Genomic DNA, 288,358 nt, shown 5'->3' on the forward strand with positions numbered 1-288,358 from the left:
AGTCAGCTTCATTCTGTACATATTTTAAAAACTTTATATCACTAAATAGTCTTTAAGGATGAGCACTGAAAGCATTCTAAAAACTGAATGTTTTTATTGTACTGCCCTTCTACCTCTTTGTCTGGAGAAGGAAATTACTTGGCCTCTTTTTTGTGTGTGCGTGTGTGTGTGTGTATGCCGTATTCTGCTCTTGATTCCATTAGTGTTAGTTTTGAACAACTCCATTTATTTTGTTTATCTGTGTTATTAATCATATTCCTGACAGAGGAAACTGGCAGCCTTTTCAGATGTCTTCTGAGCCAAACTATTCTTTGTTCCACCATCATGCACCTAAAATGAACACTTTCTAAAATTCAACATGTTTACTCATGGTAGCATTAACTCTCACAAGTTTCATTAGTGATTGCAAATGTTGTTTTCCTTTGCAGGAGATAACAAGTCTCATTTAGATGACCTTGAAAGGATCTTTGCCTGAGAGGACAAAGTGTTAGATCCGTTGTACTCACAATCTAAATCTGCACAGCAGTAATGGGCCTTCTGTTTCTGAAGCAGTGTGAAAAAAGTCCTTTTGTTTGTTTGTTTGTTTGTTGCTGAATGTGATCTCAAATGTTTTCAGGATGCTTTTCTGGCTGTCATTGCAGGTGCAAACTTCATATTGCAGAAGATTTAAGCAAGTAGATAGCTAGGTAAAAAAGCTGCCTGCCTTGTTTGTTCAAAAACTGATAGAAACCTCCAGAGAATAAACCTGTGCAGCCCTTGCTGTGAGTACACAGCATTTACAATTAGTCACATTCCTTGACATGCTCACTCCTGTAGTAATTCCTCTTTTTTGCATCAGGAATAAAGCGCAAAAGTTGCTAGTTTAAAGTACCTATTTTCCCTTCTGCTTCTGTAACTCTTCCACTGGCTGGCCCCAGAGTCCATATTCTGAGATGACGTTCCAGTGTTAGGGCATGTATTCTGTCGGCAGTCCAGGTTTCAAGGCTTTCTCCTACACATGACAGTGTGAGACTCAGGTTACTCAAGCCTGGCTGTCTTAGAAATGGAGCCACAGAGGAAGCATGAGAAGGAAGGAAACACAGAACAGTATGCTAGCAGAAGGGTGCCAAGTACCTAGAAAGAGCATAGTGGCTTTTAAAAAAAGTTTTTATGCTATCAGTGGGTCACATACTCCTATTTTTAGTGGCAAAAATGATTGGCGGTGAGATGATTTTGTTGTCACTGCAAGCACAATGTCTTTCAACTTCTTACATTCAGCTAGCTCTGACCATCTTCTGCCAAAATCAAGGGAAGTCAGATGGTGCAGGAACAGACAAATCCCACTGCAATAATGATGATAAATCCAGTGCTAAATCCAGTGCTAGTGATGTGAGACTTTCCTGTGCCAGGCTGGGTGCCAGCAGCACAGCTCCTGGATAGGCCTGCTCCAAGAGGGTGGGCGGCTGCAGCGCAGCAGGGTGCAGGGGGACAGGCTGCAGGGCAGCAGGCAACACAGGGACAGGCCATGGTTCATCTGGGCATGCCCACTACTTCCTCACCCCACTCGCTTTCCCTTCATTGTGCACAGAAAGGCAGAAAGTTTGCTGAGGTGAATGCAGAGCAGTGTCAAACATGGCAGGGGGACATAGGATGAGGAGCAGACCATCCTCTGAGTCATTTCATTCCTTTGGTCTTCTAATAATTCCTGCTATATTCCCCACACAATGCTATTTTTTATGTGGTAGTTCCGTATTTCTGCTTTCCATCCTGCACCCCACAAGTACGATGTGCTGCTGCTCCTGCTCCAGCAATTTGGGGCCACCTCCCCCCTGTCTGCTGAACGATTATGGATTCCCATTTCTAGGAAAATTTGCAGAACTGCTGCTAAATTAGTTCTTCAAGTATCTGCCAGCACATGTGGTTACTTCCAGTTTTTGTCAGCATTCAACCTTCTGCCTGTGTTCTCAGCCTTCAGTCTCTATCTTTCTCCTCTCCAGCCTGCTTTGCATTTCCTGCCACTCAAGACCTCCCATCCCCTTGGCTGAGAAGGAAATGGAACCATCCTTTAACAGATTCATGGAGAATAAACTTATCTGCAAATATCAGGAAATTAACCACACACATCTAAGACTCAATTCTATTTGGAGATTGAGACACAATATAGATTATCTCAGGGGAGCTCAGAAGGAATGGATCTTTTTTGTATTTTCTGTATTTCCATTTTTCCATTTGCTGTATATCCATTTTTGTATTTTTTTTCTTTCAAGGAAAATTAGAGCAATCAGTATTTTATATAGTATTTTTACTTTGATCTACAAACAGACCTTGGTTGTAACAGACACAAAAGGATAAGAAAAAAAAAGATGATTTCCTATATCCACAGGGAAAGAAAAAAAAAGGCTGCCTTTTAAGTAGCATCAATGCTGATGAAAACAGGTTCTGGTGACCCGACATCTGTTTGTCTGCTGCTCACTACAGCAGCACAGAATTGTACCAGTTATAGTCGAGATGCTCCAAACTTCCACCTTCACCACTTCACCAGACGCCATTGCTCTGGGCTGAAAAAACACACTGGATGCAAGGCATCTTTTATTAAACAAACAGCAACTGCGAAAGAAGCAAGCCCTTAAGCCATCACTGTGTTATGCTGTGAGCCCAAGCGAACTGCTACTAAGAGCAGGGGAGAAGTCTCCTGCAGCAACCAGGCGCCCTTAGAGCAGACACTCAAATAATATGACATTATTCATCACAATAGTATCTCTCATTAGCAGATGATTATCACTACGGATATAAGCAAGATGAGGCTTCTAGGGAAAAACAGTTTCTTTTATTAGACTAGTTGGCATATTTGGAAGAAACAAGCTTTGAGGAACACAGACTCTACTGCAAGGCACCATCTGAAACCATTTTCAACTTGTTTGTTCACCAGCCACTCCTCACTCCTTCTTGGATTTTCTTTTGCTCAGGGAAGATCATCAGGACACTGCACAAGTTATCCTCTCCCAGCATTTGATCTGACAGTTTACGCCACATGTGCATTTGTATTTTGTAGTCCTGGTGTCTCCTGGTGCAGAAAGCAGAGGAACTTTATAAAAGTCCAGTGGAAAGCGAAGCCCTGTCCTGGCAGACAGCACCTTAGAGGCTGTAGTAAGAGGTTCACACCTGGGGACAGGAGATGGGTGATGCTGGCATGACAAGATGGTTCTCAGCCCAGAAGCCTGTGGGAGGACCACGTCCTGTGGCTTTCCTCCACTGTTACCCCTCTTCCTCTGGGCTCCCAGAGGGGTCTGTCATACAGCATAGTTCAGCAAAGGGAAAAAGCACTGGGGGCTTTCCTGTGCCTGCCCAGCTCACAGCCCACTCAACTGTGCTTAATGCTGTCTTCATGCTGTCAGCTCGGTGATGAGAAAGAGTGCTACCTTCAGGAAAACAAAAATGGTTTGTAGCAGTGGAAGCTCTCCAGCCGCTGCAGCAGTGCATGCTCCTTGTTGCTGACAAGAGGAAAGGAGGACACGTGTGACACTAGCTGTGTGTGACAGCCGTGGGCAGACGCTGCCATGCCAGAAGGACTCAGCATCACTCATCCAGCACCTCCCCAGCGAGGGACACAGCTCACAAGGGTGGAACCACCAATCACCCCAGACGCTGTGCAGGAAGCCATCCCAGCAATCTGTCGCATCACTGTCTGCACGCATTTCTCTCCTTCAGGGGAGGCTGTGCACTGCTCTGTCCATCCCATTAATAGTCCTCACCTTCTCTCAAATACATTCTTGGTTTAAATGCCAAGCTCGTGTTGCAGTCACCTCCCAAAGTCTTTTGAATGCCCTCTTCCTGAATGCTGAATCTTCACAAACTAAGCATGTCAAAGCTAGTGTACATCTTTGTCTTACTGTACTTCCCATTCTGAGAAGCATGGTCTGACCACAGAGAAACATTAGCTTATGTACTGTTATCAGAAGCCCAGAGATCTCAGCTCTTGTCATACAGCAAGATTTGGGCTTTCTGTGTTATGAGGTGCAGTTCTAGCCCTTATGGAGGTAGAAAGGGAAAGTTTGAAAATGAAATGCTGATCATTCAGAAAATAAAGGACAACAAAAACCATGGATATAGTTTTTAAAAATATGTGATGTTAGAACATCTCAAGATTTTTGGAGGTTTGGGGCTGGCCATACAAAACATGCCTCTTAATTCCCTGAGTTTGGAGAGAGATGCATCTGTATTGCAAAAGAATAGCTATTGAGATTTCATTTTCTTCCTGTTAGCATCCATCATCACTCTGCTAGAAGCACACACACACACACGCACCATTTCAAGTGGTCTGGGCCACATCCTTATTTAGAGAAGTCTCAGCTTCCTTGTACTTTTGGTCTGTGCACGCTCAAGCCATGCAACACATTAACATAATAGCTGACAAAGTTAATCAGCAGTAATAGAAGCACTTGCATGACTTGACCCGTATAATCTATTTGAGGACATCTCTCTCCTGCCTGCTCTTTTGCTCACCCTGTGCTTTTATGTCTAGCTCACTTATTTTTACCCGTCATCTGCAGGGCGTACTGTAGCCTGACTGTGATTACTGGGCTGCACAGCAGAAGTTACTTTTGGCAGTGGTTATTGTAGAGTGGGTCAAATATAGCCATAAAGCTGCTCTTACATGGCATCTTGGGTATTTTTCCTCATCTACGTGAAGATCTGTATCTGGAAAATATCCCTTGGTTTGAGACAAAATAAGTAAATATGTAAAAAGATCCAATTAAATTTTGCAAAAAAAGTACTAAGGAGTGGCAAAGCAAAAAGGAAAAAAATTAAAAAATGAAAGGAAAAACTCTTTCTTGAAAATGACCACAAGAGTAACAACAGGAGATGTTACTCTTTATTCCTGGTGTGTTTTTGTTGTTAATAAACTATATTTCTTCTAATCAAAGGACAGAAAATGGAAATCAAAAGGAAATTTCTGTAGACCTCGGGGCTTTCCTTACAATAAAAGGTGAAAAGGCCTGGTTTTGTTTCATTTGAGAGCATAACTAACTCAGGAAACAGATAGAAAGAATTATTCTCTCTCTTAAGAATAAGAAATAAAAGATACAATACAGGTAGAAAGATAGCTCTCTCCCTGTACTGATGGTGGAAGCAAAACAAGCAACAGGAAATTCGTTCTCATTATGCTGCACGTATGCATGTTTTTTTTTCCCTGGGAATACTGCCTTGTGTTACTGTGTGCTGAGCATCCTGCACTTGTCAGCTGACTGACTAGGAGTGGGTGTGCAGCCCTGGGCTGGCTCTTCCTGCCCCCATGGGCAGGTAACACTTGGGATGTGCTTGAAGACTCTGATACTGCATTTGACATGGAGTTGGATGCCTTTGTGCCCCTATATTCTCCTGCAGAGGGTGTCACTGTCTAATCTTACAATGAATATTAAAGTACAGGCAGACGCAATTCCACGTGCTATTTTTAAATCTGAAAGTATGCAAATACACATGCAAGTAAGGCATGGCTCAGGCATCCTGGTGTGCTGCCAGGATACAGCTGCAAATTTTGAGGGGGTTCTGGAACAGGCAACTGCATCACTACTCCCATTAAGCTCACTAATCTATAAGATGCATTCTCTGTCTGAGTTAGAAATATATTTCCCTTCCTTCATTCCACATTGTTGTGAAATATTCCATTTGCACAATTTTTGTCTATGGAAGTATCACAGGGAGGCAGGTGAAGATAAATAAATTAGATCATAACTTATCACATACACTTCCTGCCTGCTTATCCTACATACTATCCATTTCCAGACGACGGTGCTTCCAAACTTGTTTTGATTATGAATTTAGAAATACTTCTTTGATTTTGCATTTAATGCAACAAAGAACAGAAACAAAATTTCTTGGTTGTTTTTACTGAGCCTAGATAAAGAGAAAGTACATTTGGTCCAGATAAACACATTCAGAGTGAATGGGAGAGTGTTAGTTTCTGTGAAGCCAGCTCTTGGTGGCTCTGCTGATCCGCAGGAGAGGTCCAACGCTACCTGAGAGCAACCAGTGTAGCCCTTACCAGATATATTCAAGAAGCATCACTTGCCTCAGTGCAATATAAAAAGAACTGGTCAGTAAAGAAATCAGTGGGGAAGTTCAGCTACCTGCATCTAGGATGTTAGCCTACTCTTCATGCAGCGGAGGGCTGAAAATATCTATCATGTCATGGCCATCACATAGAAAAGAGCTAGGTAAAATTCTACACAGCTGAGAGACTCAAGCAGAGACAGTAGCATGAAAGGCAGCCTTGAATTTTAAAAATAGCAAAAAAAGGGAAGTTTATGATAAAAATACACGTTGGAAATGCATTTACAGAGCATTATAAAAACTTGAGAAGGGAAGCAAAGAAAACTAAGGCCAACACAATTAAGAACAGTGGGAAGAAATTTTTAAAACATATTAGGAATGTAAGAACTAAGTCATTCAATGCATGTACTGAAAAAAATGGTCAACTTTGAAAAGGTGGTCAAATTTTCAAGAGTAGCGAATGTGAGAAAATGTCTGGTATCAGCTGAAAGTCTTGGAAAATTTATATTCAAAAATGTTATGAGAGCTTGACAAGGACTTTTCTGAACTCTCTCCTTGAGTCATTTTTGTTGATGGTTTTTTGTTTTATTTCAGCGGCACTTGGAATGTAGAGGAAAATTGGGGAAGACTGAAAATCATTTAGGATAGAGTCAACATTTAAAAAACAGGGAGGCAAGATGAAAGGTATTACATGGGTGCTCAACTCCGAATCTTAAAGGATACACCCACACACTTCTCATCAGTCTAGAAGAGTTTAGCTATACTGCACAGTGCAGCTCTCTACTGAGATATTATCTTGGTTTCAGGAACAGTTTAGCTGCCTCAGTGCAGCCTCTGCCCTAATTTAATTAGCCTGGGCATACCGCTGTGCTGATGCAGCTAGACTGTTCCCAGTTCTGGAGCTGTTTCAGTTGGAGTTATGTCAGGTATTGTACCATATTTTTGTATTGCACCATAAAGGCACAAAGGCTAGACTCCATATGCCTGTCCATGTAATATATTGCTCAACAGAGAGGTCATACTTTTACCACTAAAGAGAACTTCCTGTTGGAAGAACAGGCAACGATACAACATAAATCTCACCAACTGTCCTTCCAGCATGGTAATTTGTACTTGTCTCCAGCAATAGTGCATTCACAGTGCTACAAACAATGATATATGAGCATTGATGTAAAATACGGCTCAGACGTTGCCACCATATCATGAACTACTTTGCATGATACTTCTTAGTGCAGATAAGGTCAACAAGAAGGTGCCATCCATGATGATTTACACACGCACAACCACAAAGGAAAAACAATTGAGAGAATACTCTTGATAAAAAGGGACAAGAAAAATACTGAAGACACAAAAAATCATCACACGTTTCAGGCATTGTTTGTTGAAGAATAGAAAATGGGATCTTTCATCTGTTCATCATTTTGTTTTTATTTTCTGCAGCTGGATTTTTTTACTAATTCTTCTTCAAGTCCTGTGGGACTTCTTCCACAGTAACTGCCCTGGAAGCTATTACCCTAATTGTATGGATAATTTGTGCAACTCACAGGCTAGTTCTTGGACTTGGCTCTCCCCACTGCCAGCTCTTCATTTTTCCCATTAAATTTTCTTCCTTCTTTAGTGCCACACTCCTCATCTTTCTCTTCTCCCCCCTGCTGTGAAAATGTTTCATTTCTGCTCTCTCTAAAGCTGCCCTCACCAGAGCAGGAGATACGGGATCTGAGGGAGTTGTCTTCAGGCTGCTTATAAGCAGCAAAACGTTGGCCATGGCAAATGCCTCGCAATCAGCCAGCTGTCCAGAGAGGTACTCCAGGTACACTTCCAGCACCTCCAGCAACGCAATGCAAGCCAAGAATCACCACCAGATATTCCCAGAGGAGCGGACACACGACTATTCAGCTCCTTAAAGCCAGACGTTCCTACTCTTCCTCCCCTTATAGCAGCCAGCAAGCAATGCTGGGTTGGTGCCACCAGCCCACTGCTGCGCTGCTGCTTCTGCAGGTACAGTTGCACCCCACAGAGGTACAGCTCTTTATCTATATGGTCCCTTTGCTTTGAAGAACATCGTTGGTCCAGCTTAATCATAGTTAATTGCTTTTGTCATTAAATGACATGCTGGTAGTATTCATGGAAGCATGGATGAAACACACTGTCAACATCCCTGAATGTGCATGTAAAATCTTAACAACAAAGAATTGTAGGAGGAAAGAATGAGAAATAAAATATATTTTTTTGTATTGTCCGTGTCTGTAGCTCCTTCAATGAAAGGGGAAGAGTGAGGTAAAAATGTTGAGGGAAATCCAGGAATATTTCTTGGTGGCAGTAAAGCTTTCCTTCCCAAGCTAACACCCAATCTACTTCACCATGAGATTAGGGAAGAAAGAAATACAGTCATCATTATTGCTTCCAGAATTTGCAGAGAGATACTTAACCCTCCCCTTGCAGAAGGGCTTTTGTGTGTATGTGTATGCTTTTTAAAGTCTTTGGCAACCTCCCATCACTACAGCAGATTCACTGCAAACATATGCATTGTATTAGTAAGTAACATTGTCCTTTACCTTCCCTCATCATGTCAGCAGTATCAAGTTCTGGAATTAATTTGATCTCCTCTTTCTTCATCCTTGTTGTAAAAAACCCAGTCCTTCCCAGCTACACATGTAGTATTTTAAGAGGAATATTTCATACCATTTTAGGCATTTTAAAAAATTCTCTGGTTCCTAGAGTCCCATGGCTTTCATTTAGAAATGAATTTGCCCCTGGAATTGTGGAATTGCCAAGAAAAGTTGCAATGAATTTGAAAACTTCTAACAATCCCAAGCAAGTGAAAAGAACTGTGCATCTGTTACTCTTAAATCTCATTATTTTAAAAACAATCTAATGATCTTTATAGTCTTACTTATGACTTCTGAATGCCTAGGGCTGGTGCATCATTTTCAACTGAGCTGATGGAGCAGTTTGTTCACATGCTAAAGCTCTGGCACTTCCTTGGGAAGCGGTGTACAGGTGGGATGGGACCTATAAAGAAAGATGATTTTTGTTTATTCCTTTTCTCTCTGGGCTTCTCATGCTCACTTGAGCATTATCTCACATGTTGAGGTACAATGCCTTTGCTCTGCAAAATTTTTCACAGAGCAGAAGTGAGTTTTCACTTACTGGGCAAAGACAGCTCATTTCTCCTATTCAGATCTGGATCAAGAAACTTAATCAAGAAAGCAGGAAAGAACCATGTTTATGATACCCCATGTTTCTCCTCAAATTTTTTTTTGACAAGTGAGGTCTTGTTATAATTCTGTAGGTGAAAGCAGGGTCTGTCAGCACAAACTGCTCATTTATCTGTCCTGTGGATACTTGTAGACTGCCAAGTCTCAACTCTAAGCCAGTTCCCAATACACACTCTGTACTATGCAGCCCAGGACATACACATAGCTGAAGCAAAATAAGGCTTTTCCTGCATTCCCTGCACATATTGTGTATCTCCAAGTTTCATAAGCTAAGGTAGAAGTTATTCCAAAAATACTGAGGCTTCAGAGCTGAAATAGCATCCACACATTGCAGCTTTTTTCCCCTCTACATATACATCCTTTTTATCAAGAAGTGTTAGTGAGACCTCTACACAAAACTACATAACAAATAATATAGAACTACACATTTTTTTTAATGATTATTCTCCATATCAAACAGCATGCACACAGACATATGGTGAATCATCATTGGAAGACATGGCATAATACTACCCCAGCTCTCACATTTGTACAAAACACTGAACCGAAAGGAATGTAGATGACTCTTCCTCTCCTCTTTACTTTCATAAATTAAATACACAACCTGCCCCTTCTGGAAAATGCTCACCACATTTTAAACAGTCATAATGAAAAACAGAAGGCCAAAGTCTGGCTGCTGTTAAGTGTGTGTGTTCTGCAGAGAGCAAGAATAAGGACCATTTCCTTTGTCTGCATGTCTCTGGCGACAGCTGAAGCCTGCAAAATGATTGGACCCCAGTGCCATGGCTGCAGGCTCTGGGCCTCAAGATGCAGTTCTGTGAGCCCTATGACTGCAGTGAATCTCATTAGCCATTTCAGACCCAAAAGACATCCATGGGAAGAAGAAAAAAGGAAAAAAATACCTTTTCTACATGAACAAAATGTGATGAGAAAGGCTGCAGTGCGGAGAGATGTGAGATGTCCTTCTCACCTTAATGCTCTCAGCCTTGACTGCACATCTGGGGGCTCTGAAGGCTGACGGGAAGAGGTGCCATAGGAGACCTTGGATGCCCAGGGACCCCCACTGCTGCCTCCCTGGGCAGCCATGGGGATGGGGACATCCTTCCTGTGTTGAGGAAGTATCAGATAGGGTCCACAGAGGGATTTTAAAATCATTTTTATAAATTGGATAGAAATATGACATACTTATAGCTAATGTACCTAAGAATTAGCTGAATGCACAGGAGAGAGCCAAATAACTACTATTTTGCTCTGTATGTGCACAGCACTGCTGGATAAGAACAGCCATAAACTGTACTGAAATGTACTTTCCAAACAGTAATCAAATTTGCCTAATTTATATTCACATCCTTTTTGGAACCTATTTCTGAAAATATTCTTGGAAAAGTGCATCTTTTCGAGAATACTCATCAGAAGCAAAATGCTGCAGAAATTTATGAAAAGAATATGCAGGGTTTGAACTTGAAGCTTTGCAATGATCAGACAGTGTCCCAGGCAGATGTTGGGCAGGAGCTGCCACTTGGGTGTTCCTCTCCCATTGGGGCTCTGCCTGAAGTCTTCCTCCTGGACTGGAAACACTCAACGATTGTGTGGAAAAAGACGAGAGGCTGAAGCAAATGTAAATAATTTACACAGCTTCCTCTTCGGGAGACCAACAGTCTTTCCATGCTGCAAGTAGCACAGTGAAAGACTGTGATGGGCGAGAGAAGCATTCAGTGCCGAGTGATGGATTTGTTACCTCCTCTGCTCAACAGGTGGAAACCTATGGGGAGGGCAGAGCACTCAACTTTGAGCTCAAACTTCTTCAGGAACAGCTTCAAAATTTGGGAAGCCAAGGGTAATGCACAGTTTACGGCAGAGCATAAGAGAAAGAAATTGCTTCCTCCAGGCTAATCACATTTCCAAGAGCTGAGAGGAGAAGAATGAATTCTCCAAAAATGCTAGCATGGAAGTAAGTAGGACTTGAGTTTATTTTCTAGGAAGCTCACCAAATCCAAATGTTAGACATAAAAACAATGATAAAGGACACTTTAAAACACCACTGGAAAAAAAAATCCTAAGAATTGTACCCCATGAATCGTGAAACAGAAATAAATGGTGCATGCAGACCAAAGCAACAGATCCAGTACTTTATAAATAACAACTGAAGTTATTTTGCTAGTATAGCAACTGTTCTTGCAAAATGTGTTCTTCATTAAATGTAGAGCAATCCATACATTCAGTGTCTATGGCAAAAAAAAATAGAGAAAAAAAAAAAGCAAGTGTTGGGGGATAATGAGAACTCTGTTGTAAGTACAAATAAATACATGGCTTTGGCTTCACACTATGTGCTGCTGGAATATACTTAGGTTTGCATGCACCAAAGGAGGATCCAAGTTTCTGTGATCTTTAACATCACTTGGTGTTAACTAGCACAGCAGGTCTCACTGTGTTCTCCTCCCTCTGGCCATGAGGAGCAAACAGAAGGCACCTGTGGGAGGCATCCACACTTCCTGCAGCAGATTCCAGGCTGGTGTTGGGGTGGCTGTCTCAGAGTCTCCCCTGATGGGATTAAGGCATGACAGAGGCAAAAGAGGAAAAGAGATGTTTATTAAAGCTTTCTCTTCCCAGCATTTTCTGGCAGATAACGTTTTTGTAAGCCAGGTAACATTAGGTGCTTGTCTTCTTATACCTATATAACACTCTTGTCATTGTAGATAGACTCATCTTAAAACAAGCTTAAGGGTAAAAGGTGTATTTAGGACTTGGAAGACAACTCTACTTAAAAGGAAATCTTGGAAATGGAAGATTTAAATGTTAAATATATGAAATATAGTCGAGCAGAAAGCTGTTACTACATTCAGACTGTGAATTTTATTGAGAGAAATGCCAGTGGAGTTCTGACACTTATGGCTTCACTAGACAGGGAGGAGATGGTGTGGTAACCAGAAGAGGAGTACTTTTCCTCCCAGAGTAATACCACCCAAAGGATTGCACACATTCCCGTGGAGAGTGATAAAAACAAACAAGTTCTGCAAATGCAGTGTTTATTTGCGAACTCAGTCATGACCCGTTAAAAAGACGGAAGAAAGAATAAGAAAATTTAAGATCCCCGTGGCATCATTTTAATCCTGCCCTACATATCCCACCAACTACAGTTAGAGCCATAACGGGAAACACGAGCTCAGAAGTATAACACTGGGAAGGAATGTCTTCTACCAAGTCATTGATGGAAGCAGTGAAAAGGCCTAGACTGAGGCATGATGATTTTCGGGTGTGTGCAAACACTTGGAAGAAAAGAAATACATTAAGCTAACACAGATTATCAGGTGGACATTCAATTTTTCCTTTTATTTATTTATTTTTAATATGTCCACAACACTCATTGCCTGAAACATAAAACTCCATCCGTGCTTACCAGACTCAGGCTCAGGACATGCTGACGACTGATGATGGCCGTCTCAGCGTAACCCTGGCAGATTCAGGAAGACAACAGAAAAGCAGAGAAAAAGGTAGAGTTGATCTTAAGAAAAGAACACAAAAAATAATAGCGTTAAGACATACAGTGTCCCAGCAAGTTTTTCTTAAGTGTTTCTTTCCCCTGCAGGCAAGCAAAAAAGAGTTGTACAAACTCTGCAATCTCTTTTAAACAATAACAAGGAAACATTAGTCATTACATAAATGAATATATGTCATATAATTATATAAATTGAATCAAGTTCCTAATGGAATGTTATCTTTGCTATCTCTGGCACTAAAACTTCAATAACATTGACTTCAAAGAAATCAGGATTCCATTCTTTATTCTACTTTTTCCAGTGAAATTACAAGGCCGATTTTAAACCCTTCTGAAGCTATCAACAAAAGACTGAACTGAAGTCAGTGGATTTAGTGGGAGCAGGTGGTAAACTGACAAAGTATAAAGGTGCTACTTGAAAATATGCAAGAACATTTCCATAAAAACGAGTGTTTTAACATTTGAGCCTTTTGCTGCTGGAGTCAGTGGGGGTCTGTCTCAACAGCAGTCCTGGTCCTTTCCAGAGCAGCAAAGCAGAAGAGATCATGGAGTGAACAGGCAAGACACTGCTGCTGAGGCAAATTTCTGCATGAAAGTTATTCTTTTGCACTTAATGTCTGCTAGGTACAGGCCCTGCTTCTTGTTTCATATCCTTATAGATTTTCCTTGCATCAGAAATAACTATTGATGAGTAATATTGAAGGATATTTCATTAATCACTCATTAATTGATCTAAGTAAGGTTGAAAACCCAAATTCACTAGTAGATGGTGTTGCACCAGATTTGGTAACTATTATTTATCCTTTTGCGGATTTGTCCTTCTTTCCAAAGAGGTGGTGAAGAGCCACATGAACTTACTCCCCATAAGCTCCCAAACTCAGAGGCTGCAATCAGCAGCCAGTATGCGGTCCCTCCTCACACCGAGTGTCCTTGGTGTCCCTAGGAGTCCCTCGTGCAAGGCCACGTGCCAGGATGGTGTCTATATCCATCACAGCCAATTCTTCCACATATGGCAATGCTGGTGTGGTGCAACTGATAAATAACAGGTGTTAGTGCAGAGGAATGCAGGCACATAACAAAGGCTGCATAGGGTTAAAACAGTGGGATTTTGCCTGCAGCTGTCCACAATAAATATGCATAAGTTCATTTTTTACTTAGTTATGTACTCATCCACCTGTTTTCCTGAGAGCGCCAGACATTTTGTACTCCAATTATTACCAGGTCCTATCCAAAGTCCATTTAAGTTAACACAAAAATGTCGTCAGTGATCTCAGGGAATTTGGACAAAGCCACATGGATCTGTGGAGTCTCCCTATCAGCTTTCTGCTGAAAGTTCTCAGCAGAAATTTTTTTCTGATGCTTGTAGCTTTCTACCCGCTCTTCTCTGTCACTCATCTCATCAGTTTATATCTGATGATTTTATGTCTTTGCAACAAAGTAAGGCCACAGTCATATAGGCATTGTTAATTTGTGAATCCATAGGCAGAATGTCAGACCTCAGGAATGTTGGCTCACGAGGAAAATATGTATAATTTATGAATGTTGCAGAAAACTTTCACATAGTGTGGTCAAGATTTACAAAAAATCAAACAACCAACAAAAAACAACAACAAAAATTGGGGAATATGTAGAAGCAAGTTCACATGGGCATAATTCAACAACTCTGTAGATAATCAAGTGAGCACAGTATCAAGTATTATACTGTGCTCAAGTATTATAAGCTTCCAGTGAGGTTCGGGGTTGTTTTTATAAATCTGGAAATGCATCACATAATATATTATACATCAATTAATAATCCATTTAATGATGTAAACCACCATATCATGAAACCTCACCTCTTTTGATCCTTCATTTTCCCTCTTAAACCAGCAAAAAATTCTTGAACGTGACACTGCCTGACTACTCAGAATCCTTAAATTTCATGCCTTATTTTATAACTAAATCTCATGCCATATTTTATATCTAAACTACTAGATAATCAACATCAGACATCTCTTTTTATTGTTGGTCTGGTGTTTACATTGAAGATGTTGGCAAGTGTTGAAACAGAGGTGGTGAACATGTGGTTTGCATTTAAAAAATGAAGGCCCGTTCACTTTCTGCACAATTACTCTCTCAGAGGAGCCCCGTGGGATGGAGATCCTTCTCGGCCAGGCCTCAGGAGGCGGGTGGGTGCGATCAGGTGATGGCATTGCAAGCAGTGTGCGCACACAGCACAACAAGAAATAAGCCTCCCAGTCTTGGCAAGTAAAAGGAAGAAGAGATGACAGGCTTTATTTCTTTAATATCAATTTACTTGCTATTTTATTTTTTTCTTTCATGTTTATGTAGTTGTGTTAGCAAACTAAGCTAAAAAATTACAGTTAGTTTTGTTCTCCTTAATGTTGCAATTTGCATTACCTGTAAGTGTAAATCCACTTATGTGAAATATCAGTGGCTAGGAAAAATAAGGAAGATTATTTCTCCAAATCTATTTGGAATGCAAAGTATTCAGTATCTCCTCTTAATCTCACATGATGAATCAAGATGCATTTTCTTGTTACTGACAGTTTTCCTCTCAGTGCTCGTGTGATCATTTCCGTAAGAACAGCAGCAGAGCCCCTTTGGTGTCAGGCAGCCTCAGGTCCTTCCATCACATTGGGACACAAAGAGGCAACAGTGCTCACTCAGGTCCTGCAGGGACCATGCAGGAGAGGCTGATAAGGACTTGGCTCTCTGCAGGCCAGTTTAGTCCCTCCCTGCCTCATTCACATCCTTTCTTGCTAAGTGTTGTGCGATCCAATTGCAGATCAGAGTGATGCCTCTGACAAGTATATCTGTGGAAAATAAAAGGGTTACCCTGCCCTAACAGTGGAAGCTGCACTATGATTATTTCAGCAAAGAAAGACAATACAGCATTTTCTGCTTCTGAAGATTGCTGCAGCTCCGTGGAAGTCTAACGATTTACTCATTCTTTTTTTTAGGGATAAACATTTCACATTTCAGAACAGACTACAAAGCCCAATTATAGATTTTTTTTTGCAAGATATTGTATGAAAATAAAGTTTATATCATAGAATACATATTGTGTTAAAATGCAACGGTCATATGTTATTATATATCTCTATTATCATATTATTCTTGTGATATACTACAAATATTGTAAAATTCATGGCGAAATTAAAAGCCTTTAATATATTCCTGAAAATAGGAAATGTGACTAGAAGAGAACTTCAGGTAACAGTAAAAATGGAAATTACTTTTTACTTTACTTCACTCCATGTGAAGAGCTTCCAAAAGCTTAGCCGAATGCAAGCTGAGCAGACTAAAAGAGAAGAGGAGGCATGCGTCTGTGCAAGCCTTCCCTAACTGATTTCATGCAGCTGGGAGAAGCTTGGCAAAAGTTGGTTAGACACCTGGTCAGAAATAGTTAAAACTGCTAGCAAGCAAAAATGGAGAGGTCTGTACACAGAAATTATTCTTTGCACAAGTACACAGACCGTTACTGAACTCTGGACCTGAATGCCTCCCAGCCTTCCTCATTGTGGCTGAGAAATTTTAAGAGCCACATTTTCCTTTTAAACTGATATTCAAAAGAAAAAATCAAATAGGACTTCCAGGAAAGAACCTTCTGGGAGTTCAGTAATGCTTTTTGCTGGAGTTCACTGCAGCAAGTCAAATTGCATGCACTGAGAATTAAAGAGGTTATTAGCAAAGAAAAGGAAGAGATGCTTAGTTGTGATGAGACTCATCATGTATGGCTCATCATGTATAGCTCCCATGCAATCCACAAAATGCCAATTCAGACAAGGCGAAGACAGAGCTAAAACTCTGCTTTGTATTTTCCTTTTATATATAAATACATACACATGAGATTAAAGGTATGTTTTTAAAAATCATATAACTATAATACCTGATGCAAAACACCGCTCAGTTTTAGGGGCCTAGCCTACATCATAAACCTTATGTATGAGAGTTTAATGATTGATTTGGCTCTGTACTCGAGACAAAGCCTTATTTCTCAGAAGCATCAGCCTATGCTGTAAAGGGACTCCACATTTATGGGAAAAACATGCATAGCAGAAGCACACTGATTTTACCATCAGTGATCTGCTTAAGGAAAAAAGTTCTGCAAAGAAATATCCCCCAAACTTATTGAAAACATGAAGTACTATTTCCTAGTAAGCCTGAACTTTTTCTGGTGAGATTATCCCATGCAATAAATTTGGCAAGAATCACCCCTGAAAAAAAAAATAATTGGTTTTACTAAGCCCTGTTAAAAAATGTATTTAAAATCTGGTATACATTTGTAAGGAGAGATGAATTTAGGAAAACATTTCTGAATTTTGTAGCAAATGTTTCTCCTCACAGATGAGCACCCAGAATCACTTCAGTGTTAAGTGGACATCAGTAGTGGAAGACTTTATGGGCACTAAGCAAGAATTTATCTGTTATACTTTACTATTAATGAACATAAAAATCCATAATAGAATAAGCTACAAAAGCTTTGAACACTATGTCTGTTATATCTAGCATTGCTGCAAGCGGAGGTGGTGGTATTTCAGTTATCATTAATAGGAAAAAGTACATTCCCAACACTTTCATAATTTAAGTGTTCTTTTGTTAGTGACTTCAAAGAGCTTTAAATGAATTTAATAAATCACAGTAAATCTAGTTCAGCAATGAAAATTTTGATGGTCTGTTTCAATACTGTGCTTGATATTACTGTATGTCCTGAGGCAACATTAAAAGACTTTGATACTGAGATTCAAAAGGGGTGAGTAATTAAGGATACTTTTGCCAGCACATCAATCCACTGTTCTGATTCTTCATCATTTTGCACCTGGTCTAGTCCATTAGAGATGTGCAGACTCAGCGTAAGACATTAGAAAATCAGGATCAGGTTGTTCTAAATCCTTTTATCAATGCATATGAAATGTAAGGCAGGAGACGGGACAGTCATTCCCATTGTCTTGTGGATCTGGTGCTGGGCTGGATTCTAGCAGTTTTCACGCAAATTCTTCAGGTTTGATCCTTTTTACCCTTAACTCACAGTCAAAGATGAGCCCTTGTTCTGTGGAACTTATGGACTCAATACCACAAGTGCTCTGACATATAATGTGGTTTCTTTGAAAAAAAAAAGGTAACCAGCAGTAAATAGGATAGGGCCTCGATTCGTCTCAACATTAGTTTATTTTTTTCAGGTATCTGCTGGAATTCATATATCAAGAGGCTGCTCTATGCATTTTCAATAGACAGAATACGCACAAAAATATTTTCAAACTAAATGCATATGGTTCTAATCCACTGATAATTCAATCTACATGCATCCCTAGCTTTAACGTGAACCAAGCCATCTGTAAAATATTAGTTACATTAGAAGACACAAATTCACAAATCTAGTTTTTGACCAGAGCTGAGCCAATCAATATGACTTTATTTCTTTGATCTTTGTGTTTTCTGGAATAATGGCAAGAAACCAAACAAAAGTCACCACAAAATCAATCCAAGCCATAAAGCAGCCTTAAAACTACTGGGTATTCTGATTAGGGGTTTTGCTGCTGATAGAATGTCTCAGTTTGCCACATGCATTCCAGCGGTGATTCAGATTTTTCTGCAGAAATGAACTTAGAGGATAAATGGCACTTGCAGTCATTTAGCAAGCTGTGGGAATGCTAAAAAGGAAACTTGTCCTGCGTGCATATATGGGCCTCCTTGTTTTTTTTTTTCAAATAAAATCCAGACCAAATTTGTTTAAATAACCGGTATAGATGATACAGGAACTAAACACAGAAAGAATGCTGAGAAAAACAGAACACAACCAATTTAAAGTACACCAAAAGCATTTTATTGATACTGAATGTTCACGCTATGTTCAAACCGTGCTTATTTCATACTCTCACATTCCAGCTCTAAAGTGGTTTCACTAACATTTACACATAACATTTCTTTTTAAAAGCTGATTTATTAAGAGGACAAAAGGCATTTTTTCTCTTGAGATTCTTTTATGCATCACGCAGTTTTTCTCCATTTGTGAGACACGTACCTTTGACTATCTATTTTCACCATCCTACATTTATTTACATGAGAGCAAGCTAGGTAGGAATGAGCTACTCCTTTGGTAGTAGGAGAGAATTTTGATTTTGCTTTGTGACCTTGTTTTTGTAATGAACAGATGGAGAAACTAGTACTGTCCACCAGCGACTCTCCAGGCCTTGGGGAAGGAGAGGAGCCCTTGGTAAGGGCTTGACACTACACACTAAGATGACCCAAATGTAGTTCTTCACTTGCTGCCTGAGGTAAATGTGTGTTTTCAGTAGTATTCCTTTTACAAATATGGGCCATAAGGCATAGGAAACCAGTCATCACAACCAAATGTTTACTGTTTCATTTACCTGAAACTCACATATTCTAAATAGTGATGGTTTCATTTGGATAACAAACCGACATCTACTAGTGCCTGATGGTGCTTTTTGCCTTTTCCACTTTACTGTTATTTTGTTAGTCTCCTCCCTCACAAACCAGAACACCAGTTACTTCTTACACATTAGTAAAAAACGTGAGGAAACACCATCCTTTGATCCACTGCAGTGGAGTGATGTGCCATTGCAAAATGGGTGGAAACAGTCTTACCCAGGTATGTGGTCAGTACAAGTAACCCTTCTGACAGTCACACCTCTAAAGCTTGGTGGATGTGTGACATAAGGCAGGAGGGACAAGACAAAAAAAGAAAGCCCTTTCAGTGCAGATCTCTTGGGCTGCAAAACATTACTTTAAGCACAAAATATAACAGCAACTGTGGTGAGCCAGGAAAAATAAGAGGAATAGATCATCTCCCTCTTTCTTGTGTTATCACCCGTTCTTTCCCAACAAGAATCGAGTTTGACAGTCTTTATGGAAAGAACATTTAAATTAGATTTTGATCTCTATAAATTTTAAGAGCTGGAACAGTAAAAATAGAACAGCTCACAACTGGTTTCTATATGAAGAAATGCTGGAGATATCTCTAAACCCTTTGATTTGGCAAAGAAAAGTAGTACATTTTGCCAATATACTCTGTCTGATGCATCTTTTATTCAGAAAGAAAATGTCATTCGTTACCGTGCATACTTCAACTACAGCATGCAGGGACAGGGAAAGAGGACAAAATCTTGAAAAGTTTTCCACGGGAGCAGGAAGAGCATCGCACCTCTGAAGTCACTAGGACTATAAGAAATCTTCTTTATTAAATCTGAAACAAAAAGAACCTTCAGAAAACCACCCGGTTGTGAACTGAGGCTGGAACAGGGAATCAGCCTGGCAGGGCAGTTTGAGCTTAAAACCATCCTTATATCCCAGAGCAGAAAAGTATATGGCAAAAGAATTAGCAGAATGAAGAGAAAAACACTTAGAAGTACAGCTTTGAAAAGGACTGGGTTGCCTGATTAGAAATGTGGTAAAGGGGTCTACAGAACATATGAAAACTGTGTACTCAGCACATAATGTGCAGGAAGAGTAAGAAAAATTTTCACATCAGAATGTCCCTCAAAACAACAGAATTGGAGAATTTATTCAACAACAACAACAAAAATACACTATTCATACCGTCACGGGAATGGTTAACTCAAGATATTTTTTCTAAATTTGACACAGTACTGTCCCAATATACTTATTTTCCTCAGCTCGGAAACCCTAAGGGAAGCTTGCCCTTCTCAGAGTTTAAGTTTTATTTCCTTTAAAAGATATTGAACCTCTGCAGAGATGGAGCTGCAGGATTAATTTTGATGCACTGAATTACCTGTGGAAATCTTACCTCCTTTGGCTGCTGTTTAAAGGATGAATTCATGAGCACCTGGATGTTAAATGAAACTTTTGTCTTTAATGCCAGTCTCAAAACTTCAGCAATATTAGTTTTTGAATAATGTTTTTCTTTCTCTTTTGCAAAGCCTCGCCTTTGCCTGGGACTCCATTTATGTATCATGTGGTGCTCAGACAGAAATGTTCTCATACCTTGCTTCTAGTCTAATAGACTTTCTGCATCCAGTGATAAGCCCTGGGGGCTGTGGTTCTGAAACATGAAAGATCCCTTCTGAGAAATGTGTCACAAAAGGAGATCCATTCCTATTCACCAATGTTATATTTGAAGCAAACTGAAAAGACTGAGTTGCTCTGGGCACTCACCTCTGCCTTCAGCATGATTTCTCAAGCACTGTAAACCACATAAAAGGACAAAAGGATACCACAGTGCCAGGCGGGGAGACTTGAGCCATGAAATACCTTTCCAGGATGAAGATCACAGATATCAAGATCACACGCCAAAAAGAAAAGGTCATTTTCAACTTTCTTATATGTTCATGACTAAACCTAGAAAATAGGTTACTCAGGAAATTATTTAAAGCGTACTCATCAAAGCAAAGAAGGCAAAAACCAGATTTGGTTGTACACTGTCTCTCTTGCTGCCATCTACTGTTTTCAAGTGGAAGCATGGAAGATTTCGAACACTACACCATGATTTTTCCCCCTACCTACTGCATTAACCCTACCTACCGTCTGGCAAAATATCCTGGACCGTGCAGACAGATATCACTCAAACTGTTATATTCACTCCGTGGTTCCAAGAAACAGCAAACACAGCTCTTTCATTTGCAGAGCTCTTGATAGTGGCTGCTGGTACTGGAGATGGCTCAAACTGGCATTGCTTGTGAGCATCTGTAGGAAAACCATCTGCTGGCAGGAAAGGCTGGTGCTGGCTGCAGACCAGAAAGGCTCTGCAGAACTTGCTCTGTTCATTCTGTGTGAGCTGAAGGGCACTGGGGATACATGAAATACTGCTCAAAAGTGACCAACTGCAAAAGCTGTTGGGCAGCATCCATCTCTACAAGAATGTTGCATGAACATCGTTCCGGTGTTTATTAAGGGGGATAAGCCAGAAAGCTTTTCGAAGCTTTTTTCAGTCTGTCTCTGCTTGGAAAGCACCAGGTTAATTGTTCTCATTTTCTTTAAAAGGAGAACTCAAAGCAGTTCATGGTGATATTCCTGAGTGATGTGCTCTCTTTGAAACATGGGCACTCTGTGACAGAGGCAGCTCCATTTCATAACGTTTTTCTCTTTATGCGAGGGAGCATCTGTTCTGTGTAGGATCAGACCACGTTTCTTCACTTTTTAAATGCAAATAGATAAACAAAATTCCCAATTCTTTATTTAAGAAGGACAATTCATTAATATGACCTGGAATTTTTTCCTTTATTTCTGCTGCCTATTCTTTTTTTTTTTTTTTTGATGTGAATTCCCATTTGGGGCAAAGCTGAAGGTTGGCCCCTTCTGCTGAAAAACAAAGAATGCAGATTAATAGGGGAAATAATGTATTCATTCTAGTTTATTATATACTTTCTATAAGTAAATTTTAATTGGACGACTTGCATAAATGGAATGTAAATGTGTCTACAACACAGCATGTGTCTGGTGCTCGAAAAGGCAAAGTTCAACTCCTGATGTCATTAATCAGGAACTATAATTTGTAAATGTAGAGTAGGTAATGGAAATTAAAACAAATGTGCTTTATTAACTAATTCTTCAGGCACAGGTAAATCTGTCTGAAAATGAGTTCATTCACCCTAGCTAAGCACTGTGCCTTATTATGACTAAGTTAATAATCTACTGCTGTTCACTGCAGAAAATCTAACTCCAACTCCCCTAGCTAAGGACCCACACACAGGGACTGTGGTGCAAGATAGAAATTTCATCTTCAAGTCTTTACAAATTTGGTCTAAATAAAGACCACCTATCAGCCCCAGCACACTACCTGCCTGAAAGACTTTGGCAGCCTTATCAAAGCAGGAGATATTAAGCTGAGACATATGTTACGATGAACATTAAGAAACCAGGGTTAGAATTTTTATTTTCTTGATTGATAGCAATGCTCCTGATCTTAATCTTTCAGCAAAGATACATTCAGATATCTAATCATACTTTGCAAGTGACACTGAAACCATTTCTATATGATCTATCCTATAAATACACTAACAGTGTAAGTGTGTTCAAGAGAAGATCTACTTTCTAGCAGAAGGCAGCAGCCTCCTTCCCAGATCTACATTTTCTTGTGGAGGAGTAATATAAATGTCTGTTACTGTAGAATGGAAGGTATCAATGCCCGGATACTCTATTGTGCACTACTGGGGTACTGAGAGCAGACTTGCCCTTGAGTCCAAGTTCATTGCAAAGTCAGTATTTTTAATGGGAATACAGTTGCTTTCCACTTTGTTTCAATTTAGTCTGTGCTGAACTGAGTTTGGTCTTCATTCTTCAGCCTGCGTCCCTGCATTAACATCCATGTTGGTGTCCTCAGCCTGTAAAATGGGGGAAGATCTCCATGCTACTATTATCCCTTCCAAAAGAAAACATTGCCCACCTGCCCTGCTTGCTAATGACTGGGCAATATAGTGGTTGTCACGACTTAAAAATGCAGGAATGGAAATAGGAAAGAATCCCAAACTCCCAAAAGTAAAAAGGCCAAAGAAAGACAGAAATTTACTGTTGAGTATGGTGTAGCTGAAAGACAATAAAAGATTCCTTAAACTGGGCATAACAACAGGACAAAAGAAAAACAAAATGTCCCAAAACGTGTCTGTTCGGTTTTATTATGGTTTCGGCTGCAGTCTGCCAGCCTGTTTTAAAATCAACATTTCACAGCAAGAAACTATACAGTAATGTACCACTTCTCGGCAGGCACTTCCTTTCACTGACAAATGGTTCAAGTGGAGTGATGGCCTAAACAGAATTACACAGAGGGGGGACGGTGTTGATGAAGAAGGATCTATATGAGTGCATTTATTCATAGATATGTACACGTGCACACAGGCTATTGTGTGGACCTGCTTGTTATTGTGGATAATGATCTGTATAAAATGCAAAGCTACAGGAGATGTTTTAAGTCAGGAAAAAAATAAGCTGCATGTGATGCTAATTTATTCTGTTCCCAAGGGGGATACCCATAACCCCGTCAATCTAAAAATCACCTCCTTTTCCAGTGGCTTTAACACGTACTAGTTAGCATCTCTAGTTCACATCACTAGCTTGTTAGCTTTACCTTTTCCTAATTTTTCTAAGTAGGGAGAACAGAAAACAGATCTCTGCAAAGCTCACCACGGAGCTCCCAAGTACAAGCCGACACATTTTTTCCTGAGGCAGGGAATAAAATGCACCCTAATGTAAATGGCTGATACAAAGCCAATGCACCAATTTATGCTTCAGCTAAATTCTTAACTTAGCACTTATGTAAGACATTAGACTTTTATAGGGCTTGGACCAAGGTATGAATTTCATGGGGAGCTCACTAATTTGAGAAAACAACTGAGTGTGCTCTTTGGTATGAGAAACCAGACCACGTATCCATTAGGGAGAGATGAAGGAAGATAAGATTCTATTTTTTCAGCTTTGCGAAATGTTTTTCAGATTTCCTCACTTAAAGTAATCTCAGCATCAACAAAGTTTCAGAATAAAATTTTCAACCTGCTCTCTAGTTAAAATGCTGAGCCTTTCCCCTCATTAGAAAACACACATTGCACACACAGATTTCCAGCTATCTCTGTTACAACTCTGCCAATTTTTTGAATGCTTAGAGTCGCACTGCATCTGCTTATTCCCCACCAGGGCTGGTGAATGAATTAGCACTAGAGCTCTGCTATTTTTCTCTTATCCAGTAGTTACATTTCTATGAAACTGCCATTTTAGAAATACATTAATTCAAGGATGTGAAATTTAGCTTAAACTAACAGGTTTTGTAGGTTCTGCATTTGAGCCAAAATGCACACTTAACGAGGACACCAAGAAATTATGCAGATCTTGCCAAAGTTTCATTAATGGCTTAGGATTGCAATTTTGGGGTAATCAATATAAAACAGCAAACCTAAGTTTGATTCTTCAGGAGGCGAGTGCTCTGCACTTCCTCCAAATGAAAACATCTCTGTTGAGTCTCCATAATGGAGGCCCTCAAAAACCATTGCTATATTAAAAAAAAACAACAACCTTTTTTTTTTTTTCCTTTTCTGATCATCGTTAAATTGCATTTATCCTGTTAAATGAAGACATTTCTGAATATTCAGGAGCAACTTTGCAAACTGCAATCAAATCTATTTGCAATAAACTGAATAATTAACTTGCAGAAGATCAGCTCCAGAAGTCAAATGAGGAGACTTTTTTGTCACGCTAATTAACAACAAAGTAGTGGCATTATAGAAATAAGGCTACAATCCACCCTGCTACAACATCCACCTAACACAGAATTTAGCCTCTCAAAATCTTCCCTCAAAATTTGATCTTTTTATTTGGGAAGATAATTTCTTTTGATGCTTTATACAAAATGGAGGACCATCAGCAGAACCTTAGGTATGCCTTAACTTCTGACTTCTAGGAATAATTTAAAAAGATAAAGAGTTTTAAGGAATTGGAAAGACTTTTCTTTTTCCCTCTCAGGTGCTATTAAATGCATTTGATTTGTGCATTTAGCTGCCCACTCACTTCGATACACATGCAGCAGAGGATGCAGCTAGGGGTCTTTGTCAAAATGAGTGAGGATAGGTACAGCAGTTAATAAATTCAGTCCCATTTGGAAAGCCTGATACCAGATTTTAGGTAAACACATAATTAACAACAACACTGGCATTCGGTTCAACCACAGTCAGTGTCTGCTGCTACCTGTCAAGCTGTAATCACACGTCCCCAGTTCTGCTCAAGTCCCTGGCATGACTCCTATTGCATCCCATGGCATTCAGCCTTACAGGTGATTCATGCCCTTGGGTCATTTATAGAGGAGGAGGAATCCCAGCCCAGAAAGGAAAACTCCAGACTCTGTGCTGGAGGTAAGGGGATTACCCTCTACAAACCAGGAAACAGTAATTTAATCCATCTCTAGGTCAGGCACCAAATTACTTTCCCTTACATCAGCGACTCCTGGGAACTCCTTACAAATGCAGCCTCGCTTGGGAGAATTACCAATATGCCACGCCGTATGGTAAACCAATACAATTGTCCCTCTTCAGAAAAAGGCACCATAAAGGACCCCAAGTGCCCCCAAAGGAACAGCAGCACTACGCTCAGGGAGTGACCCTGCACTGCTTCAGCCTCCTCCAGCTGCCGGGCAGAGCTGCTTCCAAACAGCGGTGCTGCTTCCCCCTGGGTCTGCTACTAGGAGATGAGAAGAGTGGGAAGCAGATTTCTTGTGCTAATGGGCAAAGTGAAGGAGCTCTGAGGATCAGACTCTCAACTTCACATAGAGGAATCTCAGCAATTTTGTTTTGTTAATCCTTTTTTTTTTTTGTGTTTCCTCAGTGGAAAGGTGCTTAAATACAATTTACATTCAAGTCACCAAAAAATTTAAACAATTCCCAGTCTGAACGTTGCCAAACTATGTCAATTAAAAATAAAATAAAATAAATACAAAGGTATTCTTATAAGAAGCACCATTCAAAAAACCTGCGATCCAAGGAAAACGTGCCAGAAAAATGAAACAATGGGGGAAAATATCTTATTTCCTTCAAGAGCAGAGTAAAAATCCCAGGAATGTGTGCAGCCTCTGCTGAGTGCTTCATGGCGACCTCCTCCTGCAGGTCACATTTTCCATCGCTCTCCCCTAGCAAGAAGAGGCTCCGTGTGTATGTGTGGGCCCCAGCACAGCCCCAAGAGGCTCAGCCAGGGATGGGGCATCCGCCACCTCTCTGGGCAACCTCTTCCTGTGCCTCACCATCCTTACTGTAAAATACTTTTTCCTTACATCCAACCTAAACCTCCCCTCTTTTAGTTTGAAACCATTTCCCCTTGTCCCATCACCACAGACCCTGCTAAAGAGTCTGTCCTCTTTCCTCTTACAGCTCCGCTTTAGATACTGACAGGCTGCTATCGTGTCTCCCCAAATGTCTTTGCTTTTTAATTTCCTTAATTTTATTCAGTTCCTGAGCTCCGCAATGAAATAGCTTTATTTTTAAAATGTCAGTGCTTAAGTTCGGGTTTTCAGTCCTACCTGAGCATCCCACTCGTGTTATTGTGCTTACAAGGCAACGGAGAGCTGGCTCTCTCAGCAGCTCTACCTCGTGGCGCAGTGCTATGCAGGACTCAGACAATCCAAAGCATTCGCGCTCCTAAGCAGTTTCAGCACTAATTAAGCATCTAGATAAGGATCTGGTGCTGCCGTCTTCACCTCCGTGCCTCCTTTTCCCAGGCTTAAAATCGCAGGGTTGTCTCCAGCGACCCACCCGCTGGTGCCCAGGGCCGGCCCTGCTCAGGACGCGCCGCTCCAGCTGCCCTCAGCCCAGCGGCAGCCCCGGACACGGCTGCGAGCAGCAGCAGGGCGCTGGGCCGGCACCCGCCCCCCTCGCTGCGTGCACGAGAGGAAAGCGCTCGCACCACAACAGGATGTTGCAACGGGTACGCAGCTTTTCCTGACCAGGGAGAATGCAACGCATCGCATCGCGCAAGTTGGCGGCGTTGCCTAATGCACGAGCTCTTGGACGGAAGGTAGGCCGGCGCGAGGCACGGCTGACCTGAATTTCTGGTTCTGCTTTGCATTGCTCCTCATCAACTTGCGTGGGGCTGAAAGCAACAGGAGCAACAGGAGCGGGGCTGCAGCGAGGGGAGGCGGCCCCGGGAGCCAGCTTACACCGGGACAAACAGCTCCAACGGCTGCTAAAGCACTTCCCCAAAGTAGTCTGAACCAGTGATTCCAGAGAAACCTAAGGAAATCTTAGCTTTGATCGCTGCGTCTCACAAACGGTACCAAACCCTGAACGCAACCCGAGCAAACACCCCACAGAGATGCTGCGTGTGCCGCTCCTCAGGCGTACGGGCTGCAAGGAGGCGGGCAGGCACGGGGAACCCCCGCTCCGTCTGGGCGGCCGCTGAGGCGGCGGCGGCGGAGGGAGCGCTCCCCGGAGGCGGCCGGCGCGGGGCTACCGGCAGCGGAATCGGCCCGGTCCCCATCCCCGACCTCGTCCCGCCCGCAGGGGAAGCGGCGGCTGCCAGGGCGGGCGGAGTCGGAAGCACGACAGCACGGGGCGCTGGGGCGGCGCTGGCGGCGGCGGGAGGAGCTCGGAGCTCGGCACTCGGCGCCGCGCTAGGGTCGCGGCGCAGCGACAGAGCCGGGCAGCGCCGCCGGCCCCGAAGCAGCAGCAGCGGCAGCAGGAGGAACCGGAGCCGCCGAGCGCCGGGAGCCGCCGCCCCGGGCGGCCGATGAACACCGGGCTGCGGCGCCGCTGCCGCCGCTCCGCGGGTGAATGAACCTGTCCCGGACGGCGACAGCGGCTTCGCCTCGGGCTGCGGCACCAGCCTTCCCCAGGACAAAATGGACGGGTTCGCCGGGAGTCTGGGTGAGCGGCTTCGGGGAGCGCGGGGCGCAGGGCGGGACGGGACGAGACGGCACGGGAGGGACGGGGCGAGCCTGACTCCCGGCAGCAGCCCGCCCTCCCGCCGCGGGGCCGGGGACCGGGGGCGCGCACCTGCGGCCGGGCCGGGAGCCGCCGCGGGCAGCGCCGGGCTGAGGGCAGCGCCCGCTGGGACCGGAGCTGGAGCCGGGGGCGACGCGGGGCTGAGCGCGGAACGCTGCCCGCGCTGCGGAGGGAGGGGAGGGAAACGGAGAGGGAGAGAGGGAGAGGGAGGGAGGGGATGCCAGCGCGAAATCTGGTCAGCTTCAAACCATCTGTTGCGAGAGCTCCGGCTGCACTTGCCTCCTTTGTTCTTTCCTCGCCGTGGGCTTGCGCTTCCCCGGAGTTACTTACTTGAGCTTGGCTGGTTCGTTCTGTTTAATGCCATTTTAGTTTCGCTCCGGAGCCGGGTGGACCCCGGCCGGCCGAAGCCCGACGAGACGGCTTCGTTCCTGGGGCGCCCGCTGTCCCCAGCCCGGGCCGGCTCCGGGGCCGCCTTCCCGGGGCACCACTCTGCTCGGAGAGCAGCGAGGAGGGAGCAGCCCCTGCCCGGACCTCGGCGTGCTGCGCTGCGCCCAAACCCGAAACATCTGTCGCTCACCCGCCTCAACCCGCTCGGGAAGCTGACAGCCTGCGCTCTTTTCGGTTTCGCTAAGACGACGGCAAATAGTAGTTCAGGAGAAACATTCCAGCAGCCCCTTTCCGAGTGCTTCAGAGGATAACTCGCGTACAGCGTGAAGCCGTCCCAATTGAAAGTATGACCTGACATTATCTAAATGTAAGAACTGTAGAGCGCGTGCATCCTTATTTGTTTTCGATGGCACAGCTCTGCCTATTTGGTTTGCAGAACGCCGAGCGGTGCGCTGCCTACCTGCAGCCCTGCTGTGCCTGCCCCACCGCAGCACCCAGTCCCCTCTGTCCTTTGCAGGAGAGTAAATCTGCCCCTCTGAAAATGGCATGGAGTTAGATTTCACCCGAGTGCTGTAAAATTGTAATAATAGGGAATAGTTCTCGATTTTCTGGAAAAGTTGACTCATTTGAATAGTGCTGAGCGTGATCCTAACCTTTAAGGTTTCTGAAATGTCTGCTGCCGCGTTTTGGGCACCTGTCCAAACCAAACTGGTGCACCATAATTAACAGTGCACTTTTTTTTTTTTTAATTTTTTTTACTTAATAAAACTTGGCTCCTGGCCTGATGCACTCTCCTTGCCCAAGTAACTTTCCTGGTCATTTCATATCTCCTGATCAAAAAGCGACATGGGGAGGAATTGTGAGTGTTCTATTCTCATTTTTTTCACTGGGAAAATTGTGCCCGTGGGTGATGTATGCAAATTTACCTTGCTTAATATTTATGAACCTCTTTACCCAGTGGTGGAATTGATCACCATATCAAAGAGCGCCCATGTGCCTTTAGCTCGGGGAGTACTGCCCCCCATGAGGTTCTTATTTAGAAATAACTGTTGGAAGTGGGGGGAGAAAAGACCCTAATGCTTATTTTGAAATAATGGAGCACTGTTTTCCTGCTTGGAGGCTGCTTGCAGGGCAGCGACTCAGTCAGTGCTGCGCGTGGAGGCTCGGGGCATCCCACTCCCCTTACTGAGGGAGGCTCCATCTGGACCTTTAATTTGTTTTACTGTTTGGTCAGGCAGGCCCTGTGATTTTATTAGAATTTAATGAGGATTAAGCTCAGCTCAATCTTTTAAAGTGTATGTCATGGTATTGTTAGTTGGCCTTTGATTTTGCTTCTGTAGTAAGCATTGATGCACGTTGTTTGCTGGATGTGGGCTGGGAGAGCTCGTCCTAAGTGTCGGGCTCCGAAACACACAGCTCTGTGTGGCCCCGTGCTCCCAGGTTCAGCCGTGCTGTCTGCTTGGTGCTTTGTAATCACTTCTTATTTGCTGCTGCTGGTAACAAGCATGTAACGCGCACAAAGATGTGCGAGTTGTTTGGAGACTTTTTTTTAAACATCTCTAATTAAAATCTAATGGCTTGAATTTAATCAGCTGTCTGCTAAATGCCTTTTAGGAAGGCCATAAATTAATGTAATTTAGACTGAAACGTAAAAATTAATTGCAATTATTGTTGGCAAAACTGTGCTATCTCTGTATGTGCGTGCTTCGCCAGTCAAGCGAGCTTATTAGGGAGCAAGTTGTCCTTTTAATGCCTCCTGTCATCATCTGGAAGGCAAAATGTTATTACAGATTGTGCCCTCCAGCACAGGCAGAAATACCTTTTTGCATGTCTCCTGCAGTCTAAAATACTTCACGCAGCTGTTTTCTTTTGGCTTCCATACTGAAACTTTTATGAGAATAAAGAGATGAAAGAAACCATTTCATATGTAATTTAAAAAATGGTTTTGGTTGTTGGTTTAAGACATGCTTGTGTAGCACCGTGTCAAGAGTGGAGCCATCCACTTACTGTAAACAGTGGAAAAAAATGAATATATAAAATTAGGCATTATGAGTTAAGTTCCACAGCTGAGATAGGTATTGGCTTGCTCTTCTGATAAAGCAGTGAGTTATTTCACGTTTATTGGGCCTCGAGTGCATTTTGAATATCACTAGTAGCAAAGCAGTTACTGAATCCCATTTGTTAGGTCAGGTAGAACTGGCATACCTCACATCTAAGTGTTTCTAACAGAGCACTCACTGGGGGCTCAATGAATCGAAGGCTTGGTGAATTCTGGTCATCCGCTTTTCCTCTTGAGGTGAAGGAATGTGCTTCTGAATAGGAGCAAGAGGTCCAGGGACTTGGACAGGGCTCTTGGGCTTGTGCCTCACGCCCTCACCATGACACAGGCACAGTGTGGTGGCTGGTAAGGGTCTGCCAAGTTCTCTTGCTTTGGGGTCCTGATCAAAGCAGCCCTGAGGCAGTATCTTCAGGGGAAAGAAAGCATTATTAATTCCACCAAAAGAAGAGGACAACACAGTTCTGGCAAACAAAGTCAATGTGAGAAATAGTACAGCTGAACCTGCCAGCAGGCGTTGCCTTGTTTTTGCCACCTTTCTTCTTTGTGGTGTAGACAACTGCCCTAGATCTCTTCCACTGTCACGCTGGTGCCCGTGAACCTGCATGAACATGTGTCTCAGCAGAAGGCTATAAGACTGCATTGTTGGCAAAACTGCTGGTCTTCTAATTTTAATTTTCACATTCCAACCAACATTGTAGTCACTTCTGGCCTTCCGGCTTGCCCATGTGTTTTGAGGGTTTGTCCATAACTTGGCTTGCTAGAGGGTTGGAGAGTTGTGCTAGCCCTTAGTTTGGCTTTACTGTGTTGTGAACCTACTGTAGGGTAGAGGGCGATGCTTTTCTTGGGCTAAAATCTTAACTTTCTGGGACTGATAGTTTATTTGGTGCAACAAATCACTGAACTGCAGAATGGTTTGGGTTGGAAGGGACCTTTAAGACTATCCAGTTCTACCCCCCTGCCTCAGGCCCCATCCAACCTGGCCTTGAGTGCCTCCAGGCATGCAGCACCCACAGCTTCTCTGGGCAGCAATGCCACTGCCTCACTGCCCTCTGAGTAAAGAATTTCTTACTCACATCCAATGTAAATCTCCCCACTTTTATTTTAAAACTGTCCCCCCCTTTGTCCTATCACTGTCTTTCTCTGTAATGAGTGCCTCTAGCTGGAAGCTCTGTCTTAATACAGAGCATTTGCCACTGCGTTACTTCTCTGGGGCAATTCTCAAGCCCCCCATTTAATACCCCTCTTATTTCTGCAGGGTTAGTTGGCTAAGGTACAAGATCCTTCAAATCCCGCTAGATTTAAGCTCACAAAGAGTAAGCCATGGGATGTTCTCTAATGGACAGTTTTCTGCTGTTCGTAGCTGTCGCATTGTTTTCTGTTCTGAGAAAGCTTCAGCTTGTTGAGCTCTGTAACAATAAGCAATTGTAACTAAAGATGTGGAAGCCTCCATAAGATGCATTTGAAAAGAGTATGTCTGTTTCCAAGTTTGTCACCAGAATGATAACAACATGGCATGAAGAGTGTTGTAGGACTCTCTCCAGCAATGAGGTCTGTGGGAGAACAGTAACTTACAAAAATAAACACAGAGCTTGGAAGTTACAAATTGTAACTATTGGTTTTGTGCGAGAGGCCGGGAAGCTTAGATGTAGTTCTTACTGTAAAATTCTGTGATTGAAAATATCTTCAGCAAGAAATGAAATGAAAAAGAGGCTTTCCTTATTATGTGGGATCTGCATATTGTTTTGTCACTGCTATTAACTGCAGTACATCTTACTGAAGAGGTGGCATGTAGGTCAGATTCATTTTTTTTTTTCTTCTCAATTTGCATTAAAGTTTGTTTTAAAGTTGTTGGAAAACGTATCTGTCTGTAGCTGCACTGGGTCTATTATGGATAACTACTGAGACTGCTGCGAGAATGTGCTCCTCCTTTGGGCATGAAAAGCCTGTAGTGCCTGTTGAGACTGTGGCTTTGCAGAAGCCCCTCCAGCCCTGCAGTGAGAGAAGGAGAGACTGGCTGCAGCAGGTCGGGGGGGTTGTCATTTATTTGAGCTAGTTTTGTTTTTTAATGGATGCCCTGTTAGGCTGCAGACAATGAGTTCAGCTTGATTCACTGGGCTCTGCTCCTGGGACTGCTGTGTGCTATTGTCAGTGTGCTAGCTCTCTTGGAAACAAAACTTTTGGCAGGACATCTATCTGTCCTGCCTGAGAAGGATGGCCGGGACTGGTACTGAGGGCATGAGGGCGGCCAGGAGGACAGTGCTTGCTGTGGGAACTATCTGGCAGCCGCTCTTGCTGCATGGGCAGCACACAGCAGCCCTGCTTCTCGTTGCCAGCTGAACAAAGAAACCATAAACCTCAAACACAGGAGAATCTGTGAGAAAGTTTCTCTCTCCCTGCTGTAGAAAGGCTCTTAATGCCTGGGATGCAGGGGATAATTTTTGGCCTTACACTGCGTACTTCACACTCTCTAACTGAATATTTTTAATATGGGCGGTGTAGTTATTTCACATGATTTTCTCTTGCCTGAAAAACCTCCTCTGAAAGGATTTTTTTTTCCCCCATGGTTTAAATCCTGAGGTGCAATTGGTGAATTAACAGTGCCCTTAAAATTCTTTTTTTTTTTTTTTTTTTCGTTAAACACCATTATGTTGCTAATTGTAACGTGCAAGGAGATTCTGTTTGTCACTCCTTGTATACAAAGTAGCTGCTTTCCTTAGTTTGGTTTCTACAATTATTGAGGTTTATTATTTTTCCCTTTCAGGTCCTTGCTAAATCTAATCCTTAATGAATGTAATCTTAAGGCCAAGAATGTTGTTCCTGTTTTACCCACACATAATGTAATAGGGTAATTAATTTTGTAACACATGGTGTGTATGATGACAGCGCAGGTCTGTGTGCTCTTGCTGCTGTTGACTGTTTCTAGTAGGGTGATTGTTCTGTCTAGCAGATCAGAATCACCTGAAAAACAGTTTTTTATAAGCTTTACTAACTTCCTTTTCAAGAAATCTTCCTACAGTTGCTCACAAGCTCAGGTGGAGCCTCTGCTTGCTTTGTTTCTTCTCTGTAAACAAACATGCTGAGCTTCAAGAGGAGTTGCTACCCTTCTTTTGCTTCGCCAGCCTGATAAAATTGACGCAAAACTTTGGTATTATGGGGATTTGTTTCATCAGGAGCTGAATGAGGGACACCTGGAAGCCCTGTGGGGGTGATATGTGGGCTCCTCTAGGAGCCTGCAGGTATCGTTGGGAACCACACATATGCACTCTGATTTTGGGGCAGGCCTGCAGCATGGGTTGGTAATTCAGCCAGTGGCAGTGAGAGGGTGCTGCTGATGGAGGGCTGGGATATGAAGAGATACCAGAGAGGTTAAAACTCCAAGTTTATGGCTAAATCTTGGAACATGTGCATTGTTTTTCTTTACTTTTTTCCTTCTTCTTTCCCATTCCTCTATCACTTCCTACTTTTATTTAATGTTTCACTTTTTACTTTTGATATTCTTTCTTTTCTTTTGGCTCCATATTTCAAATATTCATGGAATATTCACTGATTGTATGTAGCAATATGCTTCTCAAGCTTTGTGCCTTAAGAGTTCTTACTTGATTGGATGAGATGCATTTTCTTAATTATTTTTTTGAAGTTATGTCTCTCAGTGGGTTTGCCTTTTCTGCTCATCCTCAATAGCTTCAGCCTAACTTGTTTGCTAAATATAGCTGTATCTTGATGTTTTTTTTTAACTGTTCTTTTCCCAACTGCTCTCCTGGTTTTTAGTGTCTGTTCTACTTTGTAAGACATTGCTTTTCATTTGGAACAACAACTTCTTTGGTTTTTCTAGTGAGCGTGGGAGAATCCAGTTACTTTCTTTGAAGTGTCTTCTGCTTTTTGGCACCTGTCTAATGGAGTAGATCATCCCTGGTGAATATATATAGCTAGTGGTGGTGACTATGTTAAAAAAGAGTGTTTTGTAACTGAGAATTTGCTCAAATAGTGCTATTGTGCTCTTTGTATCTGTTGTAGTTTCCCTGGAAATAAATAGGAGGCATTACTTGTGGAGCAACCTATGTGCCTTGGATTTCAGGTATTCTGTTAAATTAGAGAAAAGCAGTCACTGTCTGTTGTGTGATTCTCTTGTGTTATACTGAAACTCAACTTCTAACTTTAATGCAGTGTTCCAGACTGGAGTTCGTTCCCACTTGCCCTTCCAGTTTATTTGGGCTTTTAAAAAAATAAATAGGTGGAGGGGAGCAGAAGCCAAACTGTTTTATGCTGAAATGTATTTTGAACTTGTGTAAACAGTTTTAATGCATCAAGCAAAATTGGCAGAGTTTCATAATCCTCTGGGAAAATTGGGAGTTTGAAACCCAGTGGATAAATTGAAGTCACAAATGCTTTTAAGCCCCAGATTTGGCTCCCTAAAGGGATGCTGCAAATTAGTTAGGCCTAGAAATGTGGTTTAGCTAAAGCAAATGAAAATACATTTTCATGAGAACTTTATGATTTTAAGGACAAAATATTTGGATTTCTTTGTTCCGAGCTGAGGACACAAAACCAAGAAATGTCTGTTCCCAAGAAAAGGTTTTATTTGCTGTCTAAACACAAGAGGTAATGATTTCACCACATTTCGTGCTTTTAAATTAATTTATGATATAAGAATAACGGAGGTTGTTTTAAAATGCTAAATTTCAGTTAGCTGCTGAGGTGAGCAAGTGCTCCCAAGCATAATTGAATTATCAATGCCAAATATACATAAAATGAATGGCAGAACTAATAGTTTGTTTACAGCTTACTGTATGTCACATTGTTTCTCTCTTTGAGAACAAAAGAAAAAAATATCTCTTTTCCATGGGATTTTGAAGAGCTTTGCACCCACTGCAGTGCAAAACAACAGCAGGAGGAGGGTGGGCTCCAGTTTGTTTCCTTCCCCCTCATTCACAGTCACAAGTAGACCACGCCATTTTCTCAAGAGGTTTCCTGTTGTGTGAATTACATGGGTCTGCAGTTAATTAGACCACTGAGTTTCTCTGGCAAGTTCTGTTGAAAAGATGGCAGGAGACAGGCCAAAGGTTTCTCTTGCAGATTGAGTTTTTGAGGATGGACATCACCTTAAAAACAAACACACACATTTTTTAAGGTTATATTATACATCCAGTAGTACATCTGGCTTTTATCACAAGCTTTGGAGTGGCTTAGAATTGTAGGCATAGTGCTTCAGGTAGGATATTTGACCACGTTCCTTTCCAGGAGCAGTAGGTACTGGAAATGTGACCATGTGGAATGGAAAGAAACTGCTAGATATGTTACAGCTTGGGGATTTCATTACTAGAATTTACCTGAATGGAAGTTCAGGAGGCATTCCTACAAATGTGGTCCTTGTTGTTTGTAGAATTATAGAATCATTAAGGTAGGAGAAGGCTGATGATCTGAAGATCATCTAGTACGACCATCAACCACTAGCTACTATGCCCACTGGTAGACCCATGTCAACCAATACCCACTTATGCCCAGATAGATGAGGAAAAGAGAAACCTTCAAGGGTGAGAACAGTATGTGAAAATTTATCAGTTGCAAGACTCAGATGTAGCAGTGCTCATGTCTAGATAATTCCACTTCAGCTTTTTCAAACAAGAACTCAAGAAGAAAATTACAACTTTGTTTAGCTATGAAATGCTGCATTAAACTGCTGTTGTCTCTTGTCCCAGTGTGTGCTATGCAAATACCATCAGAGATATCAAGCAGGAAATTAGTGGTTTGTGTGGTTGTAGTGCTTTCTTCCTAAACTCTAAACATGTCTGTTAAAATCATGAGTGGGACAACAATAACAAGCAGCTCAAATTCAGTGCATCTTTAAATTTTCTTCTTCTTTTTTTTTTTTTTTTTTTTTGCATGGAATAAGCTTGAAAGAGATCTGAGTCACTGAAAGATATTCAATAGCTGAGATAAGCCCAATTGTGAGATCCCTTTTGTTTTTAGTCTCTTGTGCATTGGGAGGATTTCTGTGTTTCTGGTTTCTAAGCACCATGGGATATGGGATAGCAATTTTCCACGAAAATAGTACAACACTAAAGAAACACAATTTGCTGACATTTCTTTTCTCTAGGTTTTGTGGATTATTTTGTTCAATATGTATTATATTTTCAATAACTTGTGACAACAGTATTTTTGAAAGGTGCTCCGATGGGTCAAGGATTGCTTGGCATGGGTATGGCAACAGTAAGGCTCTGGCTGTGGTAGCAGTCAGCTGAAAATTCTTGGGCTGAATTCTTACTAGAGGAATGAATGTATAATTAAGGTGCACATGTAAATTACTTTTGGAGGTAGATAAAGTGAAATGATTAGGAATGTGATTTGAGCATATTCTTCTTTACACTAAAGAACCAGAGTAATAAGGCCATGTATTTAATTGGCATGGGCTTGGTGGTATTTCTGATGTAAATATGATCTTTTCTTGTGTGTGCGATGCATGAAAAATGTGTTAGTTTGGTGAGATGCTGTTTCTATTTGTTAGCATTCCTATTTTAGATTGTTTTAACTCATTTTTAATGGCCTAGATTTGCAGAAACTACTGTAGCTTGGGCAAATATTTAGTATGAAGCTAAGAAATGCTTGAAATCTTATTCTGAGTTTGGTATGTGCCTTTGCTTTCAAAGTGAGTTGTTTTTGCCTCCATATCAACAAATATCAAAGTGTGATACGCGCGTATAACTTCCAGTTTTTGTTTGGAATGAAAAACCAGCTCAAGCAGTTACACGGTTTCTGTCTTCTCGCACTGTTCAGTTCAGCCATTTTCACTTAGATTCTGAAAAATACATGTTTAACCAACTTCTCATCTTGTAGAAGCAAGTGGGGGGAAGGTTTAATTAGAAGAAAGCTTAGAAAAGCATGTTTCTTCCAGGAAAATCTTCCTGGAGGATTTGGTATGGGATGAGAAATAAAAGGAAAATAAGCAGGGAGCCCCACTGTCTTTTCTGCAGCTTCCATGCTTATTTTCCTTTGGTTTGTTGGCTTGTACCAGATTTCTCTTGCAGCTGATGTGGCTGAGAATGTCAATTTATGAAAGGCCTGGTTAGAAGGAATAGGAACTGCCAGAAGATTGCAGATGACACCAAGCTGCCAGCAAGTTTGCAGATGACATCAAGCTGAGCGGTGCAGTCAATGCATTGGAAGGAAGGGAAGCCATCCAGAGGGACCTGGACAGGCTGGAGAAGTGGGCCAAGAGAACCTAATGAGGTTCAACGAGGCCAAATGCAAGGTGCTGCACTTGGGCCAGGGCAATCTCAGGTATTTATACAGGCTGGGGGAAGAACTCGAGAGCAGCCCTGCGGAGAGGGACTTGGGGGTCCTGGTGGATGAGAAGCTGGACATGAGCCAGCAGTGTGCGCTGGCAGCCCAGAAGGCCAGCTATGTTCTGGGCTGCATTAAAAGAGGAGTGGCCAGCAGGGAGAGGGAGGTGGCAGTCCCCCCTCTGCTCGGCTTCTGTGAGGCCCCATCTGGAGTACTGTGTCCAGACCTGGGGGTCCCAGCAGAAGAAAGACGTGGAGCTCTTGGAACGGGTCCAGAGGAAGGCGACTAAGATGATCAGAGGGCTGGAGCACCACTCCTATGAAGAAAGGTTGAGGAAACTGGGCTTGTTTAGCTTGGAGAAGAGAAGGCTCTGGGGAGACCTCATTGTGGCCTTCCAATACTTGAAGGGAGCATATAAACAGGAGGAGGAGGGATTGTTTATGAGGGTGGATAGCAATAGGACAAGGGGGAATGGTTTTAAACTAAGAAGGGAGATGTAGGTTAGATATTAGGAGGAAGTTCTTCACACAGAGGGTGGTGACGCACTGGAACAGGTTGCCCAGGGAGGTTGTGGATGCCCCGTCCCTGGAGGCATTCAAGGCCAGGCTAGACGTGGCTCTGGGCAGCCTGACCTAGTGGTTGGCGACCCTGCACTCAGCAGGGGGGTTGAAACTAGATGATCTTTGAGGTCCTTTTCAACCCAGGCCATTCTGTGATTCTGTGATGAAGATACCGTGTTGTTACAGAAGTTGCAGAATTAATACAGGAATGCGGTGGGCTGAAGATGCGTTGTACCTAGTGTTGACGAGGCCAGATCCAGAAAGATAGTGTAATACAGGCATTAATATAGCTTCTAATGACTTCAGGTTCTGAATAACAGCATAATATTCTTTAATTCTATAATGAAAGTAGCATTTCCTGATTTCAGTAAGCTAATGGAACTGAGTTCTTTGATTTATTTTTTTTTTCCCCTTGGAAAAGTGTTTAGCTTTGCTTTGTGCTTTTTGTTTTTGTTCTATTTGATTTGAAAAAGTGTGTGTGTGGGGGAACCAACCCTATTAAACTACTACCAAACTCTACAAATGTTCATATCTTACTGTGAATTGAATGGATGCTATCACTATGAAGTTCTTAGTGGCTCTGTTCCTTTCTAGAGGTGAGTGATTTGAGCAAAAATAATGTGATTAAATAGGTTTTCTGTGCTAGCTCGTTTAGATGGAAAGAAAATGGGTCTGAACTCATAACCTGCAGATTTATAAACTAATATTTAAAGTAACCTCAGCCAAGAACTGGAAAAATAAAGCCAAAAAAGTGAGAGAGAGGAAAAAAAAAAAACCTCAGCAATTTCATGATGTGAAAACACTATAGCTAGAATTTAGTTTAACAGCAAAATTAACTCTAAAATAGATGCCAAATCTGTACATATTAATTGTTACTTAAGTACTTTTGTAGAAGTGAGCTTTTGTTTTAAGATGCATCACATGGAAAGTGTTTATTTGCACTTGATGACAGTGCAAATATATCCAATGAGTTACTTAAAGACTTTAGTGTAATAAAAGTCTTATTTATTGTGTGAACTGTTTATTATTGTATATGGATATGGAAATGAGATACTGATGCAGGGTAAGGGAATTGATTATTCTAGTTTTTTTTTGCATCATTTATTTAGATTTGCTGGATGCATAGTGTATGGTACAGTGAGGGGGGGAAAAACTGGGCAATACAAAGGAAACACCTCTTTGGTCTTCTGAATGACATGATTTAATAGATTTAGATTTAGTATTTCCAGGACCCCTACCTATGAGGATGGTTCTTGTTACACTGTTGCATGACTGTCTGTGGTTGTAAGCAGCGTAGCATTGTTGTGCTGTTGCTATGAGTCTTGAATTTGACTTTGGACAACTTTTTTTTGAAGATGTATCTCAATATATGGCTCTGCTTTTCACTCTGCTGTTGATGTAGAGAGTTGGCATCCCATGCTTCTAAGTAGCAGTAAGCATCCTATTAAAAGTTCTACTTATAAACATATTTACAGTATAAATAATCTTTTCTTCGTGTGTGCCAGTCCAGTGATGCTCTATATGATGTCAGTATGCTTGTTTCTGCTTTTCTAATTTTGTGTGTCCTTTCACAGTGAAATTGCCAATCTTTTGACATAAAACATGTGTCAGAGCTGTGATCCCAGGCAGCTGTAGGAATGTGAATTACAGCCTTGAGAGGGGCAGGACGGGCTGGCTGCGATTTCTAGAGGATGCTGCAGTCATTCCTCAGCACTGGAAGCCACAGCAGGTATTTTGGAGTGCTGAGGATGCTGAGCAGAAAAATGAAGGTTGCCTGTGGAGTTTGTTTTGTATAACTGTATTGCAAAAGTAACTTTGGTGCAGTGGTATTCAAACTGGGCATCAGATTGCCAGTTATTATGGATGTCTGATTGCAGTGTACTGTGGAATTGTTTCATTTGGGTTAGATTTCCTGCTGTGCATTGGAAAGCACAGGAAATCATGGCTTGTTTGGAGGAACGTTATGTTGCTTTACCATGGGGTTAACTTGTCAGTGAGTTGTATAGCATTGGACAGTAGTTAACCTGGCATCCTGTTTTCTAAACTATGATGATGGAGAGTTTTTTTTAATACCAAACATTGACATTTTGAACGGCTTTTGGATCATTCGTTTTGTATGTGTATCCGTTACAAAAAATGGTTTTGTTTGTATATATTCTACTTTTTGCCATTAGAGAAACATGAATTTGGGAGAGTGGTTAATTTGGATTTAATAGTCAGATGTTGAAGTCGTGATCCCTGTCAACCAGGAGGAGCATAAGCCATCTGGTACTGTGTTGCAGAACTTATGCTTGTGGAGTTTGTGAGGTGTGCAAGTATCAAGCAGCGCCGCTTGCTTTGTACCTGGATAGCTTAATGCATGCTTTACTCCCAGCTGTCCTTCAACTCAAGCATTTATAGCTTGCAAGCTGTGCATTTGAAATTCTGGCTGTGCTTAAGTCAATAAAATAAATATGCTGTTGCAGCTGTCTGAGTTGAAATTTTACCTGTTGTTTCCCTGCAGCTGAGGTTTGAAACCCAAATGGGACCTGACTTGCATGGTGCTACTCCCCTCTTTTTTCCTTCTCATCTCTAAATAGTTATTTGAACCTTCAGAGACAGAAAATGTGACCTACTGTTTGTGTGCTCTCTGAACATTGGTTCAGTTATTGCCTAGCTAAGTAATAAAGGTGTATGAGTGTAGAGGTTCTTGCTAATATGCTTTTAATTATCTGCATTTACGTAATTATTATTTGCAGTAGAAATTTCAATTTCCTGTTCATACAGCTAGAGCAGCTTTAGCAGTAAAAGGGCTCAAAGCCATAACTTGGCTGTAGCTTTTGTGAATTAATGTCAGCATTCACTGTTCCTTTTTTATAAACCATAAAGGGGCATTTTTTCAAAACTATTGATTAAACGTCAAAAAGGAGTTGTAAGGAAGTGAAACTGGCAATAAACATACATTGAGTATCTGCAGCATGTAGCATGTACTGAATTTATCAGTATGTGTGGATTTATATTTGATAGGGTCACACACATATCTACCTTTCCACCTTCACTTAATTTAAACACACGCAGTTTGACCAGTTCTTTTTTATTTCCAGAGCAAATTGGGAAATTTCCAGAATTTGATGCACACACACACACACACACACACACACACACACACACACGTGTGCGCACTTCATTCCTAAACCAGTTTTAATATAAAGGGATTGAAATTCTGGCCATTTTCTGTTCATAATAGAATGTTTCAAAGAATTTTTTTTATTATTTTTTATTTATTTATTACTGTTTGTTCTCAACCTGATGATACAATACATTTTGTGCATCATCTAGAACAGGTCTTTTTGACTTCTGTGAAAACTGTGCAAAGTCGTTATATAGTATTCCTATATTCCAGTGACAGTATATATTCATTCTTCAGTTGAAACATTTCTATTGTATTATATACCCTACTTTCAGATGCTGTTTGGTGTATGATTAATGTGTCTGCCTAACTTATTTTCAGGATTATGATCATCTTATTCATTGTAGTATGTGTTTTGCTTCTGTGAAGCTATAAGCTGACTCTGGAGTAGTTCTTTTCCCCCTTTCTTTGTGCTATAGCTATTTGTAAGTCTTCTGCATACAGTGTTGTACAGATTAAAACTCAAATACTTTCAGAGTTAAAGTAATTAGCAGGTAAAAAAAATATATAAATCTTTACTAGAAAGAAGTCACTTGCTGAAGATGAACAGGTGACTACATTTTGGCAAACAGCTCTTCTGTACCATCATATGACCTTTGTGTAGGCATTTTCAGAGGAAAATTGGGTAGGACTGATGTCATCTGAGAGTTGCCTGTTCACCTTTAACTTTTCTTCATCAGCTTAACTGCCCTGGGATATTATGGATTACTGGCTGAACAGCCTTGTGCCAGGTTCTACTTTAGATCTGTATCATTCTCTATGGAGTAAAGCTGTAGACATGAGCATTTCCTGTTTGTGGTCATACTGTGTGCCATCAGCTTTGCTCGGGCACCAATGTACCCCTTTCTGCAGGGTGCATAGCATGTGTTGTCTCTGGCCTCCTCTAAGCTGGGTAAGGAGCAGCTGGTCAGTGGCCTGCAGCCACATGTTGCCTTGCCTTCACCTTGGTGCTGGAGGTGCCAGGAGGGAGGGCTGGGGCCCTGCCACAGTTGTCTGGAAAGAAGGCCTGCTGCAATCAAAGGCTGTGAGAGCCACCCTCGGCTGCTCTCTGAGAAGTGTCACAGGGATGCTGACAGGCTGCAGCTGTCTGGAATGGGGCTCTGCTGAGCAACTCGTATTTCTTCCTATTGTGTTGGGCTGCCATAATATCATGCTCGCCACTATAAATACCTAGACTTTCCAACACTGCGTAATTTTTAGAACTACTTCCCTTCCACCCGCTAGTATCTGTATGGATGTTTTAATTCTTGTTCCTTGGGGAATGTTTTTCTCTGTTTTTTTGCTAACTGCTGCTGAACTTTTTGCTGTGAAATTCCTGAGGTGGGCCCTGACTGTTTTTGCTGTTTGCTGCACAGCTGAGTTCTCATCCTCAGACAGGAGAGGCAGGTGGAAGTGAGACTGGTCCTTGTAGTGTACTTGACAGCAAAGAAAGCAAATGCTGTGGTTGTCTTTATCAGTGCTGCTGTGCCAGGCAGAATGATAGGACCTGGAGTCAACACACACTTCTTGTACATTAGGGGAAAAAAAAAAAGGGAAAAGGTGAAGCTCTCTGTGTCCTCTCTAAATGGCACCTAATAGTTCCTCAGCTCCAGCTGGAGGCTGTGCTCCTGTCACTGTCCAGACTTCAGCTCTCTGGCTGCATGCCCCCAGCTTTGTGCTGGCGGTGGCATAAAGTCACCCCTTGAACCCAAGGGATTGCCATGGCATGCTGGCAGCTGTTCCAGTACGGCCCTGCTCTGCTAATGTCTCTATTGGTCCAAATCTGATGGTGTGCAGCATGCCCCCATTCTTCTGCTGTGCTCTTGGTTGTCATGAGCTATTTCACATGATGTCACTCTTCTAACCTGTGCCCTTCTCAGACGCTGTCTAGGTGATTTCTGTGTTGTACAAGCAATTTTCCGTCTCCTGAAGTAGCTGTTAGAATAGGTTTTAGCAATTTAGCTTTTGCTCTATGTTACCTGACAATATTTTTGAAGTGGAAAACTGAATCAGGTTGACTCTGTGAGAACTTGACGTGTTGCTGGGCCATTTCCAGAGAGCTTAGAGCAGAAAGCAGCTTCTGCTGTGCTGCATTGACTGCTCAGTCCAATAAAGATCTTCTGTTCTCCTCTAACAAGAATCATTCTTCTTTAATAAGATGATGGCTGCCATATGGCTTTCTTCTTTCCCTTCCTTTAATTTTACTTATGCTAATGGAAGACCACTAGCCGTACTACTGTAGCACCAAAAGTAGGCTTTTAAGGGTAAGTTTAGTGAATTAAGAAAATGTTCTGGTGATATTGTGAAGTACTTCCGGAGTTCCCCAAAGTTCACTTCTCTGTTGTTGTTGTTTTGTTTTACTTGGATTTTTGTTTGTTTATTGGCAGAACAGTTGCTGGATTTTAAGATGACTTTACCTATGGAAATATTACAAAACTTTTTTGCAAAACAGAGCTATGCTTTTTTAACATTGAATAAAACATTATAATATTTAAAAGTACTTACATTTGAGAAGTGTTTTTATACCATAAATATGTTCCAATTCTTTGTTAATCATTATGGTTTGATTACTTTGTTTGACATGAGTCATTTTTCCAAGGACTCTTATTGCATCAATTACGTACTTAAAACAGGAAGCCCAGAAGGAAGTGCAGCCTCAGATCACTGAAGATTCCCTGCTTCTTTTATAGCTGATATGTGTGTTTAGTATTGTTAAAGTTAATGATTTCTTGCTGTACATATTTTGTTTCACCTGTATAGCGTATGCTGTGACTACTTTATCAGTGAGAAGGCTTTTCTGAACCTAACATGCATCGACATAATTAGTAGGAAACTTATCTTTGTCTTTGTAATTGAACACGGTTTTACTTAACGGTGCTTTCCAGTGCTGCTTTCTTATTTTATTGATCTAGGAAGGTAACCTATGAAGACATATAGAACAGTTATCATAATTATCAAGATATACATAATTATAGTTATTTTCTCTGCTACATGTTGCGGTCTCGTTAGTGCTGTTTGCATTCTACAGGAATTCTGCATTTTTCTTTGAGCTCCCTTTCAGTGAATCCTAGAGAGGAGCTGCATATTAAACCATGTAGAAAAGGTTCAGTTTTGAGGCAGTATTTGTCGTCCTTTGGTATGACATTGTTCCTGTCTGTGTGAAAATGTCACTAAAATTGGCAGTGAGGGCAAACCAGACTGAGTTGACTTCTGGCTGCATTCTGCCTGTGTTCCTTCCTCAGAGCCTCTGGGACCAGGTTTTGTTCGTTGAGTGTAAGCTTGTCCGTTGGTACCATGCCTTACTGGGCATAGGGCAAAGTGGATCCAATCTGGAGGTGTTTCTGAGAGCCAGGCTCTCCTGGCTTGGGAAGAAGAGAGTTACTGTAATTACTACTATTTTTTAAAAAACTAATTAGCCCGTGTAAACCCTCTTCCAGTAAACACTGGCTAACAGCTGTGTTTGAGGGCAGAGGGATGAGAAAATGAGCAAGATGAGTGTTCCTCACAACCTTGGGCATAATGAGGTATCATAACAAAATATGTTTAAAGGCTGGATTCTGCAGAAGACTAATTAATGATTTGTGATTGCTGAGCTAGACAGTTTACTTCTTGGCAACTACTTTTTTTTTTATGTCTTGGGGCAAGAGTAGTAACTTTCACCTCCTTTTAGTTAAGCTGAAGAAGCCATCCAGCCCTTCTGAGGAGCTTTGAGGCCTTTAGACTTGTTGACTTGATTTTGTCCTCCACAAAGAGCCCAGGCACACAGGCAGCACCAGCTTTGCATCAGTGTTGCCTTTGACTTGGTTGCGTTACTGTTCATCACTAACATCAGCATTGGGCAGCGTGAATCCAGCCACAGTGCAGAAGGTTACTGGTAGAATAAATTTGTCATGTCTCTGGAGGACAGAAGACACAGGTCTTGAAAGTGAGAGGGCAAAGAATCTGAAATCTTGATTTGCCAAGTGAACGTACAGGTAATATTATGCTTATGCAGTTTTGAGAAACTCCTGAGCTGGGGGAGAATGAGAGCCAATTGGATGCTGCTGGACATCTCTGTTCCTCTCCATAGCCTAACACCCTTTTTCTCACTTTCAGTTTTTATACACTCTTTTTCCTCCTGCCATTGTCACTCTGTCATCACAGAAGACGACACTGGGTACTTCTGTCTTCAGGAATGGATTTCCCTTTCCAATGTCTTGTGCATAGTGTAGTTGATCTCATTTGTAATCTTAAAAATAATACAAAAATGTTACCCTTTTTTGAGCCAAACTCTGAACTTGAATGCAACTAATGATGTAATTATTCTGCTTCATCATCGCTATTTGCTAGTTGTCTTTATTAAGGCAGTTATATTTTCTGATCTGGAATGTGTGCATATTTTAATTGGGATTTACAGTTGCTGTGTTCTAAAATAAAAAGGCAGCCAACCTAGTTCCAATCTCATTGCATTTATACCTTGCATGGGAGTAGCTTCCAATTAATGACTTAATAACTTAATTTTTAATTTACAAGACCAGATTGTGAGCACCATATTCTAAAGCTGGTGTGTTGTGGAGCAGCTATTCACAAGAAAGGTGAATAAGTATCAAGTTACAGAGTTTTTTTTTTCTACATTAGCAATATGACCATATGTGCTTTTGAATAACTCCAGATGGGAGACTGATGGTTTATAATTCATTACTTTGGACTGAATTTCTTCAAAATTCTTTATTTAAAGACAAAAGCTGGCATATTCTCAGTGTATTACAAAAAAAAATTGGTTTACTAGATGTATAAATCTAATCTATTAACCTATTTATTCTCTCCCCACCCCCAACATTTTGGCTGCATAGTTTGCATAGCTGTGCTATCACAAATCAGGGATGTGTTAGGCTTGGGTTGATTGTATAGACTTTTATTGTAGTGCAGTCCCTAAGTGATGGTGTTTTTACAGTGTGATTATTTTGAATGTGTTTTTAAAAAGCATATTCAGATGCTTATCAAGAGTATTCCCACAGTGAATGTGAAACCTTTTAAATAAAAAGGTAAATATTTGAGAAAGTTAAAAACCTCTAAAACAATATTATAATGGAATTGTTTTGCAACCTCGACTCTGGCTGCCAACACTAGTGCACCCTGCAACTACTTTTGAAAGAAACGTGCTTTGAGAGCTTGCCAGTTTATTTTGCTTAATGATTCCCTGCTCAAAAGAGAATGGAGTACTTGGTGATTATCAGATAATGTAAAGACCCCTTTGTTAAAAAAGGAACCTTAGAAACAGAAATGTGAGCTTAGTTCACGTTGTTGAAAGCAGTGGTTAAATACCCAGACTCAGTAATTGCAGCTGTGCTTGTTGGTGTGGTGAAAAAGTGCAATTTCGCGTTATAGTTGATGAAGTCACAATTGTTCATGTATCTCAGATTGTGTGGGACTTTCTTGCATGAGGAGTGCTTTTGAGTAGTCATTCCAGTTCTCTTGCCCTCCTGCTCTGGGCTATTTGATCATCTTTGATCCCCATGAGAAATGCCCCACTTAGGTTTCAAGTCCTTACTAGTGCTTATTTGCTTATTCCTTGTGATAAGGCACTGAGATGTCCTGTGGCAATGTGGAATGGTCCCTGCAGTTCTAACTCTGTGTGTCTGTATTTTCCTTTGTTTTTATTTACTTATTCCTCAAACAATTTTAACAGTATTTTATAATTTGGTGTTACAGGAAATGTGAACTGTACTCATGTCAGTGGATTCTTTCAGTCAAAGCATCTCATGGGGTCTCTGTTTGACTGTGGATGACAGGCTAGCAGTGGAAGTACTGGATCTGTCTTGCTTATTCATCTTTATTCTCCCTTGGTTTATTTCTGCTGTCACAGACAAACTTCTGGACTTCAAGAAAGGCTATGTGCTTTCTGCTGTATTTACTCCATGAAGGTATAGAATTTAATCTTGGCCATTACGATTACAAAATCAGAGTATCTGGAAAACTCATTTCCATGGCTAAGAGCTTTATGCTGCTTTTACTACTTTTTAGGGCTAACAGTATTGTTTAGTGATTTCTCGGAAGTCATGCAAAGTACAAAATAGGACTTCAGAGCCTTTTAATTTTAAGCCTAGGTAAGGTTTCCCCAGTGACTTCCAGCTGGTCTTTAAGTGAAGATGTTCTTTGCATGCTTTGAGATATTAGCTGTTTTTTGTCTGCAGAATGTTGATTTTCTTCGTGTAATGTTGAAAAAACAGAGTTCCATGATAAATCCTTTTTACAGTAAATGTAAATTTGAATAATATGTGAGCAATTACTTTTTTTTTCAGATCAATACAACTGCTGTTAAAAGTATGTGTGATTTGAGAGAAATCATCTTAGTTTCTCAAGAAGAATTGTATTTTATATCATTATGGAAAAGTGCAACTAAGTAAAATAGCTTCTGGAGTACAGAACCTACTGTACAGTGCTATTTCTGAAATGCCACTAGGAAGGAGGCCAGGATTAGAAGTACAGCAAAATTTAGTAGAAAGGAGGACTGGGATTGCTGATGGTAAGCATTTTCTTATGCTTGTCCTGCTTTTGCACAGCACTTTTTAAATTAGTTGCCGTATTTTAGGAGGAGTAGCTGGAAATGGGATGTGCCTTTGTGGCCATCTTTATCCGTATGTCTTTTTTTTCTTTTGGTTTAAATTCTGTATTTCAAATGGTTTTGGCTGCTTTCATAAAATGTGGCCCCCATGTTTGAAAAGTTAGTTCACTCGGTGTGCGAATGTAAATGTATTCACAAGTGCTTGTGTATAAAAGGGAGGGTATTTCCATTGAGCTGTGTTTAGAACTCAAGGAGTGAGCAACTTTTGCAATATTCAGCTTTGACTTGCTTATTGGTCATTGTTGCAGGACGCTCTTGGAAACACTGCTTTGCCAGTGAAATCCCACAACTGGTCAACTCATTTTAGCATTGCTTGGAGAGCACTTAACCTGGAAAACTTGCCTTGACACATGAGGGTGGTTGACTGTACAGTGCGTGGGAGCTCTTTGGTGTGTGTTTTTTTTTTTTTTGTTTGCTTTTAGACAGTTGATGTAACACCAGTGAGGCCTGTCTGGCATTTTTTAAGCTCTGATTGTTCCTCGGTAGCAGCAGGCCTTCAGGAAGACACTGTCACCACACCCACCAGCTGCTCCTTTTTCTCTGGGAACTTCTCAGCCTCCTGTTTCCTACCGTGCTGTTAGGATTCCGCCCCTTAGAAGCATTTGTTTAGACCATTCTGCAAGGCAACAGTATTTTGCTTAAAGGCAGTGAGTGAAACCTTGAGTGAAACCATTGCAGGCAAACCAAACCTGCCTGCCTGTACCTCTGCAAAGGATGTAGGGATGGTTGAGTGGGTGTGCTCCTCAGCTCCTGGAGCAGCAACTCATGTGACCCACGTTTTGGAGCAGGGATGTGTAGACTCTTTGGTTTTGTCAGCACTAATTTTCTGATTGTAGTGCAAGGAAAATGTGGAGTGTATGCACAGACAGTTTAAATAAAAAATGGCTGAAGCAGTTGTGCTCACTGTTTCCACAGAAATTGCCCTTGGGTAGAAATTGGGCACGAAGAGCAGTGGCCCATATGGCAGTAATTTTCTGGAGCTATAGAATTAAGGAATCACAGAATGACTTGGGTTGGAAGGGACCTCAAAGATCATCTAGTTCCAACCCCTGGGCAGGGTTGCCAGCTGCTAAATGAGGAATTAAACCACTAGGAAGAATTAAAATTTGGAAAAAGGAAGGGCGATGCTATAATAGGAGGTGCAGATACCTCCTCTAGGTGAACGTGGGTTAACAGAATATGACAGACAGCATTGTATCTTGAGTTAAATGCTTAAACTTAGAATTGATTAAATACGTTAGTCTATGTAAAACAAGAAAAAATTTAGGGAGGAGGAGATGCATTATTACAGTTGAATACCTACAGGGAAGTGGCAGAGGTGACAGGTGGGGTTTTTAATTACTTAAGATTAAAGGAATACTAAATATTATTACAAACAGGTGACCCATAGTGTCCTCTTTTACATAGCAAAAGTTGCTTCATGAGAGTGGAATTTTTAATATGTAGTAATTTTGATACTATGCAAGTATTGTGTGGTCTCATTTCATAGCCTGGGGTGCCACAAGCAATTGCAGTAACTAAAATGTGCTGAAAGATATTTGCTTAAAAATCTGAGGTATTTTAAATGATATATTTTCTCCCACTGTTGAATGACAAAGCTGAATGTGATAAAGTTAATTTCTTTATAGAGAAGTTTCTCAACTTTTTTAAAAAACAAAGGAGCTCTTTATGGCTTTTGGTACAAGCATATTTATAAATAAAGATATTACAACTTCTGGGGAAAAAAAAAGTCCAAAAAAACCCTTTTGATTTCTTTGCTCTTTTTGTAAAAGTGTTTGAAATCTTTAGCTTGAGATTTCAGAAGAAATCTCTTTAGGCATGGCCCTGAATCTGCAAAAACACTGCTGAAAAAACTCACTGAAACTGCTCACAAAAGGAGTTGCAGCTGCTTACAAATTGCACACAAAGGCAAGTGTTCACAGCTTACAATCCTAAAGCATCAAGTTAAAAGCAGCAAACTTTGGTAAGGCAATTGCCATATGGGATTTAAATTTATAGAAGCATACTGTGAAATTGTTCTGATTTTGTTTCCTTAGTTGGATTGGTTTCACCTACTTTTTGTGGTGCTCTCTGATTGTACAAATAAGAATAACTTGAGTGACAAATATGTGTGATTGTGTAGTGCAGTTTTCTAGATACTTCTGGTAGTCGCAAGTAAATCTCTAGTCAGTATGACCTTCAGGTCTAGTGAGCCATTACACCAAGTCACTGGATGTGACTTCTGACTTCCTTCAAATGTCTAAGTGGTTATTCAGTTTTATTCTGTTTTCCAAATGGTTTAACTAAGATGTATCTATTTCAGTTCTGAATTTCTGATGCCATGCTATCTTGAGTCATGAAGTGCCTCCCATTCACTCAGAATGCATTTTTGCAAATGACATTTTACAAGCCAACAGGCAAGAATTACATACTGATAAGTGTTGGCATCTTCAGTCACCAATCAAGCTCTGCCAAACTTGCTCTAAGGGTTTCAGTGTTCTATTTTTTTCTCCTTACATCTGTGCATGTGGGACTCATTAGTTGCTTTTTGGCCAATTTGCAGACATACGGCGGTTGAATTATTTTTGTATTTATTCCTTTGCAGTTGAGGAGGTACCAAAACCTGCTGGGACTAATGTACATTTGCATGTTACTTACATGATCAGTGTAAGTGGTTTTGCTTTGCATGGATGTATTGTATGCTTGAAGTGTTAATCTGCAACTCCACAAGAATGATGAGGAATTTAACACTTAACATCTCCCCTACGTTTTTGATGCTATTCCAGCAGTACAATTTCAATACATTCCAAGGTACCCATTTCACCAGGTGCTGCAGAAGATGTGGCATTTCTGCCTGTGAAACAAAGAATCTTCGTAACAGTGGAAAATAGTTTTCTCCTCTGTCTTTTTTTTTCTTGTATAAATAAATTACACCCAACTCAGTAGATTTCTGCTCACATAGAAGTTCTTACAGTAAAGGCTGTGTTTTCCAAATGTCAGTACTGACGTTCTTAATATAACATTTGCATACTCTCTCTGTACAACATGTCTTAGCCTCCATATTTTTTAATTACAGACCTTTTCCTTTTACTGCATAAATCATCAGTATTTTGACTTCTAAAATTAGTTTTACCCATGCATGCTCACCTCAGCGTCCTCTGTTTGTGCACTTCTTTTTTGTAAATGACCACAACTTTCAAGCAGCATTACTGCAAGGATAATATTTTGTTGTATTTTTGTTGTACTAAGGATGTGGTTTAGTGGGGAAATATTGGTGGTAGGTGGGTGGTTGGACTGGATGATCTTGGAGGTCCTTTCTGAACTTGGTGATTCTATGGTTCTATGATTTTTGTGAAAGTCACAGTACTGGACAAGCTTGCCTTTATTCCAGAGGAAGGATAAGATTGAACTCTTCACTTAGCAGTGCTGAAACCACCTGAAATTTGCCGTCTGTAAGTGACAACAAAAGAAAACTCAGAATAGTTGTTTTTGTATGAAAATAACATTCTTATTAGCCTAAATGAGGTGTATCCTTGTAGTCATGGGACAGGACGATCTGAGTCTGTGTATGTTTTTATATATACAAAAATCTTGTTACTGGCTTTGTCCTCTTGATATTTTGAAGAACATCACTGACCCTGAAGTGAACTTCTTTATTGGTCATTGTGAGATCAGTGAGGAAACAAGCAAGTCTCAGTTCTTCATTCAGAATTCTATTACATCTCTCAACATTTTAAGAAACGGGAAACTGTGCTGAACTTCTTCAAATTTTTATTGCTGGGTTGAATATCTGGCACGTTAAATGCTTATGGTTTCTCCTTTGCAGCTGGGTTTTCATTTGTATTTAGTTGTTGTAACCTATGTGAAATAGATAAGACCTTCAATATGGTTTATATCCACAGAGTTTACTGGTTCCTTGTTCTTTCACCTGTGCGGGTTACCATTACTTATTTCACCTTGCTAGGAAATGTAACTTATAGACAGGTTCCAAACTTAGTAGTAAATTTCAGTTAGTCCTCTAAAGCTAGCATGGACTTCAAATGTGCAGTATCTTAATTATATTTACTATCAAAAAGCAATAACCATTGCTGAATTTTATGTGTAGAACAGAATAGCTAACATGGTTTAAAAGATTAGTATACTTCCATCTGCTCCCAGTTTAAGCTATCACACACTGAAACAACCTTTTTCCCTCTCCTCCTTAGCAGGCTTTCTGAAGTGAGGACTGTCTGCCACCAGAAATCAAAGTGATCACAACAGACTTTAATGAACCTTTTTCAGTACACACAATGACATTGCCGCAGGTCCAATACTATCAAGTGTAAATCTGTGCTGTTCCGCTCTCATTGGTGAAGTTCTGTTGATCAGCATCAGTCAATTCCCAAACACAGTGATACTGCCTTTTTGAGACACCAGGCAGACATTTTTATTGGAGCAAAGTTTGTTGCATCAGCTGTATTACAGAAAATCTGTTTTCTCTGGGTTTTTTGTTATGGACTTTTATAGTGACTTTGGCTAGCTATCATATACTTATTTCCACAGGTTTATCTGATTATGTTTCACAGTGAAGTTGGATGTTCTACAGTGAATTTTTCTTCACAGAGAGAAATTGGGTGATGCATGCGTATGCAGGTTGCTCTGAAAGTAATGCCTTATGTTTATTTCCATGGAAACTACAGCAGACACAAAGACCACAATAACTCTATTTGGTAGAGCAAATTCTCAGTTACAAAACACTCTTTTTTTTCAATGTAGTCATCACCATTAGTTATACATTGTCACTGATGATGAACAGGAACCTGTATGCCATGACTGTAAAATCTGCACCAACAGAGGTGCCCCATTGTGACCACTGCTCACCACCTCACTGTGCTCACATCCACTGTTTGGTTTCCATAAACGTTCAGCAAGCATGGATGAATGTCAGTGGGAGCCATTTTTTCTGCATGGAGGAATTCAGTGATGTGCTTGTTTCATGTGCTCTTCCACATCAGATGCCATTGTATCATGCTGTCCCTCTGCTGCCATCTGTCACATGACAACATGTAACAGAATATTGGTGGGAAGGTTCAACCTCTACTGCCATAATACCACCATCTGCCTCTGGTGGTGTGGGCCAACATAGTAAAATATGAGGTGTTACTTTCAAAGCAGCCCTTAATAATTTACTTCAGGGTTTGTTGAAATGTTTATAAACCGGTCACTGAGTTGTGATTTCAGAATATGACCTAGTGGGAGTAGAATATCAGAGGGCATCTTAGAAAGAAAATTTCGGTTTTGGACTGCTTATCTTGTCCCAGGTGTTTGTTCACTGTCAAGTTTGTACTATTAGCTTCTTGGCTACCTTTGTCTGTTGCTCAGGGGTAATCAGTTTTCACTGATGAAAATCTGTGTGATCTGGTGTATGTTATGTGGATGTCCTTGTGTACAGGTGTCAGAAAAACTTTGTGTATTTCTGGATATTTATATTTATTTTTGTCTTGCCCTTTCCCTTATGAATGAGTATTGAGAGGTGACCCAGCCTTTTGGAGCATCTGCTGACAAGAATGTGTCAAAAGAACGTAGAGTGGATTTTCTATTCCTGCCTTCTGGCTGGCAGTATATTTTGACTTGTTGGTATATTACATTTGTAATCCTATACCGAGTATGACCTCCAAGAATAGATCATGGAATTGCTGAAAAGTGTAGGCTGGAACCTATGGAGGTCATCTGGTCCAACACCGCCCCCTCCCCCAGCAGCATTGCCTTCAGGGACTGAGCGTCTTATTTGGGATCTGAATTTTGAACTTCTCCCAGGCTGGAAATGCTTTAACTGCTATGGATAGGAAGGAAAAAAAAAAGTCTGCATTAGGAGTGGTTTAGCGCTAAACAAGCTGCTAAGTTGGAGCTGCCATGTTGTGATTTGGGACGTTTCCTTCATGCATGCCCCTTCACTATGCACCTCTGAGAAGAGTTGGATGTTTTGTTCTTCATAGCCTTTGCCCTCAAGTTAGTGAAGAGTAGAATTAGATAGCCTTTGTCTTTCCCATAGGCTGAACAAGCTCAGTTTTTGCTGTCTGAGATCACACACATGTGCTACAGCCTGCTTTCTGTCTTAATGATCCTTCACTAGACTCTCTCCAGTTGGTCCGTCTCTGCTGTACTGGAAACCATTAAAATGGGATGTGTTTCTGTCCCCCCAAAAGGAATAATTATTTCTGCTAGCCTTCTGGCTGCACTTTTGCTCACACAACCTGATGTGCGGTCAGCACTGATGGCTGCAAAGATGCCCTGGTGGTTCCTTGCTGTATGTCCGCCTGGATCCCCAGCTCCTTTCCTCAGTCATCCCAGCATGTGCTGCTGCATAAGGTTATCCTGCTGTTGCAGGGCTCTGCATTTCTTTGCTGCATTTTGTGATGCTGCTGTCAAGCCAGTCTTCCATCTGGTCCTAATGCTGGTTAAGGGCAGCCATCTCTACAATTTCAGTCCTGCCCCAGGTTGGTGTCCTCCATGTCCTTCATTAACCCCACTGGATAGATGAAGTGGTACTGACCTTCCTGCTGTCCCATGGGAATGCTGCTTGAAAACAACTGCTGCTGGGACCATTAAATTGGAATCACTAACCACCACATAGTGCCCAATAACCCAGCTAGCTTTTCATGCAATGTTTAAAAATGACTTATGTATTATGTAAAAATGATCATTCAATCCTTATGCTTCATAAATGCATACTGGATAAGCAGATAAATGAAAATATGAATAGCAGAACAAATGATTTGTATTGTAGTCATTTAAAAATACACCATTGATTTTTAAGAAGGATTTGATTTTTGGGAAGGACAGATTCCAGTAGATTAATGATTTCTTTTATAAATTATTATTTTTTAAGCAGTCTATATCTATGTTGAAAGTGGTACATTCTAAGTAATTTGAACAAGAATGAAATTAAATGGAGAATTGCAGTTGTTTTAATTTCTTTGGTATGAGTTTATGTGGGGTTTTTTGAGCTTTATTGCAATGGTTGAGCGTGGATGACTTCTATGGGTGGCTTGATGGTGGAAAAAAAGTGATTTGAAGGGAAATAAATGACAGTAAAAGCAGAGTGTCAGGAGGGGTGAACATATTGCAACTATTTTTAGTTTTTCAACCTTGCTTTAAAATTTGTCGTGTCTTTAAGTCATTTTTATGTACATCATCTTTTTCTTAAGATTTAGGAGATTCTTTTCCAGTGTTGATGACAAATCCTAGTTAGAATTCTGTTTTGCAAATTATTCTTCATCTGATAATGAACTAGGGTGTGATCTGAATATCCTTGAGGTCCGTGAGGGTGGCTGTCTTGAAACACTTGGACTCATCTGAACTGTGAAGTAGGTAATTAGTAGTGTGTGACATTTTGCCAGAGAATGGCTTTCTGTACAGCCGGTCACAGTGTGTGTAAGGAAGTCACAGCTGGAAAACACTGAGCAGGGAACTTGCTAGAAAACAAAGAGGGATGGGAGAATATGTTTCCAGCTCAGAGCCATTGATATCAGTGAGCTCTGAGCTCTTCTCGCTGCATGAATGTGAGGACAGTGCTGTGTGGAGGGAAAGTTAAAGCAGAGCAGAGTGGTAGTGCTGGGGGGCTGCAGGGCTCAGTCAGGAGCTCTGTGTGATGGTCCTGTATGGCCCTACACTGTCAGATGGAAGAGTTGTACACCCATGATCCTGCTCTCCTTCTTTGACATCTGTGTCTCTATCCCCCTTCCCTTTCTCACACATTGACTGCAGCAATCTGTTGTTTTATGACTGCTTACTAGGATAGTGAGCGTAAATCCTAGTTTAGGAAGTGGGAAATTCCCATCCCTAAAAGCCAGCTGTACTGCAGGGAGTAGAAGGTTTGAGCATAGCTGTGCTACTCCACAGATGCAGTGCAGCCACTGAAGCATGGGCACTGGTGGAAAAGGGGAACTAACGAAGGGTCAGGCTTGGGAAGAGTTTGGCCTGTGCTACAGAACGGCGTTCAGGTACATGCATCAATTATGCTGAGCTCGATCTCTGTAGTGTAGCAACTTTGGGAGGTATTGCCACTCTAGAGATGCTGCTATTCACTGTTGCTTTGGCACATGTGTTCAATGCGTATCCTTTATCTCAAATACATACACATACATACCTGTATTTAATTCGGGTAAACTTTAAATTGTGCCTTGGTAAGTATATTCATTTTGCTAACCTCACCAGATCCACTATTATTTGTGCATTTTTCTTTTTTTATTTTGTTTGAGTTGGACTTAGAAAAGTTTGCACAATAACAAAGATGTGTTTGCGTGCCTTTTAACTATGCCAAGTAGCTCTGATTGTCAGAAGATACAGAAGTATGTTGGCTTTGCAAGCATGCAAGCATTTGGAAGATGATTTAAATGGATGTCTCTTTGGTGAGACATTGGGATGAATAAACTTTAGTTTCCATTACACCAGAACTCACTTTTATTATTAAATTTGATGGTCAGAACATCACCTGCAAAATAAAATTATGGCAGAGATCAGAACAAGAGGCCTTGAAATGAGCAAAAAAAATGCACTTTGCTGTAGAAAATTCTCATCTGAATTAGTTCAGTGTTGATGCAATTTGTTTGAAGGTTATGATCAAACTAAGCAACACTTTCTCTCTAAATTCACTTTTTTAACTTGCAATTAATTTGGAAAAATCCATTCTCCACATGAGTTTATACAATTGTGCATGGTACTAGTATGAGTTATTGACATGTCAAATATAAAGGAGACTGCGTGTGCGTTGGCCTTTTGTTCTTAAATCCTTGAGTTTGCTGGAAGCACAGAGTAAAATCACGATCTTTTGTTGTGTATGGTGATGGAGGTACAGATTGATGCTAACAGGAATACTTACAAGAAAGAATGCCTTCTTTTCTGAGTAAAAGCCTGTTTGCCATAACTTGAGAAGTATTCACTCTCTTAATCTCCCATCAAATAAAAAAAGTAAAAGCTATTTCAACTGGCAGTCCAGTAGGTCTTGAAAATTAATGGACGATGCATTATTTGTATAATTTACTTTGTTGGGAGCAATGGTAATTATTATGTTTTACCGTTTATTTTTCCTATCCACGTGTTGCCTGAAGTGTATCCAGCTGTGGATATATATATATAAAATAATATATATATATGAAACTGGAAACCTTGGTCTTTGTCGTGACTTAGTCAAGATCACATGCAATCATTAGGTTCTTGACACAAATCAGTACCTGTAGTTTATCTGTAGAGGACAACTAACTTTTAAGTAGTTCTCTTGATCATGGGGTGCTTGTGCCCCTTTGTATAACCATTGATTTGCAGCTATACAGCTGTTTAAAGCACCTTAGTCAGTCTGCCAAGTTAATTTTGGTGAATGTAATTGCTGCTCTAATAATTACTGGTAATCTAGTAATTGCCACTGCGTCGATTTGAGGATAGCTTGCTGTGAGCTTTAGGTTAATTTGTATTCTGTGCTGTTAGAAATAGACACAAAAAAACCTCTGATGAAATATGACCTTGATCTGTAACTCTGTTCCATGGAGACTGTGGGACTGAGTACAGACAGAGTAGTTACACTGGATCAACCAGCTGTGCCATTGGGATCTGGAACTTGCAGCATTGGATGAGATTACATACAAAAGAACTTCATCAAGTTGCCTGTGGGATTATGATTATATATGACTCTATTTTTTTTTTGTTGTTATTTTGAGGATGTGATGTGGGTTTTTTGGAGGGTTTTGTTTTTAGTAATTGCTGATGCTCTTGTAGGGTTTTTTATTTTTTTAATCAAAGCTTTGCGTAATTTCGGCAGATTGTGTGTTTTCAACAGGTATAATGTGGTGCATACTAACTAAAGCACTAAAGTTCTAATAATATCAGATTATAACATCTTATTAAGGAGAAAGCTGGAGATAACATTAGTTTTGAGCATGGCTTTTCTTTCTGTTAGCTGCTGAAACAGAAAACAAAAGCTTGTGTTTGGAAACTGCAACTTGTAACTTTCCTGGTACGCAGTAGTCACAGTTGCATGTGGAATTGTCAAATAACGCTTGTTCTGTAGAGCAGGAGCTCTTAGCGTTTTCCACTACGTGGACACATCAGGTCTGGAGCCAGAGCTCAATCTGTAACTGCATGGCATTTTGCATTCAGCAAATATTATGTTAGAACAAGAAGAAACTTCATTTATGAAAGGGGTGAAAAACCTAACAAGGGAAAAAAACCAAGCTGCTTCTGTGTGTTGCATTAAAGAATATCTGGAATTTGCCAGAAAAATTGGAAGTATAATGAGAGTGCAAATGTAAGTAAAAATGGAATTAAAAAGACTTCAAACAGAATTTAAAATCAATTTAAGAGACTCACTCACTGTGTGTTCAGTACCCGCCACCTCTTGCTCTGCTCTGGGGCTCAGCTGTGCTGCCTCATTCCCCCCAGGTGCAGGCAGGTGTTTGAAACAATGTGCTGGCAGTGACTGGCTGCTTGGTGGCAGGATTTGGGGCTAGTGGATGGGCACTTGCTCCAGGAACTGGGAACCTGCACTGCAGCGGGTTCCGGCCAGGTTTGTGAGTGGTGGCAAGCCTCCTGTGTCTATATGGTCTGGGTGTTTTCCATTGTTAGTGGGTGCAGTTGTTTGAAACTGTGATGGCTATGACTGACACTGCAATTTTTTACTTTTTGTAAAGTACTTAGAAAAATTTAGAAAAACCCTTTTGCTCTGTGTGCCTTGAAAGTCCAGTGGTGACTCCCTGATGATGCTTGTTTAACAATCTGAGGCCACGCACAATTAATGTGTGTTGTAATGGCAGTGCTAATTACCCTGCCCAGTAAGCATGCACAATTTCTGCTCACTTACAGAAAGATTATTTGAATATTCCCTTGGTGTAGCTTGCGGCAGCGGGGAGGTGGATCCCCATGCTAAAAATAATAAAGGAAGGCGCATTTCTATGTTGCATCAGTTTTCAGCATGCTTAAACTAATGTCTTATGCAAGAGCAAGTCTCCTTTAGCTGATTTTTCTGAAGTCTCCTGACAAGTTTAACTGCTCCAAACCAAACAAAACCACCCCCAGGCATGTACACACACTCAAATAGGCCATTTGAAGAAAGCTGCATTCACCATGCAGGTTTTGGGAGGCCTAATGAAGGGGCTAGGTGAAACCAAGGGGAAAATGTGGTGAGCTTTACACGCTGCTCTGGGAAACTGCAGCTTGGCAGAGCTGCTCATCTAGGGGCAGCTGCTGTTGGGGCACTGCACCCTTTCTTTAAGGAACCTTTACCAAACCCCTGACACAGCTCCATGCCGTTCCCTCGGGCCCTGTCACTGTCACAGAGAGCAGAGCTCAGCACTGCCCCTCCATTCCCTGTGAGGAGCTGCAGCCGCCATGAGGCCTCCCCTCAGCTCCTCTGCTCTGGGCTGAGCAAACCCAGGGACCTCAGCTGCTCCTCATACACCTTGCCCTCCAGACCCTTCACCATCTTCGTAGCCCTCCTTCGGACGCTCTCTAATAGGAGTATGTACCCATTTTCAGTCATTTTTAAACAAATACCCATGTATTTAAAAAGGAGGGAAAAACACCACTTTGTAGCTGTAAGTGATGTTGAAGATATAAACAAAAAGAAGTGGGAGAGTTTTTTGTTTTTGTTTTTTTTGAAACACGTGTGTTCATAGCTGATTGTGCTTTAGCAAGAGGTTGTGCTGGGTGAGCTCCTTAGGTCCCATCCAACTTCTACTACTGCCACCCTGACTGGCACGATCTTTTTACTTGAGGTGGTGGTTTGGTTTGTTCATGTCCATGATGAACATATCCATGAACAAACCATGTCTTTCCATGGTAACACATGAAGATGGGGAAATAACTCTTCCATTTTTGTTTAGTTTTAAATTCAGGAGGATCTGCGCTTCAGGTGCATGCTGAATTGTACTGAGGAAGGGAAGGAGATCTGTAAATATTGTCAAATGATGTGAGTAGCAGTTGACCCTAAATGGGGCATAGCAAGCTTGTTTGCAGAATAAAAAGTTTAATGGTTTATGCAGAAAGCTAATGGGAAGAAAAAGTAGTGCTAACTAACTAAAATATATTTTGGTCTCTGAGGTGAACCCTCCTGTAATTACACACGTTCTTTCTGTAAAGAATTTTAGATGACAGAATTGGAGAATGGATGTTAGGTATATGTGTAATGTGAAAAGGTGGTAGTTGTTGTTTTTTGTGTGTGCGTTTACTTCTTAGGCAAGTGAAATTTTATTTGGGCATGTTGGCAGTTTTGGGGTACTGGGAAGTAAAATTTTACTGCATTACTTGCTTCAAAAATGTAATATTACCCGCTTAAGAGTCAGGACATAACAGATAAGGAAGAGGTGATCAGTCAGTGATGCTGAAGAAATTCAAATCCTCATCTGGCTGTTCAGGGAAGAGAGAACTGTTTTAAAAGGTGCTATTAAGCTGTATCGAAGGTTTACTTTTCCAAATTGAAACAGTTGTTGCACCTGTTGATGTTAGATCTGCTTTTCAGTATCAACCCAAACATCTCTTCATGCTGGCGATGGAGCAAAATGAACCCATTTTGTGGAAAGGCTTATTGTGAGGCTTTTGATTTAATTTGCCGTAATGGCACTGATGTTTTGTACGTCTGTATGCTAGAGACAGAATCTCTTGATTGTGAATTCTGGAGATTCAGTAAAAAAATGTATCCTTACTCAAAATACCAGATATGCATTTCCACATGTGCTTTTCCTCTTGGGCTGACCAAAGGAACTGCCAGTATTAGGAATCTTGTAGAACTTCCACGGAGGTCTTTAAAAATAACCAGACATTCCTCTTTTCTGTTTTGCTTTGGTTGTAGAATAATATTTTTGTTCTCTGCTTTGGTGAGTTATATGTTTTGCTTGAATATAGTTGATAGTTGTTTTTTTTTTAAAAAAAAAACACAGAACATAATTGGTGTCTCCAGTAGTCTAAGTAGCTATTGACTTATACGTTTAAAGCTCAGCTCAGAGGCTTAAGATGAAAGTAGAACTTCCATAAATGAGCTATTAGCTCCTTCCTTTGAGACACTTGTTTTCTGATCTTTCTTGCTGAGTTTTTGAGTGTAAAGTAACAGCAACGGCATTGTTAAGAAGAATAGGCAATGAAGAGCTAATTCAATCTCCATTAAGACAGTCCCTTAACCTGCAGGCTCACTTAAGCTATTTCCAAGCAAGCGTTTTCCTCATGAGGAGTGCATTCCTGCAACTCTACTGTGCTCAGGGGATGCAAGTTCATATGTCATCTCAGAGGCAGGGAAGAGGTAGGCATGAAACAGAGGGTTCTTACTGTCTAAAATGCTAGAAGCATCTTTTGAATAAGGATTTTAAAGGAAGAGGTGTGTATGACTTCAACTCTTCATGTAAATTTTGAAATTACTGTTTGTGCTTCTGTAAAACAGTCTGGCACATCTGACAAGTGAAACTGTCTGCCAACAAATTGAGGTTGTTTTATAATAATTATCTTCTTGGATTCACATTTGAACTTGAATCAAATTTTGGACTTGAGTGTAGTTCACAGAATAGACTAAAAAGTGCAAAATTGATTTTAAATGTCTCTGAATATTGAAAGGTCTCTGCATGAGGCAGACTGAAGTTCCGGTTAGTACTGTTAAGTAGCATTGGAATACTGCTGTATTTAAAATAAATAAACAAAATTCACAAATATAAGTGTGGGGGCTGGAAATTATTGTGTACCTAAATATATCTAGATACAGTGAGAAGCTCTAGTAGACTACAGTTAAAATGGAGGAAAAAAAAAAGACTGATTCTCTTGACTTGAATTTTGCATCAGGTTGTGTTCTAAGGAGTTTAATCAAGAGCCATCACTCTTCACCTCTTTTTTTTGTATATATAGTAGAAGCTCTCTTAAAAATAAAATAAGTTTTATCTATGCAGTTAACTTTCCCAACATTAATTACTGATACAGATAATATCAGAGATGTAATTAGGGTTGTGTATGTTAGACTGTTTTGTTTTGTTTTTACTTACAGTAAATGGAAGATTTTCTCACTGATTCAGGTTGGCTGAAAGAGTTAAAGTTATAATTCAAAATTATAGATACAGTCTTTTCCTACTTGGTGTTTCTTTTAACTTGGAATGTGAAGGAGGAATTTTTTTTGCCAGTGTAAGAACTTTTAAAAAATGTAGTTCTGCATTGAAAGGTGTTTATTGGATTTCAGAATTAGTGATCTGGAAAGAGGATCTAAGCTGTGTGTGCTTTAACAGGTTCCCTCAGTTTTGAATGCCTGCCTTCTGAGGAAGAAAACAGAGACACCTGCCTGCAGTTTTCTAAATTCTATTATAACAGTTGTAATTATTTAAACTCAGACATGCTGGCCATGATCAAAAAATTCAGTTAACAGTTTAAGTCTTCCTCTTCTGTCTCCACTCTCACACTTCTTGCTTATTTGAAGCTAAAGCAGATTAGCTTGGACTGGAAAATGTTTTGAATATCTTTGTAATACATAAAGGAAGCTAAGCCATGATGTTTGTGTCCTGGTATGGACAATATGTGGTTTTGTTGTGATTGTCAAGGTTGTTAATAGTTGCTAATTGCCCTAAATAATATATAGGAAAACAGCAAAATTGGAAACTCTGAGCTGATAACTAATATCAGTCAAAACAAGTGCAGTGAATTTGTGGAGGAAGGATTTATTTCCCTCCCTCTTAGCCCTTCAGTCAAATTCCCGATAGCATTAATTTAGGAAGGTAAGAAACCTAAGTAATTAAATTTAGATCATAAAGGTTTTAATAACATCTGGTCTCAGAAAGGGAGGGGAAAAAAAAAAGGAATGCTCCTCCTCTGCTGGGGGGGTGAAAGGGAAGCTGGGAGACAAGTAATACAGCAAGACTGAGTCAACAGGGATCTTTCAGAAAAGGGAAATTCAGCCCTTGTGAAACCAATACAGAAAGTCATAAAATGCTTGAGACAAATGTATAGGAAGGAAACCAGAAGGGTGATAGGCTGTGAGGCAGACAGCCTGTTCTGTAATGTGTCACCTCACAAAAATAGGAAGAGCTGAAATAGTTCCTTCTGTAATTGGTAGTTAAATGAAAAAGTAGAAGGGCTGTGGTGGTGAGTAGTCCAGTTCTGTGGGGTTTGTTCTGTCTGGTTAATAAGAATGAATTACTCTCAAGCCCTAGGATGATGCTGGGTCTGGTGCATTGAAACACTCACAGCAAGCTGTTGTGGCCAGATGAATATACCAAAAAGTTCCAGTAGAGTTGAAGGATGAAGGAGTTGCAGTGTTCCAGAAATTTGCATTTTTGCCTTCAGTGTGAGAATTATGGTGAAATGACAGAAACTATGTAAGAATCATCAGTTATTTAGTTTAGTGAAGACTAGGCAAACTCATAAAGAAATACAGAGTAACGTGATGAATCAGCAAGAGGGAATGACAAGGAGACAAGAAAATCATGTTGGACTAATAGGATTTGCAGAGGCTTAATTACTGTCTTGTGAAGGAAGGGAGCAGGATGAACATGAGTGTACAGATTGAAACAGAATGTTGGTGTAGGCTCAAAACCCAAGGTTAAATAACCAAACTTTAAGTACAGGGATGAAAACAGATTGCTTTATCTAAGTGCTTGCCTCTGAAAAAAGGGGTGGGGGAAGTGTTTGAAACAATGGAAAGGTAGAGCATTGCCTGGAAACAATGAGCAGCCCATGAAACTGAACCCAAGGAAAAGGAAAAACTCCCACCCGCTCTTTTTTCCCTATCTTTGTTCTCACAGGATCAGTGTTTACACTGAAAAACACATCTCCTTTGGAAATGCTAAAGCAGAGAGCTCTCCTGAGATTTGAGATGATTTAGTCTTTCATATGGATAGCAAGTAGATATTACCGTAAATAATCTATTTTTAGAAAAATACAGTTATCACGCTTTTGGGCATAGGCATGTTTCAGAGGTGGGTTTTTTTGTTTGTCGGGGAAAGCATGTTTGAACGTATTTTTAACATAAATGAAGAAGCAAATTATGACTATTTTAGAAATGTGCTGTTGGTTAAATGAACCAGTAGTCAGAGAATCACAGAATCACTGGAGTTGGAAGGGACCTCTGGAGAGCATTGAGTCCAACTCTCCTGCTAAAAGCAGGTTCCCTACAGTAAACAGTTTTTATCTGGAGCCCAGTCCTTCTGCATGGGTAGCTCTTGGCCTCCGTGTGCCTCAGGTCCTCTAGAGGCCGCAGGAATGTTCCCTTAGTGGTGCAGTTTGTCCACTTCCTTTTTCATGTTGATGTCACGTTGGGCATGCTGCATCTTCCTGTTAGTCCTCCAGATTTCTGAGATCTGTTTTCAAAAGCTGATGCTTGAGTTATAAGCTGAATTTGTAGGATGTTTGTATCCTGTATCAGGCTGGGGACCCATCTCAGGCTGGTTGTGTAATAGAACCACAGAATTGCAGGGGTTGTTGGAAGGACCTCAAGAGATCGTTGAGTCCCACCCACCACTCTAAAGCAGGTACCGTACAATAGGTCACACAGGTGTCCCCCATTGTGGTACAGAGAGCTCCATAGTTTGCGATTAGGAAGTAACCTTTCATTTGATGCTTGTTATATCCTACCTAATCGTCATTAATGAGCATCAAATGGAATGAAATATTTTCAGAGGGGCTTTAATTTTACTATGTGCTTAGTAAGTACTCTTACTCTCATTGCCACGTGTTACAGAGCACATCTACAAAGCAGTTTGCATGCTTACTGGACTTAAGCTGAGTTTGTTACTTTTGTACTCAGGTATGTGTGTGTAAATAATTCATGTGTGAATTGCGTACACAGGCATGTTCAAGCAGAAAACTCGCACTTCAAATTCTGTATGTCATGGATGCAAAGTACTTTGTTAGGCATGAGGAGGCCTCGTCAAAGTGTTATCTCCAGTATGTACTTCTGAAGCTTGCAAAAGGAAGGTGCTTTAACTTCCTTTTATTACTGTTTGCACGGAATTATGGCAGTTAATCATTGCATGTGTGTATGTACGTGGAGAATGTGTCCATGAAAGCAGTAAATCCAACAATTCCAGTTCTTTGCTTCAACTCTGCTCCGAATGAGATCTACCTGTGTGTGACTTTCCTGTTTTAGTTGCTTTAAAAGCATTTTTAAGTTCAGGAAGCACTGGTGAACACTGTCTTACCAAGAAATGCTCCTGTAATGCGTGTTTATAATTGCTATATATTCTGAAGTACAGTAAAGCCAGAATATAGTTGTGCATCCTGAATTATAGTTCAGTATACTGAAGCAGTAGATGCGATAACGCATATATTTGTCAAAGGCAAAAATAAACAAAAAAAAAAAACAGAAATTGCATTGTTTTCTTCGTTATCACTCAGTATCCAGCTGGCAGTATTTGTTTTACAGTTAACTGAAGGAGGAATGCACAGTTGAGTTGAAGGAAACTGCTATTTTTACCAGTTGTATAGGAAAACCCATAATAATAACTTTCACCCCCTTGGTGACCTTCAAGAACATGCTGGTGTCTCTCTAGTCCAGTAACTCGTATTTAACTTCATTTATATAGCAGCTCATTTGAAGAAAGGTACAAAACCTTGCTGCCAGACAAGTGCAGCGTGACCTTCCTCCTTAGTTTCAACAGAAGTTGTTTTAAATTCTGAAGAAGTGTGCTTTGTATTTCCTTTTAAAGTACTTTTTTTTTAAATCTTGCCAATCATGTCTGTTACAAAAATGGACTTTCTGTTTTTTAATGCCTGCTTTTGTTACTAATAATGTGAATATATATACTCCTTAAGAAAGTAATTGGTATTTTTAGGAATGGTTGCATCTTTTGACTTGAATTTGTTAAATGTAAATATTTTTATTAATGCAATTACAACAGTACTTCTATTTAGAGTGCTATTCTAATTTTGCGGAGCATATTAATATAAATTATGTAACTCTTATTAGTAATTGTAAAAATGATTCTTTTCCAAATCTTTGCTTTCATTAGATTTCCTAATATAATTCAGAACAAAGTCCTCAGTAAATATTTTTTTTTCTCTAGTTCTTAACATTGTTTTGAAGACTACATTTTTTTTCTAACAAAATAATTCAAGCAAGACATTTAATTTTGTTTTGCATTGCTAAACCAAAGCCAAGAAAACATTTTGATTGTAAGGAATGTTAAAATGAGTTACAACAGAAGTATATTATTGCCTTTTTGTGAATCTTAGTGTTTCTTTGTGGTCAGATTGAAGGAAGTAAGTACTTTGCTACTTGCTAAGTGTAAGTGTGGGAGGCTTGGTGTTAATTTTTTCTTAAACCATTATTTGTGACTGACACATCCTGGTGTAGTTTACTCTTCCCGCTAGCAACCTTGAAAGCATGTCTATGCAATAATTGGTTATTGCTGGAACAAAAGATAGTTCTGTCTAAGATTTGTTTGAATTCAGGAAGCTGTGTTTGCCAAGGTGAAAACTTGGTGATGCAACTATGTCAGGTTTCAGCAGCCACACCTCTGCTAAGCAGTTTTAAGTTTTCAATTTTAACCTTTGTTCATAGCTGTATTCCTCTTCCAACAAAACATCAGAGGTGGTTTTCTGCCGTCTATTGCAGTGGGGCTGTTCTAAAGGAACAGCAAGGTTCGAAAGGAACACGTGCTGTTGAGGCTGGCATGTTCTCTTAGCTTTGTGCTAAGCTGACTGGACAGTAGGATAGATGAACTCTCTTCCCAATCATTATGGTAAGGATAACTCAATATTCGTAAGTATTGAATAGTGTAGATGGTGTAGGTTTTGTAGAATAGGATTTTGTACTGTATTTGATACCTGAGAGGTGGAGGAAGAAAATAAAAGGAAAATGCTGCAGCTGGGTGCAGTTGCCATTGGAAAGGGATGAGCGATCAAATTGAATAGGCATGTGTTCGCTGCCACAGTACACTTTTCAGTGTGGCTCTTGGGCTTTTTATGTTGGTGTAATGCAAGAATACCTTTCTAATGGGTCGTGCTGCTGAAAGTGCTCCTTCTAGAACTGCGTAATTATAGTTTTCACTGTTTTACGACAAAGATTTGTTCTCCTGTGATTATGGATTTGTAAGAATCCTTTCAAAATTAGTGATTTTTGAATGGCAATTACAGTTCCGGAGCATATTTTCCTATGAGCGTACTGAGCTGCTGAGTTTGTCCCCTTACCTGCATGCTGTGTTCTAGGGAGGGCAGGACTGGGTCTCTGTTTGACATAATGCCTCTCCATTGTTAAGCTGAAAGTGAGCAAGTAATTACAAATTAGAGATTCTAATTCCTTTAGGGGAAAAAAAAAACAAAACAGTTGTTTTCAGTGTCTTGAAATCAAGTCCTGAAGGATCATCGTTTCAAAAGGAGATCCGCCTATTTCTGCCCAGAGCTATCTATATTTATTTGCATGAATGCACATGTGGCTAACTATCAACTACTACCGTTTTATAGCAGAGCTTCTGCAATTTGTCCCTCATACGCAAAAGCTAATTTTTTACCAAGCTCTTAAGTACTTGAAGTGTCTTCTAAAAATCCTTGCTAGACACCTGGTAAACCTGAAAATATCGTGACACTATGTTGGATGTTGCTGAGCTTTAGCTTTTGTGTTAATTTTGGTGGATGAAAGGGCTGGAATGAAGTGTCCTGCACTTGGAGAACATTCAGTGCCTAGTTAATGCTCTTCTCCAGCCAAGCACAATGCTAGGGGCCAAACTCTTGTTTAGTGTAGAAGTAAATAAAGAAATCAGTCTTTTGCAAATGATTTGTGAAGGACAGCTAGTAGTTGGTGAAGGCTCTGTGGCTTCTTTGTCACTGTATTTGGCTCTCTTAATTATCCCAAAGTTATCACCAAGTAACTGGGTGGATATCAAACAGCCTTGTGGAAAGTAGCTTGTCTGCGGTGGGTGGAAAGCCTCTTCTTTTACTTTCTAGCATTTTAACTGACTACTGCCTTCCCCTCAGACCACTGAGTAAGTGGTAAATGAAGAAATGTGAAAATGGGATGGTAGGAAAATTTGCAAAGCACTTGAAATATAATCTAATTTTAAGATGTTATAGTTGAGCGTTGCTTTTCTGGCTGCATTTGGATATAAACAATACCCATTTTGTGAGAGAACCTTTGAGAAGGGTGAGGTTGTGTTGCATTTTTTTTTTTTGCTTATTTAGGAAATATGTGCAATTCAGAGCACTGATAATTGACTGCTTAAGTTTATTCCATGCAGAGATGATCCTTTTACTTGAAGACAGATTTACGTGATACTCACAGTCCATTAATCATTCTTACAGTGCCTCCCTGCAAGACTATTGGCAGTCGTATTCATTACTCAAAGTATACCTGTTTTCAATTAGCTTGAGAAAAATTCTCTAGTCATGGAGAGAATGTACATCTCTATTACCTGCCCTGAGAATGAAACGCCCAAATACATTTGCATGAAGATTACCAAAGTTTACTGTGCCTAAGTAGTGGTACGTGCTGCGTTTTCAGTGGGAGAGGATGGTAAGATTTAGCAGAGCTGCCTTTGAAACGTTTCTAATCCCGAGACTTAGAGTTGTGATCAAATGTCTAATGAACCCTAGGAAATAGAGAAGCACAGCAAAAAGAGATTTTGACTTGGAAAGATTTCAAAAAAGCCATCTGGGGCCAATACAGCGTATGCTGGAGTGAGCTGTACAGACGCTAATTTGTCAGGGATAATGGCAAGGCAAGATGGTGCCTTGCTTGTTGCAGTTTCTCTTCAGAATTGGATGGGAGACCAGTACTGCTATTTGTTGCTTTAATAGCACTTTTCTGTATGCTCTACTCACTATGAAATCTTCCCCCTTTACATCTTTGGGTGGGGAAATGAAGAACTTGTAGCTTTGCTTTGTCCTGTGTACAACACACAGACACCCTTACTTTCTGTTTGTGACTGCCCACTGAGTTGTCCTTTGCTTAAAAGAGGTTGCTAGGGCCTTACTTGCAGATGCAGATTGTTCTGTGCTTTTGGGTTATTTCCTATTTAGCCAGGGCTACTATTTTTGTATTGGCTTTTTCCTTTCAGTTGAAGGAGTAGCAAAGGGAGACAGCCAACTTTCACCAAAAGCTTTTCCCTTCTCCCAAAGGGGAATTGAAATAGTTTAGTCATACTTTTCCATTGAAAATCCAGTTTGTGCGAACTGGCATACCTATAAATGAACAATGTCCCATTAACACAGTAAATTCTAAATCCTTTTTTGAAGGCGGAATGGGTGATCTTGATTTCTGTGAGGTTGCCAAAATGTCATTTGAAAACTTATGGCTTGTGTTTAGCTGAAACAATGCACCTGGCCTTCAAGTTAGGCTTTTTTTCACTGCCTGGTCAAGGATGAAGAGTCAATTTTATTCTGTTTTGCTTTTAGTGAACAGATTTTTAAGGGTACAGAATTAACATGTGCAACTGTTTGCTGTTTCTCCAGTGAAAGAGGTGTTTTTCTTCAGCACTTTTCAACATGTCAAAGTGTTGGCGATAGGACTTTATTTTTGGAAAATCTTGTCAACCCGTCCTAGAGGGGATTAGGAACTTCTTGAGAGTACATGTGTGCACATGAATTCAGAGGAGTCTGTTTTGAACATATGCTCAGCAATGTGTGCTGCTTCTTAAATGTAAAGATTTCCGTAAAGTAATATTGTCACATTTGTTTAGATTAAAATCATGTTGTTCTTTGTGCTGCCCTGCAAATGCTAACCATTTAACAATATGTAGTTACCTTGCTGTGGTCAAAAGAAGTGGGTCATTTTGAAACGCATGTAAAACTGAGTCTAATGCGAGACTGCTCCAAAAGTAATGCCTCCAGTTTTATTATTTTGGCCCACGCCATCAGATGTAGATGGTGGGGCTATGGCAGTAGAAGTTGAACCTTCCCACCAATATTCCATTACATGTCATTGCTGTGCTACAGATGGCAGCAGAGGGGCACTCTGACAAAATAGCATCTGACACGGAAGTGCATATGAAGCAAAGAGGTGGCACTGTATTCCTCCTTACAGAAAAGATTGCATTTATTGACATTCTTTGATGCTTGTTGAACATTTATGGAGACCAAACAGTGGATGTGAGCACAGTGAGGCAATGGGTGGTGTTTTTTAGCTGCAGTGACAGCGACAGTGGATCACAAGCATGCAGGCTCTTGTTCATTGCTGGTGACAATGCATAATTAATGGTGGTGACTATGTTGAAAAAGACTGTTAGGTAGCTGAGAACCTGCTCTGCTAAACAGTGTAACTGTGCTCTGTATCTTTTGTAATTTCCATGGACGTAAACAGGAGGCATTACTTCTGGAGCGACCTACATATATCCTGTGAGAGGAGACACTAAAGTTTGTTGCTCTGGCATAAAGACGTACTGCTAAAGGAATTCTTTGTATATGTAAGAAGAGCAAAAATAAGGAAAGTCCTGAGCATCTTCATGTGATGGTTCAAAAGGTAGCAAGTTAATACAGATAGTAGCTTATATCTAGCTTTTAATTTATCTAGGGTCTTACCGATCCACAGTTCTTATGAGTACGGATTCTGCATACGTAGCTCCCTACTGTAGGGCTTCTGAAAAATACCGTTTGTCCTTTAATTGCATCAAAAAATATATATCCAGAGCTGGGAACAGAATATTTATTATGTAAATTTAGATTCTGTTTTTTAATTACATCAGTATGCTCTCCTTTTTTTTTTTTTTTACAGATACTTGTATCTCCTTGGCTATCCCCTATCCCATGTAAATAGTTTCCAGAGGAAGTAAAATTTTGAAATTCCAAAAAACCACAGGTGTTTATCAGGAATAGAAAGAGAATAATGTGCAATGAGACACCTTACCATAATAAATTTTTTAACTTGCTTCACAAACATTTAGTAAGATGGATGGCTACTGGAGTGCATTTTTGTACAACTTGAAGGGGAGGAACATTAGGCTGCTCTTGTACCCTTGAGAAAGTGGCTGTAGATTCTGTGGGTACTGTGTTTGCAGCACCCTGGCTCAGCTGCGTATGGGGAAGAAGGAAATGCCATCCTCAAACACAAATGAACGAAGCCATTTAGTGCACTGGCTGGTGAGGCCACTGGTCAGGCTGCCTGGATTTGCTAGTAGTGGTGTTAAGGGTTGAGGGTAGTGGCTGAGAAAGGTCCTGCTCATTGTGGAGTTGGTGGGAGCTTTGCTTTTGACAGCTGGGGAGAAGAAGGGATGAACTGCCAGAACAAATCAAATTGTGTTTAAAACTAGAATTATGTCAATCTTGGGTGTCTTAATATTTTGTTGCTGTCAGAGTGTTTTCTAGAAGAACTCTGAAGGATGTCAGCAGTCTCAAATTAGAACTGCTTACTACGGGTGTGATGCTACGCTGGGCCATGAAATATGGGCTAGAGTAGAAGAGCAATTTGGATTGCTTTTCAGGAACAGACAATGCTCTTTAAAAAGAGCCCCTTTTCTGTGCCTTCCTGAGAGTGATTTTTTGAATTTAAACATCCTGTCTCTTCAGATTGTTTGGATAGAGCTCGTATGAACATGAGGAGGAGAGAATAAATTCTTTGTGTGAGGAAGTGCTCTATTTAGCATAGTCGAAGGCTGATGTGTTCCAAATACATAGAGGCAAAAAACAGCTCTTTATTACTGAGTGGCAGTATATTTAAAGAAGAAAAAAAAAATAATGGGGGGAAAGAAGTAGTATGATGAGTTTCTTCCAGACCTGACTGATAGGTCTCTGCTGCTTACACAATTTACGAAAAGGAAATAGGTCTAATTGTTTTTCATGGATCATTGGTTTATGGGCTTGGTTCCAAAACCTTCTTGCAGAGAATAATTTCATTAAAATGGGGACGCTAATCAAGTGAAACTGAGAGCATTGATTCTTAGCAAGTTTAATAACAGAATGTTGATTCTTTTGTTGACGCTTTCTCCCAAGTCCAGTAATGGTGGGAAGGTGGTCTTCCTGTCTCAAAGTGACTTTTGTAGGTGGCATGATTGCTCCACGTGGCTTGTTTTGATCTGTGAGTGGCCGTCTTTGTTAGGAGCTGAGAACCTGTACAACTGCCAGGGTTCAGACTGGAAGACAGAGGAATCTCTGTGAAGCTTCTGGGCTTAATGAGGAAGCATTTTCTAAAATTGTTTTTCCTTAGATATGTCTGAGTCACCTCCAGTTCTAGCAGAGGCAGTATTTCCTGGATTGTGCTGATCCTGGGTCCTGTTGACTTCCCTGGAGCTGGTAATGTTCAGATACAGCAGAGGGATCCAGTACATTTTCATGACTATGCTTATTTTCATCAAGTTGCTAACTTGAGTCAGAAATGGAGATTTTGGTCCTTTACCTTCAATGCGAGCTCTCTAGCCCATCTGTAGTGCAGGAATACTTGGTCCCAGCACAGGGCATGAGCTTCTGCACATGGAAGCTGCAGTGCAACAGGGAAGCAGTAGCTCCTGGAGCTAGCAGTACTGCTAATAACAATGTTATGTGGAAAATTATTGGCAATAGCTAGGTGTTTCACATGTATTTTAAAAGCATGCCGTCCGTGAGTCTAATGCAAGTGGCTCAATACCAGTGCTGGCTTGAAATCTCCTCTAAACTGCACACTGATGACCTTCTCTGAAGATATGAAGGCAGCAGCTGCCGGGCATGGATGATAGTGCTGAATACTCAAAAGTGTTTAGGGTATTGAGTGAATTTCACATACATTTCTTACTGCTATATGTAACTAACGGCTTTATGCAGAAAGAGGTGGCTTGCTTTTTGGTGCATCCTTGGTTATCACGTTTGCTTTTGCCTGTAGTTAACCCTCAAATGAAGTTGTTGTAGTATATTTTCAAAACCAGTTTAAAACAAAACATTTTAACTTGATGTCAGAAATTACCACCTATTTTTCTGTAGGAAGGAAGCAAATAAAAGGGCAGAATGCTTGGAATTAATGCTGTCTGCATTCTCACAAGGCAGAGAGCTGGTGAGAGAGATGAAATACTCTACAGAGTTTTGAATAGGTTATATATAGTCTTTATACTTACCCATAGTCAAGAAGCAGCATAAAAGCCAATGTTTCTCTGTGAGAAAAATTCCCTACGGCTAGAAATTCTTGGCTTTTTGGTTGGTTGTTTTTTGTTCACATTTGGAACAGTAGAAAAATGAGGTACAGGTTGATGACTTGTAAGCAGCAACACATAGGCATAAACTAAAGTAAAACAGGTATTAACTGTAGGACAATAGTTTCAGATTCTTATGTGCATGCAGTGTTGTTCTTATATGCTAGCCTTGCCAGGGTTTTTCAAGGAGCTACAACCCTCTTTCAGAGAAAGAATGAGAAAATAAATTTCTTAAAAAAAGCTAAAAAGTAGACTTTGCATAGCTTTTGCCCTTTTAGTCTTCCTTTCAGTTTTCTTCTGTTTTTTTCTTTTATTGGCTGTAAAGTCACCACTGAGCAGGGATAAAATCAGAATCGGTTACGCAAATCAAGTGCACTTTTGTCCTCTCTTGTTCATCTCTGAACTGCTTTGGACTCAACAGTAGCCTGCTGCTTTCGGAGAACTATAAACCATTTTCCATGGATTACCATTACATCATCAACTTTTCTTGTTTTTAAGGATGGAGAGATTAAGATTGTTTTTAAATAGGGTGCAGTCATGCTTGCAAGTTGGAGAAGGGAACTTCTTCCAGAGGTGACTACTGCAAGCTGTTAGAGTGTATGGCAAGATGAACTCATTTTCTAAAAGAGCAGAGCAAAAGTAGCAGAAACTGGAAGAAAGAGGGTTACTTTGCCGGAAGAATGCTGTTGTACCTGCAAGTAGAGCCTAAGACAAGGGGTATATTAAGTGCAAAGTAGAACATAAATTTGCTGAAAACTTAACATTATTTTGTCATGTGTTATTCAGGCATCTTTTTTAGACCTTATGCCTTACTAAGAATAAGAAAATAAGCAACATAGGATAGATGAATGTTATCTTTACAATTTTAAGGATCAGAAAGTTCGTTTTAGATGGTACTGCATTTTGTATATTATACCCAGTGCAATTAGTCCTCTGTGCTGGATGCTATGCAAACTCAGGAAGAGAGCAAAAGTTAGCAAGAGCCATTTCTAACCAGTGGAATCAGAAGGGTGATGCGGTGGGTTTTACTGATAGTCCAGCATAGTTAAACAAACAAAGCTGTTTCCAGTGAAATGAGATTCAGGTTCGCTTAGCAAAATTTAGAGTTTGTATCTGTGAGTTGCTAGAATGTGTGAGACTGCATTGCACAGGAGTAAGATGAAGAGAATTCCAGTTTAATTTAGAGAACGTATTTTTGTTTGAAACCCAAACTTAACTAAATATTTCCTTTTTCTTCAGCGCTGAGATCCTTAGCAGTGGGGAACTTCTTGTCAAAGTGCTCAGTGCATACCTTGTAATGGAAATTGTGGGAGAATGTGAATAGAACAGAAATAGACCTAGCGTTTATCTGATAGTTCAACAAAAAGTAAATATTGAGATTTGTTTCTCTTCTTGTAATGGACTATTAAAGTACAGCTGATTTAGGATTGGAGGAGTGAAGGGGACAATTTTCCCCAAACAAGAATATAAAAGAGAAAAGATTAAATCTGGATGGGCCTGTTGCTCGCTTTCTCTACATGTTCTAACAAATTGAAAGCTTTCATGAAAGGTTGAGAACGTGAATAAACATTAGTGTGTTTCAAGGAGACAAGAAGAAAGGTCAAAGGCATTGCCCTACATCTGTTATAGCAGAGGATGAGTTGAGAATGGTCTGTACCTACTGTCGAAGTCTGACCCAGGGAAGATTCACTTGAATAGAAGAAAAAAATCTGATTGAGATGCCGTGCAGCCCCTGTTGCCTCCTTTCCCACCACAGTGCTGCTTGCCCTCCGTCTGTCTGGAGCTGTAGCTCTTGCTCCAGGGCAGGAGGAACCCTTCTGTGCCTGAGCCAAACACTGGGTTGCTAAAGAATTTATTTTTCTGTCTCAGATAATCAGTGGAAGATATCAGTACAGCATGTAAATTCATGCAATCTAGTAAGTGATGGATCCATGAACATCTTAGGAAATGCCTCGAATTGGCCTCCTGAAGCCTCAAACCATAGGTGCTATCTTTGCTCTGTAGATTTCCTCTTGAATTAGTTTTTCCCCTCATCTGCCCCATCCTGCTTGAAGGCTCTTCCACACTCCAGACTGGGACCAGACTCTGTGCTTCCACTCTGAACAAGCCATCCTTTTCCTATGAAGTTTGCCTTTCTCTACTCAAAACGTACCTTCAGAGTTGTGTTGCTTTTAGCACCTAGCTGCTAGGCTAAAACAAGTACTTTAGCTTCCCTCATAAAATAGTTCTCTCTATCCTGTATTCTCTGAGTAGTATTGTGTGCATTTATTTCAGTTAAATTGTTTTTTTTTAGGGGAAGCATGTTGTTTTTCCAATTTGTTTTCTTTTTGCTTTGGAGTAGAGAACCACAACATTATATATAAATCTGCAACTACTGATTTACCAGTACTATATAGAATTGATCATTCCTGTTTTGTTGTTGTTGTTCTTTTTACTAAAAAATACCAACTTTTTGTTATTGTAACAGCAAAACTTCAGTATTAAAGAGTGATTTAAAAATGCTAATAGAAGGCTAAGATCTTTTGTGTTCTGGGGTCTTTATTTTCACCTTCATCTCCTCTTAATGGGTCCCAGGTCATAGTAAAAGTCATTGTTCATAATAAGCTTCCACTTGGTACACAAATTCTGTTGTGTTTTTGTTGTTCCAGCCAGCCCAAAAGACAGATTTCCATGAGATAATTTCAGGAGCAATGGCTTCTCTCAACTTTTATCTCCCAGGCACCCAGTGGGTACCTGCTTTTTTGTCACTTCATTGTACGTTTAGTAGCTCTGATTTCACAGTACTTAAGGAATACCGTACCACCTCTTTGCCTGAATATCTTGCCGCCTTCATAGAATCATAGAATGGTTTGGGTTGGAAGGGGCCTTAAAGCCCACCCAGTCTTAACCCCAGCAATGGGCAGGGCTGTTCCCTCCCAGCTCAGGCTGCCCGGGGCCCCATCCAGCCTGGCCTTGAGCCCTTCTAGGGATGGGGCACCACAGCTTCTCAGGGCAGTTGTGCTAGTGCATCACCACCCTCTGAGTAAAGAATTTCCTTCTAATATCTAATCTAAATCTCTCCACTTCCCCCTTCTCCTATCAGGCATTGAAAAAAGGCTTTATAAGCTCCCTCCAAGTACTGGAAGGCCCCCGGTGAGGTCTCTTCTGCAAGCAGAACAAGCCCAGCTCCTTCAGCCTTTCTTCATAGCAGAGATGCTCCAGCCTTCTGAGTGTCCTCGCAGACTCCTCTGGACCTGTTCCAAAGCTCTACATCTTTCTTATACTGGAGGCTCCAGGCCCAGACTCAATTCTCCAAATGGGGCCTCATGAGGGCGAAGCAGAGGGGGACAACCACCTCCCTCTCCTTGCTGGCCACCCTCTTTTTATGCAGCCCAGGATACTGCTGGCCTTCCAGGCTGCGAGTGCACTCTGCTGGCTCCCCGGAGCTTTCTCTTCTCCAAGCTGTACAAGCCCAGCATTTCTTTCAGCCAGTGCTTTTTTTGTCTTTCAAGTGTTACAGGTCTCCACCTTAAACATTATTCCAAGAGAAACCACATCAGTCTTTGCCTTCTGGTTTAAGCTTGCTGTATTATTTGTATTATTTTTTTTTGATGAAAAAATTATGCTATTAAAATTAAATTTACCTCTACTTCATGTCAGTGTTCATTTCACTTCTACATTTCCTTGATTTCTTTTTCAGATCTTGTAATATCAAGTTCATTCTAGTATGCTTGTAGCGCCAAGATTGCCTTCCTTCTCTCCTAAACTACTTCCTTCCCTCCTCCCTGTCTTAATGATTTTTGGCATATCTGTCATTGTTACATGTGCCAATTATTTCAGCGTTGTGGGATGGAGATTATCCAGATCCCCTCATTTCTTTTTTGTAAATGTTCTCATTTTCTTTCCACAGGGTATGTGGTAATAACCATTATCCTATCCTCATTTTCAATGTACCATTTTATTATCTTTATTTAAACAGAAGGCAAAGTATTTGCTTCAGTATTTGTTCCTGCATCTTTTTTCCTTAGCATCCTCTCAAACCATAGTGTGCAGCTGCCTTTCTGTTCCTTTTTTGAAGCTGAAATGCACAGTAACATTGATACCTCCATGATTTCTTTTGCATGATTCAGCTCAAGTAGACTTTTAGTTGGTTTTACTTATGGTTGTACCCTGTAAGCTCTGAAATGTGTTTGCATTTCTTTTTTTTCCAGTTTGTGTTGAAAGGTTTTATGCTTATTTTCAGCATTACAGATAAGGTTGTTATACATATAGGTAGCATAAAATATTCTTCACCAAGTTTGTTCTTTAGCTTGAAAAACAAACCCAAAAACTGGGAAGGGCTTTCAATCGGTGTATAAACCCCTTCTGAAACAGTTCAGTGTCATCATCCCCTTTAACAACTGACAGTAGTTTCTTCAGGTTTACCCTTCCCAAATTCTAGACTGTTGGACGTGTGCCTATGGAGCGATCTGAAATGGCCACAGGATTGGCACCCAGGTCGAACTCTTCTGTGGCAGTGAAATACTGGAAGTTGAGCTCTTAAACTTGCTGATATCGTCAGTTGCTGAGTCTTTCTACACCAGCTAGGTTTGACAGATGGAGCCAGAGAATAAGATCTATGTATGTTAATATTTCCTTTATTTTCCCTCATCCAGCATTGACTACCTGGCAGTATTAGCCATTTGTGTAAGTACTGACTACCTCTCAAAGGTTATCTTTCTCTTAATCTACTTCATATATTTCCTAATGTAGCACAAGCTAGCCATTTGTGATACTAACACTTTTTCTTTTGGATCTATTAAGTGCTTACTGTGGCAGGACATTCTACTGTTAGTGTTGTCATCTCACTGTGGGAAAACTATTCATTATGCAAGAGAGATGTGGAGATGAAATATTTAAACAAACAAAAAACCCTAACCAAATAACAAAATAATGGAACTTCTGCAGTAGACTATTACTGTAGGGCTAGAGGCTTTGTGGGAGAGCTGAAATGGCTGGAAATATTTTTATAGGAGAAATTCTGGCAGATCTTTTAACAAACGTACAAGAAATGTGATTGCCTAAAAACAAGTTGATGTCCAATTCTTTTTGCAGATGTGATCTCTATATCATTAATTGTAATTCTAGGGGATAAGAAGGCTTAGGAATGCAAGGATGCATATAAAATGTCTAATCACACCAGCAACTGACTCAAATTTTTCTAATTCTCTACACCCAGTAATGCGTATCCTGGACAGTGCATGTGCTTGTATATGTGGTTGTTAGTGGCTCTTCTTCCTAAACTTTCTAAAATTGGATTGGTAGATGTTAACTGCACTGTGAAAATGTGTAAATGTTGAATTGTTAAAATTTTTGTGTGTTATGAGAAGTTTGGATCTGCGCTCTTAAGTTGATATACCATTTCCAAATAGTCGCTTCACTGAGAGGCTGCCCAGACCCTTATGTATACCTGCTGGTTTTGTTTTGGTTTGGTTTTTTTGCACATGGATTCCTTTGTTGTTATATTTGTATGTTTGGGGGTGTAGATATTGTGTTTCTGTTGCTTTTTTCCTTAAGAGTTTATTGTGAAGAGTGATGGGCAAAGGGAAGGCATCAGCAAGTCTCGATGTCAGGCAGGATTTGGTTACATTTGGAATAACTAATTGTGATATATATTGTTTATTTTTTGATGAGAAGGAAGAGGAAGTGGGACACATCCAGCATAACAGCTTCTTCTAATGGCCTATGATTTATCCTTGCACCCTGTTGCTGCTCCCTGAACAGGTGAGCATGCCATTAATATTGGTGCTAGCAAGTAAAGGGAAGGGTGCCTGGCAGTTCAGGAGGAGTTGGTGAGCCAAGTTCTATGTTACTCCGTCTATAGAGATGTAGGTATAATCTCTCACCCAACAGGAGGTCTCAAAACCAGAAACGACTCACTTGTAAGTGATGTTTTGTGTTCTCGCTTATACGATTATTTCCTTCTTCTCTCTTATGAGCATTGAACAGATGCATGCTCTGTTTTGGTGCTGGCCTTGTCCTTGATGCACCCTAAGTGAGATGCTCTGAGGAACCTGAGGGGTACCTGGTTTTTTAGGTTGCAGATGCATGCATGTATACACGTATATATGTATATATGTATGCGTGCACACACACAAAACTATAGTAGAGATTTTCTCTATTCCCACAGCTGTGGAGATGGCAACCTTTGTGCACATTCTTGAGGAGAAGCAGTTAGTGTCATTACCCTCCAAGGAGCTAGGAAATGGAACTAGGCCCTCAGTGCAAGCAGGGGTGGGATCTCACAGTGCCTGTTTCCCTGGTGCTCACTGCAGGGAGATAACAGAGCTGGTGTGTGTCATGTCTGTCACAGAGCTGGAAGCAGATTGTGCCCTGTTTGCTGGAAGAGCATTCCAGCTGAGATTTGCCTGAGGAAGGGCCTGGCTCAGCACAAGGTTTGGTGTCAGTGTTTGGGTGTCTGGGAGGTTATGCTGTACCTCTGCATTATTGGGCTTGTCTAATAAGTTACTACTTTGGAATTTAAAGAGAATTGTAAATTTGACTGTGTCCTTAAGATGGAAAGACAATGAGGTTGTTTTGATTGAAATGCTTTACTGCTTTGTTTTCATGATCTAACAACTCAAAAACAGGCACGACATTTTGATGTACATCTAGAAGAATGAACAGAATTTTAAAAATCTATATTTTATAAAACATTATATATATTTATACGCACATTCTTGTCTGGCTTGGGCTGAAACTCAGAATTTTGCACGGATAATTTATTTAGATGCACTGCTGTTAATATGCAGCCCCTCCTAGCTGCACTAGGAATAATACAGTAATGCCAAGAAATTGAGATGTGGTTATTCTTTCAGAACCTGAAATTGTGTTCATTTGTGAGAAGGTTTAAAAAGGCAAACTCTGGATTCTTCCTTATCAGTTACACTCCCAAAGTAAATTCAAAACAGGTATCTTCCCACATACAGGAATACCAGTTATTTTGCAGAATAGCACCTGCTTCATTCTTTTCCAATGCAGTCAGTTGCAGTTCAAACAGGTGCTCAGATTTAATAGAATTTTAAAGGCTGTCTGCTTAATGCTCTAGTGCAATTAAACCCTGCTCTGTTTGTAGAAGATAGGATCAGCATTCGTTGGAACAATCAATATGGCCCATAAAAATAAGGCACTTTGTTCATTTTGCTGGGAACGTTCAGTAAGTGTTTTGACGCACCAAGCTGCAGTGACCTTTACCAAGAGCCATGTATTCAGCGACTGAAGTCCAACAATCCTGCTAGAGGAGGAAACCTCGAGTAGCTCTTTAGTATCATTATTTTGTGCATCATCATCAGCTGCATTACCAAGGGGGCATGACCTTATGGCGAATGTTTCAAGAGTTTGTTTTTTCTTAAAGCCACTCTTTGTGAAGCTGTGAATCATAGTTAAGAGGATTTCTGCGTGCATTTAATAAAAGCAGGAAGTCTGCAGCTCTCAAAGTTGCAAGAGGAGAAAGTGGAAACAGCACAGCCGGAGGGTGCAGCATTAAGCAGGGGGACACGGGCTAAGAAGAATCTGATTTAACAAGCTCAAGATAATCAAAACACATGTACTCCCTCCTAATAATTCTGTGTTTTTAGGCTGGCCTTATTTAAGATCTGCTCAATAAGTTTTACATTCTTGCGCGCAGAGGATACCTGTCACATGATATATATTTTAAGCAAATGTATTTAATTGAAGCTAATACTGTTTATAGTTGTTCTGTTCAAGCTGCTATCTCACTGAACAGAGCCTGATATCTCGTGCCTGTATCTAGCTGACCTATGTGGAACTTCATTCCAGACTCCCCTGTATCTTGGAAAATACGTTTGCAATTGGAGAAGAAACTTTTTTTGTCTTGTGCAAGACAGTGACCTGATTGTGCTGCTTAAGTGAGAACATCAAGGAACCCTTAGTGATGGAATTAAAAGTAATAATAATAAATTGAAAAAAAGGAATGCCTTGCTTGGGGAGTTGGTTTACTTCGTTCCATAACATGAGTGGGTGGTATCTGTAACAGTACTGGGGCCACAGCCTATCTGAGAAAAGGTGACGCTATTATTAACTGCAAAGTTATTTATTTTTTAGACTTCAGTTATACCTTCTCACCTTTCCTACTTAAGGTAGAGCTAATACATAAATGACAAATTAGTGACTTTTTTGCTCTGAGGAAAATGTTCCTGATTGTAAATACCATTTCAGATTTTAGTAATGAATTAACTGCAGTGGATCAATTTTCAAGTTTATATTTACCTACTGGGAAAAGCAGACTGATCTCAATGTACTACTCTTTAATACAGAGTAATTTCACAAGTAGACTTGCCTACAATTTTAATGCCCTTTAGCGAAATTCATCTGAGGAAGAAGCATGTCAGTAAAACCTGTTCTAAGCCTACTTCATATGGTACCATGAAGCATTTCTTTTCTAAGGATCTTTATTAAGTCAGCATAATTTCAATTTTGTCATTTTAATGAATTTATTACATATTCTCCTTTCTGGCAAAAAAAAAAAAAGAAAAACAGTGTTTCAATAACTTGCAAAACCAATTTTTTTTTAAACTGATGGAATAATAGTAGCCATTCATTTCACAAAAGTAGCTCTGAGACTCAGTCAGTGGAAACATGATGCCATAAAAGAAGGAATAACAGAGTCACGTGTTTGTAGTAGCACAAGTTGTTCAAGTGCTACTTAGCTATAGTTTTACTAAAATGTTTGTTCAAAAGTCTTTGAATCTGTGAGAGTGCCTTGTTTCAGAAACTTGTAGGAGTTGCCACACGATATTAAACTACAGCACAGGAGATGGCAATAGGCTTTGGCAGGAGTGCCGTGTCCCCTCCGCTCAGGCTGAGCCCTTCCTGCACGGTGGGGCAGCAGGATCTAAACATTCACTACCAGATCAAATCTGCCGACAGTGAATTCTAGTTTGAACTGCTAATTCCCTCATGACCCAAGCCATACCTCAGCTGGAGGGCTTCATGCCAAGTGTGGGCTATTTCCACTCTAATTCTTTTACTGAAGGGGGATGCCTTGAAAGCAGTTCTCTGCAGGCCTTTCCAGACACATTTTGGGGATGGCTGGGCTTGTTCCCACATAGGTGCCTAGCTCCTTGCTGTCTGGGGGGCAGTGGAACTGTACTGCTGTGCCACTGTGCTCTGACATAGCCACCTCAACTGGCTCCACATCATATGTGTGCATGTGTGGTGCAAGCAGTGCCAGGTGCTGTTTGGGTTTAAAGTTATCTTCTGGTAGAGTGGAAGACTTCACTGAAATAAAAAGCTCATTAACCTTTAAAAGTTATTGCCACTATAGATTCAGACATCTTTTATTTTTAAAGAAGTTAGCATCCAGGTTTTCTTCAAAGCGAATGCTCATCACGTGTTGCTGCGATGCTCATGCTCGGTGGTCTCAGAGGTGCAGTCTGAGCCGAGGCCAGTTTGTGTGGTCCTTGGAGCTAATGATAAGCATCAGGCTGCAAATTCAACTCCTTGTTTGGCTAGTTCATTCCTTTTAATGTATGTCCTGCTGAAGGATATAGCAATTGATTTTTAAATGAGAAAAGGAAGGAGACAAAGGAAATTAGCAGTCTTTTGTTTTCTCACATCTGTTTCAATATCATAGATCTATTTTAATCAATGAAGACAGAAATTAGCAAGATGCTTCCTCCAAACTGTTTAAATTAATCTTTTTCTCTCAACTTCTCCCACCTCCCTCCAATGCCTCTGTAGCTCTTGAGGATGCTGTGAGATGAAACCAGTTTTATCCAATTGATGGTAAGCAGGTGTGCTTTAAAACCTGCAATTTGCTTTAATGGAAGCTAACCCTGGCCACTTGATACTGACGGAGCAGGTGGAATCTCTTGCCTGATTATGCATCAAGCGAGTTAAATCAAATTACCCTTCTTTGGTGGGAGGGAGAAAAAGTGACTTGAATTCTGTCAAGAGTCTGACAAAAATTCTGATGTATATGGAAGTCCTCTGTTCAGAAAATCTTGACAGATATTATGTGTCATCATTTGCAATCCACAACTGCTGTCTCTTGACTTCGTTTTAGAGGGGCTGGGCTCCATTTGGAGCCACTCTGCGGGGCTGCAGACTACAACAAGGAGTTGTAGAGTGATAGAAGAGGAAAAAAAACCAACAAAGCAGTTATTTTAAAGATTACTTTTTACATACGGAGATCTACATTTTTTTTTTCAGGTATATCTTGGCTATTTAAGTGCTCCTCGAGTGATTGGCAACAATTAATTACTGATTAATATTGTGTAACTATATTTTTGTATTGGATGGCAGAATTTTGGGTAATTTAACCGATGTGGCAAATTTTATTTTTGAGTGGATGATGTCTTTTTGGCATTCTTCAAATCTATATTGTTTTGTAAGCTGAATGAATTCTCAAATGGTATCTAAAGAAACACAGAACTTCTAGAGGAGACTTTAGAAAAAGGGGACTAGGTTTCTATTTTCCTTGCTATTTCAGTCTGTCTTCTCACTGCTACCAATATTCCTTTCATTCTGGCATCCCACAGTTTAATTTGGTAGTGTATGTTTTCCTGTAGAAGTCTTTGTTTATGTTGAAAATACAAAAAAAAATGTATTAGAGCCATAAATACAGCCAATGGAGAAATATTCTTATGCTAATATTAAAATGTCCTGCATTTCAGGTTTGTTATTTTCAAGTAGATTTTGCTGAAGGCTGTCTTATTTTAGTAACTCTCCAGCACTTAGCTGAAGGAAATAGCTGAGTCTTCCTGTTTATAAAGATACTAGGCAAAATATTTCTACCAAGTCAAACTTGTGCTGAAGATGTAATATTGTCAGTTGCTTAGTGTACTCTAGGCTACTGTGTTAACTACAAACTCATTGATAAATAAATCAGTGTTATAGTTTGTCGTCTGAAGTTTTATTTTGGCAAAGTTTAGAAGCTGTGGAGTTGAGTTGACTGTTTTTAGAAAAAAAAAAAAGGAAATTCTTCTGGCTTGGGATTAGAAGAAGGAAGAACGTGTGGACTTCAGAGTGCGTTGTGTTCTGGAGTGAGTATTCTGATGGTCGTGTAATTTATGCTTTAAAAAAATCACTTTTGGTAAGTAATTCACGGCACTTTACTAAGTTTGGAATACTAAGGAAAACATAGCCTGTAAATACTAGAAAAGCTTTATAGTTTAAAAACATAATTTAAAAGCTGTCCAACCAAGTCCAGTTCTTTGATCCTCAGCTTGGCTTTTTTTGAGTGCTTTAATGTCTTGCAAATTGATAAGAGTTTACAGTACATTTCATAGGGAATACACAATTCAAATCTAAACAGTATGTTCAAGTTGTCTGTAGATTAGAACTTAATGTTTAAAAAAAAAAAAAAAGTGCACAAAATCAAGCCCCTAGAACCTGCACTGAAAAATTTAAAGATATTTGTCAAGCTTCTATCTAGAAATCTTGTGGTAGAATTGTGATTCCATCAGTCTTGATCATGTAAACTGGCACATATGTAGATATGCAGCTAGTTACACAAAGTCTACTGACTTAACGGCTTAAGAATACTCCTTGTATTTAGAAAATATTTTAAATTTTAGAAAATAGTAGTTTAGTTTCTGTGCATTGTTATTGCCAGAGCAGATTTCGTTGCTTATCCTATGCTGCTGGAAGCTCAAATCAGTCAGTGTTGTTGTTTCTTGTGTTAGTGAAAAATTTGCTTTTGATTTTGGTTCCATCATCTCTGGTATTTTATTTGCTTGGAATGTAGATTTTCATCCTTCTCAAAGAGCAGATGGATTAACTCCATGTCTGAGGCTGGCTTAAATTTCTGCTAAAGTCTATATGTTCCCGTTGGCTTCAGTACGTTTTGGATTGCATTCTTGTTTTCTTGGTCTTGACGGTCAAAGGTGGCTAGATAGAATGGAGTATGAAACTTCTCACAGAGAATAAAGGCCACAGCGAGCTCAGCTGCATGCTCCTGCCAGCACCACTGCCTCCTGGGTGATGGTTTTGCGGAGTATTAAATTGTCCGTCATGTAACACAATACCATCTAATTCCTGTCGCTTCTGACCTTTGGTAGGTCTCTGAAGCTTTAGTAGTAAGCTGGATTCTTGGAAAATACAATTCTACTTCTTAATGCCACCAAAAACCTTCTCTATTTTGCTCTTGGCTTTTCCCCCCAGACATGATGTTGTCTACACCACAGTGGGTAAAGCAAGACCTTTACCACTGCACTCCAAAGCACGTTCTCTTTTTCTTACCTCTCTGTAGTTTTTTTGTTTTGTTTTGTTCTTGCTTTGACCTTTCACTGTCATAACAGAATTGATGATCCAAAGGAAGAAATAATTTGTCCTGACCTATAAAATGTGTTTTATGGCAATATCAACATGCGTATCTGCAGTCAAAGGCTGACCTCGGTCTTGACCTGTGAAAGACCTATCAATTAAAGTGGTTCGGCTGGATGGTGTTTCTTGTTACCTTTTGTTTTTTCTCCAGAGACACTGCCCAAAGTATCAGTTGTGTCAGTTTTTTGTAATATTAATTTTCATGCAGGAAGAGTAAGCAATCAATCTCTAATTTCATTTTGGTAATGTTACTCAAACTTACAAATAAGCACAGCTTCTAGTGTGGCAGATAGTTTGTTAACTTGGTTGAAAGGTCTCTTGACTTCTTTGGATGTGTGTGAACCAAGCTAGTTCCTTCTAATGACAGTTTTGAAAAAAGTATGACTTGATCTTAGTGGTCCTTTTTTTGTCCAGTGCTCTGCTTCAGTCAGTCTCCTGTGTTACGTTCACCAGGTTTTAAAGTGAACGTGAAATATAATACTGAGAACGCAACTGAAAAATGAGATGTGCACAGAAGCTTCCAACCTTTTTTTTTAACATAGGTATGATATCTGTTATATTCTACAGTATAGGTCATAAGCCCTGCCTTAGGATTTCACAGTATTTCAGTCCTATATTAGTAAACAGGTTATGATGTTTACTATTATGACCCAATTTACTGAGAATTAAAAATATGCTGACTAGTACATTTGAAGGAATGACACAGATATAAAACTGTCCTTTCAGATTCCCTTTGAACCACTTCGTTTGATAGCCTGTGCCATCAGAAGGGTAATTAATTTATGGACTGTACACCTGTTAAATGTAATATGTCAAAACTGTGGCTGTAAATGATATCCTGATAAGGTCAAACTCTGAGGTGTTGTAATAGTTTAAGGTCTGACACCTACATCACATTTGCGTGTACTAGGTAATATTTAAATAGGAGATATGATGTTTACACAGTGAGATCCCAAATATGGGCAATCACCCCACTGCTCAGGTGGGTATATGAGTTCTGGTGATGTACGTAGGAGTCTAGAAGATGAAAGCTATCTGAGCAAAGCCAGAATACTACCTGTGTCTTTTCTCCCTCATTGACTTGCCGCTTGATGAGTGGTTACATCAGAGCCAACCTGTGGGTTGTATTTCCAGTCCTTCTTGCTACCCACACAGCACCTTTCTGTGCATGGTAGGGATTGCGTCGTTCTGGTGCACCTGAGTACTAGGTGCATCAGCAAGTCTCAGGCTGGTCATCCTTCGTGAGCATTAGTTTTGAGGCCAGGATCGCTCTTTTCTTATTAGTGTTGTTTTCATAACAGTTTTTCCAGTTCCTCAGCATTTCAAAGTGGATAGTAAATGAGAAACTCTCTGTCATGAATAGTGGACTAGTTTCAAATTTTATTGTTGTATTTCTTTCCATGCTAAATTTAGTTTAGAGTGACTTTTAAAAGTAGCAATAATAATCAACATGTGGCAACAGCCAACATTAGGAGATGTTTTGATAGGCAAGAAAGACATTTAGTCTTTTTGAAAGAATATGCAACTCTTAAATGGTGTAATGTTTCTAGAATTAGGTACTTTATTTTGAAAGTGCTTTGTCAAAAAACATTTTTTGCAGTTGGTTCATCCCTCCTCTCTTTGCAGACACGAACTGAGTGGGTTGACAGCTGGGCACTTCGCCATGGCTAGTCCATAACCAGGGCTTTGTGTGACTAAAACTGCCAGTGAGTTGTCTACATGAGCAATCATAATTTTGCTGATTACTTTCAGAGAAGGAGAATGCAACATGTTTAACAGTGTAGCATGGTTTACCAGTAGCTTTGAAAATACCATTTGTGTATTTGAATCTGAGTGGGTTCTGGACCAAGGGTGAAACTGCAGCGGTCTCCAGAAATACAGGCGACTTCTGGCAGGGATGCTTCACTCAGGCTCTTCCCTTTCTCAGGGGGCAGGGTTGCACGTTTTCACTGGCCACCGTGTAGAATAGGCAACAGCTGTGCTCTGGAACATATGCCCAAAATAAAATTCACTGGAGAAACCTTTTCCTGGCTGTGTTTTAGATTTAATACATTTTCATCTTGTTTGTTGGCCGTTTCCTTATTGTGTTTGATGGGTAGGCAGGAAAGCAGCTGCAAGCAGTCTGCTTTGCAACTGAAGCTAGCAGGCAGCGGAAGGCGTGCTACAGCTGTTGTCTGATGTTATGGTTGGTGAAGCACCGGCCTCTAGCACTACCACCCTTCCTGCTCTGCCCATCAGTGTGCTGCCACCTCGGCAGGGCTGTGACAGGTTGGAGTGGGCAGCTGAAAAACCACACAAGAACAGACATTCAGGTGGTTACTCTGAAAATACATGTGTGTATTTGTTTTTTATTGCTTCCTTCCCCCACCTGCCTCCCCCCAACCCCAAATTATATAATGATATGGTGAGGGGAAAAAGGAAACAAATAATTCTTCTCCAGATTTCCCAGGTGGCTGACTGCATGGCCACCACTATGGTTTAGCTCTGGAAGGCAGCCTCAGGATGGCTTTTAAAGGTTGGATACAGATGTCTTGTTTCTCACATTTTATGTATGTTAGCTGTAGTTTAGGCAAAATGCCCATAGGATGGAGGAGCTCAGTGCAGGACCTGTGGCTCGTGGATGCTGAGGCTGTGCACCGCCCTCCCTGGCACTGCAATCTCCTGGTATTCCACTCTTCTGTATCCGTTCTTGCTCTTCTCTGTTTTCTGGCAGAGAAGTGGCAATGAGGTGCGATTTACAAGCCTAGCTGTCACAACTGCCTTCCATCACCTGAAGGCAGAGCTGCTGTTGACTGGTGAGGCTTTATGCTCTGGCTTGGATGACTTCATTTCTCTAAAGGATTTGGGTAATCACTGAAGAAATTACTATTCTCTCTTTTGTGGGGTGGAGGTAAGGGTGCAGTAAGGACGCAGCAGCTGCTGGAATGTGGTACCTTTGGTCCTGAAAGTAATTGTCAACTGAAATGGGGTTGCAGTTTCTTTTCAGAAAGAATAAAGCAAAATAATTGAAGGACTGTTTTCCAGCAGAAACAGTTTCTTATATGTGAAGAAATAGTATTGACTGGTATTCCTACTTGCAATTCAAAGAGTCATCAAATTAATCTCTGTATACTTGATTATTTTATATTGATTAGAGCTATTTATAGCAACAGGTGATTTTTTTCTTTAAGGGAAGATAGGTGGGAATGTTTCCAATAAGCCACTGGAGGAATGATAACATAAGCAACATGTCTGCCTCACATGTCAGCTGTGGTTTCTACAGCCTGCTGTGCTGGGAGATAGATATCCTGGTTCCATGAAAACATGGTTAGACCTTTTCCAACCTTCATGCAGCTGCAGATATCTTCTATGTAGCAGGACTATTACCAAGGAAACTCAGCCTTCCTCCTTTGGTTTTCAGTTACCAAAGATAGCCCAGGAAGGCCATGTCCATTCCTTGGCCAGTGTGGCTGAGGGACAGTAGCTTTTCGGGGGTACCCCCAGCTCCCTCAGTTGGATCTGGGACACTGAAAAGCAGTGGCAGGGAACCTGCCTCCTCCCCCTCTTTGCATGAGAGATGTCTCAAAAGAGTCTGTGACTTACTATGGCTTTCCTCAAAAGTCAGAGGAACAATGTGCCCCCACCTCTGAAGAGTGTGTGGTTTGGAGTGTGTTTTGGTGCTTAAAAAGCTGAAGTGTCTCAATGGGCTCCTTAGGCTCATCGTCCAATTGATACTTCTGCAGTCTTTGAGACTTCCACTGCTCTTACCAGATGTGTAATGTTCCAGAAAATTCCCACATTGGTGACAAAAATCCAGAAAAAAAAAAAACCACCCACTCATCAAACAAAACCAAACAAACCATGTTTCTAAAACATGCTTGGTTCTATTCCTGATCTTTAACTTGCTTACGCTAGATTATGTTAGATTGAAAAGGTTGTTTTTTTTTCTTTCAATGGCATAACATTGTACTTTGCACTGTTAATACACAGGGAGTTTTTTCCTAGGCAAAGGTTACTTGCCTACTTCATGTGTGTTTAATTTTAGCATGAGTTGTGCTAAATACTACAAAAGAAGAGGAGCCTGAGGCGGTGTTTAGGTCTGTTAGAGGTAGACACCTGTTGAAGATAGGAGGGTTGCACGAGGAAGATGGTTTAGGAGGGCACAAACTAGCTAGAGATGAGCAAGGAAAAATCCAAATGAGAAGTTAAGGTTTTTGTGAAAGATTTAAAGGTAAATGAAGGAATTGTGACCCAGGTCCTCAGATTAGTGGGCAGGAGACAGCAGGTGGGATGAGAGTGCTTCACTTTTTCAGGGTGAGCAAGCATACAGGGGTGTCTGAAAACTTCTTGAAACACTAGTCTTCGTAGTCTCATCCTGAAGATGAAACTTCTTCAAAGAGCTTGCTGCCCTAGTGCAGTTTTTTTTTTCTTTTGTTGGGACAGTAATGGCCTAATGGTGGATTTTTCCCATGCTTTGTAACTGTGTTGAGTTTTAAGGGATACTAAAATGTATCTGTGCACTCAGCCCACCCAAGATAGCGCTCAGTGTTTCATCTGGCAGTGAAGATTGTTTCTTCTAATAATATGATGCAACAGGCTGGTTGGGACAAGTGGAAAGCAGGGGGTCTTGGTCAATCCCAGTGCTGCAGATGTGTGTTGAGTCCCTTGGCTTAGGGCTCTTTATTTAATGATTCCCTTGCCTTTTGCCCTTTATTGCTTTCCATCTTTCAGTTTGTTAGGCTCTTTTTATTATAATTATTAATCACAGTCATTGTCTGTCTTGCTTAATATAAGAGAGTTGTGTTCAGCTGACTGTCTGGGGTTTTTTCCTGATATTTTTATTTGGTTTTGGCTTTTTAAATCACTGCAGAGGTCAGTTCCTCCATTGTGGTTCCTCCAGTTCCTCCAGGAGCTGCTGGAAAATGAAGATACTGTTAGAATTATGCAGATGGATAATTCCAGGGTAAGAAATGCCAAACTCTTGGTGCTCTCTCTTAACTATGTGTTTTTATGAACCGTCTTATCAATTGTTTATTTGTGAGCATGGAAAAAAAACGCTGCCCATCCTTGTTTTTGAATGGAGATGTAGACTTCCCCTATGTATTTTTTTTATTATCCCGCTGTTGGAAATTAAAGCTTTAATCAGGGGGTGTTTAATATGCTTACAATGCTTGAAAATAAACTATTCAAAGAATGATAGAGAGATGAGGCAAAATATATGCAATACATATTCACAAATAGCTTTGTTTTGACATTTATCTTGCTGCATTCATTCTGCCAACTGGCTTCAGGCAAGGCTACCAAAAGAATGAACACATGTTGCATTCATTAGTTCTCATCTGGCTGTGCTTCATCTTGCAAGGCAGACAAAATCACGATCATACTAAATAGATTGTAATGCATTTGTAATACGACATCTCTTCCGTTTAACAGAATGATAGCATCAGAAAGCTCCTGCTCTTAAACCCGTGGTATTTTGCTTCATTTTAATGAAATGAATACAAGTATACTGCCAGTGACGTCATTGCTTTTTTGCCTTGAAAGATGTCATAGGAAAAATATTCCAATATAATACTAAACAAATAACCACCCTGTTGCCCTCCCCTCTGTGTGAACTCTTCATTTTGTATTGTGCTTTTATTGCTGTTAGATTGATTTTCTTTGACACAAATAAACATGCTTTGGAACAATAATTGTTTATTTGGATTGACCGAATGTAAAAATCCTCATCATTAGCTATTTGCTGTAGTTCTTAATGTTCAGACTTAAGGCAAATAGACTGTTGTTTTCTTTTTATAGTTATCATCACAATATTAAAGCTGTGTTTAATGTTCTCTGTGAATATGTTGCGGTGTTGTCACTCTGGAAGAGACATGGCAGGGTATCTGTGTGACAGCCTAATTGCTTTAGTTTTAAATGGAGAGCGGTGCAGGACTCTGTGTGTGTATGTAAACAATGGCCATTTTCTGTCTTTGAAGCAGGTTGAGGAGCAGCTGGTAAATTCTGCTTCCCTTAAAGAAAAAAAAAAAAGGGGAAGAAAGTCATAACGTTGGGATCGCTGATGGATAGCTAGTGCACGGTGAAGTATTTCTGTGCTGCACGCACTCGTAAGTGCCTTTATGGTGTATTTCTGACGTCAGAGGGCTAGCCACTCCCTGCGGCAGCCTGGGATTTTTGTCCCCATCCCACCCCCTCCAGCCTCTGGCCAGGGCTGCCGGCAGAGGGGCCAAGCTGGGGGCTGACACCGAGCCCCCGGGACCGGTGTGGGGCCAACAATGGAGGGCAGCTTGCCCTGTCTGGCAGCTGGCTGTGACCCCGCGGCACTGGGGAGCTTCTGCACGGGTAAAGTACGGTTGCCCCTGGGCAGGGGACAGGGAAATCTGTGCGCATCGGAGGGGGGAAGGTTTATCTGGGTGGGGGAGTTGACTGCAGCCTTGCTAGCAGCTGGTAAGGTGTGTTTGTGGAGAGACTGAGATAGCTTGCTGCAGTGTGGTATCCTAACCTTGAGCAAACTTTACGAGAAAGAAATAAATCTGTTGTCTGTGAATAGCAGGAAGGTGGGAGGTTAATTAACTTGGTAGGGAAGAATGCTTCTGGTGTGGTGGCTTTGGCGGTGTGTGTGCCCTTTGGCAGCGCATCCCGGAGTAGGTTGCGCAGTGCCAGGGAGGAGTGCTCCGAGTGCCCCTTCCATGCATGGGGAGAGCTGCTGCTGCGTGCTCCCTTTGGTCTGCACCTTGATTTTATGTTGCAGATAAGAGAGCTTGATGAAGCCCCTGCAGGGAAGCATGGGCTGCACAAAGGCCTCTCAGGCAGGAGGCAGTAAAGATTCATTCAAAATAGGTGGTGAAAATAACTCTGTCGCAGCTTAAAGTTGCTGTATTTCTGTGTGTGTGTAAAATGTTTATTTGCCCTTCAGAGGTAGGATTTTTTTTTTCTACTTTTATTTTTGTCAGTGTCTTGGTAAATCTGAAATCTTTCAGTACAGACTTCCTTTCTTTAAGCAGTTGCTATCAGACTGATGTCTGTTTAGTGTAAACCAGATAATTAATTGCAGCGTTCTTGCTGTATCAGCCAAAAGTATAAGTTCAGTTATTAGGGGGGAAAAGAATTACAGACAACCAAATCAGATTAGTGACCACATGTATTTTTCTTGTATGTAGTAGAGAAGTGCATTATTCCTAATGAAACAAACTTTACTGAGCAGTTCTTTGTTTGCAGTGAGGTTTTGATATAAGTACAGCATCTTGCAAAAAAATCTGACGTGTTTTGTCTAAAGTACATCTGTCAACAGGAAAACTTCATTAAAAAGTAAATAAGGACGGGTACTCAGTGCATAAATCTGTGTGTGTATTTAATGGGAGAGAAAGAAATGACCTTGGCACAGTGTGCTTTCTTAAAGTGAGCAATGTACTGAACTTTATCTGCTCCAGAATTCAAAGCATTCGGTTTAGAATTTAAGATGTTGCAACCCTAGGGAAAGAGGGAGGGCGAACTGGAAATCTTAAAATTACAAGTGCTTCATACAGCCTTGTGCATGCTTACACGATTTTTTATGGTGGCAAAGTAAAAAGGGGAAAATATTTGACAGTTTATCTTCAGAACAAAATTCAACAGAAGAGAAATTCACGTCTGTAATTGGCCAATGTCGTTACTTCTGAGTTCAGGATTGTGTAGAGACATTTCCATTGACTTTAATGGCTTTTAGAGTTTGTTTTTGTGATCATCTGATCACTATAGCACAGTCTCAGGCTTGAGTTTAAGACATACACGGAGCTTCGGAAGAAAGTGTGACATGATGGACTGGCCTCTAAGATTTGTCTAGAAATCTAGCACAGTAAGGTGCGAGAAATATATTTTTTTCTCAATGTATATGTTTTACTGTAATCAAAATTATTTTCTAGGATACAGGGAAAAAAAATTTGATACAAAATTGAAGATATTGTTGAATGAAAGTTAAAGTCAGCATTTGTCATTGAAAGAAAATGTGACTTTGGATATTTTTAGCAGTGTAATATATTCTGCTGATTTAAAATTTCATTCCTACTTACGTCATAAAACCTAACGTACCCTTGTATAAAGTTTTTGTGGAATGTGCCCTGGCTGTCAAGTAAACTTACTTATTTCTGTAAGTGCTATAATGGAGAATCTACACAGGGCTTTGTTCATATGAAAATTCTAACCATATCCTCAAGAGCTCCTTGCCTCAAGGGCTTTTAGCAACTTCACGAGATGACAGCTAGTAACAAGAAGGAAAAAGCTTCAGATTAAGTTATAGGGGTTTTTTGTTTGTTTGTTGGCAGTGTACGTTCTCTCTCTTTATGTGTGACGGAGATTAAGACCTTGCTGAAATTCTATGGCATTTTGGGTAAGGTTTTGGCAATAACTTCCTATTTATTTATTTATTAAATAAGGATCCTACAGGGATATGTTTTGTTATGGGAGCTGTTGCTACTCTCTTACCTGTAACAGTGAACTTCCTTTTAATAAATGGGAAGTCAGTGCTGATAGGAAGCTTATTCAGATTTCCAAAAAAGCTAGTTAGGTGTCAGTAGTGATGTCTTTTTTTTCTTCTTTTATATACTTGTGTTTAACAAGTCTTTTGCAACTAAAACACAGTCTAGGCTTATGTCATGATGCATCTCTTCAGAAAGATCTTGGCTATCAAATTAGATCTGGGCTACAACTTAGCTTAGGTTATACAGGTCAGGGCACAGATTGATGCCCCACTAGAAGGTCAGACTGTTCCTTACCAAGAGGATCAGCATTCACCAAGAGTTGAAGGTGCAAAGGGTTGCATTATTTGAGACTTGGCCATTCCTGCCTGTAACTGAAGTCTTTAAGCGCTTGGAAACCGGACTTTTACAAAGTAGTGATGGATGGAATTCACCTTCCTCCAATATATTTCTTTACTTTTTATACTATGCTTTATAGAAGAAAATGCTGACAGATCCTATTCTTACTGGTGTTCTTCTGCAATAAGGAGCCTGCTCTTAGGTCTGGAGGTGAAATCCTCTTTTGTTGTAGGCTGCGAAAATACCATTGCTGTGTCTTATGGACCTATAACTCTACCAGAGGTTGAAGAATTGTGCATGCTTGTTTCTAGTTCTACTTCCTACTTCCTTAGCAGGTGATTGTAGCTCTACTTGCTTTCTGCTACCAATTTGGCAGTGTTAAATGAACCTTTTAATTCAGCTCTTATACGAAGTAATTATAAGTGCTTTTGGACTGAACAATATTTACTTGCTTCATGCATTAGCTGAGCCTGTGCTTAATGAAGTGAGCTGTAAGCTAGACCAGCTTGTTCTGATTCCAGGCTTCATTGGATGTGTCATTTAAGTGCCATTTACTTGTTATATGCCACTCACTTTCCAGGTAGCTGAGGGCAAGGGACATGTCTTGCTGGGTTCAGGAGGAGCTGGCAGGGCAGCATGATGTCAAGACAGGTGTTGGACTCCGATGCACCTCACTGACTGTAGACCTGGGCATGGTTCTGGGCAACTGAATCCAGGTGTCTCTGCTTCAGCAGAGGCTGAACCAGCTAAGCTCCAGAGGTTCATGCTGACCTTAACCAGTCTGTAAAGGGTTTTGCACACATGCATCTTAAACTAAATAAATAAAACATAAAAAAAAACTTCCAATGCATACCTCCACTAAGAGACAAAAAAAAAAAATTATCCCTGGTGTACATACTTTGCTAAATATCTACAGTACGTATCTGCTTTAACACCAGTAACGCCACTGCTGTTTAGACAGGAAATAAAATTGCAAATTTAAAGGTTGTTGAGGGGTTTCATCTTACACTTTTTAGAAGGCTATACCTGCTTGACTCAGTGCAATAGTCTCATTTCTTTAACATGATAGTTAATTTTCAAACATGTGGTTATGGTTTTATGCAAAGTTTCTTCTGCTTTGCCTGTTCTGCTCTCTCACTTTTAACAGTTCTAGGAATATATATTAGTCATCACAGGGAGGTTGAAATGATGATGATGACTGGCACAGAGTAGCAGTTAGCATTTTTTTTAGCACTTGCAGAAAAAGGATGGCAAGTCACATTGAAAAGTGCTTTAAATTAAAATTAGTGAAGCATCAAAGATGCAGTTGGTGCAATAAATTGTCGTTAAAGGTCAGACAGAAAGATTCAGATGTGGGCTCATATTCTCAGATTTGAGATTTTGCTCTCAAATTTTGAGTTATGCCCAGATTAATAAACCTAAGAAGTTATTTTTATGAACTTTACATCACAATTCTGCTTCGCGTGGAAGAGTAAATTAATCAGGACAGCAGCAGCATTGCAAACCTCCCTTCAGGCATGATTCTTTAACCTGCTCCTTCTGCAGACAGCATGGAGCAGCTGTGAGAGCAGAATGTGTAAATAAACTCAGCAAAACTGCTGAACATGCAGATCTTGCTCCACGAGGAGGAGAAGGGATGGAAGGACTGCGTGTTACAGTCGTTAATCAGACTTACTGTGTGATGAGAAGATACTTTAATGTATTATAACAGTATAGGTAGAATTTAGGTGCTGTATCTTCTGCCTGTGTTCTTCCTTCTTGACATTTTTTTTGTTCTTTTCACACTCTAAAATGGCACATGAATTTGTTTTTCTTTTCCCTTGTTTGCCTGTGGTGCTGCTATTCAGAAGTACTGATCATGACAATGGGGAAGTGTTTCCTTCGATGAGAAGCTGAATGAGTTTTCTTCTCTGCCCATGGGTCATCACTGTGAGTTCTTCCCAGCTCTGAGAGATGTGGGCTGAGTTTTGCATTTTGCCTGCCTACGGTGACTTTTTGGTTTGTGCATCAGAGGTCACAAGGGCCAGTCCTGCTCAGCTAGAGCATGGGCTTGAGCACAAGTTGTGGAGGGCTATGCGAAGGTGGAAACTCACAGCATGTTGACACAGCGGGTTAGTAAATGCGGACTGATAGCCTGGTATTCCTTCTTGAATAAGAGCGTGTTCTTGAGTCATTCCTACAGGGAAGCTGTGATGCTGCTGACTCCCTCTTCTGCTCACTTGCTGGTGGTTTATGTGGCCGTACCCTGCGCTGTAGCCCAAAGATGTTGGGTGCAAACACACCTATCCTGCACTCTGACCAACTTAGTTCCTTTCCTGCTTACATTTAAAAAAAATTATAAAGTAATTGGAAAATAAGATGCTCAGAACGATTACAAGATGTTAAAAAAGTACAAAGCACTTTTTTTCTTACTGATGTATTCTGTCAGAGCACTGGGATCCTTTTCATGCATGAAAGAGCGTGTTATTTTGACTGAGATACTGTGACGAAAATAGCAGGCTCTTGGATGGTTGTTTTATATATTTAAGTAGTTATTGTCTATGTATTTTATAAATAGTTATTATAATTGATACTTAGTAAGTATATGTGAAATTAATCTTAATTTGCAAGAGTCAAAGGAGTACTGGATAATTCTGTGGTTTAAGAGGATAGCTGCCTTCAAAATAACTTAGTTATCTTTATGGCTTAAGATTATTCCTCCTAGATATGATACAGTTGGAGAAATCTACAGATTTTTAAAAGGGGAAGAGAAACAACAGTCACCAACAGTATATAGCTCATTTTCCAGTACATTTTTCACTTTTTTAGAAAAGCTATCATAAAGCTTATCAAATTTCCAGTGTACATTTGCAACTCAGCGTTTCTGCTTTTTGTGAATTTGTGTTGTAAGCACAGAAAGATCCTTCTTTCTAACAAGACTTTGGTGTCAAGTCACAGCTAATTTACTTGATTTGAAAGAATAAGAAAGGGGCAAAGCTTGAAGCAGCTTTTTCATGATTCATGAGGCTGCTGTTATTTAGTCACAACCAGATTTAATTCTTAGTTACCTGTGAAGTGTATACAACTTGACTACTTCCAATGCCAGGCACATCTATAATCAGTCCTACCTCCCTTGCTATTTATAGGGATTTGTTATTTTTTTTTACCTAAAAACTGTGGCTTTGTAACAAATAGTAGAAAAATAAACCTGAAGATTTTTTCCACTTCAGAGGGTTCATCCATGTAAAAAATAATTATAAATATGATATGAAATATGATGGATTTAAATAATTATCATAGAAATATAGTACCTTTAGGTTTACAAAGTTTGACAAGGCATTCCTGTGAAAATGCATATTATTCCCTTGCAGACAACTTCCATGGACACATTCATGATAATCACTACCAATTTATCATATGAAATTATGTATTTTTGTATGGGATTTCTACATAAAAACATGGTGAAATTTTGGAAGCTCTTAACATAAGTGACTTCTTAACAGAAGTAGTCCAGTTCAGTGATTGATTTTATTTTTTTCCTTGAGATTCTGTGGCATCACAGAACTCTTATTTACAGGTCTCTCTGCTTCCTTGCAGGTTCAGAAGCCTCTCTTGTATCTTAACCAAAATAAAGATGAAACATAGTTCTTCCTTTTCAGTTGGAATTTTCCTTTCTTAAGTGGGAAAGCAAAGATCTCTAGGTGGTAGTTGGTGCTGCATTTTTTTTTTAACAGTGTAGTGTAGTAATCACATACATCCCAGTTGACACACAGGAAATTTTTTGTAAAATTCTGTTTATTTTGTCATCATGCAAGAATAGAGATAAGTCATTATCTATTCCTTTTTTGTTGTTTTGTTTTTAGCTTACTACAACCTTTCTGAGCTGTGCTCAGGCATAACAGTGTCAGGATTAGTAACTGATACTATCCATTAAAGCTGTCCTGCTGTTCTAGAATTCTTCCTTGTCATGAATGAATGAAATTAGCTTAATTTCACTGTAAGATTGTTTGTAGGATTAGAGCCTTTGCAGAAAGTTGTGGCAGCACCCAGTGGCAGAGCTGTGGACTGAGTTGTTTGGGAGAATACCTTTGTCTGTCAAACATGAAATGCTGATGTGAAATACTTCCAAGCAGCTCAGAGCAGCATGCTGCAGAGTGGCAGGTTTGGTGGCTGTGTGGTAAGGCTCCTGTCAAACAGTAGCAGCCACAGCAGCAGCAGGAGAGCTGTGAGCAATCCTTTCCACCCACACCTCATTTATAGGAAGTGCTAACTTCAGGGCTTCATTGGGACTATTTAGTTGCTAATGTAATAAAACAAGGGAGCTTGGCTAAAGAACTAGTTAGGTTTTTAATTGTATTTATGATCAGTTCCCCTTTTTGAGGGTGGCTATCGACTTGTACCAGTGTAGGTATTTCTGCTTCCTGTCTGGTCTGAAGTGTTTTCTGTGACAAGTAGAATGGAAATACTCCCTTTATTTCTCAATACTTAGTCCCCTGTGGCAACTGAAACGGAGCTGACTATTAATGTGCAGTGAATGGCTGCAGATAGCAGCTCACAGCCTGACTTTGTGGGAGTCGCAGAGCTTGTGCTTTGTCCTTGGACTGGAGCACACAGCCTAGCAGCGTCTGCAGCACTGCTCTATACAAAGGAGCTTTACCTCTTTTCTATTTTTAAAAAAATACTCCGGTGCTTAGGGTGCACCCGCAGTCACCATTAGCTGTGGTATGGGTGTCCCTCTTGTGCCAAAGCTGCAAGCAGTTGCAGAAGTCAGGGGGCATCTCAGTGGAGGAAAACTGAAGTGGCTTTTGTGCCTGCTGCTGTCAGCGTCCTGATGGATCTAGTTCATGGTTAGAGAGGTCTAGTCTTGTGCTCCCAAGAACCAATGGGCCTTTAAAAAATAGCAAAAAGAAACCTTATGTCCATTCTTGCCAATACGAAGAGGATAGCTGGGGCCCTGGGCAACCTGAACTATTGCTGGATTTAGCAAGTGGCAGCCCTGCCCCATTGCAGGGGGGCTGGAGCTGGATGATCTTTGAGGTCTGTTCTAAGCCGTTCTATGAGATATTGTTACATTCATGAGGTTGCATCCTCTGGTTGCAGCAGTAAGTGTAATGTGTTCTGCACTAGATAGAACACTATCCAGAAGTGCTTGTCTCTCAGTACAGCTTATTATTCATAGGGAAGGGAACATACTGTCATTTTTTGCTTGCAGATAAGAAAATATAAGGAAGGACAATGACTTTGCAAGGTCACTTTAGCTTGTCAGAGAAAAAAATTGTCGTTTTACTGAGTGAGAGATTGCATGGCACTGTGATTAAGTGGAAGGAACTCACATACCCAAAATACCAGAAAACTAAGATAATACAAGTTGATAAGCTTCTTCCCAAGCAGATCTTTTCATTTATCTGAAATGGCTGTGTCACGTAACATAAAAGAACCAGAACATACCCTTGTGCATGCCAGCCTGGTGTAAGCACATGCCTATTGCGCATTGGAGCCCACACGATCCCATCCCTCCCAGAAGAACGAGAGGGACCACACTCTGCAGGAGTGAGGGGTGTTTCAGGATAGGGACGCCAAGGGATGTCAGCAGCCCAAAAATGAGTCACAGTGGGCTGGTGGTGAGGAGCATGGCACCCACAAGAGCGTCACTGTGGGTTTTAGGAGGGATGAAGAGCAGTCTGCTCTGCGAGGCTGAATTTTGACCTTGAAACAGTACTGCAAAGGATGGGCTGAGCCAGTTTTCCCTTAAGCTTTACGTAAGATGACAGTGAGCGAGAACAGCATGCATTATGCTGTGTTTAATATCAATATCAGTTAATGAATCTCTTTAACCAGTCAGTACTCTAATATAGATATTTTTATTTGTGTGCCCATCATTCCAGGAGGAGAACGTTCCTCTTGTGTAAACGTAATACTAAATCAACATGGTAACATCCTATAGCCTGTAAAATACAAGCAAACTCTGCCAGAGGCACAACCTGTACAACACAGATTCATAAGTAGGCAGTTTGAATAAAAACATTTGGGATGGGGAAATTAATAAAATTAGACCATGGCTCACTGTTTTTCTTGACTTGATGGATAGCTGCATTTATGATAGAGTGGGTTAGAATAGCACAGAATGAGCTCAAATAAACTTTGTACAGTGGTGTTTTTGATGTTACAAATTAAATACTTATTTGTGAGTCTTGGGGGAAGGAAAAAAGAGCAGTGCAATGTAGCATCCAGCACAATTTCAGAAGCGTTCCAACATTTTCATTTAGACACAGTGCCTAACTGGATTCCTAGATAACAGAAGCTGGAGATCATTCATTTGTATGTCATGATTTGAGATGAGTAAAATTTTGCAAATAAACACTGCATGGTACAAAATAAATTGAATCCATAAAAGAAGAGAGTATGTTGCTTTGACTGATGTTATCTCACTTAATTATTTCAGTGCTTTTCTGTTTTGCTTCTGAAATTAGACAACACAACTGATGAGAATACAGTTAGTTTAGTGGGTAGAAACAGCTTTCCTCCAGGGCAAAGATGTTCTTTTTAAAAGCTCAAACAAACAAAAACTCGATTAGTTTGTTGCCTGAATGAACAATAAATGTTTAAGATATTGGAGAGTGTCCATAAGCTTCAGATTAAAACTATGTTGGTACTACTGAATACTGTTTTGCAGTAGAGGAGATTCGCTGCAGAGATGGTAAATGTTGGGTTTGGCCTGAACTGTTGCAAGCTGAAGATTGAATGTTTTGCAAACTGGATTTTGTTTGCACGTTAGTGAAATAAATCGTCTTGGAAAATTGGCAGTAACCTGTATGAATTGGAGTTTAAATTCTACAAAAATAGGCCTAAATATACAGACATTGCTCTAAATAGGAATTAATATCATCGCTCTGATGAGAACAGTTAAATAATTAAATAAGTTGCCTGGGGAAGGAGTGGGAGAATGGGACATTACTATGAGCACTCTTTTTAAAATCTTTTTCTCCATTTACAAACCTTTACACCAAGTTCCTTGCCCTCCAGACATAACTGGTGGGTACTGCTTTGTGTAAACAAGTTGGATAAATACTCCTGGAAAGAAACATTTCACGTGACCACTAGTTTCTTGGTGAACTCTGCACAGCATTTGCTGGACCTGCTCTGTGTGATGCTTTGGTATTTTTGTCCGAGCCTGGATAGTGCCAGTATCATCACTGATGATGCTAAGCAGATCAATGACGGTTAACACTACTGTCTTTTGCAGATTTATGTCATAATGAAATATCTTTAGTGAAAGTGGTTCTGCATGTGAAGTTGAAGATTGAACATAGAAGACATAATGGGGGTAGTCCTTCAAGCCTGTATTTAGACTTCTGGAGGTAGTTACAGTGCAGCCTTTAATTACTTGATTGCTGTCTCTTCTGAATCGGTCAGTGCTCAGAAATGACAATTCTGCCTAAAAAGCAGTTCATCTGTATTGAGTTGCTTTAATTTACTTTGCCTGGCTACCTATGTTATTTTTATGGCAGGGTTTTTAGTCTCATTTTTCAAGGATGTGAATTTCAACACCGACTTTGCTGCTGAACTTATGGTAGTGTCTTAGTAGCCTACCAATGTTAATTAACCTTTATGGGTTAGTGTGGGATGATACTTGCATTTAACAGATGAAGAGCAGAGTTAAAAAGATTAAGGTCAAAAGCATCTGCTAATTACTCAATTTTCTAATTAAGCTATTACCCGATACCCAGGACAACCCCATGCACCTCAAAAGCCTGATTGCCATGGGTGTGAGATGCCTGGGAGGAGCTGGCTGAGCTCAAGAGAGAGAGCTCCTGGCACTGACGTTTTTAGCCTGCTCAGTTTGGTTGGCAAAGTTTCTAATTTATAACTTTTAAATTAGGACTGTAGGACTTTATCCTGTGTTCACAATTGTAAATAATGCTGACATTTCTAGCATAATGTGATCTATTTTCAACAAAGGCATACTGATCTTGAAGGCTTTTTCCAACCTAGATGATTCTAAGACTCAATGTTATTTTTAACGCATGTGCAGTTTATAGTAGAGCAGTTGATTGCAGCAGTCACTGTGAACTATTTTGTTCCTTTGTGAACTTCCAAGCATGTATGTTATATAACAGTAGGAGATGCTCTGCCTCACTTTCTCTCTCTGTGACATGAAAACAGTGTGTCATCTGATATTAAAAAGAATCCGGGACAACTTGGACTGTTGCTGAACAAGTTATGCAGAGCATCCCACACAGGTCTCTGTAGCCCTCATGAATTCTACATGTGTTGTTCAGAAGCACTGTTTTGGAAGATAAGAGCATGTCTTGCTGTTTGAAGGCCAAGCAATGAAAAGTCTTGAGCTTCAGAAGACTATCTGAGGGATCATCCAGTGCTGGAAAAAGAAAATTCCACAAACCACAAGGCATTTTAATTAGTGGATGGTGAAAATACAGTGAATGGTTTTAGTGTTGATCTGCATCTTAATGGATGGAGTTGTTAAGAAGTATGCAACTGGGGAAAGGGTATGTGAGAGAGCCAGCGTAATTACCTGCTTCTTCAAGTAACTGTGGATTCCTACGTCAAACAGGAGACATTTGCAGAAGTGTTGGTTTGGTTATGCTTATCAAATCTAGCACTGACCATGTGTGAAGTCTGTTCTGTTTCTTGTTAAACTTGGGTGCCTGGTAGATAATACGATTACTGGAAACTTGGACAAGCTAAACGATCAGGTTAATTAAATACAGGGTGGAGTTGTACCCTGTGAATTTTGTGCCGATAAATTTATAGATTATTAGTATTAAAATGAGTGTTTACAGCAGCAGATGCACTGGATTATTACAAAAATATTTTTATTATAGTGCTGTAACTGTGGTTATTGGTAAGTAAATTTTTCCATGATATTTTTGTATTATGTTTTAATGTTTCTCCCTCTTGCTTTTTTGTGTCAGCAATTATATAAATAAATATGAAGCCTGTGTGCACGGATATGTTCAGCATACACAAGCAAAACAAATTATTAGAGATGAAGATATAGATCATCACACATGTCAGACTAACCCTTTAAAATGAGACTGCTTCAAAACATGGGTGATGTTCTCTGTAATGTAGTGTTGCAGTAGTGCAGGTTCACAGACATTAACTCATTTCAAATAAATCATTAAACAGTCAGAAATTACAAAGATCAGTAGCAGCTGTTGCATTTCAGAATATTCATGTGCTCTGAGAAAATCTTGTGAATCATCTGCAGACAGAACAGTGTACTTGTGTTATGGATGTGTAATATGCTTAACTGAGAAGTCTGAAGGAAACTTTGTTCCACTACAGTTATATATCTTTGTTCTTATTTTAATACTTAATGCAATGCTATGGTGATTTAATTTTATAGTATATGGCATGTTATTTTATTGTTTTTTATAATTGAGTTTTGGGTTCCATGATTGTCTATAAAGATATACACAGATCTGTACAGATCTACTCCAGATGGGCCAGTTTTCATTTATCAAAGTCATGCATAAATTCTTGACAGCATAAACCATATTCCTGTCAGGGTTTTTACTGAGGTTTTTATACACGTTCTAATTTTTCAGCCTTGAGCAAGAAGTTTTTTTTTTCTTTTGTTTAGTTTATATGGCTCAGTTCTGTGCACTTAACATGGTGGACTGCACTGATGTGTTTTAAAGTGAAAAATGAGCCACCTTATTGCATGGTCTATGATTAGAAATGTAGATTACCCTTTAAGATGACTGCTTCTAACATTTTAGATTCTTACTGTCTACCAGACATTGCACTTGCATTTTATGGTCTGATTCTGTGGTAGCATGTGTGCAAGGCTAATGGAGAGTAATAGGTTTTTCTTAATTAACTACCATAGAAGGAGCTAAGATAAGGCTGAATAATAAGATGTTAAACAGTCCATTGAATTGTTCAAGGAAGATGATTTTCTCAACATGCAGCTGGTTGAGTGAGGGATGATGACATAAGTTCTTCCTGAAAACCTGAAGAGATGTCTGTGTGAGAAGAAAATAAAAGGTTTAGCTGGTGTTCGAAGTATTAACATACCATGCATGAGCTGTGAAAGAGGACCAATCTACAATGATCTACTTAAATTAGTTTCAAAACATCTGCATCATTGTAAAGAAACACCTTTTACCTTTGTCTGCAGTAGTAAGTGTAGGTTAAACTACGAGATCAAGCAGTGCATTGTTCTTAATTCTGAATGGAAAAATTGGGAATTGAGGCAAAGTGAGTGAAAAAGTAGGAAAGGAAGTGGAAGATATATGTGGTAATCGAGAGTGTTAAAGGCCTGAGTCTTGCATTTGCAACAGGAAAAGTTGGGGAGAACTTCCCACTCAACTTTCATGTTGCTTGCTTTAGCCTCCAGGGACACATTAGAAGTTGATAAGGTATCTGTTAGGAAAATCAGGCTTTCTTAATCTTCGATGTTCATGTTGTATGCTTTAATTTGTTTTAGTTCCAGTTCTCACGCTCCTTACATGACATGCATCCTTTACAAATCCAGGATAGGTTGTGTGCATACTGACATTTGGAGGAGGTGAAAGTGAAGATACTGTTGGCAAAAGACTGGCATCTAACTCTACCTTTTTTTTTCTTTTTTTGTGAATTATGTATTATGGATGCAAAACAGAATCTTTGCACCTTTGATAAACTAGTCTTAAGACAAGTAAGCAACAGAAAACTATGCATAATTTTACCTTCACTTAATATGGTAGGGGAAAATTTGTCGGTTATCTTTCTGGAGCTAAAACCCTCATGGTCTTCAGAACAAAAATTTCAGGCTGTGCAAATACATGCCTTCTTGTGCATGTGAGCACATCATAGTTCTAGTGAGAAGGGATTCTTTTGGGTCAGTTGTCTTCTGAAATTGTGAGTCAGATCTTTATACCAGCCCAAGTAATTTCTGTTGCATTTCTGTAATAAAAGACTCTTAGTGCTCTGGGGAAAACAGAAAACCGTGTGGGTGCCTTGGCAGACAGTGGTTTAAAAATATCTGTGGTTTGTGTGGTTTTATTGGACAAAAAGTAGGATTTTCCATCCTGTGGTTTAAATTTCCAAGCGCTGGAGCTTGTAGAATTTGTTTTTCTGAAATGTTGCTTGTGTCTAAAATCAAGCCCTTACTTACGTTTAGTCAGAGGCAGGAGTTGGCTCCGAGAAGGGAATAATGGGTACTCTGGAATTGTTTAGGGGCCCCAGTTCAGTTGTATATATATATATATATAAATACAAACGTTTTAAATGTAGAATGTTCAGTTTTCTCTCAGACAGACAGTGATTAAGCGTGATACCTTTCAAATGCTGTTATTCTCATGTACCTGTTTAGTGATATGTGAGAAGGAGAGTGAGAGGTCTGCTGGGAGTTTTAAGTACCTTCACTATGTATTGGATCCCACTGTCAGAGTTCCTTGACAAAGCCTAAGGGGACTTTAGAGCTGCAGGTTTGTTCATTCTGCTAGGAGTGGTTTGATTCATGACTGTGAGGAGTTCCATGGAGCATAATGCGTCTGTTTAATGCAGTTTGTTGGCTATGAAAAATTAATGCTAATTTCTAGTCATTCGGATGTCTCTTATGTACTGAATGAAAGCATTTCACACATCCCTGCTTACTCCAAAAGCAGGGGAAGAGTTAATGTTTTAATGGCTAAAATTAAAAATCAAACTGGTGAAGTGTGATCAAATAGCAAGACTTCTCATTTTGAAAGTTAATGTGCTGTAAGTTTAGACCTAGCATATATTTGCTTTTGTTTGCATTCTAAAACTCTCATCTTACACCTCTTTTCAAGATGGAAAGACCTCAGACCCACGTTTCCGTGCATATCTCCTTCCTTTCAACAGCCAGCACTGCGGAGGATGCTTTCTTCATAATGGATCTTGTTGCAAAGTCCCTTGTGAGAGTAGTGGTTATGGGCAACTTGGGAAAAATGACCAGAATATCAGAAATTGTAACAACTTGTTACAACAAAAAATAACCAGATGACTACAAAGTGCCTTTGAAAATGAATTAATTAAAATAAATAATCGATTTCACTGAAGCCTCTGGCCCATTTTCTGATCTCATTTCTCTCTTTGAATAAATAAAGCTCCCTCTGCTTTATCAAGCTGAGTAGCTCATGGAAGGCTTGGATAGATGCCCCGCGTGGCATGAGGGAATGGCCAGATGTTTAGGAGTGGGAGAAGAGAAAGCGATGATATACTTAGGTGTCACTTGTGACTGACTTTGAACTTACATTAATAAACTTTTTCCTTCTGAAAAGGGAATGGCATGCCCTTGAAGGAAGCTTTTTGTTTAAATTTCTTCTTCAGAAGTTCTTTGGATTATAAGAATGTGTTTTTAAAAAAATAAATCCCCAAGAGCCAGGAATTTTGAATATGTACCTCACGGATTCATTAAAGTGATCTCAAGGATTGCAGTTGTGTTTACTTTTAAGGCATCTTCTTTTTTGCTAATCCCCAACTGCTTTACTTTCAAGACACTGTCAAGAAGGGCATGTTGGAGTTCAGTTGAGTATTTGCTTTCATGGGTGAGGTGTTTGGATTGGAAATCATTCGTTTTCAGTTCTACTACATAGTACTTAATTGTCATCACTTAGAACATACCCTGCTTCTGAAGATTGATAGAGAATAACAAAATGTCTTCCCAGCATGTGACTGTGATTCTTGGTCAAACAAAATATTCTTGATTTCCAGGTGACCTTACTGTTTAACTTCTTTCAGTCTTTCAGTTGTTTCATGTGCTGCCCTTGCAGTGCAAAGCAGCTGCTGGTGGTTTTCTCCCATTACGCACACAGTACATTGCTTTGCCTATTTCTGAGTCAGCTAAATGTCTTAATCATCCTGGTTTCCTTTTCATGCCCCATTTTTACAGCTGCCATCTCTGACAGGCTGTTGGATTTGAGAGTGTTTCTGCATCAACTCACTGGGCTTTGTTTAGGAGCTGAACCTCCACAGCACAACTAGAGACCAGCATTAGTCAACTTCTTCACTATCTTAGTTTATGTTGAGGAGGTCACAGAATTGCAGCTTCCCCTTACATGCAGAAAGTCTTGGATCTCAACTAACCCTTGGAGATTTGTGAAGAGTGGCATAAATGTGGCTTTGAGACTGGCAGGAGCCATCTAATGGGCACCTTTCCTGAGGTGCCAGAGTTTGGCAGGGGCAATTTTGTCAATGTTGGTAGAGCATGGGGGTTTAAAAAAAAAAAAAAAAAAAAGCCCTTGTAGTGCTCTTCTGTCTGTGCTCATCAAAGAGAGACCAACAGTGGAGCATTTCCTGGTTTGGTAATTACTGGTTTTTTTGGTCTTCACACAAAGAACACAGCAATGTCTGGCTTCTGAAATGATGATATGACACAGCTAAGAGAGAACTACTTACTTCCTCCTTTTACAAATGTTTTATAGTAATGTGCTGCATATTTGAAGTACCTAGAAATTTAACCACTATCAGACTTCTTAATAGTTGATTAATTGAAGACTTTAACAGACAAAAAAGTAAATATAAGAAGCAAGTAAAAAAAAAAGTTAAAAGAAATGTGAAACTTTTGCATTTGTTTAGACTTCTGGTAGCGAATAACGAGATGTGAAGAGCAAGATAATTACTTTAAAAATAATTGTCATTGTTTTGTACGGTGTTCATTTTGTCTGGTCCTGTGCATTTATTTAAAGGCTAATATGGTGATTGCAGCAGCAGTGTGAATTGTGTGGTTCCTCTTTCAATTCACTTCACTGAAGCCAAAACTCTTCATGACTTAATTGATAGAAATTGACCTTAGTTCCTTTTTATGTGCTATATAGGTACACGTGTGCTTGTAGGAATATCCCGTATCTCCTTAAAGCAAATGGGTTTTTATATTTTGAAAATAAGGTTTTCAGTAGATGGATCTTATGCAGTTCTTTCTAACTGGAGTAGCAGTCATGGTGTGGATCTCTAAAATACCAATGAGAGACCAGAGAATATGTTGAGTTGTAGAGTTATTTCAATAACTCCTGTAAAAAATTGACTTTTTTTTTGTATAGATGAATTACTGTTATGGCTGGTGATACTGAAGGCATTTTGTTCAGAGTTGTTCTGATCTGTTGTCTCTGGGTCTCAGTCTGATTGCATACCTTATTAATTCCTCTACAGTTCTTCTTATTTACTAGCATGAATAGTGTTAGCCGTGAAGAGATACATTTCTGTTTTTGGTTTAACAAAAAAGTGAATTCAGTCATTATGCAAAACTGTTTTATTTTGGGAGTTTTCCCATCAATGTGATCTCAGCTGTTCCTTTCAGTTTAATAATAATTAACATTTCACCACTGTTATTACTTTGCTTTGCTAATTCCTTGTAGGAATCTTTTCACTTTGTAAAATTATTATGATTTTTTTTTTTCAGTTGGTTAAATTCATGCTTCTTCTGTAATGACTATCATACATGCAAGCTTTGTATTTTAAAACTATGGAAGTTGGCACTAAAATCCTTGATCTCTTTCATATTAAATTAATTGGAGCAGTTTGACTTGCATTTTTATTTATTTATTTTATTTTTATTTATTTTATTTTCATTTATCTTATACAAGTTCTTAAAGGTTAAGGTGTTTCGTGAAAAATTTTTAGTTTTAAGGCTATGTCTTTATGTCAACCTTTGTCCTTTTATTTATTCATCAGATTAGTGAACTAAAATTTAGATTGTATATAATCACTGTAGTAACATCCAACATCTTGCCCTTATGTGTGAATTTTCTGTTTGGAATTATTTCATAAAATATTTCATACTCTCTGTTTGTAGAATACAGGTTACATTTTGTAAACCATTCCTTCTTGAGTTTTAGTAAAGATGGACAAAGAATTCAATACCTTGTGATTGAGCAACATATTCTTTTATGGATCTTTTTTAGTGGTTAGACTCTGACTTATTGGAACAGCCAAATATGAAAATCTGTTATGTGTTATTTTGGCTTGGCAGAAATAATGCAAAGAACTGTCAAAAGCAAAGAATATGCAGAAGCTGTAATTTCCTTTTTACCACTGAAGAATAGATTTGGCTGGAGTATGCCTTCAATCCTTCAATGCTAATCTATCTCTGTGTGGCCAAACAGATTTTTGGAATCCTTTTTTAGTGTATTTACTTTCTGTTCACTTCAGGCCAAATGTTACAATAATGTTGGCTTTTTTTTGAGCCTGTGCAAGGTGGTGATGTTAAAAAAAAAATAAAAAAATTTAAAAAAAAAAAGAAAAAAAGAAAAAAACAACACTTGTATGTTTCAATCGTGGTTTTTTTTAACTTTATATCATTTTAAGATTTTATATCATTTAAAATTCTTCAACAGTTCCAAAAGAACACATTGCAAAATTTGACCATATTTAGCTGGCCTCACAAATAAACTTAATTTCAGGCTTTCTTAAACTGGTAAGCATATTTTTCTTTCTACACTTCTAACAGAAAGTAATTTCCTCTTCTGCTTATAGTGGAGCCATGCTGATTAAGCCTTCTAAGCTGATGATTAGAAATACTTCTGTCTTGAATCATTAATTTGATACGTCTAATATAATATCTCTTCCTTCTTTGCCTGAACATGTTTGTTTGAACATCTTGAGTACTTCAAAAGGATGGGACAGACGTACTTATGCTGTACGTGTCTTTCTATGGCTTTTGGTTTAGAACAAAACAGCTAAATCTCTCTTTCTACTGTTTCTCCTCCATACAGATGACAGCATCTCAGCTGCAAGCACATCTGATGTCCAAGACCGACTTTCAGCCTTAGAGCTGAGAGTGCAACAGCAAGAAGATGAAATCACTGTCCTAAAAGCAGCACTGGCTGATGTGCTAAGGCGCCTTGCCATCTCTGAAGACCATGTAGCTTCTGTGAGAAAATCAGCCCCAAGTAAAGGTAGGCTCATATTTGGTAAATTCTTTCAGTCAGAACATTATCATTTAGTATATTCCTCATTGGTAACTTTTTTTCCCCCTTTTCGTTTGGAAAAGCAGGTATATTTTGTGTGAAACAAGGTTATTTTTTATATAGGATTGTTTAAAAATTTTAAAACAAACACATCATCATCAGCAACAACAAAAACAAAACAAGAAATACCCTAGATGCTGTTTGCACTAATTTGCCTATATGTGCATGAATGTTGTGTTTTTGTTCTTTTTTTTTCCCCGTGAACATTTCCTTTTCTATTTTGGAGACCTATTTGCATTGTTATTGGAATTCTCTCTGACTGAAAACTAGAAAGGAAGAACTACAGCTATGTATATTGGTGATATATGTTAGACCTACAGCTAAGTAAAAGGTTAGGTCATGTTTCAGATAATTCATGGTTCTAGTTCATCATTAATACATTTATCCACATGAAGTCATGCAGTCTAGAGTTTGCTGGACTCTATCTCTGTATTTCAGCCTTCAAGTTCAGCTATTACACCAACACTGGTATAACACTGAACTGACACACCATACCCTGTGTTTGTTAGAGTAGCTGCATTGTACAGGCTGAAAATGCAAAAGCTTGAATGAATGAAAGTTTTGAATGCTGAAAGTTTGAATTGTTTTAGTTATGGCAGAGAGATCAAATTGCTTAATTAATTGTTTTTGCAGTCTCTCTGCCAGATGGAAGGAAGTGATGGTGCTTAATTGGCTTGGGCTGTGAATCCTGCCATTCTCTCTTACTTGGTAGACTGTTGTCATCCCTGCTTATAAATGCCGCTTTATCTGTCTGATATGCATCTCTGGTCTCATCAAGATTGAGACTTCCTTGTCTAACTCCGTAAATTAAGCTGAAGCAAGTATTTCAGTTAAATCAATCTTAGCTGTCTGCTATCCATTAGGACAAAAAGAAAATGTCTAAGAGGGAAACTGTGAGCAAAAGGAATGCAACACAGAACCACCTTCTTCCTATTTACATGCAGGGGAACTGAGATGTTTGCAAACATGGATAAAGATCTTTGTCTTGGAAGTGTCTAAAATCCAGCTAACATGATGCACAGGCAGGACAAGCTTGCCTTGTTCTGCAGAATGACTTGCAGCCATCTCCTTCTGGGAACACTGCGGGTCTTGGGGCCATACCAGGTTCTGCAGGTTAATTTGTTCAGTGAAAAATAAATATATTTTCTCCTACAGTGGGAGAAGAGGGAAGATCAAAATATCTTCAGTTTCATGAAACTTCTGCTACTTAATGACACCAGCATGTAACTGTGAAAAAAGTGGATGGGGGGTGGGTGTGAGATGCTAGCTAATATGTTGAACGTAATTGAATCATGACTAAATTAGCACTGTATTTAAGTTGTCCATGATGTGTACTCGTTGTCTTCAGTTGCCTAATGTAACCGTGCAACACCTTAGCTTCACTGTTTACCATAAAATCAGCTGTGTATTGATGGCATAAAGGTATCACAAAAGAAAAAGAGTGTATACAGTCACTAGAGTTCTGTACAAGTCTGAAATTAGACTTTAAGTATGAACGAGATATTAATATTGGTTTATACTTAGACATCAGTATTTTAATAAATATTTCAAAAAAAAATCATGCATAGCTCTTTGTGATCCCATGGGTGGTTATTTTGCTTTCTGTATTTTAAGTGCATTCAGTTGATGAGGAACCCTTGAAACATTTTAACAAAGAGAAATGTGTTATATTCCCAAATAAATAGGATTGGCAGATCTGAATTGTCATACAAAAATAATAGAGACGCTAATTTTAATTTTTCTTTGAAGTATTTTATGGATATTTAACAGACTTTTACTAGTTAAGTCATGGTTGCTGCAAAGGTTACTGTAATTCTCCCAAATCCTTTCTGGTGTTCATGATTCTGTCAAGAGTATAGATTTCTGCATTACAGCAATTAGTTTCATATCAAATAATACAGTGGTTTTTAAATTTCATTTAATTTTGATTCACATAAGTATGTCTCTAAAGCAGAACTTGAATATGTGCTGTCATTATTAATGAGCAACAAGAAAAGATGTGTGTTTTTCTGAATACATGGAGAGATGTGTTTAATTTGAAGAATGGCAAGACAGTGAGATAAAGTCTTCTGAAATAAACTGGAAAAAAAGGCATCTTGACTCTTTCCATCAGAGCTTTAATCTGAGTAGCAGACAATATCTAGCCTACTTTGAAGGAGTCTCTCCTACTTGCTGCTGAATTGTTTTCTAAAGCCTCAGTGTTTTTCTGTAACTAGTTCAGCAGTGTCTTTGAAGAGAGATTTTTCATAAGTTAAAAATAAGAGCTGTGAAGAGACCAGATCATGCCAAGGACAGCAAATACAGATCACTTTTAAACTAATTTTTCTTATTCTGAAGTTGATAGGACAACTTGGTGCAAGAAGAGATCTCTTCATCCTTCATTGTTGGTTTGCCTGCATTGCATATCTGGAAAACAAACAAATTCTGCTCTTACTTTTTATAGCTCTGTATTTTAGATTGAGTGATTGAATCAACCGTAGCTGAGGCTAGAATTTCTTGCATTATCCTTGTAGTCTTTGTTTTTCTTTTTTTCTACGTAATTTTTGTTGCATACTTATTTTGAACATAGTCCAGTCTTCAGTGAAAATTTTGTCAGGGGTGAGGGTAGATTTTTATTTATACCCCATGGTCTATCATTTAGCAGGTTACTGCCTACAGTTTTGGCTGTCCATCTGCAACTCAGAAGCAAGGTGCTCTTCGTGTGATGCCAGGTGATCTGCAAACCGTTTGAGATAAGGCAGAGAGTTTTTACTCCACTTTAGTGCCTCCTAGTCAAACATGAAGTGCAGACACTAGATAAGGGAAATACCTAGTTGCAACAGAATTAGCTTGCGTTCTGCTATTGCACAGTGAAAAGCACGTTGTTTTCTTATGTGGCTTGTCTTCCTCTTTAGTATTTCTCAGTGTAAAATCACTCCAAACGGAGAAAATCTTTTCAAAATAAAAAAGCTGTAATAATACTTTTGCATAAGGAAATAGCTACAAGTATCTACAGACTAGCAAAATAGCCATGCCTAAAGATAGAGCTGAAGGTTCTTAGAAAAATGGAAGGGATTGGTTAGGGAAAAAGTCTGCAGCAGCTACGGGGCTTGGAGGAGGGAGATTGTGGTGCGTGGGTGCATTTGGGTTTGTAGTCTTTTTTCTTCTTTCTTTTTTAACAAATGACTTAACAAGAAATTTTTCTTTGGAAGTTCTTTGTTTTTATCAGCTCTACACTGTCATTGCCACACATGTCTGCTCATATCTCCTGTTGATGTGTGATTGATGCTGTTAACATTCCCGAAACAAAGCTTACCTGGACATCGAAGAAAAAGAAAATGTAAAGCAGCCTGACACTTGTAGCTGCCAGCAAGATAGATTGGCTTGTAGCTGGTGCCTGGTAAACCTATTAAAATCTTACAGGGTGTCAAAACGTATGTAACAGAAGAATTCGTCCCTCAAACTCTGGGTGTGGAGATCAGTTTGTGTCTCACGATGGCACCAGTAAAATTGCTCAGGCTCACCACATTGCTGGAGTACAAGCTGTTGCCTGAAAGGATGGCTGTTTACTGGATAATACACCCTGATCTCTGCCCATAGCGTTCATGTCCTTTTTCTAGACTTGGAAGTAATGAGGAGGCTAGTCATAGACTAGTGCCCTGGAGGAACATTTCCATTGCTTGGACAAGAATTGATGTCAAATAACTTGCAGGGAAATTTAGGTCACAAAGTGAAATTGAAGCAATGGTGCCAGTTTGAAGAGAGGTTCTCCCAGGACAACATGGAGTGGAGACCAAAAGGCATTTACTTTACTTACGGTAGAGGTCTTGGAGATCTGCAGTTACAACTGCATATTGGAAATGCAATTTTTTTTATTTGTTCAGTGATTTTTTCCAATAGGAACCTGAGAGATTTATATGCTTTTCTGCTCCATTTTCCGATGCAAAATGTTGTCTGTTCAATATCTCCACAATAAGAAAAATCCTGAACTACTATCTTGCATCAAATTCCATCTCAGTGCGTTAATATAAGCAAAACTCTCCAGTTATATGTTCTACCTTCTCACAACAATGGATTCATTTTAATAACATGAAGTCATTTTAATTTTTATTAAAAAATGGCTTCAAGTGTTCAGTAAGCTTAATTAGTGAAAGCATAAGATAGGCTTTTAATAGTGGTTTTCATTTTTAACATTGCAATGTGCATAGTTGTTCTATTAACAGGGTACGTGTTTATGTTGTCTAATTATTAAATGCTAACACAACTGAAAATAGAAATGCAGGTAGGTAAATGTTCATGGTAAAGACAGATTATAGGCACTTATTCATGGCATTAATACTAACTTGGCATGCTTGTATGTGTGCCGTTTTACTCGTGGGAATAGTCCAGCTAAAGTCTGCAGGCAGTATGCTCACATAATGAATAATGACACTCCCGAGGTCTTAATGGGTTTCCCAGGTACTGGTTTTAGTGCCATCTGTTCTTTCTGTGTTAGAATTTATTTTTTTTCTACACTACTTCCCTATTTTTTCCTGTCTTCTGCTTTTCTTCTGCCTTCTTTAATCTCTTACCTCTGTTGTACTTAGTTTTATTGATGTTCTTAATTTATTCAAAGAAGTTGAATCTAGAGCATGTTAGTTAACTCAAGGTCATTTAGCAGCTAAACTAAGTTGAAGGTAAGAGAAGAGGAAAGTAGATTTTCTTTTATTTAACTTCTGTAACCTAAGAATCCTGTTCATGCTGAAAATGTTCAGAGCATTGAAATGGATTGTTTTTCAGTTGTGGTGATAACACACAGTACCCTTATCCTTTTACCATATGCTTCTTCCAGTTTTGGATATGCTGTTAGGTATTTGTGTGTGGTATTTTTTGTTTTTTTTTTTTTTGTTTGTTTGTTTTGTTTTTTTTAAGTGTGTGGACAAATTCTCCTGAGGTGCTGCTCTACTATTCTCCACAATGCTTCTCAAGCTATGAATTGCAATCCTGAATAGCTAAACAATGCAGTTACTTTTCCAAAGTAAAAACTGTCTTGTTTTTTTATAACACTTCAGTAGCTTTTTTCAAGACTCTTTGCCAGAATTTATCAAATTGTTTCAAAATACCTCAGATACGTTTTATTTATTTCCTCTGCTTGAATACAGCTCATCTGCAATTGGTTAGGGTGCCTTTGGAAAAGTGTACCAAAACGATGGTAGGATAGGGAGGGGGGAGGAAAAGTGCTGTGTGGTTTTGAAAAGCTGTTGGCTCCCTTCCACCAAGGAAGTCTTCAGTTTCTCTCAGGAACAGTTTTTAAATCTACTACTAGGAGCATGGCTCTCCTAGACTTTTGGGAACATAACACCTGAAAAACTAGTTATGTCTGTAGGAGGAGTAGTTATAGTTAGAAATTTATACATCAATATGTACATTGTTAGCTATAAAAATATGTAAGATATCTGTTAATAAATATTAAATTATTTTAGCATTGTAATCATTGTAACTACTGAGATAAATTTGCATGCACTGAAAGATACTTACACTTTGTTTTCAAACCATTTCATATTAACAAGCCTCTACTTAGATTGCTCTTTTCCTTTTAATTGGAAAAGACAAATTAGGCTTATTTAAATAAATAAAATCTGAAACTTTTTCAGATAGAAGCAATTGATTTAAGAATACTTAAGTTTTTCAAAACTTATTTTTGACTTTAAATTGGATTATTAAACAAGATTAAGTAAATTGCAGTAAAGGAAGTTGATTTATTTTTCTGATTTATATTGTTCATTATTGGAGAACTGGTACCTCATCCTGACCTGTGACTTCTGCTCATGGGATAGAAGAACAGAACATTTTTTCTGCTTGGAACATCTTCATTTAGAATTTAATATACACGATGAAATAGTTGAATAAACCAAAGTACTGAAGAAATTTTTTCCTGCCTCCTCTTTTCAAATGGAGGTTTAGTGCTCCCAAGTCTTTTCTTTGTTGGTCTTCCATCAGCTGCATGTCTTGTTGTCCTTTGGAAACAAAGAAGCGATAACAGCTGCTTTGATAGAATTTAGTATAACATCTTGAAGTAAGTCTAAGTTTGTCATACTTCAAAGTTTGTTTTTGATGGCTTTATTTTAGGAAGGAAGTGTTAAACCTTACCATAAAACTTTATGTTCTGCTACCCTATTAAAGGCTCACCTGCGTGGGTTGTCTGGTGACTAGTAGTGGGGTTAAGCATAGACAGTACATTTCTTTGGTATTAGTACTACAGTGGGTTTCTTTGCACGGCCAAAACCTGTTGTTTTATTTGTACAAAACATCTATGCATGTAATATATTTGAAATATATAGGTATATTTAATAAGTTTTGCTAAAAAGTAAAGTATTTAAGGTTGTTGAATGGTTTTCATATTATATGCCTTATTGCTATATTAAAAAAAAAAAGACTTAAAAGATATAAGTAAATCTTTTTGTTTGCTTGTGTTTCTTAGAAATAACTTTTTTGAGGTTTTTGTTTTCAGTCCACTTGGATGACATATATAGAGAAGGTATTTTAACATGGCTACATCACTTAATTGAAATTGTCCTAAGAAGAGAAAGGTTTGGGCTTTTCTTTGGAAGAAAGGCAGTTTACCTGTCAGGATCAGCAAATATGAAGATACTCAACTAATTGTTATGGAAAATGCAAGAGAAGAGAACTATAACCAGTTGGGAGAAATGAATCACTAGCTTCAGCTTTAGTATGTTGGAAATAAAAGCTATTGTGTTATCACAAGATGTGTATTTTCAAAACTTATCGCTGTCTCTTACAGCTAGGCCTCAGTTTTCCCACAGTTAGCTAATCAAGGCTGATAAAGGAGTAGAAATATATTCTTGTTTTGTTGCATCCTGTGTTTTTTCCCGATCTTCCTTATCTTTCCTTCTCACACATGTATACTTGACAGATGTTAATGAAATGCTTCTTTGAACTCAACAGATATTAGTTTATGAAAATTACCAGAACAGAGATGAATCTGCTATCCATAAAATATATTTTTACCACTTTGATCTCTGACAATTTGGCTTTAATCCTGGTCACCATGCACTGTCTTTCATTGTACATTCAGTTTATGTCTGGCTTTTGTTCCAAAGCCGCAGATAAAGTTGAGTACTGTTCTGAAAATTTTCAGACTGTTTATTCTAGAAAGAGACATGCAACATGATACTGGGGAGATGTGCGATCTGAATGCTGGGACAACTCAGTTGTCCATTGATATGGAAATTGTGTTCTCCTGAGTTGCTTCATTATTACACAGGTCTCTGAAGCAACTTTGCTTTACCTGCAGTAAAATACAGTGAAGAGGAAGGCTGTGACATTACTAATTTTTGAAACCATCTGACTTCAGATATCCTCTGGTTAAAAGTCATGAAGTTCACTGTTTGGCTTGGGCTCTCACCCTGACTGAGAAGAGCCCTGTGCTGTCTGTCCCAATGGAAAGCCTGACTTTAATGCTCTGCTGCCTGGGCTTGTACAGGGCTTAAACTGGTCCATCTTTCTCTGTAACAACTGAAAATTGAAGTATTTTTTGTTTAAATACAATTCGATCTATACTTGATCTTTTTCCCTTTAAAAACAAGTTTTCTGATGGTCATTTTTAGTATACCTAGTAATATTACAGTATGTTATATAGAGTCTGGAAGTCTTAAAGGTGTTGAGTATTTGAGGGTGTTTGTGTTTTCTGTATTTGCTTGCTGATTTTTACATTCCATTGCATGTTGTATGGCACCAAACTGCCACTGACCAAGGCATTATTTTTGATTGTGAAAGAGAGCCTGATGTATTCTTACACATGAAAAAAACGAAATCTACCAATGCAGTTCTTCCAAGATTTTTGTTGTTTTGGTCTGTATGCAAATATTTGAAAGATATTAATAGTGAAATAAATCTAAGTTATGGTAATCATTAGTAATTTTACAAAAATGATTTTCTTTTGACTCGGGAATTTTCATCTCAAAACTGATTTTGCATGCCATTTGTTGAAATAATGAAGTACTCTACAGATCTATCATCAAAATCCCCTTCTTGAAAAGCACATAACACAAAAATTGCTTTACAAAAGTTTTTTTTCCTAATTATTGTGTTTGTCATTGCATGGAGCAGGGTGCATTCTTATTGTGAGCATGTGATGATGTACAGTTTTACTCATGACCAGTTTTGTCCTTGGATGTAAGTGAGAACTAATGCTTTCCCTACCTAACAAGAGGAATTCTAGATACTGTGTGTGAACGAAATGTTGACATGCTTCCTTAAGAAAAGGGAGCATTTTTTTTTTATTTCCTTCTTAGTAAGATTCTGTACCTTGCCTGAAGGACTGCTGTTCTTCATGCTTTTCAATGAATGCTTTGCTGGCAGTATTGAGAATTGCGACTATTATGCCTCCAGATTCCCATTTCTGGAAGGCTGCACTACTGCTGTTAGGGGAGGCATTGATCTATTACGATGAGTAGACAGAGATGTTAAGGTCATATGCAGTTCAAGAGTGAATCACAGGCCTTGATATTATGCATCTCCACAAAGAAGATGATTAACTTTGTCACTGAAAATAAAAGAAGCTAATTTATAGGTTTCTAATGCTAAAAGTGCTTTTTCAGCTTGATTGGTCTTGTTTTTGCATTCAAGTTTCAGAAGGGGGGTAAAAATCTATTGAGTTTTGTTGGCTTTGTACAGTATATTAACCTTTGAAATCTGTATTGCAAATATGTCCTATAAAATGGTTTTTAAGAAGAAACCAAACAGAGCTGATTTGTGAAGAATTTAGGAATAATAGTGGTGATCTTTGCAGTGTTTCTGCACTTAAGTTTCTTTACGTTCTTCAGGTTTCCTTCAGTCTTATTTCTGGGACATTCTGTATGCTCTGCTGTCCTCTCGTGATCTGAGTATCAGATGTGGTCACTTCTGCGTTGCTTGGTGCAATTGAATCAGGATGCAGTCAGTTCATGTCTGCCCATTTCTGCTTCTAATCAATTAGTTCTGAAACCTAATATTCCCTTGGCACATCTTTCTCACATGTAAAATACTTGTTTAAGCATAAGTTTGTCCCTCAGCCTGCCTGACAGAACCGCAATTGGACAAACTGACCAAAGCTGGTATTGTTTTAATGATACGACTGTGTGAGTTTGCCCTCTGTGCACAGAGCAGTTGATTCTTCCTGAGTGCCTTGCCACGTCCCCTCATGCCTTATCTATTTCACGCTATTCCAAGACTGCTGTGAACACAGACGTGTGGTTTTCCTGTCAGTTGTATCCTTCGTACTTGTTGCTGAAGTCTGAGTGACTGGACATCACGACCCCATGAGACACAGTGACAATTTGCTGTTTATGTCATGTGGATGTGGCGCAGAGATGTGGACAGAAGTGACTGCTGATTTTTGGATGCTTTTTTTTTTCTTTTTTTTCTTTTTTTCCTCCACTGCACTGAATGCTCCAGAAGTGAAAAACACAAGTTTGGAACTACGGGGAAAGGAGGGCAAAACTCCTTTCTGAGCATGACCTTAAAAATAAGACAGGAACCCAAAAAAGAAGACACGTGGATAATTAGTGGGAGATGGTGAAATATCAGATTCCAGTGAAATGCCATGTATTTCCCTGGCCGTGGCTGAGGCAGGTCAAGGTGCTGATTGCCAGCTAGCATTCAGCTCTTTAAATAGAAGAGCCTTTGCTCTCCCTTCTTCTTTGCAGTCCCCTCCCACATTCACTGCATATTTTCAAACTTCTCAGTGAGTGAAGTGGGCATCTGATGAACAGCCTTCTTCACATACACCATCTTGATTCAACCAAGAGGGAGTCTGCAATGCCCACTGGATGTGGCAGATGTTCAGTGGAGTAAACGGAAATTTTAGAAATCTAGTGACTATACTATAATGCATATGCTAAAAGGTAGACCTTTTTAAGATGGGAATGGGCAGCTGAAAAGAAACTGAAAACTTTAATCTTTGAATCCATGCTATCACAACTATTAGGGGTTAGTTTTAAGGATATCGCTTAAGGGATAACTTAATAAATCTTGTAGTGTAGAAAGAGCTTCTGCCTGCAGCTTGTTTGGACTTCTTTGTTGGTTGAAAGCAACAGAACTTTTGTGGTATTATCTGTGAACTGTGATGGTTTTGAAAAAGAGTTGGAATTATCTGATCTGCTCTACTACAGCTATCCAGTTTACCCAGGCTAGCCATAATCTATAATTCTCTCAGTCAATCACATCTAGAAAGAGATGTGGCTTGTCACTGAATGAAGCTATTTGCTGTCATTGTGGCAGTAGAGGCTGACTCTTGTCAGAGTGAATTCTTGCCTTTCTCTAAGTGTGGCAGGTCTCCCTTCTCCAGCTATCTCAGTTAAGGATGTCATGATTGTATGTTGCTGGATACCAGCTGGATGGCTGTCCCAAGTGTTAGGACTGTTGCTGTGGGATTACCAGGTCCACCTCTGAGTGTTTATGGCTTCTCTGATAGATCTTTGAGATGGGGATGTAAAGCCTAAAGCCTTCTGTTCTTTTTTTTTTCCTAGGTCAGCCAAGCCTCCGAGAAGCTATCTCTATGTCCTGTATAACTAATGGGAGTACAGGAAGCAGGAAAACAAGCCACAGTTCCTCTGTATCTGTTGCCAGAAAAGAAACTTTTTCATCTGCTGCAAAAAGGTACCAACTGGTTACTAAAATTGAAATTACATTTTATAAAGTAAAATGGGAAAATAATGTGTAACAAGGCAAGAATAAGCTTTGGAAATGTACTATGTTGCTGGGCTGCTTACAGCAGAGTTCTAAAAAGAATTCATAAATGGGGACTATCTCTATAGTGTATACTGGCCAAAATGCATTCCCACCAGGAGACAGAAGGGGCAAATGTATTTCCAATGCGAATGGAAACCTTTCCTTCACCTCCTATTCACCTGAATCTTTTTCTTTCCCCGCCAAGGAAACTAAAGACAAAACTTACTTAATTGTCTTGAGCGTAAATAGCAGGCAATAGTAAAATAGCTATGAAACAATAGTGAATTTTACGACAGAAGTTTACATTTTTTTTTTACATAAAATCTTAACTCAAAATGTCTTCATTTTTGCAAAGTGTGTGTCAGATCTCAAAAATGTAAAAATAGCACTTTTAAGTTTAAATATTTGTAATTTAAATTATCTGTGCACAAAATAATAGCTTTTTTCCCCTTGGTGCTGTGATTCCTGCTGAATACAACAAGCAAAGTGTTTTTATAATTACTTTCTTCTGTGGGACTTTTAAATAATGATTGCATTACTTATTTAATCAATAGTTTGCACTTATTCGTATTTGTTGGGAAGAACAAGCTGCCTGATATAGTCACAGGACAGAGAACTCTCTTAATGTATAACTGTGGTAAATTATGGGAACAAATTCTTGGCCTCTGCAGAGTTCTCTGTTAGCTCCAGTAGCTGTTTTATCTTCTAGTGTGGATGTAAATGCTGTGCTATACAACAAGACAGGGAAATGATGTATTTCAGGGAATAAAGATGCTGCATGCAAATATAAACCATATAAGAACAAAATAAAAAAAAACCTTTAGTGCCATTTGGAATGTGGAAAGGAAGAGTAATACCCTGGTCTTCACTGTTCTCCCTCATAGAGCATTGCATATCTTCTTGTTTATTTTTTCAGCAATAAATTAGAAACTGATCACTGTATGTCTCTATCTGCTAGCATGACAGGCACTGGGACAAAAGACACTCCTGCAGGAAAGTATTTGTTAGTTAGCACTTTCCCATTAATCTTACCCATGTGGCTCTTAGCACACTGATGAGAGCCAGTCTGTTTCCAGCAGTGCTCGGTTTGCATTTGCCTTCCTGATTCATTGGCTGCTGGGCACTTGAGTACAGAAGAGGAGCAGAGTGGTGTGACTGGCATCCCTTTCATCTGGGTTAAAGTATTTAAAAGGATACCTGGATGGGTCACAAGAGGAAAACTATAAGGTGTGAAGGGTACCTTTGCCCAGGCTCTGAAACCAAGTATCCAGGCAGGGAGTTCTGTGCTTCCAGTGCAGCTGAAGTGCACATAAGTGTCTGCCTTTTTCGAGGCTTGTTTCAAGAATGTTTAAGACCCCCAATTTTCAGTTATCTGCTCAGCAGTTCTCATGCCTTTCCACAGTCTCCCATATAATTTGTTTGGTATTTGGAAGACAATAGGTTTGTCCTTTTGTAACATTACCGTTTTAAGAAACATGAAAGAGAATGTCAGTTTTCTCTTTGTAGATCTGAAGTTTGGTAATTTTTTTTTTCTTCTTGTAACAACAGCAAAACTGCTCAGTACCAAACAGCGTCCCTACTAGGAATCATGAGTGAATTTCAATAGTCCCATCTTCTTAGCAAAGTTAGAATAGGCATGTCTATTTCTAACATTTATTTCCTTATGATGAAAAGGAGGCAGGCTAAAGGAGAGTATCAGCAGATTGTGGGATACTTCATCTTGACCTGTCCAGGCTTTTTTTTCAGACTAGAGGTTCAGCTGGTGCAGCAAATGGAAATGGTTTGTGTAGTTACCAAACAGCCCCAGAGACTGTCTGTAGCTTTTCATGTTCTGAATATTTGTAGCCGTACATCTAATCATCTACTTACAAAATTTAGTGTCTACTTGAAGTTTAGTTTCTGTGTTCTGTGCAGTGTTAATATTGCATGTTTCTGGGGCTCTGGCCTCTGTAGACCAGCCCTCTTTGGGCTCTTCTACAAATAAACAGTTTCATTTCCTGGTCTCCTTAATCCTTGTTCTACCAACCTGAACATCATGAGATCGTGGAAGTGATCTGGTCACTCAGTACAACTGCACAACAGCATTGTGTCTCATTTCAACAAACGTATGGTACAATTTCAGCAGTCACTTCAGGGAGCACTAAAAACAGAGCCCAGAAACATAATACGAAAAAACAGATAGATGATGTCCCATTCTCAGAGGCAAAGTAATGTGTATTAGGAAAAATTCATCCTAGCTGTCTGGAACTGATGTGTGATAGAGATGTCAAAATGCTTTTCAACAAAAAACATGCTGCATGCTTTCTGCATCACCAGAGAAACACATTTGTACTTTGTGCTGTACTGTGCTCGCAGAGACCTGTGATAATTTTCCGTAAGACTAAACATTTTTTCTGAAAAAAGCTTCTGGTAAGGAGCTGTGTAATTTCAGACTGACCACCCTCCACAGCAGCTGCCAGTGTGGTGTGATCCAAGGGATGAAACATTGGGTTAAGTGAAAATGGAGAATCTGGAAAATTAGCACAGGTAGTGATAGATCTCAAATAGCTGAATGTGGACTGAAGAAATGCCTCATCAAGTTGGGATTTGGAACAAATTTTTGGATGCACTAAGTGACTGCTTCCCAGAAGAACTAATCTTTAGAAACCCACATGAAAGAAGGTACTCTCTTTGATTTGGTTTCAGTTGTTGCACAAGAGGTATTAGTTGTTCAAGAGATATTAGTGGGAGAGCCACTCTACAATAGCAGTCATCATGCAATTAAGCTGAAGATTTTAACAGGAGAAAGTAAACCAAATACTTTCAGCTCTCACAGTGTGTATGTTTTACAGTGAGCATATTTTACTTTCAAATTAAAATAGCCATCAAAAAAAAAAAGCTTACTTGCAACCTGGTGCCAGATAAAAAAACATTGAATTGGAGCACCAAGTATACCTTGTGCTGCAACTGACTGAAAGCAGTGGTCCAGTGACTCTCATAGCTCAATGGAGAAGCTAAGTAGTGAAAATCATGGCAAAGGTGGGAAATGGACAGTCTATTGTTGTTCAGTGAATAAATTAAAAGATTCCTGTGCTGAATCTGTGGCTTCTAGGAGGTGGATCAGATGAGCTGAATGAGTTTGGATAAGAACACGGAAAATACAAGACTAAGTAGATAAGTTAGATGATACACTGCTGTCAGCAAACGGTACATGTATGAGCATGTTGGAAGAATGAAGAGATGAATTTTAGGATTGCTGGCACATCATTACAGAGTAGAATAATTGAGTTGGAAAGGACCTTCAATGATCATCAAGTCCAGCTGACCACGTCAGGATTAACCAAATGTTAACCCTGAGGGCATTGTCCAAATGCCCCTTGAACACTGACAGACATGGGGCGTCATCCACCTCTCTAGGAAGCCTATTTCAGTGTTTTGACCACCTTCAAGGTAAAGAAATTTTTCCTAACGCCCATTTTGTTTTGTTTTCTTTTTTCTGAAAAGAAAATGTAACCTAGAGGTATTGATGTGCTTAATTAGTTGATATGGTTTAGAGTAGAAATTCTAAATGAGCCTTATAAACGTTTTTGGGGTTTTATGTTATTTTCTGCTATTTAACTGAATCTTCAGTGCTTCATCAGAATCATTTAGAAATATCGAAGTCAAGTGTTTTGAAAGTTTTGTTTCAGTGATAGATGATACACTTCGAGATAACAACTGAACCAAGAGGATCCTATGAATCTTGTAATAAAATCAGGGCCCCGTTTCTGTTAATTTACTTTGAGTATTTACTTCACTGTTTTTCACAGATAGTGTTATGAGGAAAAAAAGTAAATGGAAAAACAGTTAAGATTACATAAGAGTTGAGAAGTGATGTGAGGGAATAGAAATCTAAATACTATCCTTCAGAAAGATGCAATTTCTGTTTTACTAGGAACGTAAGAGGAAAATCCTTCTTTTCCTATTTTATCTGGTGCTTTGATAAATTTATCTTGGAATTGGTTTCTTTTTTTAATGTTATGAAAAATATGCCATATACTATGGAATACTCTTCTCTTTCAAGTCCTGTTACACTTTGTCATTCAGTATACTGCAAAGTGCACTGTTCTATGCAAGTATCCTTTAGTTAGATCTTTAATGAATTTAAGGTTGTTAATGACATATACTTAAAGCTGTTTCAAATGTTAACCTGATAAATACAGCAATGTGAAAATAAAGATGCATTCTTGTTTCTACTAACAACACTGAAGAAGTGGCAAGATAGTCCGATGCTATCCAGCTGCAGTTCAAAAACAGTGATGTGTTTTGAGGGATGATTTCCTTTGAACTCTGCTGTATTCACTTCTGTCAGCTTCAAATGCTGTAGCAGCATCCAAGCATACTGAAATCAAAGTTGTATTTGGATTTAAATCAGAGTAAATTTAGTATGCCTATCCAGTAGAAATAAGTAAATAAACCTCCAGAATTCTATCACCGTTTTTATTTTTGGAGCTTGTAAATAAATATTGTTTTAGCCAAATTCTAGCCTGAACAGAGTGAGTAGATAATAAAAAGTTTCTTTAAGTGATGATTTATAGATAATGTTTTGACATGCTTTGCTCATCTTTTCATAGAGGACATTTTCTCCCATCTTTTTAATTTATTTGCTTGTTCTCTTTTTTCTTTTTTCTTTTTTTCCCTATATTATAATTTATTTTACAGCGGTACAGAAAAAAAGAAGGAAAAACCACCTGGACAGAAAGAAAAAAAAGAGGAATCTCATTCTAATGATCAAAGTCCACAAACTCAAGCATCACCTTCTCCCCAGCCGCCCTCACAGACTCTCCAAACACACAGGCAAACTCCAGAAAGCAAGAGTTCTGCTCCAGCTAAAAGGTTTTCACAGTACAGAGCTAGAAAATGATTGTAATGACACTGAGTTCATATCTGACAACAAGTCATGTGAAGTAGTCCCAATTTCCTGATCAAGCTAGTGTTTAATATTTTTTGTGAAAAAAGATGCATTCAGTATGCATTGCAACAGTGCAAATCTCTTGAAAATTTTTGAGTAAATTTGAGATTACAAAATATTTTGTTCTCAGTGATTGAAATTCTAACATAGTGAATTCACCTTTAATCAGTCATTATCCTAAAGTACATACAATGATTTTGACTTGATCTTTCTCAAAATACACGTTATAAGTTTTGTCTAAAATAGCTGAATTGTGGAGTGCATTTTGTGCACAGACATTTACTACCTGCTGCAACATTTCCAAAAGGCTAGCGTTACTGCAATTCTATCTTTTTGGATGTTTTTGTTTTCAATTATTCTATAATGTGACTGCAGTTCCGATTTATTTATTTATGTTTATTTTTGCCTTCTACCTCTTCAAATTCCTGCTAGTTTGCAGGGCAGTTCATTTTTATTCTGATTCCTTACTCGAGTGAAGTTGTGTTTTTACACCCAAATCACAGAACTGCTTGACTTGTCTGTGGTAGGAGTTCTAGGTTTGCCTTTGTGTTCCTGCTTTTTTTGGAGGAACAAAAAAAAAAAAAAAAAAAAAAAAAAAAAAAAAAAAAAAAAATCAATGGACTGTTAAGGAAGTGAATCTTATGACATTAATTCCAAATTTAAAGACTATTCAGATCACTTAGTGCATTGAGTTGTTTGGTTTTTTTTTCACTTTTTTGGTTGCTTTTAGCTTGTTTTTGTTTTTCTTTTTTTGGTTCATTACCTTATTGTTTGGGAAAGTATGACATCTTTAATGTTTTGAGTTTGGGAGACAAGTAAGCCTTCAGATTTATTCCTTGAAATTTACTGTAGTTCACAAGATTGTTGTCTCGCATTGCTTGAATTCTAATAAATATTTAAATTTCCACTTGACTGATGCATGTCATAACACTGCATAAAGGCTCTGTCTTCATGTCTTGTACAAACTCTACGTTATCTGAAGCTGAACTTGTGGCCTGTTATCCTCCTGCCTGGTATCTCACTGTAAAGGTGTTTGCCTGAAGTCTTGCATACTAATCTTTTGCAATGTTGGGAAAAAAAAATGCCTTTTGTAGTCTCTTGGTGGTGTAACATGATTTGATGAACATGTTTGTCCCAGGGTCTATTACAGCCTCCTGAAGTGTTGTGGAGGTGAGCTTGCCAGTTCTGAGGCTGCACTTCAGAACTTAATCCTGCAAAAAGCATTTCTGATGGGATGACATGACACACTGCTAGCTGAACAGATGCAAACAAAGTCAGTTGGTTGACAGTAATATGGCCTAGATCACTTTTGAACAAGTTTTCCCTGATTTGTGTATGAAACAAATAAATGACTGCAAAACTTTTCAGATTATTATTATTGTAAATTGGCTACAATAAGATTGCTGAAATAGTACATCAGAATTCAGAGATTTGTCTATAACACTGAACTAAACCTAGCTTGTCTTCATGTAGGAAGTTTGCAGACATCTTTTCAAAAAGATTAAAGCTATTAATGTTGTTTAGAATGAGGTATCTCCAAAGCAACCATATTAAATCATTGTCTGGTAGAGTTGTTCCACCACAGATTGTTTTAAATCTGATGAGGAGTTTATCAGTGAATAAAAAATCAACTTTTCTGAGTGATTTTTTTTTTAATTTCTTCTTTAAAGCTAATATGTTGTAGCTTCTTTTTTCTCCCCCTTCTCTAATTTGTTAGCAATGTAGTAATGAAGTATAGAGATCTTTTTTGTTCAAGTCTTTATGTAAGAGCATGTGAAAATGGAAAAGAATGGATAAAACATTTGGCATCTGTCTTGCTCAGTTGTTTTTGTTCATCCAGTTAGAACTTTTTGACTAATCTTTTTTTTCCTGTTTCGTGCTTCAGCTTGAAGGAAGATCTAGCTCTGCTTTTGTCTACTGCTGCTTGATCTGTCGGTTGCAAACCCGTACCAGTTACTCTTATTAACTTGTCATTCTAAAATATATATATTTTTTCTTCTAGCATAAAGAGATCGTTGACTGCTGAAAAACCTCACAGTGCTTGGGAGAGCTCAGATGACAGTCGTAACAAGCTACTGAGAGTAGCGTCAACATCTAAATTAATATCGAAAGTGGCAAAGAATGCAGACAAGTACGTATAGTTGGTGCATAAAAGTGAGTGAACTTCAGAATCAAAATATTATGAAATTGCATAATTTTAGTGAACTGAAATACATGCAAAAACCATTTGCATTTTTGTTTTCACTGCAAATAATTACTTGCACAATTTGGAAACATGACACTCCAGATGTCTGTGGAATCTTAAAATCCTTATAAAATGTGAAAGCATGGAGTGAGTATAAGTATATTTTAATAGTCTGTTTGGGATAGCAGAATTATGTGTTATGAGTTATGATTTATAGCTTAACATTGCTGTAGTGAAGTTTCTAACCAGTCATTTGATTAATAATTATTTGAAAATGCCATTATATTTCCTTGCAGTTAATTCACTGGATTTGACATGTATGATTCTAAAGTAGATTGTAGTTACAAAAATAAACATTTATGATTTCAGGTAGGCCACTGGTTAACAAATTTCTGCATACGTTTTCTAGATAATAGGCAATACCTTCTGTTTGCCAAGGTTTATCTTCTGTTACTTCTGTCCTTCAAAGAGTTCTATTTGAATAGTAAAGTGTTGCAGTGTTTTTCTAGGCCCGCCTTACAGCTTTTCTTAATACTTTGTGCAAGGCGGCTGACTTTGACACAGCAATTGTGCATGTGCTTGCTTTCTTGCGCTGCCCTAATGAACCCAAGTGTCCCCAGACTTCATAGAACGGCTGAAGAATTGAATGGTGTTTGGTTATTTCATTAAGCTCTTGACGAGGCACAGAACACCACTTCTCCACCCTCTTAAGGAGAAGGGTGTAGTTCTGGAGGAGTGAGCCTGAGGTTGTTCAAAGTGGCTGGTAGGCTGATGGGTGCTGAGGCAAGGCTTAGGCCTTCCCTGCTTTGCTCTGTACATCTTGCTGCCAGCATGCAGTGGGATGCTGCACTCAGCAAAAGCATTCCTGGATATCCAAGGTAAACCGTTGCATCTATAAATTATGCTGACCTTTTTGACAGTACTGAATGGTGACAAAGTTTTGTCACTTTTTAGCTGCTATGTTCTCCCTTCCACATGGTGGAAGCCCTGTTTCCTCTGCCCTTATGTCTGGGTGATGTGCTCTAACACATTGTTCCCCTCGTGCTCTTCTTCAGCACTGTTTTTCTCAGTTAGTTGTCTCCACAGGGGACTCACTAGGAAAGAATAGCACAGAGTAGTTACCCTTTTCTGTTGGCACAGACAAGAGTTTGTGTTTTGCTCTAATTCTGCATTGCTGACCCCCTTGCTGTGATCCACTTTTTGTCCTCTTTGCCACTTGGGCTTCCAGCTTCATATTTGTACGCTTGGTTTCTTTTTTGTCTTTTGGAATCGTGCTCACTTTCTTGAAATCATTGTGCTGACTTTTGGGTTGAGCCCTCTGCTGTTCTCAGAGATCCCTCTGAGTTCTGAGCTCACCCCAAAAGTGCTGCCAGCTTCTCCAGCTTGTTGTACTTCCTGATCTCATACATCTACTCAGTAATCTTCATTCACGTAATCGTTAACTGACCCAAGGCAGGACTACCTGAAAGCCACTCCTGCTATGACAGGTAACATTTCTCAGGCCTTTCAGAGTAATTTCCATGATGGTGTCTGTAGTGCTCTCCTGAGCTTGCATATGAGACCTGCAAACACGTATTTAGTAAGAATGGTGTAAGTGCATTCCTTCTTCCATAAGAACAGGAAGAACAAAAACATCCAAAATTAATTTTGGGGTGTGGATGTTGGCACATTTACTAAAAGCTTAATGTCTAGCCTGAAGAGTGCTGTGGCGCAGTGAAGTGCTATGTGTGAGAGGTTATGGGTTGCATATTTTTCAAGTACTTCTTTTCCTTTTATTATTGTTTTTCACTGTTGGAATTTAAAAGCTCTTTGGCAATTTCAGTTGTAGTAGGGTACTTATAGATAATGTTTAGTGAATGAACAACCTTCTTTATCAAATTTATTTTCCTGACGTCTATTATCCTAACAAAATATCTTTCAAAAAGCGCTAAGGTTTTCCTTTTTTTAATATTGAAAAATATTTTTTAATTTTATTGCCATTTTGTGTATTGGTTCAGGGAAGGTCAAAGTGAGTGCCTTGTTTCATTTTCCTGTAGTTCTGCTTTTTCTCTGGAAGACATTAAATGCCACCCTTCTATGGTCTCTACTGTAGAGCAAATCAGATGTCTAAGATAAGAGTGGCTGAGGAAAGATTAGGATTAGTTACTATCAGAAAAAGTTGTCTGCTCACAGCTTGAAGCTCCTGTATCTTAAAGCACTGGGCAAAAATGAAGCTTCCAACGGTGTCAATTATGGATTATTGTCCGATTAAGGAATGGATATTGCAATGTATTGAGTCCCTTGTTCTTTCAGATTTATAATAAAAAGAGTATTTGCATTCAAGAGCACACATTAAAGCTCATTACTTAGGTCCTGCATGCTTGATTTCTAATAGAATCAGTTGTATTGTGCCAAGACTGTTATATTGCATTTAAAGTTCCCAATTATAAAAGTTGACCTAATGTACCTAAAATCGCCAGTCTTGTGCAAGAGAATAGAATTCAGCCCCTACAGTACGCCTCAGGACAGAAATTTTTTACGTGTGCTTTGCACTGCCAGCCCAGAATACGGACTTTTTTTAGTAAGCTCAATCTTTAAGCCAGTACTGAGCTGTAAATCAGTCTGATAAAGTCACAAGAAGTAATAGTGTTCCCACAGCAGCCAATCATTCAATGTTTTTTAGGCAAAACTGTGAATTTGGCTTTAATTTATCTTTTGGTAGCATGCTGAAGGGTGACTGTACCAATTGCCAGAGATGACTTTCCTCGTGCATATGCTTGACCCTTTGTCACTGTTGCAAAAGCTCAACCTCTATCCATCTAAAAGTACTGGATGCCTCTCATACCTTCCTGCTGAAATTCAAATGCATTAAAGGGTGGATGCTTTTTTTTTTAATGCAATATGTTCTCCCATTGAGAGGGAGATTCTTCTGATAAGAAGTAGCTCTGATGCTAGAAATTAATATTTCTTCCCTTCTCACAAAAAAAAGAGACTGAGGTTTTTTGTGAAAGTTCATTCTTGGTTCTGGCAAGGAAAAACATCTGACCTGCATTCCTTAAGTAGACTTTGTGTGTGTATCCAGTAATGTTGTGTGGATCCATTTTAAATGAAGCTGTTACTTGCTTACATTTAACCCACATGTCTAACAGGGTTAATTCCTAGAAAATTTTGTGTTCTTGTGTGCAGACAACTTGTTTTGACAGGTGGTAAATGCTTCGTGTGCAGACCTGAGGGTGTTTGGCAGTTTAAAACATTTTGTTGTTACACATTTGCTCTCTTAAAATGGAATTTTCTGTGCACAACCTTGATAATTTATTTTAAACATCATTTTACACCTTGCTGTCAAAGGAGTTCTTAAGAACCCTTGCCACTACTGTCCAAGATTTTAAGTTCCTTTAAGTATTTTTTAAAAATACAGAGACCTGAGTAAAATAATGTGTGTAAAAATTTGCTATGTTGACCAAAGTTAATTATATAGCATCCTGTAGTACAGTTACATTATACACAAGACTCCAAGAGTCTGTGTATAGTGCCAAATGGAATAAAATATAAAATTAGATGATATGAGTTTTGTAACATCCTAACAATAACTTTGAATTTTTCCCTAGGCACAAAGATGTCATCATCAGCCAAGGTAAATAAAACACTTTATTTTTAAGTAAAGATTGAATGGCTATATTTTTGACTGAATAGTAGAATAGTATTTCTTGTAAATAAATACATTAGGAACTGTGGTTATGAAACAGGGATACAGAACTAAGATTGAGTTACTACCTACCACAAAGATTGATCTTGCCAACCCTTACTCAAAGCCTCTGTAAAGATCTTTGAAATTATGAATAATACCTCTTCAAATTGGATCTTCAGAAAGGACAGAGAATTTTGGTGGGTGGTGGGAGGATTTATTTTACTTCTCTGGGGTTACACCCTATTTCTCTATGTGTATGTGCAAATGGAGAGAGGTTATGAAAGCAAAAAATTTAAACAGTTAAACTATGTGCCAGTCTTCATCCAAGCAGGTGAGAGTGAGAATTTAGAAATAGTTTTAAGATATTTTGTTTCTGTCCCATAACCAGCAAAAATGTCAACTCGTGAAAAAAACAGCCAAGGTAAGAATTAAGCTATGCCCGTTGATCACTTTCTAATTTAGCTCTCTCGTGAATCTTTTACTTGGCTTTTCACAAACAAAGAGCATCAATGCATGATCTCTTAAAAACTTTGAGCATCTAAATGATTCAACTTTCTTATTATTTAAATAAATTACAGTATGTGTATTAATATATACAAGGTGGATTATTGGGAGTAGACTAAAATAAATTACTACATGCGTAACTTCCTCAGAGAGGAATGTGTGTTTAAATGAGGCTCTTCATGTCTTGCATTGTTGCCTAGGGTATCAGATTATTAAGAACTGCCAACTAAAAGATTTGTTTTCTCAGCTTTCTGTCTTGCCAGTATTAAAACATACACATGTTGATGAGACAAGAACAGAATCTGAAGGCTTTCATATAGTTTTCTAACATGAGAAATGAGTCTATCTGAAGCGTATGTCTTTGTACCAATCAATCTTGCGTTCTGTGGCTACCTGCTGCTGCTGGCTTGCTCAGTGAGGAAAAGGAGCCATCCCTCTAGTACACGATGGAATGTGGCAACAGAAGAAATCCACTTCTCGTGTCGCCAAACTACTCTGCTTTGATATCCTGCAAACTGTACTGAAGCATGCCATTTCAAAACTAAAGCATGTTACCTAAGTGCATGCTGTACACAACATCAATCTATGCACAGAAGTTCTGTCTCATGCTTTTTTGCTGCTAATTAACAAATCTATAGTCTCCAAATTGTGTGCTGCAAGCAAGAGTACATTTTAAACAGTTTGATTACTTTTGATCTCCTTTGGATTTTCTTTCAAACAAAACAGTCAAAATTTTTGAAAGCTAACATGAATTGTTTTAATGAGAGGAAAATTAACTTGAATCCAGTAACTTTATTTTTTTTCTAACTTACAGAGTAATTACAGATGTAAAATATTCTAAATTGATTTATATCAAAAGCATCATTTGAATACAATAGGTGCAGAAAGGGATGAATAAGCTACGGGAATGCTGCTTTATGCCAGGGCTCCTAAGACCAGCTGAAGAACTGCGTGTAGCAATTAGTGGTTACTATAAAAATAAAACTAGTCAGTACTGTCCAGGTCAGCTGCAATTTAGCTTTGCAAGATTTAAAAAACAAACAAACAAACAAAAAAAAAAACAATTACGTTAAAAATACCTGCTAAAATACACAGCTTTGCAATACCAAGTTGCATACAGCTAAAATACCTTGAATACTAATCCTTTCCTTAAAATGTGCTTCTACAATTCTACACGTCCTGCTAAAGATGGGCTATCTCTCAGCTCTCTCATCTTGGGGGCTATAATTTATGTGGCCTTGATGTTTCTCTGCTATTTATTATGTTACCGCGGGCAATGTGAGCTTTCACTGAATGATGAATGGGTTCCTTTCTGTGCATGTCATGCCTTAGTTTGCTTTGAGCCTAGCTGAACGAAAGAGAAATACGATGTGGTTTAGTGACCCCATGTAAAGTTGGAGAGAAAGTCTCATCACAGAAAATGCATTTACTAATGTTCTTAAAACGTATAGTGTCAAATCATCATTCTACCTTTAATGCTAACAAAGTTGCAATTAGGAGGATTCAACCTACAAATACTTTTTTTAGTATGGACCAATTAATGTATTTCTTGACAGCTTTCTGTGTGTGCCTGTGTTGGGTTATGTGTTAGATTTTGTTTTGGGTTTATTATCACAGAAGTTCACCCCCTACCTCTTCCCAGTATCAGCTTAGAAATGCTCAGCCAGTTCTCTGCGTTGCAACATCCTGTTCAGGGCAGATAACTTTAGTCTGTTCTCTATGAGGTAGCTACCATGTAAATATCCAATTACCATTGGATGTCTTGACCCAAATGGTCAGAATGTTCAGTAGTTAACATGATTTCTGAAGGTAGGTCCTTGCAACTGGACAGATTTGTCTTGAGCAGGATAGGATGGAGGGTAGCTGCTGCTGCTGCTGTTTCTGCAAGACCTCCCTGTTTTGCAAACCAAAGGCAAGACAACCTGCTCAAACACTTCTTTGTGGCTTGTCAGCTTCTACCTCTAAAGGGAAGCAGTCTCTAGTGCGCTGTTAATTAAGTTCCTGCAGCTTGCCTGAGCTGCTCCTTTTGCTGGGCTGCATGTGCCTCACTGCGTGTCTCAGCACACACCTCCTATGCTAATGACTGCACTTCTTAGCCATGGTGTGCAGAGGCTCTGGGGAGGCTGCTGGTGTGCAAACCATCAGGCTTCAAGGCAGGTCTACAAAGAAGTCCTTTAATGTGTTTATGCACACATAAAACATACTCAGAAATAGTAACATATCTTCTGTTAAAATAATTTGCTAATTAATTGCTTGGAGTAATGGGATGGCAGATGACCATCCTGCGTAGCTGTGAACATTGTGGAATCAGTTTTCCTTTCTTTTCTTGATTCAGGTTATTTATGAAGCTGCTTTGAAATTTGTCACTGCATTAGAATGCCACAAAATGTAGAGAAATATCTTTCTGCACATGAAAGGCATTAGCTTTGTTTGATTCAGCATGGAACCCAAAGCAAGCACGCAATGGGTGCTGCATGTGAACATCACCAAGACCTAGGTTCCTCTCTCCTACCAGCAGCCACAGCCTGTAGCTGCCTCCTGGGCAATCTCTTGAGAGTTTCCTCTTCATAGCACCAAGCTGAGGCCATGCATGTGACTATTGTCAGTCATACCTTCTCTTGCAGCACCTGATACTGCTCCCTCGGTGCCTCTCTCTCTCTCACATGGGTTGAGCTGCACCTGCTGCACATTAAGGTTAGTCCTGAGCTCCGTGCATCTGGGCACATGTTGAAGCAGATGCAATGCAGGAATGCTTTTGTGATGCCAATCCAATGAGGGAAGTATTAGACACGCTTTCATATGTATGCTGGAGAGGTTTGAGGGTTAGGTTCTTTAGCTTACTTTTCAACATTTGTTTGTTTCTCCTTGCAAACCAGGACAATTCTTTTTCCAATAAAATCAAATACTAAGAAGTATTAAAATTCTATGAAAATGCAATAAAGTTATGGATGAAAGAAGCAGATGCTTGCTGTGGTCTTAAAAGAACACTGAAGTTGTTCTTCTAAATTCCATACCAGCAGGTGCTTACAATTGCCTATAAAAGTCAGGATTTTTACTTCAGGAGATGTTTTTTAAAGTAGTAATCATAAAGCACTCGTTTTATTTGCAGGAGCTAAAGAACCTGTTGGTTTGGGGTTTTTGGTCCGTTTCTTTTGGGTCTTTTCAGATAAAAGGTAATTTTCTCACTGAGATTCCAAGTTTGAGTTTGAATTTCAGTGATAGCAGCTCTGTACCCAAATCCCTTGTTCACTTATTATACTGTAATAAGAGACATTTAGACATTTTTGGATGGCAATAAAAACCATATGTGAAAGAATTAATGAAAAACATTCACTGCATTCCTAAGCTTGTTTCTTTTTAGATTGTGCTTTATTAGTTTCCAGTACTTTTTCTTCTGTTAGTATTAACTGTGCTGTAGTTCTAGCTTCACAGAAAGGGGCAGTGAAGCTGACAGTGGAAATATTTACCCTGCTGACAGTGTGTTCTGTCCACTGAGAGCACAAAATCCAGTAACTATTTCAGAACGGTTTTGTTATCAGACAGACAGATGCTGATTGAAGGTGGTCACGTATCCAAGGGCAAATAGTGACCCGGCCTGTCTCATGTTTCTTTGGGCTTCTGGCTCTCATGCTAGCACAGTGCATGTTATTAAAAACCATCGGTACTGTCAGAAAAACAAATTTGCATTCATGTGTTTGTGAGTTTTTATCACTGATTCCTGAAGAAGTCAGGACTTTAAGCAGGAAGGATTTAGATACAATCTTATTGAGTGTACTTCTGTTCAGTATTGCTTTTTGCAAGACTTTTTTTACAAGACAAAACTAGAGTTAATATTAAACTTGAATTATTTCAATGCAAATGATAACTGTTATTACTGTCTAGATATCTAGAGTTTCCACATATGATTTTCATATCACATTACATAAAATTATTAACCAAAGATCTATTAAGAAATTGCAAGACAAAACCATCAAATGATTATAGCCCAGTCAGGGCTTTGTTCCAGCTGCTTTTCAGACTGTTTGGTTTGCCTTGCACAAGCACACAGCAGCAACAGTGCCTGCCCGCTTCTGTGGTTCAGCAACCACTGATATTTGGGTTGGGGCAGAGCAGGCAGACCAGACACCTTGTTGGGGACCTCCGTTACACAAAATGCAATGGTGTGGGCATGCTGGTGGAACGTGGTTTTATTTTTTCTCTGTGCAGTTAGTTAGCATTGGTTTAAATTAGAAACAGGATTGTTAAGCCTTTGTCCCTCAGGTTAGTGGTCCTGTGGAGTTCTTGGACGCAGGCCTAAAGGCAGAAAGCCTGTGGGAAAGAAGCTATTTGTAGTATTAAAAAGCATAACTTCACTGGTCAAGCAGCTAGAACGTGAAGACAGATTAATAAATGTACTTTGGATGTGGTAGTTTATCTTGTGTTATTAGAGAGTTCTGCTTGGCCAAGCTAGCTGGAGACAGTTGGGGTTTTTTGGTTGCTTGTAATTTGCTCCAAGGCTGAGATTCAGATGATAAATGCAAATAGAACTGAACTGCAGATTTTGAGGTATGTGGGTTTTGATGTGCCAGTCCACCTCGCTCTCCCAGGCCCCAAGTAGTCATTAATAATTAGCAAGATCCAATTGTGCTAATGGTTTCTTGAGAATTACTTAGATGAACAATTGTTAGTTATCTACTATTTATCTATATGCACACATACGTATATAAATAAAAATCAACTGTATGCTCGTTAGACTTTCCATTATGCATACATTTTTTTCTAGCTGAAAAAGCAGTTAATTACAGCTCAGACTCACAGAGCTACCTCAGAGTCTACCTAAGGAATGAGGAATAGTGATATAAAATGCACTTTGACATTTTCTCTGATCTTCTTCTAGAAATCAGTAAGAGAAAATGAGGGCTTCTCACGTGCTTCTAGGAAACTACTGTGCGTTCCTTGACAATTTCATTTGGAGGCTTGTTTTTTGGAAGTCAGGATCTCAGTTTACCTACATTATAGTCTTCAAATTTCAGAAGGATATAAGCAGCAGCTTTCATGTCTCCTGAGCTGCTCTTCTCTGTCGATATTTCTTTGATCTATTTTTCTGCTGCTTTCAGTTCCTACTTGTTTTCCTCATTTTTGCCTGGAAACCACCCATATTCCCCTGAGAATATGATTCACGAAGTAATGAATTGCTTAAGTGTCACTGCATGAGGCTTCCTGTGCTGGCTTCATTTGAGCTCTGGTTTCAGCCCTTCAGCGGGTTGTGCTGGCATATCTCTGCTGTCTGTTTTCACCTGCAGTATTTTTCAGTTGTTACCTTCCAGCCTTTTCCCTGAATTCCTGGGTTTTAAACTTTCTTCCAAGAATGAATTAATCAGCTTTGTTTGAAGTGGAATTTTACTGTTTCCTTTGTGCTGCGTTCTCATTTTCCACAAGGCCTGATTAAAAGATTATCTATATTAATGGGAATCTTGTTTTGATATAAGGAAACCTTGCAGAATTTTTTTGGTCCCTGCATTCTGTTTGTCCACTGTTCTCTACTTGCCCTTAAGTTTAGTCCTGGATTCTTGGAGCAGCATGTTTTACCAGTAGTTCCCTGGCAGGCAGTGAGGTGTGCTTGTTTACTTGCAGATCAGACAGGCTTCCTGGGTTCCTTCTCCGCAGCAGCACCATGTTTCACCAACAGACTTATTCGTCTCCTTTTTAGCAGGCTGTAAACTTTCAGAGAACCCTCAGTAGAGCAGATACTCTGCTTGCGAATGTCTGCTTTCAGTCTGCTGGGACCTCTTTGGCTTAGTGTTTACGTTAATGAACTTAGCACAGGAAATTTTGCTGATGACGTGAAGCTGAGTGACCAAACCGATACAGTGGAAGCTGGGGATTTAATGCAGGAAGACGTGGATGTTCCTGAGGTCTGGAGCAGGAGGAGACAAAATTAAATTATTCAAAGTGCAAGATCACAGGTGCAGGAGTTGTTAGCAATGTTTTAGCTATAAAAGCCTGTAAGGTTGTCTGCCAAAATGAAATGGTGAGTAAAAGGGCTCTAACATGCTACTTCATCACACAAAGATTGAACCTCTTATTATGAAAACATAAATGCAATCCCATGGCATATTGGAAGTAATTCTAACAGACATACACAGCCTTACAGGAAAAAAAAAAGCCTCAAAACCCTGGTAGGCTCTCCTCTTTAGTCTTTCAGGCAGTTATAAACACCAGTGTTCATAAAAGGCAAATTTTATGGCTGTATGGAGCCAGAATGAAAGTTTATCATGCAAGAGGACAGTCAAATAGCAGAATGTGTGTTGGATAAAGTATTTTTGCATCTCTGGGGAAATTATTAACCAGAGACCTCTGGGGGTCTTGCAGAGCTCTGCGTGGAGTTTGCTTGGTTCGGCACAGCCAGAGGGCTCCCACGTGAGGCTCATAAGCCTGAGCCAATCCTGCACACAAAACTGGGAGTGTTGGTCCTATGTCCCCCGGCACTTCTGCAAAGACACTGCTGAGGCTCCAGAGGTGAATTATTGTGGAGCCAAGCAGAGTCTGGCAAGGCCTGCAGATTGGAGCTCAAAGCTGCTCAAAAGCAGCTCCAGCTGTTCCCAGAGAAGAGCTGGCCCTTGGAGCTGCAGCGCTGCGGCCCCGTGACACTGCTTTTTGCTGCGGCTCTGAGCTTGAGCTCTTCATTTCCACAGCACCTGATTGTGCTGACTGCAGGCCTGGAGCTGTGCTTTTAGGTGGATCTGACCCATATTTGAAAGGACTGGTAGGACAGCAGCAGCTGCAGATTCATTTTCAGAATGCAAAAGTTTTCTGCAGTCTTCCCTCCTGCTCTCCTGGCCCCCAGAATGCTTCTGTGCATTTTGATGATGGAGCCTGAATATCTCTTCATCAGGAGCAGAGAACTTTTAGTTTGATACCTGCTGTTTTCGTGCTACTAGACACAGAATTGACAAGGATTTTTGCATTTTTTTCACCTCAAAATTCTTTAAAATTACTCTCTCTCCCCCTAATACCCACTTATGCTTATTTCTGTTACAAGATAGCAAAAACTCTTTAGTTCCTAAAAGTGAAGGGAAAAAAGAAGTGGCATACTGCTTTGTATCTGGAAACTGAGAAAGCAGAGAAGAAGCAGATAGTCTGACGCTTTTGAGTATGCAGTTGAGCCAGTGTGATAAGAAGGAGTTAAATTCCTGGTTTTCTTAACTTGCATTTACAAGAATTTGGCCTTAGGCAATTAGTTTCTCTTGAAGAATGGTTTTGTTGATATGCTGCTGTCCTCTAGTATTTCAAAAGATTTTTGCATTAATATTATATCTGCCCTACAGGTTATTCTGAAGAAAGGAAATTTGCAGCCTTGGACAAAAACCTTTTAATGGGTTGTCTGCCTGCTTTTCTTATCCTCCCTCTTCTGTAGGGAGAGGCTTAATCAAGTCATACCTATTTTGTGTCTCTCTAACAAGTGTGTTAAATATGTATGTTCAAAGGTAATCTTGAATACACACAGCTAGCTAATAAGAGCCAAAAACGTTCGTTCTTTAATAGGGCAGTTCAGAGAGCCAGCTTGTATCTGACAGCCCTGTAGACAGGCTTTTCCCCAGGCTTCAGAGACCAAAGACCTGACTAAATTCCTCTTGGACTCCTTGTCTGTCTTGTCTGTAGGGCCAACAGGTGCAGCTATCTCCATCCATATGCATCTCTGTTGCAGCTTGTCTCCGCCATTCTAAGCAGTGATGAGAAATTGAAAGCTGAATCTGTGGCATGATTTTGCACTGATTGTATGGAACCAGAAGTGCTAAGCCCAGTGTTAAATTGAGATTTTGACTTGCAGAAATGAATGGTCTTTTTTAAAATACAGCGTTGCCTGATGAAATTTAAGAGCACAAGATCTTAGCTTTTAGTAGAAAGACCATTATTGATAAATTATTCTCTGTTGTGATCAGTATTGTTTTCTTTATAAAATATATACTGTGAAAATATTTTAGTGGAAAAATGAGGCATAATTCTTGGAATAATTATCTAAACATTTGTGTCAAACCAGTGACTACACAAATCTTTTGCTTTTCTCAGCAGTGTAATTGTGCAGTGTACATTCAGTGAAATAACTATTGTTTTTAATTTAGCTACTGGGAAGTGATTTCGTTTGTTCTTTGTTCTTTGATATTTGATCTGAGGCAATTTTTCTACTGTTGTCAATGGACAGACTCACAGGGGTCTTGTTCAAAGAACCTGTATTTGTTCTCGGAAAGAAGTAGGACAACTGTTTTTCATCTTCTTTATATTGGTTCCTCTGATACTTAAATGGCTCAGCTTTCATAGTGTTAATATCCAAAATAAGGAAAAACCTTTATGCATGTGGTAGTTGTACATTACTCCATTATTAGCAGTTGCTGTGGAGGAAGTATTTTCTGAGCCTGTGATTTTTACTACCTTTTTTTTTTTTTTTTTTGCACTGGCTTTCAGTCGTATTTGGACTATCATAGGAAAATTCTCTTCCTGTGCCTCCAGGAAAGAGTAAACATACTAACAGGATTAAGAGAGACTCAAAACTCAAGTAAAATCAGTTATGGTCTCAGAAGGTTGATTTCAGTACACTAGAAAGTCACACTAATCATATCTTACAAGGCTGAGAACTCAGTATATTTGATAGATCAGGATCTGCTTCCTCAAACAGTTGACTTAGAAAAATATGTAAAAACTTTTTTTAAACTGTTAAAACATCAGGAAATCAAACTGCTGTTTGATCAATCAACTGTTTAGAGCAAAAAAAAAAATCCTTTTGACAAATTAAGCTTTCAGTATTGTGAAATCTTCAGAGTGAGTATTGTACGTGAGAGAAAGTGTTGAGATGCATAGATTCATTGACCTAGTTAAGAGTTTTCAGTTAGAATGAATGCAGTACTTGGAGTGTAAGTAGTAATTTCTTTTTTCTCTATGCAAGACTGCTTTGCATACTTAGTGGATTAAAATAGTTACAAATTTCCCTCTGTCATTTTCTTCTGGCTGTAAGATAGAAGTGAGTTGTTTCTTATCAGATAGATCGTGTCTCTGTGATCTATATGCCGTGGATATTTCAAATTCAGAGAGGACAGAGAGACTGGCTTGAGGTTCGTGAATATGTTTCTGATCTGGCTTACAACTTTGTTTATTTATCAGTCTTTGCATCTGCTTTCTCTTGCCTTTTTAGATCTCCAAGTTTGATGTGAGCTATGAAACTGTAATTCAGTGGGAATAAATCTGAGTTTCTCATAATTTCGATTTTAGATGTTTCAGATGCAAAACACAGATTTCATATTCATGCAATCTGGATAATAATCTTGCATTTTAGGTCAGGAAATATTTGTAAGCATTACCAAGACATTTATAGGAAGTTTATCTCATATTTGTTTTTTGAAAGTAATATAAAAAAAATTGTCTTGAGGTTTTTTAAAGCTAGATATTAGTCGCATCAAATGTGATTGGAGGGTTCTTCAGATTGTACTAGATTCATAACTATTCTATTCCAGTCTTAATCAACCATTCAGATTTAGTTTATAGTTTAAAACTCTTGAGTTCCCTCTGGTGCGATTTTCAAAATTTACTTAAAAAAACAAAAGTTTCTTGGCAGAGTATTATGATTCTTTAGGCTTGTGAAATTAACATTAACAGTGGATATTAATCACTAAAGAAGTGATTGAAGTGTGATTTAAGAAAAGCATTTAATTGGTGCAAAAATAGGGAAATACTTGAGTTCCTCTTAATCAGTATATTTTGAGATGCAATTCCCATATCAGTGGATTTGGAAGTGTTGGCAGTTATTCTTGCGGGTTCGAGGCCTGACTTAACAGTGTTACGGTGCTGTTTTTGCTGGATGCATAGAGTGTAAAGACTTTGAAAATTTTATTTGTAGGATTTTTGGGGGTCTTTAAAAGTTAGAAAATCATTATTTTGTTAATGTAGAAGGAAAACCCTCGCAGGACAAAACCTCATTTACTACTAGGCAAGCTGGAGGAGTGGTGGGCCTGCAAGCAGCTCATGGAACATCAAGGACAAGTGCCAAGTCCTGCTTATGGAAAGGAAGAGCCACAGCAGGGATGCTGGCTGGGGATGGAGGGGCTGAAGAAGCAGCCCTGCAGAAAAGGCCCTGGGGGTGTGGGCAGGCAGCGAGGTGCCCAGTGGGGCTGTGTCTTCTCTGTTGTCAGAGATCCAGCTTTGAGCCAGAGAGGGACTTAAAGACCTTCTGAGGTCTGCTTCAGCCTGAAGGATCATATCCTGTGATTCCATGATTTATTTGATTTCATATTTTAATTTAGATTTAAAATTTATCTTAGCTTTTTAATTTGCATGTCTAAAATGTTACATGCTGTCTTTTCAGAAGGTTATTCAGCTAGCACTTACTGTGCCTGTGTTTGTGTGTGTGTGTTGTTCCAGGCCTTTACCAAGCTCACTTTTCAATAATAGTTGTATCACAATTGTTTTTGCATTCCTGTGTTTATTACTAGTTTCTTTTGTGCTCCTTTCTTGTGTAAACGTGCCATGTGATTAATAATATGGGTTTTTTTTTGTTTCAACAGAGGGAGAATATATCAAGATGTTCATGCGGGGTCGACCAATCACAATGTTCATTCCTTCTGATGTAGAAAACTATGATGATATTAGGACTGAGCTGCCTCCTGAAAAGTTAAAACTGGAGTGGGTGTATCCTTGATATCAATAACTATTTGTTGATGGTTGGTTTGTTTTTCTTGCCTTGCCTTGCCTTTTTTCTTTATAATCTAGCCTTGTCTTCTAGGGAGGGAAGTATTTAAAAAAAAAAAAAAAAAAGCAAAATAAAAAAGAACTATAACAAAATAAAGCAGTTTGTCAGTATTTTACAGTACATTTTTTAAGCTGCAGAAACAGAAAACCTGTGGTTTTTCTATGCTTCTTTTGCTGTTGAAACTAAATGCAGTTTATTTTGGAGGAAATATTCTCTTTGGAGAGCTACTGAGTTTCAAAATTCCCCCTCTTTATTCCCTGTAAGATAGACTGTGTATTCAGGAATATAGTTATTTTTTGTTCTGTGTTCATAACTGGAGAAATGGAAGCTCTTGAATAAGATCCAAGATTTCTCATATCTCTTATCTATGGAGAAAGGATTGTGGTACCCACCTGCCCAAAGTTTTTTGCACTAATTTTATGTTTCAGCTCTGAAATGGAAGGATTCAATTCTTGGAAAGTAGTATACTGTAAGTAAATAATTTTTTCTCAAGAGGTGAGTAGACATGTGGCTGACAACAAGTTTTCAGGCTTAGTAAATCTGAAGTTCATAACAGATGCTTCTGCACACATTTGGGTGTTCTTTCATGTCCTCCGATCTCTGCAGATTCTTCTAGTAAGCTCTGATTGTATAATTAAGCTTTTTAGTCCTCCTGTAAAATAACATGTCTAGACGGCTCTTGAGTTGGTGCAATCTGAAGTTTGATCCTTCTGATCTTGCTGAAAGCAAGCAGATTTTTAGAATGTTGATGATGCACTGACATATGTCAGGATATGTACAGACAGGAGCTCTCTCAGCATATCCCGTAGCAACTAAGACATACAAGTATTTTAAGCCACCCTTTCTTAGTCATTTTAGGAAAGAAGATTTCCCTATTATTTTCCTGCTTTTATTAGCAGAAGCTAATGATATTAGATACTCAGTTATGAAGAGCAACTGTGGAGCTAGTGTCCATTCAACTTTGCAGAAAGATTGTAAAAGCTTAGAACATAAAGGAGGAAAGTTTTGGTTTACTAGTCTGATTGGAAAGAAAACTGAGCTCTTACTCAGTCTTTGCAAAGCTGTGGTGCCCTGCCTTTCCTAGTGTCACCGCTCCTGGGTGCTGATGCTGGCACTTTTTTGATCACAAGAATGAATTGGGTCAATTGCTGATCTGGCTGAAATATAATCTTTTTTGTGAAGTTATCTTTTTCAGCAGGATCAACTCATTAATTTGATTTGTCCCATAAACGCCCAAGGACCACAACCAGCACACTGGAGTAAGGTCCAATGTACTTTTTCAGCAGCAGCAAGAAGTTTGCACTGCTGAAAACTGATTGTGAAATCATACCGTCAGTTAAGTAGGTGCAAATCCCAGTGTGGAAACACTTATTCAATGTCCAAAGACCTTAATTTCAGGTTAAACCAGTTTCCTGATGAGGGCTAATTAAAGTGAAATAAATCTTGTGTAAACAAACTGTCCATGTGTTTTTGGAATCTGTTTAAGGAAATATCATCCTAAATGAGACTGGTAGGTTTCTGTTTGTAGGATATCTTTTAGACAGAATACTGAAGAAAACAATGAGGAGAAAGCAGTAAAGTTTTTGAGGCAATACTATTGATTTGTGTGATGTTGAACAGAATTGGCATTTGGTTTTTGAGACACAAATTTATAACAACAGAATTTGTACGCTGTGCAAAGGCTGAGAAATCTGCAAGCTAGCCATAAATTCCTAATATAACTGCAGACTGAAGCTTGTGAGCTTTATGAACAAGGCATAGGACGGTGGTTCACAGACTATTTTAGTAACGTCTGTGCTTTGCAACTGAAACATTTGATTTGAAATCAAATGTTCAATAGTTCAATCTGTAAGCTTGTTGAGAAGCCTTCACAATATTAAGACAGTTACCTCTGAATTTCCCTGGTTGAAACAACAGCCTCATTGAAAGATGGACATTGAAATTTAGTGTAAATTAAGCATCAAATTTGTTACTATTTTTTTTTCTTTTGAGGAAGAGCAGTTATTATATTAATGCATCTCTTCTACCTTGTTCTGAGAGTTTGGCGAAGGGAAGATGTTCTGAGGAACAGCAACCCCTCGTGTTTTGAAGAAAGTAAAAATTTCTCCCACAAAGCAGGTTATGGCTTTGCATGCCCTTGAAAATGCTGCCACTGTTTGGCACTGTATTATGTGCAAGGAGTGAAGGAAAGGAATGGGCTGAGAAAACAACTTTCTTTTATTTTTGCAGCTTGGTGGATGCTGAAGCTCAGTGGTGGATGCCAAAATATTTAGCCATAGCTTTGCATGGTAAACTGCTACAAAAGGATGAATGTTCAAAGATGTCAGTCTCAATAAATCCTTGTCATTACAGTCCCTATTGTATTCAGGAGATCAACAAGATCTGCCTTTCTCTTTTGAGATGCCATTTAGACTAGTGTTCTTCGTGTTTCTGTATAGAAATAATATTTTCATTGGTTTATAGCCCATCATTTTGGAAAGTTCACTTTGTTTTGTTTTGCTTTTGTAAGGGGCCATTCTAGAGTTTCTTTTTGTTCCACTGATGTTTAAAAGTGGAAAATTTGGTGGGAAGTGAAATAGTGATAAAGGAGATCAGAAGCATCCTTTCTTCACCTCTCAGCATTGTGTTCCATCATTACTTCTCTTGATATCATCTGTTAAAGAAAACAGTGAATAATTTCATTTTCGGAGTCACTGTGTTCTTCTACAATATAGGAATCTGTTTCCTTTTCCTTGATCTTAAGGCACTTAATTGACAACTGAATGCAGTACCCCTCTTCAAACCATGGGTTAGTTACATTATTTAATGATTTTGTTTAATTTTGCAAGTGTTCTAGGGGCATAGTAGTCCTGTAGTTTAATGAGACTACAAAAGAGGAAAGAACTTTATTTGCTGGTAGTGTGCTGGGGGTCTTTTGGGAGTGGAAGGTGACATTGAGGAGGAGGAATGTGGTACTGTTTTTGGTAGAAAGGTAGCCCTTGTCCAAGAAAAAGGCCAGGCTGTCAAGTACGGAGACTTTAGTTTAGGTGCTCCAAAATTTGGTCTACTGTGCCTGCTTTTATTAAGAGAGGGCTAGCTTGACCCATTCAACTTTCTCCATGTTGGTCTTTGACTTTGCCTGTCTATCTGATTATCCAAGAGCTTGGAATCCTTCAGCTAAAGTTGCATAAGGTATTTCCTGTTTTTTCCTTGTTGTTGCAGATGTAGTTGGCACTGAATTGGGAACCTCCATCTTGGGTGTTGTGCAGGACATAACAGGAAAGGTTGTTTTGTTTTTTTTTTTAATTAAGGCTTCAGATCTGCTACTGAAGTCTGAGTGATGATTTTAATAGTACTTAATGACCCTGGGAATTGAAACACAGACAGACAGCCACATTTATAGTCTAAATTGAGGAAGTTGCACCAGTTTCAAAGTAATAACAAGTTATAGTAAAATTTGATCAGTGCTAACCAAGTCTGGATTGTGGTGTGTAAAAATTTTGAATGTTGTAGAGGCAGAGAAGTAATGCAGGCTTTTTGGAAAAATCATCCCTTGTATATATTTTGGGTAGTTTGGGTAGACTATTTTTTACTGTGTCCATTCATTTTAAGATTTATTTGCTTTAAAAATACTCTAAAGCATTCTAAAACACTATTTCCTGAACTTGGCAGCTGCTGTGCAGAAGTTTGCATTTTTCTGAAGGAATTTTCACATGCTTGTTTTGAAAAGGCAAACAGAACCAGTACACTGGTCCTCAGCATGGAGGTGCCCAACTCTGCTGCTGTTAAAGATTCACACTGAGAATTTCTGTAAGGTGACAGGGTTACATTTGTTTTACCCCATTGTGCCTCACATACATTTCATTTTCACATCAATTACTATCACTTTTTATGTGGTTTGGTTTTCTGAAGTCTTGATTCTTTTTTTTCTAATATATTTTTTAAACTGTTAACTAAAACTGTGCTGTAGTTTCAGAGGAAAACATAAATGGCACTTTGTGACATGAGAGATCCCCAGTAGTCATCCTTTCTATGGTTGTTGTTGTTGTTTTTATATTTTTGTGTGTGATATACAGTGATTATAAAACCTTGACTTAAAAAAATATATACAAACAGATATGGGTATCGTGGAAGAGATTGTCGAGCCAATGTTTACCTCCTTCCTACCGGAGAAATTGTATATTTCATAGCATCAGTTGTGGTACTATTTAATTATGAGGAGAGAACTCAACGACACTACCTGGGTCATACAGACTGTGTTAAATGGTTAGTATAAAACATTTGTGTATATATGTGTCATAATTTAGTAAGGTGTTATTTTAATTCTTTTTACTGTATCTGTGATCTCATTAATATCATCATAATGTAGTTATTCTTTTGTTTCATCTGTCCCAGTAGATTTCACTGTAGTTTACGCTGTACAAACGAACAGCACTAGAGCAGTCCACACTAGCTTAGTGTTTCTGGCTTAAATATAAAACCAGATATGTAGACACTCTAGAAGTGTCAGATTAGAGATGGAGTATCTGCATGAATTATTCTAAATACGTATTCCAATAATTAAAAATTGACATCAGCCAAATTCCTAGATCAAGCAGTTAAAGGCAATATGGCACAGATGTAGACTTAAGAGAATTAGAAAACCAAATGGAAGGCAGATGATAATTTTCTTATTTTTCAATAGATATCCCATCCAAGTATTTAAACCATTTGAGGTAAGAGAAAGACACTTTCACATAAAGGCAGGAAAAGCACATCACTATTGGTGCAAATGCAGTTGGTCATGTCACAACATTTGTCTGAAGAGTAGTAGAGGGCTTTGATTTTAATGGTATATCCTTAGTATACCTGAGTGGAAGAAACGAGTTGCTATCTAAATCTCATTTCTCCTAGCTCTGCTTTAATAACTGTAATTGCTTCCTGTGGGAAGAATACTGTCAGAATTGTGTTCTTTACATTCATTCAAAATCTTAGACTGAATTTTAAACATTTTGGTGTCTACCATCCTGACTTATTAATTTCCCCCATCTGCTGTTCCCTCTTGCCTATTGTCTTGCTTTCCTCACCTTTGTAATTTTACAGAGAAAGCAAATGAGAAGGCTAGTAAAAAAAAAAATAAATAAATAAGAGTAAGAGGATGTGGACTTGGAAATTATATTATCTGTTTTTTTTTTACATTGGCTTCAAAGCAAAAGCAGGTTTTGACTTTCACTAGGAGTGCACCGCACGGGAGATTTTCATTAGTACAATTCTATCAGTAACTCATTTCAAGAGGCAGTAGTCCTTAACTCCTGGGTGCATGTACCCTTGACCATCTTCCCAGCTGTTTTTCCCCAGGTTTGTGCTATCCATAGATTTGGGTGTAAAGTATGCTGTAGTGCTTATGAAAATGGTAAATAATGGTATGTATGAAGTTCAACATGAGACAAATGTGTATTTTGTTACAGTGGACTCCTAGCATAGCACAAACCTGAGATTTATTTGCCAGAGCACATGTGGAGGTGGCTCTTGTAGCGCTCTTGGTTGTGTGCCAGCGGCCATTGCAAAAGCCTGATTAACCCAACAGGATTTTGCAGTATTATATGAGACAAAATAGTCTGACAAGGAAAATTTTCAAGCTGTCTCATTAAAGGTGGGATCTAGGATCATAAGTGACTTCCTGGGCGTCTGTTGAAAAATTAAAAAAAAAAAAAAGAAAGAAAAAACCTCTCAGTTCTGAAGGCTGATGACAGCAAAAGCAAGTCATATTTCTGTCTGTCTTAGTCTTGCAGTTCATCCAGACAAAATTAGAATTGCAACAGGACAGTTAGCTGGAGTGGATAAAGATGGAAGGGTAAGTAAGAGAGCTGTCGAGCAGTAGTGTCTTGTTTTGAAAATCAGGGAAAATTGTTTTGTTTTAATCTCATAATCACCTTCTGTTTGCAGTTTTTCTTACACACTGCATTTACTGAGATATTTTGCTGTTTCCAAGGTTAACAGTATATATCTGTAGCAAAAGGTAGTACCAAATAAGCATTTAGCCATACATCAAAAAGAGTACAGGCTCGTGGTCTTCAATCAGTGACATGGAAAACTCATTTTTAATCCTGCAAGCAACTGTGAGCCTTGTAATTGATTTATAAGGCTACATCATTTGTTACATCTCTTTCAATAACTCTTCTCCCAGAGGAAAATAAACCCCTGGTTCAGTAAGTCCATGTGCTCATAAAGGCTTCACGGGAAGGGAAACCCACTTTGGGAATCTGTGGAAGGTGTATCAAGCTTTCCTAGAAACTTGCTCAGTTGAGGACAAGCATGGTTAAAAGTTCTTGTCCTTGGTGAGGTCTCATAATTTGAATAATCAGATTATCTTCATGAAGTTGTAGATGTCAAGAAAATAACACAGATGCCTTGAAATGTAGAAACACATTAAGTACGTTAAGTACGACCCTTACTCAAATGATTAGTTTCTTATTTTTTGTGAGAAATCATCGCGAGCTTTGTATAGATATTGTTATGATTTACACTGAACTTTTGTTTAACTATGATTTTTTTTTTTAATGGTGAATGGTGTCCCTAAGGCAATCTGATTCTCACTGCATTTGTAATTGTTTTGCATCTATGAAGCTAACGTGCTTTGGAGTAGTACTTGGATGAAATATACCTTTGGAGGTTTTCCTTCAGTGGTTGGTTATGGTTAGGTGACTCAGTGCACTAGGGTTGTTTTTTTAATATTATTTTCTGCATACTCTTATGTTTCAAAAATAGGATTTCATCACTTGTTGTCAGTTGTTGTGCAAGATGTTTAAGTCTGGGGTTTGAAATTCAAGATGACTCTTCCATTATTTGTTCAACGGTTTAAATTGCACAGAGATTTATTTTCATGAGTACCAAATGCCCATGTGATATTTGTAGATCCCATGCAGTGGGCAGAAGCTGTCTCAGCTCCTTGTCTCTTGAGGTTCAAGACACAATCCAAGAGCAGCATCCACACAACTCATCTGCATTTCACCCCAGTTTGCTGCTTGAGTAGCTTGACATAACCTGATGGCTGCGTTTGATTCCTTTGCTGTCTATGACACTGTTTGTCCCATTGCTTTTGTGCAGCCCTTACAGCCCCATGTTAGAGTGTGGGATTCAGTGAGCCTGGTGACGCTGCAGGTTATTGGCCTGGGGACTTTCGAGCGTGGAGTTGGGTGCTTGGATTTTTCAAAAGCGGTAAGACAGATGCTGCTATTGAGGTTTTACCTGATTTGTCCGACCCTTCTGAATGTGATTGCCTTGCTGACCTGCTTTGGTATTAAAACTGTGTTCGTAAAGTCTCAGCATACTCTATAAAAACGGCTGACAGCAAGTGAGGTAGAAAAACAGTATGTTGCAGTTGTAAAATTGTGGCAACAAACAAGATCTATGAATAAATAGGAGGCACAGAAATACCTTGGCTGGAAGTTGAAATCTGCGCTTGGCTTGGTGGTTTGGAGGGGGCAAGACAAGAGGGAGCTTTTATTTGTTTGGATGTTAAAATCAGGCATGTTACTGAGGTTCGTGAAGATGTTTCAGTGGGTTCTGATGGAAAGGATAGCTTGTCTGCTTGCACAACTGGAAGAGGATTTTATCCATGAACAGGAAATTTAAAAAAAAAAAAGTTCAATTTGTGCTTTTTTATTTTACATAGAATAAGAAATATAAATCTTGTAAGTCTTGTCACTGTGCCCATGAATTTTACCAGAAGTAATAGTAAGAAATGAAAATGTGTTATGTTGTTTGTCATTGATAAAATTCTCATTTCCAATTTGCTGCTGAGTTTATTTTGTGTAAAATACATGTGTATTTTAATCTTTAAGCTGCCTTTGTGTTTTTACCAAAGCACTAAGAATCCATGCTGTTATTCTTGCAGGAGAAGAGAATTGATGTTTAAAAACAAAACAAAAAAACATTTAAAAAAAAAAATCCAAACTCAGCTGTATTTTGCTTACACAGAATCACAGAACAGCTAAGGTGGGAAGGGACCTCTGTTGATCACCTCATCTGGGGCAGGCTGCATAGGACTGTGTTGGACCAGTTGGGTTTTGAGCAGCATCAGACACAACCTGTTGAAAAACAAATGCTTATGCTCTATTGCTGCTGTTTCACCAAACATCAAAACATTGTTTAGTTAGTTATGTCTAGGTTTTGTCTTTTAGGAAATAAAATAAAATTAAAAAACATAAATAAAATAGTGTGAGAAGAAAACTGTAATTTGTAATTCCTATCACTGTAACAAACCAGGAAGCTTTTAACTTTAAGGCAAATAAATGCATGTTCCACCATTTAATTAAAAGAAGAAAAAAATAACAAAACAAACAAACAAAAAAACCCAGCAACCTAAGGAATTTGGAATGTTAGCTTTTATTAGACTGAAAAAGTGAATGTTAAGTATCTAGAGCTGCGCTTTTATCACATAATCCACCTAACCCACACAAAAGCAGTCCGTGCTGCCAATGCTGTCTCAAGGGTATTTTTCACTTAATTGGAATGCATGTTTGCGTAGTACTGCTCATAATAGCGTTAGTATTGGGGAATAACAATTTCAGTCACCTCTATTTTCATAATTTGTTAGAGAACACGGTCTGAGCTGCACAAATCAATTTTCAAATAAACAAGGCCTCCTCCAAATCTTTCTTTGTGCAAGTATGAGCCATTTCAGTTATTCAATGCTGTAGATGCGATATCTTCCCACTTCTTAATCACAATTTTGTTTTGAAAGTGTTACCTTGCTTCCTTCAGTTTTACCAATTACATAATGAAGCTACTCAATACTTAAATGCTCTGTGAGGAAAAAGATGACATGCTTTCTGAATGATAATACTACAAAGTTGTGTGTGTGATGGTCACCCTTACGAAAGAAAACCACAAGTGAAACTGTGCATTCTGAGACTCAAGGAAAAACAATCTATTTGCAGAATAGAAAGAGGGGAGAAACATTTTTGCTACTAGCATGATAATATATATGTATTTCTTTTTTTTTAAAAAAGAAGGAAATTTAAAAAAAACTGTAAGGGAAAGATTTGTAAGATACTGTAAAGCTTTCCTAGAATATATTTTGAAGCATGATGATTTGTTGTGAGATTATGGAAAAATATTTCTTACTTCTAAGCAAAAGGAAAATAGCAGATATACCTATCATATAATTCCTTAGAAAGGACTTGCTTGATTTATATTTCTACCTCTGTGTTTTTTAGATATTATTGCCATGCCTTGTTTCTGAACATGGATTGATAATTCGCTGTCTTTTTCATTTAGGATTCTGGTACTCATTTGTGTGTAATTGATGACTCTAATGAGCATATGCTCACTGTATGGGATTGGCAGAAGAAATCAAAAGTAGCAGAAATAAAGGTAAATATTACACAATTGCCTGTTCTAAAATACAAATGCTTTTATTCTTAAAAATACAATAATTTTGTGAGGCACAAATTTGATCTTACTTGGAAACAGCTGTCTAATACTGCTGAGCTGTATAAGAGCATAAAAGAAATGTGTTCTTAACTTGTATGTTGGAAGAGTTTTGAATATTGGAACGCTTATAATTAAATTTTACTCTTACACAAGGGCTAATCTAAATAAAGCAATGCTCTAGTCTTTTCTTAATTAAAAAATAATAGTAATCCTGGGAACTTTGAAGGAGCTGAAATGATTCAGTCTATAATTCTTTATATTAAAATATATATACTTTTAGATATTCTTTATTTTCATTTTTCTCTGAATCAAGTTCCAAACATTGGTTTTTTTGGTAGGCGTACTTCTGCGGTATTGCAATTTATTCTACTTTCTTGATTCTCTTATGAGCTGCTGAATTGCTGGTTGATGAGAAGGGTTTGTGTAAAGCTGATTCCACTGAAAAAACTTTATCTAATAATAACTTGCTGCTGAAGTCCCGGTTTTGAGACATCTTGCTTTGCAACAAGCAAACAGATAAATATGGATGTGGAACTGAGGTGTTTTTTTTATTTATTTTAATCATGAGTCAGTATGTGAAATACTCTACAAGCACGTATGTCTATGCGATTACAAACCTGCAATTTCAAATAGTCAGGGCTCTTGGGCCCATTTTCCCTAAATCATGTTGACTGATAATAACTATACGCTGTTCTGTAAGTGTTAATGTAATTAAATGTCAGCTTTTGTATTTATTTTATTTCCTTGCAGATATTTAATACAAAGCTATTTGGCATATTCTGTAGATTTCCTTTCCCATTTTATTGACATCGCATTTTGACTCCTTTTACTCTTGAGTACTTGGTGCTTCTGAACTGACTAGCAAACAAATCAAGAGTGACAACTTCAGTTATTCATGTTTAGGATTTTATCTTAGAGTATCTTGAGCACCTTCGCCAACAGCTGGGTTCAGTGTGAGCAGAGTGTTTCCTTCCTTGAGCTAAATGCATTCGTAAACAACAAATTACATTATAAGAAGATTGTTTTCCTCAAGTGAGCCAAAAATGCTGGAGTGGTATAGGGCCAAGCTTTTGGTACTTCCCTGGGTGCTGATTCAGCAACACTTAAGTACACTCCTTTAAGGCATGTGCTTAAATGCCACTGAAGTAAAAGGGCATAGATGCATTTACTTAAGTGTTCTGCAGAATAATTGCCTCCAGGAAATTACCCTGAATGTTTTGTTGAGTTTACTTTAAAAGTCAGAAAAATGACCAGTTGGTTTGTTTGTAAAATTCATTGGTAAGGGATAAAATACTCACTGAGGTGTTAATAATTCAGTAAAAGTATGTGCAGCCAGTAAAAATACAAAGGTTGGACCATATGTTTCAGAGTTTTGAGTTGAGTGGGCTTCTTTTTACTCTTCTTCATGGGGAAAAAAGGATGCACAGGAATTTTTATAGAATTTCAGAAAGAGAATAATGTACATAATCCTGGTATGCTATGGTTGACTGAGTTACTTCTATCACAGTTTTGTTACTCAGAAAAGCAAACTAGTCCGTGCAGAAACTAAACAGTGTTCAATCAAAAAATGTATTTTTGTATTTCATTTTCCATGGCAAAATTCTCCAGCTATACTAGAAAACAAAGCTCTTGTGATTTAGAAAGTTGGTATGAAGCACCGACTTCAGTATAAAGTTTGATTTTAAAAAACAACAACAACAACAACGAAAAACATAACAAGCCAATAAACAAGTATGAATAGAAAATACTAAAAGGATTTGTGCAGTCATTCAGACAGTTTAGGAGGGAATGCTTACGGATTCTTTCATACACAGAACAACCTCTGTAGCTCCTCCTGTCTCTGTTCTGAAACCTGGGATTTTACACGAGTTTCTAGTAAAAGTAGAACAGAACCTCTGAATAACTATTATTTGTGTTATTTCAGACAACAAATGAAGTTGTGCTTGCTGTAGAATTCCATCCAACTGATGCAAATACCATAATAACATGTGGCAAATCTCATATATTTTTTTGGACTTGGAGTGGCAATTCGTTATCGAGGAAGCAAGGGATATTTGGGGTAAGAATGTCTTGATATCAGGTCAGTTTTAAATCAGTGGAATGGTCTGCTCATGCTTTCTTCAAATTTGTTTTGTTGTCACTTTATATATTTTGAGCAGAGTGCTAAACAAACAACAAAAAGATTAAATTCTATTTATGTATATGCAGGGTTGTATGGGTGTGGATAGATTATTCTAAGTTCATTGAGTACAAACAGTTATCCCTTTCTCTTGCTTGTTTTGTTTCAGAAATATGAGAAACCCAAATTTGTTCAATGTTTGGCTTTTTTGGGAAATGGTGATGTGCTCACTGGAGACTCAGGTGGGATAATACTTATATGGGGCAAAACTACTGTAGAATCTACTCCAGGAAAAGGACCTAAAGGTAGGATACATTCACAGTTAATCACAGATTATACAATCTGCAGAAGACAAATATAAAGAATTGCATTAGAAACAAAATAGGAAGAAAAACCTAGCTATTAGTAACAAGTGATGCTAAACTCCTTCAGGTCTCGTGAATTTGATGACTTAATAACAATCTGGAGTTTCTCTGTGCCCAAGTAAATGAAAACTACTTTGTCTAAATATTTTACATTTTACAACTGTGCAGTTAATCATATTTCACTTCATCCTGCGGTCTGGATGAGGTTATGGGTTCGGTTTGAGGATTCTGCAGGTTACATTTGTTTCCTAAGGCTTATGTTGTACCATGCTTAGTCTCAGGGGGATACTGTTAAGAGGAGTTGTGTGTGAAGGGAAAATGTAATGCAGAGTTATACCAATTATGCAAATATGAGTGTCTGGTTAGGATAGCACTCAAATTTTGGCTGCAAAGGATAGTTTTAAACCCATTTTATTTGAAACATGGGTTAAAGTTGCTCTTCAGGACGAAAGTTTTGTAGAAAAGAAAGAAAAATTGTTATCCAACTATATGCAGACCTGGAACAGTTGAGCCCTAAAGTAACTCATAAATTCAAGGGTAATTCATTTTACTTGGCAGCTATTTCAAACACTCTGGTTTAAATTGGTATGCAAGGAAAACATTTGTGTAAAAAGCAAATATTTAAAGGTAAGTCTGTTTTTGTAGGTAGATAATTTCTTGTCTTTCAAACTAACTGCGGTGGAAAAGTAACAGGTTACTTATGTTTAAGTTTGAGGTTCTTTCTGTGCAAAATAACCTTTTCCCTATGTAATCTTAAAAGTTATCAAATACAGCATTTATTTACACCACTTTAATCAAATATGAGATCTTTTAGTTAGTTCATCACATTAAGTTGGTCACCAGACTATCTCAAATGCTTTTTTGCAGTGTAAGAGCATGCTGACTTGAACAGACTTCAGCTGTAGCCAGAGTCAGCTGAATTACATTGGCATTTATGTGGGTGATGTTTCAGGGTTTTTCTGTGATTACTGCTTGCACATATGCAAATCTTCAAAGCCCTAGAATCTTCCTTTATTAAGATGTACTTTCCTATAGCAGTTCTTTTCAAATAAGCACTCAATTAGAATGCAAGAGATTTCCTTTAATTCTGTTTTTCATTTAATTTTTCCATCCCTCTTGCTAGTGTTTTCCTCTGAGTAGTCTACTATATTGATAGTTGCCAAATGCTGGTTTACTATTTTTAAGTGAGGCAACATCAAGCATCAGATATTAGGATCGTACATCCTGGAAACTTTGCTATAAATAATTTGCTTTTTTTTCCCCATTTTCATTCTCATAAGTCTGTAGACTAGGCTTTGAGTTTCTTTTAATAAAATAATTCTTTGCTGATAAGTACGTAGCAAATATTTTTCAATACTTTGGGAGTTTTTCTTGCATCTGGGAAAATTGTGTTCCCTAGGGTAGCAGGAAATTTAGAGTATTTAGCAAATAACTGTGCTTGTCTTCACAAGTTTTAGGGTGGTTAAGCTCAAAACAGTTCTCTTCAGAAAGGCACACCTTTTATTTTATCTTTTTGTCCTGTAAGAAAACACTACCACCTTGTGTTTGCAGTACTGATGCAATGCTAATAGCTTGACACTCCAAATGCAATTATTGATTGTACACTGTTACTTAACTCTTATGCCAAAATGTACAGTTCCTTGTAATCCTCAGTTGAGAACGAGTAGTGTTTTGTATTATTTTCTTTTTGTGCATGTAGGAGTATATCAGATAAGCAGACAAATCAAAGCTCACGATGGCAGTGTTTTTACCCTCTGCCAAATGAGGAATGGGATGCTGCTAACAGGAGGTGGGAAAGACCGAAAGATCATTCTGTGGGATCATGATTTGAATCCTGAAAGGGAAATTGAGGTAAGAAGGAAAGAGTGACAAGGAAGTTGTATTAACAAGGTATGATTATCAATCCTGAGCCTTCCCTCATTCCTTAGAGTATCTGTAGTTAGGATGACAGCGTGCCTTCTGGTTGCTGTCTTTTTAAGTGGAAGATAATGTTTTGTAATAAAAGTGTATCAATTTTCAGCCTAGAAATGAGCCCATATGAGATCTGGTTTTTGAGCTCTTCTTTAGTTTCTTTTATTCATCCTACTTTGGAGTATTTTCTTTAGTATTGCCTGTGTTTTTTCTAAAGTTTGCCCGTCTGGATAAAGGCAGTCTTACCAGGATTTAAATTTTTTTGTGGAGCTTTTGACATTAGAGGACTAATCAGTAGGATATGTATGTATACTCTGTGGAAATTAGTTATATTGAGGAACTTCTCTTGACTTTATCTAAAAAACAGATATTTAGTGAAAACGTAGGCCTCTGTTTTGGCCATGTGGCAGTGATGAGGATAAACTGGAAAAAATTGTACATTATGGATTTAAAAATATGTGTTTTTTTTTCCTTACAATAGATGACCTCTTGAAATAGTTTATTCTCAGTTTTTCTAGGAGTGATTTACTCCACATATCTAGGAGTGATTTACTCCACATAACTAACACCCATTTATAGCAGCATTCTGATGGACCTAAACACGTATGTTAATAAAAAGAGCTTGTTTCTGTCTCAAGTCCAGTATTGACCATTAGAAAGCAAGTCTGACAGTAAGTAGTTGTTGAGTTATCCTGTACAACCCTTAGACTTGAGCAAAACACTATACATATCAGTCTGTTTTCTTTCTGATTATATGTTGTTAAAGCTAATTTTTTTTTGAGAAATGCAACCACACAGCTTTCTGAGCTGTTATAATTATTTTCTATTTTCTTTAAAAAGCAAAGCCATTTGGGGGGGGGAGGGGGGGAACATGAAAAAAGAACACAAAAAACAACCCACAAATGCCCATTGTAAAATAGAGCAGTGTATGAGCATTCAAGCATGCCATAAACAAACACAGTAAAACATGGAGTCATTGCTGACATAAGGCATACGAACATTTACTTAAGGTTAATCAGGAAGCATTAAGAAAACCAGGAAGCATTTACTGTGGGCTACAAGATTCTTCTTCATTTTCACAATGTGTTTTGAAAAGTGGACAGTAACTATAAATATTGTTCCCGTCCCTCTGAGTCGTAAGAATGTGGTGTGCATTTATTTGGTGTATCTGATGCTTAAAAATCAGTGGAACTTCAGTATTATTTTTTTTACCAAGACCTATTAAAATGGAATAATTCCAGTTGTTTTGGAGTGAGGTCCTGTTGTATCTAATGAACAAACAAATGAGGTAAGTTTGAGGTCAAGTCCTCGCCTAGTGCATACATGATTAGATTATTCCTTTTTACTAGGAGAATTGCTGTTCTGGTACTGCTGTGCACTATTTATGGCCTTCAGAAATAAGCACCTGTTAAGATATGCAATGTGACTTTCGAAGTGTTTCTCTTCCTAGGTTCCTGATCAGTATGGAACAATCAGAGCAGTAGCAGAAGGAAAAGCAGATCAATTTTTAGTGGGTACTTCACGAAACTTTGTTTTGCGTGGAACATTTAATGATGGTTTCCTAGTAGAAGTACAGGTGAGCAAAATGATTTCTTGAACTATTAGCCTAAAATTGTGAAAGTTTCCCTGACCCTGTCTTGATCTGAGACTTTTTATTTCATTCTTTATCAAATCACATGTGTTCTTTCCAGGGACATACCGATGAACTCTGGGGACTGGCATCACATCCTTTCAAAGACTTATTTTTAACTTGTGCTCAAGATAGGCAAGTTTGTATGTGGAACTCTGTGGACCACACACTGGAATGGACCAGGCTGCTAGATGTATGTCAACCCTTCAACACTAAATATAAAGCTGGAAAATAGGAAAAAGCATTCATTTTCTGAAACATCCTTCTCCCATGTGATTGAAAGAAGCAAAAATCCTGTAACTGAGGCATTGAAGAGCCATTTGGAAGCTTTTGATAAGCTTGACAAGGTTTTTCAGATGTTGTATATGCTGTAATCTGGTTAGTGTTGTCCAAAGCCGTTCTAGTGATCCAGATCAGAATGAAACTTCAAGTGCTTTCTGCTTGTTACAGTTCAGCTTTTCTTCCCAATTATTCAAACCATCTACAGAGGCTATAGTGCAGATGTGAAAGGTTTGGCTTTACAAGCCCTTTCTTACTGTCATTGTTCATATCATATTTTGGTTAATTCTGTCCTATTATCTAAGCAAAAGCATCTTTTTACAAAGAAGTTCATCTTTTTACTTGTGAGAAGGTCATGTGGTATATCAGTGATCCGTTAAAGAAAAATCTGGCTGCCAAGTAGTTTTTCACTGTGTCAGTTCATGTTAGGTTTTTAAGGTTTCTTTGGAATGTAAAGAAGGTGGGCAAATGACATGTCTGTGCCTCCCTTCTTAGGAACCGGGGCACTGTGCTGATTTCCATCCCAGTGGAGCAGTGGTTGCGATAGGAACGCACTCAGGACGGTAAGCAGGCATTGGTTGAGTTGTGATGATCAGAAGTTTAAAGGAGATTTACAAGAATTGTCGTATCAAAACATCAGAATGTATATATATTTTGGTTTTTATTCTTATGCGTGGAGCTAACTAGTCTAAAAAGTTTGGGGATGGGGCAGATCTTTCTTACAGGATACAGATGGAGACAGAAGGATTATTTGACTGTTAGGCTGTTGTTTTATCTTTTCTGTTTTTTGAACTACGCTTCCATGAAAGACTCAGCCTTTGTTTGGTTTTACTGTTCGGTTTTTTTTTGGTGCTGGGAGGGTTTCATGAGCTTTCTGACTTCATAATGTACAATATATTTTTTGTGTGTGTAACATCAGTTTGTAAGATAAGACAGGTACAGTACAGATCTTTCTCCTTTCCAAATCAAACACACTTGCAACCTTTTAGATTGACCTGGAGAGTCAAGTGAACAGGCTAGTATTCTGATTTTTTTGTGTAAGACAAATGTTAGCATGGCACATTGCTGCAGTGAAGTGCTATTGAGCTGCTCGTATTCATCCCAAAACTGTTGCTTATTTCAAAACTGTCAAAACACAAGCCAGGACCTTTAACTCAGGCTTCTTTTTGTGGTGGAAAAAAATTTTCTCAATTCATATCCAAATTCTCTTTGGCTCAGCATCATCTCCCTTGAAAGGAGTCCAATGTGGTGGAGTTTTAGCAAGTATCAACTAAGAGAAAAAAAACAGGATATTCATAGCATTAGAAAGGTTGGAAGAGCAGCTAGGAAATCTACTGACATTTTTATTCTATTTCTTACTCATATGTTAGTAAAATAACACATGTATGAAAATTATTTTCTTTTCTGATTAATCTGCCTCCTGTAAATTTTTTTGTACCTAGTAACATGCCTAAAAACCATTTAAAATTTGGTTTAAAAACTGCTGAGCATATGCAATAACCTTAAACTTTCCTGGAAAAATCTAGGTGTTGAATATTTTTCAAGGTGTTTCTTTATCCAAGCTGATGATACAAACTGCAGTAAATTCATTAGGTACAAAATCAGACTAGAAAATCTAGTGTCCCCTCCTAAGACAAATCTTGTTTAGCTCTTTGATTTCCGCATTGTGCTTTTCAACATTTTCATCTCTAATTATAGCATTAAACCAATTAAGTGTTTCTACCTTCATTAAACAGAGCAGAAGATATTGGAGTAATAGAACTTCAGACAGGGAAAAAGAAAAAGATCAAGCCATATTGCTTGGTAGCTACTAGGCATTTTGAAATTACATCAAAGCCCAATCAATGCAGATTGAGCAGTCAGAGCATTCAGTCTGGTGTTTGCTTTTGACTGCCTTTGTTGTTGTTTCTTTCCCTGCAGCATGTAACATCACTTTTTCAATTCAGCCCTTTTCAATTTAAATTCATGTTATTTAAATTATTTGAGGCAACCTACTTATACTGTATTGGGTAAGTTTATGCCGATGGCCTTTGTTTTTTGGGGGGTTTTTGTTCAGTTGGTTGTTGGGTTTTTTTTTTTTTTGTTTTTGTTTTACTCAATTCTTATAACTAAGTAGTTACATTTTTACCGTTCTATTTCTTTTGTTCTGAAATTACATGATTAGGGGTAGGTTAGAGATGCAAATTAAACTGAATTGAAGTGGGGGCCTGGTAAGTGTAAAAGTGGATGAGAAATAGAGGGAGTTGTGAATCAAGATAAACAGAACAGTTTAAGATTTACTGACTAACCGCCGGCATCACGCGGTGCTGTCTGCGCCAGATAATCCGGTCTAGGGGAGTCATTTCCCAGAGGAGTGGGGTTGCGTGATAAATTGTGAATACTGTAGAAGAGGAGAGTCAGGCCTATAACAAGTCATTTAATAACTTACTCGATTTGCAACCCAAAACACATAAAGCAAATGTTAAATGAGTCTATTTGTTTAGGATTCAATAAACCCAAACTTTGGCGCGAGTATTATTGTAGCTCTATTGCTGCTTTCTTTCAAGTAGAGAGCTCAGTGAGGCAAGGATTAGGAATGGAGCACTGACAAGGTTAGTTTTTATGGCTGAGCTTGTGACATCTGAAGAAAACTGAATTTTCTGTCTCTTCCCATTCTTGTCTGTAGTTTCACAACATTGTGTTTTTATCAGACCAACACATCATGTTTCTGTAGTAGCTTTCACATACCACTTCCCGTGATGAGTATTTCAGTATCATTTTCCTGGTTGGGACTGTCTGCAAATGATCTGCTGCAGGTTTTGTTCCCACTTCTTTAAATACCAGCTACATGTTTGGTCTTCAGTTGTCAGTGACTAAGCCTGGTTTGGAGAGAACTGGTATCTTTTTGTTGATGCTGCTGTTTGCTGGAAGTGCAGAGCTGAAGAAGCCAAAAGGGCTGGCAATGGAAAATCCTTCCAGAAAAGTGAGTTTTTCCAAAGCACTATACAGATAATTTTGCCACGCTGTCAGTGGTATTATTTGCAAGGAAGTAGATCTTCCTGTGACTAATAATGTGGAATATTTTGAGTGCTAGTGATACAACTACTCAAAAGCACTGTGGAAGAAAAAGACTAGCAAGATTCATGTAGAAATACTAACATTATTAAGAAAACTGAAGACTGGAGGACAAGGCCAGAGCAAAGCAGAGCTCCAAGGAGGTAGGCCAGTCAAGGGAGTTACTCGGACATAGACCAGTTCAGCATTTGTTGCAGTATGAAGAAGCCTAGACGTCCTTAGATGTCCCAGTCATGAGACTGGTTTGTTCATTTTAACAGTCAACACACTAAACATTTTCCAGGTTTAACATTCATTTTTACCTAAACACTGTGGCAATTTCAAGTACAAATGCAAAAATATAACTTTGGAATACTGTTTCCCTGGTGATTTTATCAGAAAGATTGTGTATTCACAGATTTAAATTGCCAGTAGTAAATGTCAGTGTCGTGAGTCAGAATTCACTTTCCAAAAGAGTTCTCTATAGGGATTTTGTTTCTAAATAAATAATCTATTTTTCATATAAGTTATCTATTAAAAAAAGCAAGCAAAGGAATAGGGTGACAAGAAACAGGTGAAAATACTGATAGCTCAGTCTTGTTTATGTTAACTCCCAAGTCCAGCATGTTGCTTGCAGTAACACTGGGGCAAAAATGAATGCAAATCAGAAAGAGAGCTACTATCTTACGGCATTATTTCATCTGATCTGCGGGTCTGAAGTCCAGAGAGTTCACTTGGCAGCCCGATGCTGCATTTCTAGAGTCAGCTACCATTTGCATGTTGCATACCTCTGTGCTGGGAGAAAGATCCCAAAATGCAGTCTGACAGTGAACCCAGCCGTGGGTGATACGGGACATGTGTGGGGCATGCCAGTGAGCTACTGTAGCTGTTAGACTACATTTCATGGAGACACGCTTACTTGCTGGCTTGTAACAAGGTTTGCTACGGCTTTGGGAGAGCTTAGGTGATTGAAGGGAGCATGTTTGATTCCAGATTGCGGAGGCACCAAGAAACAGCTGAACTAGTTGTGACCAGCACTTACTTTCCTAAATTAATATCAAAATTGTCATGGTGCACTGTTTCCATGGTCAACTCTTAGTATCTTTTGTTCAGGAAAAACTTTGGAGGAAGACCGATGTCACAAAATACTATCTTTTAATGCCCAGTGAGGCTCAGTGTGCACTCTTAAGACCTGCAAAAGTTTTGTCTCATGTTTCATACCACCCAATACAACTTCTGTGCTTTCAGTGCATTGGATTTTTTTTGCATGCTTTTCTTACCTTTGGATGTATTTCATTTTCCACAAGAAACATTAACAGAAGAGTTACCTACTTCAGATAAGAGCCTCAAGGGAGGGCCCTAAAGAGCCCTCAGTGCCAGAATGAGAGCCATGTCCCTGATGCAGGGGCATCACTGTCCTCATCCGGTATTTTGGGATGCAGCTGGCCGGCAGAAGCACTGCACAGCATGGCATGGGAAGGGGCACCCAGCTGCTGTATGAAAGAAGGAAGCTTTTGCTTATTGCTGGGTTCATAATTAGTTTTTATTACCAGACACCACAACTGTGCTGCTTGGAAGATGCTGTGTTCTGGCATCTTACCAGATAGACAGATTTTACCATATGAGCACTAAAATTTTCTGATAGAGGAAGAGGTCTTCCTGCCTCCTGCTTTGCTGTCCATACACAAAAGATGTAGAGCAGTAAGGACCTTGCACGCTGTGCTGAGTGCAGGGAAACAAAGCCAGCATGGGGCAGTGGTGCATTGGCTTCAGACCAGCTTCTGGTGTTGCTTGAAAAACAGATGCTGGCAAGTCAGTGATGCCTCCATACGTGATGTTCTCTGTTCTGTTATCCTGTCAGGGTGTAACTCTAAAGCATTATTAAAGCATTATTATTTTTTAGTTGAAGCAATCTGTATGGCATAGGTACACTCTCTTGTTCTCTCTTTCCCCCTACCAAATGTTTTTTTAATTATTATTATTTTTGTTTTTCAGTATTTGTACCCTAAAACAGTTATCAGTCAGGTCTAAGAGAAATAACATTTTACTGAAATATTTGACAAAGGGACAGTGTTTGAACTAAATAGCAACTTGCAGCTTCTATTGCATTCAGATAACTTGGAAAACTTCAGTATGTGGATTGGAAGAAATCAAAAGTCTGCATTTTGGCTTACAGCACTGAGAAGCACTGTGTGGTTTCTGCTGTTGTCCATTGAGAACATATGAGCTATTTTCCACTGGTTCCATCTGCCTTGCACACAGACTGCCCAGCAGTCAGTGCCATGTGGGGCTGTTTTTTCATGTGCATTTTGTTTAATTTCTTTCTTTCACGTGGTTCTCTAAACACAAGCTGTTTTTTAAGCCATGAGGACCAGGCTGCTTTCCAGATGCCAAGCAGCTGGTCTCTGGATCAGCATGAGCTGGAACCTCACCTCCATCCATAGAAAACAGCCGTGGTGCTGCTGTTCCTCAGGGCTTATTTTAAGCTGTAAAAGTTTGTTTTGGAGTCTAGTTTTTGCTGTATGCTTGTTCCCTTGAGTTTGCTATCATACCCTCAGTCTGAGCTTGCTATTTAATGCTGGGTGCATAAACTTGGCTGTCGTGTTCTTGAACAGTGCTGAGAATTGAAGTTCTAAACACAGAAATTGAATTACAGTGACATCTTTTATCTATTTAACCATGTTGACATCTTCTGTTTTCATGACCTGCATGTGTGCGTATGTGTATAAATATATTTAAAATTAACATTTGTTGTCTTTGTCTAGCGAATGTTTGCTGTTGTTATTAGGAGTTTGGTGCCATTGTAAAAGGCTCTGGTTCTGCTGATCTTACTCATTTTGCTGTCAGTGGTTTTTGGGCATCTATGAACTTTTACAATGTGCCATGTAACTAATACTGCAGTATAAAAGTTACTGTTAAATAACAATACCAATTAGAATATGTTTTGTGTGTAGGATGAGTATGAATATTATGTGTATCGGACGAGAGTAGTATTTTCCACTCTCCTAATTCTACTGTGGTGGTTGTTGTTTTTAGCTTTGCTTCATACAAATTGAAAGATCAGATTTTATATCAAAGCCTTTCTTCAAAATGGAGTATTAGTGGTAGATTCAAAATTCAGCTGTAGCTTCAAGGCTTCAAGTTAATAAGGTGCCAACACATTATCTATCCAGTGGCGTGTTTATCAGCCAGGAGACATTTTGGTGATTGCTGCAATGTTTAAGGGAGGGGAAAAAAAATTCAGCTGCATTTAAAGTGTTATAAGTTTTTCAGTGAAAATTGTGCTGTGAACCAGAAAAGCATTCTATTAAAAACAGATGTTTGCTGTGCTACCCTTGAGGGCTAGCATGACAAGATGAAGCAAGTCTGATTATTGTTCTTTCGTTTGCTGCCTTTTTTTGTTGTTTTTTTTTTAGTGGACATGATACTCACTGGAATTCTCCTCTCTCTAGGTGGTTTGTTCTGGATGCAGAAACAAGGGATCTGGTCTCAATACACACTGATGGCAATGAGCAGCTCTCAGTGATGCGCTATTCAGTAGGTAGGCAGACTTGTGCATTCAGAATAATTGTGTGTTTTAGCTTCTGATAAATGGTATATTTGTTCTCTTAAGTTGTGTTCAACTACTCTCCAGTCACTAAAAAAAGGCAGAGCTTTGAAAAAAAGAACTGCATTAAAGCGCTTAATACCTGAATAATAATCATAATGATACATGAATAGTAGTATCTGTATACTTGATTGCGTATGTATTTTTTGTATGCTTAATTCTGGAGTTTTGTAACTGCAAACACTGCAGTCTCCTTTCTCAGCCTTTCCTTCATATTGATCTGTTTTGTTAGCTTTGCTCCCAGAAAAATTAAAAATTCTCATTTAAAATAGTTAGCACATTAATAGAAGAGGAAAAGCTACGCGTTAGGGTTCAGTCTACTCAGTCTGTAAATAGCTTAGGATTTGAAAAATTAACTGACAAGTTTATTAAAATATTATTTAAGTTTATTAATACAAAACCATAAAACTAATTTTAGGTCTGTCGGAAACTCAGAGCTGTTCGTTAAGTATGTACTATGTTCTTACATGTACTCCAAGTCAGTACTGAGTCTCTTCCCTTGGAGGTGACGTGACAGATCAGCAGAGGCTGAATCCTCTGTAAAAAATGAGTAGAAGAAGAATCTCATAAATCTGTTTCTTGTTTGCTTTTGGACAATATGCAGTGTAAGAGTAAAATGCTCCTCTGCCACTGCCACTTCTGCCAAGCACAGTAATTTATTTCAAACCACTGTTCATCGACACTGCAGAGGAATTTAATTGTGACGCAAGGCAATCTCTTGACCACATTAACCATTTTTTTCAAATGGAGATAACAGCAGTTAAAAAACTACTTATAATGACTGAATGATCCGCTTTCTGTTTAGACCTTATGTAGTTCTGATTTATGAGCAATCCACTCCCCTTCCTCTCCCCCTCCCCCTCCCCCCCCAAAAAAAAAAACCTATAAATTTGGAATAAATGCTGTTTTGCATTTTTAGTAATACAGAAAACTCAAGCCTGCCTGCTGTCAACGATTTCCAGAAATCTAGTACAGTCTGAGGATTTGTACTTTGTCCATTGGACTTTAATTAAAAAAAGCAGAGGTGAAAGGATTTGTCCACAAAACTTACTCTCAAAGTAAAACGATAACTGACTGGAAACGAATGTAATGAAAACAGTTATGTATTCTTAAATACCATTTGTAAGCAATAGCTTGAGAACAGTTGTCTTAGTGATAAATTTGAAATCATTAAAATTTGAAAAACAAACATTCTGTTAGCTTATATCAAATACTTTTTCTGTTGTAGATGGCACCTTACTTGCCGTTGGATCCCATGATAACTTTATTTACCTCTACATAGTAACAGAAAATGGAAGAAAGTATAGCAGACATGGAAAATGCACTGTAAGTTTTGGAGCAAATATTATGAAGTTATTTTTGCATTTTGATGTTGTATGCACACTAAGATGTTAAGCAGTGGAACAAAAAGAAAATCTCTAGATTGATGTTTTTCTACTTTTAGCTTTTATTATACTTTTTACATCTTTTTGATTTTAAACTTCATCCTAATGTGTATTGCAACTGTTAGTTTTCAGGTGCACACCTCTGCACAAAGTATGAATAATTTCTCAGGCTGTTAACTGTTCTTTGAAGTGGGAAAATAACAGTAAGATGCAGAAATGTCTTTTATTTAGATGCTGAAAGTCTTTCTGGGAAAATATTGCACTTGTTTGGGGTTATTTTTTCAAAGAATCATAGAATGATTTGGGTTGGAAGGAACTTTAAAGACCATCTAGTTCCAACCCACGTGTTCCAGGCAGGGATGCTTCCCACTTGATCAGATTGCTCAAAGCCCTCATGCAATGTGATCTTGATGGGGCCAGGGGTGGGGCATCCATAGCTTCTCTGGGCAACCTGTTCCAGTACCTCACTACCCTCTGAGTAAAGATTTCTTCCTAATATCTAATCTAAACCTTCTCTCTTTTAGTTTACGGCCATTACCCTTAGTAATCCTACCCTCTATTAGTTTATGGCCATTACCCTTTGTCCTATAACTACACTCCCTGGTAAAGAGTCCCTCCCTAGCTTTCCTGTATGCCCACTTTAGATACTGGAAGGCCACTACAAGGTCTCTGCAGAGTCTTCTCTTCTCCAGGCTGAACAACCCCAGCCTCTCTCAGCCTGGGTTGTGTTGGCTTAACAGGGCCAAGTGCAAGGTCATGGACATAGACTGGGGCAATCCCAAGCACAGATACAGGCTGGGAAGAGAATGCTTTGAGAGCAGCCCTCAGAAGGACTTGGGAGTGTCAGTTGATGACTCAGTATGAACAGGGCACTTGCAGCCCAGAAAGCCAACCATACTCTGGGCTGTATCAATAGCAGTATGTTCAGCGAGTCAGGGAGGTGACTGTCCCCACTCTGCTCTGCCCTTCTGAGACCCCACCTGCAGTACTGCATCTGGGTCTGGGGCCACTAGCACAGGAAGGACATGGGGCTGTTGGAGCGGGACCAAAGCAGGGCCACGAAGGCAAGCTGAGTACGTGGCCCACCTCTCAAGCCCAGGTCCCTCTGGATGGCATCCCTTCTCCTCCAGCTTGTCAACCACACCAAAAGCTTGATGTCATAGTCCTTGCATATCCCTATTGATAAAATACTTCTTGGACCAATGTAGCATTAGATGATGCAATTTCATTAGAATATATAACTTTGGAGACTGCAAATAAGCACTATTTCCAGCTGATTTTTTTTATTACAACATTTGGAATAATACCAATAAATTTCTGGCCCAAGGTAAATAAATGCAAGTGTTGTGCAAGTAATGAAGCTTATTTTAGTCCTTACATTTGCATGATGTTGTCCCAGTGCTAAAACGGTTGGTTTCAAAAAAGACATATCTTTTTCCTTTTGTTTTTAGTTGTCTAACACCCTGGCTTTAGTTCAGCCCTCTCTCTAGGTTATTTGGTGTATTTACATAATGAACATCTGATCCTCAGTGGGATTTGTAAATGATATCATAAAAATAGGTTCACATATCAAATGTGGTTGTTTTTTTTTTTAAAGAATACATCCTCTGCTCAGAACACTTCTCATGTGGTTATAATCAATTGGATTTCTTTAGCTTTAAAAACAAAAGACCTTCTCAAGCTGTTTTCTTAATTTGAAAGTGGGTGTGAGAGGACCATAAGCATAAATTATGCTTTGTGATAGGTTTTCTTGGTAATCTCTGATACAAGTTTCACAGTGGAACCTGCTGAAGGTGGGAAACAGCTGGTTGTTGGCAAGTCTTTTAGTACCACATGTGGTATCTTTGAGAGATTTCCAGATTCCAGGAACCCAGGGAGAACACCCCACGCCACCCAGTCCACGCTGTTTGAGCACTGGGCATGCGGGGGACTCCTTGGTGGCGGGGTGGGGTTGTGGTGCGGGGTGGGCCAGGGCAGTGACAGCTCGCTCTACCCCAACACAGCATTTCAGTCCATCACCTATTTTTTAGGTAAAAAAGATTAAATCACTCAAGGAGCTCTAATCTTAAAATACATAACATTTAGCTTGCAAAATGTCCATCAAGGTGTCCAAGTTCTTTGAAGAAGTAGGAGATCATTTATTTCTTTATATCTTGTGTGTTGCTATCAAGGGAGAGCATATTGTAATTTAAACCAGCATCAAATGGTGTTCGGGCTCCTTGCCCTTTTGTTGTAGGACGCTATTTCAGAGAGCAATTAGTTTGCAGATAATGCCACTTTATTTCAGCAACAAATGTGTTAATTAGTGGCCTTGTAATCCCAAATCAAGTGGGATCAACCACCAGTTTTCAGTGCACTGAGGATGGTGAAGCTGTGCTAAAACAGAAAGTAACACCCCATTGGAAAGTGTTTCTCTCTTTCCCTATCCTTTTTGTCCTTGAGCACCCCAAGACATTTTCAGATATACAGCTTCTCTACAAATGTTTGTCTACCTTGGCTGAGGGCAGGTAACGTGGGCTGTAAAAATTGAGGTAGGAGAAGCAAGTGTTGTTATTCTCAGGCATGAACAAGAGTTCATGTTTCAGTGCCGATTTCTGTTAACTGTTCTTTTTCAGCCTGAGCAACTGCACGTAGAAGCCAAAATTAGCAGCCTGCTTTCTGCTGGGTCTGAGCTGCTCTGACCCTTCCAGCCTGAGCGGATGGCAGCAGCCTGTGAGCTGACCGACTGCGTTGCAGGGATGCTGGTTGGGTTTCACCCACCCCTGTGCCAGAGAGCCAAAACCAGCTTGATGAGAAGCAGGGAGGCACCCAGGAGTACTTGGGACATGGGACAGTCCTGGCACAGGCTCGGGTACTGGCACTGCGTCCTTTTGGCATTCCTCTGTCATCCAGTAGCCTCACGAGTGACCTCCAAGTAGTATGACTCAGTCCTCCTGCTAGTCAACTTCTGGTTGTTTCTTCCAACTTGAAAACATAGTTTGAATACTTTCAGAAGGATTTTATCTACTGAACCAGCATCAGCTTGTGTATAAGGGCTATATTCCCAGTGTTACGTTTAAATCCCCTTTCAGTCACGGTGAGGCTTTCTGGGGCTCCTGCAGAGGCATGGCTGTGGCCTGTAGCGTGTCTCCGCAGTGAGCGGTGGCAATGGCTGTGATCAGAAGGAATTCCAGATTAGCTAAAATGACTGCTTGGGCTTGTGCAGCTGTTTTTCAAGGCTCCAGCTATGCAGACAGCAACGTGGAGGTATGGGCTAGGTTATGAACTTCCTATGTGTCAGCAGCTCAAGGCTAGCCGGCGCTGTTTCAGTTTGCCTTACAGCTGAGATATCTGTTAGCAAAGGAGGAATAAGTACTCTGCGTTTACCAAGAGGGCTGAGGGCTAGAAGCCACGTGAGCAGCCTCACTGAAGTATCTGATGCACTAAGCTTAACCTGAAAAAATGCCCTTCCTGTAGGCTATGGGCATTTTGACTCTTGTAGCACTGAAGTCTGAAACAGATAAACATTTCTAATGAAGGAGAGGGTTTCCATGTGATCAAATTGCTTTACTAGCCAGAGATAATGTGAACGAATACGTTCATTGTATGTAAAGGTACAGAAAAGAGTAAAGTGTTGCTTTATCAGTGGTAGCTACTGAAGAATGTTTTTAATAGAAATTTGGATTATTCTTCTTAAAAAAATAGTGACAATATTATGTTCCGATTGATCATGCACAGATCTCTTGCTCGAAGGGTTTTCCGGCATGGAGCCCCCTGGCCAATTGCATTGTTCTCTTCCCACTACCCCTAGGAATTTTAACAGCTGCCAAATGTCTGGCAGGATTTAGTATATGACTGACCAATTCTTTTCCATTTTGGAGTTAGCTTGCAAATTTGAAGGATTGGAAAATAAGAGGGAGAAAAGAATCCTAGCCAGTACTGCATTTATTTTTTTGTCAAAATACCAAGTTTGCCTGTTGATATAATATGTCCTACCCGTGACTGCAATGTAGTTATGTCAATACACAGAAACTAGTTCATAAATAAATCTTAAAGGATAACTTTTCACCTAAGTGTTTTTGGAGCCTCTCACAGAGGACCTAGTGACAGGCCGACAGAGCAGGTTATATTTCCACATGTAACCCTGGGAGCAGTCGGCATCTTATACTGTGCTGAAGAAGAGGCTGACATAGCAGCCGGACCAGCCCATGCTCCAGTGTGGCCCTGTGGGATGCTCCAGGACAGGCAGTGCCACTGGACCTTGTGGGAGCTGAGGTGGAATGTGTTCCTGATGAGAGGAGAGTGGGCAGCTGTCTGTCATGGAGGTGGCACGCTGTTGCCCAGCAGGTAGTTGGAGAAGGGAAAAATGGGCAGTCTTACCTGGGGGAGAGGAGCAGAAAGAAGAAGGGTAGAAGAAAAAAAGAGTGAAACAGATGTCATTTCTATGGATAAATAATTTTTTACCCTTTGCAAACATGTAACTTCTCTGGAGACTCCCTTATCTTTGTTCTTAGTATTACTACTATCAGCAAAAAAAACCCCTAATGCTTAAAGAAAACATTCTACCCAGACAAATCTAGTTTCTCCTGCAGCACCAAAGATGGGTATTTAGTGTTTGATGTGTTATTGGTAACTGCAATCAGGCAAAGATGTTTTTATTAGGCAGGCTGACCTATGTAGTATGGGGAGGGTTCCATTTGAAGCTGGCATTAATTAATAAGTGTGCAGTGTAAGACATTGCAGAAGCTTTCAGAAAGATTGTAGGGGTTTTCCTGTAATGCTTCCTTATCTTGAGGTTTTACATGGTGGTTGTTGATCAAAGTATCCTAAGTTTTTAAGATAAGCAAAGAGAAAAAATAATCTCAATGTGGATGCATGTGTTTGAAATTATTTTGAATGGACAGTTGAAATAAAGTGTTCTGATGAGATCTAGAAGTGATCCTTTGTAAGTTAACTTGCCTTTCTGAATTAGTTACGGTATATACTTTGCAAGTACAAATGTGAGTTCGTCAGTATTTTAGCAGTGTACCTTCTCGGAGTAAATCATGCTGTGGTCCAGGCGGGACGACAGTGTTTACCCGTGAGGAATCTGCCATGCCGTGGGGAGGCAGGGTGCCCAGCTGCGTGTATTTGGCTGCTAGCGAGCGTGGCACTGGGCAGTAAGCAGCCTTTAAAGGAGTGCAAGTAGCTGGGGGTGGATGGGGAGATGCTTTTTTGCCTGCTAACTGTCCCATCTGTAGATGCAACTTCTGCTGCTATTTTATTTAAAATGTGTGTTTCATGTTGATGTTATTGCGTTCTTCCTTAGGGACATTCCAGCTATATTACACACCTTGATTGGTCCCCAGACAACAAGCATATAATGTCAAACTCAGGAGACTATGAAATACTATACTGTAAGTATGACGTAAAATACACTGGAAACAGAAACATGTATTAACTATCACAATATTTAGAAGAATATGTTTGATCAAGGCTATGAGAAATTCTCACTGACTAATTTGAACTTTTGTAACCTGATATCTTGATGTTATTCAGAGCTGTGTGTTACCTAATGGCAATGCCAAATATAGCTTACTTCTTTACAAGGTCATAAATCAAGTTAACAGCTTAGAATTTACAGAACAAGTGGCGCTACGTTTTGATGTTGGCTCAAATCTCCATGGATTGAAAATAATGTATATAGTTGTCTAATATGTGTCAACAGTACCGGTTATTTTGAGGGGATAAAATTAGCAGATCTGTGCCTCTGTTTTGTTCTGCTTTGTTGGGGTGTTTTTTTTAGTTTAACTTGACTTTGACTGATGATGTTGAAAACTGAGCAAAGCAATAATATTACTTTAATGAATTAATGATAATCTTGTTTTCACATTTGTCTTCTTTATATGTGAAAATATGAATTCAATATATAGTTATTATGCCACAAGTTCAACTTGTATAATGTATATCAGTCTACACTATTTTTTTTATTCTTCATATAGTTTTAGTGAGGAAAAAAAGGACTGAAGTTCTGTTGCTTCACAGGCAAGAAGAGCCAGAAGTTTAAATATCTGACATGTTAACATGTCCTTTCTGCTTGTCACTCCTTAGGCTTCAAATCTGGATAGTGCTATATCTGATTGTACTGAGAGAAGGTGTTGGTGATTATAACTGCCTGCACAGGCAAGCAAAGAGCTGTGACCCATTAGCATTGGGCTGGTTTATTGAAGGACAGACGTTCTGTTGGGAAGCAATCTTTCCTTTCTAGATCTAGTTGAAAAGCTGTCCAAGTCTCCTCTGGCAGTAGTTGCTCACCATTTTAAAAGCAGAGCTTCCTGGATAGTTGACTGATTTTTAGTACATCCATTGAGCTGGTAGGAAGGAGACATTTGGGTGTTATAGAATGCATTAAAGCATTTTGTAGAATAGATAGCAGTGGACTCAAACTGCAGGGAAGTGCATTTGAGGTATGCTAATCTGAAAATGGAAATGAAAATTAAATGTAGCTTTTAGATACTGGGCAAAGCTTCAAGTATCTAGAATTTGATAAAGGATAAAGGTACTGGTGTGTCTTTGCCTCTACAGTGCAATTCCAAGTTGGTCTTAAGATCTGTTTTGTTACTGCCTCCATTAATTTTAGCATCTTCAAAGGGCACATGTATAAATGTAAGGCTATATGCTGTAACTCATCATTCACTTTTATTACAGGGGACATTCCAAGTGGCTGCAAGTTAATCAGGAATCGTTCTGACTGTAAAGATATAGATTGGACGACATACACTTGTGTGCTAGGCTTTCAAGTGTTTGGTAAGCACCATTTAATTTGCTTTTAATCTACTCATTGCTCTTGTGATTTCTTTCTGGGACGGAGGGGTCAGCCCAAGGAGAGACTGACTATTTTAGTTGTCTATGATACAGAGCACTGGATACTGCACAATGTAATTGTAATTGATATCTATTTAATCTTGAAGTGTAGTATTTGATTTTTCTGCTGTCATTTTAGACTGCTGTCTTTGGGGACTTTGAACTAAAAAACTGATGCTTTTAAGTGCTCACATGGTAGGTAGATTGCTCTTTTCATATGTTGATTTGGGATAGGAGCAAGACAATATGAGTGTAAGATATAGTTCATGACTTAAAATCACAACAGCACCTTGATAGGTGTAGTAAAAAATGAACGATAGACACTGGTTCATAAGAGTAATAGTGCTTAAACTGTAAAAGATTGTTTACCTAGTTATTTATTTCTAAAATGTTAAAAAAAAAAAAAAGATAATTACACAGCTGACAGATATGATTTGAATAATCTAGTCGGGGACTGCATGCAACTAGTCCAAGCAGCTCCTGCTGATGGCATCTCTGTTGACCTTAAACAAGTTGCCCTTCTGTGGCGGGTTGAAAAGTACTGCTTGATCCAAGTTGTATGAGCAGGACACTGTCTCGATTCTGCTTCTGTGATCAGATACCTGCCCCAGTTGTTCACGTTGTAGGAAACACCAAAAGCAGGTAAATCAACAGTTTCTTTAGAAGGGAAGGTTAGGTCTACGAATCTTTTCTTTACAACTGCTAGGAGTTCAATTCTGAATATCAGTTTATACAGAGTAGAAAAAAAACACTTAAGTGCTTTCTTGTAGCTTCTGACAGCTATCATGTATATTTTTAGGACTGTCAGTAGGCAAATGAGCAACTAGTCAAAGGATTAGTTAGCAACTAGTCAAAGGATTGCAGGTTATTTGGGGCTAACGCTACTGCTCTTGTGTGGCACAGTAATTAGATGGAAGGAATTTGGGGGCTTTGTAACCAGGCCTAATGTCTCTGAGTACCAAAATCTGAGGCAGAGCAGAGTGAATAAAGTGGTCAGGGAAGGAATTTGACTTGTTGATGAATTGCACAAGTATTTTTTAGGTATTCAGATCTTCAGAGTAGGTATTAGAAATAAACAGGCACTTGCTCTTTCTGGAGCTGAATACTATTGCTTAATGCAGTTTTAATAAAAAATACTGTCTGCCATTATCCAGGTAAATGTGAACCAGATTGTCTGTGTGCTTGTTTTTATTCATTTTGTCTGTGAAATTTAGATTGCATGGCTGTTTCCTCCTGATGCTCTGTACATGTAAACCTGGGCTGATTAAGGCTATCAGTTCATAGTAGTCATTTCCTCATTTTGCTTCCGCGGGGCTACAACTCAAATAAAAACATAACACAAATGCATTTTTTAAGTGGAATATCAGAAGATTCAGGAAACAATAAAGTGAAAATCAAACCTCTCTATTCCATGCTAATATGACCTTTCTCCAGGAGCAGTGAAAGCACATTGTAAGGCAAATTAACTGACTATTCTTTCTGGCATAGCCTGAGATCTGAAGCCACTTTCTGTTTTATTTGGAGTACTTATATCTACCAAAAATGTGGGGGTAGAAGGTGGCTTTGTTGCTCTTGATGGAGTTATGTCACTTGGTGATATAACGGAGAAAAAGTAAGGGGAGCAGCTGATCCCAGCACTTTCCCAAAAGAGTCTGATATGGAAGTGTGTATGAAGCAAAGGTCTGGAATTGAGTCCTTCCATGCAGAAAAAATGGTACCCACTGACATTTATCTATGGTTGCTGAATGTTTATGGAGACCAAACAGTGAACGTAAGTGAGCACAGTGAGGCGGTGGGTGGTGCATTTCAGGAGTGGTGACAGCGACAGTGGGTCATGCATGCTCTTGTTCATCACTAGTGAAAAGACATAGCTGGTGGTGATGACTGTATTGTATTTTGTAGCTGAGAATTTGCTCCGTCAAATAGTGTTATTGTGCTCTTTGCATCTGTTGTAGTTTCCATGGAAATAAGTAGGAGGCATTACATTCAGAGCAGCCTACATATTTAAACTTTCTAGCCAAGATTCATCATGCTTTAATTTTGTATTGTCTGGTGGTTTGACACCCTTTTCAGAATCATATAATTGTGGCTTGGTCCCAGACAAAGGCAGGAATTTTCCCATTAAATCAGACAGTGCAGATATTTGCTGCTGGCTTTGACACCAGGGTGAGTTGGCTCACGGATCCAGAAAACCTGGAGGCCGCTCACTTTGATGTTCAGGAGGGAGGACTAAGTTTATGGGATTTAGGTTTCCAGGAGCATGTGTTTTACAGATTCATCTTTGTGGATGGTGTCTGTAGGTACAAGCATTGCACTGTTGTTGGCAGAAGAAAGAGGATGGAAGCACACAGTGGGGATGAGAATAGCATCACTCCATTTTGGCTCTCGATACTACTGTAGAGGCTTAGTGGTATCCTCAGTCTGCACCCCAAACACTTGAAGTCATGCCCTTGTTTACTGCACATTTTCTACACTTTTCTCTGAGCAGATTCTTTTGAGAGGCTTACTCCTGGCCAGCAGAATTTATTAAAATTGAAGTACAGTTGTTGAAGTCCTATTATTTCAGTGTCTTTTTTTCTTATTTTAAAGTTCGTAAAAACTCAGGACTTGGTCACTTTAATGCCTTGGTTTCCTGTGCTTCCCAGCAATAATGAAATAATAATAAAAGATCGTCTGACATTTAGAACTGCTCAAGGAATTTTTTGAATACAAAAAAGATGCTTAATAAGAGACACAATCTTGAATATTAGTCTTTTTAATCTTAAATTAAAAAGAAGAGGAATGGCTGTTTAGCACCGCCTGCCTTAGGTGCTAGCTGAAACTTCAGGAAACTGATTTGAAGTTCATTTATTCCTCCCGTCTGATGGCAGTATTTTATATAAGGAATGCAGGAAAAAGTTAAAATTAATTCATTTTGAACTACTTGGAAATTCTTTAATATATTTTTCAGATTGGATTCATTGGTGCAAGCATATTAAAATGTTTCTGAATACCTTCTGTAGCATTTCATGTCTTTAGTGAATAATAAGCCATGTAGTTTATTGGCACTGCAGTGAACGTGATAAGCTGCCTTTGTTACTCATCAGAGAAAATAAAGTTCTCACTCCATCCACTGAAGAATTGGGAGGGAAAAACAGCTTTAAAGTTAAATATTTTTTTGCCGTTTTGCTTAAAAAGAAGAAAATGTAGGCGTTTGAAAAAGATAAGTTAGTGCTATGTCTGAGGTTTGTGCTGTATAAGGTAGTCAACAGCTTGTGCTTTTTATTCCACCAAAGCCAGTGATTATAAGGAAGAAGCTTTTTTCATATCTTATAATGGATATCTCTCTCAATAAATCAGACACAAAATTCTTCTTGAGGTGGAAAAAATTGAAGGGAAAAAATCCTCGTAACTCTCAGGTTAATCAAAAAAGTTAATCTAAGCTACAAAATCTGGCACCTTTGGTATAAATTTCTATTTTACAATACCTTGCTTACCTTTCTTTCAGCTTTTCTCACAGATGTCAATCACTGGTTTTCTTATGGTAATCTCTGAGGTCTTTATTTTTGTTCAAACTACAGCCTCTCCTCTCCCCAAACTGTTCATCCAACTGCTTTTCTTCCAAGCAGTGTTGTTATTCTTTTGTCTAGACATATCAATGTCTTATTTTTTTACTTAAAAGCATATTGAATTGTACTTAAGCAGTTGACAGCACTTTCATCTATGAAACTTGTACAGTCTGGGTTTCTTTGTAAAGTATAATTAATCATCTCTGTTGAATCATGCAAATATTAAAAATTGCAACAACAAAAAAACAACTTCTGAACAATGTACAGTACTTTGGCTCGTTCCATACTTCAGCAGCAGTCTTGCTTTTAAAATGTTCATGTGTAAATATGTGCTAATTAGAGTTGCCAGTCTAAGCAACAAACTTAATCTTAAAATCAGCCTTAGGCAAGACTGAGGTTTTCACCAGGAAATATATCAAGCCCAAGGGGCTATCCTGGCCAAGGCTGAGGGCCTGGGGGTAAAAGGGACTGTGGGAGAACTGCATTAGACTGACAAGTACTACAACATTTAATTCAACACCTGCTCCATTTTCCAATTGAATTTCTTGTTTTCCTTTTGTTATACTTGTCTGTCACTGTATAGATTTTATTTTTGTTGGATAAATATCTGCTATCCAAAAATCTGCGCTGCTTTCTCCTAGGAGTATGGCCTGAAGGATCAGACGGGACAGACATAAATGCTCTTGTCAGATCCCATAATCGCAAAGTGATAGCAGTTGCTGATGATTTTTGTAAGGTCCATCTCTTTCAATATCCCTGTTCCAAGCCAAAGGTAAGTCTAGACCAGTCTGATCTTAAGTGTATGTTTGCACTACCTGAAGCTTTTCTTGCCAGACACTTGCTTCCAGCCTGGTTGTTTTGGAACCTGGCAACCAAATTTGTGAGAACAGCACTAGAGACAAAAGCATGGTTTTACCCATTAACTTAATAGTTGGTATGTAAGATTATATGATTTTTTTTTTTTAAATATGTGAACTTATTTACCTAGATATAGTGAAGTAGCCATAATTATCCTTAAGTTCTGGAGCAGAAGCTTGATATGTCCCGTTTAAAGGCCTTAAAATCATAGAATCTTTAAGGTTGGAAAAGACCTCTAAGGTCATTTAGTCCTATCATCAACCTACCACCAATATTGTCCACTAAATCTTGTCCCTAGGTGCCTCATCTACATGTTTCTTAAACGTCTCTGAGGACAGAGACCCCACCACTTCCCTGGGCAGCCTTTTCCAATGCCCAACCACTCTTTCTGAGAAGTTTTTCCTAATATCCAACCTGATCCAATCTTGGTATCAAGACCATTGCCTTTCACATAATGTTCTGAATTTGTCCTGAGTTGTAAGCATTAAGAAGAGAGGATGTGTTGTGTGGGGAAATCTAAATATAGATTGGTACTTTTATATGTGAATAAAGGGCTGAACAACAGTATTAACTTCGGATTTCTGTATCCTGTGTTCTTGTAATCAAATGTGTGTTTGTCTTTCCTGCTTATTTTAATAGGCCCCAAGTCACAAATACAGCGCTCACAGTAGTCATGTGACAAATGTCAGCTTTACTCATAGCGATAGTCACTTGATCTCAACTGGAGGGAAAGACATGAGTATTATTCAGTGGAAACTTGTGGAGAAGGTCACTCTACCACAAAACGACATTGTCGTAGACATCGGTGCAACCAAAGTGCCCATCCCTGCCAGTGAGAATGCTGTACAGTCTCCTGCCCCCCTCCCGCAGCCTTTTAATGAAATGAACCAAACTGAAAGTGTAACTGGCAGCTCTCCAGCCTCCCTGGAGAGCAACTTGGAGCAGTCTGCGGAGGCCAGTGAGGAGCAGAGTGAGGAGCAAAGTGATGGGAGCAGCCTGGACCCTGCCGAGCCAGGCTATGAGGAGCCCTCCAATGAGACAAGTGAGGAGCACAGCGAGTCCACGGTCACTGAGGAGCAGCAGGAGAACTCACCAGAGTCGTAACGCTCCCAGCTCAGATGGTTGTTATTTTCCCTTGGTGTGCGTGCTTTCATTACAGGGTGAGGGTTCAAATAGGCAAAAGTAGCTGAGATTCATGACCACTCCAGCTTTTTGAGTTTCAGTGAGATTTTTAGTCTGAGCTTCAGTTCAATACGTGGAACCATCCCAAGGGCCTGGCTTCGATGGTTTGTATAAAGATCTGGTCAAAGTTAGTAGTGGACATTATCATAGATCCATTGTAGTTCTGAAATTGCTGTTAGGAAGTGGCATGAAACATATACTGGAAAAAAAGGTTAGCTCTAAGAATTAGCTGAGATAGACCACCTTACCTATGTGAAAGGGCTTTCTGAAAGAACTAAGCTGATGGGAAGCACTGAGCAATTCCAGCTGAGGAGTTACCATGCTGCTTTTTCTAGGTGCGAAGACAAAAACCAAAAAGCTCTTGGTAGGGCTCTTTTCCTTTGTTTTTTCTTAATGAGAAAAATAGAGGAAAAACAATGTAATGATGCCACGTGTATGGCAATGCCTTCTTGATCTAACACATATGCAATTTTCTAACACTACTAATTCCTAGTGGAGTCTGGACATGCTCACAGTTGGTCTGCCCTGGGTGCTGCTAGTTCTAAGGCAAATCCTATCAAGGAACAGTGTCGGCTGTTCCATTTTTATAGGCTACTTAATAACAGACTAACCAAATACTGGTGTGTTTCACTTTTCATGACCTGAAAGTTGATTTAAACAGTAGGATCTAATTGTCTCTTCAAAGAATTGCTTGCCTAGAGAGTCTTTACAGTGACTTTGATGTGAATGGCAGAGAATGCGAGACAAGAACACAAGTCAGATGAGCTCCAGAGTTAAACTTTAAGCCTTCAAGCAGAACTTGCTCCATCCGTAGTCGGAGAAAAATACAGTTAACTTAAATTATTAAATTGGTGCTTGGGATTAGTATATTGAGTTGGTAATTTTTTCCTTAATTTTTAGAGGTAACTCTAAGAATCACTGAACTGCAATCTTTCTTTTCTTTTTTTTTTTTTACTCCAGTTCCTTTAGCAATGGTGATATAAGCATACAGCAATTTAGATGATGTGATTTTTGTTGTTGTTGTTGTTTTCAGACTTGCTGACCCATTTTTGTGACCTTGTTTTTTTTTCCACCCCTACTCCCCCACAACCTCTCTCTCCCCAGGTTGCTCTAAGCCATGCAGCTCTCATGTGGCTATACCTGGCCAGTTACGGGATATCTTGGCATTTGTTATGCATTTGGAAAGTAATTTTTTTTAATGAAGTTTGTCAGATAGCTACACTTTTTTCTTAAGTGCATACGTTTCCTACTTTTAAAAGATATAGTTTTACTGACAGGTATCCATTTCCTATGTACTTGTTTATATTTTGATTACATAGAATTTTCTTTTTTAACTCGCTACATTGTGCTGGTATTTTAGTTCTTAGTTAGAATATCATGTTTAGATACTTTGGATGAGTTCATAAGTCTTAATTGTGCAAGCGTTTACGTGATTGTGCCATTCCAAAGTGCATCAAAACTGTCATTCCCTTACTAGTATCTTCTCAGGAGAAATGCTACAGATCAGGTATTTAGTCATCATTTGGAAAGATAAAAAAACAAATGGACTCCCAAAGGACATTTAGAACATTTATATATAAAATATATAAATATATATATACACACATATATATATTAAAAAAATATATCCTCTTGTTTACAACAGTTCCGGAAAACCTCAAAGTAGTTCCCTTCGGATGGAGGGAGAAATGGATTCCAAGCAACCCATCTGTTTAAACTGTGCTCTGTACATAATGTTTTACTGGAGAGCTCTAGTATGCCTGACTTGCAGATTTGCCAAATAGCAGCAATGGAAGATAAAGATCAGCTTATCAAACTGTATGGTTCCAAAGGAGGAGTATGCCGTAGATTTAGAAAATAATCCTAGTAAAGGAAAAAGGATTTTAGAGCTAATGAGGCACAGAGCTCTCTGTCATTTTTATGAACTCCACGTAAGCAACACATTTCATTTGGAACATCTGTCACCTGGGGTTGCCATGTAAAGTGAGAGTTATATAGTTGTGATATTCTTGTGTTTGTAGTTCAGAAGACTCTACTAATATGCAAAAAGCCTTACAGCTTCCAATTGCTGGCAACTACTGTTTAACAAATAATTAAATCTGTGATAATGGATGGAAATGGGTGGGATTATGTAACAGTAGATGTTTTAGAAAAATAATTGTGAATGAATTAAGAGTGTTTCATGTGAAGATGTTTGAGCCATTTCTATCTATCATGCATTCCTGTCTCAAGGCAGAAAATTTTGAAGATTAAAAAAAAATAAAGTATTCAAAAGAATATACCACAGTGTATTTTTCATATCTGTGTTGGTTCCTTCTGTATACAATGTGCGTGTTGTGGTCACATTTGTGATGCCTGGGTCTATTGTTTTAGAAGACAAGGAAAAGGATCTCATTTAGCTTGTGCTTTCTTGATGGCTTTCTAAAGTTCGTTCAGCATCGTGAGTGATGGCTGACACTCCTACATATTGTTCTTACTTACTTTTCAAACAACTTACTTACTGACATTTCCCTTTTCCACTGTTGGTTAATAGCCTACTTGCACTATCCTTCTGTAACTAATAGATGGGGACTGTGGGATTACAAGTATCAGTCCTGGTGTGTAATGCAGTCTTACCTTCCTGGGCTCGACTTGCTTCTGCGAGTTATGTGAAAAGCACAGGGTTCTTTGTGAAAAAATGTGTCAGTGCTTCCACATTGCTGATGGTCTCTGTCCAGTTGCAGATGCAGAAGGTTGTAGAACCATTTGAGCCGGAAGAGACCGTTAAAGGCCACCTGGTCCAACTCCTCTGCAATGAACAGGGACACCTACAGCTCGATCAGGTTGCTCAGAGGCCCCCCCAGCCTGACCTTGGGTGTCTCCAGGGACGGGGCATCCACCTCCTCTCTGGGCAACCTGTGCCAGTGCCTCACCACCCTTATTGTAAAAAAACTTTTTCTTTATATCCAATCTAAATCTCCCCTCTTTTAGTTTAGTTTGAAACTATTTTCCCTTGTCCTATCAAGGGTCACAATATGATTCAGTTTTTTAATATATTCCTTGTGAATGATTCTGTGTCTTTTATAAGGCTTTGAATCACATTACTTGCAGCTGGTTCCTGTAATTCACAAAAAGGGGTGAGGTAAAGAAGAAAGAAACCTCCAAGATAGACAAATACCTTATGTTTATCCTAGCTTAAAAAGCATACAAAAAAAACATCACTGCCACCTCCTGCGTTTGACTGGGAACCTCAGTGACTGTTCTTTTCCATCACATTATGTAGCTGTTCTAAACTAGAGCAATAAGCAGGTGCCTTAAGGTCATGCTATGCTGTTTCCAGCTCACCCACAGCATCATGTACCACTGGAGTGTGGGCAGCTGTGCAGTAGCGTGCTCTTCCTGGCTCTGTTCCCTTTCTGTCCAAATTCAGCACAAGGTTTTGCTGCTTTTCCTAGGCTGCTCAGTAAGGCGGGAGCAGCCTTCCACATGGTGAGAGCAGGATGTGACTCCAAGTGCCTGCTTGTGTGGGACAGCAGCTTATGCTGCCAGCTCTGGTAGCTTGTAATGTTGATGGTCTTTGTCACGTGGAGCTGAAGTTCAGGGTGGAGGCTGCACTGAAGACATAAAAACTACAACATCCCACTGAACATGACTGAAACTTCAAACTCTGCATTAAAATGTTTTAGTTTGCATAATGAAATACTGGAATGTTAGGAAATGTCCAGCATATGGATCCTTATGATATGCATCCATATCAGATGCATCTCATAAGAAGTGATATTAATCGAGTTTTACATATAAAGAGATATGGATATGATGACCCTTTATGTGGGGCTTTTTGTTTTCCTTCCGTGGAAGTTCCAGAGTAGGTAAGGAAGAGATTATGGCTGTAGATGGGTGATGGGGAGCCAAGAATTTCTTTTGTTTGATCTTACTGTAATTCTCATTATAAATAACAAGTTCTTGCATATGATGTGTGCTAAGTTCCAGCCTCATGGCTTTATTTAATCATCTCTAGAACGCATAGACTGTGGCTTTAGTTTTCTTTGAAAATGGAGCAAAAATTGTTTTATGACACTTAACAAGACATTGTCGCAAGTATAGACTGTATAAGTTACACCCCTTATAGTTCCTTCAGTTCAGTGTAGTATTTCAGCTGAACTGGGACAAAAATAAGTAGTAAGCCCTTGTGAAATTTAAGCTGGGCTGAGCCAAAGAAACAAATTTCCCTTTCTGCTGCCAATGAAATGTTGATTCCTGGCAACAAAAGGATTAATATTGCATGAGATGGATCTTACTTGTGTGATACTTGTGCCGCTTGTTTGCTTTCCTTCTGAACAAGTCCAAGCCCACTGCCTAATCCGTATTTCTCACAGATGGTTTATGTACTAATACTTTAATCAACTGAGAATAAAAACCTGCCTACAGTGGGATTGTACAATTAGGAGCCTGAGCAGACTAAACTATTTAATATACACAGTGATGTATTTGTGTGCATATACAAGCATCAAACAGATAAGACTGCCCAGGACCTTTTTTTTTTTTTTATGCTTGAAAGAGAAGGGTAGGTTATTTTATACTGCAGGGAAGCGTGAGCCCTTAAGCAGGTTTAGGAGCATAGGGTAGGAGAAGCATTCCCAGCAGGGTGCGAGGTGAGAGGGCTGGGAGGGGTGGTGGGACTGCATTTCCCATTTCAGTGCTGCAGGACAGACCCAAGCCTGCCTGTGGGTCTGGATGCACTCCATCATTGATATGGATGAGCTGAGGCTCCTGACACATCCTCTAGAGGTTAATGTTCCCAAAGAGGTAACTCTCAAATTCGAGGCATTTTACCAGGTAAGTGAAAAAACTCCTCAGAGTCAGAGCTCTCTGACAACCAACATGCTTTGTTTGTTCTTTGGGTCTGCTGCATAAAACACTATCATTTAACTTATTAAAGGCTGTCTGTATTATAGTCATTTTCCCTACTTTTTTTTTTATGAAGTGCATTAAAGTTACTGTTTCTAGAACATGCTTCTGTATGGTGAGCTGAAGAGCTGCTCGAGATAGCTCTTGAGATACCAAATTCCATGCTGTGGGATGTTTCATCAATCTGATGTTTCTGTTGTGCACCGCTAGTTTCTCAAGCTGACCTTGTTCTGAATCTCCCCTCGCGCAGCCTGCTCTCATCCTGTGCACACTGTTGTCCTTCCAGTATGAAAGCAAGAGGGGACATTTGCTTACAGTGCTGTTTCAGAGCTTACTTCCTTTAAATAGGCCATCTTGTTATTCTTGTCAGTGTCCATACATCCCCTCCTTTTACCCTCCCCCACAGATCCATCAAGTCCTTGTTCTGGCAATAAGTTTTTCCCTTTAGTCTCTCTTATGTCCGTTCATGCTTTCTCATGTGCCTATAACTGTATTCAAGAAAATAAGAGGAGAGGATGTCCTAAGCTGCCTACATCAGATGAGGTACTACTTCAAAAGACAACTACTGTGGAAGTGGTATGGAATTGATTCCTAGTGTTTTGTGTTGTATAAATGAAAGTCTGTGTCTCATACTGTGTGGATGATGAGAGTAGAATTAGGAATTTTACGACTGAGATAAAAGGAGACGAGAACAAATGTAGCGTTGTTGCTGCATCAGGGAGACCTGGAGACTCACCCTTGAGCTCAGGAAAAATGGAAGAAAACACATGAACAAACAGTTTTCAATCTGACAGTGAAAAAAGAAGGTGAAAACTGAACTATGTAGCATGCAGAGGAGGTAAGTGTATGCCGAGCTCCCATTGTTTCTTCTGGCACAGGGGTGAGTGTGAGCTGCATCCCTGCTGGGCTCACTGTTTTAAATTGCAAACTCCACTGCAGGTAGGAGTTTTGGTGGAAAACACTGTTTTCAGCTTTGCGTTGGTTGGACTTTTCCTTGAAGATTTGGACACTGCAGAATTAAGATTAGAGAGAACAATCAAAATCTTGTCCACATGCGTATACCCAACATTGTTAATGCCAAATGGATCTTTGTCGTGAATGTTTAATGTGAAGTGGCTATAGCATAGGCAGAACTCCTATTGTCCCCAAGTTTAGTAAATGAAAACTTAAGTGTTGGTTGAGTGTATTGTGTGAAGCAGGGTTTCTTGCCTCAAAAGCTGTCATGCATTAATATTGCTTATATGCTAGTTTGTGAAGGGCGACCTTGCCATCTGGGAGGGAAACGTGTGAGACATTTTAAACTGTTGAAAAATCTCACCTGGGACAGATTTGTCAGGATAGGTGCCCATCCCACACTTTTCCAGGACTATGTGTACACCCACATTAACCTCAGCTTATATTGGAGAATTTTGATTTAGACTCAAGGACCAAATGAAGTTGCTTGTGCATGGATGTAAGTCCATAGACTTAGCAAACCAGCCAAAGGTGGCTGTGGACTGCTTTCTGCCCCGCAGTAAGTTATGGAGGTCCATCAAGGTCTTGGGGTTTTTGTGAGCGCTATGCTATGGCATATCATCGTTGTCAGTGCTGGTGATATTCTTGGAGCAGTTTTACTGACTTGGATTATTTCCTCCCAGAGTGTTTTCAGTTTAGTGGCAGCACACAGACTATCAAGATCCATGAATTTCAAAGAGGGGAGGGGGAAGAAATTTTTGTACTTGGAGTTCTCATTTACTGCATTGATTTTTACTTTTTTTTTCCCCCTTAATTCTCCCACCATTTTAAGCACAATTGACTAGAAATGGGCAAAGGAAGGCATTGCCACAAGGTCTGCCACAGGTTTGACCACAGAGCAAGTTCCTATGTTTCTCCAGTTCTCTCTGTAGTCTGACCAAGGTCACAGATTTTAATGTCACAGATAGTATGAAAGACATTCTGTTTTAGCTCTGTTATAAGGAAAGACCTAGGGAAACTGTGGGTTGTATCCTGTTTTGGGTTCTGAATTATTGCCAACTGTAATATTTCCTTCTTGCATGTGCTATCTCCTGAGAATCATCCTGTGGGAATAAATCATTACTCTGCAACGAAGAGCAGGAAGGATTTGTACGCAGAGGGGGGAGGGCTGTAGATGGGCAGTACTACCATAAATGGTTTAATTTGCAGTCCAACTTTTTGCGGAATTGAAAATGTTTCTAGAGACTTGTCTGAAGTTGGGAACTTGGTGCAGAGGTACTTCTCTGCACACAAGTTTTTGCATATCTATCATGCTGTGTCTCTGTAAAATATGTATTTAATGAAATGTGCAAGAAAATGAGGGAATTAAAATCATATGTGCAAAGGAATAGGCAAGTTTTTGATCAGCCCAACATGAAACTGTTTTGTTATCTTTAACCTGATTTGTTTGCTTTCCAATGTTCCTTCAAATTTTCAAAGTCCCTCTGCAAAGTTTATTCTGGGAAGTTCTCAAGGAATTCCACTTCATAGTCATTTTCAGGGTAGAGTTGCATTTAAAACACAATAAAATTCACCATTATTTTCTCCTGTGATCCAAACTTGAACAAGCTATTGATAAAGGTTTGCTGAAACATTGAAGTAGTGAGGTTGCATAGTTACTAATCACAGTGGTGAGAAAAAGCCAATTCCAAACAGTAACTGCAAATAAAAGACAAACGTAATACAGGCATACAAGCATGTAGACATGACAGAGTTGTCTGCAGCACTTCTTTTGGCTGAATAACACCAATACTTTATTTTCCTTACCTCTCATGGACTAACCTGAGACCGTATATGAAGATAATGGCAATTTTTTGCTTCTTGATCTGTAGTGCACAGATCAAGGAGTACATCACTACATACTCCATTGGGTACTTGTGATTTTTTTCTTCACATTGATTTAAGGGGTGATGGAAAAAGGCCAAAACAAAAACCCACCTAAATGCCCAACTTTCCCTATCATGAGGATGTTGAATAATTGTTATGAAATATTTAGTGTCTGGTCCTCCTGCTGCAGTTTAAATAAATAAATAGATACATGTCTCCTTTAAGTTGCCTTAACAGAGATTTCCAAGTAAATATTCATTAGAGTTTATTCAGGTGTATATGTTCACACATGATATGAATGTTACTTTCACCTTGCATTTCTTTCTGGGGGAGCCTGACAAGGTTTACTGTGTGAAAACTATTTCATAAGAGGCAAATTTTAAGCAAACATTAGCAAATATTCACATAAGAAATCTCACAAATACAAAGTTAAGATTTGAAATGGAAAGGTGATTCTGGAAGTTATTTATGGAAAGGAAATATGTTCTCCTATGACAGACACAAATAACAGAAAGATGGGATTGTGTCATTGAATTTTCTTAACTGTAACAGATAAATGGTCTCCAAATAATTGTTCAGATATCTGAGTTTGTCCAGGAATTAATGTATTCAAGGAAATGATGATATTTTTCTTAGTAACTTGCAAGCTGAAATGAGGGAGAAAGCTATAGAAAGGGGATTTTGGATGGATGGGTCACCCTACTTTGCTAAGTAAAGGGATGTGCTCATCCCTGTAGTGCTTTGCAGACTAAATGGTTTTGCATTTCTCATTCTGTAAGCTACAAGAATTTGCCCTTTTGTAAGAATCTTTGATATTCTAGTAGAGAAAAGGCAATGGGAATTATGTTGTGCAATGCTTTGTCAAATGCTGTTTATAAAGCAGATGTTCCTAAAGCATTTTCCTCGCTGATTTTCTTAACCAATCTTTTTCAGCATTCCTATTCTGTGTTAGACTTAGGCTTACTCCTGATAGTGCTCATAGCATTTGCCTATAAATCTTGTTTTCCAGTACTTGAGTTCATCTGGGCATGCTGTTCGATTAAAACAGATCTGGCTACAAACTCTCTCCAGAAATCATGCCCTCTCCATCCACTGGTGTTTATGGAAGACTTGGATATTATTATTTTGCTTTTCACTCAAAGCAATTCTAAATATCTCTTTCCCATCCAGTCTTCTGCCTCTGTATAAGCACTTTCCTTAGCACAGAGAAACTGATAGTTAATTTAACATACATCCTTAAAGGAAACACATTGCCATTGAGGAACTGCATTGAGTAATTACATATTCAAGCTTAAGCTCTTGAGCTTGTCCTCCAAGTTGCCCCTGGACAGCCTCTGTTGTAAAGTCTATACCTTTTTTCCCTGCTCAAGAAGTAAAACATTTCGTCACTAATCTGAAAGCCTGGAAATCTCCATGCAAGACCCTGGAATAATTTGTTTTGTGGCAATGGACAGTCCTGTTCTTCCAGCTGTGCTGTAGTTCCCCTTACTCATCTCTAATCCCCCTTTCAGTATAAACTGGAGCTGGATGTCAGAGTTTTTACCTTTCTCACCAATGGGTACAAATTTTCCTGGGTGGAATGATGCTCATGCCTCTCAACTTAGATCTGTGAAGCTGTAGATCCAATGAGGACAGGATGATGTGCAGTGAGACTGGTTTATTTTTCATGTTGGAGATAGGGTGTAGCTTGGGAAATCCTATTGCTTTGCATAAATTCTGATGAAGATATTTTGAGTATTTTTTGTAGATTACTCCTTTTTTATGAAATATATTTATTAATTTACAATGCCTTTGTTACAGCTGTGATTATCTAAGTTGGCTCATGTAGGCTTATGTTAAGACTGAAGCTAAACAGTGCTGCACAGTTGCTTTTCAACACTGGAAAATTCTTCCAAAAATACATCCCTCCCTGGATGTGTTTTTCATGTTGTTTATTTTTTACTTTCCCATTCACTTACAGAACATCTGGTATTTCTCTTTGCTGCAGGTAGAAACTGATTATCCTCTCTGCCAAAATTTTGGCCACAAAGTGAATGGTATCAATCATTGAGATAAAATAGTGTGGGCATTAGCCAAAAAAGGTGCACCTTTCTTGTTTTCACCGGAGTAGACTGTGAGCTTGTGGGAATATGATTTTGTCTCCAAAGAACATTCAATTACTTTTTCTTAATTAACAAGTTTTATTTTTATGTAGTTGGTCTATAAGGCTCAGATTTAAGCAATTCACATTCTAGGAAGGAACTCCGTAGGCAGCCTACAGCACTGGACAAGGTTTGTTGCCTCGTTGGCTGGTGAACTATCACTTCTCTCCAGCTCAACCTCTTTGTTGCAAGCTGCTGGTTTGAGAAACTGAAGGGCAGGTGACATTCCACAAAATAGTTTGGATCCTGTCCTTTATTGTGTGAAAATGAAAATAAGAAAAGCTTTATCCTGAAATCCCACAAATGGTTTTCTTGTGTCCATTTCACAGGCTTTGACAGCCATATGTGCATAGCTGACAGTAAGTCCCTATGATGTTAGAAATTGACAACCTCAGGACCAATAAAACAAACAGCATGTATACCTCCTGGTCTCAAAGGGCCTCTTACCACTCAATCTGATAAGCCACAATGTGGAACCCAACATTTGTATCAGTCTGAATCTTTCTTTGTATATTATGCTTCTAATGCTTAAGTTACTTTCTTCTTTTTTTTTTTTCTGCTGAAGGAGGAAGAAGACCTCCAAAAAGTGAGATACCTGTACATTCATGCATCCTTATGAAGCAATGGTTGTTTGTGGTTATTTATGCCAGCTCCAACTCTGCAGGTCGTGCTACTCTTCATGCAGGGAGGGCTGTGCTGCTGCAGGGCACTGGGGCTGGTACATATGGGCTATCCATCCTTTTCTCTGTGATGTTTTGTTCCCTATAAAGTCCAAAATCTGACTATTGTGAGGTGGGTGGAGAGTCCCACAAAATGGCAGTTCGGGAACCATCTAACCAGTTGGCTTCAGTGGCCACCAGCCTGGTGGGGCTTTTCTTTGCTGTGCTTGTCCTTCCTACTGTGATGGGCTTTGCAGCATTAGCAAGCTATGTGGCATTACTCTGAGCACCATAATACCAAAATGAGTGTTGAAACATTGATACGCTAGGGATGTTATTCTGATGTCTGTGCCAAATACATGAAGAGAAAATAAGAACAAGAAATGAACCTTCTGGGAGAAGAGCTTTGTGCATGTATTTTTGAACAGGAATTAGATGTTTTAAAGTCTTTCTCTGAAAAAGAAGTCTAAATCTTAAACTGAAATGCTCTGTGGCCATTTTGAAAGCTTTTCCCTCCGCTCCAGCTGATACAACAACTAGAACCCATTTCCACCCCCGCTCTTCTTTTATCTGTTTCCTTTCAGTGAAGCCTCAAGAAAATATTTCCACTCCCTCATCCTCCTTAAACCAGGAGGCTGCCTGATATCCCTGCGATCCACTCTCCTTCAGGAAGCAGAATAAAAATCATGATAGGATAACTTGTTAGTTTACACACGTGCACAGCTCCTTTATCCTTGGGACGTAGGCAGCTGGTGAGGGTCTGTGTGTGCTTGAGCTGCCTTGGAAGCCCTGTGTGAAATGTATCTGCTGTGGGAGAGATGCACAAGGTTTTTAAGCACACATTTTGAAAATATGAGAGCTTAAGAAGAACTGGGTCACATCTGACTGCTACCATCTGGCCCACTTCACTCCAAGATTACCCAGGAATGTATTTCACATGTGCCTTTGGAACAAGATTGTGAGCTGCCAAAAAAGAAAATATTTTGCAGCTGAGCGTTGCGTTTCAGTCTGAACAGTTCAAATGCAGTAACCAAAAGAGGATTCCAGCTCAAGGGATCACGAGGATCGTTCAGACTCAGCCCCTTTGTTTTGTCTGAGCGGTTTTGTAAGACAGGTTCCATCATTTGTTGGATTTGGTTTGGAGGTCTTTGGGGGTTGATACAGCCTTTTACCAATGACAATCTATCTTCTAAATTCAAGTCCAGGGTAGGGGACTGATCTTGTGTGAACTCAGTGGGGAAGTTGTTGCCAAAAGGCTGCACCTGTGTTTCAGTTTCCCTGTGCATGGAATGAGGAAATCTTGCTTCTGTAAAACTGAGGTGTGCTGCCCTGCCAGAATTTTGTACAAAGGTAAACATTTAATAACATGCATTTATTACATACAGAAATGTGGGATGTGCTGATGATATTTATTTGCTTAAATGAACAAATTTCTCCATGAAAAACCAACAGGTAGGTCAGGAACTTGAGTGATTAAAGACCACGTAGAACATGTCGTGCTCGGGCTGAAGGAGGTTCAGTTCTATATAGCATGAGAAAACTTTCTCAGTAAAATGTGAACTGTGAGGGACAGCATCATATCCTCTTGTCTCCATCTGTGAGTTTTGTAAGAGGGGAGAGAGCTTCAATTTTGTCTTGTTAATTATTTTAGGTTTTGATGATGCTTGGAACCCAGAGTGCCCTCACTTACCTGCAGCATTTGAGCAGCATACTGTATGCAGCTGAGGGAAGGTGTGCAGCCTTCATACTACGCAGAGCCACCCATCCCACACTTTGCAGAGAGGGAATGTGCTTGGTGGGACTAACTTGGTGCTTCAAAAGGAGTGGTCTTCCCAAGGACCCTACCCTACAGAAGCATCTCCATACCCTGCCTGCTGGTGCCCTGATGGGCTGCACCAATTTTTTCCATCATGACGCCAGTGGCTACAAATAGGCACAGTCTCAGCAGAGCGGCAGCTCTCATCCCTCAAGATGAGACTTGTGTCAGAGCTGATGACTTGTGGTTGTGACATGAAGGAAGTAGTTAAGTAGTTCAGCTTACATTTGCTCATGTAGTAGCTGCATGTCAGGCAGAGCTTTGAAACTGCTGCACCTACAAAAGTTTTCATCTCTAACTCTGCTTTTACCAAAAAAAAGTAAAGAAAAAGAAACCTGTGAACTGTGCAAAGTTCTCCCATGGCAATGATGTGTTTGCCATATTTTGAAACAGTTATGAAGCTGTTAGGAAACATTATTTTTCCTCCAAAGTGGAAGAATTTGATAACTTTTATGCTTCAGTCTGTGCTTGTAAATAATATCAAGTTCCAAATACAAATAGTGAAAGTGGTGTTTTGTGGCTTTGCTGCAGTCTGAAAGCACTGAACAGGAAGAGAAGGAAATTGGAAACTAACTTTATTCATTGAATTGTTTCTTGATTCACTCTACCCAATAATACTGGCCTAAAGATAAGTTGTGTTTTTCATAATAAATGGCAATTAATCTCAGCTTTCTCTCAAACACACCCAAGGAAGAGGACGGCACCAAGCTGCAAATAGACTTACTCTCAGACCATGTTTTGCTGGGAATATCTGTGCTCCACCCTGACAGTCTGTGTGAGCCAGTTGTTAGTAACTACTTGTAGCTCTCACCAAGAGACAAGAGATTTCTGTAGTCTGGGTATCATTTTCCTAGTAATCTGTTACAAAACACCCGTTGTTGGGTGTGTTGAAGGTTTCCATTGTTGGTCTCAGAGAAGAAAATCTACAGCATGGGAACATCATTCCTTAATAGTAGGAAATGATTAATCTCTGTTTGCACTGTCAAGGAATAACTTCTAGCCCTCACCTTCTGCCAGCACAATATCTCCCTTAGAACACTGGTAAAATCATTTAGGGAGTGTGAAGTTTGCTGTCTGCAACCTGTCTTCATGCCCAAGGCCCTTTTCAGAGCCCACAACCAGGGTTTCCACCTTATACCTCTTTAGGGAGCTGTGGGGCAGGTAAGGTTTCAGCTCACTTCTGCTGCTGTCAGTAGATGCCTTTCATCTGAAATATAGAAGATGTTCCTTGCCCTATGTGACATGATCATTTCAGTAAGGGATTTGGGTTTTCTTCCTGGTTGAAGAAAAAGCAAAGTCATGTAAAGCAAAAGTTGAAGTAAACATGACTATTCTTTCTCCTCTATCCATGGAGCATTTCTTGAGTAGTTTGAGAGTATTGCAATATTTTCTTCCATTTGTGTCTATCTTGTTCTATGCTGAAGTCCTGAGCACAGATAACAACCTCTTTAGAGACTCACATAGAACTGCAGAGCTTAGATAATGGCGGAGTCTTGCCAAATTTACAAATAACACAATTAGTTCAGGCTGTTCTATAATCTTCCCCTCTGTTTTTTTATATACTTTCCTTGCACCCTCTCAGAGATGTATATTATACTGCGAATATATCTGAAGAACCAATTTTTGTTGAAGAATTTATCACAGATGAGAGCATGCTTTTTGAATTCAAACCTGCTTAGCACTAGGTGGCACCCTGCTATAATCTAAATTAGTTTGTCTTGGTTTTGAAGTTTGGTAAACATTTTAGCAATGGGAACAACAACAAGAGATTAGATTCATTGCTAACTTACCAGGAAAGATACTCATGCTGTGAGATGGGGGGGAATTTTAACCAGATGGTAGAACTGTCCCTGGATGAGGGAGCAGGAAGGAAACCCTACCCATGTGCATATTCTCCTAGTACCTTTGATTGTACTTACTGCTGAGAAAGTGGTGTGGTCTTCAATGGGGAAGATTTAGTCTAAAATAATTCAAGACCACATCACTAGATAACTTGATAGGCATTCTGAGAAAGCTTAAAAAAAAAAAGTTATTGTACGCTGTTTGTTCATAGCTTGCTTTAGGACTAGGAGACAGGAAGATGCAATATTTTTAATTTTCATATTTTTACATTGCATTTTTAATTATTATTTTTTAATGGACTGAGTATAGGGTGTGTGAGAAGGTTTTATCAGGTGATATATTTCAGGGACAAATATTGCCTGGATGGATGCAAGACCAATTACAAGGGAGTGTAAGGTCCTAGTAGTGGCTAACAAGGTGATGTTTGCAAAGTGAATCGTTAGAGGAGCAATTGGAAGTGGTGGTTGTAGGGCTTGAGCACTGGAACTGAATTTCTGGTGAGACTTTGGAGTGGGGCGCTGTGATCCATCCAAGCCCTAATTCCAAGAGGATGTGTTGTCTGGGAACAGTGTTCAAGTTCTCCTTTCATGGCATCAACAGTGAGGCAAATGGAAGAGGAGTATCTCAGTCACCACACACCTGAGAACAAACACTGAAATTCTGTCTCGTGCAGCTGGATCTGGAAGCAGTGGGACTGTGCCATGAGGGCAGCTGGTATCTAGATATTGAGCCCTTCTATGCAAAACCTTTTTACTTATGGGTGAGACAGGGTTTGTGTATGTGCTGCTTGTCAGGAAGAAATGAATAGTCTTAGAAAAACTCAGCTTGCAAATGCTGTTTAAAAAAAAAACATGTGACTTGGAAAACAACAGTCAACTATTGATCTGACATCACTGTTATTTCTGGATGGCCTCAGAGGAAGGGTGACCCATTGCTCAGGACACAAACCCAGCCCTGGGATTACTGCTTTGATGTTGAAGCCTGATGATCCAGGCTTCCTGTGTGACCATGAACACCAGGGCTGGATTCGGCTGCTTTAACCTAACTCATCCCTGAGCCCACTTACTTTAGGAGCTGAGACTCTGCAACAAACACATGACGAAAACTAGAATATGAGATGGGGAACTGAGATGTAAGCTGGAGAATGTCTCCACTCAGACCAGGAGAGAAAGGGCCTACAGCAGATGCCTCTGCAGAACAAATGTATTTTGCATAAGCTGGCCATGTGTCTACATGTGTTGTGTTGGTGAATGCTGAATTTTTGATGTTGGTCTGCGACCACTGTGATTTGTGTTCTGTTCCTAACATTGATGGCTCCATCCTGAAGTAGCTTTTCGTCTGCTCCACATCAATCAGTTCTAACTGCCCCAAGTGACTGGTGCCATTTTCTTAGGCTATCTCCATGTATATTTTGTTTAGCTACTTTTTCTCAATAGTCACTTTACAGCTTTTTTTTTCTTCCTTAATTTTAAGGCTTGTTTGATGCTCCTAAGACCATTCCAATATTTTAGGTTCCCTTTATTATTTTCTTCCCTTCCAATACTTACAAATTGTTGACTTCTTTTTCTATTCCATAGCAGACATTTGGTTCTTTTTTTAATGGCAAAAAAGATCAGTGTATTTTGTAGATTTCTTCTTTTTTAAGGGGAAAGAAAACTCAAAACTTCTGTGCTTTTATCCAGAGGAATGCTTGCAAAGAAAGATAAATCCACTCTGGAATACATGACTATCTGTGCAATGCTTGATATGTAAAGATTATTTATTCTTTAATATTTGGTTGAGTTATTGCTTCCCTCCTTGCAAAGATTACATTACAAAAATTTCCATATATATTCAAATCCATCTGAAGTGGTTCATTGTGAAATGTGCCTGATCTGAGTGTACTTTGTAGAAGAATATAACTGCAATTGGTTGTTTCAAATCAGTCCAATATGTGGTGGAGTACTGGTAAAATACACTGAGGCAGCCTGTCTTCCAGTGTATATTTCTGCTGGCAGAGACCTACATCTCCTTGGCCAAGCATTCAGTGCTGGGATATAATCTAGATTCCCAGCAAATTCTCAGTGAAGTGCAAGATGTTTCTCGAGCACAGAGCCAGAGATCAAACTGAAATAAGGCTCTCTCTCAGAAATATCTTTAAAACTGTTTGAATAACCTACGGTATACAAATATTTTAGGTCAACTATCATATTCTCTCAAGACTTGTGGGCGTTTCTGTCCGAATGCCAGAAGCATTGCATCTCTAAAGAATGGAACCGATGCTGATTTCGGACTTCCACTACTGTGTCAGTGAATCCGCCCACGTCTTGATAATGTCAGTGCAGTGTGATGGAAAGTTTTAATTACTATTTGGCTCTTGTGTTGTTTTACTGATTTTGTGTGTCAGCGTTGCAAGCGAAAGAAGAGGGCAGTATCCAGGGATGTAATTCCAAAAGTAAATCATCCAAGTGTTTGAAGACAAACCCATCTCGTCTCAGTTTGCAAAGCGGTACTGGGAGCCAGTCTTTCAATTTTTTTCACCTTTAAAAGACTGGCGTTAAATCAGAAGATAAACAACCGTCAGCAAGCTCTTCAGTCGCATTCCTGAAGCCCTATAGCATCGCATCTGTGAACAGCACACACCCACTCACATGCTTCCTTAGAGCCACAGACACACTGAGATTCTCTGTCAATGGGAGTAAATATTCCTTAGGATATATTATACAGAGATGAGCCCAGATCAACAGACTGTACCACTGAGCAGCTACCAGTGTGGTTAAATTTGTGGTGCAGACAGAGCTTAAGCTGGTGTCTCACTTCATCATGGCAACCACTGCGCAGTCTGCTGACCGTCTCTATTTAAGTGTTTTGGCAGAATCCTATTTAAAATTGGAAGGAATGCTTTTAATAGTCTGTACATTTCTGTTGGAGGCCTGCATTCAGGATATAGTTGCATCCCGCTCATATGTAAGTCTGATTGGAAAGCACAGTATAGGATGGATATACACTGTGGTTACAGGACGTCAGCAAGGCAGACTTAAAGTACCGCTGGCTGAATGACAAAAGAAAGATTCAGACATTTTAAGGTTAGATGCCAGATTTAGATCCTTCACATATGAAAGCAGCAGCAACTTTCTTGAAGTCAGTGGTGTTAATGTGCTGTGGAGCACATGAATAGCTTCTGAGTGCTTAATTATTTGAACCAAAGCACATCCATGCTTTTATGTCACTTTGGGATATTGCATGTGGAGCTGTGAGCCTCCTAAGAAGCCACCTAACTTGCCAGCTGCTGCTAGCTTTCACACAGGAGAATTTAGTTCATCTCAAATTCATGCAGCAGTTTGGAAATTGCAAAATCCTTTGCTGCTTTGCAGGCTTTGGCATCTGAAGAGGGATAAGGTTTCTGAGTATCTCCACTCAGGTGCGTGTTGTTGTTGAAAGGACTCCTGGTCAGCATCTGAGTTTTGTGCAGGTAGAGAGAGCGCTGCAGGTTGCACGTAGAATGTTTGGGTCTCACTTTGCGCGCAACGTTTGCAAATGCTGTAACCGGGCAGTGTCAGCGTGTGGGTTGGATGAAATGGAGCTGTCAACCACAAGAATTCACAGCTTAACTTTTGGTCCCTTCTCTCTCTTCTTTTCCCCGTTCCCCAATTAAATTTCAATAAGGAGAATTTATTTTCTTATTAAATATTTGGCTTCTTTTTATATTATATTTTCTGGCTCACAAACTGAACCTCCACTCTTGGATTACACTATAAAGCTTTCCTTTACAGCTACCAGGACTAGATCTTTTTTTTAATAAAATGAATTAAAAAAAAATAGAAAACATAAGCTAGAATTGAAAGCAAAGGCCTTCCCAAAAGTTGCTGATTCCTCATAGGGACTTGAGAGGAAAAAACACCAATAAGAAGAGTACCAATATCCAGAGTCTGCAGATAGGACCCCTAAGAAGAGACAACACTGAAGTAATCTTCTTAACTTTTTTTGTTTAATTGAAACTAAAACACAAACAGAATTAGCAGAGTGGAAACTGCACCCCTAAGCAGAAATTACGATCTCATGGAAAAGATTGATAAGGCAAAAGCACCTGAAAAAGGGAATGTGTAAACTGTCATCTACTGTGTTTTAGTGAACATAAGAAGATATGTTCTTCCTGGAGTATAAGTGGATACATTGCTTTGTGATACGCTCTTTTTCTTCGAAGCATCAGATAACGTTCTGCAGATGTGATGCTGCTTGAGTCAGATGACATAACATTCAAAGCAGATTATCCACGCTTATTCTTCAAAAAGGATCTTTGAGAGTGATTTAATGTTTTATAGTACTTAAATGTATTTTTCTAACTTCTCCACACAGAATTACAGAATCAGACATTGATCTGTGCTGTGGATGTCTCTTCTTTTTAGTGTAACATCTCTCTATTCTGTTTGAGTAATCCTTATTGGATACTTGTTGACCAGGTGTTGGCAAAGAAATTCACAAGTATAAAAGACACGTGAATCTATGGATAGATGATTTGATTTTTAGAAGCTGAGGTAGTGATTTCCATAGCACAAACATGACTTTGACAGCATCTTTATGAGAGCGCACAGCTGAGATTAGGTTTGAACACTGACTAAGGCTGACAGACTCATCTCTTCTCATAGCACTGCAGAAGCCACATGATGAATATTGGGAGGTTTTGAAAGAAATGGTTATTTATAGATGAGATGCTGACAGTGGTAAAACAGTAAAAAAAAGAAAAGGTGGAAAAAGTTAAAAAAGATATAACACAACCTTTGCACATTCCAGTTGAGTTCTTTTTAGAGTGGCTTGAATGAACTGATTAATCTTCTCAGATTTTGTTGACATTAACAAAAAATACTGCATAACAGGAGATGATCTCTAACACAAAACCATTATTGCTGGAGTATTTCATTTCTGCAGCATGTATTTTGGGGAAACTTATTTTTGAATTGCTGTAGTCTGATCCTGTGGACTTGCTGCCCATTAGTACAATATTTGCACTCCTGGAGCGTATTGTCCAGTTGAGTTTAATGCTAACAGAACTTTGCACTCTGAGATATTCTTGGGATACAAACAAAAATATGGTGTAAGTGGGGTTAATGAAGAGATTCACTTCAAAATTGTTCTCCTAACCTCTGGAGATGGGGGCAGGAATTCATTCTGTCCTCCCTTTTGAGAGAACTATACCTGGGAATCTTAACCCTCTTCATGTCTGTGGCAGTCTGTCTATCATGCTGGGGGACATGTCATCCCCTGTGACTTGGGGAAATACAGCCAGACCTCAGTTGCCAGCAGCTTAACTGTACCGAAATGGGGGATTTAACAAAGACAGGCTCCTTTAAAGGCAATCCAAAACTATCCTGTTTTGGATCTTGACTGTACATTTTAAAGCATCAAATGAACATGAAAGGAGTCAGGAAGGAAGATTGGAATGACTCTGCCTGATGTTCACTATTTACTACTCAAACACTCCTCTCAAAGCTAGAAAACTGGAGGAAGGAGGCTCACCTGCTGGCAGCATGCTTTTCCTGTATTTTAACATTGTAGGCTGGCAAGCTAGATCTTAAAATCTACTCTTTGCGTATCAGTAAAAAAAAAAAAGGCATGTGTTCACTTCATTACAGCTCAGTTCCTTGTGTTAATAAGTCTTAAATCTTCCCTCTCTTTTGTCTGACTTTCCATTTTTAGCTTACATTTCAATATTCCTAAGGGAGGTTCCCCCTTTTCATTTTCAGGCGGTCTTGATGCTGGGAATCCCATTAACGTTGTTTGTATGACCTCCGGAATGTAAGTAAGTGTTTCATAGCAGTCTATCTTCTTGGCTGCTCTCCAGTGCTTGTAATTAACTCTACATATATTCCTGTATCCATTGTGCCAGCTTCAGATCTGACCTAGTAGCAGCAGTGGAAGCCAGAATAAAAAGCAAAGCTTTGTGAAAGTAATTAGATTGATATAAAAGGGCGCTTGTCTAATGAAAGTGCTTTGCTCGCTGATAAGTCTTGTTTGCTGTGCATGGTCTCTCCTTTTAACAATATCACAGTTGTAGGAAATCGCAGCAAGTATAAAGCAGCCCTCCTAATTTTTGACTCATACCTAAAGTATGCAAGAAAAACGCGAATGGTTGGGCACCTTTAATTTTTTTAGAGTATGGTGGTGAACATACATCTCTAGTGAGTGGGCTTAATGAACTTTTGCTTAGAAAACAAAGCATTTCATTTAATAAATCATTTAAATACTTTGTCATCCTGACTAGCTTGCACAGTTTGCAAAAGTAACTACTTTCCAAATAATATGCCTTATATTCTTTGGTCTCTTTTTTGCTATAATGTTTTCTTCTGGAAAATATTCATAGAGTCTGTGTTTAATTCATTTAATACACCCAATTCTTGACAGGACTGAAATAATTTTAGGCATTGGAGAAAGATAGAACTTCTTTTAAAAGTGAGATATGTAAGGGATATCTTTTAATTCTTGACCAATGCTTAGAATGGACCAGGTTCTGATCACAGCTACTCTGTAGAAATCTCTAATTACACTGAAATCAATGCACTAGGAGAGCTGAAAGTGGAAGCTGGCCTTTAACTTGTTAAGTCTCTCATTAGAAGTTCCTATCTTTGATCCATTTGATTTTCATGGAATCATAGAATCCTTAGAGTTGGAAGAGACCTCTGAAGGCCATCTAGTCCAGCTCCCCTGCAATGAACAGGGACATGCACAGCTAGATCAGGATGCCCAGGGCCTGATCCAGCCTCACCTTGAAAGTCTCCAGGGACGGGATATCAACCACATCTCTGGGCAGTCTGCTCCACTGCCTCACCACCCTCGCTGTAAAAGACTTTTTCCTTATATCCAACCTAAATCCACCCTCTTTAAGCTTGAAGCCACTTCCCCTTTTTCTATCACCACAAACCCTGCTAAAAAATCTGTCCTCTTCTTTCCTGTAGCTCCCCTATCTGTAAGGCCGCTATCAGGTCACCTCGGAGCCTTCTCTTCTCCAGGCTGAACAGCCCCAGCTCTCTCAGGCTGTCCTTGTAGGAGAGGTGTTCCATCTCTTGAATCATTTTTGTGGCCCTCCGCTGGACACCCTTAGTTTCTATGCTTCCAGTTTATCTTCTATATCCAATTATGTATATTTAACCTTGATTAGCATAACTATTCAAAATACAAAAGCTTTCTTATTGTTTCTAAGCTTAGTCTATTAAGATGCATTAGACACCACTTGCAGAGAAATATTAGTGGCTCAGCCAGCCGTTGTATAATACTCCTGTTGATGGTTTTTATATATGTCATTCACCTTGAACAGATGTTTTCCCTCCTCCTTTCACCATTCACCAAAAGTATCTGAGACAAAAATGAAAACACAATTAATATGCATGTCTATCCAATTAATTTAAATAAATTAGCATCAAAATTGATTCTAGATTTGTTTAGCCACTTTCTGCAGGAGCCAAACATAATCTTGATGTGGAACTGAATTTCATCAGGTACCTCAGTTAGCAGCAGAGATATATTTTCAGAATTGGAATTTTTATTACAAGATGATAATTCAGTACAAGAACCAGACTCTGCTTTCTGTGAGCTATGTGAATCTTTGGACTTTGGTCTGCTGGGAAAATGGTGGAGAAAAATGCTCACTTGAAATAGGGAGGATCACAGTCAGTTGAATCTTCAGAGGTTTTGTAAGAAGACAATGCACATCAACTGGATGTAAGTACACTTGTCAGTATGGACTTTTAAAAATCTTCACTAAGCAGTACTTAGCACAGCAGTTCCTAGACTAGAGAAATGTTTAATACGCTGGAAATTTATATTACAAGTTGTTGGAGGCTCAGGGGAGGAGAAATGATCATTCATGGTCAAAGGATGCAACATGGGGGATGGCGTATTGCTGAATGCAATGAAGAAAGGGAGTGATGTTTGGACATTTGTGGAGGACCCTGAATTTGTGCTGAGGGGCACTTCCTCTTTGTGGGCAGCTTAGGTGCGAACTTCGTCTTCAGTCTTCCCTAGCTTTTGCTTTCCTTATGTGCTGCGTGTTGTGATGAAATTTATGAATAAAATACATCTACTATACAGTGCCTTTCCACAGCTGTCACTGTTTTTTTTAATCTGTACCAGATTTTCCAGCTCTGCTAGAGACCATGCAGATAACTGTGATGACAATGTGGTGGCAAGTTTAGAGAATCTCCTATGAAATAAGTCTGATGCCAGCTCCAATCATTCTCCAACCAAAGATACGCACGTAAATATTTAGGATTGTCTGTAATCCTATAGCTAAATAGCTAGCTGTTTTGTACTTTGACTGTAGTTTGAAATGAGCTAGGACATAACTTTTCTCTGGACATAACTTTTCTCTGGCTTTTAGGAAGCATCATGTCAGTGTGGCAACAAAATAAAATATGAGAGCTTTTATTGAGAACATTTTAAATTCAGTCACAAGATGATAATGGATTGTGAGTGTTAAAATATTGCCTACCCAGCGTGGTTGGGAAAAAATCAGAAAAGCTGAAGGGTTTTTGATTAGACTTTGTTGCGCTTTCTTGCATTTTCCTCTTCTTTAGATAGAGGGCAGATCTTGAGCTGTAGAAAACGGTATCGTGGCACTGCAGTCTCTGGCATGGAGATTTTGTCATCCAGGAAGGGGATACTCAGGGTTCTGTACTAGGACTGTTCCCTTCCCCCTTCCTCTCACTTTTGGCTTTGATTTTGTCCATAAAGCCACTAAACCATCAAGCACAAATAGATGGAATCTCCCTTGTTGTACACTGTAATGAAGCACGTAAAAATAGTAACTAATACCAAGTCATTTTTAAAAAAGGTACGAAATGAATCATGATCATTTTCCCTTTCCTCCCCCAGAATATCAGCTGTTAATCTTCTTCCTCCCACAGGCTAATGATATAAGATCCTTCAACCAGCAGGTGAAATCTTGAGTTGAACCAAAATGCTAAAGAAAACTTATTCTGAGATAGTCAGAAAGATTTATTAAGTAAACTTGAGTCAGCTATGTATTTTTTTTTTTAATATAAAGCCTGAGCTTTCTGAAAGCTGACAGCTTGGAATTTGTACCTCAGTGCAAAATAACAATGTAAACATGTCTTGTACTTTTTTTTAAAATGAAATGATGCCATGAGCAATCTATTTTGTTGGTTTAATAAAGTTGTTGCCAACATACCAGTGAAAATGATGAATTATGCTGCGGTTTGTGCATACTTCATGTAAAGTTTAGCGTGCTCCTGTACACAACCTACAGTTGGTAGGCTTTAAGGAATCTGCAGAAACAAATATATAAATGAGAATGAGTCATTAATTGCTTGCTGTTTGTCTGTCTTTCCTGCATGAGTAAACACTTGTTATTTTTTATGCTGTTTGGCAGTTAATTGCTTCAACTTTTGAGACCTTGTGACCTCAGCAGGTGTGGGGCAGCCACTTGGGGTGCCAGTCCTGATGATTTTGCTGCCTCTAAAGAGATCACCTCTGGCCAGGGTATGACACAGCAGTGTGGCACCGGTGCCTTTCTGGCAAGGAAACAATATTAATGTCATTAATTATGAACCTACTGCAGTGATCTTGCAAAAACTGAAACTTATTGTATGATGATGGCCACTGAAATTGCTTCTTTTCATTTGTAAATAGAATAACAATAATAATAAAGAATATTTTGCCCCTTATGAAAGTATTAAAAATGAAAATTTGAATAGCTGTGCAACAAAAATTGAAAACGGACATTTGGCAGGGATTCTGACTTTCATTGAGAAGGACTTTGGAGAGTTTCAGTGGAAATTGAGTTTGATTTGGCCAACTTTCTGAGCCTTTGAAAAGCATAAAGTGGATAATGCCCAGTAGGTTTTTTCCACTAGGTTTGTATGGATGTATTCATCACGCATTCCAGTGCGGATAACGAGCAGTATTATGAAATAGGAAATGAAAGTCCACAGGAACCTGTGGTCCTGGGTTTCTTGTAAACCCTCTGCCTGATGAGCTGTGCAGGACGGATGGCTGCCATGAGCCACCTGGGAACCAGTATTCCCCAGCAGTCTGCAGGTAAGGTGAGGCCTTTAACGGAGACAGGTGCCAGTGTCTGCAGGCTACTGGTGCTCAAAGACCATCTGCCCTTCCACTTTGGTTTCTTTACGCTTAAGAAACCCTGCCCTGGTTAATGTTGGGAGGGGAAACAGGCTGATCTTACGTGCTAGTCTCCTCATTCTCAACACTGGTTAGAAATAAAGGCCTGGGTAAAGTTACTTTATATATGCATCATCCTATCTTTGCCTGGGTTATGCCCTGGTCTTAGAATTCCCCCTGACTTGTAATTTTTAAAATCCATTTTGGTATGTGTTTCTTCACTATAATTATTAGAATCATTTCCTAATGCCTTAATTATCTAGCAAGGTATTTGTTGTCACACAGAACAAAGAATTTGCAAGAATTTGCATCCCTTTTTTTTTTTGTACTGCTCTTCTAAATATTTTGTCTGTCATTACAGAAAAAATATGCATGCTGTTCACCTTTTTCTCTTGTCTTTTACACACAATTCTTTGTGATCTTAGCAACCAGCTTAGATAGTCAGTTCAGTAGGAAAATGTCCCAAGCAGTCCAGTGAGTAACAGACAGGTAATTCATATTCTCAGAGCAGAAAAGCTGAAATGAATCTGCAAAAAGCGACTTGGCCTCAGAAAGCTTATTGCTTTCCTCAAGAGAGAAATAATCTGCTGATGTACCCAACTGCCACATGTTCTGGGGCTGCAGCTGAGGATCTGAAGACTAAGTAAACAGGAGAGAAGGAAGATTCCTTATCAGTTTCAGCTCTAGCATGATGCTTCTTGAGTGGCTGCAAAGGCAAAAGTTAGCAAGAAACAGGAGGTCACAAAGGGAAGGATATCATGTGGGAGAACACACGATAAAGATATGGTTTGCAATGAACTGTAGTCTTTAGAGGGAATACCACTGATAACCCTGGGAGTCAACATGCTCTTTCAGTAAATTCCTCTCTCTTCTTAATGAGGAGTTAGAACTTCACAAAAGAAAATCTATTTTTATTTAAAATGGTAAATTATGATTATAAAATTTATTTATATTTTCAAGAGTATCCTAAGAGAACGTCTGTGCTTGGCAGAATTTCCAGGCTTTTTTCCATGAAAAAATGATATTGTTCTCCATTAACCATCCCTAAAGACTTCAGTTGCTCTCATATAGTAGTATAGAGCTTTTCACATGTCAGGGGATAATATATTTCTTGAATTAATGAATGTAATTTTGTTGAGTTTAATATTTTAGCCAGGATTTATTATAGTGCAGTCTCTAATTTATGTTTAGCTCAGGTGAATAGTTCTTTACATTTGTCACCATAATGATGATTGATTGGAAGTCTCTTGTTACAAAGCACTGGTGCGATGGATTCCCTTTTATTCTGAATAGAAACTATGAAAAACCACTTCTGTATGTGACACTTCCTTGCAGTCTTAGCTGGGGCTGATTGAGTTGGAAGGTGTCTGCTATGTAACTACTCTCTTTGTCTTTTAAGCCTTCTCTTTTCTTTGACATAAAACTCATGGGTAGAACTCAGCAAATCTTCATTTTTGTGAATTTGACTAAGTCTTTGCTCACCTCTTCTATTATAGTGTAAGAGGAATTAAAAATTATTTGCACTGTTGTCTTTATATCTGTAAAATGACAGCAATTATCTAACTGACTTTTCAAAAGAAGTGCTGGATGTCTAGACTTTTTCCCAGTTATAGTCTCTATCTCCCTTTAGAGATATGGATTTTGATTTTTGAAGTATTTTTTCAGTATTTTTTGCGTCTGCTATAGGAGTTAAAGTAACTAAAAGCAGGATATTTGGTATTTATAGTATGGAAAGATTACGCTTTACTGGCTAAAGCAGCTTTGTGGATTGCTTGTACAAATAAAATATAAGGACAGCCCAGTGCTGAGAAGATGGTTAGGAGGCATCAGAGACACAAATGAGGAACAAAAAGAATCATAGAATCATAGAATTAGCTAGGTTGGAAAAGACCTACAAGATCACCTAGTCCAACCATCCACCTACCACCAACAAGAAGAAATCAATATCTAAGTAGCTATTACTTCATTTTGCAAATATTGCTAGTACTGGGTAAAATTTCAGCAATTTTGGGCAGGGGAGATCAAGCTTTACTGTGAATCTTGGGATCTGCTTTTACACTGGATTAATTGTAGTTCACCTGAATGTGCATTTAATTCTGTAAAATTTTCCCACTGAAGGGCAAAATTATATTTAATGCTGCATAATAGTGCACATCACTCTGGACATGCATACTAAAGACTAACCAAATTTTATAACCCTGCACAGCACAAATGTTAAAAACCCCTTATTTTTTTCTGGACTGAGCCTGAAGCAGTACCACATCAGTCATGGCTTCAGCTGAAATCCTAAAGGCTTCTGATAACTCAGTCTAAGGGCAAAGAGTGCCTTTAGACCAAACAGGATCTGAAAATCAAAACTCTGGAGGTTCTGGGGTTTGCTGCTCTCCTTTTATCTCAGCTTTAAGCACAGTTATATAATCATGGATTAGAAGTATTAAACTATCTTAAAGAAACATAAGCATGTAATTTTGTCCAAGTTACCAGATGACAAATCCAGATGTATTTTGTTCAGTGAGTAATACAGTAAACTGTTTGTTGAGAATCTATTCCTTACTTGGTTACGGCTGAGTAGCCAAATGATTTAAAGATAAATTGTAAAAATCTGAGGGCTTCTCCTTCTCCCTTACATATTTGGCATTGCATAATATGTCACAGGTTGGCCATCTTCCTGATCTACTTAAGATTCAATTAGGTTACAGCGCATGCAGCTCACTAAACTGCAGAGACATGCATGCTTTACACGCCTGTATGAGAATTATATCGAGGGCTTAATCAGGCCATATGTAATTCCAGCAAGTAATTTTAAAATATAAATTTAGGTGCTGATTGTGTTGGTAAGCTGTGTGTATCTGAGGCATTCAGAACTCTCTTATGTTTCAAAAATAACGATTTCAAATATTGAAATATTTATTATGCATTTAAAATTAAACTTGATGTCGAAATTGAAGTTAACAATTATTAGCATCGGCAGTAAAGGTATCATTCCATAAATTCACAAATGAGTCCTAAATTTTTTGAAAACAGCATACATTTCAGGGGAAAGGAGAAGGACATTCGGGTATGAAATCAGGAGTCAAAAACTAAGGAACATGCAGGAGAGTATATCTAGATAATTCAGGTCTGCTTCAGAGCTGTGAGAGTCCCTAGACAAATCTGGGCAGCTCATGTGGTTCTTCTAAATTCTGGTATCTCCTCAGCTTTGCTGTTGGCCTTCATTTTTACCACTGGGCACCCACTGCCTTCACCCGTACCTTGCACTGGCACGGTAGTAGCAGGTTGCACCCAGCACCCGCCGTGCTCTGTGCTCACCAGCCCTGCATGAGAACTGCCAGGGCAAGCTGGAGCCTTCGTCTGAGCTGACATCTGGATTAAAATTTGATATCTTCTGAAGTGCACTGTAAGTGGCTGTAAGCAGACAATTTCTCCCCTGCTCACCCACCATTTTATTATTTTGTAGCAGTATTTTCCAGGTTACTCAGTAATAATAAGTGCTTGTGTTTAGCACCCCCAAAGCCAATTTTGATGGCTACTACCTTGCTGGTGCTGACTGCTACAACCACAGAGAAGAGGTGCTGTCTCTGACCTGGAAAGCTAAAAATCAGAAGACCCAACATAAAATTTTTTATTGTGAGTAAACACTGTGATGCGTTCCTGTGCAAACATACTTAGTAGGTCTCTATTTCTGTAGATGTTCTCTTTTTTGTTCCAGGTGGGATGCACTTAAACAAGGACATATTTCCGAAAGACAGATGACTTTTTTCACCAGGGGCTCTGAAGAAACGTAGTAATATTTTTACAGGTCTTCTGCAAACACCAGGTGCGTCATAGTAGATAACATTTGATCTTTTTAGAGATTATCTGTTCAAATGTGCCTTCTAAGCATGTCATTCAAAGTACATTGATCGGGCAAACCAAATATTCTAGGGATCTGTAGAGAAAACTGCTGAGTATTGATCAGCTCTTTTCAACTTGCTCCTCATTCACAGCTTTCCTTAGTAGGTAGACCTTTTCTTTGTGATCTGCAGAATAAGTTTCATCAAAATGTATGCATTTTATAAGTTCTTACCTTGTAATTTTTTGTAGTGAGTAATCACAGTCTTCTGTATTTTTTCCCTACTTTGCCATCTGGTCCCTGAAGGCAGGGTGTTGTGCTTTACTGATGATAGCTGACTAACCTGACCCTATGGGTTGGAATCATCTGTCCAGTCCTGGCAGAAAGCATCATGTTTGGAGTAAACATTCTGATTTAGTATCCTGGAGTAGATATTCTGAGTGGGAGCTTTCTAACTTGGCCTCTTCAGCAGCCCTGCCAATAATCCCAGTAGAGAAGAGGTTACATTGCCACAAGCCCAGCTGTCACCCTCAGCTCTCAAGTTTACTGGTAAAAAGCCGCTTTTACCATGAAAGACAATAAATATTTAAATTAGCTTCTATTACCTATCCGAACAGACTGAAATTCATCATGATCTATCAAGAGATTTTTATTCTGGTTATTTAAAAAGCACAGAAAACAGCTTGTATTTGCTAACTGTTTATTTCAGTGAATATCAAGTGCAAAAGAGTGGGCTGAATTAGTACTTTAAATTAACAAAGAAAGGGAGAGGAAAATACAGTGGCTGATATTATTGTTCAGGCTCGTACTTTAAGTAATGTCACATTTGTGGTAAAGAGATAAGAAGTGACAAGTCTGCAGTCCCCTCAGGGAGCTGATAAGTGAACTACTGGAACAAATGGAAGGAGGACTGTAAGACTGGGAAGGAAGAAAATTAAGACTGATAACATATGGAGACTTGCAGCCATTTCTTCTGCTTCCCAAAGCTTAATTTTAGCTGATGATATTTTTTGGATGATTTAATAATGATCAAAATGTTATGGCTTAAAATGTTGGCAAGGGGAGGAATTTAGCAAATGACTGTGACACGAGACGGTCAATGACTGTGACAATGACAGTCACGAGAGTGGACAATTGTAATTGGCAGCTGCCACCAGTACAATTTTTTTGCAAACTAAAGAGTGGTAAATGTATTTGTGACTCAAAAAAGTAAAAAATAAAAACTCAGTGAACAGGAGGAGAAATACACACCATAATATGTTTAATTATGTCAAGCAGTAGTATGTATTTTGAAATTGTACATGTAAGTCCTTTTGCTGCTCTTTCATGAGGCATTTATAAGATTCACCAAAAGTGATTTCTGTCGAGGAGTGGGTACAGAATGAAGGGATCCCTGAAAGGCAATGATGCTGCTTGGATAATGACAGAAACTTTAGGCAGGACTTGAAGAACAGCCTGCTGTGCCATCTGCTATTGAAGCAAGCTGGGCTCTAGCAAGGCTCAGATTTATTCATCAGGGAATATTAATCTCTCAACAGAAGAACAAAAGCAGCTCTTTTGATTTAGCTTTATCAGACATACCAGAACAAGATGTGCTTTGCCATTGCCAGAAATTCAACAGAGCTTAAAAAAAAAAAATTAGGATTTGTATGAGAGTTGAATGAGATTATATTCTCCTGCTCTTAATGTAGAGCACAAATGTCTAAGCAGAGGAAAGAAGCGACAAGGCTCCTCTCTCTCTGTGGTCCTTATTTTGCCTCCCTTACCTCATGGCCCCTTTCCTTTACAATTTGTAGTCGTGTTCGCTGTCAGTTTTTCCTACTCAAGTACTTGCTGACATCTGACGATTCTTCAACAGCTTTCCCTGTTCCTTTCCGTCTCTATGTCATGTTTATTCCTTTGCTTATCTAGTTCAAACCCTGCCAAAACAATTCCATTTCACATGTCCCCTACATCTCAAACTACTTATTTCCCCTTTCCTATTCAGAAATGCCCATGGGCTGATGATCAGCTTGCAGGCCTTCCTCTAGTATTTTCCCAGTTTATCCATTCACCTTCCAGGAATTGCAAGTTTTCTCATTGGTTTAGCTCCTTACTTTCACCAAAGTCTTTCTGCCACATCCTAAAACTACTTTGTCATCATGCTTACAGACACTATAGCAGAGAAAAGAGATGGCCTGAACATATTCTGAGTTAATGGGGCTAATCTGAATTTCCTCCTGATTGATAGATTTGCCCTGAGAAACTTTGAGGTACAAAATACCCCAGTGGTACAGGTGGAGGGCTGTATTCTTTGCTTTCAGTGGCAACTGTCCCTGGTAGCTTGCACCGGACTTGCAGACAGCCCTGACATTAAGGGGAGTGACCAAAACTTTGCCGTATGATGTGATGCTTGTAGGCAGCCTACAGCCCCATTGCAGTACTCTCTCGGGGGAAAAAAAATATATATATACATATATGTAATTATTTATTTATCTTTCAGAGGAGATAAACGTTTAAAGTGTCAGAGTAAGAAAGGGGTTTTGGAAGTTAATGGCTTGCTTGAATATTTTTGTGTAAAGTAGACTGATCTCTCTCCTCCCATAATTTAAACTCTCACTAACTGCAGAATGAGGCTATTGTGCCACTGACAGTTACAGGAAAGTGAAAAACAATCAAAGGCTGAAGTACTAAATTTGTTGCTTTCTTAGACTACCGCTGTCAGAATCTGTGACTTCAAGAAACCTGTTGTAATTGTATTCCTCTATTTTTGTAAAACAGGTTTATATAAAGGCATACTCAAAGCAGTTATGCAATAGGATTAAAAAGTACAAATGTCTTTGTGGACAAATAAAGAAGAAGCAGTAAGAATATGCTAAAAGCAGTCACTAAAATGTAGTTCACCTGAAATAAAAAGTACTGCTATTATAAGGACATCACTAACCCCATTTTCAATTGCTGTTTTGAGTGCAATTTATGCCACACACCCACCCATGTCTATTTTAAGCAAACACTTTGTTCTGATGGATAAATTAAAATCATGTAAGAACAGAAATCTGATATATGTGATAGAACCAATAGAAGGCTGTTAGGTCCATCACTCCTGAATAATATATGCCAGTTAAAAAAAAAAAAAAAAGTAATATTTTATCAAATAAAAAGACTCATGAAAGTTCCAAATGATTCTGCCAAAATGTCAGAGTAATTTAACATGTTTTTTTGTCAGTCTTTTGTCATTACTAGAGCATTTACAATGTAGAAAAATTTCACAAGTCCCATAGAGATGGAAGATGATCTGATCAGTGCTCATCTTTTGCAAATATAGATGTGGATGAATTAATTAAATTTAAATACATAGAATTTTGTTTCACTATCAAAGACTCTGGGTCATGATTTTCTCTATAGCCATGTGACAATGCCATTTATGTCCTAACAGTCATTTATAAATGGTGTTGATCTTCTGATATAGTTGGTGCAGATCTGTAGCATGTTATCTGAAGTTTACACCTACTCTTTGATCTGAACTCATTTTTGGATTTCAAAGAGGAAGTTATCCATACGAACAACAGTAAAATTAGTGAGTGTATCTTGGCAGCAAAAAGGAAAAAAGAATTGACGTAAGCTGTCTCACTATGACACTAGCCCTCCTACAGTTTCTTGTGTTTGAATTTCCTCAATCTGAATATAGTGTCCATCTGCACGTACATGCTGAAACCCCAGTCCAAACTGTGTATCAGCTGGAGTTCTAATTATGAAAAAAACCGCAAGTGTAACTTTTTCATACTTCTACCCCCAGTCTATCAAAACATCTCTGTAAAAATCACAACAGGAACCATTCCTGAAATAGCTCTTCCAATGATATTCTCCCCAACAATGGAATGTATTGGGAAATCATTGCCAGTATTGGTATTTCTGAAACAGCAGTTTGGTTCTGCAGCTCAATTCCATCCCTCTGCCTCCCCATTTCCACCCTCCCCCCTTTTATTTTTGTTTTGGTAAATGTATACTCCTCTATGACTTTCTTTTCTAGATCTCATTTCATTCTTTCTCAGACATTTGTTTATTAGGATTTCTGTATTTAATGCATAAATACATTGTCTAAGCTAAGTTATTCAGTAGTCTTGATCCACGCTGACATGTTCAAAATACTAATTCTGATGAAATTGTCAGGGTAAGCAAGCTTCAGAATTAGAAAAAAAAGTTAGTTTTCCACTTGAAGAGAACTTAAGTTTCAACTCTACATCTGAATGAATGGTGTCTGTTTCCAAAATTCACTTTCCTTCAATTACTCAAACACTAGAACAGATGTATTTGGCCAAGCTCCAACAATCCCAGAATTATTGCAACTGGTAACAAATACTTCAGGAATCGTATTAGAACAAGGGAGGGATGGAGTAATATGCTTATCAAACCTTCAGCCGTCAAAATCTGCTTGCTAACCTCCTGAAATTGTAGAAAGCAAAGGCTTCATGCTTATGTTGCTGCTCAGCAGATATATAAAAAAAAAACTGGTAGTTTATGGAAGTTGGCTCAAAATTTTATGAAAATGTTTCCAGCATTATCTAAAGAAAACAGTATGTATTTTATATATTGTATTCCAAACCACTCTGATGCTCAGATGCAAACAAGATTTACCTTTGTTGATGGTAGCCATGGCTTTACTAGGATGATGTTGATTATTGTTAATATGGATCTACTTTGAATGCAAATACTTAATTTAAAAATTAGCCTGAGAGTGTGACCCACATTTACAAAATGCAACAGGACCTCCATAGCCTTGTATTATTTTGAGTGCTAAAAATGTTTTTCAATTTTTCCCTGCTTGTGCATCCATTTGTTTCCTTTTGCCATCAACTTGATGAGAACTGTAATGCAGCAGTTATCTGTTTAGCCTTGTGAGAAACTGTCACTGTGAACAATTTTACATTTTAAGCTCAGGGATGTGTTGTGGATGTTCACTTTGGCAGGTACATACCATGGTTTTCTTTATTCACAAAATACCTGACATAACTGCGCTCAAATCTTCCAGTGGTGCTTGGTGACTGCTATCTTCCTTGAGCAGTCTGTGACAGGATGCTGCACAGACTGATCAGTGGCTGTGTTAAGAGGAAAGGGGACTTTATGAGATGGTATGGATTGAGCAGTCTGCAAACCCTCAATTTGCAACTTACTGGGCTCTCATTGTGCAGGTAACTCTCTTACATGGCAGTCAGCTCCACTCAGGCTTGGCTGTGGAGCATGTGGCTGCCACTCAGTTCTCGTGAGTTCTGTCCTGGACATGGGCTGCTGACAGCACAGGGCCAAGGTCTGACCAGAGATAAGGCTGGAGACCAGCACTGCTGTGATGTCACTAGAGCAAAGACTCACAGCCCCAGGTTGAACTGAAATAGGTCTCCTGGTCCTGGTCCATAGGCAGGGACCCAAGGAGTTGGCATTGACTGTGAGGGCCATTCATGCCCTGACATCAATGCCCAAGCCATCAATTTGGGTTTAAGTATTTGGCATGTGTGCATTTGTCTAAAAGTTGTCTCAGAATGTTATAGTTTTCAAAAATCATTGTCAAAATCCAAGAAGAAAAATTTACATTTTTTGAACCTGGAAATGTACCTGCTGTTCTGAGCTACAGATCGAAACTTCTCAGCAGCAGTTAGTAACATGAGAAAGTGACTCTGAAATATCGCCTGAATGATGATGTGGCCCTGCAGCAAAGGTCTCTCATGCTGAGTGCTCCAAGATGACAACACAGTTAACTGGTAAGGGCTGGGAGCACAGGCTTTGGAAGGGGTGGTCTTGTCTCCTTAACATATTTTGGAAGAGAGTAGTAAATAAAATGTATTCAATAACCAGACAGTTGTACCATCAATTAGATGGTTCAGAGACTATGAAACCCTGGAAAAAGAAAGTAGAGAAACTAAAATAAAACCAACTGACCATCTAGTCACCAGCAAGTTTCCTTTACAAGCTCCAACTTGCAAGGAAAGCAAGAGAAAAGAATGGTGAGATCTAGAATTGGTGATTCTGGTAGCTCTGCTTTCTCATCATTTTTATACCAAGAGCTGGGTCAGGACTCTCCTCTGAGCTGTGGAGGGCTTATGTTTATTCCTCAATTTGTCCCAGAAGACCTGAACTCAAAAACACATACAGGAACATCCCTGCTGCCTGAAATCCAAATTAATAGGGACTGCTTACTTTCTTGGAAACTACAGCATCTTTACTTTTTTCTTATGGAGTTTTCTGTTCATAGAAGTTTGACATAAGCTCTAGCAAATTAAAGTTGCAGAAGCATTAGTTATGTTTTTGCAAAGCTCCATTACCTCCCCTCTATGACAGATATTAGAAGGAAAAACTTGTACCAAATTCTCTGAGACGTCTTGATTAGCAGAACATTTTTCCATAAACAGCCTTCTATTTTACAACATTTGAAACACATCTAATTACCACAGAACAGCAGAATGATTTCAGGATAGTGAGAGGATCTGGAAGGCTATTATTTTATGGTAAATGGCTTTAAACATCCTGATAACAGAACTATGATTTGTGTGTAAAAAATCTTGGGGTTTTTTGTGGTGTTTTTTCCAGCAGGATGTTCTACATCAGCTTTCTCTCTGAGCTCAAGCCACAGGGGGTGCAAACAGTAACGTTATATCCCATGTGCTCTGTCTGCTGATTAAAGAGGACAGATCAGACTCATGTCACGTTACCCTTTTTGAGAATCATTGCTTTTATAAGTATGTGTTTTGTATTTTACTGGCATTTGCCGTCTGAAAGACAGAAGTTACAAGAGCATAAAATTAATGTAAAGAGTGGTTAGAATTATGCCGAGTCTACCACTTTGCCTTTAAATTTTTTATTTTTTATTTTTTAAAAAAAGCTTTCATTTAGTATTGTAGTATTGTATCTTGCAGTTCTTCCACCATCTGAGCTGGATGCTTTGGAAACAATCATCTTTCAGCACATCAGACATAGATCTGGCAAGGAACCTCAGTGTTGAGGTTGAAATCTGGGAAGCTTGAGCACTCCACAGTTTGCTTCTGTCAGAAGGAAGAGGGTCACAGATAAACTTAATAGTCCTGTTACCACACAATTAGGGTTATGAGACAACGTCTGGAAATAATATCTGGAATTAAAATCTTTAAGGCAGCAGAAATTAGTATATTTATAAAAGGAACAGAGCTTACAACATTATAGCTATTGAAAATCAGTTGAACAGATGCTAAATATTTTTGGCTTACTTGTTAGCAATAGTTCATGGAAGCATTTTCACTAGTCTGCATTCATGCAAAAGTGATAATTACTTTCTCTACAGAGTTATGCCTTGCTGTGGAAAGGTGTGTCTCCCCTAGGTTCTCTAATCCTTCATGCTGTCAGGTAAGTCTAAAGCTCAACAGAAAATAAGAAAGCAAATCCTAACAGTTGGCTTTGGTTTTAAATTGTAGGTAAATGCACATGGTGAAATTAATTACTTGCTCCCCTTCCAGTGGAAGTACAATTATCTTTTGATTTGTTTTTGTCAGGCAAGCTCCTGGTCAGTTTACCTTTCATAGCACTCCATTGCTGAAAAGGTACACCTACCAATCCTGTGAGAGCATGCCAGTGAGTAACAAAGAGCAAGCAGGATGAAATGGTGCTGTCTTCTGCAGGAGAGTGTAGGGAAACCCTGGAGCAGCTGGGGACATCTTCTGCAGCATGCCCCAAAGGGGCTGACAGGCAGGCAGGGAGGAGGTGTGGCAGCTTCCTTTGTACTTGCAATGGTTGTCTAGAGCCATTTGACCAAAAACCAGACAGAAACAAACAATATCAAATACAATGAACATCTGGTTAACCTTTTCATTTTCAGGTGCTCCCATGCTCCCTCTGTAGATCAGGACTTAAATATGTTGGCAGAGCTGCCTGGAGAATACCCAGATCTTCCTCTGCACTCACAGAGCCTTTTCTCAGTCCTTTCCATGGAAACAAAGCAGGGAGGAAATGTGATGGGGTAGAAATCCAGCTGGCAGGTCACCCATAAATGATATCAAATAGCTTCCAGATTTTGTTTTCTAGTAATGAGTATGTGATAAAAAACTGTGGTTGGTTCTTTCTGTCGTTGCTCTTGTTGTTTTTTTTAGCTATTGTTACAAATGATACAATAGTTGCATCTTCAGATGTTGCAGCTGTTTCTTCCTATTTAGCCATCAAGCGCATTGTGATGCTCTAAGATCTTTGGATTTTTTGCTCTTGAGAACGAAATACTTTAATATATTGATAGAAGATGTCAAAGAGGCTACAGATAGTTTCCAGCAACTAAGAACTGCACCCTATGTGAGCAAATGATAAATGAATAGTGTGGTAATTAATTTCAGAGTGAACCAGATGGGGTAGGACTTGATAAGGTGCCGTGACTCGTATCTTGAAATTTCTGTCAGTGTCTTAAGAAATTATTTTACTTTATTTCTGTCTTTCCTTTTCTGGGGCAGTGCATTGGGTGAGTGATACCAAAGATCAGCTCCCCACTGATAACGCTGGTGTTCATGCATAAGAGTCTAGTGGCTACTGGAAAACTGCACCCAAGATGGGACCTTAAACTTCCATGGAAGTCCAGTGAAGGCCATGGTTTCTATGTGTGGTGACTGCCATGTAGCAGCTTTAGCAGACATATCCCTTTAGGGACATGTTCCTGTCCTCTGTGTCCTATACCATGCCCATGGGTCTTGTTTGTTATGCAGTTTACTTCTGACAGTGTATCTGGTAGTAAAACCCAGGAAAAAGACATACAACCCAAGGCAACAATGTAATTTGCTATGTCCATGCTCAGGTGCTCCAACTGACCTCAAAACATGCTGGTTTTGGTGGATTCCTATGCAGGCTATGAGTTACTTTACAAAGAAGTACTAAAGGCTACACAATCTTTATTATTTTTTCTTTATTATTCCAATTGGTGTATGGAATATTCTCCAACGCTTGATGATGGTGTTGATTGCATACAGTCTTCAAGAATTAACAAGAACAGATCTACATACTAATCCAGTTGTAGATTAGTTTACTATCAGACTTCACACACTTATGTTCAGTTATTTTCATTTTTCGCTACTATTTCTGAGGATGTCTGGGGACATTGGCCAGGGATCCTGGGGACAGGAAGAAACTGCTGTTGCAGATTGTTCTGCACAGCACAGAGCCCAGCCTCATTGAGGAATGTCAGAAGTAGACACAGTTTGTATTCCTGAGGTTCTGAGGACTTTAACTAGAACACCTTTTCTTGTATCCCATGTACATTTTTCTTGGGGAAAAGAGGAGAATTTCCTGTCGTGGTCAAAATCTCTGTGGCTAAGCACTGATGAAGTAGAATGAGACAAGGTGAGGTCTATCGTGAACGTTGCCTGCAACTCCTGATGAAATTTGCCATATAACTGCACAGCCTCCCACCCACACTGCTGCCACTGGCACCTATGTCCAGGCCCTGCTATAGCAGTCCTAAAGTGTGTGTCCAAAAACAGCTGTGAATAATATTTTTAGACATGCACAGGAAGACTGATTATTTTGCGTTCTGTGATTGGAAGGCTATGAGAGGATCTGGGATGCCTCAGTAAACCCAGAAGCGATGCCTTCAGCACAGTGGAACATTAAATGTTCCCAGTGTTTTTAAAGTTTTATAATGCAGTGACAAAAAATATCACTCAGACTAGGCAATTCTCATGGAAATATTTAGTCTTCTATCATGTGGGAAAGAGACTGCAGCTCTTGAATTCTGTTCTGCAAATTCAGAGTCAAAGGGTAATGATTCCCCTTGTGGGATAAAATTGATATACTTTACACTGTTGCTGAGAGCAATGATTAGGAATCAAGAGAAGTCCTTGCAAGACTCCTGAACTCAAGCTTTTTATTATGTCAATGATACTACTTTAACAGACATAATTTAATATCTAAACTAATACTGTACACAATAATGGACATTGTTCACTTTTTCCAGCTCTTTAGACCTCCTCTTGCATTAGATATATTAGCTTAAATTCAGTCTTGTCATTATTTCACTGGTGTGACTGGAGCAATGTGAAGGATGCACATATATCCACCATGCAGCTGTTGCTCATTGTGAAACTCTTCTTAAAAAGTGGGAGAGTATGAATTCTGTGATCTCTGGTTGTTTTCCAGTGTAGTCTCATTCTGCTTAACACTGACTGCAGACAGGGTTGGGCAATGGATGTCTTATCTGAATAACTGTCCTATTGGTTCATTGCAACTCCACAAGCTAATCACGCTGCAACGCTCAGAATTTACCTTGGTTGTGCACTCTACTGAATTGACACAAAGATTTCATATTGATTTGCTCTCAAAATCACATCATAATTAAATTATATTAACTTTTGATTGAAGAAATGAAATCTCCTGAACAGTATTCTTATGGCCTTTTTGCTTTGCATAGAATATATTAATATTTCTTACTAGAATCCTGCATTATAGCAGCACAAAGAGCTTTAAAGGAGTGGTGACTAATATATATTTGCATATACACCCACTCTGGTGACACTGTGTATGTCACATCTGGTAATCACAATTAAATTTTCCAGACTGTTCAGCACAAAAGTCAAATGGCACCAATTATTCCTCACCCAGTTGTATGCCAGGTTATGTTTATTTAGATATAACGATGAGATTTCCACATTTATTGAACTATGGTCTGTCTTTTTAACTCTCCTCATTTCTTGTCTTGAGTTCACAAAATCAAACAAACAAACAGACCACCTCTATTAGGTAGCCTTGATTTGGATATTCTCAAAATATGACCTGAGTATTTTGTTTTTCAGATTACTAGCAGTACAGAAGGTATATGATAATTTCCGTGCTAAACATGAAGATGGAAAGAGATCCTGTGTGATTTCCACAAACAGGAAGAGGCACTGCCTTGTCTCTTCCCTCCTTCCTAGAACCTGGCTTTGCTGCTCTGTAACTCAGGCAGTCAAGAGAGGTTTTTTTCCATTCCTGGGAGCAAAATAACCCAATTTTACCCGTAAAACTTCACTGTATACAGCAGGAACTGTTGTTTTAAAAACACCTGAAACGCAGACCCTTGGGAGGAAGGAATGACTAAATGACACAGAAAATTTGCACTTTACTCAAGGCAGTGGGAAAAGTGCGAGCTCTCTGTCTGTTGCAAGGGACCGTGGGAGAGGACTGAGTGCAGAAGAGCTTTGGGATGTCAAGTCTCCAGACGATTACTGTCAGAGGTGAGAGGTGTTAATTAGGCAGCCCTGCCTTGGAGTCAGCCCCAGCTCTCTCTCACTGATGGTTCACACAGAATAATGCATAACCCAGCACTGCTCTTTGACTGGCACAAACAAGCTACAGGATGAAATTTTTTTACATTCTTCTCTCCCGCTAGAAAAACCATACTTTGAGTATAATGAAATCTTTGTATTATGAACTTTTTTTTTCATTTCTGGGGGCAACAGGTCAAGAAACAGAATGTAAACATAGGCTTATTATTATTATTATTATTATTCAAATAACCTGTAATGCACCCAAATGTCATATCTGCTTGAGGAAATGTCCATATATCGTTAAATAAAATATCTCTCTCCTAGATTTTGATTTGGTCACCAGAATTCTTTGAAGTAAGTTTTACTTTCTGTTGTTTTCCTTGCCACAACTAGTGTGTTAATACAGTGAAGGTGAAGATGATTGCTCTCCCTCTTTAGAAATGAGACATTAAATAATTTCATTAGAAGCTCTCTCCACTGATACGTTTTATTGATGATCAGAAAGGTAGATTGGCATGTGGATATGCTGATGATTGGTCAAACAGAAAAGAAGCTTCTACACAACCACTCACTTTCATTTTAAGATACACAGTGCATTTTGCTGCAATTACATTGACAGTAGCGTTAGATATTTTTAAGTGTTAGAACTGTGGACCTACATCCTTTATAATTACAGGAATGGTTTAACTGTTTTTCACTGATAAGACAGAGATACGTATGGAGATACAATTCACTGGTAGACTGGGGGAGTGATGAATGATGAATACTATTGAAAATTGCTCTGTAGTGTTCCCCCTGTGGTGTCAATACAGGACGTTTCCAACTCTGCAAACTACGAGCGCCTGGGGAGATACTTTAACTGTACGCTGACATTTAGCACATAAGAGACTGTGATTTTTGACCTTTTTTTCTCTCCCCTGCAGTGCTGAGACGTGAGTATTGGAAAGTATGGAAATCTAAGACCAGAACTCTTGGACTTAAGAGTGTGATGAGTTCTTATTCCAACATACCACAATGATTACTGTGAGATAGAAATTATCCCATGTGCAAGCGTCCCAGGCAGGACCTCTGCAGATCAGTGCTACAGAAGACGCTTGGGAAGAATAAACAACTACAGGGTGCTTTCTTCTTTACACACATCTCCAGAACTTGGCTGACGTTTTTAGGCTGAAGGGCAACATTCCTTGTACTGTGGCAATGGCAAGCTATGCTGTTTTCAAAGGGCTAAGCTACAGCCCTGAGTGTTACAGACTAGAAGGGGGAAATTTCTTCCTTCCCCACTCAGAGTTCTCAGTCACAAAAATTTCTTGAATTCCACAGAAAAATGAAAATATATTTATTTCATCCTGAAGGCAATGTCTAAAACTTCTTTTTAATTTTTTTCAGGGTGAGAAGAGTTAAGGTCTTGACTTTTTAAGGGAGCTCAGTTTGGCTATCAAATTTTTTTCTTGCTCTTTCACCTGCAGACAATTATTGCTAGAAATGCCTATTACTTCTTTCACTGGTCAAAGGCTAAGCATGCATTTGTTGGCACAGTCGGAAAATTATCTATCCAAGTAGTATAAAACAATTGTAAAGATATTTGTAGCCCACTTTATTTGCTATTACAATAAAACTAAGAGAATGTGAGGAATGAAGTCTGGTTTCATCTTTGAGCAAAGCAGGCTTCTAGAAAATACACTTTAATTTCATTCCTGTTCTTTCTGGAAAGGCTGTAAGGCAGAAAAAAAATCTCTGAGTCTTTTCTATATCAGAAAGTTAACCAACATGTAAAACCTGCAAAAAGAATTGTCGGATATAATATTATGAACTCTGTACTTCATCTGAGTGGTAAAAACAAAAGATTTCTTTACTGGATGCATTGATCTAACAAATGAAGGCCAGGAAGAAGCAGTGCAAAAGCAATATCACAGCTTTTCAGAAGAAAAAGCAGGAGAATATTTGAAAGACAAAGGCACAAAGAAGTTTTACTAACTTGCAGGTTTTATATTGTTGCTGGTTGCAGTGTGTTGAAGGCAGAAGATGCATGCAAAATTAGCCCAGAGGATAGCGCAGGGCTGAGAGCCCAACTCTTCTTGGCCAGAGAGACCAAATGGGTCAGAAGCACAGGTTACGGAAACTTGAGACACTGTGATTCAGAAGACAGACTACTGAAGTTTGGGTTCATGGACTTATGTAAGAACAGAGTGACGTTACAACCAACTCTCGTATATTATGTTTATAGTAGGCTGAACAAATTGGCAATGTTTTCAGAAAAACACATTATTTTCTGTCGCTCAATGCTGATATGTAGCTTTAGCCACTGTGTGGGTGGCTAAGAAAATATCACAGTGTCAGTACATTATAGGCATCTTCTTTCATTTTTTATTTTTTTTTCCCAAGGACCTGGAGACATTCTTATGATTACAACAGTCAGGTCCCAAATGCTATGTGCTCCCACTGACATGAGTACAAACCTGCCAAAAGGGTTATGCTCCAGCGGCATCAAATCCTGCTCGCCATGTCTGTTTGCACAGGCGTAAATTAAGTGTGAATCATCTGTGGTCAGTGCAGGCATTAATCATCATGTCAGTGTCACAGTGAGCAGCATTTGACCTTCCACTGCACTTCTGGATGCTCATACCATGCAACAACTGCACCATGGAAATGCTGATGATGCACCACAAGTTTTTGGGAACTGCTGTTCATCACCAGTGGTGCTTTAGGAGACTGCTCAGTGGTTTGTGCTCTGTGCCTGTGGGGTGGAGCACGTGGATCATTGCGTGTTTGGTCAGCATCAAAATCTGTCTGCCAAAGCACTTTGCCACTACATGAAACCTTTCCTCCTTTCCTGCATCCTTATCTTGTCAGAGTTGGTAATGCCTGTTCCTGAGGAGCTGTGGTTCAGCTTGGAGCATTGAGCAGCATCTCCAGGGGACAAATTAAGGAAGGAACAGCTCTGAGGTTGTACCAGACCTGGAAAGCAATTATTCATCAGCTACTTGGAAAGGAGACTTAATGCCAGGTGGGAGACAAAGTCTACACATTAAAATTGACTAACTGCTACTACATTGAAGTATTTATAGGAAAATATTATGGAAAAAAAAGGAAGTGTTATGAGAGGAGTTTCTATTGTGAAGGATTTTCTATTATTTTTTTCCTTTCTTGTTGAAAAACAAAACCAAGTTTCACATTGATGTAGATTCAGGTATTGGAGATCATTCTTAACGATTTGTTACTGAAGTTAGCAGCACAGATTACAAAATGTGGGTAGATCTTGCTCATCTGTAAAGTACAGCAAAGAAAATTTTTGTTCTGTCATCCACACTGAAAAGTTGGCTCTGTTTAAGAACACATAGAAACACAAAGGGAATTTGGACAAGCTAAATGGGTCCTAAGAGTCAGACTATCCAGGGAATAACTACTTCCTTCATTCCTTTCCTTTTTTATGCTTAGTTCTGCAAGAATGATTTTTAAAAAATAAATAAGAGATAAATTCATAAAGAAAATGAAGGTTCACACTTTGTAATCAATAACTTACTTATGGTTTTGGACTGTTCAAGATGAATTCATTATTATTGTTGTCAGTGTTAGGAAAGTAAGCAAAGGCAAGGATACAAGCTACAGGCTTTCTATTAGAGTGGACCACTGTTTGTTCTTTTGTGTGTGTTTGAGCTGGTTGCAGATATGCCTGTGGGAAGGAGCACTGTCTGCAGAACAAATGGTAGGCAGGAATCCTCTCAAGAGGCTGGGAATGAGCCAGAGACACAGCCACTGTGTTCATGCACTTCTCAGGTCATGTATGAAACACCTCAGCATGTAACAAGAATGGGCTATGCTGTTATCAGTTCCCATTTTCCTGTAAACCTTGAAGAAGCAGCGGTGAACAAAGGTGCATATTTTGTTCTGTGGTCTCCAGATACATAGTGTCACATAGATTTATACATTAAAAAGCTGAGAACTTGTCAGTGGCTTTATGAATAGGATTTTTAATACATTTGGATTTTAAGGCTCTTCACACATTTTCTTTGAAAAGCTCATGTTTCTATTTTGGAGGCTGAGATTGTATTTTAATGAATCAGAAAGTGTGAAAGCAACAGCGAATTGTTAAGTCTTAGGAGCAACAGTTATTCAGCACCGGCTATCAGTAGAAAAATGCCTTCAATAGGCTACAGCTCTGCAAATGCACGAAGGAAAAAAGACTACCTATCTAGATAGTAATCTTCAAAAATATTTTTGTATTAAGACTACACAGTGCTTGCTTTTGTCCTCACAAATAAGGATCTGAATGAAGGCTTAACATTTTCGCTTAGGTAAGTCTATTTATCTACTTAATTCACAAGGAAAATAAAAATATAGAAGATACTTAAAGAGATAGCTAATATAAAATTATTAGAGAAAATTATTTGAGTGACCAGGAACCTGCTCAGGTAAACTGGGATGAGAATACAATGTTGATTTCTAAGTGGCCAGGCAGTGTTCCTGTGGAACTTGGAGATTCCTAGTGCCATGGAGATTCCTACCACACTTCTGTTCTGAAATAGCTGCTGAAGATTGTATAGGCAAGGCAATGCTGCAAATTATTTTGATTTAGGAAGACTGTTTTTCCTACTGCTTGTGTTACTGAAGGAATTTCTGTCTTATGCTGAAAGGAGGTTACCCAAAAAGTTTTGCTCACTGGTACTATAATAAGGCTGAGATGAAGAAATTGGGCATCAGTTGCCCTAAGCACTCACTTGGCCCAGAATATAAAAAGGTTTCTATGTCACAACAGCAATAAAGGCAATATTTAAGCAGGATAGAAGGACTCTGAGATGTAGCTTGGCCAGGAAGCTGAACAGGAAAAGCAAGCATCAATGTGAATCCCAGATGCAACTTTTATGAGAGAAGGTAGCTGCATTGCAGCATTAATGTTTTTGTATTTATGGCCAAATTACAGATATATTTTGGTCCAATTTTCTGTCAGTTCCCTGGATGCATTATTAAAGAAAAGGCAAGATTTGGTTTCAGATGTCATTGGGTTACTCAATGACATCTGAAGAAAACAGGGCTTACAAGCAATCTGTGGTTTTAAATTAGATTTGCCAAATGATACATAAAACAATCAGATACGCACAAATTAAAGCTGTTGACAGCCATTTGCAAGCTGGATTATAAGGAGATAAAGCTCAATGAACATTACTACCAACAAATAATCTTACTTGTTTCTACTGTGAGTTTAGAGTACTTGAAATAACTGGTGGCACATTTTAGGTAACAATGTAGATTTAAAACAAAAAATAGCCCTAAGCTTCCTGTTAATTGAAATCAAGAAAGACCGCTTATATCACCTACAGTTTTTCGAATGGTGATATAGGCTGTTTTATACCACCAACTTTATTTGTGTTCATAATTCCGAGATAAAGCAGCACCTCAGTTTTTATTAGCCTCTTAACAAAATCAGGAAAGTGTCAATTTTAAAAATTCTCGTTCATCTCTCATTCAATTCCCGTTTAGCATGTTTGATTAAATGGAAAAAGAATTGGGAATCCATTTTGCTGGAAATATTTGCGCAGTTTTAAAGATTTCCTTTGATTTGCCATGATGCTTTTCTTTTGAATCCATATGCTAGTCTAGATAGCAAAATGCATTACTGGTTCTACCAGCTCATGTGCAATACTTGTTTGCTGAGCTCCTCAGCACAGCTACTATTTTGAAACAGGTAGCACCCTATGGTAGCTGTACTCTCTCTTGGCTGCTCAGCCAGCTCAGGCATCTCTGCACAGGACTGCTTTGTGGTTTTGCAGTGAGACCAGCAAATGCATTTGCAGATGAGTTATGCTTGACATCTCTGGGGGAGCTTGCCAAACTACTGCCAGTGAAACCTTTCTCTCACAGAATGCAGCAGGAATTTAGCCATCACTCTCATCTGGAACTGATTTCTTCCTTTTTCTTCTCATCTCAGGTGGAGTAGGCTTAATCCCCTTTTCGAGCAGTAAAGATGGCATGGAATGATAGCAGGAAAGAAGGATGAAAGAAGGAATTGAGTGAGCTAGATAAATATTATTCTGTCTTACACTCAGCCACAGAAGATAAAGAGACGGATAGATACATGCATGTTTTCTTCCTAGAACAGACATAAATCCTACTTAGATCTTTGTAATCCATGAGCAAAATTCCATAAAAATCCACTTTATATTGTGGAAAGTCTGTAAAGTAGAATTTTGTTTCTAAAACAAACAAAACCAACAACTCCTTAGCATAAGAAATCAACTCTTCATTATATAAATCAAACATAAGATATTTAATTTGCTAATTTACCAGTGTAAATTTTTATGTATGGCAGAATAAAGTAAATCCAGAATTGTGTGTATATATATATATATATATATATATATGTATATATATATATATATATATGTGATTGTATATGTTACGAAGTTGCTGTACCTGACTAAATTGTCACCCCTGGATTTGTGTTACAAAGGATTTGTAGCATTCAGCAATGCTACAAATACATCAGGAATGATCCTTAGCAAAGGCGGTATTTCAGTGAAGGAATTTGGGAAATATGTTCCATATGCCAATGTCATTTCCAGGTTCATATGGAGTGAATGTTTTCTACAACTCCAGTTTGTCATTCGCTTTTTAGGATCTGATTTTCATTTTCCACTGTTTTCAACTAAAATTAGCTAAATACGCCAGAGGAAGAAACCTACCTAAAACTAAATCCAGATCTATTGCTAATGGTATATTTATAAAAGAAGCAAATTTCTGCCTCTTATAACCCTATAAAAGTTAGCTAAGACAAAGACTGGTCTTCTGCTGAAATAAAGGAGCCAGTAAGAAAACATCTGTGACAGGTGAATGCATTCTGTATCGAGTGCAAAGAGCTCTCTTCATCCTTAAAAAAACCAAACAAGTTAACAATAGTTCTGCTAATTTGCTAAGGTAAATGTATTCTACATCCAAACTGTAAAATCTTTAAATGTGTTTTAGATTGGTGTCTAAGTAATGTTTTCTCTCCCCATGGAGATATTTGCAGAGCACACAGGATTTAGTTCAAATATCCTTTCCTACAAACTGGCATGTAAGTTTACACCCAGTCATTGTTTTTGATGGTTGCATTTGTTCATTTTTGTCCCTTGCAAGTGGCATCATCTTCCACAGTGCTGTTCTGGTTGTGACTATTGCTGTTACTCGTATGTTGTAAAGGTAACATTCTGTACATGGTCAATATGAGAATATATGTCCCTAAATGTACAGTGACTGCAGATATCCTTCCCCTGCGCTGTTCCTGGTGAGTGCTCTCTTTGTAGTTACTACTGTGCAGTCCTTTCTTGAAATCTTTGTCCTTGGGTCTGTGGGAAATATCAGTCTAGAATCTGAATGATATGAATAATTGTAAGAATACTATAATTATATTACTCTTTGTATGAGAGAGATCAACACAGTATCTCAGAACCACAGGTATAGATTGATGTTCTGCATTCTTTCTGTGTATCAGAAAAGAGCCACTAAAGACAAAAGGTTAGTTACTGGCATTGAATTAACAGGCTCCTTTCTAGCATTTTTATTCTCAGAAATCTTTATTATTTTTATGAAGCATTAACTTCTCACAGAAATTTGAAAAAGAGAAGAGAAAATCGTGTGATCAAAGATTCTTTGGTGATAAACCATTGTGTATTTGACAAAATTTTAAAGGTGTAAATAGGAGAGTTTATATGAATCCCCTGGAATTGGTATTACATCTATTGGATGTCACTATGGAAGAAACCAGGTATCGAGTGTATAACATTATCTGATATTTGTAAATTCATCATTCTTCAAACCCTTTGGTCAAGTCAGGTCATGTTTACTAACTCAGAAGAATCTGAAACACCAAATATAAGAATTCCTTGTTTATTTCAGTTCCGTTATTTGAAGCTAGTTTGTTTTGGAATATGGATGTGCTCATATCTTTCAGTTGATCGGTTTTATATCTTGCATACCTGTAGACCCAATTGGACAGAGTACAAAAAACATTCGTATGCCATTAGGGATGATGAATTATAAGTCACCACAAGGAATCATCAATGTAATGAGGGAAAGCACCAAGTTTAAATTCAGTATTTTAGTGCAGCAGTGAACAGGTGACAAAGCATTGTGATCTGTTTTGTGCCCTGCATTTGTAAAATCTAATTTTTGCTACAAGCAGACTTGCCTGAGCAAAGCATTTTACTGAAGAAAGCTGAAATTCATGATGTTTTAAAATTACATTACTGAAATGTAAATATGCTCACCAGAACCAACAATGATGGTCACTGCTTTAGAGACCCCTGTACAACAAAGTATATTTGTACTTGCAGGAACTACCATAGCAAACATCATTTATATACATAGTACAGCCAATGGTCCTGCGACATCCAGAGTCTTTACTGAGCTAAAATTTCTCTGTATGAAACATCATCTCTGTTTCTGTCTCTCTCAGAATTCAGATCTGGCTCGTAGTAAATTCACAGGCAGTCAGTGTAGGCTGAGTTTATTGCACAGCTTTGCCCAGCTGCACACCATGGAGGCTGGTCACTGAAGGCTTCCCAGCCTAACTTCTCTGCCTGAGTGAGCTTACATCACCACTCCCTATCAGACTGAGATAGCTGCTAGGCTGTTTGTATCTTTGAACTGATGCTCATCAAGCTCTGCTTGCTCGATTCCCCTCTGTGTGTACTGACTTTCTAAAAACTGTAGTAAACACAGACTGAAAACTGGAGGGCCTGTGGAAAACTGGATTTTAGTTTCTTAACAAAATACCTAAAAGGGTGCTAGAACAGTTACAGAGAGACAGGTTTCCAAACAAAGAAAAATTTCTTCATGTTTTAATCACGCTCAAGATCATTCTCTGTCCAAAGACATATTTGAATACCTTGTGTGAAGTTGAACTATTTCCAGAGAAGAAACTAATAAATGTAGAAAACTGCATACAGGTTTGGTTCAGCACAGAAATGCAGGGGCTGATATTTGAAGTGCAAAAGCAAGTGAGAAAAAGGAGATGACAAGGATGAATGGCAGAAATGGAGAGGCAAGGAGGCTGAGATGCTGGCATTGGAGCCCAGCTCATGAAAGCAGAACACTGCTCCTCTTCCTTGCAATGTGCAACCCAGCAGATATATTTTGATCATGTCCTCCAGATCAGGCTTCACAGATCAGCCAGAGCAATAATGAGTTCTCAGCAGGGCTTAAGAATTAGCGAAAATTCTGTAGTTCTGGCATGCCACATTGCAGGCAGTCTGTGTATCCTCAGAAGCAAACCCTACCGTCTCTTCTTCCAGGGCATAACCGTCCAAGTGCCACAGGCCTGTGGAAACAGTGATGGGTCTTGAGGGATGAAAATCTAGTCTTAACTGCCTGCCTCAGCCGTTGGCCTGATAGTAGGTTTGGCAGGAAAGTTGTCCTGTTCATGTTCCCACTCATTTGAACTATCAATGCAGAATGCAAGGATCTTTTTTCTTTGCTGTTTAAGATGCCAAAGTGCAGTTTTAAAATGAAAGAGCCCAGAAGTTAGAAAGACATTGCTCTACTCTCAAGTATAACCTCACCTCTCAAGCATTTGAAATCTTGGAGAGCTCAGAGAAGGCATCTAACATTCAGTGAAACATGTATTTCCTCCCTGATTGCTTTATTTACTTTGGTAAGAAGTGTACAGAAATAAGATAATTTTTTTGGAACTAATTTCTGCAGGAGAAGCCCAGATCCTACCACTGTGATGTGCTAATGGATGGGAGTCTGCGTGACAAGTGATGAAATACAATGAGACGCACACAGAATTAAGCTGTTGTTAAGCCCATGGTCTGTTTAGACTGGGCAGGTCAAACAGCAGCTGGAACACAAAAGTGAACCCTTGTGCAATGAAGAACAAAAATAGAGGGAAGACAAGGTAAAGTTACAAGGCAAATATTTAGTGCCAGTGTTACCAAGTAATGCATAGATGACAAATCATGACCTATGTTCTATGGCCAGCCTCACTCCTGTAGGATGGAAGCCAGCAGCTTCTGGGTAAGGAGACTGCTAATATTTAAATATTTCTACTGCATGCTATGACCGTCACCAGAGAGAAATTCAGAGAGAATTCGTATTTGGTCAGTGCTCAGGGAGTACAGGAAAATTATGGGGCCCATGCATTCAGTATGCCAGGCAATGAAACTTTGAGACGATTTGCTCCCAGTCATGAGATGCTCTGGTGAAAAGCACGTAACAATGTAGTTCATGATTTATGAGATTGAACTCTAAGAGTGAGATCTTCCAAAATAGCTAGCAGCAAAGTCTGTGCAATCCTATAATATTCAGCTATTAAGCACTGTCTTTTTTTTGTCTACTGTGGTATAATTTGCATTTTGATTAAACTAGCTAAATATTTTGCTAAACAAAAGAGCCTCTTATTAAATGTAATTATGTTTCAGGTCTAGATGACTGTTTTTACTGAAGAAAAAAAAACACACCAATTTCTCCTTACCTTTTGTATTATAAAAAAATACAGTTACAGTAACTGGATAAATTAATAAAAATAGATAACCAAACTAATCATGCTTAGTGTAACAGCAAATTGCTAGGAGCTTATAGACTAATCTAAGAGTTTCCCTTCACATTATAGGCTAATATAAACAGTCCTCCAAAATGTATTATGTCTTTTTTTCTCCTGTCATTACCCACAGATTAACAGTGCACTAGTAACTGCTGCTGGAATATAACAGATACAGGGTACCAGCTGGGATAAAATGACTATAAAGGTCCATGTTTTTGTTATTTGTTTTTAACAGGAACTGGGAATCTGTTCAGTTTTAAAGTATAGATTTTAATTTTCACACAAATTAGAAGTCTGGTATTGATTTGGGATGGATTTCCAGATATTAAAACTGTGCTGCTGATATATTCAGTTTTGAGCTGCTCTTTAGCTTTCTAGTTGCTTTGTTAATTACTTTATATTAGGTGTTTTTCCCAAGATCTAAGATAATGTAGCAGTTGACTGACGCACTTTCTCATGCTGATATTTTAACATAAAAGAAAATTGATTTTTTCTTCCTCTTCTTTTGTAGACCTTGGCACCGCAGTCTGTGATTATATCAACATCTGGGACACATGCTGGGGAGGAACAAAGTGAGTTGGAGCCGGATAATAATATTTTTCCATTCACAGGGAGTGTGTGAATCTTCTTGAGGAAGAGAATACCTGAAATCATTGGATTCCAGGCTGGCTCAGCCTATGACAGACTCAAATGTATGACTGCAGCCCTTAAAGTGTAATGAGACCCAACTGTCCAGTGAAACAATTGCAGACATACATATGTGACGTGGGAAGAATCAGGTCCAAAAATTTCTCTGTTGTCTGGTCATAAACTGCAAAAAATATTCTCTGTAAAATGAAAAAATCCAATGAACTCTCTAACACAAACTTTGTTTATATGTGTTCACACCCACCATGCTTCTCTTAAGAGTTTAAGCATTTTCAGAGTAAAAGTTGTGGGTTTTGTTTTGTTTTGGATTTGTTACATTTTTTGTTGTTTTGTTTTGCTTTGCTTTTAATAATATATTAAAAAGGACTTGAATCCTCCTCTTCTGTTCAGAAAAAAAAACAACCCTACATTTTCATGCCTGTTAATATATGAGTGTGTATATACGTATCATTAAGTGATGTAAATCCTGACTTGTACTGGACTTTCAATGGCATTCAGTTCAGCAGAGTGGCACCATGAGAAGAGAGCTCCCATGTTCACAAAGAGCTTTCGGAAGATGGCGGACAGCAAGGAGAAGGCACAACAGGTACTGAGAGATGACAGTCATGTGAAAAAGCAGGTAACATTGAAAAAAATGTTGTATAATAAGCGATTCAGAGTAACAGACCATAATTTAAATTGCCAGTTCAGCTGAATGGGACTAAATCCATCCACCATGCTTTATGCACATGGCAGGCAGGTATTGCCCTCTTTTTGTATCTTGTCTCTTGAGAAGACTATGCTAAGGTAATAAAATAGTTCAGCGGTTGGAGGAAAGGCATAGGTTTGTGGGAGAGAAGCCGATGTCACTGGACGGCCAGACTGGATACGAATGGTGTTTTGAATGGCATAAATATCTTGTGTGTCTTTGGAGTATGTGATGTCAAGGGCAGTTTACAGACTACATTTGAAAGTTTTTTAAAAATCACTACGTTTTCTCTCAAAAGCTCATTTAAACTTGGTTCCAGCAATAGCTCATGCTTTCTGGCAGTAGAAAATAAGAGTTCACACTAGTAAACTCAAATGGTTCTAGAAGGACTGCCACACATTATTATTGTTTGAAAAGGTAGCTTATTATTTTTTGTTTATTATTGTTATTATTGTTTGGAAAAGTTCTAGCTTAAAATTGTCCACAGTCTCCAGAACATTCCATGAGACTGATCAGATAGTGAAAAAAATGATGATCTCTAGAGAACTAACCTTACAGCTAGTAATCCCTTGGCTTTTCAACCATATAGAATTGCAGACCAGGTTTTCTATGAAGAATGATTAAGTTGTCCATACAAAGCTCAGACTAGGAATTTAAAATAAATAAATAAAAAGACAGAAAATAAAGAGAAAAAGAAGGAAGAGGATGAGAAAAGATTTTAGTGACATACTACAATTCTAACATATCCTGTTTCTCTAAAATTGGTGCTCCTTATTTCAATGGAAGAATTTTTGCTTTTTTTATTTTTCATTTTTTAACTGGAGGCAATCAGATTACAGGAAATTTTGATCATACGGGGAAGTTTATGCATCTGATGTTGCATTGATTTTACTCAAATAAGTAGACTAGCATTGACTTCTGGTGCACGCATTGGGCTATGTCTCCTTATTTCTGTGTTCATACTCAATAACTGAACTGTAGCAAAAATGTCCATATACTCTCTAAAAATATAATGTAAATGTTAGAAATGTTATACATGAGTTAGAAAAGAAGAAAAACTAGTTTTAAAATCTTGAACAAGCCCAGATTAAGACTCTAATGACCCAGTGGCAAATTGTAAGAGTATTCTGGTCCAAAAGGAAATTTCCCAAGAGTAACATTGATTTTAAGTGTAGGCTGGAGAAATTAGAGGGGGAAGCAGGGCAAAGGCTTGAGAAAGGCAAAACTGACAGCAGTATTAAATCACAGGCTGAAATTGTTCATTTGTATGAAACAGTAGCTTATATTGTAGATGTACATAAAATATATGTATTTCACAAGTGAACTGGAAATGAGCTTGCAAAGTGTTAATGAGATTTTTCTGAAGTCAGCCAGTCTTTGGTAGTTTAGAAGAGAGAAAAAAATGCAAATATTAGCTGCCAAGTTCTTAAATGACTGATTTTAGCATAGTCTTTCTGATCATATGATGCACACTCTACTAGTGAAATCAGAATTGTGTAAATACTTGCAAAGTATTTTTAGAAAACTATTAAGATTTATCTGGAAGCAAATTGGAGGAGAGAATTGCTCTAAATTATGCAAATAATTTCACATGAGATATCTGAGAAAATTTGTAGGAAGAATAACAACAGTCTCTAAAAAGGCTACAATAAATCACTGTGTATAAATTTTCCACTCTGTATATTGTCCATACCTAGATTTGTCATTTAATTTCTACAAGTACTGTGAGAAATCACTTAGCCTGGAAGGTTTTCAGGGCTTCTATTACTTTTTGGAAACTTAAAATCCTTAAGTGACTCCATACCCCAAACTGCAGTTCTGCTGTTAAAGCTGTGAGTCTGATGAACTCACACAGTTCTTTTTTTGTGCTCTGGTAGAGTTTTGTTGCTGTCATAATTATTTCAAGACTAAAGGAAGGATCCTGATTATCAGGGCCAAATGCAAGGTCTTGGTAGAACAGCAGGCTACTGCTCTGTTTCTGGAGACTCTCCTGTCTCTGCTTTCAAAGGGTTTTTGCCTATCTCCCAAGCTGCACATGGGCATCATGACTGAATGAAGAAGGTAAAAGATCCATGTGAAATGGCTAGGAAATAGCTTGCCTGTTGGTGTTCAGTGCCTTTTCGTTTTCACAGCCCAGATAGTTTTTAGGGTGAATTTTGTAAGGTGGTGCTTTTTTCCAAAGTAATTATGAGAGTGCTGAAGTTCTGTAACTGCTTTGTATGAAATAATCAGAAATTATAAACTATTAACTCCTAAGATGGTCCTATGTGATACTGATCCTGGTGATGATATAACCTCATTTTTTTTTTATTTCCAAAAGTAACAGGTGAATGTTTAACATTCATTTAAGCCTTTAGGAGGCTAAGGTACTCAACAATCAGAAATCTGACCTGTTGCAGTATGAAGAATGGAAAACTACTAAGTGACCAGGATGGTAGGTAGAGAATAGAATAATAACAAGGGCAAAAAAAAAAAGAGATAAATGCCTGTAAAAAGTCTAATGTGGGGAAAGATCTGAACCCAAGAAGGTACAGAAAAGTCCACTACAATGAATGTTCATTCTCATGGTTTTACATAATTTGTGAATAATTCATGGAATGAAATGGCATCATACAAAGCACGACAGCCCAATCAGGATTAGATTAGTACTTTTCTTCCTCTAGTATCATTTCTATCTTTATTAAAAATGGGGAAATTATAGTTTTTACAGTATATTTCATGTTATTGCCAACAGGAAGGGTGGCTAATGTAAAAATTAAAAATAGTAAGTAAAAAAAGTAGAGAAACACTCATAAATGTGATTAAAATTGCAGGAACAGTTATAATATCTCTTTAGTAAAATTAACAAAACAAAGACAGTATATTCTTCTCACACTGTGTGTGTTTTCAAATACATATCTATATATATTTGTCCATGACTGTGGTGCAGCGCATGATTTGCATGATTGAAAGACTCTCAGTGAATGACCTACTGTATATTACTCTATTGCTGTCATCTACAAAAGGTTTCCCTTAACAATATACCATATCAGCTTCTTAGTCTACATCTGTAAAGTATGAGTGATCAAAAAAGAATAGAGAAAAATACATGAAAGAAATTAATCAAAAATTATGGAATCTCACCCAACCTCAAAGTGTGAAGTATCTTCATTTTATGATCTTCATTTAACACCCTAAACAAATGCATTTGAAAAGCCTAATGAAATATCAATTATTAAACATCCCTTTTGCTCAGTGCTTTTTTTCTGCAGTGATCTTGTTCTGTCTTTTGTATTAATCGAGGAATTATGTAACTGTGAAAATATAGAAGTGGGAGTTGGGGTAAAGAAGTGAAGGTTACAGTAATTGTGGATAGCTGTTGGATAAACCAGAGAGAGTGCCACTGGTAAGCAAAAGGGAGGGGAAGAGGCAATTTAGTTTAGGGAGTAGGATTTGTTTGAGAGGGTATATGGGGAGGACAAGGATGGGAAATATTCTAGGGTGCTATTTTGAAAGGTAAGGGCACAGAAAGAAATACAGCTGAACTGGAGGGTGGTGTGCATTCTAGGATGCTGAGTAATAATGCCAGAGGACTGCATGTATATGAAGCTAGAATACTTCTTTCAAGTCAGGTGTTTGCATACTACAGACTTGCCCTATTAGTCCAGTTTCCAGTACAGAGACTCCTTGGCTTTCTTCTAATCCCATCACACAGTAGTGTAAGATTACTTCTCCAAGCTTCAAAAAGATGGCAAATAATGAAACAAGAGAGGTCTAGCTGGGCTGAGTAGATAGCAAGTCCAATTTTTTTTCAAATGGAGCAGCTTTAAAAATTACCCATTAATATTTTCTCTAGTAACAGAGAGATTTGACTGTAAGAAATGTCTTTACAAGAAAGTGTTTGGGCTTATTTTATATTCAATACATTTTTTAATCAAAGCTCTCCAGATGCTCCTATGTTGTCTTCATTCAAAACCATCAAGAGCCATATGCCATAGAACTGAAGACTTAATTGCAAAGATGTACCATCTGAAATCCAACTGCATCAAGAGAGAGGAGGAGAAATTTTGTCAGTAATCAGGTGAGAGAACATGGGCAAGATGTATAAGTAATGAAGAAATATGCACAGCATTCTTGCTATTGAACAAGTTTTCAATTACTTCCAGCTCCCAGATAAAAGGGACAGAATTTTGTATCTCATATATTTATATACATTCACCCCTTATTTCTACATTTATCAACAAATGATTATTACAAAGGAGATGAAGTTTGGTAACACAGTGAAGAAAATGCTAAGAAAAGCAGTAAGATTGCTTTTCAATGATGCCTCAACATCGGTCTTGTTAGGAACCTACATGTATCCAAGAGTGGTGTCAAAACAGAGCGAGGGGGAAGCTGGCATTTGCGTATGGATGAAGCTGATGCATAAAGATGAAAATTTGGCAAGTTGAATATGAATCCTCGTTGTCACCTGACAGCTCAAAGGGCCATGCACACCCTGGTGCCATTTTAAAATGAGTTACTTAGTTTGAATAAACTTGTGAACTGAGAGATATTTCAACATGCAGCATCATAGTAACTAATTAACTGCTGATGTTGCAGGGTCTGGTTTCAGCTCAACATATCAATAATGTTCTTGGATATACTTTGAGATATACCCAGATTTGGTTTGTAATTTTATATAATGTAGATTAAATACAGTTTTAACCATCTAAAACCAAATATTCCTCGTAATATATTATTCAGTGCCAATTAAAAATTATTCCAACTTTTACCTTGTTTCCACTAGGGGTCAGTCAATAGAAAGTAAACTTTCCTGTCATAGAAATGTGTGTTGTTAAATTCTATTGCTAAACAAAACAACTTATACAAAAATACTGAACAAGAAAATTATTGTGTATGAAAAGTTTAAGCAGGGAAAATTCCTTTTATCATATGGCTAATTTTTAGAAGCTTAACTATAGTTCCTGCAAGGTGAAGTGTCACTAAACTCTCAATTATCAACTAGAAAATGTGTGTGAAGTACTGCTGCTCTATGATTTCGGGATAATCTGGATAGAAAGACTGAGTTGATTGTGGAGTGTTTTGTGAATTATAGGAAATCACTGAAAACCCCATAAGTCTTTTACTAAGCTGAAAACTCAGTAAAACTACTGCATTTTTTTTAAAAGGCAATCAGTCTTGCCTTAAAACTGGTTAGTAGTGACATGCTTTGATATAGCTCTGTGGAGTTAAAGCTATTTGTCAGGTCAATGGAAACTCAGAAACAAGTGCACTGGCTGCGTTTTCTACTGCCCTAATTTACAGCCTTCAAATCCAGGGTATTTCCGAGGTGCTTTGAAACTGAAGAGCAAAAAGGCTGTGTGAGATGTTTCTTCCAAATACGTCCACTGCTCTGAAGGGCGTGCACTGATTGTAAGGCCAACACCTCCATGCCCTCCTTGCAAACAAGGATAAAATTTTTCCATGTGCAAGGCCATTCTTCCAAAAGGAGGAGAGGGCAGAACAAGGCCTTCTGTATGAGGCATTTTCATAGGTCACTTCTTTAATTATCTTTGCAGTCAGTCATAAAGCTTTGCATTTCCTGGCTGGCTGGAGAGTGGTGAAAGGATGTGGCTGCTATCCTTAATTTATCATGGCTTTACTTATTACATTTTCTGCAGGCAGCATATTCAGAATTTCACTTGTTATCATTGTTTCTAGGCATCTAATTTCGTTTATTTTTAACATAATTGCACTTTTCAACGATCTCTTGTCTCAGATGAAGCCCTGCTCAGTAATGAAGTCCTCAGCCTGAGATGCTGAAGGCAGTGGGTCTTTAATCTGAAAAGCAATTTTGTTGTCCAAGATGGTCTCTAGGGAACCATTAAAGCTGGATAGAATGTATATCAGCCACTGTATTTTGTTCTCACTGAGTCCTTACTGAGTATTTAATATAAGTGACCTAATATTTCAATTTAAATCCTTCCACTGTACTCCCTGTTTTCCACTCATTGTCATCAGTAGCAATGGTTTCATCACATTCAAATATACTTCTTTTGTTGCCACTCCTCTGCTGCATCTGCTCCAGTGCTGAGAACAAGTACTTTCTCCCAAGGATTCACCACAATGTTATTCACATATGGACTGAGTACATCATAAATATGAGCAACAGGACTGAATCTATCAAGTTGGTATATTTGTACAAAGGCAGTATGTCTTCATTTGTCTACTGGTTGCTCAGATATAGACATAAGCCCTGCTTGCTATTACCGAGGTATAAAACTAACATATTTAACATCCAACTAAAGAAAACTGAAGTGTAATACTTCTAATTATCTGGCTTCTTTTATAAAACGTGTGAGATGCATGATTATGAAAAACTTTAAAATACTTACAGTATTAAAAAATTACTTAATTAAAGACAATTTGTCTGCAGATCCTGGTAGCACAAATTGCAGCTCACTAACACTGTTAACAAAGATACATGGAGGAGGAGTACTATTAGCACAGAAGTTGTTTCAATGTAATTGAACTTCGTAATTGCATATGAGGTAAAAAAGGCCCAACAGCTAAACATATAACCTGTGGCATCCATGTGAAAAGTGATGAACTTTGCTCTTTTACAGAAGCTTCATGGAGGGTTTTTCAAGTATATTCATTTGTTCCTTCTGGTATCGCATGCAACAGAAGACCACTTTCAGAAACCTAGGGAATTTTGGCTTCATCACATACTTTTTGTGCTTTTACCTTGACTGACAGTTTTCCCCAGAAGAGAGCATCAGGGCTGGTGGGAGGACAGCACAATTGCACAAAGCAATGAGCATGCATGGAGATTTGGTGGAACAAACTCATTTTGCTTACACGTCAGAGGAGGTGTGAGGTGTGCCCCAGGGAATCAGATTTTGCTCAAAAGTTGCTGAACTTTCCATCTTATGCTATAAAGAGAGCACTTTGCCTAAGGGCTACTCTGGAAAATTTATCCTGGAACTCTTTACACAGATGCTGACTTCAAAAAAAAAATTGTAAAGTGGGATTTTTTCCTTACTACGTTAGGCAAGGCTAAATGAATTTGAGCTTTCACTAAAAGAAGATTTTCTGAAGATGCCCACCGCAGTTCATTCTCCTGTCAGGCAGATTTAGTGAAGAGGTACAAAGAGATGATGCAGAGGTCTTAGAGGACCACAGTTCCCTTTTCATCACTGCTTGGTGTATTTGGAGTCTTCTAGCAGCAGAAGGGAACACCATCCTGCCTTGGAGCTACTGCATAGCCACAGCTGAGGACTGAGGAGTGCTGACTCACTATCCCACCCACGTTACTAATTGACACTTAAGCAGATTTTATGCTGCCATGTGAACTGTTCACCCTCCTCCTTCCCCTTCCTGCTCTAGGCCATTTACACTAGTCTGAAAAAAATCCAGCAAAGTAGGTTGGCATTAAAGTCTTTTTACACCATACCAATTTCCCTCCATCCGGCTAGGCTACATTTATGCTCCTTTCAATACATCTACGTCAGCGATTCCAGACCCATGCTGGAAGTACAGCTCCATTGATCTCCACAGGCTTTGCTCATTAAACCAAATTGAGAAAGCATCTTCTTCAACTGCATCTTCTGAAAACTGGTAAGCTGCAGAAGTGTTAAGTAGTTCTAGTGGTTAGGTGCCTCACTGTGAATATCCTGAATGAGTAAGCTTACTTTGGCTGGGTTTATAATTCCAAATAAATTACGACCACTTTCCTCAGCATGAAAAACTCTTGAAGGATCTTCAGGTGTACCTAAAAAAGCTCTATGCACCCTTCAGACCTAAATTGGCATAGCTCTTAAGACCTCACAACTTCAGCATTTTATGTTAGTCCTGCTTCAGTCTCTGCCATCTGAAGTTCTTGTTCAGAAAAAGTTATTAAAGCAAATGCTATGAAAGGCCTTTGTTCATTTACATCAGCTGGTGTTCAGACCCAGGCTGGCCAGTTATGTACTTGTATTTGAGGACATTAGTAGAGGTATACAAGTATGTATATACATTACGAGACAGCATATCCTTATCCACTCAGTTGCACAGTTTTTGGATGAATTCAGCAGAAAGATGAGTATGCAAGTGTAAAGAAGGAATTGAAAGGAGAATTGAGAGTTCATAAGAAAAAAAGAATTGTGATTTCGAAAGGAATTATAAGACTAGGCTGTGCACTTATTTTGCATATTAGCTTTTCTCTAAATTAAACATTCCCTACTATGCCATGAAAGACAGCCATAGGCAACACCGAGTAAGTCCAGCTGTTGCAGTGCCATGTAAATCCAGTGTTTGGGAAACACTTCTTGTATCACAGAACAAATTAGTATTTAGAAAATAGGTGGCCATTTTTGTACTCACTGAGGCTAATGTGACTTCTGGGAAAAATGTTCATTCTGAATGCCACTCACTTTGCCAGTATATACGAGACTGCAACTTGAAGAACAGAATATTTTAAAAGCTGATGCAATAAGACAGCTGCCAAATCCCAGAAGAAAAAGTCCACAGAGACACAGAGAGATGAAAACAAACTGAACATACAATTACCTACTCAGGGCTAGGAATCCAACTTTGGCTTTTCAGCCATAATCAACATCAGTCTGCTACCTGATCCTCTTTCTTCACGTATCCAAGAGATAAAAATTAAGAAGTGCTCAGAGTTTGGATAGCTGGAGCTATCTTGAATATGACTGGAAAATAAAGATGGGGTAATATCGTGCCATGAAATGTTGATTATTTAATGGCTAGAAGACCACAATTTCTCCTGCCAAGCCCTTGATAAAATCAGGATGCTAAAAAAGAAAAAAATATTAATTTGTTTTTCCCAGTCTTTCTGCATAACCAATGAGCTGGAGGATATTGTATGATTAGTGGCTCACTCTCACCAGTAAGTTATTGCAACTCAGCAAGTGAAGTTGTCAGTATGTGTCAGCTGAACAGTGGCAATTGTTCATGTGTGGGGTTGACACATAAATTGTTAAGTAGTATTACTTATCTGTCTTTTGTTCCATCAGATTACTGCCAGTGTGCCATGAGTTGAGAGTGAACATTGGATAGGATTCACTGTTCTAAATTTAGGTATCTATATCAGAGTGGTCTCTGTCTGAGCAGATTTGTCTAAATTCATGTTAGAGTCAGTGGAAACAATCAGGTGTGTCTGAGGTGCACTTCATCTCATCCTGGGATAGCTATTTAAAACAGCAGGTGAATCCTGCTCTACTGACTCTAGAAAGAGGCTACACGATTAGCTCAAATATAATTATATAAGGTCATGAGATTAATCTTGTCTTTGGAGATCTACTGTATTTCAGCTGATGAGTTGATTGTGAATCTGAACATGAAGATATAGTGGATGGTTCAGTATAATGTTTCACTGATGAAAGCAAAGAGAAGTTAACTGAGATTTTAGAGAGCATACATATTGAAAATCTTAATCTAGATATTTTTAGAGAGAATGTTTATATGGGATTCTTCTGTTTTCGTAAACTAAATAAAGAATTGGATCATACAGAAAAATCACTGTCAAATCACATCAGACAAATTTTCTAGCATTTTTTCCTTTTACATGTATGTTTGTTTATCTCAGATATTCACGTCTGTATGTTGTTTCTTCTAATCCTTCAGACATTGCATGAATTTCCATTTTGCAGTAGAAATGGGCAATGGACTTGCCACAGCAATCTACCTCTGCTAATTCAAACAGCACTAAAGGATAAGTACAACTCCTCATCAGGTAAAATTACTCGATATTTTCAACAATTCACTGCCCAAGAGTCATTTACTGTGGTTTTACTTCATACAGTGTTTCTGAAAGCATACAAGCCCTGATTCTCATCTGTGGTATTGACAGTTTTGTGCTTGCAGTAAACTTACAGAATGTCTGGAAATCTGGTTTTGCTGTACCACCCTTATCACTTTTGCCCAAGGAAAATTACTGTGGAGTATGAGGAATCACTACCCTAGCACTCCATCTTCTCTGTTTCTGTGAAAAGCAAACAAACCCTTGGGAACAAAAGACCTCAGATCTCCCCAAAATGGGTATATGGAAAAATTATCTAAGCATTACAAATAAATTTAGTTTTATTTAGATTTCAGCCAACTCAGTTTGCTCTAGATTATAATGTGGAGAGGTGAATGTTATTAGGTGGACTGGGTAAAACTGTCGCCAACACTTGCATTCCATTTATCTAACCTAGTATAATCTCTTTTTTTAATGAGTCACGTGAGTATTACAAATAACATTTACTGCAGTGTCAGTGAAGCAGATGGCCCTTTGTTCATACCTCTTATTAGGTTTCCTCATACACTTATATGCTCTACCTTGTGTTGGCTTGAGATTCATGAAAAAAAACATGCTTGGAGAATAATTCTTTTCCATGTGGATTTGTCCTCCAGTCTGTCTCAATGTAGCTGCCCAAAGACTTCCGCTAGCACAGCAAAAAAAAAAAAAAAAAGAACAGCTTCTGAGCACTTGTGTCTCAAGACTAAGGAGAGAAAATAATCTTGTTTAACTTTCTGGCAATCTACAAACACTGAAAATAGAAGAAAATTATCCTCATTTCTAACAGTAATGGATTTCAAATTCAGGATTATAATGCCGACAAGTTACAAAATCTTTGGCCAAAAGAAGCACTGTCAGAAAGCAACATACCAACATATTTCTTCAAACTGCATTTTCTGTGAGTGCAACACTTTTCTGCATTATTTGCCTTTTACATCCTTAGCATCATTTCCTTTATTTATGGTATTTATCATCTCAGTTTCATGAGACTCAGATTCAATTAGGAAAGCCCTGACTGGCTTGCAGCATGCGTTTCTCTATGCTCATCGATATCCCTTGCATATGGATATCTCTCTGGACTTCAAACAAAACTATGAATGATTGTTTTATAGTTCCTTTTTCTTAGGATGCACTGCAGCTTCCCTATCAGTCTACTGTTGTGTACAGCTGGATAAAATCATGGCTGTACTGAAGAGAATAGAGTTTTAGTCTTTGATTTCAGTGATATCAGAACTTCTTTCCAGATTAGGCCCAGTCACTGGAAGTTTTGTGAAATAATATGATATATCCTCCTCACATGAAAACGAAATTCAGGATTTTTTGAAAGGTTCTTCATATTTTGGAACATGAGTAACTCTAAATCTACTTGTTAGGTTCACAATGGATACATCAAATTGTGATCAAGAGAAGTGGCATTCAAAATTTTACTGTCTTCTTCTACTGCCTCAGGGAAAATTACACCAATTCTGGTAGTTTTTAGAATGAGTTGCTTAGGACATCACTGTGTGTTCCTTCCCTTTGCCTAGACATCTGCAGTGAGGTCAAGATAACATACAAGGATTTGCCATGCTTTTTTTGCAACAGTTCAAATCTCCTCTGCACTTCAGTAGACAATGGGACATCAGAGCATCTTGATCTCAGCAGGGTGCAATGACTTCACAAGTGTTCGTGTGTCACATTTTGATTAGTATTGGCTTGCTCCAAAAGGTATTCTATCTCATTTTATACGTATCGTTATTCTTCTTTTAATTTCTAAATTGTACAAATTATTTTGCAGATACCATACAAAAGATGCAAGATTTGATTTCCTGGCTAACTTTATCCTCTGAACCAAACAGGATAATTTGAGGAGCAAGGTAATCTTGCTTATGATTGATTGCTTTTTAAAGCTTCCTTCTGGAAGCTAGCCTTCCTCTTTTTTTTTTCTTTTACTTTCTTCTGCTTTCCCACTTTGAGTAAAAATAAATCATAATTTCTTTACTGATTTCATCATTTAACATGAGATGTTCACTGATTATGAATGCAAAAGAGGTCATTTGCATTTCTATGGCACATACCAGAAATATACTGCCATTATTCACTTGACACATTGTTTTTACAGCTTCGAGATAGAAATACAACACCATTCACACAGTGCATTTTTCAAGGTTGAAAATTAAAAAAAAAAAAAAAATTAAAAAAAGAACAAAGAAAGGAAAAGTTATTAGAAGTAAGAATGATTCCTATTCCTACAGTTGTTGCTTTTCTACACAAATAATTCTTTCCAGTTTGGGGATCTAACCTAATTGATTTTTTAGAGAGATTTGTTACCATTACACTCTGGCTCTGCAGATAAGACTTTTAGAAATTGTAGGTTGCTAATGTAAGTAATGGCTAAAATGACTGTGATAAGCCTGTTTCCACACTGTCTGAGAGGGTGTTATGTGAGACGCTACCCTTAACTGTTTGTGCTTGCACAGATGATTGACTTAAAATCCCAACACCTGTGATCTCTGTAATGTTCAATCTATCTGTGCAGCTGTTCCTCTGAGACTGTTACAGGCAGTAATTGATTAGTTCAGCGGTCCTTCAACATCGTTTCAGTGTTATGAAAGCTGGTGAATTAAATGCTACATTTCAGGAGCAGACAGCATCTTCCTCTGTGTTTACATGATGCTTCCCAGGTACCTACATTTTGCTGTAGCAGCCCTACTTTTGCAAAACAGCTAAAACACTTTAGAAAATTAATTTAAAGACAAGAGGAAAATGCATCTCTCTTCATCATTTCCTTTCCCAAAATCAAATAGTCTTTCCATTTAATTTTGATCAACAAAGAGAATTCGTCCTGAATAGGGAACCAGGAGGTGGTGAGCATGGATGAAGCTCAGTGGGGAAAAAACAATCAAGATACCTTGCCTCCAGTCCTTTTCTGAAAATAAAATAAAGTGATGGTAATAGAGTTAAACACATTTATGGAATTAAAATAGGGTTATTGTTTCTGAGAGAATGGCATGGTATTAAAAAAAAAGCAATTAATTAATCTCCCATGTTATCTAGTTGTCAAAAAAAACACCTACATAATTCATCCACACCTTCTACAAAAATATTCTCTCTTAAAAAACAACATTTTAAACAATACTGTTTCATAATCTGTTGAAATAGAAAAATAAGCCAGTCCATGGCCAGTCTGATGTGATTAGGTCTAATTTCCAAACTGACATTTTTCTGGGAGTATCACAACAAATAAAGATCAAGCTGCCTAATGAAAAGATGAGCTGAGATCTTATGAAAGTTACTGTATATCTTGAAGTTTTTCACAAAGCTCTGAGCTAGCAAGAATTATGATAGACATCTGGCATTGCCTTTTGAAATCAATATATGAAAATCTGAAAGAAAAATACAGATGCATTGGAAACTGTAAGCAAAATACTTAAAATATACAGAATCTGAGAAATAAGGAGCTGGAAGATTTGTCATATTCTGCTATTTCATTTTATTGCTGTGAGATGTCATTTTTAAATGCTCTTTTGTACTTATTTACCCAGCATACTGCTATAAATCTTCAACTTTGTGTTCCTAACTTTTTCAGGCATTTGTGGTACTTCAGTGTCCTTGTTATGAAGTAGAAAGTAGCTCTGACTTCCAGACTAGCATCTGATCTTTCCCAGTTATACTTAATTTCAGCCACAATAACCATGGAGAATAATTAACCATGATGTTCTTTTCAATCATTTTCAATATACATGAAAAATGCTACATCCACTGGATCACCTTCCTATCCTCTTTCTACTTACAAACTGATCATATAGCATTTGCTCTGGTGCATTTCAGTGTATGAAACTAGATGATATATTAATACCCTGGATCTTTTCCATGTTAACAGAAGTACAGTGCTTGCCTTTCACAACCTTCCTGTGACTTCTTGAGCACAATGATTCATAAAAGACTTCTTTGGCTTTGGAGTACATCTCAGCATGCCCCGCTGACTTGAGTACAGTCAATTTATCCATTCTTTATTATGCTCTTTAACTGTTCTGGCCTCCATTTCTACCCACCTGCTAATATCAACTGCATTAAGCATGTCATAAATTTTGTGAACACTAATATGAAAATGCAGTGCAACCTTCTCTGTGACATCTGTTAAGTGCAAGTAGTCTTGCTCCCCCAGCAGAAGCTTGTCACATCTCCTGTCCTTTCCTCATCTTCTCCAGGAGTGCCACCACTTTACCTTACTGCCATCCTTACCATCCATAGCACTGCAATTGTTCACTGTATATTTCATCAAAGTGTTTCTACCTTTAAAATCTCAGGCATTTCCTCCTTATTTGTCAGGCTTGAATATAAAATAGCAGATCATACAATCATTTCTTCTAACCTAAAATTTTAAAAAAAAAGAATTAGAAATCTGGGGACCTGGGGCATCTGTGTCCTGCCATATTAGCCCTCCTGTAGCTCAAAGGTTAGTCAAAACTTCTTCTTAACAAGGGAGCCTCTCTTCAAGTGCTTTTGTTATCTGTTAGAAGAGTGGCATTCATCATAAAAATAAAAAAAAATACAACCATTAGTTCTGTATCATCTCAAATATTTTGAACAGATTCTCTTGGAGCAAATAAGAAGGCTTGTACAGGATTATTCAACTAGAATGCAGATAAAGGAAAGTGTTAAATGGTTTTCTTCAAAATGTAGATTTTCCAGAAAAATGTGGTAAAACCTTGATGTCTTGCTTATTAAAGAAACCAACATCCTGCTAAGGAAACACAAGCAATTACCCTATTGCTGGCTAATAAAGCAAAAGCAACTGCCTTATTCCATACTGGGTATAATAAAGCTTCATGCATTATAAGAAATATTTTTGTTTGTTTGTTTGCTTGTTTTTACTGCTGTGGAGAATACAAAATACAGATCTGTTAGTTCCTAAGCTGATATTCTGGAAAAATAACATCTTTGTGGAAGTGGTGTACTATTAAAGCAAGCCCTGCTTTTAGGAATATCTTCTAGTTCTGCTCGGAGTGTATTTCAGTCTCTGGTGTCTGAAGCTTGAAGAAATTTCTTTGTACCTCTGCAGGAAGTTTTACTTCTTCTCTGTAAGAAACAACCCAAGCCAAAATATTACATTATTGCCTTTAGTTTCAGTTCAAATGCAGGAACTCTCCAAGACACAGTGGATCTTTGTTCCCTCTCAGATGTATATTCTTCTTTGACTGATATACGGTAGAGAGATCAGCTGGAGAAAAGCACAGACGTACTATGGAGATGCCAAATCATATGTAAATTACATCTTTAGAAGAGTAGAGGGAGAGTAGAATTTAATAATAGTGCAAAAACTGCAAACCACAAGCCTGGGTGAAGGTGCAGAACAAGCTCATGGATTTTTGCCTTTTTTACTGCTGAGGTATTGCTGTAAGGCAGAAGGCAATGTAGTAACAGACTGGAAGAGAAAACAGGAAAAAATAGCCTTAATATTCTCCTGTCCTTTGGTGAATCCCTGTCAAGTTCACACGTGTCACCCTGAGGTGAATAACTTCCCCTCTTGCACTTACCTAGCCCTGCACCTGAGCAGCGGTGATTTAAGGTCTGTTTCCTCTTCTCTGAGACACTTGCATTAAGTAGATCCCTTCCTAGTTACTTTATTCAGCTATCTTTCAAGCATTCAGATGAATTAATTTAACGTAAAATTAATACCTTGCCAAAAGAAAATGTTTTACAAATGCTCATAGCATTTGTGGAACTTATCTGAAATATTAAAGTGGTCGCATTTTATCTTTCCATAACATTTTACTGTTTGTGAAATAAAAATCAGTTTAAATGTAGTTCCCTGTTGTCTGCCCAGACATAATGAATAACTCTGAAATAAATCCAAATACATTAGCAGCCTGCTCAATACTCCCCTATAGAAGTGTTAATAATTTATACGTTGGAATATTTCATGTTCTGCTTTGTTGATCGAGCTATTATTTTGTTTGTTAATGCAGATGGAAGCATCAGCACTGTAGTACATTCCAGACATACTGGTATAGCCAAAACAAATTGTGCATCTTTTCTGACCCTATTAGATTATCACAATTTTTTAAATGAATTTAGCACTTCACACTTGTGAGTGTCCTATCTGTGAATGAATAGTTAATTGCTTTGGTGTTATTACACTGAAAGGCTGCAAATGAAGAACAACAGTTAAAATCTCTCCACTTGAAAGCTTGCTGCACACGCTCACTTCCTTTTCTGTCGTCTTTGCTCTTCTGTGACGAACGTCCTCATGAAGCTCTGAAAACTCTACTGGATTTGGCCCGGCAGATGAGGTGGTATCCAAGTAAGACAGAAGTCTTTGTGAACATTAGAACATCTTTACACACTGTGAGAGCTGTACTGTGAGAATTTATTACCAGATATTAGGTAGCATCAGCTTTAGGCTAGAGGAAGCGTGAGTTCTATCTGAGTTACAGATACAGAAGAGAGCAGATTCCTATTGCAGAAGAGGTTTAGCTTGAAGTGTTTGGCATCATCTATTCACATGGGAGTTCACCAGGTCTGAAGATGGAGAAGTGCACAGCCGGGCACCATGTTGAGAGAGTTATACTCTTTCTAAGTTTATACTGTGGTCAGTGCATTTTCTGTCAGGTCTCTTCACTTCCACGGATATCTGCTTCATCCTTTTTCCTTAGTCACATACTTTTTCTGACAGGGGTTGTTGTTTTATGCCTACAGCATGTAGAAGGGATCTCAGAGTGCAACTGTGATAGAGACCATTATGAAAAAAATCTCCTTAATAGAATCCTGCTTTTCCTCTGAAGTTGCTTTACTTATGATGATGTTATTAACTGCATGACTTAGACTCATTTTCATCAATACATTGTTTCCAAATGCATTTGTCTATTTACAATTCATTGTTTACAGTAATGGCATTTCATGGGCATAAAATGAGTTTAATGGAGTAGAGAACAGGATTTGAAATATTCATCAGCCCTGTTGGAATACAGTCATGTGCAAGAGCCCTGTGTGCTATTTCTACATCATGATGGCAACTGCATTTTAAATGATGATGTTTGGTTCTTGATAAGTTTTGCTGCCTTTAGATTTTTGCATAAGTTTACTAGAGTTTTCATTCCAAATGTGCAATGCCTAATGCTGTCACATCCTATCACACATTTAGCGTGAGCCTTGTTTATGCACATTTAGAAGCTACAATTTCCAGCTGTTAGACAAGCTGTGTGGCCTGATTGTAGAGGTATGTAGATTTCTACTACAATTAGGCAAACTTCTTCATTTGTTCTCCTGATTTGAATTATAATTTCTAGGCATAACTACTGCAGTCAGGCAGAAGGAATTGTTTCGTTTATAATTAAATTGGTAGTGAATCAACAGCACTCAGCTACCTTGAAATGAAAGGCTTGTACATGGATATTTTATATTCAAAAATTGCAGCACGTAAATCAAAGATGGATGCAACAAATCACCTGTTTAAATTTAAGTAAATTAGTTTCACATTTCGTATTGGTTAGCCGGAGGTCAGCACCTGGATGGTGGAGGAGGTGGTTCCCCAGGTAAAGGTGTTCAAGGTATTTCTCAGGCCTGCTTTTCACAGTTTAGGTATGCTTTGGTGGCAGCAAAGAAAAGGGGTGGCCAGCAGGGAGAGGGAGGTGAGTGTCCTCCTCTATTCTGCCCTTGTGAGGCCTCAGCTGGAGTACTGCATCCAGATCTGGGGCCCCCAACACAGAAAAGATGTAGAGCTTTTGGAGAGGGTCCAGAGGAGCACCATGAGGATGATCCAAGGGCTGGAGCACCTCTTCTGTGAAGACAGGCTGAAGAAACTGAGCTTGTTCAGCCAGGAAAAGAGAAGGCTGTGAGAAGACCTCATTGCGCCCTTCCAGTATTTAATGGATGTTTGTAAACATGAGGGAAATCAACTTTTTACATGGGTAGATGGTGACAAGACAAGGGGGAATGGTTTTACCCTAAAGGAAGGGAGATTTCGATTCGATGTTGGGGGGAAGTTTTTTACTGAAGAAGCGGTGAGGTGCTGGAACAGACTGCCCAGAGAGGCTGTGGACACCCCATCCCTGGAGGTGTTTAAGGCCAGGTTGGCTGGGGCCCAGGGCAATCTGATCTAGTACTTGGTCTAGCAGCTGGCAACTCTGCCTTTGGCAGGGGGTTGGAACTGTGAGGTCCCTTCCAACCCAAGCCATTGTATGATTCTGTGAAAATAAAGTAATAAATAACAACGTCCTTCAGACAACTTTTCCATATTTCTTAAACAGAAACAAAATACTTTTGTAAAAACATCAGAAATAACACCTTCTGCATCTAACATTCTTATCTCCTTCTTATTCAGGAACTTCTCACATTTGAGGAAGACCTGGAAAAGCTGTGAGTACCCACCCTGTAGGCTTAGCTCAACAGTTGACCAGCACTCAGGAGCATTTGATTTTATTTGCAGCTTACCTGACAAACATGAACAGAGAGAAGTTTTGCTTGTGGTATGCAGAGAAGGTCTTCATTAATTGTACTTCTTCTAAAATATCTTCATTTTTTTATTCGAGGAGGACAAAGTAATCCCAAAAATGCAAACCGTTTCCTAGAAGTCTCCCTGTGCAGATGGTACTGTGAAAACTGAGGTTTTCGAGATGCAGAATGGCAGATGGGAGTTCACGAGCACATGTGCACAAAGACAGCTACGTCCACTCTGTGCTGCCTGGGCACAAACCACGTAGCCCAGGTGATTAGCACCATGCTAATGCTGCCTCCCTTTAACCAGATTCTTGCTTTTAATCCACCTGACAGTGTCACCTTATTCATATAGCTTAAATGAATTTCATTTAAGGAGCAAGGTGGCAATTTAGTAACTGGGCTATGTGAAAAATGATGTTAAGCCATTTCTAAATACTCCTAAATAAAAGAAAAAAGTCTCTAGTGCATTTACATTATCTGTACTATAGCTGTTAAAGACCCCATCACCTTTCTCAGGTTGGTAAAAGAAAAGGACTGTGCACCAATTTCTCTTTTTCCTTTTTCTTTTAAGTGTATTCTGATGTCATTCCTTGGTCAGTAATTTGGTTACCCTCTCACAGCTCCTGCACAGACAATCTCCTAATGACTCCTCAAAACTGTGCTGACACTTAGTGAGGTTTTTAGTACACAGAGTATTCAGTCTTCAGGTGCAAGTGTCAATAGTGCTATAGAAAAGAGGTTCTAAGCAAGTTCACTGTAAACAAATTTTATTCACTAGCAACTTAGAAGTTCCTAAAGTTGGAAATGGGAAATATTATATGGCTGAATTTCTAGACAGTCTCACAGGCAGCAGTTCTTTGTCAAGTTCATTTTCACCTATGCTTACAAGACTTCCAATATAACTTACAGATACAGTAGGGCAGACACTAATAATCACTCACACCCATCTGTAAAACTCTAAATAACTGAAAGCATTTTTTTAAAAAGTATATTTACAGGAAACAGTTAAGTGTAAGCAGAGCTTAAAGATGTAATTCCAAGGCAATCATATTTGCGTACCTGGGGACCACAGCCTTCAGTCCTCTGGCTACTTCTCAAGGAAAGCATTCCTAGAAGACCTAAGGTCTGCTTATGCTTCCATCATTGAATTATGAGACTGTGCACCAAATATTTCATCTCCTCTTGCCTTTCAGCTCTGAAACAGTAGTTGTCTGTCTTTATGAAGTGCTTAAATTTCCTAGGGAGAAGCTGTGGATAAATCAGATCTTTATGTCCTCTCACCCAAGCTTGTCACATAATTTACAACTTTATGAGGAGCTTCTTTTTTGTTATTGAGGTATGCTAGAGAAGGTTATTGGACAATACAAACGTTGACATAAGTTGTTATTTTTTTTCTGCAGGATGAATTTTCAGGTGAAAACAACTTTCTGTAAATTTCTTTTTGATAATAAGAATACCAAATGTCAAAAAGGACAGGACCGCAGTTACAATCAATAAATAGAAAGAAATTTATGTCTGGTTCCCTACCAGCTGACACTGGATGGTTATGTCCTGCAGTTCTCTGTCCTTCTATGGCACTGTAAGTCAATCAATTTTCATGTTCCTTACAAGAAGGTAATTACATTCGTAGTAAGAGTCACATATTTAGAAAACATCTGCTGGCAGTACATAGCATCAAAAGAAGAATATTTGGGGCTTGTTTTTAGAGACTAATTTCACTGGCTTGAGAAAGGTAATACAAGCTGTAAGGTAATTCTCTATATAACTGAATTTTGTGGTTCTTCAGGAAAAGAAACGAGTTTAGAGGAAGTAAATACATGTAGAAAAGACATGTCTTACTAAAGAAAAACTACACTTGTAGGCAAAACAATCAAATGAAATAAGGATTGCTCATGATGAAACCTATCCACACTTCAAATGAAGATATAAAGGGATGAAAGGCTTTCTTGTAGAATCCTTTTTCCTATTTATATAAGATTTCTGTCTCACTATTGTGAGCAACAGAATAACTGGAAAAGCAATGAAGCCTGTTCTCTAGAAAGAAATGTTCAGACCTTGTTCATGACTCTCCAGCTGGGTGGTGTCTGGATGAAGGGTCTGGTGGAAAATCATCACCTAGACTGCTTGGAACAAATAGCCTGATAAAAGTGCATTACTGTCTTCATTTATCAAAGCCAAAATATATATATATATATTTTTTTTTTTTAAGCAAATATTTCTACTCTCAGGTATAAACATGTTGCATGTACTAGGAACAGTTACATTAATGTTAGACAGAAAAGAAATGACTAAGTCTTTTTCTGACAAGGATGATTTTACTGTGCTGGAGATTAATGTAACTCTGAACAAGGGCACAGAGATAAGACACGAATTAAAACTTTGGCCTGACAGCAGGATTTCACATGAGGAGTTCCCTGCAGCACAGTGCTGGGAAACCTGATGAGATTTCCTTGTCCTTCCAGGAGCATTTTGTCTCTAAACTCCCTGTTGAGAAACACTGGAAATCTATATCATTCAGAGGAACACCTGAGACCTACATCCTGCACAAACAGTGTGTGTTTATAGACTCTGAAATTCCATTATCAGATGTTATACAAAAATGGTTACTAGAAACATTACAATAGCTCAGATCCTGTGTCAAAAGAGACTGAAGAAAGCATGAAGCTAGTATTCTTGAAGCCTTTCCTTTCCATGCTACATATTTGGATAAAAACAGCGGACAAGAGGAAACCACTGAATTCACAGGGTAGTGAATGATTTTCTTTGGTCTTTCCTCTTCCTGTGAGGGATGGTGGGACTTGACTTGACTTGCTATGCTTTGCCTTGCTTTGCATGGCAAGAAGAATTTTATTTCTGTTCCTATGTGATCATGCGGGGGATCAATGTGTGGAAGAAAACAAAGGATGTGCCAGTAATTGGTGGTCTAACAGCAGAGCCAGTATTTAGGCTGTGTATGTGAATACTTGGTCTATGTTTTTACAATTGCTGCATTCTTTAAAATATCTTCTGATAAAAATGAAGCTGGCCACAACTTCGCTTTATTTGCAGAAGGAATTAAAAGCGTGTAACTCCAAGAAAGCAACCTTTAAATATCATTCTTTTCTAATTTATTGTCTGATAAATGCCACTAGGAAAGGAGGAAAAAATTGATTTTCCCAGAATTTTTAGAGTAATATTCCTTTTCAGCTGAGATTAACTGTAAAAGACTGCTAAAGGTTAGTATACTCGAAGCTGTGAGGACACATAATAATCCACAAATTAATCTCAGTATCCAACAGCTGTCATATAAAAAACCGTTCATAGAGCTAAACAAAACAACAGATTCTCTGGCTCTTTAAGCATTAAAGCAAAGAGTTAGCTTAATGGCATCCTATCAGGCTCATGGGTACCCTTGCCTGCAGGGTCTACTTCATCATTTTTTCAGAGATTAAGATGAAAAGAAGACATTTGTTATTCAAACAGAATTGTTCCCTGTCTGAGCTACTCCTCAGCTCTCACAGCGTCGCAGCAAATTATTTGCATGAGTTCAGTATATTAACTGAAATTAATAGAATCATTCAGTAGTGCTCACTTGCTCTCATGGCCCAGGGTCATTTATCTCTGGATGTAGTCAGCTTTGTCAAATCTCTGATATACTCTGGGGTCTACCCAGACAAAAACAGAGGTACTCTGTAAGTGTAGCCAATCTGCTTTCCTTCATCACCAAACATGTAGGGAGAATCAAATTCATGGGGGTAGCTATGGAATTGCTGTGCAGAGCTGGGATATTCTGTAGGATGCAGGTTTGCTCTACTGAACCACCTATTCTTGCTTCAAAATATCCATGGATTGCAAACAAAAATGAGTGCACATGCTGGCCCACAGAGGCAGAAGTGGTAGATTGCTGAATCTGAGTGAGATGCTACTAATTTCTCCCTGTATCATTTCAGATCACTCCACAAAAAGAGGACAAACAAGGACAGTGGAGAGCAATAGACAAGTAATCACAGAGCTGCCCCTTATCCCACTGTGGAGAGGAAGGGTCTTGTACAAAAACACCATTCTTCCTTCTTTTAGTAAAGAAGAGTTATTTGCCTGTTCTGATTTTCCTTAGTTTAACTTCTCTGTGATTTTCCAATTCCTCTGTAGTTTGCTGAATTTTAATGAGAGTTGTGTGCAGTTGAAATCCTCATATCCTGCTGTGTTACAAGAGTTCTTCAGTATTGGCAATGTTATGTAAATATTCCCTGAATGTTTAAAGAAAATACATAATAGTGAATCCGCTGGTCAAAAAGATGTGAAGGTTTTTTGTAGGTGGCCTGAGCAATGAAATTTAATTTTTACAGATGAAGTTTTATTTTGCCTCAATACTCTCCTCAGAGGACTGGGAGAGCTTGATCAAATTCTAAAAGTAATGAAGAGTTGAAAGTTTAAGATCTTGCTTTAGGTGACAACGGTAATAATCGTGCCTCATTTATGTATAAAAAGCCAACAGCAAACAACTTTATAAGAAAAAGTCAAAAGTAAGCAAACTGAGACCCCATGTTTTCTTCCAGGATGGTGCTTCCTTGAGGTGCTGAGCTGCGTCATATTAACAGTGTGATAGATTTCTTAATGATGGCAATGGTACCTTATAAAAAATTTCTAACTGCAAGTTGTACCACTTTAATGTACATGGTACTGTTTATTTTACAGTTCATCCCATTCTAAAAATTCAGCAGCAACGGGATGAATAAGATATTTTAAATACCTGACTGTTGGCTCCTTAAAGAAGATGAGTGCATGGACATTAGGCTTCTCTAATGGTTCTTAATGTGATTCTATTTTCAAGAAACAGCTAGTATGCCAATGTTGTTTTCTTGCTCTAGTAAGTAATGGGGCTTGACTGGAAGAAAAGAAACACAGTTCTAGTGAACAAAATTTGTTTACAGTGAAATTAGGCCTAATCTGCTTAGCTTAATAACAGTTAAACAAAAGTGTTTGCTTTCCTAGTGCTGTTTTGATTCTTAAAACTCACCTACCATAGGAAAGAGAGGGTTTTCTGCCATTTTAGTGTTGGTAAGTAAACTGTTTCCAGGCTCAACGTGCCAATCCTCTCTGTTTTACAGCCATTTTATGTATAGTACAACACAACAACTTACCTTTGTGTGTTTTTCTTTCAGCACTTTGACAACTCCATGTAAGAAAAATATATTTCTTCAGATAAACATACTTATGTTCAGATAAATACAGGATCAATTTCTTCAAAAGTATCGCAAATACATCCTTGTTTATAGTGGAACAATTCTGAGCACAAGTACCAGGTATTACAGACTGAATACCAGCCTATCTTGTAGCCAGGAGCCACAAGATAATCAGAAAATATGTGTAAATCTTTATTTCTAATCCAGTTAGAAGAGCTGGCTTTGTCTGAGGAGCTTTTAGTGTCCTTGCAAAACCTTGCTTCACTAATCTCCCAGCACTTATGCTCCTGTCCTTTATGATCTGTTTGATTTCTGTTCCTAGGATTTCTGCCAAGACAACTAAACAGACTATTCGAAATCTTGATTACATTGATATGTGGAATGTTTGCAGATCAGCTTCCATGATTTGTTTGTTGCAAATTATAATTTGCTTATGAGAATAATACCAATGTTTAAGAGCTAATGAAATGAACTGCCAAACTTTGGGTGATTTTCCATCAGTTCTTAGCCAGCTCTTCTCAGAACTGTGGCAGAGTCGCTTGGAGCCTTAACCTTTCACTTCTGTTTCTTCAATTATTCATAATACAATAACCCTGCAAGGGCTTAAACAATGGGATTCCCCTGTTTGTGGAAAACAAATCTTCCAGCTATATTTAATATTTAAAGAGCTCATGAGTTATTACTCAGCAGAGCTGGCAGCAGGAAATCACCATTCGGACACCCACACTGATCAATAAAATATCAGAAGCAGAGTATAAGCACTTGTCTTTATAAGTTGTTCTTTATAAAGCTATACATTGACTCAGCCTTCTGACTGTAGTTGCTGCCAGCAGAGCTAAGTCACAACATCCATGCATTAGACAAAATGGAGTGGCTACTTTATTTAGCTGCTTTAAAGATCTTTCTTTGTCGTAAGAATTTAAGTAAAAACGGTATTAGTGTTTTAACACTGAAATTTCATGGGTAAATTTTTTTGTAAAAAAGACTACACAATAATTTTAAGAGAAGAGTATGGGCTATATATTGCAAAAAATTTATGGATAAGAGAGCAGATTGCAATTCCTGATGTTAGAAACACTGCTTCTAATGGACTGCAAAGTTATGATGCTCTGTCTTTATCCTCATTCTCATCATAGTATATTTTACATGCATTACAATCCTTGTTGATATAAAATCTTTCTCAAAGATCTTATAACTGTTCTTACTAATATTGCTTTATTTTGAGAAAAATGTTCTAGGTAATGTTTACAGAATTGATAATGAATGGATTGAGCTCCATTGTCCAGCTAAGGAAACATAATGTTACAAATCTTTCTTTCCTTTGTTTAGTGTAAAATGGCTTTCAGAAGCTCTCAGCCAGTCAGTCTTTAAGTTATGACATTACACGTTAGGACAATGGCAAAAGCAACAAAAGAACACATGGCTTCTGCAGGCTGGCACTCTGAAGGCCTCCTAGATTAGTTAAGAGCCATCAAATCTTTCTACACAGCTCTGAATAATATCTTCTATGCAGTACTAGTAGTGGGCTTGTTTTTTTGTGTAAATGGTCACAGAAAAGAATCACTTTGTTGCCATAGCTGGGATGCAGACTATCAGAAAGCTTATCCAGTGGAGATTACAGTTAATTGTCATCACCAGACTCACCTGAGTATGCGATCCTATCATCTCCACCACTGTGGAGGATCAGGCATGGGAATGGCTGGACAAGGGCCAGGGAGGACATGGTGTGTACTCTGACAATTTTTAATTTAACAAGTGACTGGAAATACCTTGTGACTGTGAAGCAAGTTCTGTCTTTACATCCTGCCAGGGAAGGATTCCAAAAAATGTAGAAGTAAAGGTGAGTGTCTGAGGTCAGCAGCAGGGAGGACGAGCTTAGATTCTTCTTTGCTGGGCTATAAAACCTCATTCTCCTCCATCTACATAGTGTTATAGAAATAGCTTTTACACAAAGGTGTGGGATTTTTTCAGACTTGAAAGCTGTAAAATTCAGGAGGCCACAGGAAAGCTATTAGAACACCTCATCTAGCAAGTGTATTGTTAAAGTCTGTGAAATTGGCAAAGTGCTGCTAACTCTCCTCATTTCAAAATCAGCAGGGTAAACTGAAAAACCTGCTCCATTTAAAAAAAATCAATATAAGAGGGGAAAAAAAATAAAATTCTTCCTGAAATCTAGGAATGCTTTTTGACACAGTTTATGTGTAGTCAGGTGACACTTTCTCATACATAGCAAATGATATGGAGGCTATAGACCTTTATCTCCTCATCCAGGAAAGATGCTAAAGACTTTGGAAAATGGAATGTTTACTTACTGGTAGGCAAGAATAGAGGTAGCGATATTGAAAGATATTATTTCCATGTTGTTTAATTCAGTGAAACTAGTTATTTGTACTGATCATTTATTATTAGAAACCTTAGATCCTTTCTAACAATGCACTGTGGGAATTATTTCACTGTGAGCCATTTGTTACCAGGTACAATTCAGACATTAGGATCAAAAAAGAACATGAAATACCTTTTCCCCAACAACTCCAAAAACATGAAGACCAAGTGGGGAAGCCTTATCTTTCAGCAGAAGCTATCATGATTAGTAGCCAGTGTCAAAGATGACTGTCATTTTCATAAATGTCAGGACTTCAGCTGACATTATCTTGCCAGTATTATTAAATGGAGCTCTGTAAACAGATGAAAGGCACTGAGAAGAGCTTCATCAAAGATCATATAATGTTCAGAAAATTCTTAAGTAGTCAACTCACAAGAAGAAAAGGGGTCATACAATCCTAGATCAAAAGTAACAAATTGAGACCTCCAGATATAATTGGCAAAGTTGTAATGGGATTTCTTTAGCAACTACCATTGTGTCTTCATATGTCATCAGAAAGTTGCCTCCAGTTGACTTCTTTTAATATGTTTTCTTTTTTTCTGGGCTTGCTAATTAACAGCAAAAATGCAAAAGAATTGGATGAAAAAGACCATTTTGCATTCAGTAGCAGAAGAGGACGTAAGATTGTCATGTATGCATTCTGCAACACTGGTATATTTCTTCTTTGAGTACTAGTTTAACTTCTGGATAAGGGCTTGCTCTTTCTCTTTTGGACGTAAAGTTATATCAGCAAAACAGGTTTTATGCAGTTTTCTTTGCTCATTATGCAGGACTTACCAACTTGAAGTCTACATAGGTTTGAAGGAGATCAGGGACATTGTATAATTTCTGGATTTTCACACTCTTCCTTTTAGAAAATATTTCTTTAATCCTAACAGTTGTAGATGAAACATTGGAGACATAGTTTAAGCATAAACATATGTGGCTTTGCCACCTGACATTGCAGGCATCCTTCAGGTGGGAGCAGTACACAGAGCTGAAGTCTCCTTGGGTAATATTCAAATAAGTATTTTCTAAGTGAGTAAAAAAGTTTGCTTTATACAGTAAAGTCAGTGAATAGAGTGAATGGAAGAGACTTGTAAAACTTTTTAGCTGTGAATGGCCCATGATACCACAGCATAAACCCAATCTTTTCATGCTGCCCGGTAGAAGAGACAAAGACTTTGCTTTAGATTTTTCCCAGGTGGAGACCGAATACCAGAAGTCTTTCCTGACTGAAACAGGGATAAATCATGGGTCAGTTATCAAAAAGCTTCTTGTCCTGTATGGATAGTTCAATGTATAAAAGATTTTGAGTCCACTTAATCACAATGTTTATGGACACAATGTGATATAATTTGGCATGATAAAATAGGATCTGCCCTGTGGTCTGAGTAATCACATGGATATTTGTAGAAAGGTGTTGCCAAGCATGCTAGCTGATAACAAGGTGGATCAAAAAGATAGGAGGTTGTTTTTGATGCTTCCCTCATACTAACATTGCTTCTCATTGATTGGTTTTCAGGAGACTCCCACTGGACTCAAAATGTCCCTGATCAGTGATGCCTACAATCAACTTCTGAAATCACAAATATATCACCCTGTAACAGGTATCTTTTATCATTCTACATGAACAATCTTAAATAGAAAATGCAATTCCACCTCCACCTAAGCTATCATTTCTCAGCCTAAGTTCTATGGAGCAAAGAATTCAGGCTCTCTTACTCTGTTATCGTAGTATGGCTTGTTTTATATACCTCATTCTCTGAATATATTTTTCTGCAACAAATGAGAAATGTGGAAGCCTCAAGACTCTGAGCTAGAGCTGTTTTTTAAATTCAGAAAGAATAGAAAAACCCATTAATAAAACCTCTCCGTTCTATAGCAACAGTACCATGAGCAGTTTCCATGGAAACATCATTTGCAGGAGGAGGAAGTGTTCATTTTACAATTAAATTATAGGAGGTAGTTAAATTTTTGATCAAACACACATTAGAGCACGGAGAATTCCCAGCCAAGTGCCTCACACTATGTAAAAAGAGGTATTTGTACAGTGCTGTCTGGAATAACGCGAGGAGAGGGAATCTGCAGGTGAAATCAAAACAGCTTCCTCCAGTGAAAGACTCCAGTATTTGGTTCCCATATGACAAAAGTTGAACGATGGCTGGATTTTTCTTGTGTTGGCAGTCCAACCTCAGATGCTCCTTGGCTCTTTAACCATGAGGATAAATGTAGGATGTGATGACAAAAGCATTTTAAAATTATCAGGGCATGAGTCAGATAAGGAGAAATCCTGGTCCCCCCAAAAAAGACTGACTGAGGCTCTGCTAGGATATAACTTAGTCATCCCCACCCTCCAGTGGTTCAAATACTTTATATGTATACACATTTCTAGAACTTGCTGGCCTGAAAGGAAATTGGAATACAGTTTAACATGTGTTGCTACGTATGTGTGAGTCCATGAGCTAGGAAGCGCCAGGGAGAAATCCATTTAATGTTGGGGTTAAAATGAGACAGTGATTATGCCGAGTCTAGCTACTCAGAATATCAGAAATAAGCTGTAATTGTGTCCCCAGAGACTACAGCAGATTTAACATCTGTTCTCTTTTTTCCACTGTAAACTTGTAGCATTGCAATTTTTAGAATCAAAAGCAACAGTTAGCCTCAGCAGTATGGCAAGGCTATCTATCACTAACTACTTTGTAAAATGATGTCTCAGCAGGCTGCTGAGTGAGATAAGTGAGATAAGAATCCTATGGAAAATGTGAATGGTCATTAAGACTACATCTCAGCCATTTTTCTAACTTGAACTAATGAATCTAAGCCTCATGGTTTCCTACTGGTTAGCTGGGAGTTAAGTGCAGACAGAGGTTTTAAATCGATGTTTATGCACAATAAGAAAATGGTGTTCAAATTCACTTATAAAACAACTTGTAACTTTTAGATGAAGTACCCTATCATTGAAACAACACTGAAAAAACAAACTCTTCTGACGGTATATGGATGCAAGCTGCTGTTGCAGGCATTTTAAATACAGAAAGCTATCAACACAGCAAGTTTGTGCCAAAAGGAGCTTTCTATACTCAGTGCAGGGCTGGCTGTAAGGATGTGGCTGGATCCACTCTCCCTGGGTGTGCAAAATGGTGCAGCAGGCTCATCAAGGGGCAACACACTTTGGTGAGTGAGAAAGTCCACCCTGCCTATTCATCCTTTTCCTGTTCCTCATGCTGTTTCAGAGAAACTAATTTTCTAGGTTAAGCTATGTTTGTTCCAGGGCAGTTCTTCAGAGACACTGCTTGCTGTGTGGATTTTCTTTTTCTCTCTTGATGTTTGAATGAATTGTGATCCTTCCTTAGTGCTTGCAACAGCATAAATAACTTACAGAGTGGAAATTACTTTGTACATAATGATATTTCAGAAAGAAAAAAAAAGCAAAAAACATTTGTCTAAATAGCAAGACACTGTGATCCCCTGAGAATATGCATTATTACTGTCAGTAGCTGGTAGGGGACACTGAACAAACATTTACCACAGCCTGAAATGAGTAAGGCAGGACTTATGGTAAACAAATGCCCAATTTCTCTCATTAAGAGGAAGAAATACTTCAGTAATCCACAGAGTCCAGATGAAGCAATATGTCATATTGCAAATATACTGGAAATGTACTGTGGGGAGAAGAGGGAAAGTACTAGAAATACCAGATAAAAGCAAAAGAAGGCTTATCACTGTTTTATCATTTTTCTTTGGTCCTTCTGCAAACAAGCTGGAACCAAAAACAAAATTCTACGTATAAAAGAGCAAAGCAGCATACATGGATTTACTGTCTGTTGAAGGGGAGAGAAACTATTTTTCCTTTGTAAAGGAGGTCCCAGTGTAAACCTTCCCAGCCTGAGTGTGGGGGTGAGGAACCCAAGCCCTGTGAGGCTTAATGCCAGACTGCAGCACCAAAGACCCTGAAGCTGGGACCTGCGGAGATTCTTTGGCTGCTCTGGCAGCCTGGGAACAGCTTAGTGGGAGGGCAAGAGCATGCATGCATGAAAATCCCCAGGGTTCTTCATAATCCTGGCAAAGATTAGAGATAGATATAAAATACATAGAAGAACTTCAGGTAAACAGCAAGGCTGAGCAGCGGGATTTTTCTGCTTGCCTTACAGTTTCCATGTGCCTTGATGGGTATGTGAGGATACTAAGTCTGATCTTCCCCAGGTGTGTTTCCAAATACCAAAAACTCTCTGATTTTTGTTACAACTTACTCTTTTGATTGACAAATTAGAAGCATCAGATCCCTGTCAGGTACTCATACATCATTTGATTCATTGTTCTGTGATCCATGACGTGTGCAAGTGTTTCAGCTACATTCTGCAGCAAGGGAATGTCGGTGACTGAAACCAGAACAGACTACCCAGTTTACACTTTCTTCAGGTGAAGAACAAATTGTAAATGGTTCCAGTGAGAACCTGAATTTAGAGCTGACTTATACCTGAAGAGTATGGAATTACATTATTTTTAATTTTAAATGATCCATGAACTCCTCTGACAGAATCCTCTGTTGTAGCCTATAGCTCACTTGTAAAACCCTGTTCATAATCATTTTTCATTACATTCAATGAAAGTTATGAGACTAAAAAATGACATAGGTAGGATTTTTTTTGTAAGTAAGTACTTTTCCAAGAACAAAAGCACAGATCTCCCTACAGCCTGAAGCCTGTTTAAGCTGTAAAAAGTACATAGGCGGCTCCGAAAGTAATGCCTCCTATTTATTTCCATGGAAATTACTGCAAGTACAAAGAGCATGGTAACACTATTTGATAGAGAAATCTTTCCCTGCTACAAAAAAAACACCACTATTTTTCAACACAATCACCACCATTAACTATGCATTTTCACCAGCAATGGACAAGAGCCTGCATTTCGTGCTCATAGAAGTCTGCATGGCTATACAGAACATGGTTTGTCCTTCATATTACTTTCACCACTGCTGAATCACACCACCCACTGCCTCATTGTGCTCACATCCACTGTTTGGTATCCATAAACATTCAGCAAGCATCAATGAATGTCAATGAATGCAATTTTTTCCACACGGAGGAACTGAATTCTACATGTTTGCTTCCTACATCATTGTGTCAGACTATTCCCTCTGCTGCCATCTGTCACTCAAAAACAAAATGTAATGGAATATTGATGGGAAGATTCAATCTCTACTGCCATAACACCAACATCCACCTCTGAAGTTGTAGGCCAACATAACAGAATAGGAGGCATTACTTTCAGAGCAGCCCTTGTATATTGACTGGGAAAAAAAAAATATATATATATATATGTGTTAATTTTTGTTATCTGTAGGAATTGTTGTTTTCCATGCAGTAAATCTAAACAGTGACAATTTTGTAAGAGAGGCAGAAATTTTATTCTTTAATCTGTATTTATATGGACTACATTTAAACTAAAAGAGAAAAATGCTGAAGAGAGTGTATGCTACTTTACGTGTATGCAATGCACTGAATAGAAATTTCTGCCTTTGATAGCCCACTTCACTTATAAAAGTCATCAAAAACACTTTTCCTCTTGTGCTTTTGTAAGATTCCTCTGATATATTTCAAAACTTCTTTAATAAACTTCCTTACTAGCTATTGCTGGCAGGCATAAACTGAAAAAGTTCTCGAATATATTTCATATTAGAAATTAATAAAATATCTTCTTGTGAAATCTTTTTAGCACGACTGCATTGTACTCAGTGATATGCACTACATAATCAGCCTACTGGCTGTTTCAAAACTATCTGATGTACAAAAATAATTCAAACAAAACAGCAAATAATTTGTTTTAGCATCAGCAGCTGTCTTCTGTACCCTGATAATGGCTGAATGGAGTTTCTGCACATAACTCCTTGGAGTTCAACATGAAGAACAGCATCAGGGTAAGATGTAGAGTAGAGGTAGATGGTTAATGTTATTAGTAGCTTATGCGTCATCAAAACCATGGTTGTGGCTACTCGGGACTTTGGAGATTAGTGTTTGTGAGGACCTGATTCTTATAATTACAAAAAGTGTAATTAATTTCTAGTGGCTTTTCATTGGTGGAAGGGAGAAAACTTCTCTCTTTTCACATACAAGCAGAGTTGACCTGAAAGGGCTTCTTAGGAGAAAGGTTTTTTTCCTCAAGAATACTGATTGATGTCAAATGTTTCTCAGGAAAGTCTCTGTGGAAAGGGGCTGCTCCTTTCTATGGTTATCCAATAGGAAAGCTCTATTCTAATGGAGGGGATTGAGCTCATTTAAAAAAAAAGGGACGCTGGAAGTTGCAAGAAAAAAACTTCAAAGAAATTGGTACCTCCAACAAGTGGTAATTGTCCTTGATGGGTGTCTTTAAAAGTCCTGTTTTCACAGAAACAGAGCAAATTACCTGTCCAGTTTACAACTGATTGGTAAGAGCAAACTTCACAGTAAACATGTTTGGGATACTAAAAAATTACTGAGTCAATTCATCATAATAATAATTCATAGTCTCTTTAACATCTGTCTAGAAAAAAAGTGTTGTTTTTCTTCTGTTTGCCTAGGTACAGACTCTGTAAACATATACCAGATGTCATTGTGCAATTGCTGAATACCTCCACCCCTATAAAGGAGCTTTAGAGGCCTTTTTTTTTTAATTTCTAGTTTTGATGCACCATATTTAATGTTCTTGTAATTTAACATTTTTTGTAGTCTAGCCATGAATAATTGGATTCAATCTTGCTGAGGTACAACACAGAGAGTTATCAAGAAGAGCAAGATTATAAAATCTTAATCTTGCTCAGAGAGGGAACGGACGTGTGACTGTGCAAGAGATTGCCCTCCAGCTTGGCAGGTCCCTCTGCCAGGAAAAGGGAAAGGGATAATGTTAATGGGTAAACATTGCACTTTCAGTGGCTGTTCGATTATTATTTCTCAAAAAATGTGCTGGCTACTGACCCAAACTGAGACAAGTCAACAAGAAAGAAACTTAAGAAAGGATGAGTTGGAGTCTTTCTGCTGAGGCTGTACTAGAAATTGTAGTGTGAATCCAGCGAGCTGACTGGTTCCTCTGCTACCATGTGCATGACTCAGTGGTCCTCAGACAAATGTCCAAGACTGGAGGGCAAACTGGGAATGAACATATTTTCTCTGCCTGGTCCTGACAGTGTAGCAGTTAAATGTTTATCCTGGATATGGTGCCAACACCATATCAAGAAACAATTGAAGATCACCAAGCCCAGATGATGACAGAGGAAAGAGGAGAGAAAAGCAAATTAGAAATTGAAAAAAGAATAATAGTTTGAAGAAGAGGGCTGAAATCCAGAAGACCCCAGGAAGCACCTCAGTGGATAGCTGGCCTTCTGGAGTTTAGCTGAGTCTTGAGCAGTAACATTTAAGTGGAAAATCAAGAAGAAATTTAAGGAAGTGAGGAGAAAATAGGCATGGAAAATGAAAAGAAAGTGGCTAGATGGCAAATTGAAAGAAACTTGTAGAGAATAAGCTAGTGAGGAAAACGATCTGGAAATAAGAATGAAGATGGAGCATATGGGAGCTGGGTGGGCAGAGCTGGAAGGGACGGGTGGCAGATGGGAAGCTTTCCTTCCACAACACGTGTGCCTTTATACCAGTCTGCCTCCTCTTAAGCGATTTGAAGGTCTTCATCTGACTTCTCTCAGAATTGAAAATCTTTAATTTTGCTAAAGCTGGCAGATGTCTCCCAAATATGTTATTGATATAGCAGCTTTTTAAAGTTCTATTTCCCTACAGTTTGCCTCGGAAAAAAAGTGATTTTACTTTTTTTGCAGTCACCTTAGTGTACTTGTATCTGGGCTTAACAGTTTTATAATATTAACCACCTGATGACAGCTTGTTTTATATGATTATGAAAAGGTTTTATTGTTGTGGGTTAGGAATATTCTCACTTCTCATTGGTAATGAGGGCACAGCTTTATGGGGCAACGAATTTTAAATAAGTGTCAATAAAGTGACATGTCATTGTGAATTTTGCTACACCATATTTCAGAGATTTGTACAACCTCAGGGAGTTTGAGTTCAACAATCTGACATATAACTGCTCTTTTCTATCCAAGTAGTGTATTCTTGCATTATTAAATCCAGAGATTTCTTTATTAAGAAAATTCAAAATGTGTTTGGAAAACCTTATGTGTTCTTGAGGTCAAATAGTAAAACCTTCGTGAATCTCTGTACGTCTCTGGACACTCATATTCTAAACACATCAGAGAAACACATCATTTTTGACTCAGGGAAAGGCAGGATGACTTCATAATGAATCTGTAAGTATGCTTGTATTAGCTTGCCTTTTTTAAAAACAAATTTGGTTAAAAAACTAAATCTTGGCAAAAGAAACATCTATCGTGTGATAGCTTCTGCTATTAAAAAAAAAATACTGAGATACAACAAATTGTTCTATATGAACAGTATTTTCTTCTACAATAGCTTTGTAGATCATGCTTGGCACATTAATGTTAGCTCTGATTTTGATCTCTGCATAGAACTTGGTCAGTACTCCATATTTTTTTTTCTTAAATGAATGTCATTCTAAGTAATTAAATTCTTTCCTTAGGACATTTTTCACACTTCATGAGCATCCAGTCTATAGTAAAAATTGCTTTCTCATGCCTTCTTTTTCAGTGGCAAATAATTAGAAAACCGGATCATTTTTACATCAGAGGTAGTAGAAACAAATCTACATATCAACAAAGCAAGGCTGGATGTGGTTCTGGGCAGCCTGGTCTAGTGACTGGTGAGGGTTGAAACTAGATGATCTTTAAGGTCCTTTTCAACCCAGGCCATTCTATAATTCTCTTACCGTGGTAAAAGTTGTCAGTTTTATCCAGCATAACATTATTAACTTCAGCATCATTGTGTGATGGTTTAACTAGTTAGGATCCAGACTCATGTGGTAACTCACATTTTATAGGATTAGCATATGTATCTACTATTCTGTTAATAATGAAGGAAGGAAATGGGAATACCTAAATAGCTCATTCTTTAAGATAAACTACTCTAAACTTGTATGACTGAATATAGCACTTTGAGCTCAGTAGAACTGTAGTAATTTCCATACTACAGACTCTGCTCCAAGAGCTCAGTGTTAGGATATGCATCTCAGCTAAACTGCATCATTCATTAGCTGAAAAGTGAAATAAACAGCTCAGATACTGTTTAGATTCATAATATGACTGAGGTGTATAAAATATGACAATATGCAACTAAAAATATTCACAATCCAATATCTGTAGGAATATTCAGTGATTTTTTCCCTGGAGTACGCAATGCTTTGGTAGGTACTTCAGTCTCTAGATTTAAATGTGAAAGAACACAATGGGAAATTAACGTTAGACCAAATTTTTCTGTATTTTTCCAATTTAGTGGTATTAACCAAAAGTTGGTTCAAAAGTTGGTTCAATATATTTAATGTTGCAATGAAAATATTGTGAGTGTGGAGCTTTACAGGGAGTTAAAATATCTTAGTTTAAACCATCCATTGTACTTAAGAGGTTTGGTCAGTCATCCTTTCTCTCCGAAGCAAGGACTGTGATCAGCAAATAAGTACTTGCACTGTAGTGATTATATTACCCACACATTTCAGTCTGGATTATTGTTATCAAAGTGGACTCATCCCTGAAGAAGTAAGAATGAGATAACAGATGTCTCCATCCTGCAGTGTGGAAAATCACTTCAGTCTTCATCCTGATTGGTGCAAAGGCAAACGATGCAATATCTTCATCTCTGGAAAGAGAAAATATTACTGTTGCATGCCGAGAAGCTTAGAGATTCATTCAAGTGTCACAGTGTTTACTGGGATTCATGGCTTCGTAAAATGAGATAACATGATGGAATATAAGTCATTAAATGTGTTCCCAAGGATGTGGAGCTCCTTCCTGCTTCCCATTATTCTTAATATTAATCATCTGCAGCAAATATTTTACTGATGACTATCTAAATTAAGCACAAGAACCGGTCTGTGGCAGAGGAGAGAGATTACAGGCGCAGCATTAGGTGGTGTTACTTGCTTTTGCTGTGCAGGCAGATGCAGTAAGGTGGGTTTGGGCAGTAACTGCACTGCCACGCTTGGGAGTGTTCAGCCAGGCATAGTTGTTGGGATGGCTCTGATGGAGCAGTTACCCTGGCATGCAGCTGCTCCTTGTGCAAAGCAGGCTGGCAGGCAGATGTGAGGAGGGCTGCCTGTTTTTTTGCTTCAGCTGTCCACATTATTGGATTCTTGTTTTCACAAAGAGACAATTACAGCAGAGATTGCTTTAAGATGATTAGCACCAAATTTCCTCCTTGTAACAACAGAAATGTAATTAAGCAAGAGCCAGCAGCCTCACTTCCTCTCTCTCTGGAAGTTACTGTTGGGCTCAGATAAGATGCTCTTCTCAAACGCTATATGAAAGTGGAAACTTTGCTGCTGTGCTCCATCAACAATGCTAAATATTGGCTGGCTCAGCCACAGAGGCTTCTCTTGCCAAACTCAAGATGAAGATTGCAGGTTTTCTCTCTTTTTTCAGCATACATAGCTTCAGCATATATCAGCTCACTGAGTTAATAACTAAGTGTGTGGTTGTTTTCTTCATTCCACTCACTTGATAGCCATTGGATTTCTAAAAAATTAATTATAATTTTCAACCTCTGTTATTATATAATTTCTGTATATATATTTTAACCTCGGTATATTACATTATCTGCAATTATTAATCTCTGTTCAAATCTTCTGGCGCTCCAGCTCAAACACTCAGGCTCTTAGGTCCAATACATGGCAAAGAGAGATCTTGACTCGCACTTGAAGGGTATTCTGACTGGACCAACTTGGAAGTCTTTGTGTCAGTGTGTTTTTCCTGTATTTGCTGTAGTGTACAGTTTGGTGTTGGCTTTTCACATATGAAAAATTAGTCATCTGATTCATGAGAGTAGAGACAAAGAAGTGAAGAGTAAGATAAATAAACCACTTACCAACACAATAGGTAGTGATGCCTGCCATTTTCTATAGATTCTGAGGAATACTGAGCCTACTGGCATGGGCTAACACTTGGGATGGATTTTCCAGGTTTTCTTTCTTTACTCTCACAATAAGAATTTTTCCTGTATAAAATCATAAAAAGATTTGAAATCATCTCTAAATCTCTAAAAAAACAGCACCATCACTGTTGCATTAGCAGAAGGAGGGAGAATGTGACTTTTCTTGGCCTGCACTGTTCCATTCCTCACCCTCTTTTTCTCATATCACAATGATGTGTGCTCAGACTAGTCCAATATTAAAATTAGTTCATGTCAGCTCTTCCAGCTAGCTCTAATTATGGTTTTAATCAGTGTTTACAACACATGCAGCCATCAAACTCTTATTTATATGCATAGAAGTCATTCTGATTCATTACCAAAGCAGACTTGAGGTTATCATCTACTATAGTCAGGCTTAAATTTTGACACAGGCTGTCACTTTACTAAACATTTAAGTTATTAAATGAAAGTATAATGTGACAACATGACAAATAAAGTCCTTGGAATGTTACATTTTTCCATTTAATGCAATTTTAAATAAGTAAATAACTCTTAATCAAATCTTTCATCCCAAACCTTAAGTTCAGAATCTCATCAGGGGAGATGTTCATACCACCTGAGGCACATATACAACCACTCTACCACATCTAAAACATTATGTTTCTTTTTCAGGTAGGTCAGGATTGAAACCCATCAGGCTTTACCCAGGTACAGCAATGGATAATCAGATGTGAAGACAAATGATGCTTGAACATACTTAATTATCACTATTCTTGTGTGCAAGGGTCAGAAGCAGGACCAGAAGCTGACTAAACAGGGACTCTGAAGTGTATGTATCAGTATGTAACGTTTTGAAACTCATTCTTTTTAAATTTTTTTGACAGTAAGACTACAGAAAATGTTTTCACTGTCAAAAAATGTTCTGGTTTTTTTTTTTTTTTTTTTTTTTTTAAGGAGTTGGTATTATCAAGCAATTTTCATGGTTTTAGTTCTGTTTTCAGTAGAGATAGCATTAGACAGATGGATGGTCCCATGCTTTATGGCAGTCTGCTAAATTACTTTTAAAATCTTGAATATAAACAGCATTAACATATGCTCAAAAATGCCTCAAGGTTAACAAATGCTTAAGAGCTTGTGCCAGTTCAGATGTGTTTGTAATGGGTCTTCAGAGCAAGCAATAGATTCTAAGAGCATGTATCAGCTACTAAGAAATGCAAGAAATATAATTATTTGGTTTGCCAATATTCCTTGACAGAAAAGCTGCAGCTTAGCAGTGCAAATAAATCCATGAAAACAAAAGCAAATGATCTCCCTCACAAGGAAGAATATTTAGTGTTCAGTTCAAAGAAAGGTTTCTGTTACTTATCTAAGTCTGGAATAGAGCTGACACTATTATCACACTATATGTAAAGCAGCAATATAACATATTCAGAGATTTCTCAATCCTCCAGGCTTGACTAGAGTTTAAGATCATGTTTTTTTATGATTGATAGTCAGATTTAGATTTTTCCGAGCTTATCTTTCTTCTTATAACTAGAGTTATATTACTGAAAAAATGTTTTTTAAAAAGGGTCAAGCTTCATATATCCTTCCAAAAAGACAGAAGAGAAGCAAACAACAGCTAAGACACTGCTGATACAGTATAAATTCAATGTCATCTTACAATGTACTGGGCCAAAGTCTACTTAAACCATCTCAGTAAAGCTTGCTTATCAGAGTAATCCCTTCTTGCCCATACTCATTAAAGTCAAGGTCTTCTTCTCCTTCTGAGGGAGTCTTTGATCTGTTTTATGTGCTCTGGGAGAAAACCATAACTCATAAACAACATCATGGTTTCTATCAGCATTGAGGTGACTGAAGGCCTTAGAATACAGGCAATAAAATTTAGAAATAGATAAAGACCAAGAAACAAAAACCAAGAATTGAACAATGGCCTGAAAATATGTATTGCTGTTGATTATTGTTAGCAATGTGTACTACTGAGTCGTACAGAATGCTCTGTAAGGAATGAAACAATCTGTCATCTGAGCTATAAAATCTGTTTATAGTTTCAGTTAAATTAATTTATGGCTGTAATCAAGCCTCTTAATTGGTCAGCGTGGAATATAAAGAACAGCAACACCTCTGTATTTGAGTCACGTTATTACAGAGGATTTAATTTTACTGTAACATTTAGTATAAAATGATTCAGTGACTATGAAAGTAAATATAACAATGTGGGGTTCCTTGTACAAATAGATCCCAAAATTGTGTTGCCAATTTATCATTTTAATTATGCAGACTAGTTAGCATGCAGCACAAAAACATGGCATAAGTCTAGATTTATCATTGTTCCATTCATACATATTTTTCAGGCCTAATGTTACAATCATTTATGTGTAATTTTATATCCTGAGCATTCTAATTGACACACTGAAGGGAAGGGATGCCACCCAGAGAGACCTGGACAGGTTTGAGGTGTGGACCTGTGAAAAACCCTTGAAGTTCAACAAGGCCAAGTGCAAGGTCCCACACCTTGGTCAGGGCAACCCCAAGTGCAGCCACAGACGGCAGAGAATGGATGGAGATCAGCCTTGCGGAGAAGAGCTTGGGCATTTTGATCAATAAAAAATTCACCATGAGCCTGATTTTAGATGACAAGCCAGCAATGTGCCTCACAGCCCAGAAAGCCAAGTGGACTCTGGGCTGCATCAAAAGAAGTGTAGTCAGCAGGTTGAAGAACAAGGTTGTCACCTCTGCTCTGCTCTTGTGAGACCACAGCTGCAGTGCTGCTGTCAGTTCTGGGACCCCTGGCATTGGAAAGACACAGACCTGGGCTAGCAGTCAAATAAATGTTAAACTATTTCACATAGTTACTGCTCAGGTATGAGAAACACATGCTTCTACATTATGGAGACCAACAGGGGTGAGCTTGTAACTATCTCAGTAATTCACCTCCTGGGTATTTTTGCTGGACAGTATTGCAGGTTACAACCTAAATGCTTACAGTAGGCTGCAGAAAGGTGAGAAGGAGAGAAAGGAGAAGGTCAGAAAGCACAGGGATAGAAGATAAGTTTTGCTGTTAATTGTATATATTTTAGTCACAAAGAGAGCCACCGTTTCTTGTTGTACTCTTAACAACAACAGGCTAGGATTTCTATCCATTCACTCTATTTTTCTCTTACAGGAGCCTGAGGCTTGCCTAGGAGGAGAAATACAGAGGTCTTTCCCCTTAAGTAGTTAATAATCAGGAAATGTGTGTCAATATTTATAGGAGTATCTCTACAGTGCTACACTGTCACTCATAAATGTCTGTAAGCAAGGCCTTCAAGCCTTTACTGAGAAACCTGTGCTGTGTGTCATGTCCTTACAAGAGAACTCCCATTTTCCTTTCTGTTTCCTCTCTTTTTTAGAGACAAACTCAGGGGGAAAATAATAATAATAATAATTTTTTTTAAATCCCACAAATACAGCAGGTGAAGGACATCACCCTCATTATCAGGCTCACCTGCTCTGCTTCTCACTTGAATGAACATCACTCACCCCCCCACACCAAATTGCATATAGGAGTGATCTGGGTAGCTGTGGGAATGCTTTTTTCCTGGAAACGAGGGATGTGGTTTCTGTATGGAGGTGGTGTCTTAGTTCTCCTGACCAGGTCTTGTCAAAATTGACTGCTGGATGCTGGTAAAAAGTGAGTAAACCTGTGCAATAATACAGCTGTGGGGAAAAATGGGTGAGGACCATAAGCAGATCCAGAGTCTCCCTTGTGCAAGACTGTTTGTTGGAAGAGGGCAAAAGTGAGCTTTTGTTACCTTTGGTCTGTGTTTTAGTATCTGAAAATGGCTGTTTTCATTGCATTTCTGAAGTAGGTTAAGAGTAGAAAACAAGGTTAAAGGCACTTACATGTTGCTATTCATACATTGTAGTGTGCTGTTATAAATAATTAATTGTGCTGTGTAGGAACACAAATAGAACTAGAAATAATCTAGAAATTACTGAAGAAAAGAGGAGAAATTCAAACAAATTTTAAAAAATCTGTAGCAGGTTGTGATCTGGGAATTTGACATTTTGTTCTGCCAAACTCAAAGAGTTCTTATTTTTAATGCTTTTTCCCATGTATGTCCAAGAAGATACCCCTATTCTTTATGGTCTGTGGGAATTGATATGGATTCTTATCCTGACTTATTCTCTGACACTATTGCTTTTGGTGTGCTCTGCTTGGTAACAGGGTGTTTGCCTTGGATGGGGGTGAATAAACTCGCACTTGTGTTTAACTTCAAATAAATTTTTTGTGTTAGGAAAAAAAATACTTTGAAAGAGAACAGGACAGACTTAAGAGAGATAAGTATACATTGGTATTTTTGTGAGAAGTGTTAAGAGGCTTGTAATTACAGATTAATGTTGGCAGTATCGTGACTTCACAGATATTGTACCAGAAATTAACCCTCTGATCACATCAACTTTGGATATAATTCTAGAACAAACAAATAAAGTTGATATAGAGGCTTTAAGAATTAGAGTCCTAGATGTTATATTCATACATTCTGTTACTGTTATACATACACTCTCTGTCTCAAATTAACATGAAGATTAATTGGGTAAACTACTATTTTTAAAAAGATTTCCTAGGATATTCTTCCATCTTCCAACCTCTTGAGACATGTTTTTAGGCAACACCTAGCATTTAATATCTCTGCAATTTCATTGTCCTCCTTTTAAATATTATGGTTTAAAAAGAGTCAAAATATTAACTCTGTCCTAAAAGTGCCACTGGATTATATTATATAGTGGCATTATAGATGCTGCTGTTTTATATTATAGTAGTGGCCACTTTCAGATGTGCCTTTTACAGAGCTGTTTTGACTGAGAACGGGGTGCAGAAATGAGTACTCGAGAATTTCTCTTTCACAAATGTAACTCATTTTGCTGTTACAGTACGTAAAATAAATCTGTTTTCAGGCATAAAAATTGAATGAAACAGAGAGATTTCCTCCTCATCTTACATGCATTGGGTTGTAAAATGAAGTCTGCTCAAAGACTGACTGGAACATCTGAGCTTTTATGTTTCTGCAATGCTGGCAGGAAGAATTTTGCTTTCCTGCCATTGGCATTTGCAGACTATGATTGCAGCCTGTGTGAGGTGGGCTGGGGCAGGGAAGAGGGGCTCAGTCTGGCTGGGAGCAAGCAAGCACAGTGCGGTCATGTTCAGCACCTGCAATCTGAATTTCCCAACTGTTTTCTTTGAAAGTGTCTTAGCACTGATAGATTGATGTTGTATTTACATTTAGATTAGATTAGGTCATTATGATTAGAATAATACACTTCACTGATTCAATTTTGAGCCTTTGTTTTCAAGATGAAGATTATTTTCCTGGCAAATACATGGGAGGAGTTCATAATTTGGCTAAGAAGTACATACTGTGTTCCCATCAAGGAAAGGCAGAAAACAGCCCTCTGCTTTAATGTCACTGTTTTCAGATCAGGTTTCTAGTGATAGTGGGCCCCTCCAAAAAATCGAAAAACCTGCTGTTCACAGTAACTTTTGGGCCACTTCAGGTGGCAATCAGCAAAAAGATATCAATTTGCACTAGTATTACACTCTGTTTCAAAATCCCACATTTATTTTCAAATAACTTTTCCAGCTGTGTGTGCTAAAGCCCTTTCCAAGTGGATAAATGCTAGCCATGCTGCACCTCAGCCATAGCAAGCTGCCAGATGTGTAGTTTGAAAGAAAACTAAATGTTTCAGGACTTCTGCTGAAGGTCCTCAAACAATTGAGAAGTGAGTTCAATTCAAACACTTCTATACATGTTCTAATAATGTACACTTTATTACTGGGCTTAAAAAAGGTTGATCAGTAGATCTATAAGCAATTCTGCAATGCCATCTGATTCTTACAATTAACCAAATATTCCCAGCTGATCAAGTCATAAGCTAATTTACAATAAATATATGCATGTTTTAAATGGTTACTTCCTCGGAATAATTTATAATGGAAATCATCAAGCAACTCATGATTAATTATCATATAATTTACTATTTATGGATCCTATGATACAGCTGTCATTTAGAAGGAAAATTGCCTTTTGATTACAGTATTTCCCTTAGGCATCTTGTTGTTATGTCACAGAAAATTGGTATTTGGGACTTTGATGAAGGCAGGAGATTGACCAGAATGCCCTTCCCTGTCCCTGAGCACTGTTCTCTGGATAAGGGATGATGGTCCTGACAACCTGGACTATAACCTGCCAAGATCCTTCAAATTCCCTGTCCTCATAGTAGAGTGCAGAAAGAATTTAGGAAGCCTTCATGAAGAAACACTTTAAGCATAGCTTGTGCAATGACTTCAGCTAATTGGAGTGCTAAAGCAGTCAGACTGACTGTGGGGCAGGAAAGCTGCTGCTAGGACTTGGGATCCTCAGGCTGGCTGCTCTTCTGGGGCTCATGTATTGTTCTTTTGAAGTCTTCTGAACTTTTGCCAGTCTTGAGAATTGTACTTTCATTTGTATAATTTTTGACTAGTTATTTTATCAGATATGGAGAATAATTTTTATTTGTGACAGATTCACATGGTGTTCCTCATCTTGAAGATTTTCTCTCCGCTCACTTTTTCAGTAGTTTTATACAATTTTGATTGCTGGATCAAAGTCTGTATGTAGTTAGAAACACAGACCAGATATTTAATCAATTTAAACCATCTTACAGCTTTTGTGTTAGTCTAACTCTTTGCAATGTACCTGTTCTAATGTATTCCATTTTTTTTCTGACTAAGTAACTAGGAACTTCAAATTCTTTCAATAGATTACTTATTCTTTCTGAACCTTTTTCCAAGTGACAATTTTATAGTGTTCGAAAGCAATTATGTACCTGAATATTGATAAAATACTGTATTAATACAGGATTTCTGTGTAGTGTGACTATTGTGTTCCCTGTTTTTTTTTTTAAACTCTAGGGTAATCTCAAATTTAAAATTTGAGATATCAGTTATGGAATCATAGAATGGTTTGGATTGAAGGGTCCATTAAAGTCCATCCAGTTCCAGCTGTGGCAGAGCTGCCCCGCAAGCTTAGGCTGCCCAGGGCCCCAGTCAGCCTGGCCTCAAATGCCTCCAGGGATGGGGCACCACAGCTTCTCTGGGCAGCTGTACCACTGCCTCACCACTCTGAGTGAAAATGTTCTCCCTAACATCTAACCTAAATCTCCTCTTTTAGTTTAAAGCCACTTTTCCTTGTCCTGTCACCATCAGACTGTGTAAAAAGTCAGTCCCCCTCCCGCTTGTAAACTCTCTTCAAGTGCTCAAAGGCTGTAATGAAGTCTACCTGGATCCTTCTCTTCTCCGGGCTGAACGAGCCCAGCTCCCTCAGCCTTTCTTCACAGGAGAGGTGCTCCAACCCTCTGATCATCCTTGTGGTCTCCTCTGGACACTCTCCAACAGCTCTATTTCTTTCTTATGCTGATGTCCCCAGGCCTGGTTGTAGTACTCTAGATGGGGCCTCACAAGGGCAGAGCAGAGGGGGACAATCACCTCCCTCTTCCTGCTGGCCGCTCCAGTTCTAAGGCCACTGCTTCTTTCTGTTGTATGTATAATGTCCTGTGTTGCACATCAGCATTAATATATTTTAATTATTTCTGGTTAACAGTTCAGTTAATAGCATGAGCAGCTGTTATCTGCAGCCCTTTTCCTTATAGAACTTTTGTTTCTGTTCACCAGAATCAGCATTTGGTTTGTATAGGGGCAAATGAGAAATCAAAGATTTTCTTGTTCTTTGGGTTTGTTTCCCCTATTCTGATTATTACAGTGGTAACAACTCAAAGATCATCTAATGTAATCTAAAACAAATAGTCTTAAAATCAAAAATACAAGGACAGAAATGGATTGTTTTACAGATTACTTCTCTCTAATGTGCAAAAACTGCACTGCTCACAATCTAATTAAAGTAAAGCTTTAAGTGGCTGTGAAATGATCCATGAACGCGAGACGCTTACCTTCAAGCCAGCTGACACCTGTATGCTTTGGTCCTTGTGCAGCATCATCCATTACCATGCAAAATCCTGTGTCTGGCAGCCTCTGTGGCAGCTGTGCTTCTCTCCTCACTGTGAACACTGAGCAGAGATACCAAGGGCAAGCTGACGTGCTGGTTGGCACAGCAGGCATAAAAGTGTGCTGCAGGGAGCTCCTTCTTGCCATGTGCACATGTCTTGTCATCCCCTGGTGAAATTGTAATTATTCCCAGGTTCCTCTGTAGAGAACTGTACAACTGTGATGATATTGCCATATTCAGGTGACAGACTTATGCATAGTGAGGGACTATGAAGCAATTTGCTCCTGGTCTTTGTTTTTTTTCCCTCTTAAGATTTCAAGTCTGCCACTGAATTTTCAGCTTCTTCATTTTGCAGAATGTTATTTGTTTTCTGACAATACATAGATACTGAGTCACAAATCAGGGTGGGATGTCAGACATGTACAGAGCTGTAGTGAGATCTACTTTAATTTACAGAAGGAAGATCAAGGTATGCTCAACAAAATCCTCTTCTTCAAAGTAAATCAGGCCTGTAGGTCCCAGATTTTCAACAGTGTTTGTGTTCTTAGTGAAAACTTTAACCCTATAGTTTACTTGGCCAACCTCTAAAATCTGTTATTTACAAATGTCTGAATCCTCAAAGCACAGCACTTCTGCAAGAGCTAATATTGCCTGAGGCAGGGACTCAAAGTCACCCTGAAGTCGCTCAGAGTGGCTCGGAATGGATATTCCCCTATCTCACTGCCAGTAAAGTCAAGTCATTTAGTTGTGCTGTGAGTGCATCTACCCCTGTAAGTCTTGTGTACATTAGCATGAACCATTGATTTCCTTTTTAGCCCACCCTAGCCTTACCCATGTCTATGGAAATGATTGTTCAACAACTGAAATTTCACCTTGTAAGGATTTTGAATGTTACTGATATTAAATTCCTTGTGTGTGCTGTGTTAAATCAGTGCAATCTGATCACTCAAGTTGCTTTTTGTAAACATGGTAGCCAGGCTGGCAAAATTTCAGTTGGGATGGTGTATAGGATTACAAAGAAAATATAATAAATTCATATTTGGTGAATGTAAGCTCATTCAGAAAAGAATGAATTCAAAGTGACAGATAAAGATGCTTTTATATATTCCTACAGTTAGTGTTTAGGACTTGTTTTCTCTTGCTATGACAGCCTTTTTACACTAAGTAAGGGTGCTTTTTAAAAACAGTTGATAGCTCTGCTAGCCATGCTTATATGAGAAACAAGTAATTACAGCAAGGACCTCAAGGCAGTGAATGACTTCCAGAGCTAATAATAGCTAAGAATAGCTGAAGGTGAAATGAACTTCTTGCAGGTCATCTAGTCCAGTCTACTTCACAAAGCAGAACCAACATCCAAACTGGATCATAGGTTTAAATGATACACAGTTTATTCATTATTTGGAATTTTTACTATATACATTTGTAATGTATGTTATATGGCATACATATAATTGATATACTATACTAAGTTTACATGTATATATGAAGTTATATCTATATGACTCTGAAAGCATGCTGTATACCTGCCCCTTTTAAATTCATTTTGAACCTTCTTTTCCTGGGGCTTTTTCACACTATTCCAGAGCACAGCACACAATCTCTGCATGGAAACTAAAGGGGAAGAAGCCTTCATGTCAACACTGATAGAGTTTGAGAGGTCACCCAGAGATGGGCAATCAAATTCAGTTCCCTTCTCAGCCAGACCCCACACAGTTATGGCATCCCTCTAAATTATTTACACTGCAGTGTCACATGTTCAAGATTATTTTGCTTCTCAGAGCATAAGGGGCCATAAACTTGTAGTTTTGCACAAATGATAGCTGTACTTGCAAGTCCCTCAGACTGCCCAATGGAATTGTGCATTTTCTTTTAAGAGTTATGGGATCAACAACTATTCTGACAGATGCACTAAAGGAGCAGGATACAGGCTGATTTCTGATGCCTGCCTGTCCCTACAGTCATTGAGTCAAGGTGATGGCCCCTGGAGACCATCACCACTCTGTCACAAGACTGGCTGTGGGCCTCCCTCTGAGGCCATCCCACAAAGGCATGTTAGGTAAAGAACACTACAGAACAAATTGTTAATGGATGTGCAGCTTATGCAGTGATGATTGATTGCTCCTGGTCTGTAGGAAATTCCCTAGAAACAACTCCTGTGATTTTAGAAAGAAACTTTTTTTCTGCATGGAGGCTAACTTAACAGCTCTTTTCTAAAATGTAAAAATGTTCTTAATCAGAAGAATTTCTTCCCTCCACCTCTCCTTTTTTTTTTATATCCTTGACTGGCAAACAAATGGATAAAGCAATGGAGTGAGTTGCCTCAAGCCAAAACGCAGTAGGGGTCTGAAGTCTTGTATGCCTCTCTGTGAGGATCAAAGCATTTACCGCGGACTTTTAAAGAAGGATGCACTGTTTGAATAGATTTCTTGGAAGTATTCAGAGGTGTTATCAGGGAGCTTTTATCTTATTTTTCATTTCACAGCAACTGAGCAACATTGTTTTAAAGCCCGTTTGACATTAGTCGCATTTTCAAAATAGTTGCATAGAAAATAGAGCAGAAAATGGATTCAGCAGCAAACTGCATTGGGGATGGGCGTTCATTGTAATCCTCATGATCCAGATTGAGAAGAGAATCTTGAATTCAACTGATTTTTTCAATATATTTTTTCATTCCACTGCATACGCTATACTGCTGCTTCATTGATGGTCATGACAAAAATGCATCAACTTATGATCAAAGGGAGGTCTGGAAACTAGCAATTGATTCAGAGAGTTCATGGAAACAAAGGTAGCACTACATGTTTTCTTAGCTGCATTAGCATCCTCACTGGTCCTCCAAATGCTATAAGTAACATTTTGATAGTTAATGTCTGCTGAAAGAGCTTGGCACTCACCAAGAGGGTGTCTGCCTCTATTGGTTATAAACCATTTTTTCTATCTAGTGAACAAATAATGTGCATGACTGCAAGAAATCCATTCTGAGCTGCCTTTACAGCTTTCCCCAACTACAGACTGAGAGGCTATCCTTGGGCTCTGGCTACTGAGGTAGTGATTCTTGTGAGGTTTAACTTAACTGCATAGCCTTCCATCAGACACCTCAAGAGAAAGGGAACAAGTATCTATGTTTGGACATAAATCACAGGTGAGGATGATTTTTTAAATCTTTCACAGCACCACAAGTAATAGAGGAGAGTTTTAGGTTTATTGTGATTTGTATTTGTTTTCTCATAGAGGAAAATGAAAGAATGACTTATACCTATGGTAAATTCTGTTTTTGAAGGAAAATACTGCATCTTCTTTCCCCCATGAAAGTTGATGCTGCTTCTTGAAGAATGAGAACGTTCCATTAAGAGATGCATCTCAGCTTTGTAATATACTTATAGCAAATAAATCAAACAACTCCATCAGTCATATCCTTTAGTAATATGCAACCATTACAATGCTTGCAAAGAAGAGAAGAGGAACAGTAATTATAAATTGTTTGTTTGACTTTGTTCTAAATGCCATACAGACAAAACCGAGTGTAGAATTACCCCTTTTGGTAAAGGCAAAGGGTCATTCTGGTAAATACTCACCACTAACTGTAATGTATTTACAGAGTGATAAGAGTGCATTAGCGTCTTCTGCATCAACTTGACCGGTCACTTTCTGGTTACTCAACTGGCATAAACTGGAGCTAGGCAAATTATGCTCAAAATATTAAAACATATCCCGTAAAAGCTTCATTTGAGAGGGCTGTGTGAAAGGCACCAATTATTTTCACTTGCTCATGATACTAGCAAGATGTGAGCAATATTGTACTTCTCTGTTTCTCATCCAGGGTATGAATCTGATTGTACTAGTGTAAACTGGGTATAAATTACTGTTTAGACATAATGGTCCCATTTAGGCTTCATCCTGAGCGTGTGAAGTGACTGCACAGATGCCAGGCCATAAACAAACGTCTTTTTCATGTTTGCCTATGGAGTGCCTAATGTGCTGCTAGTATTGCGCAAATAATACAGAAAAATAAAGACCAGAAAGTAGAAGAACCTGAGGCTGAACTGCAAACACTGGAGATGCCTCATCTGAAAGAAGGTGAGATTTGGCCACAGAGGTGTAACTACTTAGAGCTTTGAGGTGCGATTTAAATAAATTTTATTGAGAGTCATGGGAAGAAAAGCTAACTTCTAGAGGATATTATGGTCACTATAGATCAGAAAAAAGATGATCTCTATGTAGTTATAATGGACTGGAAAAACAGCTTTTAGTACAGGCATGCATCTCTTGGGTTATTAGCTGGTAAGTGGAAGTGAGACTGTAAATGTTACAAAATACAATGGCAATGAGTGTTTCAAAACAAAACTGTGCTGCCTGCTGTGAAAATAGAGTAGATCTCACTATAAACAAGCTTAGTATTGCTTACCTTTCATGAAACTGGTTGTTTGAATTTTTTTCACTATATGCCTTATGTAAAGAGGAGAAACATTCCCAAGTAAATGTTCACAGGAACGTTTTTTTCACATCTTGTTTTTTTTGTTTAGCGTAGCTTAAGAGAAAATAGTTATGCTTCTTTTAGAATTAAGATAGTGAAGAAATTGTGGTGTCTGAAGGAACAAATGGGATGTTGGGATAAAGTTAGAGAAAGCTTTACCTAGATAAATGCCCTTTCTTTTTACTTCTCCCTCTCTTGCTCCTTTGGCATGCCACAACACTGCAGCCTTTCAAATGTGCTCTGCTGTGCCCTGGGGAAGGTGCAACCTCTTCCAGCAGAGCTACCAGGGCCACACAGCTCTGTTTAGATTCTTTTAAGCACAGTAAAGAACAAAAGATGCTCATGGTATGAAGGCATATTACAAAACAGTTAATGTAAGAGTATTCGCTGTCTCTGAGCAAGAAAACAGTGTCATAATGTCCTTTTACAAAGTTGTAATTCTTGTGAGACTCAAATATGGTCTTCCTTCACCAAAAAGCTAACAGATAATTAGTGTTCAGGTCTCTTAATAAATAATCTCTTATTCGTTTGAGTGGTGAGCATTTGATTCTCCCAGCTTCATTTTTGAGAATTTGAGGGACCAATGCCTTTTGAAAATCAAAAGAGATTGGTTCAACTTTGTTTTCTTTCTGTATCTTCTGACATCTTCAAAACCTTCAGAGATGTCATGATTTCATTCAGAAAGCTGAGCTGCCTCTTCTTTGGTATTTTATTTTACCTGTGTCCACAGATTCTGTTCTTATGATTCAAACCACTTAACCCAGTAGAAAGGACCAGTGTGGGTTGGTTGGTTGGTGGGTTTTTTTGGTTGTTTGTTTTAACTAGCTCTTTTAATTCTGTCCCATTTTCTGTTTTGTCTATGTACCTGGGCATTTTTAAATAAGAATTCATACACTGCACCTATTTCTTAAGCTTCGTTTACTTCCAAGCTCTTGGATGAATACCCTCTTGTCCTGATGAACATGTTTTATAGATTCTTCTGGGTTTCAGTTGAATGCAGAACCTTTGAGGTATTTTTCATTTAAAAAAAAAAAATGTGAGTTAGGGGGATCTTGCTTCTCGTACAGAATTTTCTAAACTCCTCTGCATTCACTATGCATAAAAATTCATTGTATTTATCTGCTCTGACCTTTTCTTCTCTGAATGCTTCTTTTGTGTCTGGATCACTTATTGTACAGGCTTCCTGGAAAATTCTTTATTTTGATGGTTTTGTTACTTTTTAAGGAGCAACTTACAGAAGGCAGAAACTCTTTGGCATCTAACCTGCCAGAGTTCATTCTAATTCATTTTCCTCATTTGAACATGAGGTCACACAGAATCATAGAATTGCAGGGGTTGGAAGGGACTTCAAGAGATCATCAAGGCCAACGCCCCTGCTAAACTAGATACCCTACAATAGGTCACACAAGTAGGTGTACAGACAGGTCTTGAATATCCCCATAGAGGGAGACTCCACAACCTTTCTGGGCAACCTTTTCCAGTGCTCTGTCACCCTTAACATAAAGAAGTTCTTCTGCATGTTGTATGGAACCTCCTATGTATAAGTTTTAGGCTGTTGCTCCTTGTCCCATCACTACACATCAGTGAGAAGAGCCTGGGCTCATCCATTTGCCTTCTACCTCCCTTTAGATATTTAAAAACATTAATCAGATCCCCTCCCTCAGTCTTCTTTTTCCCAGACTGAACAGACTCAGGTTACTTAGCCTTTCCTCACACGGGGGATGCTTCATGCCTTTTATCATACTTCTGGCCCTCCACTGGACTCCTTCTAGGAGATCTGTCTTTTTTTGAACTGGGAAGCCCAGAACTGGACACAGTAGTCTAAATGTGGCCTCACCAGGGCAGAGGAGAGGATCACCTTTCTCAACCTGCTGGCCACACTCTTTTTAATGCACCCCAGAATACCAGTGGCCTTCTTGGCCACAAGGGCACACTGCTGGATCGTGGCCGACCAGTTGCCCACCGGAACACACAGGTCCTTCTCTGCAGAGTTCATCTCCAGCAGGCCATCCTCTAACCTGTACTGATGCATGTGGTTATTCCTCCTCAGGTGCAAGACTCTACACTTGCACTTGTTAAACTTCGTCAGGTTCCTCCCTGCCCAACTCTCCAGTCAGTCCAGGTCTTGTTGAATGGTAGCACAGCCTTCTGGTATGTCAGCCACACCTTCCAGCTAAATATCATCAGCAAACTTGCTGAGGATGGACTCTGTCCCTTCTTCCAGGTCATTCTTTTTATAAAGGTCACAATTCTGAAACCTCAGCTGTCATGCATGTTACTGAACAAAGCAAAGATGCAGTTAGTTAAAGGTGAAGTCACTGCTAGCCAACGAAGATTGTTGCCTGACTAACCTGTGTAGAAGTTGTTTTTTCTGCAGACAAATCTCTTGATAGGAAATAGCACTGGTACCTGCAGCATCTGTGCGCACTTGGCTCAGCTTAGCAACACTTAGAATGGCATCAAGAATCTAATATTAAGTATTATAAGAGCTATATCTACATGTATATGTAGACGTATTGCAGATGTGACATTACCTCGCTTCACTCTGATTTTCTTTTTTTCTTTCTTTTTAATTGCCAATGCCTGTCTACAAGGACAGTCTAGGATTTTGCTGTGTTACAGTCAAGTATTTCAGCAAATGACTTCTCTGAACACCTACTGATTATTTCTTATTCCATAGCTGTGCTATGTGGAAGGATTTTCTTTTCCCCCTTCTACTTCCTTACACTATAGCAGATTTAGATTGGCAAATAAAATTCACTTCAGTGTATTGTTAGCTGTGGGATTTGCATAGATCTGAGAACCTCTGTTACAATAGTGCTTGGGTTATAGTCATGTTAGGTGAATTTTTTTCAAATTGCCTTAATTTGTCTGAGAACTAGCACAGACTTTTTATGAACTTCAACAGTAAGTAGATAAAACAGCTTGCTCAAATTGCAGCAGTGGCATAAGGTGGAAGCTCTACCGTCTTATAAAGGGCTGCACAGTTATATTAATTGGTATCTTTTCCACTACTGTGGAGCCATTCATTTTATAGCTCTACTTCTCACAGCTCCTTGTAGAACAATAGGCATAGTAGTCTCCCAGAATTGTTTATAACACTTTAAAAGAAGTTAACACTTCAAAAAATAATTCACTCTTCGTTGGTTTGGTGGTGAGAGGAAAAATGCAATGAAAAAGATACTATTGGACAAGTATGATACAGGACTTTTTTGTTTGTTCTTGCTTTAATTATTATCTGGATCTAGTACTAAATATGTGGTGTCGAACTCTTCATCTGTGAGAGGAAAGCATATCAGTCATTAAGGAACTGTGGGTATCTAGGGTGGAGTGGTACCTCTGCTCTGCAATCCCTACAGTACGAAGTAGTGTTGTGGCAAATTTTGACTTTTGTGCAACAAAAGTCAATGTGAGACCCGTATGGAAAGAGCTACTTCAAGCAAACTTTCTTGATTTCCTTGCACTCAGATTTTGTTCCCTGCCAAGCTGTATACCCACATGGTTTGGCCAGGACAAGGAATGCTGCCTACTGAGTATCTCACCACTCCTCTTACTGTTATTGTTCTGGTTTTCTTTTTTTGTGATTGGCAGCAGTCAACTCAATTTTGAAGGTGTACTTCATGTCCCATATGTTCAAGTGTTGTTCAGGTTTCTTCCGTGTTATTTTGTTTTATACTTAAATATGAGATTATATTTCTGAGTTTCTGAGAGAGAAAAATGCAAGCAATCCAGAACAAGAATTAATAAAATTTTGGGGTAGAGAGAGCAGAAATCCATGCGTCCCTGAGTAGAATGAGGAATTCAGAAGTTTTCAGACCCCATAATGAGGTAATAACAATCAAGATTTAAATATTGTTAAGATTCAAATAATTTTTCTATTGTTTTCTTCCTCAGTTTAAACAGTTCTTGTTTTGAGAAAGCAATTGTGAGATACCAAAGTCTTGTTTATCATATGTTTTCAAGACATAGAACTAAAATAATGGCAGTTGTACAGGGCAAGTCCTCCTAGGATACAATTTAAGAAATTATTTGCCTTATCCTTTAAACCAAAGATATGAGATCAGCATATGCGAGCCCACCTATGGCTTTGGTACATGCTGACCAGAGAACAACCTTGCAAACGATATCTTGGACCTTAGAGTCTTAACCTGAATCTCTGCCTTTTAACCTGAGGTTTTTCATATACGAAACACTGATATGGATAGATAGATATGTAGTGTTTTTCTTCAAACCTGGAACAAGAGAATAGACCTGCTAGGTTATGTTGTCCTGATTTTACCAAATAAGCTTAAATCTGAGAGGAATTCATGCAACAGCCCATGGGGCTGCTCTGCTCCTATCCTTTTCCATATATCACTGTTTTCCAGCTGTCTTCCTTATGTAGCAGAAATTCTGTTACAGTCAGATGATGCTTTTCCCAAGCCCACATAAAAACTAAGGCAACAAAACTCATGAATTTATCATCTGGTTTAGCTGCCTGAGCCACCTTATTCTATGCCGTATGAAAGCCAGCTTAGTATGAAGAGTAGCAGAGATGAGTGCTTTAGGGTTCAATAGTTTGGATGGGGTAGGAGGGTTCAGCTTTCACTAGGAGTAAAAGCTTAGTTAGGTGAAAAGGAGAGCAGACTTAGAAATGGTGATGACAACACTCTAACCTATGACCAAGCATTTTTTGTTCTCCTGTAGTTTGGAAATCTGATGAGCATTCAGAGGACATGACTACCCTGTAATGTTCCAGTCAGTTTTACTGGCCAGCTGTTAGTAAGAGCTTAGGATCTCCTTTTAAAGAGAGGCAGTTTTTCAGCTGGCAGTGCTTACTCCCTGTTCACTGTGCCCGTCAGGTCTTTGTGCTTTGGGTTCCTATGGAGAAAGCAAGGATGCCCATAGTAGCATGCTGCAGATGTGCTGCGGAGGGTGTGCCCTGCAGGTCAGGAGGAACTTGTATATCATGACTCATGAAACAAATAAAAGGCAAACAGCAGGTGAAATATGCCAAGTTGTTACAGACTTAGCTGTAATGCCCTCAGTGGGAAACTGGCAACCAGAAAACTCAACATATGGTGGAGCGTCTCAACAAAATCCACCTGAGAAAAGCATTTAATCATGCTGAAATATCAAGTAGGGAAGAGAGATTTGTGATCAAATCAGCATGAGAGTAGTCCCATTGCTCTTATTCCATGCTATTTCTTCATGCATATTTCCTCATATTTGGTGCTTGATTGTCTTCCCACACAAGGCAGTAAACAAAATAATAAGGAGAAAATAGACTTTGACTTTCAACAACACAGACTGTCAAGTAATAACACATCTTCTACAATAGAGCAATGTTGGTAACAGAACAGCATGATCTGTAAGAAATGTAATAACAGAACTGCATCTAATTCATGTTTAATATATTTCAAAGGCCAACTCATACAAAATAGACTGTACAACAAGGAATGCTTATGCCTCTAGCTAGTAGGAATGCTGAATATTAATCATAACTCTGCTTGGTTATGAGGAACCTAGGGGTTAAATGTGTAAATCTTCCTGATTCTGAATGAATATTTGGAATCAAAAGATCATATTTCTCCCTGCACTGTAAACATTCCAAACTCTTCTTAGCAAATTGCTTTTTAAAATAAGAATCCAAATTCCCTTAAAGTCTGGAAACCTAAGATCCTTAGGTTGTCCTTAGTGCCAGCAGACCTGAGTGCCACTAAGTATTTTTGTTTGCTTCGGTAAGACAAGAAATAGTAGTTGGAAGGTCTTCTGAAAACTGCTTTCGTTTCCCATTTGAGATCCCATTGGCTCCAACATGAGCAGTTGAGCTGCGAGCCTTGCAATTGCTATTTTCTCTCATCCTGTTCCCCAGCATTCCATTCTCCAGGGAAACTATTAGTTAATCATCCTGAGATTTCCTTTTTGTGAGCCAAGAATCCTCCAAGTGGAAACCTGCACCTAGCCATTCACTTTCCCATCGGGGGAGGATGGGAAATGGAGAGCCAACTCACCCATAAGTTGATTTCTATCCTGGACACGTTTTTTCCCTTTTGATGTGTTTCCATGGACAGATGTGACCGTGAGAAGGCTGTTTTGGTTAAGCTATTTTGTCTTCATCCTAGAATTATCAAGCCATGACTAAATCTCCAACTTGGCCCATCCAAGGCAGTAATATTGAACACTTGTATCTGTTTTCCTTAGCAATTTTGTTACTTTTCATTAAGGACTATTCCTTCCCTAATATTTGCTGGTGTTAAACACTAACTCTGAAATACGTCTTCTGTGAGCAAAACAAGTTAACCTCTTGTTAAAGGAATAAGAGATCCAAATAGCTAATAGAGGTATTTTTAAAGTACTATGACAGAGCACGCTTTCTGAATATTAGTCCAGATAGGCTATAACCCAGTGACTGAATGCTGCACCAGAGTTTCACATGGTTGCTCAAAAGTTCTCACAAACACCTACCTAACATTCATTCTTGTTCTAAACTAAGTTGGCTGCTGCAGCACAGCAGCTGTGTGGCCTCCTTCTCTTGAGTGCTCCTATCAGACCAGATAGCAAATCTCTGCTCTGATCTGCTCTAGCAATTTTCTGTTACTAAAAAATGGCTTTTACAATCCAAGAATGCTGTATTTATTAGCTCTAGTGCAGATTTAGGTGTTTAGGTTTTTTGTTTAATTTTTCTCAGAATGCTTCTGTGCAAAATAGAAGTTGAAAAAGCACAGATTAGGAAAGGAGGCTGCGGTAAATTAATGATATATTCATATACCTAGAATATATCCACCACTGGAGCCATGTGCATTAAGGGACTTTGAAGTCCAGAACAAAAATGGGAGATGCTCCCACACTTTGGGAGCCAAGAGACACAAGGACCTTCAGTGGAAAACACTGTTGTGTTCAATATCATCTAGGAAGAACTTCTGTAGGTATTTTGTAGTTCCTATCACTTTCTCTCCCTGCAAGAATAAGTAAAAGCTGTCATGTTCTATATACTTTTTTGCTCTGTGTGGAGGGAAGAGATTTCCTTAATTTAAAACCACCCAGAGCACACTTGCATTGAGTTCCATCTCACCATGGAGGAGAATTACCAGTTATTAATCCATGCACATGCTGCCCTCCCCCCATCCCAAAGCAATTTAACTGCTCAGTAGAGATGTGAGTTGATTTAGGGGCACATGTTCAAAAGCAGAAGACAATTAGATTTCCACAGAATTGAGCTCTGAACTGCAATGCTATATTGCTGAATGTGTCCTCCTTAACAAATGTCAGTGAAATAGCTTGAGCTCCTCTGTGTAGGGGAGGAAAATAACTTATAGCCCACAACTAACAACTGTGACTCCTTCGCTGCTTGACGCTTCCATTATCCAAATTTACTTGCCAACTAACTGCTATGAATAATGCTTGGTCTGTAAATTTTCCAACAATTTCCAGTAATAAAAACACTCAACTTTTGAACATTTATTAAATACAGAGGTTACATGGCATCTACATTCCCCAGTTACACATAACTCTTATAAATAGTCTCACCAGTTCAAGGGTTTCTGATTACAAAATTTATCTTATACAGCTCTTCCACTTTAACATAAATGTGTAACGTTTGCTCCCTCTCTAGTTTGTAGTCAGGAACACTCCGGACTTGCAACTGGCTTCACAGGCTCCCTAAGGAGCACCAACATGGCCAAGCAAAAAGCATTAAATTACTTTAAAAAAAATATTCTCAAACAAGCCTTTAACTATATTTGATCATCTCACTTCAAATGAAAGATATTATCAGAAGATGTTAACTGGTAGATAATTAAGTAAAAGTGCTGAAGTGATAATTAGATATTTCACTTGGAGTCAAAAATCAAAACTAACATATGCTAAGTGAAATTAGAGAGTTTCTAATTTATGCTGATCCAGCACATTAATGCAAACTTGCTTGCTTCATCCCTTTCGCTGACCCCAAGTATTCCCAAGCTCTCCTGCAAAGCTGTAGTAGTTACTGAAGCATCAGGTGATGGCAGAGGCTGCCTTGAGGGCTGTGGAGGCTGCAGCCTCTGTCCTGCCCAGGTGCAACCGGGAGCATGCGTTGGCTCTGCCCAAGCTGCTCCAAGGTGCCCCTTCTCCCAGCACCTGCCTTAACTGAAAGTCTCTGTGCAAAGAGTCTTCCCATGTAAAACAACATTATACTGGAGAAATTGCAACTAATGCGTCATGTCACTTGAGGCTTAAAAACCTTGGACATTAAAGAATTATTTCGTGAACGCAGTTGTAAGTCAACTTAAAACCTCACATGCCTGTCAAACAGAAGAACGTGTTTTGTCTGAAGTCTACAGTTTTAAGATGAAAAAGAGATCTTATCTCTTCCCACATACAATTTTATCTATGGCTTAAGTTCTGTGTGATAAAATAGGTTTTTCCCTGTGCACAGCAATATCTCCAGACTGTGTGCACCAGCATTTAAAATATCCACTGTATGATAAAATGTGATCTCATATCCTATTTGAGTGGCCAAGTTAAATGAGAGGTAATTAGGACTAATTTGGCTTCTTCCTGAGATCATAAATGTGCAGATGAAAGCTCTGATTAGAGAGCAGAGAATGCAGTTTTATTTGATTTTTGGCTTTGAATGGCTAATATGTTCTTACCTTTGAAGATCTGAATTACTAAAATGACAGCAAAATAATAAAAACATCAAAGTTAAATTGATTTTAAAGATTAAATGGATGATTTACAGTGGAGAGGTACAGAAGACTATTTTTTTTAAGTAGCTGGCAAGAATTATTTGTATTTCAAAATACCTCAGTATCAAACCTTTTGTAATTATGCTCTGTGCCATAAAAATACGCAAAATAGGAGACGATTCTGAAATTCTCAAGTCTTGCTCTTGTAATCTAAGGAAGTAAAATGACTTCCATTTCTAACAGACATCTATGAGTCTATGGGAGATTCCTTCTAATTCTATATCCTTGCAATGAATTGCAGTTTGTCTCGAAGAACACACAGATTTACTTTTTTGGCTCAG

General features: G+C 38.8%; 1 protein-coding gene across 5 annotated transcripts; it reads left to right on the forward strand.

Annotated features, from left to right (window-relative positions):
* On the forward strand, nucleotides 27,754-181,276 carry EML4 (echinoderm microtubule associated protein like 4). 5 transcript variants are annotated; one of them, XM_021390062.1, is made up of 24 exons: nucleotides 27,754-28,058; nucleotides 109,904-110,086; nucleotides 120,646-120,775; nucleotides 125,528-125,701; nucleotides 127,780-127,908; nucleotides 131,550-131,575; nucleotides 132,018-132,050; nucleotides 142,666-142,789; nucleotides 146,946-147,095; nucleotides 148,593-148,662; nucleotides 149,916-150,026; nucleotides 152,091-152,186; nucleotides 154,171-154,305; nucleotides 154,535-154,670; nucleotides 156,430-156,581; nucleotides 158,092-158,217; nucleotides 158,333-158,464; nucleotides 159,046-159,113; nucleotides 165,036-165,124; nucleotides 166,419-166,516; nucleotides 171,863-171,950; nucleotides 173,242-173,340; nucleotides 177,587-177,717; nucleotides 178,443-181,276. In XM_021390062.1, the coding sequence occupies exons 1-24, from the start codon at nucleotides 28,034-28,036 to the stop codon at nucleotides 178,905-178,907; spliced, it is 2,970 nt and encodes a 989-aa protein (XP_021245737.1). In that variant the 5' UTR covers nucleotides 27,754-28,033; the 3' UTR covers nucleotides 178,908-181,276. The 5 variants fall into 5 exon arrangements, with proteins under 5 accessions (XP_021245737.1, XP_021245736.1, XP_021245739.1 ...); XM_021390060.1 differs by lacking the exon at nucleotides 27,754-28,058 and adding an exon at nucleotides 91,623-91,791; XM_021390061.1 differs by lacking the exons at nucleotides 27,754-28,058; nucleotides 132,018-132,050 and adding an exon at nucleotides 91,622-91,791.

Source organism: Numida meleagris, chromosome 3, assembly GCF_002078875.1.
Source record: "Numida meleagris isolate 19003 breed g44 Domestic line chromosome 3, NumMel1.0, whole genome shotgun sequence".
In the NCBI taxonomy this organism is placed as follows: domain Eukaryota; kingdom Metazoa; phylum Chordata; class Aves; order Galliformes; family Numididae; genus Numida; species Numida meleagris.

Coding starts and splice junctions, on each gene's coding strand:
- EML4 (XM_021390060.1), top strand. CDS start 91,725: ATGGAGGGCAGCTTGCCCTGTCTGGCAGCTGGCTGTGACCCCGCGGCA. Junction 110,087..120,645: donor AAAATCAGCCCCAAGTAAAG/GTAGGCTCATAT, acceptor TTTTTTTCCTAG/GTCAGCCAAGCCTCCGAGAA. Junction 152,187..154,170: donor CAAAAGTAGCAGAAATAAAG/GTAAATATTACA, acceptor GTGTTATTTCAG/ACAACAAATGAAGTTGTGCT.